The following is a 240,521-nucleotide window of genomic DNA, read 5'->3' on the forward strand; positions in this document are numbered from 1 at the left end:
GAGTGGCTATGCTTGCTGCAGACATGAATGTCCAGACCTTGATTACAAGTGTGGACCAGCTGGCTACTCGTGTGCAGGGCATACAAGACTATGTTATCAGTAATCCTAGGTCAGAACCTAAAATACCGATTCCTGAACTGTTTTCCGGAGACAGGTTTAAGTTTAGGAATTTTGTGAATAATTGTAAATTGTTTTTGTCCCTGAGACCCTGTTCATCTGGAGACTCTGCTCAGCAAGTAAAAATTGTTATTTCGTTCTTACGGGGCGACCCTCAGGATTGGGCTTTTTCGCTGGCGCCAGGAGATCCGGCATTGGCTGATATTAATGCGTTTTTTCTGGCGCTCGGTTTACTTTATGAGGAACCCAATCTTGAGATTCAGGCAGAAAAGGCCTTGCTGGCTATGTCTCAGGGGCAGGACGAGGCTGAAGTGTACTGCCAAAAATTTCGGAAATGGTCCGTGCTGACACATTGGAACGAGTGTGCACTGGCCGCTAATTTTAGAAATGGCCTTTCTGAAGCCATTAAGAATGTTATGGTGAGTTTTCCCATTCCCACAGGTCTGAATGATACTATGGCACTGGCTATTCAAATTGACCGGCGGTTGCGGGAGCGCAAAACCGCAAATTCCCTCATGGTGTTGTCTGAACAGACACCTAATTCGGTGCAATGTGATAGAAAAATCGCAAATTCCCTCATGGTGTTGTCTGAACAGACACCTGATTTAATGCAATGTGATAGAATCCTGACTAGAAATGAGCGGAAAATTCATAGACGCCGGAATGGCTTGTGCTACTACTGTGGTGATTCTACACATGTTATCTCAGCATGCTCTAAACGTATAGCTAAGGTTGTTAGTCCTGTCACCGTTGGTAATTTGCAACCTAAATTTATTCTGTCTGTAACTTTGATTTGCTCACTGTCATCTTATCCTGTCATGGCGTTTGTAGATTCAGGTGCTGCCCTGAGTCTTATGGATCTGTCATTTGCTAAGCGCTGTGGTTTTACTCTTGAACCATTAGAAAATCCTATTCCTCTTAGGGGTATTGATGCTACGCCATTGGCAGCAAATAAACCGCAGTATTGGACACAGGTTACCATGTGCATGACTCCTGAACACCGCGAGGTGATACGTTTCCTGGTTTTACATAAAATGCATGATTTGGTTGTTTTAGGGCTGCCATGGTTACAGACCCATAATCCAGTCCTGGACTGGAAGGCTATGTCAGTCTCAAGTTGGGGCTGTTGTGGTATTCATGGGGATTCCCTGCCTGTGTCTATTGCTTCTTCTACGCCTTCGGAAGTTCCGGAGTATTTGTCTGATTATCAGGATGTCTTCAGTGAGTCTGAGTCCAGTGCACTGCCTCCTCATAGGGACTGTGACTGTGCTATAGATTTGATCCCAGGCAGTAAATTTCCTAAGGGAAGACTGTTTAATCTGTCGGTACCTGAACATACCGCTATGCGTTCATATATCAAGGAGTCTCTAGAGAAAGGACATATTCGTCCGTCTTCTTCCCCTCTTGGTGCGGGATTCTTTTTTGTGGCAAAAAAGGACGGATCTTTGAGACCTTGTATTGATTATCGGCTTTTAAATAAGATCACTGTCAAATTTCAGTATCCTTTACCGCTGTTGTCTGACTTGTTTGCCCGGATTAAAGGTGCCAAGTGGTTCACCAAGATAGATCTTCGTGGTGCGTACAACCTTGTGCGCATTAAGCAAGGTGATGAATGGAAAACCGCATTCAATACGCCCGAAGGTCATTTTGAGTACTTGGTGATGCCTTTTGGGCTCTCCAATGCGCCTTCAGTTTTTCAGTCCTTTATGCATGACATTTTCCGGAAGTATCTGGATAAATTTTTGATTGTTTATCTGGATGATATTTTGGTTTTTTCTGATAATTGGGATTCGCATGTGGAGCAGGTCAGGTTGGTCTTTAAAATTTTGCGTGAAAATTCTTTGTTTGTCAAGGGCTCAAAGTGTCTCTTTGGTGTACAGAAGGTTCCCTTTTTGGGGTTCATTTTTTCCCCTTCTGCTGTGGAGATGGACCCAGTCAAGGTCCGAGCTATTCTTGATTGGACTCAGCCCTCGTCAGTTAAGAGTCTACAGAAGTTCTTGGGTTTCGCTAACTTCTACCGTCGTTTTATCGCTAATTTTTCTAGCATTGTGAAACCTTTGACGGATATGACCAAGAAGGGCTCCGATGTAGCTAACTGGGCTCCTGCTGCCGTGGAGGCTTTCCAGGAGTTGAAACGCCGGTTTACTTCGGCGCCTGTTTTGTGCCAGCCCGATGTCTCACTTCCCTTTCAGGTTGAGGTGGATGCTTCAGAGATTGGAGCAGGGGCCGTTTTGTCGCAGAGAGGCCCTGGTTGCTCTGTTTTGAAACCTTGTGCCTTTTTCTCTAGGAAGTTTTCGCCTGCCGAGCGAAATTATGATGTGGGCAATCGGGAGTTGTTGGCCATGAAATGGGCATTTGAGGAGTGGCGTCATTGGCTCGAGGGTGCTAAGCATCGTGTGGTGGTCTTGACTGATCACAAAAATCTGATGTATCTCGAGTCTGCTAAACGCCTTAATCCGAGACAGGCCCGCTGGTCATTGTTTTTCTCCCGCTTTGATTTTGTTGTCTCGTATTTACCAGGTTCAAAGAATGTGAAGGCCGATGCTCTTTCTAGGAGCTTTGTGCCTGATGCTCCTGGAGTCGCTGATCCTGTTGGTATTCTTAAAGATGGAGTTATCTTGTCAGCTATTTCTCCGGATCTGCGACGTGTGTTGCAGAGATTTCAGGCTGATAGGCCTGAGTCTTGTCCACCTGACAGACTGTTTGTCCCGGATAAGTGGACCAGCAGAGTCATTTCCGAGGTTCATTCCTCGGTGTTGGCAGGTCACCCGGGAATTTTTGGCACCAGAGATCTGGTGGCCAGGTCCTTTTGGTGGCCTTCCTTGTCAAGGGATGTGCGGTCATTTGTGCAGTCCTGTGGGACTTGTGCTCGAGCTAAGCCTTGCTGTTCTCGTGCCAGCGGTTTGCTCTTGCCCTTGCCTGTCCCGAAGAGACCTTGGACACATATCTCCATGGATTTCATTTCTGATCTTCCGCTATCCCAGGGCATGTCCGTTATCTGGGTGATATGTGATCGCTTCTCAAAGATGGTCCATTTGGTTCCTTTGCCTAAGCTGCCTTCCTCTTCCGATCTGGTTCCTGTGTTTTTCCAGAACGTGGTTAGTTTGCACGGCATCCCTGAGAATATTGTGTCAGACAGAGGATCCCAGTTCGTTTCCAGATTCTGGCGATCCTTTTGTAGTAGGATGGGCATTGATTTGTCGTTTTCGTCTGCTTTCCATCCTCAGACTAATGGACAGACGGAGCGAACCAATCAGACTTTGGAGGCTTATTTGAGGTGTTTTGTCTCTGCTGATCAGGACGATTGGGTGACATTCTTGCCGTTGGCTGAGTTTGCCCTTAATAATCGGGCTAGTTCCGCCACCTTGGTTTCGCCTTTTTTCTGCAACTCTGGTTTCCATCCTCGCTTTTCTTCGGGTCATGTGGAGCCTTCTGACTGTCCTGGGGTGGATTCTGTGGTGGATAGGTTGCAGCGGATCTGGAATCATGTGGTGGACAACTTGAAGTTGTCACAGGAGAGGGCTCAGCGCTTTGCCAACCGCCGCCGCGGTGTGGGTCCCCGACTACGCGTTGGGGATTCGGTATGGCTTTCTTCCCGCTTTGTTCCTATGAAGGTCTCCTCTCCCAAATTTAAACCTCGTTTTATTGGGCCTTACAAGATATTGGAAATCCTTAATCCTGTATCTTTTCGTCTGGATCTTCCTGTGTCGTTTGCTATTCACAATGTATTTCATAGGTCCTTGTTGCGGCGGTACATTGTGCCTATAGTTCCTTCTGCTGAGCCTCCTGCTCCGGTGTTGGTTGAGGGCGAGTTGGAGTACGTGGTGGAGAAGATCTTGGATTCTCGCCTCTCCAGGCGGAGGCTTCAGTACCTGGTCAAGTGGAAGGGCTATGGTCAGGAGGATAATTCCTGGGTGGTCGCCTCTGATGTTCATGCGGCCGATTTAGTTCGTGCCTTTCATGCCGCTCATCCTGATCGCCCTGGTGGTCATGGTGAGGGTTCGGTGACCCCTCACTAAGGGGGGGGGTACTGTTGTGAATTTACTTTTTGCTCCCTCTAGTGGTTACTAGTTTTTTTACTCTGGTTTTTCTGTCATTCCTTTTATCCGCACCTGGGTCGTTAGTTAAGGGTGTTGCTATTTAAGCTCCCTGGACCTTCAGTTCAATGCCTGGCAACGTAGTTATCAGAGCTAGTCTGCTGTGCTCTTGTCTACTGATCCTGGTTCCAGTTATATCAGCTAAGTCCGCTTTTTGCTTTTTGCTATTTTGTTTTGGTTTTGTATTTTTGTCCAGCTTGTTCCAAATATATATCCTGACCTTTGCTGGAAGCTCTAGGGGGCTGGTGTTCTCCCCCCGGACCGTTAGACGGTTCGGGGGTTCTTGAATTTCCAGTGTGGATTTTGATAGGGTTTTTGTTGACCATATAAGTTACCTTTCTTTATTCTGCTATCAGTTAGCGGGCCTCTCTGTGCTAAACCTGGTTCATTTCTGTGTTTGTCATTTCCTCTTACCTCACCGTTATTATTTGTGGGGGGCTTCTATCCAGCTTTGGGGTCCCCTTCTCTGGAGGCAAGAAAGGTCTTTTGTTTTCCTCTACTAGGGTGTTGTGAATTTGGATTCTGGGCTCCCCCGGTGGCTACTGGTGGAATTGATCTGGTGTTTTCATCTTCTCTGTTCACCTGTTCCCATCAAGATGTGGGAGTCGCTATATAACCTTGCTGCTCTGTTAGTTGCTTGCCGGTCAACAATGTTATCAGAAGCCTCTCTGTGCTTGTTCCTGCTCCTAGACAACTACTAGATAAGTTGGACTCTTGTCCATGTTTGTTTTTGCATTTTTGTTCCAGTTCACAGCTGTAGTTTCGTTACTGTGTCTGGAAAGCTCTTGTGAACAGGAATTGCCACTCTGGTGTTATGAGTTAATGCCAGAGTTTTAAAGTAATTCCTGGATGGTGTTTTGATAGGGTTTTCAGCTGACCATGAAAGTGTCCTTTCTGTCTTCTGCTATGTAGTAAGTGGACCTCAAATTTGCTAAACCTATTTTCATACTACGTTTGTTATTTCATCTTAATTCACCGCCAATACATGTGGGGGGCCTCTGTCTCCTTTCGGGGTATTTCTCTAGAGGTGAGCTAGGACTAATATTTTCCTCTGCTAGCATTATTTAGTCCTCCGGCTGGTGCTGGGCATCTAGAATCAACGTAGGCATGCTACCCGGCCACTGCTAGTTGTGCGTTAGGTTTAGTTCATGGTCAGCTCAGTTCCCATCTTCCAAGAGCTAGTTCCTATATATGCTGATGCTATGTTCTCTTGCCATTGAGAACATGACAGTTTGACCGGACGCCCACAAAGTGTTAATTGTTTGGGCTGAAGCAGGAGAAAAAGAAGTGTTTAAGGGAATTTTTTTTTTTTTTTTTTCCCCCTCAGAGTTTTGCTGCCTAGCCCTTAATTGCTGTCTAGCTGCTTCTTACCTCCTCTTAACCCTTGAATGGCTCTGTGTCCACCTGTTTGTAATGGATCTTCAGAGTGTAACTGCAGGTTTGAATAATCTCGCCACGAAGGTACAAAATTTGCAAGACTTTGTTTGTCATGCACCTGTATCTGAGCCGAGAATTCCTTGGCCGGAATTTTTCTCGGGGAATAGATCTGGGTTTCAGAATTTTCGAAATAATTGCAAATTATTTTTGTCCCTGAAATTTCGCTCTGCCGGAGACCCTGCACAGCAGGTCAGGATTGTGATTTCCTTGCTCCGGGGCGACCCTCAAGACTGGGCTTTTTCATTGACACCAGGGGATCCTGCGTTGCTCAATGTGGATGCGTTTTTTCTGGCCTTGGGGTTGCTTTATGACGAACCTCATTTGGAGCTTCAGGCAGAAAAAACTTTGATGTTCCTATCTCAGGGGCAAGATGAAGCGGAAATTTACTGTCAAAGATTCCGTAAATGGTCTGTGCTTACTCAGTGGAATGAGTGCGCCCTGGCGGCGACTTTCAGAGAGGGTCTCTCTGATGCCATTAAGGATGTTATGGTGGGGTTCCCTGTGCCTGCGGGTCTGAATGAGTCCATGACAATGGCTATTCAGATCGATAGGCGTTTGCGGGAGCGCAAACCAGTGCACCATCTGGCGGTGTCCACTGAGAAGTCGCCAGAGAGTATGCAGTGTGATAGAATTCTGTCCCGAAGCGAGCGGCAGAATTTTAGACGGAAAAATGGGTTGTGTTTCTATTGTGGTGATTCTACTCATGTTATATCAGCATGCTCTAAGCGCACTAAAAAGCCTGATAAATCTGTTTCCATTTGCACCTTACCGTCTAAGTTTATTCTATCTGTGACCCTGATTTGCTCTTTGTCATCTATTACCACGGACGCCTATGTCGACTCTGGCGCCGCTTTGAGTCTTATGGATTGGTCCTTTGCCAAACGCTGTGGGTATGATTTAGAGCCTTTGGAGACTCTTATTCCTCTGAAGGGGATTGACTCCACCCCATTGGCTAATAATAAACCACAATACTGGACACAAGTAACTATGCGTATTAATCCGGATCACCAGGAGATTATTCGCTTTCTGGTGCTGTATAATCTACATGATGATTTGGTGCTAGGATTGCCTTGGCTGCAATCTCACAACCCAGTCCTCGACTGGAGAGCTATGTCTGTGTTGAGCTGGGGATGTAAGGGGGCTCATGGGGATGTACCTGTGGTTTCCATTTCATCATCTATTCCCTCTGAAATTCCTGAGTTCCTGTCTGACTATCGTGACGTCTTTGAAGAATCCAAGCTTGGTTCATTACCTCCGCACCGAGAGTGCGATTGTGCCATAGATTTAATCCCGGGTAGTAAATACCCAAAGGGTCGTTTATTTAATCTGTCTGTGCCTGAACATGCTGCTATGCGAGAATATATAAAGGAGTCCTTGGAAAAGGGACATATTCGTCCATCGTCATCTCCCTTAGGAGCCGGTTTTTTCTTTGTGTCAAAAAAAGACGGCTCTTTGAGACCATGTATCGATTATCGGCTTTTGAATAAAATCACTGTAAAATATCAATACCCATTGCCGTTGCTGACTGATTTGTTTGCTCGCATAAAGGGGGCCAAGTGGTTCTCTAAGATTGACCTTCGTGGGGCGTATAATTTGGTGCGAATCAGGCAGGGGGATGAGTGGAAAACCGCATTTAATACGCCCGAGGGCCACTTTGAGTATTTAGTGATGCCTTTTGGTCTTTCTAATGCTCCGTCAGTTTTCCAGTCCTTTATGCATGATATTTTTCGCGATTATTTGGATAAATTTATGATTGTGTATCTGGATGATATTCTGATTTTTTCGGATGACTGGGACTCTCATGTCCAGCAAGTCAGGAGGGTTTTCCAGGTTTTGCGGTCTAATTCTTTGTGTGTGAAGGGTTCTAAGTGTGTTTTTGGGGTACAGAGGATTTCCTTTTTGGGATATATTTTTTCTCCCTCTTCCATTGAAATGGATCCTGTCAAGGTTCAAGCTATTTGTGATTGGACGCAGCCCTCTTCTCTTAAGAGTCTTCAGAAATTTTTGGGCTTTGCTAACTTTTATCGTCGATTTATTGCTGGTTTTTCGGATATTGCTAAGCCATTGACCGATTTGACTAAGAAGGGTGCTGATGTTGCTGATTGGTCCCCTGACGCTGTGGAGGCCTTTCGGGAGCTTAAGCGCCGTTTTTCCTCTGCCCCTGTGTTGCGTCAGCCTGATGTTGCTCTACCTTTTCAGGTTGAGGTCGACGCTTCTGAGATCGGAGCTGGGGCAGTGTTGTCGCAGAAAAGTTCTGACTGCTCCGTGATGAGGCCTTGTGCCTTCTTTTCCCGTAAATTTTCGCCCGCTGAGCGGAATTATGATGTTGGGAATCGGGAGCTTTTGGCCATGAAGTGGGCTTTTGAGGAGTGGCGCCATTGGCTTGAGGGGGCCAGACATCAGGTGGTGGTATTGACTGACCACAAAAACTTGATTTATCTTGAGACCGCCAGGCGCCTGAATCCTAGACAGGCGCGCTGGTCATTATTTTTCTCTCGGTTTAATTTTGTGGTGTCATACCTACCGGGTTCTAAGAATGTTAAGGCGGATGCCCTTTCTAGGAGTTTTGAGCCTGACTCGCCTGGTAACTCTGAGCCCACAGGTATCCTTAAGGATGGAGTGGTATTGTCAGCCGTTTCTCCAGACCTGCGGCGGGCCTTGCAGGAGTTTCAGGCGGATAGACCGGATCGTTGCCCACCTGATAAACTGTTTGTTCCTGATGATTGGACCAGTAGAGTCATCTCTGAGGTTCATTCTTCTGCGTTGGCAGGTCATCCTGGCATTTTTGGTACCAGGGATTTGGTGGCAAGGTCCTTCTGGTGGCCTTCCCTGTCACGAGATGTGCGAGGCTTTGTGCAGTCTTGTGACGTTTGTGCTCGGGCCAAGCCTTGTTGCTCTCGGGCTAGTGGATTATTATTGCCCTTGCCCATTCCTAAGAGGCCTTGGACGCACATCTCGATGGATTTTATTTCAGATCTGCCTGTTTCTCAGAAGATGTCTGTCATCTGGGTGGTGTGTGACCGTTTCTCTAAGATGGTCCATTTGGTTCCTCTGCCCAAGTTGCCTTCTTCTTCCGAGTTGGTTCCTCTGTTTTTTCAAAATGTTGTTCGTTTGCATGGTATTCCTGAGAATATCATTTCTGACAGAGGGACCCAATTCGTGTCTAGATTTTGGCGGGCATTCTGTGCTAGGATGGGCATAGATTTATCTTTTTCGTCCGCTTTCCATCCTCAGACGAATGGCCAGACCGAGCGGACTAATCAGACCCTGGAGACATATCTGAGGTGTTTTGTGTCTGCTGACCAGGATGATTGGGTTGCTTTTTTGCCATTGGCAGAGTTCGCTCTCAATAATCGGGCCAGCTCTGCCACTTTGGTGTCCCCGTTTTTCTGTAATTCGGGGTTTCATCCTCGATTTTCCTCTGGTCAGGTGGAATCTTCGGATTGTCCTGGAGTGGATGCTGTGGTGGAGAGATTGCATCAGATCTGGGGGCAGGTGGTGGACAATTTGAGGTTGTCCCAGGAGAAGACTCAGCTTTTTGCCAACCGCCACCGTCGTGTTGGTCCTCGGCTTTGTGTTGGGGATTTGGTGTGGTTGTCTTCTCGTTTTGTCCCTATGAGGGTCTCTTCTCCTAAGTTTAAGCCTCGGTTCATCGGCCCGTATAAGATATTGGAGATTCTTAACCCTGTTTCCTTCCGTTTGGACCTCCCTGCATCCTTCTCTATTCATAACGTTTTTCATCGGTCATTATTGCGCAGGTATGAGGTACCGGTTGTGCCTTCCGTTGAGCCTCCTGCTCCGGTGTTGGTTGAGGGTGAGTTGGAGTACGTTGTGGAGAAAATCTTAGACTCTCGTGTTTCCAGACGGAGACTCCAGTATCTGGTCAAGTGGAAGGGATACGGCCAGGAGGATAATTCTTGGGTGAATGCATCTGATGTTCATGCCTCTGATCTGGTTCGTGCCTTTCATAGGGCCCATCCTGATCGCCCTGGTGGTTCTGGTGAGGGTTCGGTGCCCCCTCCTTGAGGGGGGGGTACTGTTGTGAATTTGGATTCTGGGCTCCCCCGGTGGCTACTGGTGGAATTGATCTGGTGTTTTCATCTTCTCTGTTCACCTGTTCCCATCAAGATGTGGGAGTCGCTATATAACCTTGCTGCTCTGTTAGTTGCTTGCCGGTCAACAATGTTATCAGAAGCCTCTCTGTGCTTGTTCCTGCTCCTAGACAACTACTAGATAAGTTGGACTCTTGTCCATGTTTGTTTTTGCATTTTTGTTCCAGTTCACAGCTGTAGTTTCGTTACTGTGTCTGGAAAGCTCTTGTGAACAGGAATTGCCACTCTGGTGTTATGAGTTAATGCCAGAGTTTTAAAGTAATTCCTGGATGGTGTTTTGATAGGGTTTTCAGCTGACCATGAAAGTGTCCTTTCTGTCTTCTGCTATGTAGTAAGTGGACCTCAAATTTGCTAAACCTATTTTCATACTACGTTTGTTATTTCATCTTAATTCACCGCCAATACATGTGGGGGGCCTCTGTCTCCTTTCGGGGTATTTCTCTAGAGGTGAGCTAGGACTAATATTTTCCTCTGCTAGCATTATTTAGTCCTCCGGCTGGTGCTGGGCATCTAGAATCAACGTAGGCATGCTACCCGGCCACTGCTAGTTGTGTGTTAGGTTTAGTTCATGGTCAGCTCAGTTCCCATCTTCCAAGAGCTAGTTCCTATATATGCTGATGCTATGTTCTCTTGCCATTGAGAACATGACACTAGGGGTAGCTAGATTCTCCGGCTGGAGCGTGTCATCTAGAATCAACGTAGGAATGATCCCCGGCTACTTCTAGTGTTGGCGTTAGGAGTAGATATATGGTCAACCCAGCTACCACTGCCCTATGAGCTGGATTTTTATATTCTGCAGACTTCCACGTTCCTCTGAGACCCTCGCCATTGGGGTCATAACAGAGGTCCTCTCTCTTTTTTCTTGTAGAGTGTAAGCTCTTATGGTCAGTGGGGTCCTCTCTCTCCTGTAGAGTGTAAGCTCTTATGGTCAGTGGGGTCCTCTCTCTCCTGTAGAGTGTAAGCTCTTAAGGTCAGTGGGGTCCTCTCTCTCCTGTAGAGTGTAAGCTCTTATGGTCAGTGGGGTCCTCTCTCTCCTGTAGTGTAAGCTCTTATGGTCAGTGGGGTCCTCTCTCTCCTGTAGTGTAAGCTCTTATGGTCAGTGGGGTCCTCTCTCCTGTGGAGTATAAGCTCTTATGGTCAGTGGAGTCCTCTCTCTCCTGTAGAGTGTAAGCTCTTATGGTCAGTGAGGTCCTCTCTCTCCTGTAGAGTGTAAGCTCTTATGGTCAGTGGGGTCCTCTCTCTCCTGTAGAGTGTAAGCTCTTATGGTCAGTGGGGTCCTCTCTCCTGTAGAGTGTAAGCTCTTATGGTCAGCAGGATCCTCTCTTTCTCCTGTAGAGTGTAAGCTCTTATGGTCAGCAGGGTCCTCGCGCTCTCTCTCTCTCCTGTAGAGTGGTAGCTCTTATGGTCAGCAAGGTCCTCGCTCTTTCCTGTAGAGTGTAAGCTCTTATGGTCAGTGGGGTCCTCTCTCTCCTGTAGAGTGTAAGCTCTTATGGTCAGTGAGGTCCTCTCTCTCCTGTAGAGTGTAAGCTCTTATGATCAATGGGGTCCTCTCTCTCCTGTAGAGTGTAAGCTCTTATGGTCAGTAGGATCCTCTCTTTCTTCTGTAGAGTGTAAGCTCTTATGGTCAGTAGGATCCTCTCTTTCTTCTGTAGAGTGTAAGCTCTTATGGTCAGTAGGATCCTCTCTTTCTTCTGTAGAGTGTAAGCTCTTATGATCAGGGTGGTTCTCGTTCTCTCTCTCGCCTCTCTGACATGTGTATTTGTAAAGCAATTACAAGCTTTCCAGTACTGAGATTCACGCAAACTTATTCACTGCAAATCGAATTTTGGCAAAAATAATTGGCAAATTCGAATTTCAAAATATCCGCTCATCTCTAGTTGTGGAATCTAAAAAAGGGGCATGTACTGTGTATGGGTAAAAATGTGTGTTAGTGCACTTAGCAAGTATAATATTGAGCAACTAAAGCATGTAGGGGTATTTCAGCAGCATTGTGAATGCAGCTCTGGTGTGCAACTAATGATCATTACAAGATCAGAGTTGCCAATGTACTTAGAAAAACACACATCACTGGGGACTCTCTGTTCTCCACTACCAATGACATCCTTTGGTGCTCGCAATTAGAGCCACCCGAATGATTGCACCTAAGAGTGCTTTCACACTGCGCCTGTTGGTATACACCCAAATCCTATTTTGCAGGGGGGGTCCGGACGTAAGCCCCGACCAGGCCATCGAACGAGAGGTCTGTATTCGGAAATATGTGCCAATGGAGCCATAGAAAATAATGGTGCCGACAGAACAAACCTTTGCTTTGTTGTGCATCATTTTCGATAACATTTTAGGATAAGACCTCCTGATGAAGAGGGAGGGTCGTTTTTATCCTACCCGGACCTGGCTTGTCTCCTCCTTGCAACATCCAATAGATGCCACTTTCTTTTCTCTTCCTGCACTCATCCAGCTCCATGCTTTCAGTAGTTGGATCCTGCGGTTGGTGAAGCTGCACCCGGTGAAGCTCGCACGTTCATTCCAGTGTTGTGCATGGTGAGCACAACCTCTTTAGGAGAGCATCACTCACCTTGTTCTTATTCACTTGGTTGATCGGTACACACATGGAGCGCTTTTCTTGACTTTTCCTTCGTGCTTCATTTTCGGGCAGGTATGCTTACTGTAGTCGGACACTCAGACAGAGTAGACTACATTTCGATGTCCGTCTCCAGTAGGCATGCACGCCCAAAAATAATGGACGACAGAGTACACGTTCGATCTATCGGCACCATTATTGTAAATGGCCCCGTCGACAGATACACCTGAATCCCGTTTTGCAGGTGGTTCGGACATGAGCCCCGAGAGGACGAGCGAATAGGTGCCAGAACACAGTGTGATTGCCCCGTTAGGCTGCTTATTAAAGTTCTTCTTGCTATTCCGACCATGGATAAACATGTTTTATACCATTGAGCGGTTACCATCAGCAAGTACCAAGCAACTGCTCAGCTACCCAGTAACCAGCACTGTTTAATAAGAAGGTGAAGTGCTTCCAAACAGTGCAGGCATCGGAGAAATCAGATGCTGCAGTCATCTGGCTCCTCTCTGTTGTGGCAAACCCGTGACATCGAGCTTGTGCAAGCCTAGATAGGTCCACCAGGGTCTTCGCCGCCGTTATCTTGATAGCATCAAACCATCGGGCTGCTGGTCTTCTCTTTGCTGTGTTCCGGTAGTCCAATCACTTTCTGGTAAGTAGGGTTTGGCTAATCTTAGCACGGTGGGTGGTTGGGAGCTGGACTTGGACTGACCCATGGGTGCAACTGATAGATCACATAGTGGACCACTGAGCTCGCAGTGGGCTCCCAGCAGGAAAAACATACATCAAGTCTATGTATCCATATAGAAAATGACCCAGTTTACCATCACATATACGCATAGGCTGACTAGTTGCAGATGCAGTAGGAAATTCTGTCTTTTATGGCTGCGTCACCTTAAAGGGAGGCGGCGGCACTGGGTGGAGCATAGAGCTGGAGTGACAGAGGTTGCAGCATGTGATAAATGTGTGTCACATGTCCTGCATGTGCAGGGGTGTTTGAGGCTTGTACCCAGGGTGTGTATGGGTTGTGTGTTATTTCCCTTGTGTGAGCGATCCATATGTGTAATTTAGTAATGCACTATGTGTAAGTGGTAGGTATTTGGAGTTGTAATTTTCCAAAAGGTGAGTTTACATGCACAATATGGCAGAAAACTGCTCCGACATGCAGTCTGACCGCAGATTGGCATGGTGTATAATGTCAGTGCAACTGTGCAGATAAAAGCACGGTTTACTTGCAAAACAGGACAGCCATTGACAGTCAATCAAAAAACTGTGCTGGTTCACTCATGTGACTGTCATAAATATCAGCTGCTGTCCGACATATTATTCACATACTTCCGTGGAGATATGTCCGAAAGCAAATGAAGCCCACCTTCTATTGAAGTGCATGGAAAGTCCAGCGGAAGGGAATTGGCTAACAGGGTCAGGGTATATTTACATTCACTTCTAAGGTGGGCACCCAGAATTGGTGGGTTCTAGACACAGTAGTTGGACACTGCCGATAACGCTGACAGTGAGGGTGATCAATGAGTGGAACAGGTTGTTACGAGATCTGGTGAGTTCTCCTTCAATGTAAGTCTTTAAACAGAGGCTGGACAGACGTCTGTCTGAGATGGTTTAGTGAATCCTGCATTAAGCAGGATGTTGGACACGATGACCCTGGAGGTCCCTTCCAACTCTAACATTCTAGGATTCTATTTCCCATAGACAATGAGTGGAGCAGACGTTGAACATGTGAATCTCCCCTCCATTCAAAAAAGGGGCTCTGCAGATCCAAGTGTCCAGTTTTGGGGATTGCTAGGAACCTCAGCGGAAGACCCCAACCTGGCGATCAATAAATTATCCCCTATCCTATGGATAGAGCCACTGATCTCAAACAATACAATCAGGTCAGACATATCTGCTAGAAGACTAGTTCCTAATATGTTGGGGGTCCCACCAGTCTGGCCCGTACCAGTCAGGAATTATTTATCTTAGCGATATGCCAACACTATGATAGAAATATCGCGCTATCATGTTCAAAATCAGTTTTATAATAACCATTGACATGCTTGATGACCATTATCTCCCCATTTCTGTGGATATGGTTGGGAAAATGTCTACCAGACCCTTCTGGTGCCGCAGATGTCAGGTAGAAATAAAAGATCCAGACGCATACATTAGATGCTCAGTTTCTAAAGTTTCTCAAGAAGCAGAATGATCTGAAATGATAAAGCGGAGCAAGTTCACATTACAGCCCTCTCAGATGTACTAAGAGTTAATCCTCCCGGCACTGTAAATCCCTCCGTCCGTGGCATGTGTTTCTTATCCAGGGCTCATTTATTTTGTGCTTACAAATGGGCATAATGCATTTCTGTATTGCAGCACATTATATTATTTGGCTCATGAAAGTCTAAACCCTAATAAATCAGCTCACAATAGCTGGACGGGTTCCTGATGGAGACACAATCCCTCGCTGAGGTCATAAACAGCCTCCGGTCTCTGAATAAATATTTCATTTTTTTAACTCATAATCACAAACCGGAGGAGAAGTAATGGCCGTATAATGAACGGAAAGCAGGTCTGATGGCGCAGAGGTAACACCATGCCTCCCAGTTCTGAAAGACCTACGCTAATCACCACCACTAACCTCAACCAGTTTTTTTGTCCATTCATACAGAAATAGTGTCCCTATGAAAGCTCCTAATGTGTCCCTCCACCCCACTAATAACAGTGCACTGACTAATAAACAAAATCCTCGCTTAGCCCATTCCTACGATGAGCAGACCACAGTAAATCTAAAGGTCTGCTCCGTATGTGGCTCAGCACAGCAGGTGCGATTGTCAAGGTGTGGCGGACTTCGGTAAGGAAGTGAAGCCTCAAACTGTCCCTGGAACTGGGACCCTGACTATCCCTGTCCCAGGGGTACTCTTGAAGGTAGAGAGGATAGGAGAAGATAGGAATGTACCAACCAAATGGGAATAGGACAATGAGGAAGGCATACACCCAAAACAGCACGCAACAATCTCTAGTAGCAACTATGATCTCCAATTCTGCACAGCGTCTCCAAGGAGCTAGGAAGCAAAGCTTTCACTGGCAAGGAAGAGAAGGTCTGGCCAGGTTTTATAGGGAGAAGTAATGACCAGATCGGAAGCAGCTGAAAATAGAGCTGCAAGTTTCTTACCAGCATAGAAAGGGTCGTTAACCTCCTCAGCACCAAAGGAAACCAAATCCATTTAATATGGGACACATACACACATCTAAATGGAAGATCTGAGATTCCCAATACGTAGTGATCTTCTAACTTCAGGTCTCCCAGGAGGACGTGACACACTCGTGACAGCGATTTAGTGATATCATCGCACCTGCTGCTCTGCGTCTAAAAGAGTATAGGCTGAATGAAGGAGCATGGAGGTTATGGCTCCCTGCTCCACCACTGAATTCAACTGTAAAACGCAGAAACAGTTCTAGTCAGTCGGTGGGTATAAGTTACACTGAGCTGCTCATATATAGCAATGTAGTAATGATGTGTTTGTCGTTGTCATATTCCCGATAAGTTCCCAAAAAAACAAGGTATCCACTATCCAATAGATAACTCACTGTTTGATGAGGGTTCAATTACTCGAACTCCAAGTGATCCCGAAAACGGGGCACTGGGAATCCTAAGAACAAGGCTCTGCAGATGCTTCTGGATGCAGACGAGGTGCGCATGCTCAGCATCCTCTACATTCATTGTTAATGGTTCTGTACTTGCCTTTCTCTGACAGTCCCATAGACGATGAATGGACTGGAAGTCGAGCATGCGCACTTCATCTATATTCAGTAGGTGGCTGCTGAGCCTCGTTCTCAGGATTGCACAGCCCCTATTTTGGGACCATTGGGGGTCCTAGTAGTGATCAGCAAGTTATTCTCTATCACAATAATTACATTTTTGTGAAATTACCCTTCACCCTTTCATGACCTATGACATATTGTTATCTCATAGGTCACCTGCCCATCTTTGATGCAGGCTCTGGCACTGAGCCCGCATCTTTTCCAGTACATGACAGCTGATTTGATCAGCTGTCATATGATCCACCAGTGGCTGTTAACATGTTAAGTGCCGTTGTCAATCTCTGACAGTGGCATTTAACATGCATCTACCGGAAGCGCGTCACAAACATTGCATTTCGGCGCCCCTGTCACATGATCGCGGGGCGTCGGTGGGTTGGCATGTCAATCGGGGGTCTGCATTAGACCCCTGTGGTTGTCATTTGAGATCTGCTATGAGCGCCGCCCAGTGGCTGGCATTCATAGCACTGCTATGTGTAGCGCAAGTGATCAGACGATCGCAGCTTCAAGTCTTCTAAGGAGACTATTGAAGCAAGTAAAGAGTATTATTATTATTATTATTATTATTTATTGTTACAGCACCATTTATTCCATGGCGCTTTACATGTGAGGAGGGGTATACATAATAAAAACAAGTACAATAATCTTGAACAATACAAGTCACAACTGGTACAGGAGGAGAGAGGACCCTGCCCGCGAAGGCTCACAATCTACAAGGGATGGGTGAGAATACAGTAGGTGAGTAAAATAGTTTTACAATTAATTACAAAAATATAAGCGTTCAAATCACCCCCCTTTACCCCCATTCAAAATAAATCAATACAAAAAAATACACATATTGCTGTGCTCAGAAATGCCCGATCTATCAAAATCTAAAATAAATTAATCCCATCGGTAAACGGCGTAATGAGAAAAAAGAAATCAAAACAAAAAGGATTAGGTTTTTTTATTGCCCCAACATTGCAATAAAATGCCATACAACTAACCTAAACCAAACAAGGATCCCTAAAATATAACCTTTAATAGGGCACCACCTGTGGTGTATTGGGACATTTATCTTTTATCTTTCCTGAGTTCAGGGCGAGTAAGGGACCCTAGGGTCAGCCGCCGTTGAGTGGGGGCGCCTACCGTGACAACTTAGGGTGCCTACCTCCACTGCTAGGTAGGTGTCATTATAGTTATCTGCTGTAGTGCTCACTAGGTTTCCTGCATTGTAGGGAGTACTTAGGGCAACAACAGGGTGAGCCTTCGAGGAGTGGGGGCGCCTACCGCGGTAAAGTAGGGTGCCTACCTCCACTGTCAGGCAGGTGGTACTAGTATATGACACAGGGTGGTTTAGGTACATTTTATGCCTTCTTACCTTTTAATATTCATTGATTAATAAAGTCTACTTTTAATTGCCCTACTAAAGGTTATATTTTAGGGATCCTTGTTTGGTTTAGGTTAGTTGTTGGTTCTAGGATTCCGAATTATTGTAGTTTGGTTTTTGGTTAATAAAATGCCATAACAGGCAATCAAAACCTGGTGCCTTTTTTTCTACAAACTTTGGATTTTTTTTACCACATAAATAAAAAACAACCTATACATGTTTGTGTGGAGACGCGAGGGTCAGCGGGTGCTCTAGTCCGATAGCCGAAACCGCATGGGTCAGGGTTTATCTCACTGAACGCCTGCTCTCCTTTTACCGTGAGCATAGTACTACTCAGACAACACAGGGTGAGGGTAAAACAGTGTGGCAATACTTTATTGAACCATAAACAGACAAATAACATGTTGAACAGTCCCAGTAAAATACCGAAGATGGTGCAAAATTACAAAGTCTCACACTTCCGCTGACTCACCGGGATTAGAGCAACTGTGACTTCAGAGCTTCCAGGGTCTTCTACCCCATCTATGACCCACACAGAGAGTAGATAACGAGAAGTTTAGGACTCTGACAGTCTATTGGGGTATGAGGCCAGGTGGCCAGAGGGTCACATCCTGGTTTCTTCAAACATCTCCATGGAGCCAGGTTACCGGTGGATCCCATTCCTGGCTTTCCCAAATGTATCCATGGGGCTCAGGTTATCAGTGGGTCCAAATCCTAACTACCCCAAATGTATCCATGGTTCAGTGATGGTTAATGGTGCAGATCTGTATTCTTTCAGCTGGGGCCGTGGTCCCATAAGCTGGCATCCTGTAGAATGTCAAATCTGTGTCCCTCATGATGGAGCCATGATGTCTTGGCTGCTGTCTTGTAAATAGCTTCTGGTTCTTTGGATCTCTGGATCTCTTGGCTGTCTATGTTACAAAGGCGCATATCCTCATATTATAGTTAACTGTCCTTCAAGCCAGCATCCAGAGGTCAAGAGGAAGATATGATGAGTAGTGATGAACGAATATACTCGTTGCTCGGAGATTTAGTTTTCCTTGCCGCAGCTGGATGATTTGCGGCTACTAGACAGCTTGATTACATGTGGGGATTCCCTAGCAGCCAGGCAACCCCCACATATACTCAGGCTGGGTAGCAGCCGTAAATCATCCAGCTGCGGCAAGGAAAACTAAATCTCAGAGCAGTCATAAATACTAGGAGACCACCCGAGTGTGCTCAGGAAAACCCGAGCAACGAGAATATTCACTCATCACTAGTGATGAGGTTGACTTGCATTGTTTTTTTTTTTATTTATCAATTTGCATAGTTTTTACTCCTCTGTTTTGCAAGTCAACAAGTTAGCTGGCCTGGACAATGTATAATAAATATATCAGCAAACATTATTGTTCATTTGCCTTGCATTCCTGTCATCCAGGATAACAGCGCAATATATCACAATGAATGTCAACATAAAAGTCAATATTACAGGCTTATAAGAACAAAAGTCTGTGTTTTCTTAACCAACCAGAAAGAAACACATAAATTCAAATGTCAACATATAGATAACAGTCTATTCCACCTGGCTTACTAAAAATTGATGTCTGGTTTATTAAGATAAAATGCTGTGTTGGCACAGTTTGGTATCAACAAACTAGTAATGACCTGGAGAATCAAAATGACAGGTCAGTTTTAGCATTTAGTGAATGTGGTAAAAAAAAACCCCAACAATTGTGTAATTGCACTTTTTTGCAATTTCACCGCACTTGGATTTTTTTTTGCATTTTCCAGTAAGATATATGGGTAAACCAATGGTGCAATTTAAAAGTACAACCTGTCCTGCAAAAAAACAAGCCCTCACACGGCCATATTGACTGAAAAATAAAAAAGTTATGGCTCTGGGAAGCAAAAACCCAAAAATTAAAGAGCAATTAAGGAATTTGCTCCTCAGACCTTGTGGGGGCATCACAACACAGAACCTGACCTCAATCAGAGGACAATAAAACTTTCACACTCCTTATCTATGTTCCAATATTTACGACCACAACTGTTTATCACTTTCCCGTAATGATAGTTCTGCTTCACATCATTTGTCTTATCTATTGCATTATTTCTGTGCCCTGCTGTGTATAAATATGTCATTCTTCAGATTTTGCATTAATCTATGCCTGATGAAGAGACCTGAGTAGTCTGGAAAGTTTCCAATTTGTTACCATCTTTTCAATTAGCCATTAAAAGGATCAACCACTGAGGACTCTCAATTCTAAATATTTTTCCACCAACCACACAGTAACTAACAGTCTTCTTTGCATCACTGATTTGGAGTTGCAGAGCACATAGAAAATCTATGAATAAGGGTCAATATAACACAACCAAAAACCAAAAAACAACAAGGATCCCTAAAATATAACTTTTAATAATTATAAAAGCTAAAAACAGTTTGCTCCAATGTGAGAGACAATAATATTCAGAAAAATAACTCAAAGAATAAAATCTAATTTACCCTGTCAGGTATCCTATTACTGCTCCCTACCTGACAGCGGAGGTTGACACCCTAAGTTTCTGCGGTAGGCGCCCCCGCTCCTCGACGACTGGCCCTAATAGCCCTAATTGCACCCTATATTCCCTAAATGAGACCTACTCATTACCAGAAAAAATGAAACAAATATAAAAAAATCAAAAAAATACAAAAATTAGAATAGAAAAAAGCAAAAAAATGAACTCAGCAAAAAAACACAATTGTTATTTAGTACCAAACAAGAAGGTCCCTAATAGGGTGCAACTAATTACACCTATTGGGTGAAAATATCAGTGTCTCGTTTATCCAAAAAATATATCAGCGGGCCACTCCATCCCACATTCCTATATATAGTCATGTGCATCCAGAGTTTTCAAGTGGTCAAATGACACCCAAATATGTGGTGTCCTTAATAGGACTGCAGCCCACAAAAACAAAGACATCCCCACAAGGGACCACCAGAGCAGGTTAAACAACCAAAAAGACAACACCCCATAGTATAGTACTATGATATACGCTTCTACTCATCTGCATCCCAGAGGCGTTGTGGGTGATCATACAGTCATACCGCTCCGCTAGTCTCCTGCCGGGATATCCTCCCTATACTGCCCGACGCGTTTCCCCCCCGTGGGAATCCTGGGGGTTCATCAGGTGACATGGAGCAATGCCACAGAAAGATAAAGCTCTAGCGGAGCTGTATGACTGGCTATTAGGGCCAGTCGTTGAGGAGCGGGGGCGCCTACCGCAGAAACTTAGGGTGTCAACCTCCGCTGTCAGGTAGGGAGCAGTAATAGGATACAGTACCTGACAGGGTAAATTAGATTTTATTCTTTGAGTTATTTTTCTGAATATTATTGTCTCTCACATTGGAGCAAACTGTTTTTAGCTTTTATAATTATTAAAAGTTATATTTTAGGGATCCTTGTTGTTTTTTGGTTGTTTCTAGGATTCTACTAATATCTGTTTTGATTGGTCTTTTTTTTTCAATATAACACAACCCTATGCAATCGGTGTGCTGCCATATTCTCTCCCAACATTTCTAAAGCAAGACTATCTTCATGCACTTATAATTGTGTGCACTCATATATGGCATTGTATCATGGATCTGCACAACATGGATCTCTAAGGCTGGTTTCACACTTGCGTTTTGATCTGCAGCGTTTGTAAAAAAAACGCAGGTGGTGAAAAAACACATGTAAACGCGTGCAAACGCTGCGTTTTTTAGACGCATGCGTTTTTGCATGCAGTAAAAAAAAACGCGACGTTTTGACGCGTTTACATGCGTTTTTTCCTGCGTTTGCGTTTTTGAAACGCATGCTGAGAAGTGTGTGACAGCTGCCAATCATCAAAATCAACTAGAAAACCCACTATTAATAGAATTAGCTAGGGTTAGGGTTTGGATCCCTAGGGTTAGGGTTAGGGGTAGCTTTTTATTACAAGAATGTCCTGGTCACCAGGTCACTGATAAGCCACCCCCCACCATCAAGGTGATAAAGGGATTCAAACCCTAACCCTACCCCTAGGGATCCAAACCCTAACCCTAGGGATCCAAACCCTAACCCTAACCCTAGGGATCCAAACCCTAACCCTACCCCTAACCCTACCCCTAACCCTAGGGATCCAAACCCTACCCCTAACCCTAACCCTAGGGATCCATAGGGATTGGCTATTATGTTGACCAGGACATTCTTCTAATAAAAAGCTTTGTTCAATGTGGACACCCCAAGATATTCGGTATTGCTATAGAGTACTAAAAATATAATCTCGGAGAGTATTCACTGTCATATTGTTAGGGTTATGGGTAAGGTTAGGGGTAGGGTTAAGGTTAGGGTTTGGATCCCTAGGGTTAGGGTTAGGGTGAGGGTTAGGATCCCTTTATCACCCTGATGGTGGGGGGTGGCTTATCAGGGTGTATTCTTGTTTTTTTCTATAAAAACGCATGCATTTAAAACGCAAGCAAACACATGTACGCAAAAACGCATGCGTTTATATAGACATCAATGTATTTTTTGACGCAAATCAAACGCAAATGAACGCATGCGTTTTTTTGCGGCAAAAAAACACCTCTACAAATTACTACATGTTGCATTTCTGCGACTGAACGCATGCAGCAAAAAAACGTATGCGTTTTTAATGTTAAACATAGGGAAAAAAAACACATGCGTTTTTTTCGGTAAAAACTCTGCAGATCAAAACGCAAGTGTGAAACCAGCCTAACACAGAAATGTTCATGAAGACCTGGCCCTCTATCTAAATAGTTTAATTGACTCAGGTTACTTGATGGCCCTTACATACACTGACGTGGAGATTTCAGCAAAATTTGCAAAAATGTCAAACAAGTCAGGTGCAAGTAAATGTTTTGAAGGGATTCCTTTTTTTCCTTTGGTTACCCATTTTATCCGAGGACACCAACCCTAGTAGTATCCAGTGGTGTTAAGATATAAGACCTCTCACCATCCCTGTGATCTGCGTTATTTACGATATCAATGGCTCCCTCCACCACGGCAGTAGAGGAGGACCCTCACTATATCACAGGCACAATATTCCCATGTGCTTGTTAATAAATGACCCTGATTAACACTTCGCCAGCACAATCTCACACACATTCCTCCTCGCAGCCGGAGGGTCTCTCCACAACATGTGTTTATTGCAGAATGGCTTCATCTGTTTCTTCCCAGGCTCTCTTTCTCTGCCCTTCTCACCCACTTACTCATGCATTATGGATACAGAACTATAGGAAATTTCCATTCCAATTTTAGCTGTGCATTCCTATTCTTATACTATATCAGGGTCAGAAATATTCTCAGCCTCTCCTGGACGGTCAAGTTATTTCATAAAGACATCCTTCAAACTATTACACCACCACAGGTGATGCCGTACATCCCCCGTTTGTTAGCAGGCCCACCTTGCCGATTTCCTCGTTCTATACTGACATGGACACATGACCAACACTTCTAGGATTTAGGGGGCTGACTACAGGGTGTGTGACTTGACTTCCAATCTTTTAAAGGGCCTTTGGGCAATCGAGACCAATGCTAAGCTTGACCCAGGATTTTTTAAGGGGATCTCACTCATAACAATATGCCCGAGCAAGAAGTATTTTTGGGTCCTATTAGTGCAAAGACGGTGCTTCTGAGTTCCATTTTCATCATTCATCCCGCCCTTGATGCTTGTCTGCTTCCTACCCTGACATTCTGCTCTTCCACCATATTGAGCGAACTCTGCCTGTAATAACCTCCAGACCATGTTCCATAAGTCACATCTTGGTCCTACTCCGAGGTTGTGCCCAGGAGACATCCGGTACAGGGATTAAGTTAGTCTCTCTTTTGCAAATATATTGCAACCCAAGGAGTCCTTTACTTACAGGAAAGCCTTGTCCCAACATACACAAGCCCTAATCCAAATATATTGCAACGCAATGGGTCCGTTACTTACAGGAAAGCCTTGTCCCAACATAAACAGACTTTCCTATTGTAAGTACAATTTTTTTAAATGAGGTGCAGACACCATATTTTTAAGCCACCAGACAATAACCATGGGTTCAAAAATTTGAGCTTGGAGAGGAGCCATCCAGGTGCCCATAGCTTCCTCTTACACCTACCATACCTAGAACTTAAGCTCTTCAGATAGAAAGTCCTGGTCAGGAAATATGACGTAATTTCTTATTGTTCTAATCCCACCACTGCCACCAATATGTGACGAACTGGGGGCAACTACCCACCCCCAATTCATGACAGTCCTGAAGACACAAACTTGTATGACCAGTCAATCCCGAACTAGAATTGCTGTTAGGTCAGTAAATGAAAATTTCAATTGTCAAGTCAAGCGCAGACGGGAAGGTTTGACCCCATAACATTCATTATTTGGTGAACACAACAGGATGCATTAACAGCTGAAGGTTACACCAGAACAACACAAATAGGATATTCCCAATTCCAAACCCATATTGATTAGATGTATGGACATTTACTACGAGGGTAGTAGGTGGAGCGGTGGATATGGACCCAGTAGCCAAGGACTGAAGAGCATTTTATAATTGTAGATAGAAAGGAGAGGAAGGAAAGAAATTATAAGAAACCAAAGCCTAAATATTCATAAGCCTTCCATGTCTTGATGGAGTTGGAACCCATTCCACAATTTCCTATGGAGCTCTATGGCTATTTGTTACATCTGCTATAACTAAAACAAACAAAGCCTCCAGAACAGTACAATATGGAGAACAGCAGAGAAAGTATAGGAGGTGCCAAGATGTGTTCTACGATTGGCATTAATTGTATGGTGTGCTGAGCGCCAGTTGAGAAAATCACCTTCAGCAGAATTCATCCACTATAAGTTCATGCTCAAAACTTAGAACTCTGCTCTCCATCTGGCCAAACAAGTCTAATTCACCATCCTCATCGCATCTCTAGTAGACAATCCGAAATGTCTCTTTGAAACTTTCCACTCCTTCCTGAGCCCTACAGTACAGGTCCCGGTCATCAACCTCAGCACTGAGTATCTGGCCACTTATCAATCGTATCCGTCAGGACATTTTCACAGAATCCCTCAGGGCCTCGATCCCTTTCCCTCCCGCACCTCAAGCTCACTTTCCACCTTTGAACCTGTTACGGAAGAAGTTAGTCCTCGCTTCTCATCCTACAACCTGCACCAGTGACCCTATTTCCTCACATCACCTCCTTGAGTCTCTCTCCCCGGCTGTCACTGCCTACCTAACTAAAATATTTAATCTCTCTCTATTTTCCCTCATTCAAACATGCAGTCATAACATGCCGTGATCTTTACTAAAAAACAAACTACAGACCTGTCTCTAATTTTCCTTTAATCTCTAAACTCCTGGAACGCTTGGTCCATTATTGTCTCATCCGCAGTCTCAAAGATAACTCTTTTCTTGACCCTTTACAATCCGGTTTCTGCTCCTTATACTCTATTGAACCTGCCCTCACTAAAGTCCCTAACGATCAACTAACAACCAAATCTATTGTCACTACTCCCCGTTTATTCTCCTGGTTCTTTCTCCTGCATTCAACATCAGCTCCATCTTACTATGCTCCACTCTATCGGCCTCAGGCATACTGTTCTTTCTTGGTCCTCTTCCTAGCTCTCTGGCCGCTCCTTCACTGTATCTTTTGATGGCCCCTCTTCCCCTTACAATCGGGGTTCCTCAAGATTTAGTCCTAGATCCCCTCCTCTTCTCTCTTTTCACAGCCCCTATTGGATAAACCATCAGTAGACTCAGTATCCAGTGTCATCTCTAAGCTGATGACACCAATTATACACATTGTCTCCTTACATCACGCCCACCTTAATACAAAATATCAGTGATTGTTTTTCCATTGTCTCTGACATCATGTCTATCTAAAACTGAACTTCTCGTGTTTCTTCCCTCTACTAACTTACCTAAACCTGATATTGCCATTGCAATGGGTCATTCAACCATAACTCCCAAGCAACACGCCCGCTGTCTTGGGGTCATATTTGACACAGAACTTTCCTTTATTCCCTATATCCAATCGCTCACTCGTTCATGTTACCTGCATCTCCAGAATCTGACATTTAATCACCTTTGAAACTGCAAAAACTCTTACTGTTGCTCTTATTCATTCTCATCTGGACTACTGCAACTTTCTACTGAATAGTCCCCCTCTAACCAAACTTTCTCGTCTCCAATACATCTTGAATGCTACAGCCATGGTCGTATTTCTGTCCAGCCACTACACTAATGCTTCCACCTTGTGCCAGTCATTGCAGTGGTTTCCTATTCGCTATAGAATACAATATAAACTTATTTTTTTCCTCCCTCTTCCCTATCGCTCCATGCTCTCCGTTCTGCAACTGATCTAAGACTAACATCCTCCATCATTCGAATCTCCCAACCCGTCTCCAAGACTTCTCTCGTGCTGCCCTAGTTTTGTAGAATGCTCTACCAAGGGTAATCTGATTAATACTTAGCCCCTACATTTTTAAGCATGTCTTACAAACACTTCTCTTTACTAACTGATGGCGGCACATGCAGCTTTATATCATAACCTCTATTTATTATAATGATGGCGGACAGTACATGACAAGAACCTATTACTTATTGGGTCCTCCTTCTATATAGATTGAAACTTGTTATCATCAGGACCCTCACTCCTCCTGGAACTGGTGAACTATGGTTTACTTTGTGATGTCTTTATTGTCTGTACATCTCCCCACTTAATTGTAAAGCGCTGCATAATATGTTGGCGCCATATAAATACAATTATTATTAAATTATTATTATTAGAATGACTTCCACGGAGAACTCTTGGTCATTTACACCACAAGAAATGTCTGAATGGGGCCCTCACCTACAATCCGAGCATCATCAATATTACATTACGTTCACAGTGACCACTGACGTTCATCTTGGAAGTGATTGTAAATGTCAAGTCATTTTACCGTTATCACCAGTTTGTCCATATTTAGCTCACAAATGTACACAGCAAAGATGGACTATGAACCTCCACATGGCAAGAAAGAAAAATCAATTCATGGGATACAAGGTAATCTTTAACCTTCTGAGGTATGTGGAGAACAACAAACCCTGGTGCAATCCCATAAATCTGATATACAACCTGTATGGACAAACATTTGGAGACAACAACACAGTGAACCTACAGGACATCCCATTTATGATATCTTACTTTAAATCTATAGGCATTAATATGGAGTCGGTTCCCCTTCTTCGACTATAATAGTTTCCACTCTTCTGGGAAGAATTTCCTAAAGATTTTGGTGGTGTCTGTGGGAATTTTTTGACTAATCATCCAGAAGAGCATTTGTGAGGTCAGACACTGATGTTGGGTAGAGGACCAGGCTCACAATCTCTTGTCTAGTTCATCCCAAAGATGTTGGATGGAGCTGAGGTCCAGACTCTGTGCAGCAGGTCAAGTTCTTCTACACCAAACACCCCCAACCATGTCTTTATAGACCTTGCACTGGGCAGTCATGAACAACGGAAAAGGACCTTCCCCAAATTTCCCATAAAGTTTGAAGCTACAATTGTCCAAAATATCTTTTGCTGAAGTATTAAGATGTCCTGTCACCAGAATTAAAGGAGCCGAGGCCAATACCTAAAAATCAGGCCCATAGCAATATCCTCCTCCATCAAACTGTACAGCGGGCACAATGCAGCCAGGTGGTTACCATTCTCCTGGCATTCACCAAACCCAGAGTCATCCATCAGATGCCAGATAAAGAAGTGTGATCTGTCACTGTACAGAACACGTTTCCTCCAGAGTGCAGTGGTGGAGGCTTTACACCACTCCATCCGACGCTCAGCCTTGTGCTTGGTGATGTAAGGCTGCATGCAGCTGCCTGGCCATAAAGCTCCAGGCAAGGGCGCAGTGTTTTTGCTGATGTTAATACCAAACGAGGTCTGAATTCTGCAGTTATGAGGTCAGCAGAATCTTGATGACTTTTCTTCCCTCTGCTCCTCAGCACTCGGCCCCCCGCTTTGTAACGTCACGGAGTCTCCACTTTGGGCCTTAGTTGCAACAGTTCCTTCCCCTTGTCAAAAATATTACTCACAGATGATGAGGGATAGTGAACGAGCTTGTTACACTGATGGCTCCTATTACAGGACCGCGCTAGTATTAGTGAGCGCTGCACCACCGGCCATTTTGTCAAACATCGGTAAAGACAGACGGCATTACGGTGGACTGGGTTTTATACACCAGGGACAATGGAGCCGGATGTCATCTACCAGGGGTGAAGGGCCGGATGTTATGCACCGACGGCAATGGGACTGAATGAAAACCTGATTTCAATGATTAAGAGTTAATCTTAATACATTTCTCCATATACTGTGGTTAGACAATAAAAAAAAAGCCGGTACCTAATTAGCTATTTGTAAGACCATTAAGACTAAAGAGAAACTGTTCCTGTATTCCTCAGGGATAGGAAAAGTTTTCTTAAAACTCCACATTGCGCCCTTCCTCTGTTACTCCTCCTGGAAATATTTTTACAATAATGACACATGGGTTTTACCACTCACCTTGTCAAACGTCCGTGCTGCTATATCATACACAGTCTGCAAAAAATTCACCATCTGCCCTGGCCCATCCCTAATGATCATTCTGACATTTCCATTATTGCACAATGTTTATATTTACGTGTAGGGGTTAGAGTTAGGAATACAATTAATTGGTGCCAATTCAGAAGACTTTTTAGGCTTGGTCAAATAATTCACATGAGGTCTTCTGTCTTAGGTTCCAATTGAATTTCACAATTGACTAATAGTCCAAAAAAACCAACCATGTCATACCCAATTTTCAGCCTTGAATTACACATGAGTTGTTTGAAGTTCATCAATTGTAGAGTAACCTCAATTTTAGTCAATAAAGGACGGGGCTGTCCTGTGTGATGAGGTGACGGGATCATCACTGTGGAATGCTGGTTAATCATTAACCCGGGTCTCCACGTATTCTTATATCTCCATAAATCTATGATTTTTTCTTTTTTTGAATGTTGAGAAACTGTAATCAATCATCTACCAGCTCTAATCAGAATGGTCTATTTGTAAGCACTGATACCAATATGACTCATTATAATCTGGGATATTAGAGGAAACAAGAACAAAGCTGGATTAACCAAAGGGTCACAGTCCCAGATCTGATGAGGAAGTTACATAGACGACACGCTCCTCTTTAAAAGGGGTCATGTTACCATGTAGATCAGGCATGCACAACATTGTGATACTGAAAGGGATGCCAAAAAATTAAAGAGGTACTTATACATCGCCAGAACCACCGACAGTATATCAATACATCAATAGAACCACCATCAATACATGAATACATTACCAGAACCACTATCAGTACAGTAATACAGTACCAAAGCTTTCATCAATACATGAGTACAACACCAGAACCATCGTCAGTTCATGAATACATCACCAATCTTAGTACAGTGATCAATTGCAATGTCAAGTCAGTACCATATACACTTGTATTGCATGAATGTGCAACAGACAATATTTAATTAATAATGGTAAGGAGATACTGGGAGTTGTTGTTACCAGCCATCATTAGACTGCGGACCATACAGGAACCACAATACTGATTAGATATAGTATCACAAATAAACATTTACATCAGGTTCCTTACAGGTGTAGTCTTCTCTGACTGGAGTTGTTCTCATCCTTTTTAGTACAGATGCCATGATGCCTTTGGACATCCACAGCTTGTCTCTGCAGACTTTCGTCTTCTCAGGTCTTCTGCAGCACATCCCGATACAGTGCCCTTAAAAATACCAGTATCATTATAATGCCCCATGAATAAAAATATCTCCCATTCTGTGTCACTAAATAATTAATTGCCCCTCACTGTACTTCCTGACCCTCTTGCTGCCACTTTTCCATACTAATCCCCAACACTTCCACCTGTCCATATTGTCCCGCCACACTCTTCCGTCTATATACTGTCCCACCAAAACTGAACTTCTCCATATTGTCCCCTGACACTTCCACTCTTCATACTGCCCCCCCCCATGCTACCACCTCTCCAAATGCTCTCCATGCTGCTCCCCCTCCATACTGTGCCCCCTCTCACACATTTTCCCCATCTACACACTAACACACTCCCCATCTGCAACCAATGCCTGTATGTACAATCTTCGGGTCCAAAGAGCGCGTACCTTTCCCACCGTCCTTACCCTTTCCATCACAGCCTTAATGGCAACAAATTGATGAGATCAACAGAGTGATGACCACATCGCCCCACTGCATGTCAATGCAGACAGCTGATGAACGCTCCTTTGCCTGTCCCGGTTCTCATGTATTGATAATATATTTGCGTCTAAAATACACAAATTCAAAGAAATAGAGAGAGAAGGGAAACGGCTCCATGGGCCAACAAAAATCCATTGGTGGGCCGTACGTAACCTATGGACCATACGTTGCGAGGCCTGATGTAGATAGAAGTCTAATCAGAATGGAACCAAAAGTCAAACAAGACAATGTTATTGCAGATCAACCTGTCATTAATCCGCCTCGTTTGAAGGGGTTGTCCAGGCTTGTGGTCCAAGTCTGAAGTCTGTATGACTGCAGACTTGTGAATCTTCATACCGCGCAGAGTGTGTGCTGTCAGGATTCTCCGGTGCCACCGCAAGCAGCATGACCACAAGTATGCGACTTGCATACATTCGGTCACAATCAGTCTAGCTGTGCACATCCTCGCTCCCCACATCCGGTAGACTGTCAGCTGAAGCCACCGATATCAGCTGGTTCAGCCGATGTTAGTCTAATGTGTAAGTACACTGCCCTCATAAAAATGTATGCCATAATATGGCTAGCTTGACTATTGATGGCTAAAGGCATTTTTCAACAGTTTTGCTTTGAGAAGTCTACCCCTTTTGCGAGCTACACAATATTTTTCTCTTTCTCCTGTTTTCCTGAATACATTCAGTCAATCCCACTCAAAGGACATTTGGCTCAAGAGCAACGCCGCACACCCTCCAACAACAATGCTCGCGGTTGGAAGCCCGCCAGTATGTCTTCACATAAACATGTTAAATAGCCATAGCTATGTGAGTGGGAGAATCCGAACGTCCCCGTCTGACATAGGAGAAAAATTTGCATGGAAAACACAAGGGACCTAAACAGACTTAAGGGGTTGATTGCTCTGGTTAGAAGAAATAGCACAAAATATATACATTTGTTTAGGACGCCATGATGCAGCATTGTTAGAAATGGACTCACGTTGGGAGGTATATAGTTGTCACAGGGCAGCATTGGGCCATATTTATATTTAATTATTCTTGTAGAGAAGTAGTGCCCAACTAGTAGCACCGGACCGATACTTCCCCCAGCTTTGTGTCTTACAATAGACCTTAGTTATGGTGATAGTCGGTGGTAGAGTGGACCTCTGCTATGGAGCGTACTGACCAGCTCTCCTCGAATGTCTAAAATACTCTGGAGTGAAAAAGAAAAACTTTGCAAACCGACAAGAGCTATTCAGTCTCCTGGGTGCTGAGTTCAGACTAAATACTTTCCTCTTGTCATTACCACAGTCCTCGACACTCATATTTGGGTTTGAGGAAGGTGGGCTGTCAATGTATCACTACAGGTGACTTAGTTTCATGACGTTATCTTTGGTCACACCGCTTCTCCAAAGTCATACTGATTGCTGGTCCTGCCAGTCCATCAGTGACAGCAACACAGACACTTGATAGCTGTCGGCCGAATGATCCCCATGCACAGGACTGCTTGGATTGGATCCTTCCCTCACCCCAATATTATCTGTCAGGGGAAAGTTAGGAGGCCACCATACCTATTAGATGGTTGAACAATTCTTCCAATGTTTGTCTCTACATTGGCCTGACTTTAATCTATTGTATTTGAGGGCCTTGGGCAAAACTGAGGCAGAGTTTCTTGGTATGTCCTGCTGTTAGTTAAAAAAAAAAAACATGCTTGGATGAGTGAAATCCTCACCATCTTACAGATGATGGTACTGCTGGTGACTGTAGCATCCTCCATGATTAGCAAGCCTCCACCCTTCTTTACCTGTGCTTACTCGGCTGCCTCTTGCCCCCTGTGTTTTCTACTGTGCCGTCATCCTGTTTCATCGGTCTTTCTTTGCTGAATCTCTGGATCTTGTGTAGTCAACTGCTTAACTACACCAGTTGCTATCCAGCCATAACAGCCTCAGTTCCTCCATCCTGTCCACCTCAGGTCATCCATCCTTGCTGCACAACAAATGCTTAGTCGGACTTGTTATACTCCATGTGGCTGTTTACAAGTCTTTTTTGGACCGTTTACCCACCAAAAAAAAGGAGTGATGGATCAAAATAACCCATACAACTCAAACTGGTCTGGGAAAATCACGGACAACACACAGAAGTCATCCAAGTGCAATCTGTGTGCTGTTCATTAACATTGTAATGAGCAGTATTACACACTTGTCCCAGGTATCCCGATCTCCACAGCCTTCTCCTCGGTCCGCTGCCCGCTGTTGTGCTCCACGTCGGACTTTTCAGGTTGCCCAGTGTGGATCTATGACATCATCTCCATAGACCTATTTAAGGTCCATTGACGTACACACGTGTCTTGGGATTGAGACTCCTAGTCCTATGTTTGGTGGGCTCCACCTTCTGTGCTGTTTGTGCTTGCATCGATCCCTGCTGCTTTCCATATTTTTCGTCGTGCCCATCCTGAGATTCCTGGTGAGCCTTTACGGTTCTGGCTGCCCTCGTGCTTTCCCAACACCAGCGGTCTGTGTGCCCAACTGGACCTGAGGTTCAGATGATCCACCTCATTTGGTGAGTCTTAACAAGGAGAAGAAACTTTACAACCTTCTTTTTTAGCATAGAATTTTCATTTGTAGCATAGGAGAAAATCAGCCCTTTTTTTCAGGTAGGTGAGAAAAACCACGTACATCTGAATGAGGCCTAAGAGTTCTAACCCCTTTAAGAAGAAGATGGGAATTTTGGTTTTTAATTAGAAACCCCCCTGGATTAATTCCTCCACCATAGAGATCAGAGTTCCCCTTTAACTTCACTTCCAGGTGGCAGAACATAGTGACCAGGCCGGTTGTACCCTCCATAAGTACCACTTTGACAGTGCGCTATCTGCAATTGTTAAATGTCAAAAAAGCAATCCTGGGCGGAAACAATCTGCAATAAAACTGCTAATTTAGCTGCAAATCATCCACAATTGCCTCGGTTAAATGTCTAAGAAGTGAGAGTGAGAGGAGCCATTTAGGAAGTGACTGGAATGGCAATGCGGCTCGGTAGGAGTGAGTGTTCTATGACTGTTGCTAGGTAACACTAGAAGCCCCGCGTCATGTCGCTCAGGCCGATGTACCTGTAGAGCTCCATTACCTTATACCGAGCGGTATAAATGGCAGGCAGCAGCTTTCACCCCCATCCCCCCAACCTAAAATTAAGAACCAAAGTGAAGAGAAGGTTATTTTATATTTTTCTATTCCCTGACTCATTGGCAGCTTCTGAAGTCACACGGCCGACAGAACAGTGGAATTTTACAAAAAAGCTCAATGATTTAATCAACATCTAAAAATGTCTCACGCCCCATCATGTAAACAGATCCAGGGCAGCTGACTATTAGGACTTACCCCATCCTATACTGAAAAGAAAAGTCCCACGCACAACGGCGACATTCCGTGCCAACCATTAAGGAGGGGTAGGGCGTACGTGCCTGGCAACATCAAAGGGTTAATAGTTTGCGGAAGGTTTACTATTCACTAATCCAAATAGCTTCAGGGTCCCAATGCAAATCTTCCTATAAAGCAGTGAGGCCTTCAGGACTTTCCAGGTATTGGGGTCTGGGTGCGACTCCTACCTCTGTATGCCCAAAAGCTACACCACTGGATGCAATCATGGTAATTAACACCTTAGTGACCTCCAATACGTCTTTTTACTGACCTGAGAAATGAGAACAGCATCACCCGATGCCCTGCCATGGTCATCTAACCCCTTAGATTAGGGGTCTCAAACTCGGCTGGGTATATGGGCCGCAAATAGAAAAAATTTCAATTTGGGGGCTGCATTCTTTGAAAGACAAAGTGACATTTTTAGTGCTACCATTTTTTTTTCTATACAACTTTTGAACATTTTTGCAGTGCTTTTTTTTAGAGCTTGTGTCATTATGGATGTGCTAATAACAAATGTGTACTTATATTGTAGCTGTGTCCCCATATTGTAGATATATCCCCATCCAGGTTCTCAAATTGTAGTCATGTCCCCATATCCAGGTCCCCATATTGTAGTTATGTCCCCATCCAGGCTCTCATATTGTAGTCATGTCCCCATGTCCAGGTCCTCATATTGTAGTCATGTCCCCATGTCCAGGTCCTCATATTGTAGTCATGTCCCCATCCCCAGGTCCGCATATTAAGTCATTGTCCAGGTCTCCTCCATATTGTAGTCATGTCCCCATCCAAATCCTCATATTGTAGTTATGTCCCTAGGTTTTAGAGGAGGAAAATAGATATGTCCCCAATCCAGGTATACATGGCCCCCTCATCTCTATCCTGGTATGCATGGCACCCATCCACATCCCTTTTCTGCCATGCATGATGCCCATCCACCTCCACAGCAAGTACATCATTTAAATTGAACGTGCATCTAAGGACCCACATTCAGCTGAAATAAAACGCTGCTGTTGGCGGCTCTCCTGAACCGGGCAGTGTCTAAGGGCTGCATGAAGCATCCTCAGGCCGCATGCTGCTCGCGGGCTGCGTGTTTGAGACCCCTGCCTTAGATGCTGATGTAAACAGTAACTACAGCATCTAAATGGTTAACAGCGTGTGGGGGTTTCCCCTCTTTAACCCCCTTCAGCACCCTGAGATCATAACTGCGTGGTCCTGATGCATGGCCAAATAACGGCCTTACAGTCTGCCGGCTATAGCGGCCTGTTCAGAAGTTAGCGGCATTTTCTGTAGATGATAGAATTTTTTTAATTCCTGTCATGTCACTTTGCATTAATTCAGTTGCATTAATTGTTTATATGTGTACAACTATATTAAAGAAGTTGTCCAGGTTTAGGAATAAATGACACGACTCCGCCACTACTATGAACCATCCTAAAAAAAATACCAACAAAGCAAAAACAACAACATTTAGCTTGAAAAACAAAGATACCACAAATCACCGAGACATCAATATTGACCCTGGCCGAATCTTTCCTTCTCTGCACTCGTCTTTTATCAGACATATTAGTAACTAATTTCTTCTGGTTTCCCGAGCCAAGAATTCACGAGTAAGAACAAAAATCACACTAACCTTACACCCATCCTAGCAGGCCGACCTCCAGATACACAGCTAACGTCCTCCTAACGAGGCGAGAGTGATCATTCTCGTTTATACATTTACTTAGTTTTAAAAGCTCTTGGTTCACTATAAAAACATAACAGAACAAACTAATATATGAGATTTTGTCTAATTGGTAAAATATTGTATGGAAGACGGCACCAAAAATACAATCTGCCGCACTCTTGATGGCAAAGTTGGACTATCTCACCAAAGGTTGACCAGACTCAATAATGGTCCAGCAGACGACCACATTTGGTAACTTTGGAGCCATTTAAGTCTATTTTTTATGGGCTGAATTAAAATAATAGTCTTCGATCCTATGTATTACATGTTCTGTGTCTACATTGACAGCTAAATGTTCTGTGTAGATGTAATACGAGCTTCAGAACCATCTCCCTTGGTGGGCCAGGAGATAACCAGTCGATGAAAGACCTGGAGATAAACCTTCACAATGATGTGTCAGAGATTGCGATCAGTCTCTTATCGTATTTATATGTTATTTTTTTGCCTCTTTATGTGAGAGTTGTACAATAAAGAGGCAAACTAGAAAAAGTATTGAAGTTTGGAATTGGTGACGACTTTTAAGGACAACCGGGAAGCAAAAGAACGAAGTCAAAACGTTGACTTGAAGCACAAATGACCTAAATGAAGACTTTTTGTTCTGAACAAATTATGAGATAAAAAAATTCTGAAAAAACCCCTCCAATAATATCTGGAAATAAGCAAAATTATAGAATGAAGAGGATCAGCACCAGGATGGATTACTATAACTCACACAAACCTCGAAAGAGAAGACTTTAGTCACCTAGACGTCAGGAGTCCAAACCTGGGGTATAAGGCACATTAGCCAATATTAGCACTGGCACTCTCATATTGTTCTCCATCTTTCGTCTGAACCTACACATTCACATGACTATATAATAAACTGGTATCAGATTTATGGTGCCCGAACCACAGACAACATGAATCAGACAGTGGCGGCACGATTGTAGCCAGATACTGTATATTTTAATGTTTTGGCACAGACTTGGGAGAGTCGGCCGGTGATTATGTGGCAGATTCATCAAAGCTTTTACGGTAGAAAACTAGCGTAAAAGCTTTGAAAAGTCACTTTTTTTTTTTTTGCTTAATGAGGAGTTAAGCAAAAATGTTGTGAATTTTGGCGTTTTCACGCCAGTTTAATGGACAGAGCTGCCGAGGATCCGAGGAGGGATGGGGTGCGGCCACGACCGCCCATCAAATGTGCTGTATTTTTCTGAAAAAAAAAAAAAATCCAAGTGCATTAAAATTGGAAAAGTTCAATTCTGCAATTGATACTTCTTTTTTATGTACCATGTTCACTTTATGGTAAAAATAAGCTGGCAAAATGACTCTCCATGTTGGTACGAGTACACAGATACCAAACATTTATAGTTTTTGATTTTATATTTTAGTGCTGAAAATTTTTTCGGAATTTTTTTAAACAAAATCTCACTTTTGACGCCTTAACCCCCCCCCCCCGGAGACCCGTAACACTTTGAATTGCAGGATCTAAGGCAGGGTGACGGGCATATTTTTTCCGCCCTGAGCTGATGTTTTTAATGACACAATTTGGGGCTAGATATGATATTTTGATCGCCTCTCATTTAATTTTATTGCGAAGTTGCGTTGGCGAAAATAAAGTAATTTTGGCATTTTAATTTTCGATAGATCAGACTTTCACTAACACAGTGATACAAAATATGTGTATTTTTTATTTTCTTTTAATTGCTTTATTTTTAATGATGTAAAAGGGGGGGTGATTTGTTTGTATTTTTTTTTTTAAACATTTTTTTTCACTGTATTTAATAGTCCCCTTAGGGGGACTTGAACCTGCGATCATCTGATCGCCTGTGCTACACGTAGTAGGGCATCAGCACTGCATGCACAGTGAAAGTCACGATCTCCTATGGACGCCATCTGGGAATGGTCATAACAAGAAGAGGAGTCTTCAGCAGATTCCCTGCTGTCATGGGAATCCACTGTGACCCGCGATCGCGTCACGAGGCGCGACGATGGGTCGGTGGAATGACGCACCGCCCTGCTGGCACGTGTTAAACATCGCTGACATAGACTGACGGCGGTATTTAACAGGTTAACAGCTGCGGGCGGAGCTCTGATCCACCCATGATTGTTAGAGACAGATGATGGCTGCATAACACAGCCATCATCAGCCGGGAAAGATGTCGGAAAGGGGTTAATATAATATGTGGAACTGTACATGAGACACGTACGATTTTGCACGGAGTCTCGGATCAAATGCAAGTCTGTGGAAAAAAAATCGGACTGGACTCGGATGACTTTGTGTGATGTCCAATTTTCATGTTTGATCGGAGAAGGTACAGAAAACATCTAACACACACAAAAAAAACTCCTGAAGTTGAAAATCTGATCCAAAACACTTACAAAAGTCGTTTCGTTTTCTTGTTAGTATGAGAAAAATCACTGACGAGTCTTTCGGGCAATGCTCCATGGGAAAAAACTAAGCAAATAAGTTTTTTGCAGACTCTTTAGTGCCACCTATAGGACGGAGGCCTTGTGTACACCCATATTGTACCAGACCATTACCTATGAGACATGCAATTGTTTGGATTTTCTTCGCGTAGAGGGGGTTTCTGGATTTTTCGGCAGCCACAATAAATGCTTTGTGCCTGTGGTTTATATAATAATCCCATTGTCTCACTTGTAATAAATGCTGTAAAGTAATGATTTTTGCACAGCATTATGTGCTGGATAAGCGCAGTCTGTGGGAAACTTTACAGCTTATTCCCGCTGTCTGTGCGGTGGTCTTCAGAGCATCCAAAACCGTCATGGAAAATAATCTGGGGTTATTCAGCGATTGCAAAATGTCTGGAGGGATCCCATCACAAAAATCAGAACCTCCATCATGCTACCAGCCCTAGATTACTAGCACCACTATATAGGGCCGGATTATAAGGGGCAATAACCTTGCGGCCTCTACCAGTCACAGGGTGCCACCTGCACCGCGGATGACTAAATGGGCAGGATGGGCTGATAAAGCTGCGGTCATGCCAGCGGTTGTGGAAATTGATGACTTATTGTTAATGGTCGCGCTCTCTGTGGCCCCCGACCCTAATAGCAGGAATAAGCCTTGTGTGATGATTCCCAACATTGCATCACCTACGCACAGGATTGGGGGCCACAACCTACTCCTGGTGTTTCCCTTTAAAACGCACTTCATGTGTCTCTGCCACTAGGGGGAGCTCACTGAATACAGATTTCTGCCGTTCGGACATATGAATGACACAGAAGGCGACCCCTGACCAGTGAACCGCCACATAATACTATAATATAATGGTTGATTGTACACTTTAAAAAAAATTATCTTTAGATGTATTCATAGATTTTTACTTTTAATTTTACTACAATTTTTTGGGAAGTCAGAATTCCCTAATGAGTAGTTAAAGGGGTTGGTCCACTGTAACAGCTTATTAAGTATCTGTCACAATTCTGCTGTCAGAATACCCAGGCCAGGGGCTCCTTCCCTATCCCTAACGCTAGAGGCACCCTAGCCATTCCTTGCTCCCCAGATTACTTCTGATGGTGAAGACCCCGGGGCCACGTACCTTGCTGAACTCCTGAATCAGCCCTATATCTGACCCCCTACCCCACCCAGGAAAGTGGGGATTAATAGTGTATGTGTATGCACAAACTAGACTAACAAGGGAGGATGTACAGGGATAAATGAAAATGCCAGACATACAAATATGCACTCACAGACAACAGCGAGGTACAAAGGGGAGAAAAGGGAGTGTAAATGAAATAGGAGAGGATGGGGGGGTTGGGGGGGGGTTGCACACAGCTGAAAAACACCAAGCAACAGTCACAGATCAACAGACGCCTCAACCAACAGCCGACTCCTCCACTCCCCACCAGGTAGTGCAAGACTAACACTGGCAATCCAGATTTCCTGAGGCGAGTATATATAGGAGATAGGAGTGGCCAACACTGAACAGCTGAGATCATTCCAGCAGGTAAGCTTCAGAGACTCCCCTGCACTGCTAACAGACACCTGCACCGTTTAATATTAAGAGGTGCTTGCAGGAGTACATGAAATCAGACGCTACGGTCTTCTGGCTCCTCTGCGTTGCTGTAAATCCATGACAGTATCTCCTGGATCACTGGTTTCTTCAAAACTTTTCTGGGTTAAATTAAAGGCAAAAACTAAGTCAAGACCTAGTACAGGTCCAAAATATTATTTGTAACACAGCCCCCTCTAGGGGTAATAGGTGGTACAACATGTTATATTTTCACTGTTACTTGCATTACACGAATGTACCTCGCATCATCGTCCAACAGGAACATTAAAAAGCCCTTTAAAGGGATTTAAACACAGGTTGTTTTTTTAATCAAATAAGTCCTCCATTTTACAATTTTCCTAATTGGGGTTGGAGCTCAGGTTTTTTTCTGATGTAATATGCAAAAAAGGGGTTGTCCGCTACTTGGAGAAACCCTTCTTATATACTAAAGTAATCTTCCAGTACCTAGATATTGATGCCTGTCCTTAGGATGGGTCTTTAATACCTGATGGTGGGGGTCCGACACCCAGCACCCCCCACTGATCAGATGTTTGCAATGAATAAAGCTGGAAGACAGCGCCGTGTATGGTGTAGTGGCCGTTCTCAGGTACTGCAGCTAAAGTGAATGTGCTCTAAACTGCAGTACCTGAGAACGGCCACTGCACAGAGTATGGCGCTAATGCCTGATATTAATGACCTATCTTAAAGGGGACTATCCTATATTGATGGAATATGCTTAAAGGTTTTTCCACTAATTGGACAATCCCTTCTTATATACTTTATTCCCCAGTGTACAATAAAGTGAAAAAATTCTCCCCTCCCGAATTGGCGCCGTTCCTGCGACGTCAGTACTGGGTCTCCCGACATTAGTAGAGCCACATAGAGTCAATCAGTGGCCACTAATGGACAATAGTTCTCACACTTTCCTCAGAGCTCCAAAAGACCTGGCTTCAGTGCTCACATGGCCGTGAGTAGCGGACAACCCCTTTAAGGATATCCCATCAAAGTAGTGAACAACCCCTTTAAGATAGGTCACGAATATCAGGCACTAGCGCCGTACACTGTGTAGTGGCCGTTCTCAGGTGCTGCAGTTTACATTAAATTACGGTAATTTCAATAGGAGCTGAGCTGCAGTACCCGAGAGCGGCCACTACGCGGTGTATAGAGCTGACTTCCGACTCTTTACACTGCAGACAGCTGATTGGTGGGAGTAGCGGGCGTCGGACCTACCGTCTAGGAGCCATAATGGCAGGCCTTATTGCCACCGAGCCTGGTCTCTTCCCTCCGGTCAGGATAAGATGCTGAGGTGAAACAAACCTTTAAGTCCATACACCCTAAAGAGGTTCAACCACTAAATGGATTCTCAGTTAACTCATTCTGCAGCCAAACGGTGCCAAATTTTTTAGTACATTATTTAGCCCAAAGTACGTGTATATGTAACATAAAAAATAATAATGAAAAGTGCACATCTTTAGTGGGTTTATCTGCAGTCCCCGGTCAGGCAGGGTGGCTTGTTGGTGTCTCTCCGTCCATGCCCCGCCATCTCGCCCCCTACTATGCTCTTATGAACAGAAGTCCAACTTTTCGCTTCTTTGGCCTCAAATCTTTTCATTCTGAAAAGGGATTTCTCCTTGCGGCGACACAAAGTAGCTGGCGAAAGAGTTTCTGACCAACATGCCGCTCACGGGGCCCCGAACCGTGGTCCACGCCACGTCATGGAGAGGATTACTGAGGATGTCCTCAAAGACAAAGCCGTCCCTGAGGAGCACCAGGTTATGGAGGACGCAGGCGGCCTTGATAATGTCCTGAACGAAGTTCGCTTCCAGCTGAATGGGGGAGTAGAAGACGCGCCACTTGTTGGCCAAGATGCCGAAAGCGCTGTCTATTGTCCGCCGTGCCCGGATCAGCCGGTAATTAAACACCTTCCGGATGGGGGTTATGTTCCTGGTGGGGTAGGGTCTTAAGATATTCTCTGTGAGGCCAAATGCTTCATCAGCTACAAAAACGAAAGGCATGGGAGGGCGACTCGTGCCGGGCAAAGGCCGACATTCCGGCAAATCTAACTGGCCTTCTTTCATCTTGCGCCCCAGGTGAGACTTCTTAAAAATACTGCAGCTCCCCGTGGTGCCGTAAGCGCCAACATCTATGGCGATGAACCTGTAGCTGCTGTCCACCAGGGCCAAGAGGACGATGCAGTGTTTGTTCGCGTCCCACTGCTTGCCTCCGCTGTTGGGGGGCATCTTCATCCGAATGTCTTTGGCATCTAGGGCACCCACACAATTCGGGAAGCTGGTGTTGGTGTGGAAGTCCTCAGCTATCTTCTGCCAGGTTTCGCCGGTGGGCTCCGGCATGAGCACGTTTAGGAGGGTGCCGCAGATGGCTCTGCAGGTCTCCCGGACAATCAACCTGATGGTGGCTTTACCGATGAGGAACAGCAGGTGAAGAGAAGTGAAACTATTGCCCGTAGCCAGGTACCTAAAAAGCCAGGGAGACGAGAAGATGGTAAACAGGTTCCTAACCCTACGGCGCCGCATCCTAGGTTTCTTTTTTGCACTTTTGTTTTTTCTTCCCCTTCTTCCAAGAGTCATAACTTTTTATTTTTTATTTTTCCATCCCCATAGGCTTGTTTTGTGCGGGACAAGCTGTAGTTTTGATTGACATTATTCATTTTACCAAATAATGGATTTTTTCCCTTATTTTTCAGTACAAGTGCGGCAAAATAAAATGTACTTTGGGTTTCATTTTTGTTCATTGTGCGGCAAAAGATTACCTGAAAAATATGATTCTTCAGGTCAGAATGAAAAGATAAATAATTTGTGTAGTTTTTTCGTTTATATATTTAGTACCGTACTTAATAGTGCAATACTACTGGACTGTATATAGAGGAAATGACAAATATTGAAAAATGAAAAGTATATTGAGGTAGGTGCCGATCCCACCTATTGGCTTCCATGCCAAAAATATGCCATAAATTTCTGAGATGGGACTAACCCTTTAAAGATGTTTCCTGATTTTAAGAAAACCCCTGGCTAGAGTTCGTTATATATATAAAAAATAAAAAAGGGCTTTTTTCACCCTCCCATGGTCCAGCACTGAATCTCTGCCAATACACCTGGTGCCAGTTATTGTCTGCAGCCAGTCACTGATCTCAGCGGCTCTTAGCGGCTGCTGCTGGCAACTTGATGAGCTCAGTGATTGGCTGCAGAGCTGTTGATATGACGTCAGCGCTGCAGAAAATAACAGACAACGGAAACTCAGCGTTGGACCCGGGAGGGTGAGTAAGGTCTAGTTTATTTTTTTTATTTTTTGAAATGTTGCAGCCACAAGTACAGGGGTTTTGTGAAGCTGGAAAACCCCTTTAACTTATTATTTTCTGTTCCTATTTGAGATGGTCTTCCTAGATGAAAATCGGAATCGAGACAGAAGCGCCATATTCTGGGATATTTCTGAATTTGGGACTAATGGTAATCAACGACCTAAAGAACATGGTTGCTTTCTCCCAATAATAGTAGGAGCTGAGCTGCAATACCACACACAACCTGTAGGCAGGGGTGGCGCTGTTTCTGGAAGTAAGAGCAATGGTTTTAACACGCCGGAAGAAAATGTGTTAGGATAGAACATACTTAATAGTCACACAGAGCCGCTCCTCCGGGGATATCGCCAGCCGCATCTTCGTGTCGCTCCTGATGAGTGCGGGCCGCAGATGCTTCAGCAGTTCATCGAATGTTCCTATGGACATTTTAAAATAATCAAAAAACCTTTTGGGGGATTTTCGCAAATCTCCATACCGGAGGTGAAACTGTCCCTTGGAAAATCGCTGGCTGGTCAGCGGGTGCACCCAGTAGTTCCGCACCGTCTCTCTTTTCCGCTTCTTCCGTCTGGATACGACGTAGCCGAGCAACAGAAGCCAAAACTGGATCTCGTGCTCTGTGGTCATGGCTGTGCCAGGAGTAGGGGCTAAAAGGTAAAAAAAAATATTTATAATATAAAAATGAAAGTCTGAACTTCTAAATTGTTTAACTTTTCAATGAGTCGCCATTTTTAATATCTCTGCCGACTGTCAGTGAACAGCAACAATCATTTTTTTTTGTATATTTGGAACTTTTGCTCTTATTTCTGCACATTTTAAAAGTTGTTTAGTAGACTATATATATATATATATATATATATATATATATATATATATATATATATATATATATATATATATATATATATATTATCTTATTACTTGTGTACATCTATTTGTGGCTAAAAATAATTTTTACAATTGGGTTTGTATTGCTCCTCTATCACTGGCTACAGATTGAGTTTACTGAGAATCGGTCAGTGAGCTGTTTTGCTGTTTTGTTTTTTTTTGCCTGCAGAAATAAATGCGACGTGTGAACATAGCCTAAACGTCAAACGGTGCAATATTTTTAATGAAACCCAATTGCAAGAATGATTTTTAGCCCAAAATATATGTGCTCCTAAAAATTGCCCCTTTATGCAGATTTGCTTTTCTGGTGCGTGAACTGGGAAATATGTGACATATTAAATTTACATTAGAAATCTGACAATTTGAGTATCGATTTTGGGCACAATAAATTCAGGTGGGATTCACCTGACATCAGATCTGATCTTGTGTCATGTCCGCAGCCACCAGAGATTAGGGTCTTTATCATGATTTGTGCCATATATAGAGGGTAACCTAGGAATAATACTGCTATAAGTTGTGCTGTATCCATGGCGACGTGCAGCGATGCCCCCACACAAGCACACGGCAGGGTCATACTTTTCTGGGGTACACGATTGTACAAATATTTTCGCCCCTTTATTTTTATCCGTGGTTCCAGCTGTCGTGGAGTCCCTATAACCGTACGGCGGCCCCCCTATAGGGCGACTGCATCTGCTGTGCCTGTCAATCCACCGAATGGCCTGAAACTTCCAGAATGAAACCAGCTCCTCCCAGTAACCAGCACTGTCCCAGTATATACACAGCCGTCCTCCTGCCAGAAACCAGTACAGACACCGCTCTGATCCTGCACTGACGTAGCACCATGCCGGAGTTCAATTGGAAGGTAATTGATCAATCATTAATAATGCATACATATCTTATTTTTTGGCTATGGAGATGTAACGGAGCCGAGTTTGTCATTTGGCATGACTCCTTTTCTGCAGTCTTACATAGGACTGCTGGAAAAGCTCAGCTGCACTTATCACAATGTATAAACAGTGCATTCCCAAAGTGACAAACTCAGCTCTGCTACATCTGTACCTTGCATTATGCAGCACTACAGACGCAATTCAGCCCCTTACCTGCATGCAAGGCCTAGTCTTCTGCAGCAGCTTCTCTCTGTGTAAGACTAGCAGAAGACAATACAAGGAAGGTGTCTGCAGTGCACAATCCAGCCATATTCTACTATTCTGCTTCATGACCACCACAATCCTCACTCCGTGACTCTCCTGCAGTCATCCTCAGACATAAAAACTAAACCTGAATAGTAGAAACGATGGGAGAAATGTCTGTAGTAAGGAATGCTGTATGTCGGCCATTTTTCTGAAGACCCATTCCATTACGATAGACTCGGGAAAGTGACTCCAGAGCTGGAGACAAGTTGTCAGCCGGTACGGGCGACCTCTAGCGTTCAGAGTGAAAAAATGGTGGTATTATATGACATTTTGGGTAAAATCTGTCACTAGGAACCAGACAGGCTCTCACTGGAGTAAAGCAATTAACTGATGTCATGTTTTTGTCCCCTCAACACAAAAAAAGGAACATTAAAAGAGCAAAAAGGGACAGAGTGACAGTCATATATAATCCTGTCACGATCTGCGCCCCTCACTTGTCACCTTGCATAGTAAACAATGGCCACGATGTGTGACATGTTACAGTCGCCAACCATGTTGTCCCAAGCTCGTGCATCATCATCGGGACTGTCATATGGTTCTGTTGATGTGACCCCATATGGACGACGCATCACTCAGCTGCTGATACTTTGGTGTCGATTTGGATTTGTAAATTGCGCAAGCACAATTCCCATATTTATAAAGTTTCCAGACAGACATTTTACCTTTTTTTCAGAGCATGTCATATTTATTTAGTGCCATTGTTTATCAGTCGGCATATCTCCCTAAAAAATGCAATAAAAGCCCTCAAAATGTCACATGTACTAGAGATGAGTGGATCGATTTGTGGAACTCAGGTCCAGGGTCCAGGTCAGTGGTACCTTGCCGCTAGACAGGAGGTCCATGAATCTCTTTCCTTCCGGCGCAACTATTGATTAGCCGGGACTGGTGCGATGTTGTCAGTGCTTCGCGTTGCACAAATAACGTCACGCCATCTCCGACAAATCAAATTAACTTCCGGGGACACCGGAAGTTAAAAGATTTGCAGGCTTTCCATACAGCTACGAGGTACCAATGACCAGGACGCTGGACGAGAGTCCCACAAATTGATCCGTTCATGCCTAGTATATACCAAAAAAATGTGCTAAAAAAAAAAATTAAATAACTAACCGCCGGCTTCACATTTTTAACAGTCCAACTACGGACCGCAATGTCCTGACCAGCTGCAGGTTTCTTGACCCAGACTCGACATGTAGACATCGTGGTCCGTAATCTCAAAATAAATGTCAGGCGTAAGCTACAAAAAAAACTAAACCCCACAACCCCCTGAAAAATCTAATTTGACCAATTTATTTATTTTTGCCTGATTTCATCCACATGGACATGTGGGTTATGACAACCACTACAGGTGTTGAAGGTTTAACATCACAAGTGTGTCACATCCTCCTTGGAGATCTGGGGTTAGAAGATCATTACGTATTGTGAATCGCAGATCTTCCATTTAGCCTGTGTGTTTGTGTCCCATATTAAATGGATTTGGTTTCCTTTGGTGCTGAATCGGTTAACTACCCTTTCTATGCTGGTCAAAAACATGCAGCTGCATTTCAGCTGCTTCTGATCTGGTCATTACCTCTCCCTATAAAAGCTGGCCAGACCTTCTCTTGCTTGCCAGTGAAAGCTTTGCTTCCTAGCTCCTTGGAGACACTGCGGAATTGGTGTTCGTTGTTGCTACTGGACATTATTGTGTGCTGTTTTGGGCTGAATGCTTTCCTTATTGTCCTAGTCACATTTAGTTACTACAATGCTACTCTTCCCTATATACATCTTATACTTGAGTGTTTGTATGTTTGTTGCTTTTTGTTATCCCTGTTTGTCTTACGTGTTGATAAACTAGCATTTTTGTCCCAGGCCTCCTCCGGAGGTGGACAGCTTAGGAAATACCATGAAAACAGTAAGGCTAGTGGCCCAAACCTCCTCACCTTTAGAGGTACCTTTGGGAGCAGGGACAGTTCAGGACCCCTTTTCTTAATCATGAACAGTCACAGCGTGACATTTAATCTGCCAACCGTAGATCAACTATTCAGGACCCTCAATTAGCTGAACAAGGGGATGTAAGTGTAGGCTGTCACCAATTCTCAGTGTCTATCATTTTCTGGTTCCAGGCGCTGGACAACTTCCCGCTGCTCATGTACATTTTAGCAGCGAAGACTTTGCTGTTGTGTTTGGCTTTCGCTGGAGTGAAGATTTACCAAAGTAAAAAAATTGAAGCCAAACTAAAGCGTGAGCGAGAAGAGAAACTGAGGAAGGCAGCAGAGAAGGAAGAAACTGATAAGAAGGATGACTGATGAGGTAAGTGTTTACATAATGACCGGTTACGCATCTTCCGTGTCGTAATTGTCTTGGGTCCGTAAAGAACCCCTGACTTCCACATTGCAGTTTCATAAATTTGTGCCAACCGCCTACATTCACTCGAGACTCGTGGTTAGACCAATGCACTCAAAGTTCTGCCTCCCCTTATTTTAGTGACGGAGGAAGGACCTTCACCATTTATAGACATAAATGTATGTGATGAGAGAAGCCCTAATAAGTTGTCATAAGATTGATGCCACTTCTCCCACAGTGCACTACACATTTTGATGATATCACTACAATATCCACCGATCACCTATCGAACATTATGTAGTTTCCATTCACCCTGACAAAAACAGCCTGACCCACCCAGGTATGGACTTCACAGGATCTCCAAAGGTGTTCTGCAGGATCTGGCACCAAGACGGCAGCAGATCCAGTAATTCCTGTAAGGCTACTTTCACACTAGCGTCGGGCTCGGCCCGTCGCAGTGCGTCGGGCCGAGGTTACCGACGCTAGCGTTGTATACGCCGCACAACGGGGGCAGCGGATGCATTTTTCCAGCGCATCCGCTGCCCCATTGTGAGGTGCGGGGAAGTGCGGGGAGGTGGGGGCGGAGTTCCGGCCGCGCATGCGCGGTTGGAAAAAGCGGACCGTCGGCAGCAAAAAACGTTACATGTAACGTTTTTTGCAGCCGACGGTCCGCCACAACACGGCGCAACCGTCGCAGCGAGGTGTGTCAATTCGTCGCAATGCGTCGTTAATGTTAGTCTATGGACAAAAAACGCATCCTGCAAGCACTTTTGCAGGATGCGTTTTTTGACCAAAACGACGCATTGCGACGGAGGACAAAAAATGCCAGTGTAAAAGTAGCCTAAGGCTACTTTCACACTAGCGTTAACTGCATTCCGTCACAATGCGTCGTTTTGCCGAAAAAACGCATCCTGCAAAAGTGTTTGCAGGATGCATTTTTTCACCATTGATTAACATGAAGCGACGCATTGTGACGGATTGCCACACGTCGCACCCGTCGTGCGACGGATGCGTCGTGCAGTGGCGGACCGTCGGGAGCAAAAAACGCTACATGTAACGTTTTTTGCTCCCGACGGTCCGCTTTTTCCGACCACGCATGCGCGGCCGGAACTCCGCCCCCTCCTCCCCGCACTTCCCCGCACCTCACAATGGGGCAGCGGATGCGCTGGAAAAATGCATCCGCTGCCCCCGTTGTGCGGCGGAGACAGCGCTAGCGTCGGGGACCTCGACCCGACGCACTGCGACGGGCCGAGCCCGACGCTAGTGTGAAAGAAGCCTAAGTTGCTCGGTACGGCCTCCATTGATCAGACTTGTTTTTGCAGCACATCCGACAGATAATCTATCACACTGAGATCTGGGGAATTTGGAGGCCAAATCATCACCTGAACCACTTCATTGGCCTCAAGCCTTTTCCGCAGTGCGGCAGCAGCATTATCCTGCTGAAAGAAGGCACTGTTATTAGGGAATGACACTGCCATGAAGGTGTATACTTGGTCTATACAATTACTAGGTAGTTGATACATGTCACATCCACGTTATTCTAGGACCCACGATCTCCCATCAGAACATTGCCCAGATCATTACTCGGCCTCCTCTGGCTTGTCTTCTTCATTCTAGTGGATTGGTGGGGTCATCTCTTCCCCAAGTAATTTATGCACATGCACCCTGAAGTCCTTATGATGTACTAGAAAATGTGATATTCCAGACCAGGCCTCCTTCTTCCATTGCTTCATGGTCCATTTCTGAGGCTTATGTGCCCATTGTAGAACCTTTCAGAGCAGTCTTATTAGGCCTCTGACTGATCTGTGGCTACACAGCGCTTTAAACAGCAACCTGTGTCTGTTCACACTCCTTCCAACATAGCCAGCAACACCTTTTTTTAAATAGAAATATGTGTTACAGTAGATGTTTTATGTGACAGGACCAGACAGGATAACCTTGGCTTTCCATGTGCAGTAATGACCTTTGGGCACCCATGACTCTGTCGCTGGTTCTCCAGTTATTTTTCCTCTGTCCATTAGTAATAGGTACTAACCAATTCACCCTGGGGACACAAGGCCTAATGTTCTGGAGATGTTCTGATATAGATGCTCCATGTTTTAGTAGAAATGCTCTTTAATCTCTTCCTGACATATGGAGCAAGCTCAGGTGCTGGGCCCGCACCATATACCGCAGGTGTCAGCTGTGTTATATAGTCAGCACTTTCCACCCCTCTGACAACAAACGTTTGTATTCCCTCATTGAAAACAATTTTACACTGCTCTGCATGTCACGTATGCCCCGCTGTCTTCTCCTCTTCAGCAGGCCTGACTCTACACCCTCATAGGGATACCTTCATGGGACATAATCCACTGTCACTCACTTTCCAACAGGATCAGTTCAGGATCACGTGGCTCAATGTTGTCGTCAGTCGTGGACCGGCGTTGGACTCCTTCTTCATGGCTGCCACTTGTGCGACCTTCCTTGAACGTCTCCTTCCATTCCCACACACGTCTTCTCCACAAAACACTTTCTCCATACTGTACACAAAGTCTCCGATAAATATCGGGGCCTAATCAATCATTTCTTTCTTTTCCTTCGCAGGTTATGGGTCTGTAAAGGATGAAGCAAGTTCTTCTTTTTTCTCTCTCTGGACTAATAAAGAATTTGAGGACGCTTTATAAATTATTACTTAATATGTCAGATTTTTCAATGCCATTTTGTACATAATAATAGTAATAAATGTTTATAAAACTGTTTTTTAACCACTTGTCTGCCTGATATTTATGACTTGATGATGATTTTCTGTGGACAAGGATCCATCTGAATGGTGGAAATGAAACACTACTTAAAGGGAGGGACTGCCATAAAAGAGAGTATCCTGTTCGGCAGGAGGGGAAGAGGCATGTACAAATTCCCAATGGACAGAGCCCCTACTCTCCACACTACTCCCTATCTTATAAAGCCGGAAGCACATACTTAATGGGAATGTATACATAGAGGATGATATATAGATATATATTCCATGACCCTGAGTACACTTTCTGCCGTTCCAATTTTCTGCCATGCATTAGTTGACTTGGTATTTAGGTGGGCACGTTGTTTGAGTTCATAGATCACCAAGGAAACTGACCTCATTGGGGTTTTTGAAGTTATTAATGGGCCTTATATTTGGGATTTTAGCAATACAGTAGCATGTAAACGTTATGCACCCCTGGTCAAAATTCCTGTTATTGTGAACAGTTAAGCAAGATGAAGATGAAATGATTTCTAAAAGCCGTGAAGTTAAAGGTGACACACTTCCTTTGTATTTTAGGCAAGAAAATATATATAGTCAGGTTTTACTTTTTAAAATTTTCAAGAAAGAAAATAGCCAGATGCAAAAGTTTGGGCACCCTGTATGGTTAGTACATAGTAGCGCCCCCTTTTGAAAGTATCACAGCTTGTAAACGCTTTTTCTAGCCAGACAAGAGTCTTTGAACTCTTGTTTGAGGGATTTTCATCCATTCTTCCTTTTAAAATGGATGGTCTTATGTTTGAAATTTGTTGAAGTTTTATTGAATCCATTCTTCCCTCTACCGGTGTTCACTGTGCCATTGGCTGCAACACAACCCTAAAGAATGCTTGATCCACCCCATGCTTAAAATATGTGCCCTTTTTTCTCCACACCTTTGATCCTTGTGGCCAAAGAGTTAATTTTAACCTCATCTGTTCACAGGACTTGTTTCCAAAATGCATCAGGCTTGTTTAGATATTCTTTTGCATACTTTTGACGCTGAATTTTATGGTGAGGATGCAGGAGAGGTTTTCTTCTGATGACTTTTCCATGAAGGCCAAATTTGTGCAAGTATCACTGAAGAATAGAATAATGTACCACAACTCCAGAGTCTGCTAAATCTTTCTGAAGGTCTTTTGAATTCAAGCGGGATTTCTGATTTGCGTCGCTAGAAATCCTACGAGCAGCTCTTACTGAAATTTAATTTGGTCTTCCAGACCTTATCTTGACCTCCACTGTTCCTGGTAACTGCCATTTCTTAATTACTTTTCAAACTGAGGAAAGGGCAACTTGAAAACACTTTGCCATCTTCTCATAGCCTTCTGCTTTGTGGGCCTCCACCATTTTCAGGGTGCTAGGCAGCTGCTTAGAAGAACCCATGGCTGTTTTTTGGCACAAGGTTCGAGGAGGCTGAGTTTTTATAAAGCTGAGAAATTTGCATCACCTGGCCTTTCCTAACAATGATTGTGAACAATCCATAACCTTAAGAGACTAATTAAAGTCTGAAACCTTGGTCAAAGTTATCTGAGCAGACAAATCTCCAAGGTAAAATGTAAAAGATGAAAATATATATTTTTTTGCCTAAAATTCAAAGGAGATGTGTCATTTTTAACTTTAGGCTTTTCATAGATAATTCCATCTTCAACTTGCTTGACTGTTCACAATAACAGTAATTTTGACCAGGGGTGCCAAGACTTTTACATGCCACTGCATGTAGTGCCATTAATCTGGCATCTGATAATCCAGAAAGTCTCATAATCCAGAGTCTAGACTAAAAGCAGGTCAACTGACAATATAATAAGCCGATTGGCACTCATTTAAAGGGAACCTGTCAGCATGTTTTCACATGTGGCAATAGTGGCATGGTGGTATAGATTGTATTGTTCACTAGTTAAAGTGATGAGATTCTTGTAGAGATTTGATGTACAGTGAGAAATCTAGTGTAGAACTCATGTGAATGAGGATGGAAGTGCACTAGGGGTGTGTCAGTGCACTTAAGCTGCTTCCAAGTGACACGCCCCAGTGCACTTCCAGTCTAGAGGCTTCCACTGATTGTCAGGGTTTTCAATCATCGGGGCGACTACATCACATCAATGAGATTGTTGGGGCTTGTAGATGGGCTCTCATGGCAGATAGGGGACTATAGAAGACTGGTTACTGACATTATGGCCATAGGAGACCATAATATTGTCTGTAGACTGGAATAGTGAGAAATTGCAGTACACTGCACGAGAGATCAATCGCAGGACTAAAAACAAAGTGAAAATAAAATTAAAAAAACCCTTTGAGTCAGCCCTCGTTTGTCCATCCCAAAAAATTTAAAATATTAACACAATTTAAAAAATGAATGTTATTGACTTGTCTGTAAAATTTCAATATATAATAATATAGAATGATTTAAACCCTCATACAGTAAAAGCCATAAAAAAATCAAACTGCCAGAATTTGGGAAAGTTTAGCTTGCAAAAAAGAAGACTGAGAGGAGACTTCATAGCTGTCAACAAATATCTCAAGGGCTGTCACAGTGTAGAAGGATCATCATTATTCTCATTTGCACAAGGAAACACGAGAAGCAATGGGATGAAACTGAAAGGGAGAAAATACAGATTAGATATTAGAAAAACTTTCCGATAGTGAGTGTGATCAATGAGTGGAACAGGCTGTCACCAGAGGTGGTGAGTTCTCCTCCAATGGAAGTCTTCAGAGGCTGGACAGACATCTGTCTGAGATGGCTTAGTGAGTCCTGCATTGAGCAGGGGGTTGGACACGATGACCCTGGAGGTCCCTTCCAACTATGACATTCCATGATTCTCTGAATTGCGGTTTTTTGGTTGCTACACCTACAGATAAAAATGCCATAAAAATGCTGTGTCTCACCCAATACCAATAAAAGCTACAGCTCACCACAGAAAAAAAAAACCCCAAGCCCTCATACCGCTCGACTGAAAAATAGAGAGTTACGGATCTCAGAAAATGGAGAAACTATTTTTTTCCAAAGTTCCAGAATTTTTTAAATGTTTAAAATAATAAAAATAAACAATAAATGGCTAAAAAACAAAAACTAAACAATAACAAGATAATAAAAAAAATGAAAATGATTAAAATAAATAAATGATTAAAAACTCAAAGAGAAATAAACCAGTCTGACAGCGCTGTGACCGTACCGTTCTGCAGCACATTACAGGCTCATTTTTACCGCACAATAAACGCCATAAAAAAACGATGGTATTGCATTTTTTTTTTTCTTTTTCATTCATTTCAAAACCGCAGGATTTTTTTCCCCCTGTTTTTACTACATTATACGGTAAAATGAACGGCATCAGTCCAAAAACTACGACTGAACCCACAGAATAAACCCCTGTGGTAGGGATGTGTGGATGCAAAAGTTATGGCTCTGGGGAGGAAATATCAGCAAATGACCGGAGTCACGTGATTCCGGTGCACCCCGCATCTGCGCACATAATACTGTATACAGCGGAACAATAGAACGTAAATGGGTTTTGTTGTTGTTGTTTCCAGCTTTGTTCTACGCATGCGCGTCTCAGCCAGCCTTGTTAGCGTTGTACGCAATGACGCATGCGTTGTGACCTCTCCTCCCAGCACTACATTACCCGGAAGTCAATGCGCGCCTCTTTCATCACCATATTTTACGTCACCGCGCTTGACGTTCTCCGGCTCGTGGGAGGCGCCGGTTTGACCTAGACAGCGGCCGGAGGAGAAGATGGCAGCGGCGGGCAGGATCTCCTTGAAGGTAGAAGTGATGAGGGACGATGGCTGCTGTGTGTGTGTGGGCGACAGTGTCCCCGGAGGCCGCCATTACTGTCAGTGCTCAGCTTGTCTATGTGTGGTGTATATATGAGCCCCCTGCTGTCATCTGTGCTGTGTCACTGAGAAATGTTTCATGTTTCCATTTTTTGGGGGAAATTTAATTTTTTGATCATATTTTACCGATGTGGCCAAATCCAGCTGCCCAGGAGAACAAACATGGCGGCATTGGGGGTCTTCACATGCCCCTGCTGCCATGTTACCCTGTAGGCGCCATGTAATTACACCAAACCCCCGGCGATCACTGAGCGTAAAGGGATAAATGGCGGCCATGGGCTGTAGCACCAATCGCTGCTGTTAGAGGCAGATGCCGGCTGTGTGATACAGCCGACATCTGCCGTGTGCAGCGGGCTCGGCTGCTGAGCCCGCACCGTACACTGACCTGCGCCATGACCTATTATATCCCCTCATTATTGCTGTGAGACGTGATTATTACCTGGTAACTATATACTGATATATTGCCCTCCAGTCCCGGGGGATAAGTGGCTGTAATTACCATATTTGCCATTACAGGAGACTTTTGACCTGGATCCGCTGTAACTGAATGGTTTCTTTAGAGGAGCTAAACTTTATAAAAGTTTTAATTTTACCATCACCTGTTTACTAGTGCTGATCAATGGTGGTGGTAAGAGGGGTAGGGTCTTAAGACCCCTCTAGATTAGACCTCTATGGCAGGAGTAGAGCTGTGTACTGTCAGTCACGTGGCTTGTGCAACAATTGAGTGATCCCTGGGGGTCCTGGCTCTTGAGACACCCATCGATCACACACGCCTTTCTAATGATTGGGGTGAAATCTGAAACAGATTTGCTGACCATTTTTCATTTGTGAATGTTTTCTTAAAGGGATCCTGTCATTGCGTGTTCATTTTATAAACCGACGCGTCCCACGTTATTTGCACATCTTCGCAGCCGTCCTCGGTGCCTTTGCCAACGCCGTGACTTCTACTCCTCTGCACAGCTCTGAAATCTCCACAAGTTCCCTTTAAGATCTATTAGTTGTCGGTGTCTTACTACATGTCAATAAGGCGGCCATTGACGCACATTAAGGTCACTGAAGCGCTCGCTCACCTTGAAGTCCACAGCCTGGCGGAAAATACTGCTTTTCAGTATGACGATGCTCACATGCATCCGATACAGTACAGCGAGCGACAGGGGCGTTTTTTGTTACCACTTTTTTTATGTGGGAGAGATTCTCCGACAATGAGAGCTCTCCTTGTAATCTGTTGTTAAAGGGGTCACATTCAGCCTAAGTGGGTGAAGCCTGTGGCCGGGTAAGAGGAAGGTTTTACATTTATTACATTTCTACCTACTCAGACATGATCTTGTATTTAGATCTAAGGTGGAAAAACGCCATCTCACCTCTGCGTCTTCTATTCCAGGTGCGTTCCTTCAGCACAAGCATCTCCAGACCTGTCGCCAAGTTGGTGAGGGTAAGTCTACAGAGAGCCCGCCATTCTCTGCAATATGAAGGGGTTTTGTTAAAAGGTTTTAGTCCTTCTAATATGCTATCCCGCTAATTCTCAGTCTTCACTCCTGGGATCATGGTGGCCACTTGCTGCCCACCACAGTGAGATTTCATCACAGTGACCAAATTTGAGAAAAAAGATTTGCAGGACCCTGGTCCGGCAGCCACGTTGGTCACGCTGGACCAAAGCCCTGCAAACCTCCTCCTGTTTGTGGGCATCACCGGGGCCTCTTCTGATTTAGTAGTCTCGGTGTGAGATTTTCAGTGTGGTGCACACAAGACATCGTAACTAATCAGAAGAGGCGCCAGTGATACCGGCAGGTAGATGGAGACCCATAGGGCTCGGTGGTTGATGGACCAGGGTCCTGTGAATCTTTTTGCCCAGCTCTAATACTGGCAATACACAGGATAAATATTTTTTTTTTTCTTTGCTTCGTATACTGACTAAATCTGCAGTGTGTGACTAAGGCTGGTCACTTGTACTGTCCCTTAAGATCACTGGACACAACCTTCCCCTTTTAACATGAGACGCAAGAAATTAAAAAAAAGTAAAATAAAATTATATATAATATTGTATAATATAAGAAAGGAAAGAAAAATCACCCGGTCAGGAAGGGGATAAAGTAGACATCATCAATTTGGTGCCCTATTAGACAATCGTGACATTTCTTTTTTAAAGGAATGACTACTTCTGGCTCTTTTAAAAAGTTGCAAAATCCAAAAAAGTATAGAGCTTTTTTTAAAAAAAAAAAAAAAAAAAATTTGCACGAAGTTTATGAACAGCGTGTGCTATTTTGAAGAATTTGGCTTAAAAATGTGTGTAGGTACAACAAGACAATAAATAAGTGACTTCACCAGTGGTGATTTTGGACAGATAGATATATATATTGGCTTCAACTTTATTTCACGTTACATGTCAATAGATATTATTGGGAAGGAAGAGTTTATTTCCGGTTTATATTTTTCCTCCTGAACAAATCATTTTTTATTTTTTTTTTTTAATTTCTCCAGCCGCCCATCCAGGTGTTTGGTCTGGAAGGCCGCTATGCCACCGCTCTGTACTCTGCCGCCTCCAAGGAGAAGAAACTGGACCAGGTGGAGAAGGAGCTGAACAGAGTGTCTGTGAGTATCGCTGCTGGCGCTCGTCCCCAGGCCTGGTCTGCTGAAGGTGTAGACCTGACCTAGCGGATCCCTCCTTCCACTGGATGTGATTATATATAATGCTGATACTTTGTCTTCCAGACTCTTATTAAGGATCCGAAGTTATCAACCATCATCACCAACCCCCACATCAAGCGCAACCTGAAACAGAAGACGGTGGCTGATCTACTTACTAAAGAGAAGTTTTCTCCCATCACCTCCAACTTTGTCAGTGAGTATCCAACCTCCTGCACCGATTCATGTCTCCTAGCCCTTTATTTAATAGTCTGGAAGCAGTGAGGACGAGGCACTGCTTTCTGGAGGATGGGAACCAGCAGAATTGTATCAGTCTCTTTGTAAAGAATTGCTAAATTGAGAGATGAAGATCCGGGGTTATGGAGAGTGTTGTGGAACCCTAAATCCTTAGGCTGGGGTGTGGATAATCCTGCCTCGGCCATCAGCCATCCAGACGTCTTTATAATGTTGAGTATTGCCATCGTTAACCTACTGTTTTTCTTGACAGATCTGCTGGCCGAGAACGGTCGTCTGCGCTACACTCCCGAAGTGATCGGCGCATTCGTTAAAATCATGAGCGCTCACCGAGGAGAGGTGTTGTGTTCTGTCACCACAGCCTCCGTAAGTGTCCTGTCTGCAGCGGACCGCACGTGTTGTATAGAGCTCAGTCTTGAGGAGAGATGAAGTTTGGAAATGTTTTCTACCCCGGGGCTGGGATGTGTTCCTGGGGGGAAAATATATTATGTGAATGTCAGGTGGCCCAGACTTTTGTGTGAGATTGCAGGGCGTGAGTATTTAAAAGAATTGCTCATAGTAAGTACTCCAGATCTGTCACTTGTAAAGGCATTTTCCTCTTTCAGGAAAGTGGATCCTAAGCATTGGTTGTAAAATAACAGGCTGAGCTTGTACTCGCCCTCCATGGGTTCAGCTACTTTGGTGTCAGTGTTTTGGCTGCAGCAATGACGTCACATCAGCAGCGTGAATTTATACAATATGTGCTGCAAAATGTAGGAGCCTCTGTGAGCTCCGACCACTCCAGTCCAGTGCTATGACTTTTTTTTCCCTATAAACCATCAATCTGATTACGTAAACATCTGTTTTCAGCCTCTGGATGAAGCCAACTTGACTGAATTAAAGACTGCCCTCAATGGTTTCCTTGCAAAGGGAGAATCCTTGAAACTGGAGACCAAGGTAGGTGTTTAACCCCTTTCTGACCTCAGACGTACTATCCCGTCTAGGTTTCCTGGGCCCGTATGACCATCGACGGGATAGTATGTCATATGCGATCAGCCGCGCTCACGGTGGGAGCGCGGCCGGGTGTCAGCTGATTATCACAGCTGACATTAGGCACTATGTGCCAGGAGCGGTCACGGACCGCTCCTGGCACTTTAAGCCTCAGAACACTGCAATCAAACAAGATCGCAGCGTTCCGGTGGCATAGGGAAGCATCGCGCAGGGAAGGGGGCTCCCTGCGTGCTTCCCTGAGACCCTCAGAACAATGCAATGTGATCTGAAATTTTCAAAAATTTTGCCAAATTTCTGTTTCTGTTTTTTTCACAAATCAACGCAGGTAATATCAAAGAAATTTTACCACTATCATGAATTACAATATGTCACGAGAAAACAATGTCAGAATCACCGGGATCCATTGAAGCGTTCCAGAGTTATAACCTCATAAAGGGACAGTGGTCAGAATTGTAAAAATTGGCCTGGTCATTAACGTGCAAACCACCCTTGGGGGTAAAGGGGTTAATGATTGATTCTTCCCTTCATTAGACTCCATTATTGTCAGGAGATTATCAGACAAGGTAAAAGGTTTTGTATTTGCAGCTCGGCCTTCATTAAGGCTATGTGCACACTTTGCGGATTCCACTGCGGATTTTTCCGCAGCGGAATTCCAAAATCCGCAGTGAAAACCCGTCGCGGTTTTTACTGCGGATTTATCGCGGTTTTTACTGCGGATTCTTCTGCGGTTTTTCATCTGCATTTTCCTATTAAAGCAGGTGAAAATCTGCAGAAAAGAAGTGACATGCTGCGGAATGTAATCCGCTGCGTTTCTGCGCGTTTTTTTCCGCAGCATGTGCACAGCGTTTTTTGTTTCCCATAGGTTTACATTGTACTGTAAACTCATGGGAAACTGCTGACCGCAGCAAAATCCGCAAAGTGTGCACATAGCCTAAAAGGGTTGTCCAGTGAAAACACGTAATCAGTAGGCTGGGTGTAGACTGATGCGGGTCCGACCGCTGAACTCGGTGATGGGCAGCAAGGGGAACATAGCAGGTGTACTGCCGCTCCTTTCATTCCTAATTGGGCTGCTGAGCGCTGCACTCGGCTTTTTCTAGAAATCCCATATAGATTGAATGGAGCGTCAGTCAGATGTCTGACCTGCTGCACTTTTTTTTTTTTTGAGTATGAAAGTTCTGCTGATTGGTACAAGTCCCATCTGTCAGACACCCACCGATCAGCAAGTTATCACCTACCCTGTTGATTGGAGATAACTTTCCACTGAACAATCCCTTTAAACTGAATGCAATACCTGACACCGCCCTCAGAGGGATGATGTTTCTGAAACTTGCAATGTATTGGAAGTTTTGTTCCTCTAAATTCACAGTCTAAGATAAAGAACGCAAGAATCTTGCTTCTCATTTTCTCATCGGAGCTGTTCTTAGGTGTGTGAGTGTGCTAGTAACCATACTGTCCGCAGGAGGCAGGATAACACGTTCTCCTCTTATAAATGGTGTAGGCATAGCTCACGCTGCTTATGACTCTTCCCACTAAAGGGGTTATATCACGTCTATAATTTATCCCCATCCCATCAGTTAGGGGGCTAACGAACTTACTGATTGCTGGGGGTTCAGCTGATGGGACCCGCACCGATCCTGACAGTGGGGCGTTGCAGAGGTCAAACATGTGCACCTTCTCTTTTATTTTCTAAGGAAATGACCAGACCCTTTTAGCCAAGTTCAGTATTTGTCAGACAGAACCAGGAGTGGTTGATAATACAGAAGTGGTGACATGTTTCTATTTTTTTCCTCTGACTGTTCCACTCCTTGTTTTGGTTTACAAATACTGATGCATTATACTTAATGTGTGAACATGGCCTTCCTCTGGTCCGTCCAGAACTCCAGAAATCACTTCTCCTGTGGATAGATGAGAACACAAACTTTGAACCAAGCCTTTCATTACAGATGAGCTAATAAATAGCAGAGCCTGGTCCAGGTCAGTAATCCGTGGCTGCTGGACGGGAACCTGTGAACCACCTCTTCCCATGTCCCGCTCCTCTGATTTGTAGACCTAGACCAACTTGATCTGTGTGTCAAGCCAAACTGGCTAATCTAAAGAGCAACCATGGATTACTGACTTGGTTGCTGAACCAGGGTCCTGCCAATCGATAATATAGGCATCATTGACTTCTGGAAATGATGTTGCCTCATAAATGATGGAGCCATAACTATGAATGACTCTGTGTATGGGGTAAGATAGGGAATGACATCTGTACAAGATGTGGGGCAGATAACAACCCCAGTACATCTGCCATTAAACTTCTATGAACATGCACTGATAACTTGTCTTTTTCTAATCTTTTATTTATTTATTTATTTTTTTAGACTGACCCCTCAATCTTGGGAGGAATGGTTGTCAGCCTTGGGGACAAATATATTGACATGTCGACAAAAACCAAGATCCAGAAATTAACCAAGGTTATGAGGGATACCGTGTAAGAGCGTTGATGGTCCGTTTGATCACTAGTAACTGAATAAATCATTTTACGGAGTGTAACTTATCTCGTGTCCGAGTGGTTTCCTGAAGATGTTGGTCTCATTGACACACTGCAGTCTCCTCTCCATTATGTCTGCTGTTAGACAAGAGAAGATCCTACTGATTATACACTGCGCTTGTCTAAACTGTGTGATGGGGACAGGTCACATTTCTAGTAAAGACTGTTTCTACCCACCAGAAGGGGCTCATTGTAGAGGGACCTGAGCGTAAATGGCCTCTTGCTGCAAAATAAACTGAAGAAACTGCATCATTGTTCTGCTAAGTGGCAGAAGTACTGATATCTCTTCCTCTATTAGGCCGGTTTGAGCACAGACCGATAAGTCTGGATTAGACATGGGTCTCCAGACCAAAACACAGCTGCCTCATATGCCAATGAGACTGTTTAATTCAGTCCCAAGCAGGACTAAGGGTACTGTCACACAGTACCATTTTGATCGCTACGACGGTACGATTCGTGACGTTCTAGCGATATCGTTACGATATCGCAGTGTCTGACACGCAGCAGCGATCAGGGATCCTGCTGAGAATCGTACGTCGTAGCAGATCGTGTGGAACTTTCTTTCGTCGCTTGATCACCCGCTGACATCGCTGGATCGTTGTGTGTGACAGCGATCCAGCGATGTGTTCGCTTGTAACCAGGGTAAACATCGGGTAACTAAGCGCAGGGCCGCGCTTAGTAACCCGATGTTTACCGTGGTTACCAGCGTAAACGTAAAAAACCAAACAGTACATACTTACATTCCGGTGTCTGTCCCCGGCGTCTCAGCTTCTCTGCACTGTGTGAGCGCCTGCCGGCCGGAAAGCGAGCACAGCGGTGACGTCTGACGTCACCGCTGTGCTTGCCGGCTATGGCGCTTACACAGTGGAGAGAAGCAGAACGCCGGGGACAGACACCGGAATGTAAGTATGTACTGTTTGTTTTTTTTACGTTTACGCTGGTAACCACGGTAAACATCGGGTTACTAAGCGCGGCCCTGCGCTTAGTTACCCGATGTTTACCCTGGTTACCGGGGACTTCGGCATCGCTCCAGCGCCGTGATTGCAACGTGTGACCGCAGTCTACGACGCTGGAGCGATAATCATACGATCGCTGCGACGTCACGGATCGTGCCGTCGTAGCGATCAAAATGGTACTGTGTGACAGTACCCTAATGCAGAGTGTACACACATCAGCGAAAGGATTACCTGGTGAGCTCGGAGGGGATCCTTTCCCTTCCTCCTCTGAGAGGCTCATGGCTGATACCTCACTGGTTAGGGGGTCCCTGGTCCGCAGAGTGGGAAGTGGCTCATTTGCTTTCGCCGCTTCTCTCTGTGGAGGGCTCTCAGCCTCGTGCTTCAGCTTCCCCAGGGTGGAACGCACTGCCGGATTACAGGGGACGCAGGACGCTCCTACACGTGCAGAGACCCAAAACAATTCCTGGGCACTGTCTTTATAATGTTGGTCTGCCCGAAGATTTTCTTGAGTAAGCTCAGGAACTCTTAGCCTTAAATATCCTATTTTGTTTAAGTTTAGGACAGAGGAGCCCATATAGGGTCTGATTCTTCCTCCAGGAAGCAAACCAGAAGATGTGCGACATGCTAAACTACCAGAGGCACATAATCGGTTATATGCGGAGTGCATCATGAAAGTCTTAGGCTAGGTTCACATTGCGTTAGGGCAATCCGTTTAGCGCTAGCGGATTGCGCTAACGCAATGTTTATTTAGGGGCCGCGTTCAGGGGTCGCGTTAACGTCCCCGCTCTCGCAGATCCCCTGATCTGCGAGAGCGGGGAACGGACCTCGGGCGCGCCGCGGACGCTGCTTGCAGCGTCCGAGGCGCGTCACAGAAGAACGGCACATCACTAGCGCGAGCCGAAAAAGGCACGCGCTAGTGATGCGCTGCAGGCGAAATTTACATTGCTGTCAATGGGTGTGCTAACGGACCCGTTGCACGGCGTTAATTGCGACATTTTCGCCGTGCAACGCTGTCCGTTAGCGATCACCCACTAACGCAATGTGAACCTAGCCTTAAAGCAGGAACATGCCTTATTTATGGCCGACATGAGATCCATGGTTGGAGAAGGGATGCAAAGCCGTCTTCAGCCTAGTTCTCCCCTCAAGCGCTGCAGGGCATGTCCCACCATAAAAGAGCTAGATGGGAAATGGAGGAGTCATGAGAAGAGTGTTCCTATTACTCTGACCAGGATCTGGTGCGTGAGGAGGATGCACCCCAGATCATCTCAGAAGAAAGGAAGAAGTAGTATTTCATCTGAAGACACTGATGAGCTATTACATGCAGTACGGAGCACTATGAAAATCGAGGAGACACAGGTTACTCACTCGATACAAGATTAGATGTTTGCAGGACTGAGAACTCAAGAGAAACAAAGTTCCCAGTTAACAAACCCATCAAAGGCATGAGAATGGGAAGATGCAGAAAAAAGACTTCAATCCCCTTTGAAGAATCTTCCTGTTTCTGTGATGTGATTGATAAAAAGGCAGAGGGGTTACTAAGAAGGGTTTGGGAGGCTTCAGCTGCTATCATTAGGGCCAACATAGCCACCACCTCGGTACCTAGGATTATGAGCTTGTGGATTGACTTCCCATTGTTAAAAATGCCGACAGGGTATATGGCAGAATCAGTAAGATTTGCAGCTAGAAGAAATGTCCTTTCCATCTGGTTAGAAACTTGGTTTGGAGACAGCCATTATGTTCAATCCCATTTTCAGGGTTACAGGTGTTCGGTCCAATGTTATACGAGAACCTAGAGAGGGCTTCTGACAGCAAAAAAAAAAAAGGGTTCCCAGAAGAAACGCCTAGGCGATACCCTTCATTCCGTAGGTCCTGTACGTCTGAGAGAAGAATTTTAAAAGGGAGCTAAAAGTATAAATGCCCTGTTCAGTTCAGGTCCAAATGCAGGGAGACCTTGATGTTTTGAGGATTTAGTTCTTTCTGGAAGGATGTTGGATCATCCCACAAAACCAATAGATTCTGCAGGTTGTAGGGGAAGGCTACAAGATACAATTTCACTTAACCTTCCCAAAATCTCCAACCTCTCTACAAAGGCTCTCTGGGGAAGTCGGGGATCTGATATCCAGATCGGTTATGCTAGTACCTCAGTCGGAGGTTTAAGAAGCCCACTATTCCAGTCCTTTTTCTATAAAACAAAACCCAAAACACTCGATTTATAATGGTACCATACCAATCTAAAAACCCCTAAACCAGCGAGGCATGTACAGAAAGTTCAGAATGGTGACCATAAGATCAACGATCCCATAAGTAGGGAAAGATTCGGTAATGTGCAACCTAGATCTAAAAGATACATATTACCACGTGGCCGTCCATCCTGCTTGTCAGTGGTTCCTGAGGTTTGCACTAGAACATCAGGGGATAATCCAGCATTTCCAATTTCAGTGCCTTCTGATCCGCCTGTCCTTGGCACGTCGGATATTTACCAAATTAATGACAGAGGTTGTGGCTTTTTTAAGGAAGAAAGGACTAATCATCCCATACTAGGAAAATCTCCTTTCTCCTACGCCTAATTGGGGGACACAGACCGTGGGTGTATGCTGCTGCCACTAAGTGATACAAAGAAAGTTCTCTCCTCCCCTGCAGTATACACCCTCCTGCTGGCTCTCGGCTCCTCCCCTGCAGTATACGCCCTCCTGCTGGCTCTCAGCTCCTCCCCTACAGTGTACGCCCTCCTGCTGGCTCTCAGCTCCTCCTGCTGGCTCTCGGCTCCTCCCCTGCAGTGTACGCCCTGGCTCTCGGCTTCTCCCCTGCAGTGTACGCCCTCCTGCTGGCTCTCGGCTCTTCCCCTGCAGTGCACGCCCTCCTGCTGGCTCTCGGCTCCTCCCCTGCAGTGTATGCCCTCCTGCTGGCTCTCGGCTCCTCCCCTGCAGTGTACGCCCTCCTGCTGGCTCTCAGCTTTTCCTGCTGGCTCTCGGCTCCTCCCCTGCAGTGTACGCCCTCCTGCTGGCTCTCGGCTCCTCCTGCTGGCTCTCAGCTCCTCCCCTGCAGTGTACGCCCTCCTGCTGGCTCTCGGCTCCTCCCCTGCAGTGTACGCCCTCCTGCTGGCTCTCGGCTCTTCCCCTGCAGTGCACGCCCTCCTGCTGGCTCTCGGCTCCTCCCCTGCAGTGTACGCCCTCCTGCTGGCTCTCGGCTCTTCCCCTGCAGTGTACGCCCTCCTGCTGGCTCTCGGCTCTTCCCCTGCAGTGCACGCCCTCCTGCTGGCTCTCGGCTCCTCCCCTGCAGTATACGCCCTCCTGCTGGCTCCCGGCTCCTCCCCTGCAGTATACACCCTCCCACCGGCTTTCGGCTCCTCCCCTGCAGTATACACCCTCCCGCCGGCTCTCAGCTAACCAGTTCTTGCTTCGTGTCCGTAGGAGGCACACTGGGGTCTGTTATTCAGACCATACTTTTTTTTATTTTATTCTTATATTTAAACTTTTCTAAACCCTTTTGCGCAAGATCTCCCTCAAACATCAACAGGCGAGTGTCGCCTCCCCGTATCCTCTCCTGCGACGTGGGGTGCCAATCTTAGGGGCGACGGTTCCCTTCAGGGCACCGATCTCCTCGCACCAGCAACTGACGGAAACACGGAGTGTCGCCTCCATGTACCCCCTTCTGAGCCAGGCTACCCTCCAGGACTAGACATGAAGATGGTCATATCTACGAGGGTGAAGACAGCACTAACATGGTGGACGTCTCTAAGGAAGCTCAAAAGAGGGGCCCTCAATCCTTTCTCCATGCGTCAGAGTTACTACCAAAGCAAGTCAGCAAGGTTGGGGTGCTGAAGTGGAAGGTGAATACCTTAGGGAACATGGTCTCCAGAGGTCCATACAAGACCGTCCAAATACAGAGAACTATGAGCAGTATGGGAGACGCTTCAGAGGTGCCAGGATAATCTCAGAGGCCGACATCACAGTGGTCTCCTTTGTTTGTCATCAGGGGGCCCCGAAAGGTCATTTGCAGAATCTAGCTAGCCTTACAAATCTTTCAGTGGGCAGAGAAAGGCTGCTCTTTCTATATCAGTCTTCACCTGAAAGGCTGTCAAAACAAGGTGGCAGGCTTTCTCAGCAGGGCAACAGTATGGTCCTCAGAATGGGAATTAAAACGGACGTGTTTCAGCATCTAACTCACCATTTGGGTGTCTCTCCAGTAGACCTGTTTGCAACCTGGAAAAATGCAAAAGTGGCAAGCTGCTTCTCCCTGAATCTGAACCAACAAAACCGCAGCAACTAGGCGATAAAATACCCAAAGAATCAAATATTTCATGCAAGATTCACTTTATTAGAAAACAATTAATCAGGACAGGAGACATGAGGAAGCAAGGCTTACACCGTTTCACACATGTTTGGAAACGTAGGGGTGCACACTGTGGGGATGTTTTAAATGTATATAAATAGGTACAAATAATTACATGATTTAATATTACGCCGTCGTCACAGGTAAATGAACTGACATTTAGCCAAAGGATAATTAGTATAAAAATATCAAGCATATAGTTTACCTGGACCACACCAGTTCAATCCAACCACAGCGGGCACCCGCCCCAACGCACGTTTCGGCGGGATGGCCACCCCTTGAAAAAGGCCATCCCGCCGAAACGTGCGTTGGGGCGGGTGCCCGCTGTGGTTGGATTGAACTGGTGTGGTCCAGGTAAACTATATGCTTGATATTTTTATACTAATTATCCTTTGGCTAAATGTCAGTTCATTTACCTGTGACGACGGCGTAATATTAAATCATGTAATTATTTGTACCTATTTATATACATTTAAAACATCCCCACAGTGTGCACCCCTACGTTTCCAAACATGTGTGAAACGGTGTAAGCCTTGCTTCCTCATGTCTCCTGTCCTGATTAATTGTTTTCTAATAAAGTGAATCTTGCATGAAATATTTGATTCTTTGGGTATTTTATCGCCTAGTTGCTGCGGTTTTGTTGGTTCTTATCATATGCGATTACCCTACAAATATCCTAGTATGTTGCCCACTATATATGGTAATATATTATTTATGTATATTTTCTGAATAATACATATAATTGTGTGGGTATGAGTCCTGTGAAGGTATTTTGTTCTCCCTGAATCTGGAAGACACCGCAGATAGGGTGGACGAATTGTCCCAAAGATCAGTCAGAAATCTACTATATGCCTTCCTGACTTTTCCATTAATTCCGAGGGTTCTGAGGAAAATCCAGGAAGATCAGGCTATGGTAATACTAATCTTTTCCTTCTGGCTGAAAAGGGGCTGGTTTCCTCTACTAAATTACATGGCTCTAGAAGATCCACTTCCCTTTCCAGAGAGACGACCTTCTTTCTCAAGGTCCGCTCCTACATCACAATATACAACTATTGCACCTGATAGCTTGGCTCCTGAGAGGCAAATCTTAATGTCTGTGTCTTCAGATCAGGTAGTCACAACTATGCAGACAAGCAGGAAATGGGTGACACGGTCATTTATATAAAAATCAGGAAGAAGTTTTGCTCACATTACTGGGAAAGCATTATCAACTCCTCCGGCCCGGACATCCCTAAAATCCTTGCACGCCAAGACTCCAGATCTTAGCTCTAAGTGTCTTTTTTTGGCTGTCTGCTGGCAAACCATCCCTGTGTCGCTAGATTTTCTAAAGCAATCAGCAGATGAGTACCCACAGAGAGGAAATCAGTAGACCAAGGGCAAGAAGACCTCAAAAGCAACATTGGCCAGGTGGATCACATCCACCATTTCCCTGGCATACGAATCGGAAGGAACAGCACCAGCAGAGGGTGTCAGGGCGCATTCAACATGAGCGATCTCCGCTTCTTGGGCTGAAAGAGGAGCCTCAGTAGACCAGACTGTAGATCCGCAACCTGGTCTAGCCTAAATACCTTCAGTAAACACTACAAGCTGGACATATTATCTACCCAACAGATGGCCTATAGAAGGAAAGTCCTTCAGGCAGTGACCCAATCCTAAACCCCAATAATTTGGTATTTTTCCTGGTGTGCCGTCATGAGGGACGTCCTGGACAGTAGGAATTAGTCCTGTCGGTAATTGTATTTCCAGGAGTCCATCATGACAGCACCCTTACATTCCCTCCCCTGAATTCCTTGTACTTATGTGCAGGTAACAGTTGTGTGAGAGAACTCGATAAAATTTAAGTTGCATCCATCCTGGTGCGGTGGGCTTTTAACCTCTCGTGTTTCCTCTCCTTAGAGGATGAGAAGAACTGCCTCCTGGTGTGCTGTCATGATGGACTCCTGGAAATACAATTATCTACTAATTCCTACTTTTACAGTAACTGCAAAATGACTAAGTAGTCTAAAATCATTCACATAATGCATTTTTTTTTACCAGAAAGATTAAAAAAAATAAAGCTTAACATAAACGTGCCAAAAACACCGGATTACGTACCGGTAATGCTCTTTTATAGAGCCACGACAGCACCCACTGAGAGAGGGGATCCGCCCCTAGGAACAGGAAACCCTATGGAGAGATAAAAGGGGCGGTCCCCCTCGCTCCCACAGTTTGGGTTACAGAGATTGCGAGGAACCGCCCACCAGTATTAGTAGGCAATTTATTATCATTTTATCTTAAACTACTAATATTTACAAGAACCAATCACCCTTATCCGTGCTCATATGCAAACTAATATATAAGGGAGGGAAGTGAAGGGGTGCTGTCGTGGCTCTATAAAAGAGCATTACCGGTACGTAATCCGGTGTTTTCTCTTCGCCACGACAGCACCCACTGAGAGACTTTCAGAGACAGTTATTTGGGGGGGATTATCGTGTTAAGAACCGATCTACCGAAACACAGGTCAGTGGAGGCAGATAAATCTAGTCTATAGTGACTATAGAAAGTAGTAGGAGACGACCAGGTTGCGGCCTTACATATGAGTTCTATTGGAACTTCTGCCCGCTCTGCCCAGGATGATGCTATCGCCCGGGTGGAATGTGCCTTTACAGTCTCAGGTGGATCTACCCCTTTAGACGAATAGGCCAGGTATATCGCCTCCCGAATCCATCGGGATAATGTGCCTTTTGTAACACCAGCTCCTTTCCTCTGACCCTGGAAGGAAACAAAGAGAGCCCTGCTCTTCCTCCAGGCGCTAGTTCTGTCTAGATAGGTTATCACAGCCCTTCTCACATCTAAAGTATGGTACTTTTCTTCCTCCTGATTCGTAGGGTTATTATAGAAGGTAGGAAGAAGGATTTCTTGAGATCTATGGAATTTAGTACACATCTTAGGCAAGTAGGAAGGGTCTGTTTTTAGGACAATCCTATCTGGCAATATTGACATAAATGGAGGATCTACTGATAGCGCCTGTATGTCACTTACCCTTCTTGCCGATACTAAGGCGACAAGAAGAGCAGTCTTGAGGGAGACATATTTAATGTGAGCAGAATCTAGAGGCTCAAACGGATGGTTTGTCAAGGCTTCAAGGACCAGATTAACATCCCAAGGAGGTGAGTTGGGGATATGGACTGGTTCTGCTCTCTGGCAGGCTGAGATGAATCTGGATATCCATCTATCTCCTGCAACGTTGTGACTATATAAAGCCCCTAGCGCTGAAACATGCACTTTTAAGGTGTTAACTGAGAGGCCTAAATCACGTCCTCTTTGGAGAAATTCAAGAATAATAGGGACTGGAATTTCATTTGACAAGGCTGAGGGATAGAGGCTTAAAAATTTTTTCCATACTCTTACATAGATCGATGTAGTGGATCTTTTCCTACTCAGCAATAGGGTATCGATTAGTTTATCAGAGAAGCCCCTTAGTTTTAACAGCTGCCTCTCAAATCCCAGGCTGTCAACCGCAGACCCTTCACATGAGGGTGGTTGAAGGGCCCCTGGGAAAGCAGATCTTGATTCTCTGGGAGAATCCATGGATCCGAGATGGACATGGCTCTGAGCAGGGAAAACCATGGTCTCTTTGGCCAGAATGGAGCGATCAATATCACACTCGCTCTGTCCTCTCTTATCTTCCTGATGACTGTTGGAAGAAGAACCATCGGGGGAAAGGCATATGCCTTCTGAAATGTCCATGGAATCTGGAGGGCGTCGAGAACATCGGGGTTGTCTGTTCGAAACATTGAGGCGAATGTTTTTACTTGCCTGTTGTCTCTTGTGGCAAAGAGATCTATGTCGGGTATACCCCATTTTATAGTTATCATACTGAATATCCGACGATTTAACACCCACTCCCCCTGATGGAGGGTATGACGACTGAGAAAGTCTGCTTTCGCGTTGTCTATCCCTCGGACATGAAGTGCTGATAAGGACAGAAGATGATTTTCGGCTATAGTCAAGATGTTTTCGGCTATAGACATGAGAGTGCCTGATCTCGTTCCGCCTTGATGGTTGACGTAAGCCACTGATGTCATGTTGTCTGAGAGAACCCTGGTATGTGTTCCGTGCAACTGTGGGAGGAATTCACATAGGGCATGATAGATGGCTTTTAGTTCTTTTTTATTTGATGAGTCGTCTAATTCCGAAACCGACCACAGCCCCTGGACAACCTGGTTCCCCAAGTGTGCCCCCCAACCATGAGGGCTGGCATCCGTAAATATTATGTTTGAGGGTTTAACCTCCCAGGGAACCCCGATAATTAGATGATCTGGTTGTAACCACCAGGTTAGAGATTGGATTACGTCACTAGAAAGGGAAATTTTACCGTCTAATCGGCCATGTAATTTTATCTCCTCATTTAAAATTGCATACTGTAAGCACCTCGAGTGGAACTGGGCCCATGGAACCGCTGGTATACATGACGTGAAGGAGCCAAGTAAGGACATACCCTCCCGAAGGGAAATTATAGGTTTATCTAGTATAGACTGAACTTTATTCCTCACCGTCATCTGTTTAGATTCTGGGAGAAAACACCTTTGAGTTATAGAGTCTAATATGATCCCCAAAAATACCTGTCGAGTCGTTGGGATTAACCTAGATTTTTCCCAATTTATTATCCATCCTAAGTTCTGCAAGGATGAAATCATGTGACTTAATCTTTGTTGACATTGTGAGGGGGATTTTCCTACTACTAGAAGGTCGTCTAGGTATGGGATTATGAGGGTGTCTTTTAATCTTAGAAATGACATGACCTCTGACATTAGTTTAGTGAATACCCTTGGAGCAATTGACAGTCCAAAGGGCATTGCTGTGTACTGAAAGTGCCGTATATATCCTTTTATGACAACCGCCACGCGGAGATATTGTTGATGTTTTTTAAAGATTGGGAGATGGTAATACGCATCTTTCAAGTCCAGAACCGTCATGAAGCAATGGGGAAACAGGAGTTTTATGGTGGAACGGATAGACTCCATTTTAAAGGTTTGATTCTCTAAGAAGGTGTTTAATTTTTTAAGGTTTATAATGGTTCTAAATGATCCATCCGGTTTTGGTATTAGAAATAACGGGGAGTAAAACCCTTTGCCCTCCTGAAGAAGTGGAACTTCCACCAGTACCCCCTTGGACAGAAGACTCATTACTTCCTGTTCCAATGCCTCCTGTTGTGATTGAGATTTTAATGAAGTCAATAGAAATGAGTCCGGAGGGACTCGGGAAAATCTTAATTTTAAGCCGGAGGTGACAAGATCATTTGCCCAACTATTTGATGTTATCAGCCGCCATTTATCTGCGAAGGAGGATAATCTACCTCCCACAGGTAGATCCGCTCTAACGGGGTTTGTCCTCAGGTTTGAAAGGGCGCTTCCCGAAGAATGCACCCCTTTGTTTGGTGTCTCTAGTGGCCCAGCGGTCCTGGTTCTTAAAATCTTTCCTTCTATTAAACACTGGCTTCCGGAACGCTCTCCCTGACATGGGAGGCCGCACAATTTAGATTTTGTTTGGGGATCCCCCTTCCATCCCTTAAGCCACAGGGCTCTACGTGCTGCATTCGTGAGTCCCGCTGATTTGGCCGCCAAGCGTATGGAGTCAGCAGATGAGTCCGCCAGGAAGGCTGTAGCCCCTCTAATCAAAGGTATAGAGGATATTAATTTGTCTCTAGAGAGACCGCTTTTTAGTCCCTCTTCCAGGTCATTTAGCCAGACTAGCATGGACCTGGCGGTGCATGTAGCCGATATTGCCGGCCTAAAGGCTCCCGTACATGACTCCCAGGCTCTTTTTAAAAGAGTGTCGGTTTTACGGTCCAGTGGGTCTTGTAATGAGCCCGAATCCTCCACGGGCAGTGAGGATTTTTTGGATGTGGATGCCACTGCTGCATCCACCTTCGGGGCTTTTGACCATAATGAGAACTCATCATCATTAAATGGATAACGTCTTTTTGAGGTTGGAGGTAAACCCCTTTGCCCCTGGCTTTCCCACTCTTTCTTGATTAGATCTTTTACTGCCGCTATTACAGGAAAGGAGGGTCTTTTCTTTTCTGACAGACCAGCGAACATGATATCCTGCTGCGTTTTAGGGACCTTAGAATCTTCAATGCCCATGGTGTTGCAGACTGATTTTACCAGGTTATCAATGCTGTCGGTGGGAAAGCATGTATTTTGGTCCTCATCTGAGGAAACGTATTCACGGGAAATATCAGAGTCTGCATTTTCTCTATCAGACGACTGGTCAGATATAGGGGAAACGTACCCCTTTTTTCCTCTAGTACGCGGCTCTTTGACAGAACTATGTAGGGCTCGTAGTTCTTCTCTAATCATGACCCTAATGTCTTCCGATTTAACGGAGGCTTCTTCCCGTAGGGTAGAGTCAATACACGGTTTACAAAGCCTCTTTTTATGACTATCTGGAAGGGGCTGGAGACATAACGCACACTGTCTGTGTTTCGTTTTTTCCGTCCTTTTGGCCTAGGGTGTGAGGGAGAGGGAACAATAATCAGCCTAAATAGGGTAGATATACACTCACCCAGTGAAGCTGTGTGAAGGTACCGGCTGATGAGGAGGAGACTGAGGCACGGGTTGAGGAATGGCACGATCCGACTTGCTCTTCCTAGAAGATCCGCTCTGCTTAGAGCGGCTGGTGCTGGTATGGCTGCGTGGAGTGGATGCGGTGGCTTCTAACGAAGACATCACAGCGTCCGGCGCAGAATCCATAGTGGACGCCGGAGCGTTATCGCCGGCGTCCTTTCATATGGGGGCCGCCATCTTCTTCCGGTTGTACCCGGAAGCGCTAGTCACTTCCGGGTCGCGGCCATACTGTATGGGCCTGCGCTGCCGCCGGTGTCAGCGCAGGCGCTGTCCTCCTCCTCCATCACCCCGGAAGTTTACCTGTACTTCCGGGGGAATACACTGGGGCTCCATGCTGCATATGCGTCCGCCGAGGACGGCGCGACGCTAACCTCACCACAGCGTTGCTCCCGCAGACGAAAAACCGGCTGGAATCCCGTGAGCCAGCAACCACCGTCCTGGCCTCACGGCGTCTGCCAGCAGAGGGGGGAAACCGAAGCAGGACCCCCGACGCTGCTTCCAGCTCTGGAGCCCTTGCCGTCCCCTAAGGTAAACCGCGCAAGCGGCATCCAGGCTGGGCATCCTCTTCTCTCCATGGATTCCCGTAGGAACAGGAAACCAAACTGTGGGAGCGAGGGGGACCGCCCCTTTTATCTCTCCATAGGGTTTCCTGTTCCTAGGGGCGGATCCCCTCTCTCAGTGGGTGCTGTCGTGGCGAAGAGAAAACATGAAATTTCCGGTTTTGGCTTTTCATGCAAAAAAAAAAAAAAAAAATCATCATCACTATTTGTACCCATTTTTGAGGTCACTGCAGCTTTCAGGCCTTATTCCGGGCACACAGCTTCTGGGTATATTACAATATAACACCAGGGCCAGTTATTTTGCTCGCAATATAGACCCAAAAAAAAAAAAAAGATACATCCGGTACATTTAATGTAAAATCACAATTTTTATTTTTATTACAAATCCATTAAACGCATGGACAAAAGTGACATCATATGACAGCAATGCTCAACGTGTATCATGTGGAGCAACTTTTGTCCGTGTATTTTTAATGCATGTCTAATAAACTTAAGATTGTAGGCTTTTTTTTTTTTTTTTTTTTTAGACTAAATGGATTTTCTATTCTCCTTTTTGCCTATTGCAATGTATCAATGGTTATTTGTGCGGATGTGTTTAATTGCATAGACCCCTTTCGAGTGCTCAGCCATGGGTTTGGGTATCTACAATCTCTGATCTTTGTGTAAGTGTGGGGCATACGAGCGAGTGTCAACCCAAGAATGTAACAAAAAAAAAAAAAAGACAAAAACACACAACTCATAATTACTTCACTAATTGTTTTAATAAACTCTTATTTCCCCCTCCCTCCGCACCAAAACATGAAATTCATACATCACAGAAGAGGCGATAAAAAGGTCTGATATGTCTCGGCGTTGCAGTATGGCTGCCTTGGCCTTTTCCTGAAGATGCCCATGTGTCGTAGTGCGTGTGTCTTGGGAGCAGGTACCGATAAGTGACAGATGAATGGTTTATGAACCAACGAAAAAAAACAAAAAACTTATGGATCAATCAAAAAGTGCAAATACAGTATTACCCATAACCTGATCTTATTTGACCATCACAGGTAACCACTAGTTTCCTACCCCCAATTTAGAGAAAAATATATATATCTCTCCCTCCTTCCTAGAACATTTGGCTGCTGGGAACGCCTGGAAAATAGAGACCAAGACAGCAGAACTGTAACTTTTAACAGTGAAACGAAATACTTTTAAAAGGTAAAAGCCTGAAATTGGCAACAAACACATGCTCGATTTACTCGAAATAATTCCCTTAAACGTGTGACAGGAGGAGAAACAAAAAAATAAATCAACACTGTGTCTAATAAATAATCACTAAAATATTCATGTATGAAATGTAAACTCGGAAGTTTCGGAAACTTTTCCTACAATGTTTCAAAATACATTTATATTACAGTGGTCTGTAGGAATGCCCCCCGCAACCCATCTACTTAGGGTCACCCCTGGCTCTTACCTTGGGAGCCACGGGGGAACCAAAGTCCTGAATTTTTCATGTCGTACGATTTTTGTGCAGTAGTCTACGGCCCGTGGCCTTTTCAGATGTTGTGAAACTACAACTTCCAATATGGTTTCCGCAAGCGGCAGAACACGGTTGTAATTTAACGACGGGCCACGGGACGCAGAGCACCGGCCTCGTGCGATGGGCGGTGTCCGTTCTGGACACATGCGCCACACGACGATATTGGGGCTAATACACGGGCTTGTCATAGTGACATACGTACCATACTAAAACACACGTACCATAGTGATCGTCAATAAATTACAGACTTTACGGCAGTATTCAGTAGTCTCATCCGTAGGCACTGCCAGGATCAAGTAGTCACTGTGACTAAGAGTCCTCAACAATGGCACCACAACAGGGATAACAAAAAAAAATAATAAAATCTATTCCTTTTACATAAAGGAATGGCAGAAGATTAGAAGAACTGGGCTGCTTTTTTTTTTTTTTTTTAGAAACAGCGCCACTTTAATCTATGAGCTATGTCAGGTATTGCAGCTCGGCCGTAATGAAGCTGCAATATCAGATGTAGTCCATGGGCAAAGAGAAGCGCTGTTATTCCAAGACGGGTAAAAAAAAAAAAAAAAGGCCTTTTCTTTTAATTTCTTTATCCTTTTAACACATTCACAACTGGAAACCTTTCCTAATATTTGTTGCTGACAAGGAGTGCTGGCAGCCATCTTTGTGGACTATCAGAGTCCAAGGACCAGGTCTGCCACTTCATCCATGGCCGGCTGCAATTTTTGACATTTCTAATAGGCCATTTCATCATTTAAAAAGAGAAGAATACATCACAAAAGATATTGTTAAAATATCAATTGTCATTTTTCTGGAGTGCTCAAAACGGCCACCTCCTTAGTGCGAAGGAGGTCAGCTTCAAGAAAAATAGAGAATATCCATACAAAAAAAACAACGATCGATACAGGATATTCGGCAGTGGATAAAAGGTAGGGATGGGGCATAGTCAACACTATGAGGGCGAATATGGGAGCCGTGGATTAATAATTACATATATGGTCCATACTATTGTGTAACGCAAATGGTTTAAAGAACAACGCTACTTTAGCAGAGAAAAATATAAAATTCTAGGCAGGTAAAAAAGAGGATCTAAAGGGGAAGTTCAGGATTAGAAAAACATGGCTGCTTCCTTCCAAACGTTGTACCACATCTATGGATTGTGTGAAGTAGATTTACTTCTATACGTTGACTTTGGCCATTATCCGCTGCTACATCACAGCATAGAGCAAGTGAAGGGGGTCACTTTTGGGATCCACAAGGTCCCTCGACAAGCTACAAAAAGTCAGTCATTTGGATTTTTTCTGACTTATTTGTCGCAGTAAGTTGAGACTCCATTTTGCAGCAATCTTTGGCCTTAGGACCTGTGTCCCTGTCAAAGTTGCCATGTAGCTCCAGTCAGCCATATTTCACAGACCCTAATGCCCGGACCATCCGTGGGTCTCTCGACTCGAACCTCGCCTCATATAAGCCTATCAGGAGTCTGGAGAACCACGGACATTTCGAAGCGTCTAATACGCCAATCTGAACTCAACCTAAGGGGCAGACAGACGGCCGGATTTCTTGGGCGAGGGTCGTACCGCACTGCACGGACTGGCCCGGCCCCTCTCCTGATCTGAGCGTGACAGCGTGATATATTTATATGCAGCCGTGATGCTCAGGAGAGGGGCTGGTCAGTCCGAGGATTGCAATGTGACCCTCGCATGAGAAATATGGCCGTCTGTCTGCCCCATTAAGCTGAGCTACAATACCAGACACAACCATGACATGGTTAAAACAAAAAACAGCAGCCATGTTTTTATAACGAACCCTGGACAACCCCATGGCTGTAGTCGGAGCAATGAACTGCAATGTGTCATTTTCAGAATCGGTGGGGGTCCCAGACATTAGACCCCCAGGAAAGTCTCTTAAACTAAGGTGAATAAATAAAGCTACCACGTACAGGAGGAATAAAATGATCGTACCGTTTACACTGGTTTTTCACGATATTAGTACCAGAATACAAGAGGAAAAAAATATATACTGACTGTCCGTATAAATAAAAATTCCATTCACATGAAACACTGGCATTATCTGCTGTATACTTATGTCATGAGCGCCACCATACGTCTTAAAGGAGGCTGTAGATTGTGTCCAGCATCCAGCTGAAAAGGACTTCCGGGAAGAGCTTTGCAAACTGTCAGCCCAATCAGTAATACTAGGAGTGGTTTTCACAGTTCTGTGACTGACAGCAGCGCTTCTTCTCCCAAGTCCTTTTCAGCTGCATGACAGGCACAGTATACAATACACCTAGGAGATGTTGCGAAGCTGAAATGCCTCATCGTGCTCTAAAATCATAGACAAACAGTCAGCACCACAACTGGGATGCTAAAAGACCAATAGGACCAACGTTCTGTACCATAATCGCAACCAAATCAGACGCCGAGTGGAGTGCAAAACAAATTAAAGGTGACATCTGATTGGCTGCTTCTGAAAAAAGGACATTTTACCAATGCCACTCCCAGAGCTTGGACTGAAGTAAATGACATGTTCTCCCTACAATGCATCCTATGTAGTGATCTGTGCGCCTGGACAAAAAAAATAAGGTGAGGCTGCCCTGTGTCTGATAGGACGTATTTTAGGGTGCCCAACACCTGCATTAGTAGAGAACCCCTTTAAATCATGTGCTACACTGACCCAACAATAAGAGATACTAGCTGTGCCCCATCACTGGGTTATGTGTAATGAATGCAGTTATAAAATTAGTGATAGGTGGCGCTGTTACCCATGGAAGTGTAAGCAGTTAATTTCTTACATCCTGCCACCCCCTAAAAAATAAATAAAAAATTGGGAAAAACAGTATCTGAGCAGAAGTACTGCGGGTAATATTTGATGGGTCGGCTCCGGGCCTTGGTCTCTGGTGCAATTTGGTCAAATATCCTCTATTGAAAATGTCAAATTAGAGCTTTCTAGCTTTAGTAGAACTACTAATCCCAGCGTCACTCCGTAGCTGCTGGTAGGGACTTGCTGGAACTTGTAGTTCTGCATCTCTCGGAAAATAACCTTACTCCAGGGAATGTAACCGTTCCTTCTGAGCGAGCGATGCAGCGGAGTGTTCGTCACAGCACAGGTCGTCCTAAAATCTAAAAGTCGCACATATAAAACACAGACATTTTCTTAGAAAATGGTCGTTCCAATTAAAAATCTATCATGGTAAAACGGAGATGTTAGATCCGGGTTTGGCGACGAAGTAGCATCGAGAAAGGCTGGCGGGAGACGCCGAGGAGGAGGACGCAGGATGGGGCCGTCGCCTTAGGTTTCATCGAATAACTGTAGGTCCAGACGGACGACTATCTCCCCCGTGGGGACTTCGTGTAGCAGCAGACACTTGGTGACCGGCCCTTTGGAGCCTTGGTCTTTCTTTATGTCTGAAACTCGGATTTCTGTTCTACCCAGAAAATCTAAAAAACGGCAAAGAAACATTAAATGTTATTTACCATTCACAATAATTTCCGCTGATACTTTTATCATTTCAAAAAGTAAGGCTAAGTTCACACCGGGCATTTTTACTGCGCTTTTTTTCTGCAGCTTGGCAGGAAAGACGCTGCAGCAAAAACGCAGGTTTTGCTCCGTTTTTGGTGCTTTTTTCATGCGTTTTTTTCCATTCAATTCTATTTGTGTAAATGCTGAAAGAATGGACATGCTCTATGTCCAAAAAAACATGCAAAGCACAAAATACTGATGACAAAAAAAAATGTGTGCATGAGATTTCTGAAATATCGTAGGCTTTGCTGGTACTGTGAAAAGCAGATGAAAATTAGCATTAAAAACGCATAAAAAAACCGCAGCAAATATGCGGTTCCATAGCAGAGTACTGACCGTCTGGAGAAAACTGGTCTCTCTCAAACACGGTGATGCAGAGAACGTCCTGCTCCAGGTCCTTGATGAAGAACTGGCAGTTGGAGTTCCACTTGGGGTTCAGGGTGTCCTGTATGGTCTTGGTGATGTGACACTGGGAGCCCATGGTGATCTCACAGTACGGATTACTCTTTCCTGTGTAGGGTATGAAATATAAGGTTAGTCACGGTGAAGGTTTGCTGCCCCGGATTTTGCACCAAAGGGATATCGCTGCGGAGTTGGCACAGACTTTGCCCTTAGTGTTGCACAGTGCAGAAAGCCACAGTATAGAGTCCCCCAAATTCTGCAACAAAACGGGCAGGAAAGTCAGCAGCAGGTAATAAAAATCCATGCCGACTCTCTCTGTTTCATGTGGACGAGGTTTTGGAAATGCAATTCATATGTACTGTACTGTAAACCCATGGACAAAAGGGCCCTAGATAGATTGGCAAATATAGGTATATATAATTAGGAAATGATAATAATGAATGAACAGTATCAGATTGGGCACGTCACCAAGAAGGGAAATGGTAACACACAATTGTCAATGCATTCATACGTGTCTAGGTCTAATAAGAGAGAGCAATTGCAAAACACCAAAATGACAGGTAACACCTCTATATACAGTAGGCAACCCAGGATCCACCAATCACAATAGGTGACGTCACAGCTCACCTCCTCCTGTACAATGACTGATAACACCTCTATATACAGTAGATAACACAGGATCCATCATTCACAATAGGTGATGTCACAGCTCACCTCCTCCTCCTGTACAGTGACTGATAACACCTCTATATACAGTAGATAACACAGGATCCACCATCCACAATATGTGGGGTCACAGCTCTCCTCCTCCCCTTCTTTAAACAATCAGATTTATCCAAGTCAGAGCATGCTCATGTGAAGAACAGGAAGTAAGAGTCTAATGTCAGGCCTAGTGGCCAGTGTGAAAATTGCATGTTATTTATTTATTTTTTTTTAAGAGATATGTTAAATAAAAAAAAAATCTAAAAAACTACCAAAATAAATAAATTGAATATGAAAACCTCATTTAACTAATAGGTCATTTTCTGATGACACTCCCCCTTTAAAATATACATAATACAGTTTATACTGGACCTTTTCCCACAAAACTATATACCAATCTTCTCTATAACGCGGCGCCTGAGGACAGGACTGCGTAGACAAGCATCAGGTTATCTTCATGTGAGAAGGTGGCCCTGACAACTGTTCATTGGGTCTCGATAACCCGCTTAATATTTGTAGGCGATGATCAGAGTCTCAGGTAACGTATCATTTACCGTCCAGTGATGCCCACCCGACTCTGCTCCCCTTACCCTCTCGTAATCCCCTGCTCGACCGGAGAACGTTTCATACTCACCGTGTGATCGGCAGGGTTTCAGTTCGATGCCTTCCACAATATTCACCATCAGCCGGCCGATTCCTGTAGCTCTTTGAGAACGTACTGGAAATCAATAATAATAAGTATGTATGTATGTATGTATGTATGTATGTATGTGTGTGTGTGGCGCCATCTAGTGTTAAAATATTCTGAAAAAATCCTAGTGGAGGAAACGGGCAGTCGAAATTTACTGTGCTCAGATTCACAGACATAAGGAACCATCCAGATCACTTATGTCGCCGGCATCTGGCGTCCACTCACTGTCACAGTGTCAGATTTAAAGGGACCGTCTGTATTTAGTAATATCGGCATGGAGTACAATGTGGCAGTGTTACCTAGGTATGCCTTCTCTCTCTTCTTCTTCTCCGTCTCTATGTACAGCTCCGATGCAGCTTTGATTTTCTGCACCCACGCCGTCCTGGGAAAAAAAACAGGTGCGTCAGCCATATACAGTGCGATAAACTCTTACAGCAACCACACCGCAGCCCCTCCATGACTGTGGGGGAATTGGGTCTTGACTCTTGAGAGAACGTGATAAGGTGTTATCTGTGCATGCTCGAGTGCTAACCGAGTGTCTTCGGTGTGCTCGAAAAATATGTTTGAGTCCCCGTGGCCGCATGTCTCGTGGCTGTTAGGCAATCCTGCATGTGTTGTGGCTGTTGAACAGCCGCGGAGACTCGATCCACAAACAGATGAAAACAGGTCATAAACTAAGTTTAGCGGAACTGATGCAGACATACAACAAAAAAAAGTTGATCCATTAGAAATCAAGAGCATGATGAGAAGAACTGAAGGCAATGTGTTAAAGAGGCTGTATAGGACTGTATGTTAGCAGAGCTGCAGTACTAAGAACGGCCACTATGCGGTGTACGCAGCCAGGGTGTGCCAGCTCTGTACACGGTGCACACCGGCTGTTGTGGGAGCTGCAAACATGGAGGTGCAACATGCTGCATGGTGGGAATCGGGCCCAGAATTCTTACCTCTCGTTGATACTCTCAGCACGGAGCGTGTAAACGCGATCGATGTGAGAGATGTGGAAGATTGGCTCGTCCCCTGAGGGGTCTGTGGGCAACTTCACCAGAACTTCATTCAGAAATATCGGCTGCAGGAAGAAGATTTATATCAGAATCAACCAACAGGTTCAATATTTGGATAATTTCTCTGCATAAAAAATGTGATTAAAGTGAATTTGTCACAAAGCTTTTGCTATGGAATCTGAGAGCAGCATGATGTAGGGGCAGAGGCTTCACTTACTAGGTGCAGTTTTGATAAAATCAGTTTTCTCTGCTGTAAATGTAGCAGTGCTATGAATGCCGAGCCCTGTATAACCCCGCCTACACCACCGATTGGCAGCTTCCTGTGCATAAGCAGAAATCTGCCAATCCGTGGTGAGGGCGGGGTTACACAGATTAGCAGGACTACCTTGCATGTGACACCTAGTCCTGCGGTGATAATCTCCTGCTGATATAACAACTGATTGTATTCAAACCTCAGCAAGCTGCTGAGCAAGTGACACATCGCTGTAATCATGCTCCCTGCCCCTACATTATGCTGCAAAAACCTGCTGACAGATTCCCTTTAATAATACAGGCCGAGATGGGAAACAACAGGATATGTTGCTGCCACATGAATACAAACGCAAATGTATATCGGCTGCTCTGCTTAGAGCCAAATTCAGGGAGTCTCAGTCTCATCATTGCTTATTAAAATTTGCAGTCGTATTAACACTTTTCTTCTGTTTACAGCTCGTTGCCTCGGAAACCGACCACCGCTGCTGACTAGATTGTAAGCAGGGAACTGAACGGGATTAGGAGGTGACGGAGCGCTCCAGTCAGTGCAATCAGTGCTAACGAGCTCGATAGAAAGGAGATTGTAAGCGCAGTGCATGATCTGCGGTCTAGCAGCGGTGGTCGGTAGTCTTAAAAGGTCCATCCGGAGCGCGTAAAAGACGCCGTTCTGCTGGTTCTTATTCCTCACTCACCGTCTTGTACATCTTGTACTGGAGGTTGGACTTGGGGCTGAACACTTTGTCAGTCCCAGAGAAGCCGAGCGGTTTTATGACCTGGGTCAGCAGCAGGAAGTCATTGAACAGGAAACCGTATAACTCTTTGTTACTCTTCGCCTTGTACAGTTTGCCGCTGTGCAGGAACTTGCGCGGCCCCAAACAGTTGGTCACGGAATTGAACACTAGTTGCTGTAAGGGAAAGAAAAAGGAAAAGAGTCAATGGTGAAAAATAACCAATATAATTCACAACAGATCAACATGGGGGTCACAACTATTTAGGGAAGGAGATAGTGGGCTCCGGGAACCCCAGGGAAGGCGCCGGACTGGGGGCAACAGAAACCATCTCCCCAGTGGACATGTAGGCTTCTTTCACACTCGCGTTGGTATGGGTCCGTCGCCAAGCGTCGGCGCGACGCACGTTGTGAAAATTTGGCACGACGTGGGCAGTGGATGCAGTTTTTCAACGCATCCACTGCCCATTCTAAAGTCTGGGGAGGAGGGGGCAGAGTTCCAGCCGCGCATGCGCGGTAGGAAATGGCGGACGCGACGTGCGAAAAAACATTCCCTTGAACGTTTTTTCGTGCCGACGGTCCGCCAAAACACGACGCATCCAGTGCACGAATGACGCGACGTATGGCCATACATCGCGATCCGTCAACAATACAAGTCTATGGGCAAAAAACGCATCCTGCGGGCACATTTGCAGGATCCGTTTTTTTTCCCCAAAACGACGAATTGCGACGGATTCCAAATGACGCAAGTGTGAAAGAAGCCTAAGAATGCCAAATCTCCAGAGACCGGGGTGTACATGTGATAAAGCAGTAACACATCGGCCACCAACCTCGGACAGACCCTCGCACTGCACGTGCGCCTGGATCCACTCCAGACGGTCGGAGTTTTCCTTCTCTCGGACGCCCTCGTTGACCTGAGAGCACAGCTCCTCAGCCTTCTCCAGGGCGTGCTTTAAGTGACTGTTATCCGGGTGATTCTCAGGTGTATTTTCTATAATCTTAAGTATTAATGGTACAGAAGGAGTTAAGATATATAAAAAAACAAACAAACAAACAAAAAATGAAGTAAATGACATATTAATCAGTGAGTGGGGCAGCTATAGAGACCGTGATATCAGCCTCAAGCGCAGGAGCATGTGACTGTGCACAGAAAGCAGCGATATGGGAAGAAAACCCCCGTTACACGTGGTCTCAATGTCTGGGACCCCAAGAAATAAAGACAATAGGCTCCTTGGCCTTTTCTGTTCACCTGTAATTAGTCCTTAAAGTGTTTCTCCGCTGCTATTAACTACCACGCGGTATAATAATAATAAACCTATAATCACTAGATGGACAAGCCTCCTGGTGGAGGCGTCACATGGACACTGCAGACAGTGGTGGCAGCCTTCACGTTCCATCCAAACAGGAAGCGGCAGCCTTAACGTACCATCCAAACAGGAAGTGGCAGCCTTCACGTTCCATCCAAACAGGAAGCGGCAGCCTTAATGTACCATCCAAACAGGAAGTGGCAGCCTTCACGTACCATCCAAACAGGAAGCAGCAGCCTTCGCGTTCCATCCAAACAGGAAGCAGTAGCCTTCACGTACCATCCAAACAGGAAGTGGCAGCCTTCACGTACCATCCAAACAGGAAGCAGTAGCCTTCACGTACCATCCAAACAGGAAGCAGTAGCCTTCACAATCCGTCCAAACAGGAAGCTGCAGCCTTCGTGTTCCATCCAAACAGGAAGCTGCAGCCTTCGTGTTCCATCCAAACAGGAAGCTGTAGCCTTCACATTCCGTCCAAACATGAAGCGGCAGCCTTCACATTCTTTCCAAACAGGAAGCTTCAGCCTTCGCGTTCCATCCAAAACAGGAAGCGGCAGCCTTCACGTTCCGTCCAAACAGGAACCTGCAGCCTTTACTTTCGGTCTGAGCAGTTTCTTCCTGTTAGGATGTGACGGCTGCAGCCGATCAGTGTCCACTGGCTAGCAGTCACATGACACCAAACCCCACCAGATGTTGAGGAAAGAAACCGGTGAGAGCATAGTACTGAGTGCGGTGGAGTGGCACAGGTCAGGGAAGATAGTTTAGGCTTTTTTTTTTTTTTTCTTACACTGGCCTGGGCCCATTAACTTTACCTTTTATAGTAGTGGACAACCCCTTTAAGGAATGTGGTCTATAAACATTTCAATTGTATAACTGCAAACGATAATCTGCAATCATCCCATTCATCTGTAGCTTCAGTCGAGATTGTCTGAAACCTCGGCAGATCACATTTTGCCAGACGGTATTTATGGCTATTGGCCATCAGGAATGTATACGTCTACTAATGGACCACCAGCCCCATCACCTCAAAATACAAGCCTGAAGTGAATCAGGACGCCGTACTCCATATTACTTACATTCTTGATGATAAGAGGATATCTCGTCACTCTTTGCATAGGTTTGAGAATGAAGCTGGACAGCGGCATCCCTTTACATCGAGGGTCCATAGCTAATCTCTGAGGAGACAGCAGAATGTCCACTAAAGCTAAACATATAGGAGGCCCCCAGTACTGGACATGTGGGGTATACGGTAGTTATGGCAGGCAGGGATTGTTCTGGATTTCCCGTTAATTTATTCTCCTTCTCAGCCTGGAATGGCTGATAACAGAGAACAGAAGACTTTCCTAATGAAGGTGGGCATTGGGTTCGGAGAGCACTAAGAGGTGTAGCACTTACTTTGACAAACTCCTTGAACTCAGGCACTTCGTCGGTTTTCTGCTGGATGAGGGCAGCACCGTTAAGTTGGCAGCTACAGAAGCGGATGTAGGGCTGCATGTGCGGTAACTGGGCTGTCAGGATGTCGCCGATCATCTTGACCGGCATCTTCTCACCAGACATCTTTTTCCGAACACGTAATGCCCTAAAAACAGAAGAGGAAAGGTTAATTTTTAAAGAAGAGGTCATTTCCAAAAAGAAACAGGAAGTCCGGTAAGCCCAGAATTATTTGTGCAGACCTCAATGGAGCTGTCCCCAGCCTTAGTAATGTTTTATTGTTGGTGGTCTGAGCACTGGGACCTCCACCAATCAAGAGAACAGGGTATCCACAGTCTCAATGTGAATGGAGTTGAAGTGAGCATGTGCGACCACTGCACCAAGCGCTTTCTACAGAAGTGGTGGTCGCACATGCTCACTACTGCTCCATCCACACAGGAGACTTTGGGCTTAGGATCAGCGGTGGTCTTATCAGATCATGCAATTATCATCTAGAAAATCCAACATCACAGGAATAAGAGCATGTGTAGGGTAACGCTCGGACTATGCCACCTGTATAGTCTGCCCCCTAGTGGTCACACTTACATGTAAAATAAATGAAGTGCAACTAGCCTCTGAAAACATGCGATTTCCTTGTACTTTTAGTTCCCCTATCTACAACTTTTTTGATACAGAGAATTACGGTACTTAAAAAAAATGAAAACCTCTTACTTCAGTAGCTTAATATTGCACATGATTAACTCCTTCCAGTTGACAAATATCATTGCCACTTCCTTCTCTGTTAGAAGCTCGGACTCCAGTAACGGCTTCTGGAAGGTCTGAAAAGCATAAAATCCTATTAATATGATAGAAGGTAAGATGGGGGAATATGGGACATCCCTGGAATCAGAACAAATAGTTTTTGAAGCTCGTCAGATAAATACGCCTCTGCGAAACACCGTTTCCTAATGAACATGTGCTGGGATTGAGGGGAAAAAGCTGAAAAGGCAAAAGTGCAGCGGGAAGTGGGAAAGCAGCAACCTGGACCAGGGATGAGATAAGCAGAGAAATTTGGACTTCCTTATAGATACTACGTAAAGGTATATCTGCTGTGAAACCGCCTGAAAAAGCGCTGAGAAAACGCCTGAAAAAGCGATCAAAAGAATGAACATACTCATTTCTAAGGAAAAAAACACTTAATGTTCATATGTTCAATCTTTTAACAAAATATGAGAAGTGACCAGACCATTCTTCGGGCATTTTCAGCTTTGAAGAAGCTCCGTACTTCACAACACAAGTCAACGTGAAGGCTCCAAAGAAACCAGAAAACTTTTGGAATATTTTCGATTCAGAAACCGTCAACGGTTTTCTTATTTTTGTACCATTTACACAATAAAGAAAACACTAATAAAACCATGGAAAAATGGTAAAAAAAAAACCCCCGCTGCCAGTCAAAATGACTAACAAGCATTCAGGAAACGAGACCCCCAAAAATGCAAAAGGTGTTCCAGGGACGTAAAAAACAGCGACATGTTGGTGAATTAAGTAGGAAAGGCACGTAGCGGCTATATGCGCCTAGCCACAAATCTTACTCCAACTTTTCAAAGCTTTTTTTTTTAAAGAACTCTGGCGAAAAAGCCTTGAAGAATCACTCAAAACCTGAGTGGCTACTTTCACACATCAGGTTTTTGGTTTCAGGCTAAATCCGGCAAATATGCAAAAAAAAAAAAACGGATCCGGCGTAAATTGTGAAAAACTGATGCACCGGATCCATATTTTAGCTGGATCCGGCTCTCTTTACTGCGCATGGATTTTTGACTTCCTGATTCCGGGGAAAAGAGAGAAAAAGAGAGAAAAAGAGAAAGAGAGGGAGAGATTTTTCCCATGCCAGAATCAAAAGCAAAGCTTCTGGGCATGCTCAATGTGTGAAAAACGGATCGGAAACGTCCCTCCGGCACAAAACGGATGAAACGCATGTCCTTCAGGCACAATCCGGCGCTAATACAACTCTATGGAAAAAAAACAGATCCGGCGTAAAAAAAAAAAAAAACGGATCCGTTTTTTTCAAAAACTGCCGTATTGTGCCTGAAACAAAAAACCTGATGTGTGAAAGTAGCCTGGGTGCATTTAGACAACCCATTTAGGCTCCCTTTGACGACAAATCAATTGTTGGTAATGTGTCAATAGGAACAATTTTCCGAACAGACGATTGCAGCATCCGTCTTACAGTCCAGAATTATGAAGGCAAAAAAAAAATAAAAATGGCAGTACCCCACAGACAGACACATCCAAATTGCAAACACAACTGGCCGGATTGTTAAAAGCCATCTGGAACCGGAGTTCCTTTGGCCAAGCTTCGCCTCCTTTGAGACTGCCACCAAAATAATGGCCTTCCTTAGAGAAGCCCTTTTCATGAAAAGGGACAATATATGTCAAATAAATGGAAACAAACGCGATCACGGGGAAATCTGGCCCAGATCAGACAATCTTTAGCAGATGTCTCCTCAGATCAGAACATTGTCCCTCCAGATGAACCCACCTCTGTGACCAGCTGGAGATCATTCACGTAGTTCTCTTCGGTCACTATCAGCTCGTGGATGTAGCCTTGTCTCTTCCTCTCTACAGGACTCAGCATATCTAGAAGATGTAAATCTGCGCACCCTAAAAATGCAAGAGGGGAAAAGTGTGTGTGCACGCGTCCCTTATACCAGATGCCAATATAAATATCAAAAAACTGACCGTCACATCCAAACATGGACTAAATGTGAACAGATGCTAACCTAGAGTCACCAACTCATGTACAATAAATAAGGCAGCACTCTGTAGCGCAACAACTTACAAAGACGAAACATAAAAATTGAATTGCATTACTTCACTAGAAATATTGAGAAAGTTTTGTTTTTGTTTTGAGAAAAATTGAGAAAGTTTAGCGCATAAATTGACCAATTCATGTGTACCTGGTAGCCACGATAAGGCATTTCTCGTTTACCAGGACCTATCAATACCATCCTCCCTTAGAATAAAGTCTTCACCTGAACCTGTGAGTCCTCTCAGACTAAAAATCTACATCTCTGTGGAGGGATAGGGTCCTGTCTTGATTAAAAAAGCCTGAAGCTAAAAGGAGGAGTGCCCAGTCAGAAGGCTAATGAATACAAATATCAAAACACTGACCGTCACATCCAAACATGGACTAAATGTGAATTTTTCATATTTCTAGTGCAGTAATGCAATTCAATTTTCACGTTTCATGTTTGTAAGTTGTTGCGCTACAGAGTGCTGCCTTATTTATTTTATTATACCAGATGCCTTCACAATAATCCATGATCTGACTCCATGTAAGGTCAAGTGCTGGAATCACATCCTCAATCTTGATGACAATGATGATTTAAAGACCCCCCCCAAGAATAATCCAATTAGCCGACAAACAAGCGGTTTTCTCATCTGTAAGCTCATTCGCGGCATCCCATTATTGGTCTGTGCGGCTGGGCTTGAGGATACTGTGGTATTGTGATCTACAGCATAAGCAATCAGTCTCAGGTACAAGTACCCTAACGGGACTAAAAAAAATGTATAAAAAAAAAAAAAGTTTAATTACCCTCTTTTTCTCCCTTCAAAATGAAAGAAATTAAAAAATAGTATTTTGTATCATCTTGTCCAAAAAATATGAAATTATTTCAACTGTACTAAAAAAAAATTCTAAAAACAATTGTAATGGCAAAATTGCCATTTTTCAGTCACCACAAAATAAAATGCAATAAAAAGCAATCAAGATGTCATTTGTATCACCGTAGGTGTACTCACCTGGAGAATCATGTCGCCTGCAGGATGAACAACTTAAGAATGCAAAACCTTCCCCCCCTCCCCCCCCAAAAAAGGAAAACAAGACGACAGGATTGCTGATTTTTTTTTTTTTTTTTTTTTGGGGGGGGGGGGGGGTTTGTGTTGGGAATGGGATGCATTTTACCACACTTGGAATTTTTTATCAGTACATTGTATGGCAAAGTGATTGACGTCATTAAAAATCTAGAAATTTAACCTGCAAAAAAACAAAACAAAAAAACAAGCTTTCATATGGCTTTGAGAACGGAAAAAATAAAAAAAAGTTATGGCTCCTGGAACAATGGGAGAGGAAAGAATAAACTCCTGAAAAATAGGTGTGCTGATCAGTTAGTCCGCGTGTCACTATTCCCAATCTATTATCCGCATGGATTAAAGATGGAGACCAGATCATTCCCTACAGGGTATGTACACTTTTGCAACCATTTTTTTCTCCAAAACATGCAAGGCCAACTTCACAAAAAGTCTTGATTAAAAATAATACTAGTCTTGAGTGTATAGATCAGCGATGGCGAACCCTTTAGAGTCCGAGTGCCCAAACTGCAATCCAAAACCCACTTATTTATCGCAAAGTGCCAACACGGCAATTTAACCAGAAGGTTTTAGATAAGAAAAACAACTTGTGCTATAAAGTCTATAATAGCTAAGAGCTTGTAAGCGCTGCTCTCCGAGCCTAAGACACCAGCCTCCCATTGCAGTGAAGGTCCATTCTTGAGGATTTTTAAACAAAAGTAAAATCGCAAAGTTGTTTGTTTTTACAGCCTCTTTGCGATTGTAACCCTTTATCATGATGAGAACAAACCCTTTAAGCCAGAAATGTCAAACTAAACAGTAAAATCAAATGGCCTAATTTAAATATGTAATTAAGGATTAAACAAAACCTTGAATAAAACTAAAAGTATGTTGCAAACAAAAGTGCCCTCACACAGTATGATACCCGCACAGTAAATTCCTACCCTACTGTACCCCTCAATCCCCCAGAGAATGGTGACCCCATCACAGAGTATGATTCTCCACCTGTAATCTCCACACAACCCTCCATACAGTATGATGGGCACAAAAAGTCCTCCATACAGTATAGTGTCCCCACACAGCCCTCCGTACAGTATGTCCCCACATAGTGCTCCATACAGTATAATGTCCCCACATAGTCCTCCATACAGTATAATGTCCCCACAGTCTTACATACAGTGCAGTGGGACCCAAATAATCCTCCATACAGTGTAATGGGCCCCAAATAATTCTCCACACAGTGTAATGGGCACAAAATAATCCTCCATACAGTGTACTGGGCCCCAAATAATCCTCCATTCAGTGTAATGGGTCCCACATAGTGTTCCATTCACTGTAATGGGCCCCACATAGTGATCCATTCAGTGTAATTGGCCCCACATAGGGCTCCATACAGTGTAATGGGCACCACATAGTCCTCCGTACAGAGTAATGGGTCCCACATAGTCCTCTATACAGTGTTATGAGCCCAACACAGTGCTGTAAAGAGTATAACGGGGCCCTGCATTGCTCCATTCAGTGTAATTGGCCCCACATAGTGCTCCATACAGTGTACTGGGCACCACAGTCCTCCATACAGTATAACAGGCCCACAGAGTCCTCTATACAGGATAATGACCCCACAGTGCTCTATACAGTATGACCCCACATAGTGCTCCATACAGTATAATGACCCACATAGTGCTCAAAACAGTAAAATGGCCTCAGAAAGTGCTTCATACAATAGAATAGCCCCACATATTGATCCATACAGTATAATGACCCCACGTGATGCTCCATACAGTATAATGGCCCCACATGATGCTCCATACAGTATAATGGGCCCAACATGGTCCTCCATACAGTGTAATGGGTCACACATAGCCCTCCATACCGTGTAATGGGCTCAACATAAGCTCTATACAGTATAACAGGGCCCTGTATTGCCTCCCATACATTATAATGGGCACAGAGTCTTCCATACAGTATAATGGTGCCACATGATGCTCCATACAGTATAACGGCCCCACAGGGTGCTCCATACAGTGTAATGGCCTCACATAAAAAAAGTTAACTATTCACCTCAGCCTGTTACCCCTCTGCTCCTGACTTCATACATCGCAGTCATACCTGTGGGCATGCACGTCATCCCCACAGCACTAGCACCACCACCCTCACCCTCCTCAGAACGTGGGTGGCCTGATGGGACAGCGTTCGTGCGGAGGAGAGTGACGGCGGCACCAGTGATGAGGGGGATGGCTCGCAGGCGGAGAGTTGTGGTGGTGGTAGTGATGAGATGGCACGCGTGCCATAGGATCTATGCAAGTGGTGTTGAACCTAAGCAGGCCTATGTGAACTGGGTTGATGCAGCAGATTACGAACCCAGAGTGTATTCTGATCCTGGAGACATGTAGAGGGGTGTTCAATAATTTATCTGCCCAAATATGAAAACAACATTTTCTGAGAATATTGAATTTACTACTTTTCAATGTAATCCCACTTGTCTTCGGCACACATATTCCACTTCGCCTCCAGTGACCGAATGCCCTCAGAATAGAATATGTCTTCCTGCTGCAAGAACCCTGTCACTGCCTCTTTGAGTACATTAGCATCAAGAAACCGTTGTCCAAACAGATATTTCTTCTGGTTCTGAAATATAAAGTAATCAGTGGGAGCCATGTCTGGACTGTACGGTGGATGGTCAAGCTCCATGAAGTCACATGATAGCAGCTTGTGATTTGCGATACTTGTGAGCTGGCGCATTGTCGTGAAGCAACAACACACTTGCAGACAACTTTCCACAGCATTTCTCCCTTACGTAATTCCTTCATTGTTGAAGCATAGGAGTCTCCAGTAATTGTGGTCTTGTGTGGTATGAATTCTAGCAATAAAATGCCTTCTGTATCCTAAAAAATTATTGCCACGATCTTTCGAATTAGTGACCTCTTGGGCTTCCATTTCATGGGCTCGTTTGGTCTCAGGAACATGGTGGATGACCCAGGTTTCACCACCGGCAATAATTTGAGAATAGAAGTCTCCTGGATTTTCTCGAAGCATGTCTAAATTCACTTGGCGACATATTTTTTGCTCCGACATCAACATTCTTTGTAACCTACCAGGATCTGATCTTTGGCATCATCAAAACATCATGAATGATACTGGAAATGGAGTCAACTGAAATGCCTAATTCATGAGCTAGAACGCTATCTGACGATCTTCTAAAATCTTGGCCTCCACTCTACAACACATTTCCTCTGAACATGCTTCGACAGGGAGCCATAGTCAATTAATTTCCTACTCCATTTAAACTGCTTTGCCCATAACTTTAGTTGGTTGTAGCATTATCATTATGTACAACAATCATCCTTTCATGGATTTCTTTAGACTTTTTTTCTTTTGTAAGGAATTTAATCATGGGACGAAGCTCCGGAACAGTCACTTTCTTCGTAGAGCTGTACTGTACTTGCCATCCTATCCCTTCCAGTGCCTTCACGAGACAGAACTTCTACTGCGTCTGTTGCATGTTCAGACATGTCTCACCATGCACAAAAGAGGTCAGCTCTCCAACACGGACACTAAGGTTAGGGTATAGAACTTATTGAGTCCACAGGAGTCATTCACAAATGGTAGATTATATATCCTTCAGATTTCTGAACTGCATTTTGTCACAAAGATTTATTTCAGCATGTCCTCCCGTGCAGCTAAAGATGGGGGTTGAAGACTTATGAAACTGTCTAGAAGTAAAATCAAGCCAATAAGCATTAAATGGTTTCATCTACATTTCCATTTGTTTATACCGTTTTTTGATGGGCAAATTTTCTTTTTTTCACAAATTACCGAACTTGCTCTAACGGATCCTTAATGGTTCAACATTTTTCTCGTAAAATCTATTGGCAGTGTTTACTCTTTCACGTTTGTTTTTTGCATTGTTCTCATGTATGTATTCAATTTTGTTTAATTTAAAAAAAAAAAAAAAAAGTGATGAAGATTGGACAAACCAAAATGCAGGACAAACAGATAGAATGTGGTAACAAAACCAAACTGAAAAACCATTTGTAAAAATAAAAAAGTACCCGTAAATGCACAATCATTCACGCTGTGAGTCATATATTCATGGGAATCAGGAAATGTTCTGCTTAAATTTGTTCTTTAAAAATACATTCTGGAATAAAAACGAGTTTCCTATCCTTTTTTCTTTTTCTGATTCCACGTGTTTTATTTTATATTCTTTACTGCTCTGGGTCTGAGTTTTGAAAAACATCAGCAGCTTTCATAAGAGAAGGCAGGTGGACGTGAAAAAGTAACGAAATTACCATACTCCCGATTTCTACACGAGATTGTTTTAGGCATATACTCAGTATCTGTGCAGAGCTCATAGTACAAGAAAGGTAGGAGGTGAGCTGTGACATCATGTATTGTGAATGGTGGATCCTGTGTAATTTACTGTATATAGAGGAGTGAGGAGGAGGGGGTGAGCTCTGATATCACCTATTGTGAATGGTGGATCCTGTTATCTACCGTATATAGAGGTGTTATCAGTCATTGTACAGGAGGAGGTGAGCTGTGACATCACCTATTGTGAATGGTGGATCCTGTGTTATCTACTGTACATAGAGGTGTTATCAGTCATTGTACAGGAGGAGGAGGTGAGCTGTGACATCACCTATTGTGAATGGTGGATCCTGTGTTATCTACTGTATATAGAGGTGTTATCAGTCATTGTACAGGAGGAGGTGAGCTGTGACATCACCTATTGTGAATCCAGTGTTATCTACAGTTATCTGTCATTGACATTCGGTCTATGATAGATTACTTTTTATCACGACAGTAACTTTTCGTATGCAACAAGAAACAATCAAACAAGGACAACACAGACATGAGGGTTTTAGCTTCTATAAGAAGGATTTAATTCTCTATACATGTAGTAGATTGTAAAGGCTGTATTACAGTTGTTAAAGCTGTAGGTTTTTATATATTTATATATCTTACATTCATATCCATGACAATACTGAAGTGCGGGTGAACACGGAGCTCCAGTTGGCTCAAGCGATAAAAAAAATGTTTATTTTATTTTCTTTGGAGGGGCAATAGGGCGACAGTTCTAGAATGAGTATTATAGTTGCGGGGAGAAAGATGGAATACAGAAGATAAAAAATAAAACTACTACTACAGCCATGAGTAAAAACGTCCCATCGTGGCTAATTTTTTTAAAACTTTTCATTCCTTTTTTCTCTCTGCGCAAGGCAGGAAAAGTGGACGCTAGTGTTCCAAAAAGGTGACGGCACAATACGATATAAGTTTCTAAAAAAAAAAAAAAAAGGATAAAATATATGACAACAATTCCACAGTCTAGATAAAATAAGAAAATTTAAAAAAAAAAAAAAAAAGTATGTAAACATTGCCATTAATTCCAGGTTAAAATAGTGTACTGTATTACATTCTTCGTCCTGATCGGAAAAAGGAACAGCTAAGAAGCCCTGTGACCGGAGGGTGGAGGAGAGGCGGGACGCCCAAAAAAGTCGGATGAAGACTAAACACTGGCATGTATAATACAATGGATATAATACCCCCGACAAATGTATATATATATATATATATAAAATAATAATTATAATAATAACATACATAAAAACAGTACAAATCAGGGAGGTCCGCCATCAATGACATGTGCAAAATTGAAGAACGTGATTAACAAGCGCAGTGGGCCCGTTAACGCTGGAGAACCATTGCACCAGAAAAATACAATTAAAAAAAAATAATAATTGTTTTTTGCTTGTTTTATGACATAAAAAAAACCCCCTAACCCTCTACATCTTGTAGAATACAAATTATGTAGTATATACCTTTCTAAATATTTGAGAGTATTTCACTATTTTTTTTCTGCTTCTTTCTGTCAGTTAAAAGGTTAAAATAAAGGATTCTGAGACAGGACAAACACACACAAAAAATAATAATAATACAATAGGTAATAAAATAAAAGCCAAACATTTCATATTTATGGACACGATATAAAAACAGTACATGCAGCATTCCTTGATAGTGGGTCTTTTTGCAAATTAAAAGTAATATCGCAACCATTTGATGACAGACTTCCCTCGAAAAAGTGTCATGGATCAAACTAAAAAGGACGCTGTATGATTTTTATTATTTATTTTTTTATTAAGTGGTGAAAGCCGCAAAAGGACCCACTATCCTCCTTAATCCGAGTGTCAATTTTATTTATTTATTTATTATTATTATTTTTTTAGCTTCAGGATCTGCAGGTACAACGTAATGGTCAACATGCATCTAAATGGAAAAATGAGGTAAAAATTCTGTGCAGCGGTCGTCTAGTCAGAAGGCAGATGAATGATCATGCTGGAAGTCACATGATCAAGGCTGCATCTCCCATCATCCCTCTGGGCAGTGATATGGGGATAGTGGGTCCCTTTGAGGACTTTCAAGCCTGAGTAGGGGGATGGACAACATATGATTCCTAGAAAAAGGAGGAAAACAACACATAAGCAAACAAAAAAAAAAAATCTAAAAAAAAAATAAATAAAAATAAAATAAAAAAAACACTGTACACTACAACAATGACTGTGCAAGGTGCAAAATAAATGAAAATAAAAAAGGCAGCATGCCACACACACAGGGAATGATGTATGATAACAGGCCCAAGTACTCTTTTCAAGTTATTTAAAAAAAAAAGAAAAAAAAAAAAAAAAAAAAAAAACCTTAAAACACATTTTATGCAACCTAAAATGCTATGAAAATAAACGTCACAATATTTCTTCGCTTATTCGATCCCGCTGTTCGGCTTCACCTCCTCTGTGTACATGTGATGACCACTGTCCAATCACAGCCTGCTGCAGTGACATCATCATAGCGGGAGGTGAAAAGGCGGAGCCGCTCACATGCCCCGCCCCCGAGAATGACATCATCACAGAGATATGTAAACAAAGATGAGGCGGAGGATCCAAATGGTGCAGGAACGGGGAAGGGTTCAAAAAGATGTTGAATGTGATTACAAATTTTGGCCTTAATTAAAAGGGTTACTCAAGGTTTTAGCAAATAACTTATTCTTTAAGTTCTGAAATAGGGATTTTTGTGTACTCACCATAAAATCCTTTTCTCCGAGCCATTCATTGGGGGACACAGAACGGTCTGTGTCCCACAATGAGGCGAAGGAGAAAAGTTATACAAGTTTCCAATATATTTTCTGTATCAATTATTTCAAGATTTATAAATCTCTGGTTTCTGACAACATTCACTGGGTACCTACGTTCTATTTATTTTTCTAATTAGCATTTGTCATGCGATGGACGCACAGGAGATCGGATCTTTACAGCACAGTTATGGGACCTCCGTCTTGTAACGGACCACCCCCTGTGTGTCCATCACATGAGCAGAATGGATTTTCATCAATACATAAAATATGTTGGAGAAGTGTTCACTTTAGCAGCTTCTGGACCGTCCATAGACTTTAAAGGGAATCTGTCACTAGGCCTTTGCTACCCAATCTGATAGTAGCATGATGTAGGGGCAGAGACCCCGATTCCAGCGACATGTCACTTTACAGATTTCTGCAGTTTTGATTAAAAACAGTTTTCTCAGCTGCAGATCTAAGAATGCCGAGTTGTGTATAACCCCGCCCACACCACTGATTGGCAGGTTCCTGTATACACTGTGCATAGGCAGAAAGCTGCCAATCAGTTTGGGAGGTGAGGTTGGACTACATGGCAGCAGGTTTACTAGTCTTCTAGTCAATCTCCCACTGATAAGTGTACTTTTCATAATATCACTATTTTAGCAGCTCAGTAAGTGATACAGCACTGGAATTCGGGTCTCTGCCTATGAATAAAATCAGTAAAAAAAAAAAAAAGTCAGTTTAAATCGTTGTGACTAGCCCCGCCCCATCTGGAAGAAAAACATGTTGTATTGTATATATAAAAATATTTAAGAAAAGATTATAAAACTCCGAAATCTTAAAGCAGCATGTATGAAAACAAAAAAAAACAAAAAAAACTCTCCAAAAAAGTGTTTCTGGTCAGAAAACTTAAACATTTGTTTGCTGAAGCTGGTATATTTTTTTTTCTCTTTAATCTCTGTAGGGCCATGTTCACAGGTTGCACTTTTGATGCTTTTTTAAATGCAAATTTTAGCTGCGTTTTACGGTACCAGCCTCGTGTCCTCGGTATTCTGTGCACAACGCTGGGTTTTGCAGAATGCAGCATGTCACTTCTTTCAGAATTTTTCTCAGCGTTTTTCACCCATTGAAAGTAATGGGTGGAGCAAAAAGTGATGCAAAAACGCAGGTATCGGGGTTTGCTGTGTTTTTTTGTGCCAAAACCTGCTGAAATATAAATCAGATTTTTTTTGCAATAAAATTTATCAGCATGCACAAGAGACAAATGTACCATGGAAAAAAATGCAACAAAATCTAAGCAAAACTTTTTTTTTTTTTTAACGTGCATTTTGTTGCTGATTTTTCTCCACTCATTAGTATGTGTGAACTCTGGAGCAAAAACGCTGAAAGGATTGACATGCTGAAAATATAAGTCTCCAAGGAAAAAAAAAATAAGCATCTTCAGGAGACTCATTCACGTTGCTGGTAATGGGAAAACTTTAAAAAAAAAAAAAAAAAAAAAAAAAAATTGTGCAGAAAAAACGTGACTAAAACGCAATGTGTGCACATACCCAAAGGCAATATGGACATGGGACATCCGAGTGCGCCAAAATGGGAGCTTTATGCAATAGATCTTGTTGTGAAAATGCTGCACCGAAAACAAGTACTTTGCGCTAAAAATCATTTTTTAGTCCAAAATACATGCATTAATGTAAAAATTTAAAAAAAGCCCGCCCAAAGTGTCAGCATCCTTTTATTCTAAAAAAAAAAAAAAAAAGTGCAAAACTCAGCTTCAAAACATTGTATAGGTTAGGTACCTCAAAATCAGAACCATAAGATTTAAGACCCCCCCATTCTGTATCGGAGGGGCTTCACCCCAGCATGTAGTACATTACAGATCGGAGGCGTTGGGTTTCCGCCCCCACAATCGAGTACAAGCAGTGTTCTGGACTGGACTCCAAGGTCAGACTACACAAAGGGTGAGTTTGTAGTCTGTAATCATGGAGACACATTGGTCACAAAATACATTTTAAAATCAAGAGTATTCACAAAGTTACTTTTATTTTAGAAGCTTAGGGGTAATAAAAATGGTCGTAAAAGTATACACACCCTTTACCTATAGGTAAGCCAAACTATTTTTCTAACGAGGCAAGCATTCAGGGCAGGCATATTGTTGTCCAGGGGTTTGGGGGCTTTGATGGTGATGGTCTATGCTTTGAACTGGGAAAGTGTATTAGCTGAAAGAGGGAGCCGTGGGGATTCGGTACGACCCGCGCCGTATTAGCCAGGCAGTGCCGCACTTTGTGTCTACAGTGCTTGGCATTTCAACCCAGCACGTACGGTCAGAACGGGCATCAGGAAATGGATTCCCACAGATCATGTGCCAATTCCTAAAGGACAGGCCATCAAATATTACCGTATAGGTCACGAAAAAACTACTAACACCAAATCTATACCTGGCAACAGGATCGCAGGCATGAGGGCTCACTGCAAAATTCACGAGACTCTTCCTGGTACACGTCAGCATTTCATTTTCAGTTTGGATTTTGCCTTTTTCCTTCCTTAAGGGGGTTGTCCAGTCTTCTAAAGTCTGCAGACTTCTGAATCCTTACAGTGTGCATGCCGCTCGCTGTCAGGATTCTTTGGCATTGCTGGTGTTTTAACTACAAGTTTGCGACTTGTATACTTTTGGCCACATTCCGACTAGACATGCTTGACCTTGCTGTATTGAGTGAGGCAGAGCACGTCTAGTTGGCATGTGACCGCACGTATGCAATTTGCACATTTGCAGTCATGTGACGGCCAGGTCTCGCTGGCAATATTGAAGAATTCTGACAGCAAACGGTGCACACACTGTAAGGATTCAGAAGTCTGCACACTTAGCAGAAGACCGGACGACCCTTTTAATAAAAGCAACTATAATAAAAGTAGTGAAATGGGGGTGGAATGCAAATTTCCAACATTGACATTGCCTAGAACAGCTGTACCACATTTTCCCGTGATGTTCACATGATAAGTCACAAAATTAGGATCCAATTAGTAGATTATAAATTAGGAATTGTAGATAACCTTTTTTTCTCTTGCCGTAGTCCCAATTGCTAAAAGAACTACCACATGATGTAAGCTGGAAATCGGACAAGTGAATGCGGGGGAAGGGGTTGTGCCAAGGTTATAAACTCTAGTAAAGATCTTCAGAGGTGGGTGTAAGGGGGGGGGGGGGGGCTTTGAAGCCGCATGTCATTTACAAGGCCGGGTTCATGGTAGAGGCCGTTCTCTTACTTACATTGTTGGCTGGGGTCCATGTCTGTGGTCAGTTTGACGTAGTTGGATGGGAAGAGACCCACTTGGCCGTTCAGTTCCCCTTTCCACCAGTCGGGATCCTCTTTGTTCAGCACATTGATCACTTGACCTTTGGCGAAAGCCAGCTCGTCGTCGTTCTGCGCGATGTAGTCATACATCCCGATGACCTGGCATGCTGCAGGGCAACAATGTGAAATTAGTCGCACCATCCTGTAGAAAATAACTAAAAGGGGCATTCCTACCTCCAAGATCCGATCCCCATTTATAGTAGGTATAATAATAATAATAATAATAATAATAGCAAATATCTCCAATTATAAATGTAGTATAGCTCTGTTTTGCCATGTCACTTACCCCATGTGCAGGGAATTGCAGTAGCCTAAGTATCCACGGTTACGACCATGAACAGCTCTTACTATAGGAGTGGTCGTAACAGTGGATACCAAACCTACCGCAATGCCCTGCACATGAAGCAAGTGACAAAACCAAGCAGAAGAACTATACTACCTCTCTAATTGGCGGTACTGGCTAATATTATTATTACACCTACTACATATTGGGATAGGATCCTGGAGATAGAATACCCCTCTAAAAGGGTTTTCTCAAGATCAATCTATATGAGTGCACAACACCCTTGCCTGCTGGGCTTCTTACTGGCCAGGGGGCAGTGCACTTCTGAAGATTGACAGTTCAGGCCGGCGGCACTGTTGAATCGCTAGTCCGAATCGTGTGCTTTCAGATGATGCTTGCAAGCACTGTGCTCCAGGCCGAGGAGCCCGACCAACACAAACGCAGTAAATTATAGTATTAAAATTTCCTGATCTTAAGAAACGAGAGGATTTAAAATAAGAGGTATATTGTACAGCTGCTTGTTTTTTGCAAGCACTTTGCAAATTTAACAATTTGTCTTTAATAAATTTATTTAAAAAAAAAAATCACTGCCCTGATTGTCTGCACCAGCTTGTGACGCTAGTGAGAGGAAGTGTTTTCTGGACTGTGCAGCACAGACTATGGTAACAATATTGGAGTCAATAATGCAGTATAAAAACATTTTTAAAGGGGTGGTGGGAGAGAGAAAGATATTGAATGTGTCAAATTGGGGACAGACTACTAAAAGCCTTTTTAATTCCTTGGCGGACCCATCATTTCTCAATTTCAGTGGGTGCGGTGTAATACTTCACTCGTCCTGCGGCGGCACTGCAGGGGAACAGCACACTTTCTGCCAAGTTTCTTCACAGATTACAGATGGTTGATGGGATCCCACCAACAGGACAACCTGCTTTTCAAAGTGGAGAACCCTTTTAAAACGGTAGCTTAACCTCAAATACTTTGGGAGGGAAAACGCTTGTAATGGTCTAAAAGAGGAACTAACTCTCATATTACCACATGCCCTGCCGCCACTCCTGTGCGGACGCTTTCCTCGGCCTCCACCATCTATTAGACTCCAACAATAACGTGATATTTCAACTCAACTGGGGTCTCTCGCTGCTACCCATAAAAGCAGACAGGGGATTGGCAAGGTGGGCATTACTCGTTGGGTTATTTTAGATGGCTGTCCAGAGGTTGGCTAGCAAGTTTAACTGAGACATCTTTATTATCAAGGGGGGAAAAAAGGGGCAAAATTCTGAAGTATTATACTTACTAGGGGGTAACACTGCTGGTTTAGGCGGCTCGGTGGGTGTACTTTTATTTGTACCAGGGCTCAGGAGCTTGACGTAGTTAGCAGGGAACCATCCGATCTGCCTCTTCTTCCCACGGGCCTGTGGAGAGACAACATGGATCACCAAGAGTAAACTACATGTAGCAGTTTCCAACACCAGTCAACAAAAATTTGCAATAATGGGTACAAATGGCCACTTGTCAGCCTCCTTATATAAAATATTATACAATTTGACAAGGAAAATAAATTCACAATAAAAATTTAACTAATCCATCAGATATTTAGAGTGCTATATGGCCCTCATGGACTTGGGTAAGCGAGTGCTATATGGCCCTCATGGACTTGGGCGGGCGAGTGCTATATGGCCCTCATGGACTTGGGCAAGCGAGTGCTATATGGCCCTCATGGACTTGGGCAAGCGAGTGCTATATGGCCCTCATGGACTTGGGCAAGCGAGTGCTATATGGCCCTCATGGACTTGGGCAAGCGAGTGCTATATGGCCCTCATGGACTTGGGCAAGCGAGTGCTATATGGCCCTCATGGACTTGGGCAAGCGAGTGCTATATGGCCCTCATGGACTTGGGCAAGCGAGTGCTATATGGCCCTCATGGACTTGGGCAAGCGAGTGCTATATGGCCCTCATGGACTTGGGCAAGCGAGTGCTATATGGCCCTCATGGACTGGGGCGAGTGCTATATGGCCCTCATGGACTGGGGCGAGTCCTATATGGCCCTCATGGACTGGGGCGAGTCCTATATGGCCCTCATGGACTGGGGCGAGTCCTATATGGCCCTCATGGACTGGGGCGAGTCCTATATGGCCCTCATGGACTGGGGCGAGTCCTATATGGCCCTCATGGACTGGGGCGAGTCCTATATGGCCCTCATGGACTGGGGCGAGTCCTATATGGCCCTCATGGACTGGGGCGAGTCCTATATGGCCCTCATGGACTTGGGCGAGTCCTATATGGCCCTCATGGACTTGGGCGAGTCCTATATGGCCCTCATGGACTTGGGCGAGTCCTATATGGCCCTCATGGACTTGGGCGAGTCCTATATGGCCCTCATGGACTTGGGCGAGTCCTATATGGCCCTCATGGACTTGGGCGAGTCCTATATGGCCCTCATGGACTTGGGCGAGTCCTATATGGCCCTCATGGACTTGGGCGAGTCCTATATGGCCCTCATGGACTTGGGCGAGTCCTATATGGCCCTCATGGACTTGGGCGAGTCCTATATGGCCCTCATGGACTTGGGCGAGTCCTATATGGCCCTCATGGACTTGGGCGAGTCCTATATGGCCCTCATGGACTTGGGCGAGTCCTATATGGCCCTCATGGACTTGGGCGAGTCCTATATGGCCCTCATGGACTTGGGCGAGTCCTATATGGCCCTCATGGACTTGGGCGAGTCCTATATGGCCCTCATGGACTTGGGCGAGTCCTATATGGCCCTCATGGACTTGGGCGAGTCCTATATGGCCCTCATGGACTTGGGCGAGTCCTATATGGCCCTCATGGACTTGGGCGAGTCCTATATGGCCCTCATGGACTTGGGCGAGTCCTATATGGCCCTCATGGACTTGGGCGAGTCCTATATGGCCCTCATGGACTTGGGCGAGTCCTATATGGCCCTCATGGACTTGGGCGAGTCCTATATGGCCCTCATGGACTTGGGCGAGTCCTATATGGCCCTCATGGACTTGGGCGAGTCCTATATGGCCCTCATGGACTTGGGCGAGTCCTATATGGCCCTCATGGACTTGGGCGAGTCCTATATGGCCCTCATGGACTTGGGCGAGTCCTATATGGCCCTCATGGACTTGGGCGAGTCCTATATGGCCCTCATGGACTTGGGCGAGTCCTATATGGCCCTCATGGACTTGGGCGAGTCCTATATGGCCCTCATGGACTTGGGCGAGTCCTATATGGCCCTCATGGACTTGGGCGAGTCCTATATGGCCCTCATGGACTTGGGCGAGTCCTATATGGCCCTCATGGACTTGGGCGAGTCCTATATGGCCCTCATGGACTTGGGCGAGTCCTATATGGCCCTCATGGACTTGGGCGAGTCCTATATGGCCCTCATGGACTTGGGCGAGTCCTATATGGCCCTCATGGACTTGGGCGAGTCCTATATGGCCCTCATGGACTTGGGCGAGTCCTATATGGCCCTCATGGACTTGGGCGAGTCCTATATGGCCCTCATGGACTTGGGCGAGTCCTATATGGCCCTCATGGACTTGGGCGAGTCCTATATGGCCCTCATGGACTTGGGCGAGTCCTATATGGCCCTCATGGACTTGGGCGAGTCCTATATGGCCCTCATGGACTTGGGCGAGTCCTATATGGCCCTCATGGACTTGGGCGAGTCCTATATGGCCCTCATGGACTTGGGCGAGTCCTATATGGCCCTCATGGACTTGGGCGAGTCCTATATGGCCCTCATGGACTTGGGCGAGTCCTATATGGCCCTCATGGACTTGGGCGAGTCCTATATGGCCCTCATGGACTTGGGCGAGTCCTATATGGCCCTCATGGACTTGGGCGAGTCCTATATGGCCCTCATGGACTTGGGCGAGTCCTATATGGCCCTCATGGACTTGGGCGAGTCCTATATGGCCCTCATGGACTTGGGCGAGTCCTATATGGCCCTCATGGACTTGGGCGAGTCCTATATGGCCCTCATGGACTTGGGCGAGTCCTATATGGCCCTCATGGACTTGGGCGAGTCCTATATGGCCCTCATGGACTTGGGCGAGTCCTATATGGCCCTCATGGACTTGGGCGAGTCCTATATGGCCCTCATGGACTTGGGCGAGTCCTATATGGCCCTCATGGACTTGGGCGAGTCCTATATGGCCCTCATGGACTTGGGCGAGTCCTATATGGCCCTCATGGACTTGGGCGAGTCCTATATGGCCCTCATGGACTTGGGCGAGTCCTATATGGCCCTCATGGACTTGGGCGAGTCCTATATGGCCCTCATGGACTTGGGCGAGTCCTATATGGCCCTCATGGACTTGGGCGAGTCCTATATGGCCCTCATGGACTTGGGCGAGTCCTATATGGCCCTCATGGACTTGGGCGAGTCCTATATGGCCCTCATGGACTTGGGCGAGTCCTATATGGCCCTCATGGACTTGGGCGAGTCCTATATGGCCCTCATGGACTTGGGCGAGTCCTATATGGCCCTCATGGACTTGGGCGAGTCCTATATGGCCCTCATGGACTTGGGCGAGTCCTATATGGCCCTCATGGACTTGGGCGAGTCCTATATGGCCCTCATGGACTTGGGCGAGTCCTATATGGCCCTCATGGACTTGGGCGAGTCCTATATGGCCCTCATGGACTTGGGCGAGTCCTATATGGCCCTCATGGACTTGGGCGAGTCCTATATGGCCCTCATGGACTTGGGCGAGTCCTATATGGCCCTCATGGACTTGGGCGAGTCCTATATGGCCCTCATGGACTTGGGCGAGTCCTATATGGCCCTCATGGACTTGGGCGAGTCCTATATGGCCCTCATGGACTTGGGCGAGTCCTATATGGCCCTCATGGACTTGGGCGAGTCCTATATGGCCCTCATGGACTTGGGCGAGTCCTATATGGCCCTCATGGACTTGGGCGAGTCCTATATGGCCCTCATGGACTTGGGCGAGTCCTATATGGCCCTCATGGACTTGGGCGAGTCCTATATGGCCCTCATGGACTTGGGCGAGTCCTATATGGCCCTCATGGACTTGGGCGAGTCCTATATGGCCCTCATGGACTTGGGCGAGTCCTATATGGCCCTCATGGACTTGGGCGAGTCCTATATGGCCCTCATGGACTTGGGCGAGTCCTATATGGCCCTCATGGACTTGGGCGAGTCCTATATGGCCCTCATGGACTTGGGCGAGTCCTATATGGCCCTCATGGACTTGGGCGAGTCCTATATGGCCCTCATGGACTTGGGCGAGTCCTATATGGCCCTCATGGACTTGGGCGAGTCCTATATGGCCCTCATGGACTTGGGCGAGTCCTATATGGCCCTCATGGACTTGGGCGAGTCCTATATGGCCCTCATGGACTTGGGCGAGTCCTATATGGCCCTCATGGACTTGGGCGAGTCCTATATGGCCCTCATGGACTTGGGCGAGTCCTATATGGCCCTCATGGACTTGGGCGAGTCCTATATGGCCCTCATGGACTTGGGCGAGTCCTATATGGCCCTCATGGACTTGGGCGAGTCCTATATGGCCCTCATGGACTTGGGCGAGTCCTATATGGCCCTCATGGACTTGGGTGAGTCCTATATGGCCCTCATGGACTTGGGCGAGTCCTATATGGCCCTCATGGACTTGGGCGAGTCCTATATGGCCCTCATGGACTTGGGTGAGTCCTATATGGCCCTCATGGACTTGGGTGAGTCCTATATGGCCCTCATGGACTTGGGTGAGTCCTATATGGCCCTCATGGACTTGGGTGAGTCCTATATGGCCCTCATGGACTTGGGTAAGTGAGTCCTATATGGCCCTCATGGACTTGGGTAAGTGAGTCCTATATGGCCCTCATGGCCTTGGGCAAGTCCTTCCCTCAGGACGTTTGTTCATCTGTGATACCCACCTGCAGTTCTCCTTCCCACCAGCCTCCGGGGTTCTTCTTCCTGATGAGAATCAGCTGACCGGGCGCCAACGTCAGCTGCTCTGGGCCAGTAGCCGTATACGGGGCAATGACCTGGGCAATTTCTAAACAAGAAATACCACGTATATAATATAGTACTGACTTTAGCCTGGGCCATTATGTTCTCTAGATAAAGCACTAGATAAGCACCTGGTTTCTTCCCGAGGCTTCCTGTTTTTCCTGCAGTCACCATACCCTTCAGATAAAAGCAAATGCAGATTAAGATGAAAATTAAGGAGAATCTATAGGATCCCAAACATAAGCGTCGCAGACTGGGAACAATTAGGAAGAGACCAGGAGGTGCAGCCACTCACCGACACGAGGCCAGTGCTTCAGCTCACACTCCTGGTCTCCACTTTATATAGAAGTCCATCATTTCCAGGACCAACTTTTTTTTTTCTTAAGCACTGGGTTAAGATGACCATGTACAGATTTATAATAGTTTAACCCTTTGATGATTTTGATGTGTACGATGTTGGCATATGTCAGGGGAAAGGAAGATTGAGCAGCTGCATTTCAACATCAGAGGAGTCTAGCAGCGCTTAATCAACTCTTCTCCTTCCATACATATGTATGCCAAGCAAAGTGTGTATGTGTACGATGGTAGAAGATGGGGATGGCTAGTATTTTTCCAAACAAATGTAGAGATAGCAGCTTAACTTCACGGTACCTTTAAGATGTCTGGGATTTTTAATTGAAAGTAAAGATCACTATGGGCATTAACCCCAGAAATCATCACTGGACATCCAAAAGCATTGTTTATCCAGGTGCAAGGCCATAAAAATGAATGCGGGTGTGTCTAGGTAAAGAATACCCAAATTGTCTCTTCAGAGAAGAATAGGCCTAGAACTCTAGCGCCACCTGTTGGAAGTGGCAATCCTAAAAGTCAATATTGACCCTTTAACGATGGCGCTCATTGGAGGATTCCGCTCATCAGTGATGATTGGATCTAAGGAGACAACCCCTTGTTATCTACATTTCCTGAGCAGAGTACACAGGGTGTCACGCAGTGCAGGCTACACAGAGCGGTAAAAAGCATGTCTACCTCTGAATCTTTAAGTCTGACATAGTTGGAAGGAAAGACTCCGGTTTTGTCCCCTACGGTCCCCGTCCACCAGTCGCCATCTTTCTTTATGACTACAATCATGTCGCCTTGCTGGAAGGTCAGGTCTCCTTGTTCATTGCTCTCATACGTGTACATTGCTACGTATTCTGGAACAAAAAAGGGGACATGACGTTACATGTGAACGCTGACCGATGCTTCTGATACCACGGGCTGGATTAGGACCAGCGTGCACTTATTGGGCTCTTACCGTAAAACTCTGATGTTTACAGTCAGGTGGCAACAATAAATACTAAGGGGTCATAAGGCTGAATTTTATAACATGCCCCATCAATTTCCAACCATAAGACCCATGAGCAAGTGACATATTTCTCTCTACAAGGCGGTTACTTTTTCTCGTTAGCTTACATCTACGGAGCAACATGTCCATGACTTGAATAATGAACAAAAGCCACAGAATGTAAGCGGAGGATGCGGCCGGCCTCACCTTCTCCTTGGACGGCAGGCTTGAATGCTGGTGACGAGACTCTCTTTAGACTGGCAGGACTTTCTGAAGACGTCGAATCAATGCTGTGGTGCAAAAAAAATATAATTAAAATGCAAAAAAAACAATAGCTGGCCTTTGACAAAAGAAACCTTACGGCGGACACATGCTGCCTGACCCACGGACACTGGCTGCAGGATTTCAGCCAAGTTTGACTCAAACACTGACAGAGCCGCTCGGGAGTGTGTCCTTCTCTGAAATGTCGCAGCGTTTCAGGGTCAAACATACCCGGCTGAAATCATGCAGTCAGTGTCCGAGGATCGGGCAGCATGTATCGTCCATAAGGTTCCCTTTAAATCAACTTTCTCACCAATATTTGTGATACCAAGAGGATAAAGCTATCACTACCAGATCTGTGGGCACCTGGCTGTCACCCTTACAAAACATCGGAATAAATGAATTAAAAGCTGCCAAATAAATGTTGATGTCACAGCTTCTTCATTGTTGATTTGACCAGACTATGGCCCCAAAGGAGGCAAACACCCACAGAGAATAACACTATATGATAGTGTAGCATAGCAAGGAAGGACGAAGGTAAATTCCAGCTCTACACGACTTTATTAGATGCACCTGTAGGGTTTTGCCAAGAACGAAGAAGCAGATTTATGGAGTGTCAGTCTGCTGGATGATGAGCAGAGCGGAGTGTGCTACTGGTGAGTGACCAGTCAAAACGTGAGCTGTAGCTGAGACATATGCCGGGGTCTCTCTCTGAATGGAGACTGAGCTGAGCAGTCTGTTTGTTAGACCTGCAGAGAACTGTGTCGAAGCTGCAGCCTGTTCGGTGTGAACTGTGCCCGAAGTTAAACACTTCTGATTGGTGCTGAAGTTCGGGCTGAAAGGGATACCGAGACTGGTGGAATCATGCCTCTTCTGCTCTGGGAGAAAGGACTGTAATCTGTTCGGGTGAGCCCGCACTGACATCTGTGTTCATGATTAAATGTACAGGCTGTGTGCAGAGAACCGCAAGTATCGCTGGTTTGCTGCGGACAATAGTTTTGTTTGCCCGAGCTAGGACTAGAGCAGCTGTGTTTGAGTAGCCAAGGTCTGTTCGGTGTAGGCAGCGTCTGGATTAGGCTAGACATTTAGGAGTTTGTTTTGGTGCTGTGCAACCTGTGTTAAAGCAGTAAAAACTGCACGTGTTTGGACCAAAACTGCATTGCCTGTGTGAACGCTACCTAAGGCTTAATAGCTAATGCCAACACGTGAATCCCTACAATGGGAATACAGCAGTTAGATGGAGAGGTTTCCTTCTCATTTATTTCACATTCATTGAAAGTTCAAGCTTTTTCCCCATTTTACCCATTTTTAGATACTGAAACTTTGCTCTACATGGTTTGAAAGTTATAAAGTAAAAATAAAAAACCCTAGGTACAAACCTTGTAGACTTCCTGAGGGGCCCGGAGATGAGCTTCACATATGATTTGGGGAACCAGCCCTTATGTCCTTGAACTTCACCGAACCACCACATGTCCTGCTGCTCCAGAACAGTGATGGTGTCGTTCTTGTTGAAGTTTAGGTGGTTGTCCTTCTTGGCCCTCCAGGGATATAAAGCCTGTGCTTGAAGTCCTTCTACTTTTTCACCCTTTAAGAAAAATATAGCACAAAAAATGCCTGCATTAAAGGAATGGACAAATGGGAACGTAGCATCATGAGAGTCGTGTTATAGGCAGCAGTAATCCAACATCTGCTGGAAATCCTACAAGAGCCATAATCGGGCTGGTTGTCCTAGATTGCTTTTTTTTTTTTGCACTATTGTAAAGTTCAAATACAAGGACATAGGACATTATGGGGATGGGGGGCAGTTCTACTCATAAAAGGTTAATAAGTACTTACATGTATTACATAGCAGCATATAAGGCTAAATTACCCCTGTAATGGCTGCTGCAGGAGAAAACACCATCATGGGAAGATCAGATATTAGCTATGTGCTCTTTGCTATGCTATTCTGTACAGTGATATCTGGAGCCAACATGTGACCGGTGGAGGTCCCGGTGTATTACCCTATTAACAATCAGGATACCTATGGCCTCTACTAAGGATGGGTCACCAGTATAGAAGTCCTGGACAACTACTTTCCAGACAAAAGAGATTTAAAGGATGTTTAAATATGAGCTCCAACCTACCTGGCCTAGAACCGGGGACGGAGAAGAACCTGTGACTGTAGCAGGGGTAAAAGCTGAGCGTTGTCGGATCTGGCCAGCACTCGGTACTGTTAGCGAGGGTTGAGTTGCCCATGTGTCCCAGTTATCGGTCTCTGCCTTCTCATTATTATTAGTTGGCCACCTGATGAACACATGAAAATGATAATTACTGCAATCAGAGATCTGCATTTTTATTAATGCAATGACAGCACAATGAGAGGGTTGGCAATGATCGGCAGAACGGGGCCCTTCAGTCCCGCTGCTCCATTCAGTCACTATGAGGCTGTGAACGCTCGGCTCGTTCCCGACAGTATTCGGCAGCGGCCACTACACCGCTGAAGGAGCTGTGCTGTTCAGGTCCACAACTGTTACTATCCATCCTCTGCCGGCACGGAGAACAGCTGATCTGTAGCTGCCAACTTCGAGATCACGCTACTGGAACCATGGGCCCACTTTAGGCCGCATCCCGTGTATCTCATGGGCCGGCTCTCGGATCCCAGCAACAGATTACTAAGCACATCAGACTATTTATTTGATTGGAGCCTATCCCTGGAGTCGCACAGCATCATAATCCGAGAGGCACCGCAGGGAGCTCAGACGGAGAGCTTAGGAAAGGGGGCTGAGACCGAAGGAGCCCGGCATGGTAAGATCGGTGAAGGCCGAATGATGGTGGGCATCTGGAAACCCCAGTTAGTGGGGGGGGGGGGGGGGGGGGGCACCAGGGAATCCACAAGTTTGTGTCCCAGGACAGGAAACCACTGAGGACTGGTGAGAAGTCCCACCTTTTTGTATCTGCTAGCTTCCTGTCCTGGGAGTTGGACCTTCTCTCATGCTACTGTCATGTTTGATGGGAAAGGCAGTTGGACACAATCTACACTAACATGATGCAACACCACAAATCTCATATCATTACTTAAAAAAAAATGAACATATGAATATATATATATATATATATATATATATATATATATATATACACACACATATATATATATATACACACACACACACACACGCACACATACTGAGGCATGAAATAAAACGATCCGCCATTGGCACTCTTACGTGGAGCTGAAGTCTGCCCAGTTGTTGGCATTTGTAGACGAATCGGTGAAAGCTACCGACGTGACAGTGGAAGTTGTCAGGTGGACAGTGGTTTTGGCTGTAGTGTCTGTAACTTGTTTTGCTGTCCTTGGGAACTCGCTTTCAGGCAGTCTTTCAGCGTAGTTGGCAGGAAACCAGCCCGTTTTCCCTTTCAGCTCTCCCCCAAGCCATCCTGGTTCCCCAGTCTGGCTCTCATCAACCTGGAGGAACAGAAATGGACATTCACCTGGTTTTCAAACACAAAACAGTCCTCATGGAACAAGCTCACAGCCCTGTCCCCTCAAACTGGTTTTATTGTTCACACCACTGAAGGGGGTATAGCCACAGAATGGACTAAATTACTAATATTTAGGTGATATTTCATAGAGGTGAAAAGAACAGTGGAAACAACACTGGTGACTGTATCAGAGTTAAGCAGCGCAAGTCACTAGAGCCGGTGTGAAACGATTCGGAGGACTCCATCCATCAGCCAGTGATCTGAGGATCTGAAAATCGTCCTGACGGCATCTGTTTATCTTCTTTTGATTAGGTGAACCAGTACAACATCACATACTACACGCTGCGATGGCGTTGTCATGCCAGGCTGACTAATCGAAAAAAGGAGCAGGGGTTGACGTCAGGTAAGAGGCGTGCTCAGGGCCACAGATTACTCACGTTACCAAATGACAGGTGTCCTGAGAATAGTTAAGTCCCCCAACTACTTACCATGATAATATCCCCGGGATGGATGGCGATTTCATCATGACTTCTTGCATCAAAAGGATACAATGCTCGGTAATACACGACCTTCACATCGCCTTGGGAGATCGTTAGTGGCGCTTTCTCTAAAGAAAAAGATGGGTGGAAACAAAAAAAAAAAAATACCATGAATGCCACTTTTCCCGTTTTATGTAGAACGATCGCAGGATCAGACTACACAAATGGCTAGATTGTAGGCTGTAACCATGAAGACGTATATTTCTATAAGATGATGACCCTTCAACGCAGCTACACACGCCAAGCCCACCACACGCTCAGCCCACCACACGCTCAGCCCACCACACGCACGCCAAGCCCACCACACACACCTGTACCTGTCCAGGGGACTTGTCCTCCAGGCTTCATTGGTTCGGGCGGCTGCTGGAAAAGTTTGCTGGATTTTTCCTGAATTTCCAACCTTCTCGCCTCCTCCATCCTCTTTAATGATTCCTCTCTCTTCAGCTTCTCCTCGTCTTGCAGGGCTTTGTGTCGCGGGGGCTCCTCTTCTTGCTTCACACGGTCCTGCCATTGTTGCTCATGCTCTTGGGCCTTCCTGAAGAACGGAGAAAGAGCAGAAGCAACGGATACGCCAGTAAGAGTTAACAGTCACTGATCTAACCCATTAATTGCTAATAAGATTCCCATTTTTACACCCAATAGAAAAGAGGAAGATAAGTAGACACCCCTCCCCCCCCCCCCCCTTGGATTGCTTATAGAGACCCAACATGATAAAGGGAAGGTACACCTTTTTAGCCCTTTAAGAAAGAGGCAAAAGTGTCCAGCATATGTGTGTATAACCAATAGTGACCGACTTGGAAGAATCCTTTACAAGCAGCCATGTCCTCCTCTTACAGATTAACCCTTTAGAAACAGCAGTGTCCTCTTTTAGATGGGCTACCTAAAGCTCAGTCATCCTATTAAAAAGCAGATATATAACAATAGTCTGCATTTGCATTTTACCATTTGTCTATTGGAATTCATTAATGAATCAATTTTGTCATGTTCATGATTCTCTCTCACAAAATTTGAGAAAAATTGGGCGACTCAATACTCCCATTGCATTCTATGGACCACATCTGACTACAGAGCTTTACTAACCAATCGGATGCTGTGTAGAATTTCACCGTATTCCTATCTTGTAGGATACACATTTTTACTATGATAAAGCAGGGGTCCAAGCTTTGGGACTCCTTCCAACCCTGAAAATGAAAGGACTACAGAGCGGACAGTGGTCTCCTGGCATCCACTGTCAGAGCATGCTTCGAGTTGTAGTTTCACAACAGTGGGAGTGGTTAGCCTTCGATTTAGACAGACATATTAACGTAGCCTGGAGAAACCTCTGCACTTTCACTGACAACACATGTACCGCCAAAAACAGGAGAGCAAGCTTCTCAGGTAGGTTAAGCTAAAGCCTCTCTGTACACTTGTCTTGGATGCTTTACACGGCTGCTCTGGTTCGCTGTCTGGCATGACTTGCTCTGCACTGTCACTATTCCTTTCATTAATGACCCTGAGTAACAAATGCATAGGGGGTATAATAGAGGATGTAACTCAGGATCAGTAATGTATGTACACAGTGACTGTACCAGCAGAATAGGGAGTGCAGCTCTGGGGTATAATACAGGATGTAACTCAGGATCAGTAATGTAATGTCTGTACACAGTGACTGCACCAGCAGAATAGTGAGTACAGCTCTGGGGTATAATACAGGATGTAACTCAGGATCAGTAATGTATTTACACAGTGACTGCACCAGCAGAATAGTGAGTGCAGCTCTGGCGTATAATACAGGATGTAACTCAGGATCAGTAATGTAATGTATGTACACAGTGACTGCACCAGCAGAATAGTGAGTGCAGCTCTGGGGTATAACACAGGATGTAACTCAGGATTGGTACAGGATCAGTAATGTAATGTATGTATACAGTGACTGCACAAGCAGAATAGTGAGTGCAGCTCTGGAGTATAACACAGGATGTAACTCAGGATTGGTACAGGATCAGTAATGTAATGTATGTACACAGTGACTGCACAAGCAGAATAGTGAGTGCTGCTCTGGGGTATAATACAGCATGTAACTCAGGATCAGTAATGTAATTTTTGTACATAGTGACTGCCGTATCCAACTACAATGACATATCTCTCTCCAACAGAGACTTCTTACCTGAGAGCCTCCTCCTTTTGCTTCTCCAGCTCATACACCTTCCGCTCCTGCTCCTTCAGCCTCATCTTCTCAGCCTCAATATCCTTCTGCTTTTCCAGCTGCTGTTTGTTGTGCATCTCCCGCAGCTCCTGAAAGAGGCAGTGACTTTCTTTTACACAAACATTCAGTCTTGAGTAACAAAGTTACTGGTCACAAACTAACAGTCAGCGAGCGACTGACGAGAACAGATTCTAACAAAGGTAATATCTTAAAGCTGTGTAGTGCCGACGCTGATAAATCACACGACCAAGTTTATAGAGTTTAATTCAGGCGGTTTTGGGATGAGTCTGCTCCGAAAAGTTGTTAAAAAAAAAAGCTGTGTGAACAAAGTCTTATCGTCAAATCCCTAAACCCAAAAGACTAAATCTTTAACAACACAGGTCCTAAAAGAGACCACAAGTGAATAGAAGCCTGGTGAGATGTGGAACCTATAAAACAGTCAATAAATGATATATAAAGCAAACAGCCTAAACCACTACATGTTACCTTTTGCCTAAATATTTTCACCCTGACCTGCACATTGTGACATAAGAATTGGACATGTTGGATTTCAACATACCTAATCTTTTCTTCTCATAAGAGACAAGCCACCATATATCTGAATTCACGTGTATTGGTGTACCAGGAGAGGGGTGTATGGACACCTTAAAACACAGCGCTGAGAGATGACGACAGGCAACACCACAGCCATTACCTTGAGCTGGTTGTTGAAGACATCAATCTCTTGTAGTTTTGCCCGGGTTTCCGTTTCCACCTCATCCAGTTGTTCTCGGAGCTGCTGACGACCCATTTCCTTGGCTTCCAAAGCCCTTCTTAGTGTAAGGAGGGAGTCTCCTGGGGACAGGACACAAGACTTCTATTAAATACAAACATGTCAGCTGGAACTTGGTCTGGTAAGACTTGCACAGAGTGTACAACATCTCTAAGCATGGCCTAAATCTCTTAAGAGGCCGAAAACTGCCATGGTAAACCATAAGTATTCTTACAATATAAATGAGTTAAGATCTATGGGCCGGACATAGATCTCCGCAAGAATCAGCTTCCAGAGTTTACTGTAATTGCCAGGGGTCATTACCAATGTGAGACATGTAGATCATAAGAGCAGACTGTCAGTCATTACATGTCTCACACTAGGAACGCCACCTTCTATGTAATAATCTCTGGAGGCAGATTCTCAGAGATCTATGTCCGGCCCATAGATCTGAACAGCTCATTTACATATTAAGATATATGTGGATTTCTCTGGAATAAGAAATCGGATCACAGATACTAAGGTATCATTTTATTCAACTTCCTAAGACCTACATGCCCATATAGACGGCTTAGGAGGGGTGATCCTACTGACAGATTCCCTTTAAACATTGTGACAAATCGAAATTAATACTCACTGTGTAAACTGTTCTGCTGAACTTGCTTTAGTTGGTCATTGAGCAATTGCTTCTCAGGAATCAATTTTCCAAGCAGTTGCTGAGACTCCTGAAAGAAAGAAAAAAAAGAAAAGAAAAAAAAAACAAAAACCCAAATGAATTAAAGTATCCCCCACTGGAACGCAGATCAGGTCATGCGCATATTGGGACTATTTTGGGTCTTGTAAATGCAACTTTTTTTTTTTCTTTTGCCTTTTTGAAGCACGGTTTCCCCTCCTTTATTTGAGAACAAAAAGGAACCCACGTGAACAAAAGGGAATTTATAAACTTCAAGAAGGATAATTCGTTACCTGTAGTTGCTGCTGCAGATGTGTTATTTCGGCGATCCTCAGCTCACGGGACTTGTTGGTACTTTCTAGCTCTTGCCGCTGTGTAGTGAGTCGGTATCTGATGTCTTGAAGTTTGCCTTCTAGCTGATGCTTTTTATCATTCTTCAAGAAAATTATAAAAAGACATCTTACAAGTTTCGGATCGTTTGGTAAAAAACTAAATAATATCAGTATTATAGAACTTACCAAAGCTTCCAGCTCAAATTCCAGCGTCTTCTTCTTGGCCTTCAGGATCACGATATCCTCTTGTTCCTTATTTCTCTGATTTAGGAGCTCCTGGCGGCGATTACGTTCCCACTCGAGTTGTCGCTGACGTTCTAGTTCTCGCTTTGCAGCCTGATAATAATAATATATGCTATGAGAATAAAAGGGTTTGAGGCCTGTAAGTTTACCTTTAAGCTATGTGCACACGTTCAGGATTTTTCGCAGTTTTCCATGGAAAAAAACGCAAAAAAACACAAAAAAAAAACCCGCTTACATAAGCATCCCATCATTTTTAATGCATTCCGCAATTTTTGCGCACACGATGCGTTTTTTCTCCAGCAAAAAAACGCATCGTGGTAAAAAACGCAGCATGTTTATTAATTTTGCGGATTTTTCGCTTTTTTACAGCTATATTATTGCATTGGGGAAGCTCAGGAAAAGGAGATTTTTGTGTACTCACCGTAAAATATTTTTCTCCGAGCCAATCATTGGGGGACACAGCACCACCCTGTTAGCCTATTGGCTGGTGGTTGTTGGTTTTTTGTTCCTTAATTTTGGGCATAGTTTACTTGTCTTGGTTTTACTCCTACTGCTTTACTACCGAGTCGTTACTGGCCAGTCAAGGGGTGTATACTGCAGAGGAGGAGTTAACTCTTTGTGTTTACTTGGTGTCCTCCTAGTGGCAAGCAGCATAACACCCATGGTCCTGTGTCCCCCAATGAGGCGTAGGAGAAAAAGGAGATTTTTGTGTACTCACCGTAAAATCTTTTTCTCCGAGCCAATCATTGGGGGACACAGGACCATGGGTGTTATGCTGCTTGCCACTAGGAGGACACTAAGTAAACACAAAGAGTTAACTCCTCCTCTGCAGTATACACCCCTTGACTGGCCAGTAACGACTCGGTAGTAAAGCAGGAGGAGTAAAACCAAGACAAGTAAACTATGCCCAAAATTAAGGAACAAAAAAACAACAACCACCAGCCAATAGGCCAACAGGGTGGTGCTGTGTCCCCAATGATTGGCTCGGAGAAAAAGATTTTACGGTGGGTACACAAAAATCTCCTTTCCTCCTACGCCTCATTGGGGGACAAAGGACCATGGGACGTCCTAAAGCAGTCCCTGGGTGGGGAGCAATTGCACTGCTAAAACCCCATGTACCACTGGCTTACTGAGGTACCGCTGTCTGCAGAATGCGCCTGCCGAGGGCAGCGTCTGCCGAAGCCTGGGTATGGATATGATAGTGCTTCGTGAAGGTATGCAGACTAGACCAAGTCGCAGCTTTACAAAGCTGTTGTGCGGACGCCTGGTGCCGAATGGCCCAAGAAGCACCGACCGACCGAGTTGAATGCGCCTTAATCCCTGCTGCGACAGGGCTGTTCCTGACACGATAGGATTTCTGAATAGTGGAACGAATCCACTTGGCTAGAGTGGCCTTTGAGGCAGGTAGACCTTTCCTATGTCCCTCCGGAAGCACGAACAGGACATCCGACTTACGGAAGGGAGCCGTGTGAGATATGTACCGCCGAAGAGCTCTAACCACATCCAGAGTATGGAGCGCTTTCTCGATACGATGGGTTGGTGCCGGACAGAATGACGGCAAGACAATGTCCTCATTTAGATGAAAGGAGGAGGCGACTTTCAGTAGGAAAGAGGGAGAGGTTCTCAAAACTACCTTGTCTGGGTGAAAAATCAGGAATGGGGGGGGGGGTCGGCAAGAGAGCCGCCAACACCGAAACTCTCCTGATTGACGTAATCGCCACGAGAAAGACCACCTTCCATGAGAGGAGGGTGAGAGAGATGTCCTGCAATGGTTCGAAAGGGGCCTCCTGAAGAACTCCGAGAACCAAGTTAAGATCCCATGACGCCAAAGGCATTCTATAGGGATATAGGGAGGGACCACCCGGGAGACTCCTTGGATGAACGTCTTAACCGGCAGTCTGGAAGCGATCTTTCGTTGGAAAAGAACAGACATTGCGGACACTTGTCCCTTGAGCGAGCTTAGGGCAAGGCCTGACTCTAAACCTGATTGGAGAAACTCCAGAATGGATGGAATGGAAAAGACCAAAGGAGAACGTCCATGGGTATTGCACCATGAAAAGAAGATGCGCCAGGTGCGATGATAAATGCGCATGGATACGGGTTTCCTAGCGCGAATCATGGTAGAAGAAACCCCTGGAGAAAATCCGGCTTTGGCTAAAATCCAGGATTCAACAGCCACGCCATCGAAGACAGGGCCCCGGAGTTCTGGTGGCAAATCGGGCCCTGTGAGAGAAGATATGTGCGATCTGGAAGGAGCCAGGGGGTGTCGGTGACCATTTGGACGAGTTCCGCGTACCATGCTCAGAGCAGCCAGTCGGGCGCGACGAGAATCACCGGTCTCCCCTCTGCTCTGATCGTCTTGATGACTCTCGGGAGCAGAGGAAGAGGCGGAAATATGTATGGCAGCTGGAACTGATGCCACGACAGGACCAGAGCATCTGCCCCGATGGCGCGAGGATCGCTGGAGCGACAAATGAACTGGGGAACCTGGTTGTTGAACCTCGAGGCCATGAGATCCACATCCTGCATCCCCCAGCGAAGGCAAATCTGCTGGAAGACTTCCGGATGGAGGGACCACTCGCCCGAGGAAAGACCTTGGCGACTGAGGAAGTCCGCTTCCCAATTCTCCACGCCCGGAATGTGGATCGCCAAGATGAGCGAGTGATTGGTCTCGGCCCAGCGCAGAATGTGGGAGACTTCGAGCATGGCTGTCCTGCTGCGGGTTCCCCCTTGATGTGGTTGATGTACGCCATGGCTGTGGCGTTGTCGGATTGAATTCTGATGGGATGGCCTGCGAGAAGGTGGTGAAAGTTGCGCAAGGCAAGTGTGATCGCTCGAATTTTTAAGATATTGATTGGGAGACGCGACTCTTGTGGACCAATGATCCTGTGCCGTGTGGTGATTGAAAACTGCGCCCCAGCCCAAAAGGCTGGCATCGGTGGTCACCACTAACCAGCGCACCGGAAGAAAGGACTTCCCTTGGTTCAGGGAGGACTGTAGCGTCCACCACCTGAGGGTCTGCCTAACCTGTGGAGGCAGGCGAAAACGACGGTCGAGGGAAACCGGGCTCCTGTCCCAGGCTAACAGGAGCGCCTGTTGCAAGGGACGGAGATGGAACTGCGCAAACGAAACGGCTTCCATCGCCGCAACCATTTTCCCGAGGATGCGCATTGCGAAGCGAATGGAGTGAGGGACTGGGCGGGAGAGCTTGCGCGCTCCCTGTTGTAAGGATAAGATTTTCTCCGGAGGGAGAACGACTGACCCGCGGGAAGAGTCCAAAATCATGCCCAGGAAGCAGATTTGCTGAGCCGGCACTGGAGATGATTTCTCGAAGTTGATCTTCCAACCCAGGCGAGAAAGAGAATCTACGGTGATGCTTACAGACTCCTCGCAGGCAGACTGGGACGGACCTTTGATTAATAGGTCGTCCAGATAGAGCAGGACTACCACTCCCCGAGCATGAAGAATGGCCATGACAGCCACCATGACCTTTGTGAAGACTCTGGGGGCGGTGGCAAGTCCGAAAAGCAAGGCACACACTGGAAGTGTTCTTCTTGGACTGCAAAGCGCAGGAACTGCTGATGAGAGGGAAAAATTGGAATGTGTAGATAAGCATCCTTGATGTCTATGGATGCGAGGAACTCTCCTTTTTCCAGGGATGCGACAATGGAACGGAGCGAGTCCATCCTGAAGTGTCGGACCCGTACGAACTTGTTCAGCAGTTTGAGGTCCAGTATGGGCCGTAGAGTCCCGTCCTCCTTTGGGACCACGAAAAGGTTAAAGTAAAACTCCTTGAACCTTTGATCTTGAGGTACCGGAGCGATGACACCGTCCCTTTGAAGCGCCTGTGTGGCCTGAAGAAGATGTGATGCCCTTGATTTGGGAGGAGAAGACTGGAAGAAGCGCGGAGGGGGGATGGAAGAAAACTCGATTTTGTATCCGAAAGACACGAGCTCTCTGACCCACTCAACGTGAACGACAGAGAGCCAATTTTGACGGAACAAAAGAAGGTGTCCGCCTACTTTGTCGGTGTCCGCCGGACACGCCAACGAGTCATTGTGTAGAAGGTTTAAGGGATGCGGACAGCTTAGGGGCAGACGGTCTCGGTCTGGGTTTCCAGGAACGATTTGGTCTGAATGAAACCTGGGAAGTTCTGTTTTCCCGTCGTCCCGAACCAGGGGAAGAGGGGAACCAACTGGAGTTGTTACGAAAGGACCGGAATCGAAACTGCTGTTGATTCTGAAATTTACTCTTCCCTCCGGTAGCGTCAGAAATGATCTGGTCTAGTTTCTCCCCAAATAAACGGCCCGCTTGGTAAGGTAGAGAAGTCAGCGACTTTTTGGAAGCAGAATCTGCTCTCCAATCGCGCCCTCCTGATGGAAATTGCGTTTGCAGCCGCTTGCGCTGCGCAATTAGCCGCATCTATGGAAGAGTTATCAACGAAATCTCCGGCCTGAGCTAACTGGTTAGCTAGTCTGGCCGTCTCTGGGGGAAGATTACTGCCATGGACGGTAGAGGTTAACACTTCTGCCCAGGCGCACGCGTCAGGGCGCAGAGGACGCAGCAAGTTGCATTTTTTGTGCGTCCAAAATCAAGCAAAAAAAGGACGCATGCGTCACAAAACAATGTGTTTTGCATGCGTTGTGCGTTGTGTCGCCGATGCGTCACCGACGCAACACACAACGCAAATGTGAACGTAGCCTTATACTGCAGACCATCTGTGGGAACACCGTGCACCATGCTCAATGTCATGATCGCTATTCCACCATTTCATTCCAGATTCTCGACCTATAAACACTTAGCAGACATGGATTGCTAGTCGTGAATTATGAGAGTCTCATTCATCATTTAAACTATCTGTTCATGGAAATTCACAAAAATCCAATTATATATGAGCAAAGCTCAATCATTCCGCCAATATCTTTTGTCTACATGTAGTTCACAAGTGCAGCAGAATATTTCAGGTGCCTAGTGAGAATTAATTGGATAGCTATTGGTTGAACAATGCTTTGACAGATCGTTCGACTGACAGCCATCTTTCCCATGCACAATATCAGAGGGTTCGGTGGACATTAGTCTACTATGTATGAGGGTCTTTGGAGTCACAGACTTGAATGTTTGGATATATGCTACTGCTCCCTCCTTATCAGAGGAGGACAAATATTACTCCGTCATAAGAGGGGTGGTAACATGAAGAAAAGTTCCTGAATCTCACACCTGCGGTCACTATACAAGGGGAGAAATAACACCTAGAGGTGTGAGAAGGCAGATAACATGGAGAAAAGTTCCTGCATCCCAAGATCCCAACAGGTCCTCCATCAGGAGGAGACAACTAATTGATTGGGTTCAAGGGTGATAACATAATAACATAATAACAAGTTCCTTTATCACCAATCACTACAGCTTTCCAAATACACCAACAAAGCAGCGGCCCATTGATTTTATTGATCGCAATGTAATGATTTTCCAACTCTGATTATTACCTAGCTCATAAACTAGCTGAATGAAAAATTCACATTCCCTTTAGGATGAAAGTAAATTGAATTTCCAATGGAAACCATTAATAAATGTAAGTGTGGTGAAGAGCTCTACCCCTTCATTTCTGAGAGCATCATTTCCACTGCGGAGCTCCCACCAGTAACCGGCACCCAGTACTGCCCACTTCGCGGCATCTTCCATGTGGCTAGATATGGATGATACTTGGCGTATCCCAATGATGCAAAAAGGATCCAATAACAGCCTAAAAAGTGTTTCCCTTATGTCTGCCGGCGCAGTCAATGAACGCGATTTTCTACGCCAGCTCCAGATCTCTGCTCAATTACCTCTCTCCGCTCGATCTCTTTCCTCCGTTCCTCTTCTCGTTGTCTCTCTACCTCCCGCTGCTTTTCTAACTGCTTCTCCAGCTCCTGTAGGCGCTTTCTCTCCAGATCCTGACGCTCGCGTTCCTTCCTCTCCAGCTCGGCCCTTTCCAGCTGGGCCAGCCTCTCCTGCTCTTTACGCTGCTGCTCCAGCAGGGCCTGCCGCCTCTTCTCCAATTCCAGGTTCCCACGCTCAAAGTTCTCCCTCTTTTTATCTTCAAACGTCACTGGGAGAGAACACACAAGGGCGGTCATTGGTGCTAGAAGTGACATACTTTGCTAGTGACCAGGGCAGGAGCTTCATGCTGCCCCATAATCGCCCTTTATTTGTGCATCTCAAGGCGTCCATCTTGCTCTGCCTCCAAAAATTAAGACAGCTGGAAACAGAGACAGTTGTACAAACCAACAAACGGGATAGTCTGGTGCAAGAGTTTCCAAAAAGGGAAAGTGATTACAATACAACCGCCTCGATAAATCCCAATATCTTCATTTGTGCAGATATTTTGGGATCCTTCCGTGTGGCCTGTGAGGATAGGGCATTAGTATCTAGGACCTGGACAATTCCTTCCAGAAATAGGGCCAAGAACAGTCCTCGGAGTAATTCTCTAGATCTGTTATACAATGCAAAAATATATATAAAATCCTCACCTGGTAGTTTTTTGTCCACCGGCTGTGGTTCTTCCTCTGCTGGTTCTTCAGGTAAACGTTGATCTACAGACACTGAGCTCATTATGGATATGCCGCTGCCAGAACGAACTCTTCTATAAAATATCCCCCCACCAAAAAAAACAAAAAAAACAGAACACATCAAGTCAGTACAACTCCTGTTTATCAAAACACTGAATATTGTCTATGTCCCCTCATGTCACTAATACTGCTCTGACCCATGGATGGACCCAAGATCTCTGTAGACGTCCTGTGACATTGGCACCAGGAGGTCAGCAGCAGATCCTTCAGGTCATGTGCATTGCTCGGTGAGGCCTCCATGGATCCCACAAATGCTCCATGTGTCTGAGATCTGGGGAGTTTGGAGACCAAGCCATGATCCAAATATACACAAAGAAGGACAGCGCCACATCAGGATGTGAAGAAAGCAACTTACATTTTAATCTGCCTCCTGCGGCAACGTTTCGGTCCGAGGACCTTTATCAAGCACAGTGTGCTTGATAAAGGTCCTCGGACCGAAACGTTGCCGCAGGAGGCAGATTAAAATGTAAGTTGCTTTCTTCACATCCTGATGTGGCGCTGTCCTTCTTTGTGTATATTTGGAACTGTGGACTGGGTTGGACCCCCCGGTAAGGACCTGCGCCTTTGAGTCCAAAAAAGACTATATAATTCTAGGGTGCGGCCCTACCACTATTGGATATTGCAAGCCATGATCCAGACCTCAAATCATTCCTGAAGGCAGGAGCATCAAACTCCTGAAAAGTCACTGCCATTATGGATTACCACCGCGATCATGGTGGGTGAGATCATAATAGGGTGAACGTCCACATGATGCGGAGCTCAGACACAAAGCGGTGTAACATGTAATAAGGACAGTTGATGAGAGCAACAGGTCTCCCGATTTGTGTAAATGTGGTGGGGACATAAACAGTACGAGCATCCATCTGACAATACGAGCGTTCATCCTCTCTTTTTAATAAAGCGGTGTGTCTATAGGCGTCTGTGGCCTAAAATGTGTCAGCGCCAAGTACAATTATTATTTTTTTTTGTTATTATTTAATAAGGATTTATCGTACTTACTTTTAAATATTTACTAATTGTTTTAAGTTAACACGAAATATATTTTGGCTTTTATTTGTAGTAAAGGCTGTGGGTATAGTTTGAATGCACATCGCGCCCGGGAAGAAGGACATATTGGAGGTGAAACCCTAGGTGTGCATGTAAATTTATATTATACACACACGTTGAAAAAAGATCTAGGAGGTCCATCGAGTTAAACCTTATACATTTCATCACTAGATTATCTATAACCCGCAATGTTATGTGTACTGAGGAAATCATCCAGCCCTTGTATAAAAGCCTTTATAGTGTCGGCCATTACTACCTCTTGTGGTCGGCATTCCATATTCTGACTGCTCTAACTCTAAAGAACCCCTTCCTATTTAGCTGCCGGAATCACCTTTTTCCACCCGTAATGACTGCCCCCTGGTCCTTAGTATGGTCCCTGGAAGGAATAAGTCATGTCCCAGTCCCTTGTGGTGAGATATATATATATATATATATATTTTTTTTTCACCTCGCACAATCTTGAGAGTTGCCACACATTGGTGTAGGAGCACTACTTATTTTTAATTTTCTGATCCTTTTGACAATTTGGTTCCAGTAGTATTCCTGCCTGCGTGGCATTATCAGGAGCAGTATAACCTTTGCATTCCTTTCCTTAACACCTCTCTAGTTTGTCTATAGACCAAACAGTGCAAAAAAAAAAAAACAAAAACGCACAAAATACTTTTTTATATAAAAAACACATGGCAGAAATACTCCTGATAGTGTGGAAGCAGCCAGACCATAATGTCACATGTGCTCCTCACCTAAAAGATGGAGGGATGTAATCTGGAGGCAGAACAGGAGGCAGCGGCTGGCCGGACATTGCGAGGTCTATTAAGTGCATAGCCAAGATAAACTCTTCAGCTGTCAACTTCCCATCTTGATCGATATCAGACAGATTCCTTCAAAAGTAAATAATATTAATATATGAAATAATAGAATAAACTAGACCTGCGCACGAGGTTGGAAAAGGAGAGACACAGAACGGCCATGTTGCACAATCAGGGATGGGCAAAATAATACAGAAGATTGGATTTGCCATTATATGCACAGGGAGTTTTCTAAATGTGACCCTTGAAAATAAACGGTTCCTAAAATGTCCCCATGGATCAGTTGTCTATCATGGTGAATTCCTTCCTTACATCGCCTCTGCAGGTTATGTTAATCATTACATTACACAGTTGTCATTGAAACCAATAGGCTGGCTGGGCATTGCAGGACAAGGCAGGTCCTCGAGGGAGACCGATACATTTTGCTAAGGAGCATCACGTCGTGATCCAAATAAAGGGGTTGTCCCCTTTTAAAAACAGTTGCTTACATGGTCAATTACACGTATAACAAAAAACTAAAAAAACAAACAAACTGGGCTTTACTTGCCCTCCCCAGGTCCAGCACGTGTCCCTGACATTACACAGGTCTTCACTGTCATGGTCTGTGTAGTGGTGGCATTAAATCAACCGTGCTACAGTCAATCACAGAGCTCTGCCAACGCAGACAGCACGAGCTGCTGAGATAAGTGATTTCCTGCAGGACTGTCGACGCGCAGCCTAGACCGATGCAGTGAGGACAACATTCTCAGCTCAGAAATACTTGAGTATATATGAATATGGATTTCATAAACTGCATTACTTTACCAGGAACCTGCCGGCATGCTTCTACCAATGGAAACAAAAATGGTCCTTTTTTTTGGCTCATCTCTTTGCCCATCGCACAGTTCGGCAGAAGAAAGCAAAGCAGTACAACCACATATCACACCGGAGTCGAGTGATCACATTCTTACCATATTGTAGCTAGTTGGGCTTGCGGTAAACTAGATTGCATAAGTATAGTTCTTGCCTGAGGACCTGAAATTAAAGCATCATTAATATATATAATTAACTGTGTGCAGGCATTAATAATTAATAGAAAGTAATAAAGCACAAATGCAGCGTAGTTTACAAGATGAACGGACTTCACCTACTGCATCACCTAAAGGGAGAAGTTACAAGATCATGCGGTGAAGGCCATCGTACTGAACCAGGCATGCATGGTCATTCATGGGGGGATGCAATCATCGTAACGAGGTCCGGCGGTCCATTTCGTAATCAGTATATGAATGAAAACGGTTCTTAAAAGTCAAGAAAAATTCCGTAAAATCGTACCCGTTAAGTGGCCGCTCATCGTTTTATCATGGCTGTTGAACAACTGTCTGTACTTTAGCCTTGAAGACTGAGGTACGGCCCATTCCACCACTGGAGGAGCCCTGTAGAAGAGAAAAAATAATTAGGATTATAAAAAAGAAAAAAAAAGGTTCAAATACACCCCATTATAAATGACAGTGGATGCTGTTGCTTACTCACACGGCCACATCAAAAGACTGGGCTTTCTGCAGCGTCTTACTGTTCATTTGGGCTCCGGCACCTGAACGTCCGAATGATGAACTCTTTGGCAATGTGGCTGCAAGTACAAGCATAAAAAAAAAGTCTCGTTTTAATGTTCTTGATGGAACGCGTATTATTTCAAGTCATCATGATCATCGTAATGTGGTGGGTGGGCACCGAGCGGGGGGAGCAGCATGGCCATAATGGCTCTGTGATGCCGAGAGATTTGATCTGTGCTGATGAATACTCACCTTGTGAAGTTTTCATAATTTTCTGTTCTTTAGGGCAGGGTCTTCTGGTTCTTAGTCCCACATCAGCCTCCTGATTACTCAGCGACCTGTCTCCTTTTTAAAATTCTGTGCCGCTGCCACCATCATTGTGTGGGCGACATGTACGCGGTGGGAGCCGGTGTCCCATGTGCAGGGCTTTAATAATATGATGCTGAAGGCGTCGCATACACAGATCGAGATTTCAGCGCAGTACATTTTTCATACCCCGATCTGCGCATGCGCCAACTGTGGTGCCATTTTATTCAAGCCCTGCACACGTCACCCGCACAATGATGGCGGCGGCACAGAAAAAGGAGGCAGGTCACCGAATAATCAGTGACCTGTATAAGAAGCAAAGGAGGCAGGTAGGGGGGAACGGAGAACCAGAAGAAGACCCTGCCCCAACATTGTACACAGAAGACATAATTTTATGAAAACTTCACAAGGCGAGTATTAAATCAGTCACTGAGCGGCTCCCTTCACATAAGGAATCAGACTAATTAACATCACAGCCCCAATATAGCCATGCCTTCAGTTTATAAGTCTCAATCCGGATGAAAGCTTCTTTTTAATGCATATTTTTCTTTACATGTCATTTTTTTATTACACTAATCTGGGGAAATGTCATTATACAGGAGGAGGAGGTGAGCTGTGACATCACCAATTGTGAATGGTGGATCCTGTGTTATCGACTGTATATAGAGGTCTTATCAGTCATTGTACAGGAGGAGGAGGTGAGCTGTGACATCACCTATTGTGAATGGTGGATCCTGTGTTATCTACTGTATATACAGAGGTTATCAGTCATTGTACAGGAGGAGGAGGTGAGCTGTGACATCACCTATTGTGAATGGTGGATCCTGTGTTATCTACTGTATACACTATGTTCCAAATTATTATGCAAATGACATTTTTCTCGGATTTTCCTAAATGGTCGATGTACATGACAGTCAGTCTAAGAAAAGTCTTCACCCTTTAGAGTATACATCGAATTTTATTGAAGAAACCTCCCAATGATAACAGTATAATCTCCAAAATGAATAAAAACTCAAAATGCACTGTTCCAAATTATTAGGCACAGTAGTATTTCTAAACATTTGATATGTTTTAAAGAACTGAAAATGCTCATTTGTGGAATTTGCAGCCTTAGGAGGTCACATTCACTGAACAAAAAAGCTATTTAACTCCAAAACATCCTAACAGGCCAAGATACATGTTTACATAGGAACCCTTCTTTGATATCACCTCCACAATTCTTGCATCCATTGATCTTGTGAGTTTATGGAGAGTTTCTGCTTGTATTTCTTTGCATGAAGTCAGAAAAGCCTCCCAGAGCTGCTGTTTTGATGTGAACTGCCTCCCACCCTCATAGATCTTTTGCTTGATGATACTCCAAAGGTTCTCTATAGGGTTGAGTTCAGGGGAAGATGGTGGCCACACCAGGAGTTTATCTCCTTTTATGCCCATAGCAGCCAATGACTGAGAGGTATTCATTGTCATGCATGAAGATGATTTTGTTCCTGAAGACACATTTCTGCTTTTTAGACAATGGAAGAAAGTTGTCAGTCAGAAACTCTATTTACTTTGCTGAGGTCATTTTCACACCTTCAGGAACCTTAAAGGGCTCTACCAGCTGGTTCCCCATGATTCCAGCCCAAAACATGACTCCTCCACCCACTTGCTGACGTCGCAGCCTTGTTGGGACATGGTGGCCATCCACCAACCATCCTCTACTCCATCCATCTGGACCGTCCAGGGTTGCTTGACACTCATCAGTAAACAAGACTGTTTGACAATTAGTCTTCATGTATGTCTGTGCCCACTGCAACCGTTTCTGCTTCTGAGCACTGTTTAGGGGTGGCCGAATAGTAGGTTTATGCACCACAGCAAGCCTTTGAAGGATCCTACACCTTGAGGTTCGAGGGACTCCAGAGGCACCAGCAACTTCAAATAACTTTTTGCTGCTTTGTAATGGTATTTTAGCAGCTGCTCTCTTAATCCAATGAATTTGTTGGGCAGAAAACTTCCTCATTATGCCTTTATTTGCATGAACTCTGTCTGTGCTCTGTTTCAGTCACAAATCTCATCAGAGTATGATGATCACTCTTAAGTTTTCGTGAAATATCTAATTTTTTCATACGTTGTCCAAGGCATTGCACTATTTAACGGTTTTCAGCAGCAGAGAGATCCTTTTTATTTCCCATATTGCTTGAAACCTGTGACCTGCATAATAATGTGGAACATCATTTGAGTAGTTTTCCTTTAATTAGAATCACCTGGAAAACTAATTATCACATGTGTTTAAGATTGATTTCAGTGATTCATTGAGCCCTGAGACACAATACCATCCACAAGTTTATTTAAAAAAACAATTAAATCTTTATGACACTTAAATCCAATTTGCATAATAATTTGGAACACAGTGTATAGAGGTGTTATCAGTCATTTACAGGAGGAGGAGGTGAGCTGTGACATCACCTATTGTAAATGGTGGATCCTGTGTTATCTACTGTATATAGAGGTGTTATCAGTCATTGTACAGGAGGAGGAGGTGAGCTGTGACATCACCTATTGTGAATGGTGGATCCTGTGTTATCTACTGTATATAGAGGTGTTATCAGTCATTGTACAGGAGGAGGAGGTGAGCTGTGACCTCTCCTATTGTTAATGTTGGAGGATATGAGGAGCTGTTTGCTGGGGTACTCACCCTGTAACGCGGCTTCAGCCATCGCCACCTATGACCTGTGGTACAGGGCATACAGACACCACAGAGCCAGGACCCCTTTATTAGTAAGGGGGACTTTGTGCATGTCAGTTCTGCTGGATTTCTACAAGCCCCTTTTAGATAAATGATAGAGATGAGCAAATCGACTCAAGACCGTGGACCAGCGGACAGTAGCCTATGGCCGCCCTGCGAGCCGCCTCCTTCCTGTATCCCAGCTTCCCCTTTGATAAGTCGGCCTGATGAAACATTACCGCAACAATGACGTCACACCAGGCCGGCTAATCAAAAGAACAGCTGGAGATGCCGGCAGGTAGGAGGCAGCGTGCAATGCTCCCATCCGGAAGCCGTGGCAGACTGACTCGGTGGCTTCGCTCATCTCTAATGAACGGGACAGTTGCATAAACTCCAATGCCAAGCTTCAGAAACCACCTCGTTCCTCAGTGATTAGTGCAGAGATGGCCGTGGCACAAACTACATAAACCTCCTCATATCTCAGTTTTTCTGGTATTCCCTGAGATCAAAGCGATATTGTGGCTGATGTGCCACCAATAAAATAAATGACCCATCTACAGTACAGGTGACACATGTAGGATCGATGGCGGTCCAACCAGTGGAACCACTACTGGTGCTGAAACAATACTGTGTCGCTCCTGTGAAAGACATGACCACGGCTCCATTCACTTCAATGGAGGGAGGTAGTAGTGTGCAGGTAATGCTTCCATAAACAGTGAATGGGGGACACGAGAATTCAGTCATTACGGCCATTGGTCAGACTCCCACCGATCGTACGTTTATCGCCTTGTCCTGTGTCATAAGCGTTATTGGTGGGATAACGCTACAAACATGACGGGTGGCAGAGGATCAGTGACGAGCAGCGTACCCGAGTGAGCAAAAGCAGGAAGAGGCTGGATTACGGCGGGCGCTCCGTTGGCCAGAGGTGGCGCTGCTGCAGCAGGAACAGAGGACACTAGTGGAGGAGACATCCCTACTACTGGAATGGGAGGCATTGGCACAGGGGCCACAGCAGCCATGGGTGGCAAACCAGTAATTCCACTTATACCTAGAAAACACAAAAAAACAGTGCAGCTCGTACATATCTGTGTGATGGAGGACATGCCCAACTCCTACAGAATAAGGGAGAAGGGGCCATGCCAAGAAAAGTTTAGCTTCTGGGTTTATTAAGTTGATGAAGTTCACATTGCTTCATCGGTTCTAGGGCGAGATGGGCGACAATCGTGACGACCGGCAACATAGAAAGGGATTCACGCTTATAATAACAGTAAACGCACCAATCTGTAACATCATTAGTAAAACTGTAAATCACGATTCTACTGATTGTTTTTGGAAACAGTCATCAAGTTTGCTGACACACGCCTAGTAGGGTGGCGGAGTTGACATAACGTAGGTGGAACAGGTTTTCCCAAGTAGTTATTTTAGGTATTCAGAAGACACATAGCATCAAAAAGAAATGGAGTGAGCAAGAATTTCAGCTCTGAAGCCTGCGGCCCTAAAATGCAGCTCTGGAGTACAGTTCCTTGCAAAAGTATTCAGCTCCCTGGAACTTTTCAACCTTTCCCCACATATCATGCTTCAAACAAAAAGATACCAAATGTAAATTTTTGGTGAAGAATCAAAAACAAGTGAAACACAAATGTGAAGATGAGTTAAATTTATTGGTTATTTTACATTTTTGTGGAAAATCAAAAACTGAAAAGTGGGGCGTGCAATATTATTCGGCCCCTTTAACTTAATACTTTTTTGCGCCACCTTTTGCTGCGATTACAAGTCACTTGGAGTATGTCTCTATCAGTTTTGTTCATCGAGAGACTGAAATTCTTGCCCATTCTTCCTTGGCAAACAGCTCGAGCTCAGTGAGGTTTGATGGAGATCGTTTTGTGAACAGCAGTTTTCAGCTCTTTCCAGATTCTCGATTGGATTGAGGTCTGGACTGTGACTTGGCCATTCTAACACCTGGATACGTTTATTTGTGAACCATTCCATTGTAGATTTTGCTTTATGTTTGGGATCATTGTCTTGTTGGAAGACAAATCTCCGTCCCAGTCTCAGGTCTTTTGCAGAATCCAACAGGTTTTCATCAAGAATGGTCCTGTATTTGGCTTCATCCATTTTCCCATCAATTTTAACCATCTTCCCTGTCCCTGCTGAAGAAAAGCAGGCCCAAACCATGATGCTGCCACCACCATGTTTGACAGTGGGGATGGTGTGTTCAGGGTGATGAGCTGTGTTGCCTTTATGCCAAACATATCATTTGGCATTGTTGCCAAAAAGTTCGATTTTGGTTTCATCTGACCAGAGCACCTTCTTCCACATGTTTGGTGTGTCTCCCAGGTGACTTGTTGCAAACTTTAAACAGCACTTTTTATGGATATCTTTGAGAAATGGCTTTCTTCTTGCCACTCTTCCATAAAGGCCAGATTTGTGCAGTGTATGACTGATTGTTGTCCTATGGACAGACTGTCCCACCTCAGCTGTAGATCTCTGCAGTTCATCCAGAGTGATCATGGGCCTCTTGGCTGCATCTCTGATCAGTCTTCTCCTTGTTTGAGATGAAGGTTTAGAGGGACGGCCGGGTCTTGGTAGATTTGCAGTGGTATGATACTCCTTTCATTTCAATATGATCACTTGCACAGTGCTACTTGGGATGTTTAAAGTTTTGGAAATCATTTTGTATCCAAATCCGGCTTTAACCTTCTCCACAACAGTATCACGGACCTGCCTGTTGTGTTCCTTGGTCTTCATGATGCTCTCTGTGCTTCAAACAGAACCCTGAGACTATCACAGAGCAGGTGCATTTATACGGAGACTTGATTACACACAGGTGGATTATATTTATCATCATTAGGCATTTAGGACAACATTGGATCATTCAGAGCTCCACAATGAACTTCTGGAGTGAGTTTGCTGCACTGAAAGTAAAGGAGCCGAATAATATTGCACGCCCCACTTTTCAGTTTTTGAATTTCCACAAAAATTTAAAATAACCAATAAATTTCGTTCAACTTCACAACTGTGTTCCACTTGTTGCTGATTCTTCACCAAAAATTTACATTTGGTATCTTTATGTTTGAAGCATAATATGTGGGAAAAGGTTGAAAAGTTCCAGGGGGCCGAATACTTTCGCAAGGCACTGTATAATTTTGTTCCCCAAGACTGTGCCCAGTGCAGAAGATCCATACAGACTTGACGGGGAGTTTGGTGGAAGAACATGATGGAGCCCGGATCTCAGCCCCATCCAGCAACTAGACTGGAGATTGTGAGCCCGGCCTCCTCAACATCAGTATCTGAACTCACAAATATTCTTCTGGGTGAAGGAGGAAAAATTCCCATAGACATCTCCAAAATCTTGTAGACACCCTTCCCAGAAGAACTGAAAATGCAGCACCCGGGAGAAAATTACCATGACTCCTCTCGGGAGCAGCCAGCTTTCAGTTATGAAGACGGGCTAATGCGGCTACAGTCACTGCTTACAGCACAGACGCACTGCAAAGCTGGCTGTCAGTCAGTGCCGGGGCATGCTTACAGGCTCCACTCTGTGACTAACTGCTGCGGACGAACCTGCACGACTGAAAGCCGGCGGCTGCCAGGAAGATTGAAGTTATTGTTCTCCCAAATGTAACACTTTCAGTACAGGGCACCTTCATAACGTTATTATCATATAGATTCACATTAATGATGACATTCGTATTGACTGGTTTCCTTTAATATGGCTATTATGCAAATTAAATATGCAAATTTTATTCCGTAGTAAATTGCAGAAGTGTTTGTTTTTACAAGAACTAGCCAACATTGTCCATCTATGAAGATGGGAATAACCCTTAAAAAAAAAAAAAAAAACAGGATCGGTTGCAATTTCTGTGATCATACATTTATCATCTATCTTATGGATGGGAAAAGTAATTTGTTTGAAGATTTTTTCCTACCTAACGTATTTATATATTTATCAATCAGAATAAAAGAAACATTTGTTTGCAGGCATTCACTTCAAGGTAAGAAGTTAAATGTCTCAATGTGGATACGAACCAAATCCCGCAGAAGCTGGCATGGCGACTGGTTGCTTCAACATGGCGGCGGGGAGAGCAGATGGCAGGGGGTAGCCTTGCAGCTTCAGTTTGATCAGTTTCATAGCTATGGAGAACTCCAGCTGGTCCATTCTACCGTCATTGTTCATGTCAGCCAGTGCCCTGGAGAGAAATGAACGTTCACTGATCACCACTGGCAATAACACGAAGGATCAGAGCAGCGCTGACTGCAGCTGGAGCACCGCCACGCGTCAGCCGCGGCACCGCCGGGGCACACCGCTGGCATCAGGTGCAACCGGCACACCTGTACCTAAACTCCACTCGTAAAATGTATCCCCGGGACAGAAGAAATAACCATAATACACTCGCTCAGGGACTGCCCACATAATATGCCACCATCTTGCTGCCTTCTCGGCACTCTAATCTAGCTGCCCGCCTCTGAACACTTGTGAAGCCCTAAACCTATATTCAACAGAGTGTTTACAAGGATATATAATATTACACTGGGATCTTAGCACCTATTTTATACAATGCCTTGGCAGCTGCAGCCTGACATTGAGTATTACATGTCCTGTTCTGCGATCTCCATTTAAAAGATTATTCCCAACATTAAAAGTCATCATTTACCCGCAATATTGGTAATAACTTGTGGACTGGTTAAGGTCTGTCTACAAAGACACCCACCGATCCTGAGAAGAGGGTGCCACCTCTCCTATGGGACTGAGAGGGACATAGCGGCTTGCTATCATTGACAGTTCCGTAGCCAATAGGCCACTCCAGCAGGGTGTTTCAGAGTCCCATTCTCAGGGTCAGTAGTAGTCCCGATGGACAGACCTCCAACGAACTAGCGAGGTATAACACTTAACGCTTGGAATATTCCACCAATTTTTCTGCCCAATGTGATTACTGAGACCTTAGAAATTATCATCGATTCAATGGATAAAGAAATGCACGATCAGTGGGGGTCTAGGCGCTAGGACCCTCACCGATCACTAGTAGGTCTGTTTTATGAATGATGGAGATGGCGGTGAGACCCGCTGATCTTGCTTTTAATCACCTATCCCGTATCTGCCAAGTTCCTGCCCATGCTGCCAGCTAATTCAGGTCTCGTGTATTATTATTATACGACCATAATGCAAAGTTTTGTATCATCAGCAAAAACGGATACTTTAATCCATTTATTCCTGACCTTGTGGACGGGAATGAAAACTAAAGTAACACAGATCTCGCCACTAGGATATCAGAAGCCGAAGACTATACCGGTCTATTATCCAACTTAGGTACCACTACATCTTATCTGTTTAAAAACACCTAAAAAAAATCACTCAAAAAACAAAAAAAAGGGGTATACCTATCTTGAGGCATCATCAATTATTCATAGGATAGGCTGATCGGTAGGGGTCCGACCATTGAGTGTCTTGCACAGGGTGGTGGACGGACATGCGTACCACCACTCCATTTATTTTCTATGGGACTGGCGGAGATAGAGTTCGGTGCTCGACTTTTTCCAACAGCCCCATAGACAATGAATGGAGCCAATGGTGCAGATGTCCGTTCATGACTCTATTCAGAAAGGGCTCTGCAGTGCCCCTATCTCAAGATCAGAATGGGCAGAGACCAAATTCTAAGACCAATAAGTTATACGTTTTTATATGAATAAGATGGGAATACCCCTATAACTGCAGTGAAACAGAGGAGGGAAAACATGTGTCCATGATCTGCTCCAGATTATGGCATAAAAATAAAAAAAATGCCATGAGGCTATAGAAGGCAACCGGTGCAAGGTTTTTTATGAAACCCAAATTGCAAAAAGGATTTTTAGCCCCAACAATATCCGGCCAGTATGTAGGATCCATGTTTCAGAAGCACAAATTCGGCAGAATATTAGGGGGAAAGTGATAACCTGGCTTATTCAGTGCGATCAAAATGTCTGCGGTCTTATTACAAACTCTTATTTTAGCAGCAAAAGACAACGGTGGATAAGAGCTCAGTGTCCTCCTCTAATTCTGAATTATTTGCATCCATATCCCCCATCAGAGCTGTCTGCCATTACAGTGTGCCGGCACAATTCATCTCATGTACGGCCGTCGTTCAGGCAGATTTCAGCAGATCCTTGGCCCGGCTCCCAGTAAAGGGCTAAACCACTATTTTAATGAGAGCAGAAAGGCATTCATGAGCAAATGTGTTTCCCCACACAAGACTGGAGACGTAATGTCTTGTAAGTGGAAGAGACAGAACCTTGCTTATCTCTGGGGGAGAATAAGCACATTGGGCCGGTCAGGAGCAGTAACAGGCGGAGAGGGGGAAATCCTGCACAATGTAGTGATCAGACAGAGCAGCCTCAGGGAAGCCCTACAAGAGCCCCAGCTGTGCCAGGGGGCGACACTGTACCAGTCACCGGATCACTGAGCGCCAGGGACAATACCAGGACTCGGCGGACACATCCTTTTCTGTACTCGGCGGTATTAAGTCTGGAGGCCCTGGGCCTTTCACACGGACTGATAATAGGCAATAAAAGTTGTGCAAACATGGCGGCAGTCAGCTGATAACCGGCAAAACGCTGGATGATTCTCGATCCTGTAAATGATCCAGAGTCGGCAGCACACCGTCACGGGTAAACAGGGAAAGTGCTGCAGACTACATGACTGCTGTTTGGGAACAGTGCAAACTTGCGATCATTTTATCCACTCTTTAAAATGAGCGCAGATATACTCAAGAGCAGAAAACTGCCCAATGTAAACGCGTCTTACACATCAGAAGTGGGGCCGCCAAAGTCCTTCCAACTTTACCCCTAATGCCAAGGAAAATGCACAATACATTTGCTCTGCATGAAGATAAATGGCAACCATATGCATCTTCCTATTGTGACTATTGAACGGAGGCGGAACATGCAGCCGCAGGGACTCGGACATGGTATTAGAGCACGTGGAAAGCACCATTAGCACATGAGCATGCTCACATAACACCTGATCCCAGCACACTCGCTTATCACTACTAGCCATGTCGCCTATCAGTGAATGTAAACATTGTATGGAGCTAGAAAACCACGGCTCTGCAATATCAGGGAATGAGCACCACATAGTGTTCTGCACCATGGCATCCTGACTCCAGGCAATAGTTTTAGGGTATGTGCACACGTTGCGGATTTCTTGCAGAAATTTCCTGAAGAAAACCGGAAATTTTCTGCAAGAAATCCGCATTTTTTTTTTTGCGTTTTTTTTGCGTTTTTTTCGCGTTTTTTTAGCATTCTGCAAGCGTAATTAGCTTGCAGAATGCTAAAGTTTTCCAAGCGATCTGTAGCATCGCTTGGAAAACTGACTGACAGGTTGGTCACACTTGTCAAACATACTGTTTGACAAGTGTGACCAACTTTTTACTATAGATGCAGCTTATGCAGCATCTATAGTAAAAGATCGAATGTTTAAAAATAATTAAAAAAATAAAAAAAAAAAGGTTATACTCACCCAGACATCTCCTCAGCGGCGTCCGTTCCTCTTCCTATAGCTGGTCTGTGCGCGCAGGACCTTCCGTGACGTCACGGTCACGTGAGCGGTCACATGACCGCTCACGACCAATCACAGGACAGTGACGTCATCGGCAAGGTCCTTCACCGCACATCAGCTACAGGAACCGAAGCGACAGCATGCAGTGGAGGCGGGAAGACATCGAGGGTGAGTATAGGACTATTTTTTATTTTAATTCTTATTTTTTGACCACTTATATGGTGCCCAGTGCGTGGAGGAGAGTCTCCTCTCCTCCACCCTGGGTACCAACCGCACATAATCTGCTTACTTCCCGCATCGTGGGCACAGCCCCGTGCGGGAAGTAAGCAGATCAATGGACCCCTAGGTGTGCGGAATCCCCTGCAATTCCGCATTTTAATGAACATGTTGCTTTTTTTTCCGCGATGCGATTTTTTCGCGGAAAAAAAGGCTACATTTGCACAAAAAATGCGGAATACACTGAAAATAATGGGAGGCATATGTAAGCGTTTTTTTCGCGTTTTTATCACGTTTTTATAGCGAAAAAACGCGAAAAAAAACGCGAAAAATACTTAACGTGTGCACATGGCCTTATACGTCCGCCTCTGCAAGCAGCAGACTGGGGAGGGAGCCCTATTGTCGGTCTTCCCCCAAGGATAGGCCATCAATACCTAAGTAGTGGATAACTCCTTTCATAACTCCGGCCACAGACTGCATCTTCAGGCATTGCCCAGAGGGCCATAGGTAACAGCCTTGATGGACATATTACGCTTGTGTTCATGAGCAGGAGCCCCCTGCCGAGGATACTCACCAGATCTGTGCAAGTACAGGCGGGTGCAGGCCAGACTGCAGGAAGAAGTTTCTGGCCTGGTCTCCTACAGGAAAATGAAAGAAGGCAAGAGAGTAAGTAAGGGAAAAAAAAAACAAACAAAAAAATTGCCGTCATCCACCCGGGCCTTGGCCTTTTTAAAGGCGTTGTATATGTCTGTGGTCACTATGACTGCAGTCTTAAACATCCTCACAGCCCACACTGTCAGGAGTAGGTGACCATCTGACCTTGAGTATCTGATTTATATACTTCCGGCCACATTACGACTAGAGTTGTCCATCCTTGCTCAATACACTTGCACTGAGTGATGCCACGTACGTCTAGTCGGCATGTGACCGCATGTATGAAAATTGAAAACTTGAGGTCACACGCTCCCACACTGGCACATTTACGTTGTGAGGATTAACAAGACTGCAGGTACATAGAATGACTGCAAACTTGTACTCCATGGACAATCCCTTTAAGATAAAGTTCTTTGTACTCCTTATATAAAAGACCACTAGTCCCCAGCTGCTGCTTACTCCCCTACTGAAACAAAACATACAACAATCGACCAATACAAGTGTCTGTGAATGAATCATTAAAGGGATTTTCAGAATATCCATAATCAGAACGGACTCCAGTGGAAAGTATATAATTAGGCAGGAGGTGAAGAGGCAGTCCGCATTAATTTGTGTAATGATAGTATATTTGTGGATGCTGCAAAAATGGAATTATTAGCCAGCAGGATATTAAGGGGCAGGCGGAGAGGGAAGAAGCCTGGAAGCCATAGGGCTGTAATTGTCGTGTTAATGGAATTAGAGCCCCTGAGATCAACATCGACTTGCTAAAATTAATTACTGGACGTAGGTGGAACGAGCAGATTTCGGAACAGAGCATCTATTCCTCCAAATTAATCGAATTTGTACGTGAGATTAGCAGCAGGAAATCCCATTACTAGGAGGATGTAAAGGACAGGAGTCTCCACACCAACAATGCTTCATGTCTGCAATATTTACAGTGTCCACATCTTATACATTGTGCAAGGAAAGAGGTGTTGTGCCAGCATTACCAGGGAATCTGTCAGTAGAATCCCCCCACCCCCAGAAAAAAAAAAAAAAGAAATATTTACCTTTTTCAAAAACTAACCCAGAAATACCTTTACATAGCCAGTCCATTTCTCCGTTACAGAGAAATCAGCGTTTGAATTGATATGCAAATGAGGCTGAAGAGCTATGGTAGATCCGAAGCCTTTGTCACTCCAGCTCTATTCCCTGCCCAGCACCGCCCTTCTGCTTGACTGACTGCCTTCAGGTAAAGGATCAGTCAGTCAAAAAGGAGGTTGCGGCGCTAGGACTGGAATGGAGCAACAGAAGCTTCAGATCTACCATAGCTCTTCAGCCTCATTTGCATATCAACTCAGAGGCAGATTTTTCAGTAACGGGGGGGACGGACTGGTCATGTAAAGGTATTTCTGGACTGGTCTTTGAAAAAGCTACATGAACATATAAATAGTTTAAGGTGTGAAATACTATTGACAGACGCCGGTGGGACGTCGTGCACGCACGGTTACGGATACTTACCGGTAATATACCCCGCCGTTGGCTGGAGTCCATGGAACTGTTGGTCATGTTTCGCCCTCTCCTCCACCGTTATTGCCCAGATATCCAAATTCCCTATTAAAAAAAAAAAAAAGATTTAAGTAAATTACATCATTACCTATGTATGAGAGATGAAAAAAAACTAACCGCTGCAGTCTATCAGCGGCGCCCGAATATGCAAAGCACTTCAAACCATGAGACAAAAAAGTGCCGTGCTGATTCTTCAGGGGGCTTCCTACACTTACCTCCATTTCTGAAAGACGCTGCAAGGAAGACAGCAAAAATCACCATGGAGGCTACTTCTTCTGTAGAAGAACTTGTGGCATCATGTAAAAAATGCTTCACATTACCCCTATTAAAGTCACAACCCTACCTCTCCCCCCTGGACAGGACAAAAAGGTACCAACAACTAATGTCAACATCCTAGATAAGGTCCGCTTACCCCCAAATGGCGTGGCTGCAAATTGAGCCATGGCTGTGCTCCGTTCAGCTTGCTAGATGGTACCTATAAAAGAAAAAAAATAAATAATTTGTTTGATATCATGATCCCAGGTCAACAAATGTTAAACGCAATGTTTGATTTTCTTCCAGAAACAGCGCCACCCCTGCCCATGGGCCGTGTGTGGTATTGCAGCCCAATAAAAATTTCATTTCAATGACTGAATCGAGTTGCACTGCTTTCTTTTTTTTTTTTCCTCAAGTATCTTTTCTTTTTTTTTTTAGTCCTGGTCGAATTCTTCAAAATGGTACATTTCGGTCGAATAATTTTGGGGCAAAATGAAAGCTGCTGTTTAACTCTTGTCTTACTTTTCTTTTGCCTTTTTGGCGCAAAATGTCACATTAATTTTAATATGTTGTAAGTTAGTGTACAACTTTAGGAGAGTACTGGATTACAATTGCGCAAAAACTGCAAATGATAGATTAGGCCACAACGTCTGAATAATGAAAACAAACAAAAAAAAAAACAAAAACAAAAACATAAAAAATAAAATAAACCAAGTAAAACTGGTGGGAATTAATGAGCACTACATCAGTTTACCGCTTAAATACTCTAGAGCCGATGAGCAACACTAACATTTTCGGTTAGAAAAAAAAAAATGGAGGCCTCAATTATCAAAACTATAAAATGGTGGTTGCAGTCCATAGCAACCAATCAGAACTCCGCTTTCATCTCTGCAGATCAGAAAAAGAAATTAAAGCTGGGCTCTGATTGGTTGCTATGTGCTACCACGTCAGTTTGTCTGTTGTTAAGGAGAGGGGTTTAGAAGGAAACACAGGCCCCGTACCAATAGAAACACACTGGGTGCAGAGTGTGTAGACAGATTACATAATGTGACCTAACAGACTGAGACGCTGCAGTCCTGAGGTAAAATTAACATGGCTGCCATCACAACACTGACAGGATAACCCAGCTTTCGCAGGCCTCCGAATACCAAATGTGCCCATGTATGCAACAGCGCTTCCATAACGATAACTTACGGATCGGCGGGGATCCGACCGATCACACACATGCCCAAACACTACTCCATTCATTCCCTGTGGAGCTGACGGGAGCCGGGGGTCGAATATTCTCACTGCCGCTCCCAGATAGCGAGGATAAAAGCTCCCTGTTCTCCTGATTAGCGCAGGTCTAAGCAGCCGGACCCCCTAATCACCAAGTTATTACCTATCCTGTAGATAGTTAATAAGGGGTTGTCCCATGAAAACAAGTTATCAGGGGCGGACACATCATTGGTGCGACCTGTGCCGCCACACAGGGGCCCCAGGAGGTAAAGGGGCCCACTTCTAACTCCAATGCAGGTGGAATTTTGCATTTTTAGGAGCTCTTGGGCTGCAGAGGGCCCATATATTGATCTTGCACAGGGGCCCCTTTCTATATGTACGCTAGTGCCCCTTATAGCAACTTCCTAAACCAGTGATGGGCAACCTTTTGAGCTCGGTGTGTCAAAATTCGCCAAAAAACCGAGCATAACTTGGGTGGTGTGTCACCTTGATAAAAAAACAATTTTGCGACATGTATAGTTTAAATAACAAATATGTATAATTAGAATTAACTTACCTGCTTAGTGACTTCTTTGTTCATCTGTCAGTTGGTTTCTTTTGTTGGTCTTGCTATTATTTAACTTGTGTGGGGTGCCGTGAACTAAGATAAGTGAGGGGGAGGGGGAATTCTTCCAGTGATGGCGAACCTGTGGCACTCCAGCTGTTGCAAAACTACAATTCCCATCATGTCTTTACAGCCAAAGCCTTTGCTTTGAATGGCCAGCCATGATGGGAATTGTAGTTTTGCAACAGCTGGACTGCCACAGGTTCGCCATCACTGATGCCTCCCTCTCACTTATCTCAGTAATGGCCAATGACACCCCACAGTTCACTGGATGATGGTTGCTGTAGTAGTCACAGGGCCTGAGTCCAGACAGCTATCACAGGGCCTGAGTCCAGACAGCAATCACAGGGCCTGAGTCCAGACAGCAATCACAGGGCCTGAGTCCAGACAGCAATCACAGGGCCTGAGTCCAGACAGCAATCACAGGGCCTGAGTCCAGACAGCAATCACAGGGCCTCCAGACAGCTATCACAGGGCCTGAGTCCAGACAGCTATCACAGGGCCTGAGTCCAGACAGCAATCACAGGGCCTGAGTCCAGACAGCTATCACAGGGCCTGAGTCCAGACAGCAATCACAGGGCCTCCAGACAGCTATCACAGGGCCTGAGTCCAGACAGCTATCACAGGGCCTGAGTCCAGACAGCAATCACAGGGCCTCCAGACAGCTATCACAGGGCCTGAGTCCAGACAGCTATCACAGGGCCTGAGTCCAGACAGCAATCACAGGGCCTGAGTCCAGACAGCAATCACAGGGCCTGAGTCCAGACAGCAATCACAGGGCCTCCAGACAGCTATCACAGGGCCTGAGTCCAGACAGCTATCACAGGGCCTGAGTCCAGACAGCAATCACAGGGCCTGAGACCAGACAGCAATCACAGGGCCTGAGTCCAGACAGCTATCACAGGGCCTGAGTCCAGACAGCTATCACAGGGCCTGAGTCCAGACAGCTATCACAGGGCCTGAGTCCAGACAGCTATCACAGGGCCTGAGTCCAGACAGCTATCACAGGGCCTGAGTCCAGACAGCAATCACAGGGCCTGAGTCCAGACAGCAATCACAGGGCCTGAGTCCAGACAGCAATCACAGGGCCTGAGTCCAGACAGCTATCACAGGGCCTGAGTCCAGACAGCTATCACAGGGCCTGAGTCCAGACAGCTATCACAGGGCCTGAGTCCAGACAGCTATCACAGGGCCTGAGTCCAGACAGCTATCACAGGGCCTGAGTCCAGACAGCTATCACAGGGCCTGAGTCCAGACAGCTATCACAGGGCCTGAGTCCAGACAGCTATCACAGGGCCTGAGTCCAGACAGCAATCACAGGGCCTGAGTCCAGACAGCTATCACAGGGCCTGAGTCCAGACAGCTATCACAGGGCCTGAGTCCAGACAGCAATCACAGGGCCTGAGTCCAGACAGCTATCACAGGGCCTGAGTCCAGACAGCTATCACAGGGCCTGAGTCCAGACAGCTATCACAGGGCCTGAGTCCAGACAGCAATCACAGGGCCTGAGTCCAGACAGCAATCACAGGGCCTGAGTCCAGACAGCAATCACAGGGCCTGAGTCCAGACAGCAATCACAGGGCCTGAGTCCAGACAGCAATCACAGGGCCTGAGTCCAGACAGCAATCACAGGGCCTGAGTCCAGACAGCTATCACAGGGCCTGAGTCCAGACAGCTATCACAGGGCCTGAGTCCAGACAGCTATCACAGGGCCTGAGTCCAGACAGCAATCACAGGGCCTGAGTCCAGACAGCAATCTCCTCAGGCCTCAGAAGTGCAGCCTGGGACTTCTGGTCGGCGCAGCAGGGAGCAGCGCAATGTCGCCCAAACAACACAGATCCGACGCAGAGGCCTGGGACTTCCGGGAGCTGCGCCTAGCCTACCGGAAGTCCCAGGCCTAGACGCTCTGCACCGGAGCTCTGTTGTTTGGACCCACAGACCTCCTGCATGGCATCCGATCCGATAAAAAATCGGATCGGATGCCATTGTTTAGTATTCCGATACCGCAAGTATCGGGTATCGGCCGATATTTGCTGTATCGGAATTCCGATACCGAGATCCGATACGTTTGTGGTATCGGGTATCGGTATCGAAACAACATTAATGTGTGTAAAATAAAGAATTAAAATAAAAAATATTGCTATACTCACCTGTCCGACGCAGCCTGGACGTCCGCGAGGGAACCGGCAGCGTTGTTTGCTTAAAAATCGCGGTTTTCCTTCCTTACTTGAAGTCCCGGCTTGTGATTGGTTGCGTGCCGCCCATGTGACCGAGACGCGACCAATCACAGCAAGCCGTGACGTAATTTTAGGTCCTTCAGGATTTTAAAATTACGTTCCGGCGTTGTGATTGGTTGTGTGCGGTCACATGGGCGACGCAACCAATCACAACGCCGGAACGTAATTTTAAAATCCTGAAGGACCTAAAATTACGTCACGGCTTGCTGTGATTGGTCGCGTCTCGGTCACATGGGCGGCACGCAACCAATCACAAGCCGGGACTTCAAGTAAGGAAGGAAAACCGCGATTTTTAAGCAAACAACGCTGCCGGTTCCCTCGCGGACGTCCAGGCTGCGTCGGACAGGTGAGTATAGCAATATTTTTTATTTTAATTCTTTATTTTACATATTAATATGGTTCCCAGGGCCTGAAGGAGAGTTTCCTCTCCTTCAGACCCTGGGAAAGAAGCAATTTCTATGGGGCCGCGGCCGGCGTGTCACTGAAAATGACTACGCGTGTCAGCACTGACACGCGTGTCATAGGTTCGCCATCACTGTCCTAAACAGTCTTCATCAAAAATTTCTGTGAAGTGTCCAAGTCCTTCGTGATCTGCAAAAATGTTAACAAATCTGTCAGAAGTCCTACTGGTTCCATCTGATGTCCCCTTCCATAAATCAAGATTACAGATAATAACAGGGAGGGCATTATACACAGGTCTCTACAGGATGGAAAAGTGAGAAAGCATACAGAGTCTCCGGGAGGGCAGAGAAAAGGAAGGAAGCCCATGAAAGGGAAGTAAGGTCAGAATACAAGTCGTGCTAATGAAGACTGCTGCTCCAATCAGCTTATATTATTGGGAGAGACAGACAGAGATCACATCAGGCTATATAGCTGCAGAGATACAGAGATCTGACTCATATCCAGCCTATATTACTGGAGAGATACAGAGACCTCACTCATATCCAGCCTATATTACTGGAGAGATACAGAGATCTCACTCATATCCAGCCTATATTACTGGATACAGAGATCTCACTCATATCCGGCCTATATTACTGGAGAGATACAGAGATCTGACTCATATCCAGCCTATATTACTGGAGAGATACAGAGATCTGACTCATATCCAGCCTATATTACTGGAGAGATACAGAGATCTCACTCATATCCAGCCTATATTACTGGAGAGATACAGAGATCTCGCTCATATCCAGCCTATATTACTGGCAGAAAAACTCCCACAAGAGAAAAATCTCAAACTTGGAAAAGGAAGCCAAATGTATGTCTGGGGGTCTGAAAATGAATGAAAAAAGAATTTCAGTCTTCAGTTTTCATTCTAAGGAAAGGGAACCACACTTGTAAAAATATTTTTCGTCCACGCAATAGGCGTCCATAGACTTAAAAGGCAAACGCTGTTTAATTCAGATCCATAATTTTACAGATAAATTATTAATGCCCGAGTGTGCCGGGATGATACATATAATAATGTAGCCAAAAAAAAACAAAAAATCAGGCGGCACTGTCCTATTGTATTCTGGCTCCTCAGTGGAGATCAAGAACATATGTCCTACTATGCCGTACTTTAGAAGACTTCAGGTGCTCCTTCAAGGAAAACAGTCACTTAATCCAAAATATCTTGTAAGAACGAATAATGAGGGCACTTACCCGTCTTCATTAAAATTATTCCTTTATTTGCAAAAATACATCCAGAGCACCGATATGGCCGGGGGAGAGAGAGGGGGCCTCAGCCCGTGTGAGCAGAGGAGAACGACGACGGCCGTTTCGCGCGGTCCTGCGCTTCTACGGGTCCGACCCGTAGAAGCGCAGGACCGCGCGAAACGGCCGTCGTCGTTCTCCTCTGCTCACACGGGCTGAGGCCCCCTCTCTCTCCCCCGGCCATATCGGTGCTCTGGATGTATTTTTGCAAATAAAGGAATAATTTTAATGAAGACGGGTGAGTGCCCTCATTATTCGTTCTTACAAGATATTTTGATACATATAATAGATTTCCTTCTTCTGATAAGTTCTCCGTCTGCTAATGTACTTATGGAATCAATGAGACTGACGCGTGGGCCAATTATAGCGGGTCCTAGGGGCCCGCGCAGCTAATCCTACGCTACCAAAGCACAAGGGATGTGGAGTCGGATTAAGGAGGATCAGTGTGATCTCTGCGCATTTCAATACATAAGAATTCTGGAACATCTTTGCATTGCGCTATATTTTAACCATTCCTTCTGGAATTACTGCCCTCCATAACAACGTGAAGATAAGAACATCACATCTAATGATGGTCAATGGGGTTGGACCAGTGAATAAATGCTACGAGGATTGCAAAAAATCCAAACCAGTTTGATATTTTGGACCATGATGCAAATCAGACAAGTCTGCAATTTAGCAGCTTTCTAATAGTCTCTCTATAACAAGCTGCCCAAGTGTTTTGGAGGCACGGGGACTTAAGTTGTTCTGTGGCCCGAGCAAAAAGGACTTGTCCAGGAATTAAACTGGACATTTATCGATACATTTTTATTTATTTTTTTAATTAAAGAGACTTCTTGACCTGAGTCTACACTTCTTTTTAGAATCGCAGACAACCCCTGTGAGACTTTTGCTCAAAAGGTTTCTTTATATTAAGTCCAACCCAGTGACAGCTCTCAATAGAGAATTGTCCCGAGAGCCGCCATGGTCCAGTGACTGACCGCTCCGGACTTTCCAGTGTCTCTATGGAGGCAGCAGCTTTTTCTCCCAGTCCAGGAGCACACACCACCTCATTTGCCATTATGTGGGAAGATAATAAAAGAGAAAGTTTACTTAAAAAAAAGGACTGAACGTGAAAAGGCCCAAACAAAGGACCCGCCGTGACAAAAGGATTCTCTGGGAAGATGCCAGGACACCATGTGCGAGATGTGTCTACAAGACACCAGGCAGAATTTCTACATAAAGGCTCAAGTCCAGACAATCAGCAAGAAAGGACTACATCATTAGAAACAGTAAAGAGAGAGGACGACAAAGCCAAAAATAAGGGTATGTTTCCACGTTCAGTTTTGCTTCAGGCTTTGGTCAGGATTTTATGCAGGTAAAATCCTGACCAAAACTGCACCTGAGGTCACTGGCAGGTCACCTGCGGTGTACCTGCGTGTTTTGCTCATAGTAGCAACATGCTGCGTTTCAAAAAAACGCACCACGCATGCGTTTTCGCGGCAAAAACGCATGCGTTTAACGCATAGTGGAGTCTGGATTTCATGAAATCCCATCCACTATGCTGTAACATCTGAACGCTGCGTTTTTGACGCTGCGGAAAAACGCAGCGTCAAAAACGCAGCGTTTCCTGAACGTGGAAACATACCCTAAAAGTCAGCTGTATCCAGGCTAAATCCTCGGCAGAGTAGGTGGCAATTTACAGATAGGTGGGGGTCGGATTGTTGGGACCCACAATCATCAGCTTTTGTCCCAGTGATAAATTGGAGCGCCAGGTCGGACACCTCATCACCAATCTATTGATTTTCTATGAAGCTGCCAGAAAAGCGGCAGTCAACCATGTGCATTGCTGCTCCATTGTAAAGGAGGGGTAGAAGTGCTGCCGATCGGTGCGATCATCAACAATCAGTAAGTTATCTCCACTCCAAATCACACGACACGTGCACGAAACCTGCAGATCTCAGCAGGCGTGTGTGTGAGGTTGGAAGCTCATCGGTACCGATCATCAATGCCTTTAAACCATTCATTTTAGCTCGATCTGGCAACTGAAGCGGTCAGCTGTTAGCAGTAGTTGGAAGCGGATTGTGGGGGTGCCGGGAGTAAGACCCTCACTGAACGGATATTGATCACCAAAGTTTTGGACAACCACTTTGGTACAGCAGCAACTCGTTGAGGGTTTCTTACTCTGTATAAAAAGAGCCCTTGTGGCCCGGGCTGTGTAATGCCAGTGCTTTTGCGGTATAGCCACTTTGCTGGTCTATAATTTGGGACACTTCCTTCTAGCCTAGGTAATAGAATTGTTGTTCTGTATCAGTCTGGATGCCGCCATCGCCCAGACTGGTTACAGCAGCAGCTAAAAGTCAACTGGGAGAAGTAAAAGTTTTCAGTTCTTCGAGGAACATGAGTTTCACATTCACTGATAAGCAGAGATCTTTTACATGGTGATGAGTGAGCGTGTCCGGCACTGCTACATACTCCTTCATGCATCGGGATACTCAAGTCAGCGACCCGCATGTTTCGCAGGTGTTAGCCAATAAAAATGCTTGGATTGCCCACCATATACAGTAATACCGTAGCAATGTTGGCGATTGCCCACCATATTCAGTAATACCGTAGCAACGTTGGCTACTACCATTACTGGGATTGGCTGGCCGCATCACGTCGTGGGGTTTTCTATAGGACCTGGTGATGCGATGCTTCGCACACTGGCCCCTGGAAGCAGTTCAGGGAGAATTTATGTTTAACCCCCCCCCCCCCCCCCCCAAAAAAAAAAAAAAAAAAAGGATGTGGGGTCCCCCCTATTTTTGATGAACAGCCAAGGTAAAGCAGACAGGTGTGAGCTGATATTATCAGGCTGGGAAGGTCCATGGTTATTGGCCCCTTCTCAGCCTATTAATACCAGCCCACAGCCGCCCCAGAATAATCATGGACTTTCCCAGCCTGATAATATCAGCCCCCCCAGCTTTCTGCTTTACCTTGGCTGGTTATCAACAAAGGGGGACCCCACGTTATTTTATAAAACTATTTATTGTGCTCTCAGCAGCGACTTGGGAGTCAGAGATACATCCAGGAGTCTTACCCATGCTGTTCCCATTACATTTGAGTGTTTCCATCCATTTCATTGATTTTCCTGCCCCCCAGCCATCCTGTTAGGGTCTGCCAGAAACATGCTCAAGTTTCTCATTGACTTCCAATATACTCGAATTACTCGAGTCGAGCCCATCTGAGCGTCCGACCCGCTCGATTCGAGTACTCGAGAATTTTAGTGCTCGATCATCACTAATGGCGCTGAACTGCAATACAAAGTATATCGGAAAGTTGCAGATGGATGTAGTTTCTCTCATCACTACTTGGGGAGTTCCCTGGTGGTCTACATGTTGTATTGTGCGTAACCTCAACTTCTCTGTTCTGGTGTCACCAACGTATCGCCCATGTATGCTGCGCCAATTCTGGCATAAGCACCCCATACGCTCTGCTGGGATCAGGGGTCATAAGTTCCTCAGGTAGGACCTCAAACATGCACATCTTTATATTAAAAAAAACAAACATTCTGGGCCAATCAAAGGAAAACCGGTCTTTACTTACCGGTAATAGGATTTTACAGAGTCCACGACAGCACCCTTACGAGAGAGGGGATCCACCCACCATCTGGACAGGAACCTACAGGATTTAAAGGGGCGGTCCCCCTCACCACTCCAGTTTGTGTTTCAGAGTATAAGGGACACCACCCATTGAGTTAGTACATAATCATATATACTTAAACATTACTAAATACCATCACCTCTAAAAGAGTGATAACTAATGGCACACTTCCCAGAGTGCAGAAACCAGTGATTTAACTACGGGGAGGGAATGTGCGGGTGCTGTCGTGGACTCTGTAAAATCCTATTACCGGTAAGTAAAGACCGGTTTTCCTATCGCCACGACAGCACCCTTACGAGAGACTTTCAAAGACTAATCACCTGGGAGGGACTACAGCACTAAGTACTGAACGGCCAAAGTCTAAATTGGCCTTACATGATAGATCAAGACGGTAATGATTATAAAAGGTGGAAGGAGATGACCACGTTGCCGCCTTACATATCACGTCTATGGAGACGTCCGTTTTCTCCGCCCAGGATGAGGCCATGGCTCGAGTGGAGTGGGCCTTGATGCCTTCTGGCGGAGACTGGCCTTTGGCAGTATAGGCAAGATATATTGCATCTCTGATCCATCTGGCAATAGAACCTTTAGTAACACTCGTCCCCTTCCTTGGATTCTGAAAGGAGACAAACAGAGCCCTACTCTGCCTCCAGGGTTCTGTTTTGTGTAGGTACTCTAATACTGTTCTTCTAACGTCTAGCATATGACATTTTTGTTCTTCTGCTGAAACTGGGTTATCACAAAATGAAGGTAAATATATTTCCTGACTCCTATGGAATTTAGAGGCTACCTTCGGTAGGTATGCTGGGTCAGGCTTCAAGACTAGCCTATCCTGAAAGATCATTAGATAAGGAGGGTCTACTGACAACGCTTGCATATCACTCACTCTTCTAGCAGAAGTCAAGGCTACTAGCAGGGCCGTCTTTAAAGTTAAATTTTTAATGGAGACAGAATCTAACGGCTCAAAGGGGGGTTCTGTTAAAGCGTCTAAAACCAAATTTAGATCCCATGGCGGTAATCTAACAGTATGAACGGGGTTACTCCGATCCATAGCTTTCATAAATCTAGATACCCATCTATTTCCTGCTACATTGCTGTTATACAATGCCCCCAGAGCAGATACCTGGACCCTAAGGCCATGTGCACACGTTCAGGATTTTTAGCGTTTTTTTCGCGTTTTTTCGCTATAAAAACGTGATAAAAACGCGAAAAAAACGCTAACATATGCCTCCTATTATTTACAAGGTATTCCGCATTTTTTGTGCAAATGTTGCGATTTTTTCCGCGAAAAAATCGCATAGCGGAAAAAAAAGCAACATGTTCATTAAAAATGCGGAATTGCGGGGATTCCGCACACCTAGGGGTCCATTGATCTGCTTACTTCCCGCACGGGGCTGTGCACACCATGCGGGAAGTAAGCAGATTATGTGCGGTTGGTACCCAGGGTGGAGGAGAGGAAACTCTCCTCCACGCACTGGGCACCATATAAGTGGTCAAAAAATAAGAAATAAAATAAAAAACAGTCCTATACTCACCCTCGATGTCCAGCGCAGTGTTCCCGCCTCTGTGCTGCACGCTGGCTGGTTCCTGTAGCTGGTGTGCGGAGAAGGACCTTGCCGAATGACGTCACTGTCCTGTGATTGGTCGAGACCGCTCACGTGACCGTGACGTCATGGAAGGCCCTGCGCGCACACATCAGCTATAGGAATGGACGCCGGTGAGGAGATCTGATGTCTGCGGGTGAGTATAAGCATTTTTTTTATTTTTTTTATTATTTTTAAACGTTCTATCTTTTACTATAGATGCTGCAAAAGCAGCATCTATAGTAACAAGTTGGTCACACTTGTCAAACGCTATGTTTGACAAGTGTGACCAACTTGTCAGTCAGTTTTCCAAGCGATGCTACAGATCGCTTGGAAAACTTTAGCATTCTGCAAGCTAATTACGCTTGCAGAATGTTAAAAAAACGCAAAAAAAACGGAAAAAAAACGCAAAAAAAAAAATGCGGATTTCTTGCAGAAAATTTCCGGTTTTCTTCAGGAAATTTCTGCAAGAAATCCTGAACGTGTGCACATACCCTAAGGGTATTTACCGCCAAACCCAATTCACGGCCTTTCTGTAAAAACTCCAGAATAGCCGGAATTGGAATTTTATCCGTAAAGGGCTGTTGGTGAAAGGCAAGAAATTTTTTCCAGACCTTACAGTAAATTTTAGTAGTAATTTCCTTTCGGCTACTTAAAAGGGTAGATATTAAAAGCATCAGAAAATCCCCTCCTTTTCAATAATTCCCTCTCAAATTCCACGCCGTGAGATGCAGAGATTCCACCTTGGGATAACGGAATGGACCCTGAGAAAGAAGATCTGGAATTACGGGCAACACCCAGGGGTCGGTCACTGACATTGCCCTGAGTAAGGAGAACCATGCCCTCCTGGGCCAGAAGGGGGCAATCAGGATTACCCTCGCCCCCTCCTTCCTGATCTTCCTGAGAACTAGCGGAATCAGACATAGTGGGGGAAATGCATAGGCTAGAGGGAACCCTCAATGAATCTGAAGGGAGTCCACTACGGAAGGGTTGTCCGCTACCCGAAGGGATGCAAACTTCCTGGTCTGTCTGTTTTCCCTCGTAGCAAACAGATCTATGACTGGTGATCCCCACAGACCCACTATCTGTTTGAAAACTAGCCGATTTAGAACCCACTCTCCCTGACGTAGAGAATGACGGCTGAGGTAGTCTGCCTGTATGTTGTGTTCTCCTCGTACGTGAACCGTTGAAAGAGAGCGAAAATGAGTCTCGGCCATATTGAATATGTCTGTGGTGGTGATCATCAGAGACTTCGACCTCGTCCCTCCCTGATGGTTGAGGTATGCTACTACTGTCGTGTTGTCCGACTGGACTCTTACATGCGAGTCCTGAAGCAACGGTAGCCATCTGAGCAGGGTATTTCTTACTGCCGTGAGCTCCTTCCAATTGGAGGACTCTTGGGCTTCTAAGGGAGACCATTGCCCTTGAGTCCAAACATCTCCTATGTGAGCTCCCCATCCTATTGGACTGGCATCGGTCGTGATCGTGTTGTCTGGTACTATTTCCCAACAAACTCCGTTTGACAAATGTTCTATACTTAGCCACCATTTTAGACTGTTTAGAGTGGTGGTAGATAGCCTGAGATTTCCGCTTAACCGACCTTGAAGGCTCTTCTCTGTATCCAGGACCTGGGCTTGTAGTACCCGAGTGTGGAATTGAGCCCACAGAACAGCCGGTATACACGCTGTTAACGATCCCAACAGGGACATTGCATCTCTCAAGGTCAGATTTGGTCTTTTTATCACCATGCTGATATAACCTTCTGCTTCTTTTCTTCTGGAAGAAAACACAGCTGATTCTCTGAATTTAGCAGAATACCCAAGAAGGTCTGAATAGTCGATGGCCTTAGTTTTGACTTCTCTAGGTTGACCAACCAACCTAGGTCCTGTAGAGAAGATATTATACAGTTTAGGCGATCTTTACACTGGACAAATGAATTACCCACTACCAGGAAGTCATCCAAGTAGGGTATAACTAAAGTATCTTGCTCTCTGACATAGGCCATTACTTCCGCAATGATCTTAGTAAACACCCTTGGTGCCATAGATAATCCAAATGGCATTGCCGTAAACTGAAAGTGCCTGACCTGATCGTTTAGGCGCACTGCCATTCTGAGGAACCGTTGGTGATCTTTGTGAATGGGCAGATGGTAGTATGCATCTTTTAAATCCAGGACTGTCATATAACACCTGGGAAAAAGAAGTTTAGTTGCCGATTTAATTGATTCCATTTTAAAGGCATGGTATTGTAAAAATTTGTTCAGTTTTCGTAAATTTATGATGGTTCGAAAGGAACCATCAGGTTTGGGGATTAAGAATAAGGGGGAATAGAACCCCTCTCCCTCCTGATCTTTTGGAACCTCTACAATAACTTCCTTTTGTCTCAACATTTGAATCTCTTTTTCCAGGGCCTTCTGTTGGTTTAAGGAACCAGGGGCAGTCAATATAAAATAATCTGCCGGTCTTTCCCGGAACTCTAGCTTTAATCCGGACCTAACTATACCCAGGATCCAATTTCTGGAAGTTACTTTGACCCATTGAGTATAAAAATGCCTTAATCTGCCCCCTACTGGAAGGTCCGATTTATCGGTAATTTCGCCTACGTCTTGAAGAAGATGATGAGGTGTTGAAGTCTGAACTTCTCTTCTTCGGCTCCGCCGGCTCCCAATTCCGGGCTAAGGTCTCCGGTATGGGAAACGTCTCTTGAAGGTATTCCTAAAGGTAGGATTGAACACTTTAGGAAAACCTTTCTTCCTATCATCAGCCTTAGCTAGGATGTCATCCAGCACTGGCCCAAACAAGTACTCACCCCTACACGGAATAGTACATAGTTTTTAGCTGCTCCTCCAGCTGGGCTACCCAGACCATAACTGATCTGGCCGTGCAAGTGCCGGCAATTGCCGGTTTGAAAGCCCCCGACGATGCTTCCCAAACCTTTTTAAGGAACATGTCTGCTTTTCTGTCCGCAGGGTCTTTTAGAAGGCCTACATCCTCTAGCGGTAAGGTGGTTGATTTAGACGTGGAAGCCACAGCCGCATCCACTTTAGGAATTTTATCCCATTCTGCCAGGATTTTATCATCAAAAGGGTACCTTCTCTTCGCTGATGATGGCAGGAAACCCTTATCCTGCTTATCCCATTCTCGCTTAACAAGTTCTTTCACCGTGTCCACTACCGGAAACGATTTACGGCTCCTTTGGCACAACCCTGCAAACATTAGATCTTGGGTTGACCTTGGCTCCTTGTTCTCTACAACCCCCATGGTGGTACGAACCGCTTTAACTAGTGCGTCCATTCCATCCACTGAAAAACAAGGTCTCCCCTCTTCATCTGAAGAGGATGGTGATGAGGAACGTGAACATTCACCCTCTTGCATAGACGGGCTCGATCCTGGTGATATTTCCCTGGATCTTTCATGCCGACTGCTTTTAAGGGAACTACTAATTTCCTCCCTTATAACTGCCCTGAGGTCTGATGCACGAAGGGGAGCCTCCTCTTCCAAGGTCTGACAAATACAAGTTTGGCAGAGCCTTTTCTGATAACTATCAGGCAGGGGAACCGCACATAAAGCACATTGCTTGTGCTTGGATTTAGCCGATTTCTTGGCCTAAAACAAAGCACAAGGACAGACAGGCTATATCAGCTACTTGTTTTTTTTGTAAACACTCACCAAGGCTGAACTGCATAGTACCGGTCTCTGAGGAGGGGAATCCATACGTGACGTTGAGGCACCTGCCTGCTCTTGCCCCCGTACCACGCTGCTGCTGCTCCTGCAGCGGCTGCTGTCCTTCTTACGCTGGTCAGGCACCTCCACCTGAAGGTGCTCTGTATCCGCAACCGAAGTCATACTGCCGCACATTCTCCTGCATTCACCACTGTTTAATGCAGGCAGCCGCGCCTCCTCTCCCAGCATACCCCGGAAGTCCTACCTTCCACTTCCGGGTCCTCTGTATGAAGGACGCTGAGCCAGCGCCGCGCGCTTACAGACAGCGCTGCGGCGTTCACGCTGCGGCGTTCACGCGACCCAGGGCGCCTGCCCAACCCCTGGGAACGCGTACCACACGACCAGACGAGGAGGGGTCTGAAAAAGAACACCCCCGACGCTGCTTCCAGAGTCCCCGATTCTGCCGTTCTCAAGGAAACCGCGCAGAGGCATGGTGGACCCAGGTAAGAGAATCCTGCAGGCTCCCGCCATCCGGACAGGAACCCAAACTGGAGTGGTGAGGGGGACCGCCCCTTTAAATCCTGTAGGTTCCTGTCCAGATGGTGGGCGGATCCCCTCTCTCGTAAGGGTGCTGTCGTGGCGATAGGAAAAAGGTAGCCCCCATATTTCAGCCATGAAAATATAGTCATCATCGCACATACGTCCTTGGTAGTGAATGTGTTAAAGAAGCCGTGTCTGAAATTCCCCATAACAATTGATGAGCATCTTTTTTCTTTCAAGAAGTTATCAATGTATATTGCTACATTACTCCTCCTGGAAATAGCAACCGGTTCTCACCGTTCTACAGGTTTCATCAGCTCCAACAGTGAAGATGTAGGGACACAATCTGTTAATTTAAAAAGTGGCACAGAGTGGTCAATTTATCATAGCATTTCCAGGGGGAATAACAGAGGAAAAAGGACACAAAATAAATAAATTAAAAAAAAAAAAATTTATCAAGAATTGTTAGTTCATGGGGAACACAGATAGTTACTACCCTACACATGTCAGAAAAGCTAACTCATCTTTATTAGAAGTTACGGTCACCTTTCACATGAAAAAATGATTTTCACATATTGGGTCATTCCATATCAAGTGATCCAAATATGAATTTTTTTTTACCTTACGTCTTTAGATTTTTTTTATTTTTTGTTTTTATGAAGTACAACTTTAGTTAATTACAAATTAAAAGTTTAGAATTTTTTTCTTCATCAGTTAATTTTTTACAGATTTTTAAAGTTTTGAAAAAGCATGGATTTTGGCCTGGTATGGCTTTACATTTTGTATCATATCTCGGGCTAGAATTAAGATATAGAGGTGGGAGAGGCATCATTTTTCTCAGAACGGTACCAGCTTTCATTTGATATGTCACAAGACTATGTTTCTTTATATTTTGTTTTGGAGAAATCAAATTAAAAATTTTGATGCGCAATTCTGAAAAAAACGTATGTTTTAAAATTGTGAAAACATGCATGTGTGTTACTTGTGTCCTTGTTTACATTTGTACAGGGATTCAACTTGGGATCTATCACATTTGTATTTTTTTTTTAAGCCTTGAATCATCTGATTTTATGTTTGTGTGAGTTTCTTCCTTTTTTCTTTTCAAATTACAACTTACTGCATTCAACATTTATATGTAACAATAAAGAAACACAAAAAACAAAGTGCCAGAATAAATGCATCTTAGGCTACTTTAACACTAGCATCGTACTCGGCCCGTCGCAGTGCGTCGGGCCGACGTACCGACGCTAGCGTTGTTTGCGCTGCACAACGGGTGCAGCGGATGCAGATTTTCAGCGCATCCGCTGCCCCATTGTGAGGTGCGGGGAGGAGGGGGCGGAGTTCCAGCCGCGCATGCGCGGTCGGAAAAGACGTTCCCGACGTACCAAAAAACGTTGCAAGCAAGTTTTTTGCTGCCGACGGTCCGCCACAACACGACGCAACCGTCGCACGACGGTTGCGACGTGTCAATGCGTCGCCAATGTTAGTCTATGGAGAAAAAACGCATCCTGCAAGCACTTTTGCAGGATGCGTTTTTTGACCAAAACGACGCATTGCGACGGAGGACAAAAAACGCCAGTGTGAAAGTACCCTTAATCATCATAACTACTTGCTCAGCATTTTCAACCTGAATTCATTGAACAAGCCAAAAGATAAAACGTGATCATATCCTCAAGTGTGGTTTTCTAAATACAGTCTGATCCTAATTATATGTTAAAAACAAGATTAAAAGGGCCGATATTTCTACCACCTATTTATACATGGAACAATTTTTTTTCTACTACATCACTAAACATGTCATTTCTGAAGTGTTTAAGAAGAATAGTACGGTAGTTAAATCCTCGTTCTATAAAATATGAACTAATCAAACAATTAATAGTAGGTTTTTACACTGGCCTTCTATCAATGTGTCCCTTCTGGAGGATGAAATGTCATCTTGCCCATAAGCGCTCACTAGCAATGGCCGTTTCCTTCTGTGTCAGAGTATGTGCGGCTGTCATGGTGCTCGGCTCCACCTGACTTATATCTGATTTTTGTTCACTTTTACAATGTCTGATTTTCTTGGATACACAAACGACGGCGCTGGACCAGACGGTGCAGAAAAGTCACTTCTACGTCTTCATTTTCACAATCTTTGGAGAGTCCAGTAGCCGTCAGCGCCGATCATATTCACAGGTCACATAGCCAGTTGTGTCATCCATGGCCGATCTTGTGCCGCCTTCTACCACGTCATGGACGTCACTGTCTTTATTTCCACTACATGGGATGACAGTCCGGTATTGCCGAGTCCCTGTGATGGGTTCTGCTTCCTGTAACCGATATAACAAACTCTCCTCCTCCTCTTCGTAGTCCTGGTTTGTACAACACATGAACTGGATGTTAAGAATATTTTTCTCCCTCCATTTGAGGAGTTGCCTGGGTGTTCAGATTTGGTGTGAATACGGTCTGTGGAGGCCCGAGCTGCCGGCCTGTCATCTGCTCTGTAGTCACCGTCTACCCCTGGTCATTCTCAGCCCTAACAAAGCTTCTCCTCTGTCCTCTCCTGCTTCTAATACTCTGTAACATAATAAATAATACCGTAATATCTAGCAATCATGGATTATTTGGTAAATGTAGACCTCACACTGTTAGACCACAAGCTGAGCAGATCTGAAATCAAGATTTTTGAACTGACTCTGTAATAATTTTATTTTTTAAAATATGATCCCATCACGATCCCAGCTTGTATTTTGGTACAGATGTGAATAGGAGCATAGCAGGCACATGTGCAGTTTTTGAAATTTTTAAATTAAACGTTTTTTTCGGAAATGCGTTTTCAAGTTTTGCACTTGCGTTCGCATAGGTAAAATATTATCAAAGATACTCTTGTGACATATCTGGTGAAAGCCTGTACAGTTCTGAGTAGAATGGTGTTTATTTTGTTTCTCTATCTCTTTTCTAGCCTGAGTTATGGGGAGAAATGTAAAGGCAGGCAACACCGAAATTCGCACTTTTTCCGAACTTTGAAAATCAATAAAAAAAAAAAAAAATCTAGAATTTTTTTCTTCTTCACATTTTGCATTCTCTGACACACTATTACCAAATAACAAAATCTCAAAAGAATTAAAAATATAGTGGTAAAAATCATTGGTTCACTTGACATGGAATGATTGGTTTAACTTTATTTAATTTAAATGCACTAAGTTTCAATCTGTAATCTTCATTTTCAGACGATTTGATTTATGGTAGTTTGTGGCCTGGTTAAAGCTTCATACCTTTCTCTTGTGGGAATGTCTCTCCGTGTTTTATAGGCTTGATGTAATATGCTATATCCAGGGAATTGTCGTCTTCACTAACCCTGTGGACTTGTGTCTACCTTTAACCTTAAATTATGAAACCCATATCGGCACAGTTTCTATCCTGCACTTATTTTATCCTTATGTGCTCTTTTACAGACTTTTCTCTGTGCCCTCCCTGAACCTGTACATGCTTTCTCCCCTGTACACACTGTGGAGATCTTGTTTCCAATCCTCTCCAAAACTATCTCTAAAGAGAATGGAGGAGGGACAGGGATAGTAGTAAGAACATAAGCTGGATGGATTTGTAGTATTTTTTTGCAAAAACGCTTAAGCTAGATAAAGACAATCTATGCAGCAAAATCTATCCAAACCAGCCTTTAAGTCTGGATGTGGCACAAGTGTATGAACGTGGTGTTTTTTAGCCCTGAATCTGGTAAAATAGCAGTTAGTGGGAAGGAAGATTACGTGTAACATTTACTGCCAAATTCTTCCTACCTCTTCACGATAACCTGACTTCATGTCTCCAGAAGAGTTCCCAGTGGCAACGGAGAAATCCATTTGCCAGGGCCAAAGCATCCAGAGTAAACACAGCTGCTGCCGCTCCCATGGATCCGCACAGAGCGCAAGCAAACAGCTCCCATGTGGGCGGCCATAGCGAGCAGAGAGGGGCAGCAATTCACATTTCGGATATTAGACGCTGCATGGAGGGTCAAACCACAGGAGCGAGAGGAGGATGTGAAGATCGCTGTACAATTGCAGTCCTCTCCATACGCGCCGTCCTTCGTATTGCTGCTCCGCTTCATTGAAGTGAATGGTACCGAGCTGCATACACCGTGGCACATACCAGAAGAAAGCAGCAATGCTTTTCTAATCACAGCCAAACCAATGTCTAATTACAAACTCCCAAAATGGAGAAGCTCCTGTGGTGGCGCTGCAGGGAACACGTCGGCTATGGTCACGCGTTGCGTTTTATGCAGGGTTTTTTAATATAAGTTTTACCTGCGTTTCACAACACCAGCAAACGATGAGATTTCAGAAATCTCAGGCACACAGCTTGGTTTTTTTGTCTTCAGTAATTAGTTCAGCCCCTTGGTTTTTGCCAAATGCAGAATGTCACTTCACCCATTGAAAGCAATGCGTGGTGCAAAATCGCTGCAAATACGCCGGTATCAGGTTTTACTGCGTTTTTGGTGCAAAAACCTGATCAAGTTGAATGAGATTATTTTTTTAAGTACTAAACTTTATCGGCATGCACAGGAAATAAACGTACCCTGACAAAACCACAGTTAAAGAAAAAATTAAAAAATAAACAAAGGGGACCCAAGCGCCATCCAAAAGTGTCCCCAGCCTATAGCTGGGGGGACACAAACTGTTTAGAGCACCTCCTCCAGCATGGAGGTGCCTGAACAACATGGATAGTTGACCCTCAGAATGCTTGCTAGTTGTATGAACCTTGGAACCCGCCAGTCCATCTACATGTCCTCTACTAGTCTGCCCTTACTTGCTAGTCTTCAGTTTCAGCAGGTACAGCCCACATCTGCCAGTGCTCATATGTATACCAGCCGATCCAGCCTGCACCTGCCAGTGCTAATCTGACTACCAGCCGGTCCAGCCTGCACCTGCCAGTGCTCATCTGACTACCAGCCGGTCCAGCCTGCACCTGCCAGTGCTCATCTATACACCAGCCGGTCCAGCCTGCACCTGCCAGTGCTCATCTATACACCAGCCAGTCCAGCCTGCACCTGCCAGTGCTTATCTATACACCAGCCGGTCCAGCCTGCACCTGCCAGCGCTCATCTGTATACCAGCCGGTCCAGCCTGCACCTGCCAGTGTTCATCTGACTACCAGCCTGCACCTGCCAGTGCTCATCTATACACCAGCCGGTCCAGCCTGCACCTGCCAGTGCTCATCTATACACCAGCCGGTCCAGCCTGCACCTGCCAGTGCTCATCTGACTACCAGCCGGTCCAGCCTGCACCTGCCAGTGCTCATCTATACACCAGCCAGACCAGCCTGCACCTGCCAGTGTTCATATGACTACCAGCCAGGCAAGCCTGCACCTGCCAGTGTATCTGTCTACCAGCCAGGCCACTCCACACCTGCCAATGCTCATCTGCCTACCAGTCAAGCCAGCCCCCACCTGCCAGTGTATCTGTATACCTGCTGGACCTGTCTGTAACCGTGGCCTTGTGTTCCTTCAACACCTGCCCACATCAGCTGGCCCTCCCTCCAGTCTGTTTCTGCTACCAGTCCCTTGGGGGGAGGGTCAGCTGCTGTGCGTCCGTGGTGGGTCATGGAGTAGCACCTGGTGTTCATTGGGAGTGAAGCCTAACCCCACCATCAGGGGCTCTAGTGAAGTGTCCGATACTCACCTAGTTACGCCCCTCTGAGCTCCCTCGAACTACAGCACAGTGGTTCCACCATTACACTTATTTACTGCCAAGAGAGCAGGTTTTGCCTGTGGAAAAAAATGCATAAAAACGCAACGCTTGAACACAGGCTTTAGGCCATGTTCACATGTTGCATTTTTTTCTGCAGGCAAAACCTCCTCTCTTGGCAGTAAAGAAGCAGCTTACAAAAAGGAGATATCACTGCGCATTTGCTGCGTGTTTTTTTGTCTATTGTGCCTGCTTATTAAGTTTAGTTCCCCCCCTCCACCTCAAAAAAACATGATGCAACTTCCTTAAAGTTTTTGCACCGAAAACACAGAAAACCTGATACCTGCACTTTTGTACTTATTGCTTTCCATGGTGAAAAACAAAAAAAAAAGACGATGCAAAAATGCTGAAAGAAGCGACACACTGCAGTTATCCAATTAAGTCAGGAAAAAAAGTGTGTGCATGAGATTTCTGAAATCTCCGCTTTTGCTGGTACTGTAAAACGCAACTTAACATTTGCATAAAAAAAAACAGCAGCAAAAATCCAATGTGTGAACATAGCCTTAGGGCTTACTCACTCACTTTTTGCTGTGATTTTTTTTTCCAGGAGTAAAAACGCAGCATCTTACACCACCAGCAGAGTGAATGAGATTTCTGAACTCATGCACACGCTGCTTAATTTTCTTTGTGGATTTGAACGATCGATGTGGTTTTTTTTGCACAATTATTTCAGCTTTTTGAACAATTCAAATAAATAGGAAAAATACGAGTCAGGAATGTGGGTATTTTAGGCAGCGGTTTTCCTGCCAAAAAAAACTTTGGCGAACCAAAATCTGCTGCAAGAAAATGCAACATGTGAACATACTCAGTTTTAGCTGTAGTTTTACGCCATTCGATAAACAATGCAAAATAATGCAGAACGGATTGTCATGATGCAGAGTGGACAATGCATGGATAGTTCAGATCTACAAGGAAAAAATAAGCAGCGTGTGTATGGAATTTCAGAAATCCACATTTATTTTGCTGGAACTGTAAAGTGCAGCATTTTTTTTTTACCCTTGAAGAACAGCAGGCAAAACACAATGTGTGAGCCAGCCCGTGATGCCAGTTTAAAGGGGTGTTTGCCAGGAGTGATCCAGGGCAACCCGGGCAGAAGTTTGGGGAATGTGTACTGCCCCGCATCTCCGATGCTAGTGACACCGCTGCCATTTGTTGTTTCCTCACCCCAACTTGAAATTTTGTGCCTTTTGAGATCCCTGTGCCACCCCTCAACCGAGACCCCCACCCCACTAAACCATTTCTTTACGGGTTCTTACTGCACAACCGCATTCCCACTGGGGAAAAAAAAATAAAAAGTTGGTGGCCCCGTCATTCTCAGGATCAGGGAGGGTCCTAGAGGTTGAACCTTCAAAGCTAGGACAAGCCCTTTAAAAAGTAAACACATCTTAGAATGTGACAATGCAGCCTCTCTCTGGACACCTTTTTTTTTTCTTAGGAATTGCTTGGACCCCCAGTGATGAGCTACAATCTTTAGTGAGACCTGCTCAATTTTCCTGCAGCACTCCCACAGGAGAAAAGAGGCATTACACAATTTCTATTAAAATGAAATGTTCATGCAGAAATGCATACCATATAAAAAGTGGCTGCACCTTTGTAGCTGTGCCCTCCCCGTGCATTGTCTAAGCATGGCACCTGCTGTTGTAAAGGTGTGAGTAATAATGTAGCATACAATCCTAAAAATTGTACAAGAAATGACAATACATAAGATTTAATCACTAACCACAAAGATGTCAAACTCCCCTGTCATCACATAGGAATGTCCGAACCCAAGGTGCAGATTACAATGGTCGCCCTCCATCCTGCCGCTCCTTGCCAGCTGCACCCATATTAAGCACCAGCAATTCACTTGTAGGATGCAGACTGATGGGGGATAAGACTCCACAGATTTAGACAAGAGGGAATCTAGCGGGTCCCAACTAATGAACGGCACAAGGGGGACTGGGACGTTTCCTCCTGGATGGTTACTACACCTTGGCGTCCAATATAGACAGCGCTGCACCAGGGCACAGTAACAGAGGCCAGACGTACCTCTATAGAGAGGGATGAGTGGAGCAGTACTGCAGGATGGGGCTGTATATAGAGGGTCTGAAAAGAGTGATGTACTGCACGATGGATCTGTATATAGAGGGGCTGAAAAGAGTGATGTACTGCCAGATGGGGCTGTATATAGAGGGGCTGAAAAGAGTGATGTACTGCCAGATGGGGCTGTATATAGAGGAGCTGAAAAGAGCGATGTACTGCAGGATGGGGCTGTATATAGAGGGGCTGAAAAGAGTGATGTACTGCAGGATGGCGCTGTATATAGAGGGGCTGAAAAGAGTGATGTACTGCAGGATGGCGCTGTATATAGAGGGGCTGAAAAGAGTGATGTACTGCAGGATGGCGCTGTATATAGAGGGGCTGAAAAGAGTGATATACTGCAAGATGGGGCAGTAGATACAGCGGATGAGTTGGGCAACGCACTGCCAAGATGGGTCTTGCTTCCAAAAAGTGGATTAAAGTGGCAGGCAACTTAGCCACCATCTAATATAGCAGCAGAAGGTTGTGACAACGTGCACAGGTAAGGAGAAGCCAACAATACAGAGGAGGAGCCCAGGTGGAGAGGAGGGCTAATAGGAAGACCAGAATGTAAACTAACAAAGGTGACAACTGCGTTTATCTGCATCAGCTAACTCTCTCACTGGCTGAAACTGCTGATGGATATTAAAGGTGTTTTGGAAGTTTATAGATTTTGACGAGAGTGTCAGACACCCCCTTATGATATTGTCTTCACCTATGGGTTTTCATAAACTCCCGAACCTTTCGTAATAAAGCAGAGACACTGTCAGCAGCTTCATCGTCCGAGTAGATGAAATTAGAAGGTGTCCCCCATTGTGTGCGCAGAGCCTGACGCAGCCGCGAGGCCTCCAGACAGACCGCAGTAAGGAGGCCGCCGCCGAGTGTGCCAACACCCGCAGTACTCAGGGCTTTCTCTGGTAAAGAGTTATGCAAGAAGGAGCTCATTCACAGGAAAAAGGACGGACGTTTCCAGAACAGCACATTCAGCAGTTGTGAGGGGCGAGAGCAGCCGCCTGCAGGTCCCGGAGGAGCGCCGGCAGCGAGAGTCACTCTACTACAGTCCTGGTAGAGCCAAGAGAAGATTATTATGTAGGCGTCAGTGTCAGCACGTCACATACTTGTCTCTACTGGATGAAACGGGGTCTCCTAGAAAGAAAAATTCTGCTTTGTGAAAAGAACGTAAAGCCGTAAGATTTACATCCCATAGTCCTGGAAGTTCACAGCGCCAGACACCGTGTAGTGGCCGCTCTCAGGTACTGCAGCTTACTCCTATTGAAGTGAACGGGATCTAAGCTGCTGTACCAGGGAACGGCCACTACACAGAGGTGTGCAAGCTTCATATACGTGCACACTTCAAACTAACCAAACCAACCCCTTGTGCATTATAGGTGTGAGCGTTGTTCATCAGGATTTTGCACCCGTGTTGCCCTTATCTTTTATCATGGTGTCGTGACCAGGTTATGGTAAGAGCACAAGTGTCGTGACCAGGTTATGGTAAGAGCACAAGTGTCGTGACCAGGTTATGGTAAGAGCACAAGTGTCGTGACCAGGTTATGGTAAACACGCAAGCATCGTGACCAGGATGGAGATGGAGCTGTATGACGCCTTGTTATCTGCGGGTCGAGCTGTAGTTTTCAATGGTAAATGTAAAGTTTTGATTACTTTGTGTTTTATTGAAGTAGCTTTAGGTATGTAATTTAGACAGTGTGAGTTAAAATCTTGACAAAAAAGGGAATCCGTGCCGAAAATATAAACCCCATCCAGATTCAGAGGAGATAGGAATGGCGGGAAACATATACAACAACCACAATGGGGGATATCCGCAATAATCAGGTCCAGTCTAATTCAGAAAGAAGATGGTGGGAACTGCAGCGCTCGGCAGCGACCACTACACACGGTACGAAGCGGGGCTGTTCTGCTCGCTACATCCGGCCACCATTGGAGCAGATAACAGCTCATCAGTAGGGCTATCCATGTATTAAACTAATAGCACAGACAACCCCTTTAAGAATTTTTTTTTTTTCTTTAATTCCTTCTCCTTTTTGGCTACAAAAGCGAAGGAAAAGCTTGCAGGAACCTTCCCGACCACTACACAAATGTATGGAGCCTTGCCTCGACCTCTTCAGAATCAACTGATCATTGGAGGAGTCTACAGCCAGACCCATGCCCATCGCCAGGTCATGAATATTACACAGTTCTGAAAAACCCCTTTAAGAGTATTTTCACGGCAGACGTTTTTGCAGTGTTTTTTTAAAGCAGCGTATTCGGAGCAGAAAATATGCATTATCCATTCATATGAAGGGTGAAAACAAGTGAAAATGCTGCAAAAGCATAACAAAAGTGAGTGTATTGTGGGTCTCTTTCCCCTGACAACTAATTTTTCATGCAAAAAAAAAAAAAAAGCAATATGTGAACATACACCAACTATTAACAAATGCCGTTCTGGAGTCTGGTAAAGCTGGATACAGCCTATTGAGTGTTACTCAGATTTCCCAATAAGAAATCAGGCAAACAGAAAACAGGAAACATGGCCAGGACTATATACTCCGACAGAACAGCTTATCTATATCCATCACTTCCTAATATAAGATATTCCACATTGTCCAGAAAACAAACTGTTAAATCTGACATCTGGGCGGTGATCGTCCTGATATTACTGGCGAGATGAGAACGGCTCAGAATCCATCACTGCTCCACGCTGGGCCAATTAAGGAACTTTTTAGTATTTTTAGTAGTCATGAGTAGCCCCCCCGTGAAACTGAACCAGGGGCCGTGTGACCGACTCGATCATCAGACCAGTGGCCGCTGCATCAAACCAGAGGAAAAAAGCAGCAATCAGACTTGGGGGCTGAAGGTAAAGCGATCAGCTCAGCACCATTGTTCCTCCATGCACAAAGCATCACGGGGACTCATCATGGAGGGATTGGTCTTGGTGGAGTTACTGCTCCCTGAAAATATTTTTTGGGGTTACGCACCGACATGGTCTAGACCTGCACCCCGCTCTGTGATGGAGGAAACGATGGTGACGAGTTACAACAGCCGTGGGGAATAGCAATCACCATACAGATGCACATTCCCAAATCCCAGAGCTCACGTCTAACCCGCTGGTGCGTTCCTTCACCCCTGGATCTTGGCTCTCCGCTGCCCACTTCCATTAGCATTCTCTCCGGAGCGCCCACCATGGGACATCTCTGCATTCACTCCCTGCCAACTTCCCGCTGCCCCTTATTTAATCATCAATGGAGGAACGTTTCTTCCAGGCAGCATTAACTAATGATTACACAACACTCCACATAGTGTTCCCTACCCACCAATATGGGGACACCACCAGCTCTCCTCACCTCCCATCATAGTGTTCCCTACCCACCAGTATGGGGACACCACCAGCTCTCCTCACCTCCCATCATAGTGTTCCCTACCCACCAGTATGGGGACACCACCAGCTCTCCTCACCTCCCAGCGTAGTGTTACCTACACACCAGTATGGGGACACCACCAGCTCTCCTCACCTCCCAGCGTAGTGTTCCCTACCCACCAGTATGGGGACACCACCAGCTCTCCTCACCTCCCATCATAGTGTTCCCTACCCACCAGTATGGGGACACCACCAGCTCTACTCACCTCCCATCATAGTGTTCCCTACCCACCAGTATGGGGACACCACCAGCTCTACTCACCTCCCATCATAGTGTTCCCTACACACCAGTATGGGGACACCACCAGCTCTCCTCACCTCCCAGCGTAGTGTTCCCTACCCACCAGTATGGGGACACCACCAGCTCTCCTCACCTCCCATCATAGTGTTCCCTACCCACCAGTATGGGGACACCACCAGCTCTACTCACCTCCCATCATAGTGTTCCCTACACACCAGTATGGGGACACCACCAGCTCTCCTCACCTCCCAGCGTAGTGTTCCCTACCCACCAGTATGGGGACACCACCAGCTCTCCTCACCTCCCATCATAGTGTTCCCTACCCACCAGTATGGGGACACCACCAGCTCTACTCACCTCCCATCATAGTGTTCCCTACACACCAGTATGGGGACACCACCAGCTCTACTCACCTCCCATCATAGTGTTCCCTACACACCAGTATGGGGACACCACCAGCTCTACTCACCTCCCAGCGTAGTGTTACCTACACACCAGTATGGGGACACCACCAGCTATCCTCACCTCCCATCGTAGTGTTCCCTACACACCAGTATGGAGACACCACCAGCTCTCCTCTCCTCCCATCATAGTGTTCTCTACACACCAGTATGGGGACACCACCAGCTCTCCTCACCTCCCATCAGTGTTCCCTACACACCAGTATGGGGACACCACCAGCTCTCCTCACTTCCCAGCGTACATCCATACGGCTCCCGCTCTTCTGGGAAGGATTTCTACAAGAATTTGGAGGCATATGTGGGAATTTTTCCCCATCACCCAGAAGAGCAGTTTTTTTTGGTCAGACCCTGATATTGGGGGGGGGGGGGGGAGGCCGGACTCAAATCTCTGGTCTAGTTGGATGAGGTCCGGGCTCTGTCAGGTTCTTCCACACCAAAACCATGTCTGTATGGAGCTTGTGCACATTCATGGAGAACAGAAGGGTCTTCCCCAAACTGTTTCTACAAAGCTGGGAGCTACAATTGTCTTGTGACAAAGTATTAAGATTTCCTGTCTCTACAACTAAGGAGCCGAGGCCGCCCCTGATATCAGCCCATAGTATTATCCCTCCTCCGCCATCTGTGGAGCGGGCACAGTACAGTCAGGGGGTAACGTCCTCCTGGAATCACCAAACCCAGACACCAGATAGTTAAGTGGGATCTATCACTGCACAGAACACGTCTCCTTCAGAGTCCAGTGGTGGCAGCTTTACACCACTCCATCCGACGCTCGGCATTGTGCTTGGTGATGTAAGGCTGAATGCAGCTACTCGGCCATGAAGCTCCTGGCAAGGACGCAGTGTTTGTGCTGATACCAATGGAGGTCCGGACTCTGCAGTTATGGAGTCAGCAGCAGTGGCGACTTTTCTGCCCTCTGCTCCTCAGCACTCGGCCCCCCGCTCTATAACGTTACGTGGTCTCCTCTTCGTTCCTGAGTTGCTGCGGTTCCTTCCACTTCCCAATAATATCACTCACAGGTGATGGGGGAAGATTCAGGAGGAAGAAAGGTCATGGACGGACTGGTTACCCCGGTGGCCCCTATTACAGGACCGCGCTGGTATCAGGAAGCTCTGCACCATCGGTCCTGTCAGTGACAACACTGCCAGTCTTCTGTACTAGTAATCTGAGGGGGGACACTGAGCTGGGCCCCTTCACTAAAAACATGCATGTTAGATAGTGGAGTCGGGGTGTGATCACTTCTGCTCCCTCCACTTTAGATTAGCGCTTCTTCAGGAGCTGAGATTTAGCCCCTCCCATCGAGCACACTAAGCCCCGCCTCTAGACTGGATTCACAGGCTTCAGCACTGGATGGGGGTAAAGACGTGCGCATATGTCCAGACTTCATAACCAATACCTATATAGGATCCCGCCAAATATACAGTAAGGTGGGATCCTCAAAATGCAGGAGACCGTTCACTGGTTTAAAAAAAGTGTCCAAACCCACAGAAATTGATTGTCCCCACAAATCCCACTGACCTAAACACGTGGGACCACCTCCTCTCCATGGATATTATAGGAAAGGGCCAACTAAGTGCTGCTGTGAATGTCCAACAGGGGTCACGGGACGCAAATCCTTCTGCAGACATCGCAGACAAACCCTGATAAAGTCACTAAATACAAGGTTGGGTCTATGTAAAGACAATTTATGGGCACCATAAAATAATTAGCTGTCACTGTGTCTGCAGCCTTTATAGCCAGTGCAGCCGCGAGCCACGGGTCTGACATCAGTGATAAGATAGAGCCTCAGCTTCACTACCCGCCACATCACACTCATATCTGGGGCTCTATTTACCCAATATTTCACAAGTCATCAGAAACGATTAGTGTGATTCATGTATTGCAGCCGATAACACAGGAATCATCCACATGTGACACCGTGAGTAATCATCATGTGTGAGCGCAACTCCCCATCCTGTACAATCACTGATAACACAGGATCCACCCTTCACAATAGATGTCACAGCTCACCTCCTCCTCCTGTACAATGACTGATAACACCTCTATATACAGGAGATAACACAGGATCCACCATTCACAATAGGTGATGTCACAGCTCACCTCCTGTACAATGACGGATAACACCTATATATACACATTAGATAACGCAGGATCCACCATTCACAATAGGTGATGTCACAGCTCACCTCCTCCTCCTGTACAATGACTGATAACACCTCTATATACAGTAGATAACACAGGATCCACCATTCACAATAGGTGATGTCACAGCTCACCTCCTCCTCCTGTACAATGACTGATAACACCTCTATATACAGTAGATAACACAGGATCCACCATTCACAATAGGTGATGTCACAGCTCACCTCCTCCTCCTCCACTTGGCCCAGGCAGAGTGTAAACTCCAGCCTATAGCAAGGCGATGGATGTGTGACCATACAGCAACATCCTTACATAGTCTACATAATGCAGCTGGACAAGACATGTGTACTGTTACCATTCTCCAGACTTTATGATATTTAGGATCTATCCTTTACACAGGTCATCAGTATCAGAAAGATGGGGGTCCAACATCTGGCACCCCCGCATATCAGCCAGATGGACCAGCACCTCAGTACGCTGTGTAGAGGTTGGTCCTGGGTACAGCAGCTCAGTACTTCTCTAGGCTTTGTGGTGCTGTACCCAGGAGAGAGAGGAGGACGGCAAAGAAACAAAGTTTTAGCACACACTACTTTCCATGCACTATTCTGGGCCACAAAACGGATCAATGTAAAGGCAGTTCCGGCACATGTCCGCATGTTGGCAATTTGTAGCGGCAACCGGCCCGATTTCCAACACGGCCATCTGAACCCAGCTCGCTTATTTCTTCCATGTGTCTCCTCTGGTGCTGCTAATCTGTGCTATTTGGGTAGGCTCCAGTCAGTCTCCTTCCCCCTCTGGCAGCCAACAAAATAGTTCCTTCCCAACTCTGCAGGAGTCTTTTTGGCTCTACTTCTGTGAAGGTTCTGCTCCTACGCTGACAAGCAGGACAGAGATCTATGGCGGAGAGGAGAGTAACGAGCGGCCACCAGCTCCCCGCTCACATTGCTGTACTCTGAGCACCATGAAATGTGAGGACTCTTCCATGAATACATTTGTAGTTCTATAACACGGGGGATATAATGGTGGGCAGCCCCTTCACCAGACATGGTGTGCAGTGCAGCAAGTCTTTCCGATTATTCTCACTTCATGCCAACACTACGTATTAATAGAGCAGCTGAGCCGCGGCCGATGTCTGCTGATAACAGCGAGTAACCGGCAGCGTTCTACATACAAAGGAAGGTCATTATATGATAGGATAACCCGATTATAAACCATGGAGCCTGTAATCAACCTCGAAGAAGAGCGCACGCACTCCGCTAAGAGCAGCGCTGTCTGTGTGACCGTGTGTAACCTGCGGCCATTAGCGGCTTCAGTCATACACTGCACACGCAGGTCCTGATGATGACCCTCCATCAGCACACGCTTATGACAGATCGGACAGAAATATCAGGAAACTATGGCGCCAAAACAACAAGATGATTGACAAGTGTCATCTCCGTTAAGCACGTCCTCTGGTCAGACCTAAAAATTTACATTTATTTGCGGCGATCAGCAAAACCCTCCCGGATTTTTTTGGGAGACTTGTATGTAACTTGCCCTAGCAGTGGTAACACAGCGGGGGAGAACAAGCAGGGAGTGGAGTCAATGACCCAAACCTCCGAGTCCAAAATGTCCCTGACTCCAGAGTCACTACTGAGCATGTGCAGAATTTATCTCCCCTAAAAGCCGAGATCCTCAGCTCAGGGACAGACCAGACACATCATAACTTTCCCAAATTCTTATGAGAAAGTTTACAGCACAAACTGCATTGTACTACTGAACCAATTACAGTATATATTTTCAGAGTAGATCCATTTTATAGTGACTCCACAGCCCTGGACATAAGGAGAGGTAGTTTATGTTGGCAAGGTGGTGGGAATGCTGGAAAAGGGAAAAACTTAAAAAGACTAAGCAGAAAACTGTACAGATATGAGCAATGGCTGGGAGAAGTGTTCATGGAGGTCTGGGCCAAAGAGAAGATGAAGGAAGGGTCTTCTACAATCACTGCGCATAGTTAGTGACGAGTCTTCTGAATGCTTTATGCCACACTATTTTATTTAAAAACCAAAATCCATCCAAGGACAATTTCCAAAGATCACAGCGACACCTCTCATGCCTTAAACCACCGTCCATGGACCCATTAAGCCTACACCTCTCCTGCCTTACACCACCGTCCATGGTCCCAATACACCTCTCCTGCCTTACACCACCGTCCATGGTCGCATTACGCCTACACCTCTCGTGCCTTCCACCACCGTCCATGGTCCCATTACACCTACACCTCTCGTGCCTTCCACCACCGTCCATGGTCCCATTACACCTACACCTCTCGTGCCTTCCACCACCGTCCATGGTCCCATTACACCTACACCTCTCGTGCCTACCACCACCGTCCATAGTCCCATTACGCCTACACCTCTCGTGCCTTCCACCACCGTCCATGGTCCCATTACGCCTACACCTCTCGTGCCTTCCACCACCGTCCATGGTCCCATTACGCCTACACCTCTCGTGCCTTCCACCACCGTCCATGGTCCCATTACGCCTACACCTCTCGTGCCTTCCACCACCGTCCATGGTCCCATTACGCCTACAGCTCTCGTGCCTTACACCACCGTCCATAGACCCATTACACCTACACCTCTCGTGCCTTCCACCACCGTCCATGGTCCCATTACACCTACACCTCTCGTGCCTTCCACCACCGTCCATGGTCCCATTACACCTACACCTCTCGTGCCTTCCACCACAGTCCATGGTCCCATTACACCTACACCTCTCCTGCCTTCCACCACCGTCCATGGTCCCAATACACCTACACCTCTCCTGCCTTCCACCACCGTCCATGGTCCCATTAAGCCTACACCTCTCCTGCTTTACACCACCGTCCATGGTCCTATTACGCCTACACCTCTCGTGCCTTCCACCACTGTCCATGGACCCATTACGCCTACACCTCTCGTGCCTTCCACCGTCCATGGTCCCATTACGCCTACACCTCTCGTGCCTTCCACTGTCCATGGTCCCATTACGCCTACACCTCTCGTGCCTTCCACCGTCCATGGTCCCATTACGCCTACACCTCTCGTGCCTTCCACCACTGTCCATGGACCCATTACGCCTACACCTCTCGTGCCTTCCACCACTGTCCATGGACCCATTACGCTTACACCTCTCGTGCCTTCCACCGTCCATGGTCCCATTACGCCTACACCTCTCGTGCCTTCCACCGTCCATGGTCCCATTACACCTACACCTCTCGTGCCTTCCACCGTCCATGGACCCTTCACAACTAGGGAAGCCATCAGCTCTCCTGACATGTCTTTCAGCAAATACTTGTATCCCCTAAGAAATAATTATGAACCATATATTCTTAGAACATCGATCTCAATTTAACAAAGCTTTTACGCCAAAATTAAAAGGTTACACAAAAATTGCGCAAAAATTGTGACTATTGGCGGTCTCTCGGAAAAAGTGTGTGGCGCAGGGGCGGGACATAACATCCCCTACTCAGCCAATATATGATAAGCGGCAGCGCTCCTTACACCACAATTATTACTCCATTCCATGACTAGAGTAAGATTTGTGGTGAGGTGCGAGTCATATCACGCCTCGCCTGATTCATAAAGAGACGTGCGCTTCTTTAATGACTCAGATGCCTTGCTTTCTACCCCCTGTCCAGTTCATTATTGCATTTGTACCTTTTTTTGCCTCTTTTGGTGTTTTTTGTCCATTTTTTTCATATTCACTATTGTGGGCGAGGTTTACGGATGATTCATCAATTATATATTTTAGCAGAATCTTTTTTGAACCAAATGTTCTTCAGCCCCCCTGGGGTGAACTTTTGTAAGTCTGACTTATTTTACCCCCACAAAAAGAAAGAAGGGTTAAAGACCAGTATAAAGAGCATTTTTTTTTATTTTGTGTGCAATTTATGAACCAAGCAAGTTATTTTGTGCAATTTGGCACAAAAAAAAAAAAAAAACAACAAATACCACAAAAAAATTAAAGGGAGTTTAAGAAAAATGATGAAAAGTAGTTGCAGACCCCCAAGGCAAGACGTGCTCAAAAGTAAGAAATCCCTGAGCTCCCTCAGTTGTCCTCTTCCTTTAAGAATTTGCAAAACTTATTCTGATTTCCTAGTTTGATCTGTTGACCTGGGAAAGATGGGTCATAAAAATAAAAAAAAGTACAAAAGCAGCAGTTTATCAGATCCTAGAACAAGGGAGCAGGATGAAGACTGGGGCTGTCAGGACTGAGAAAGCTGGGTGACTATCATTCTTCTGACAGGGCACAGTTATCCTGCTCTAGAAAATCCCCCTCAACAACTATTTACGCCCATTTGCCAACTTATTCTTACACTTCCAGAAGGTCCAATAGGGAAATATCCGTAATAAATCACATGAAAAATGGTGACCTTGTCCAGCACACAATCTCCAACTTTCAAAGAAAAAAAATAATAATTAAAAAGATGCAAAAAAAAAAAAAAAGAAGTTTAAAAACATGACATCCTGAGAAAATAAACCTACGGTACACGTTTGGAACCCAGAGATATGTATGGTTCGCAACAAGCAGGATTTCTTTCCGGACATCCAGTGTTTTTAAAGGGGAGTTTTTAGCATTCCTAATGGATCAATAAAAAGTTTACTTAGAAATTTGGAAATTGAGTACAGGACAGGATTCCAATTGGGACTCAGCCCTCCTTGCACATCTTCAGACATCAAAGCCCCCCTCCCCGAACCCCCCGATCAGGTGAGCTGCACATTTATGAAGAATAAAACACAACATAATATTCAGAATAGGATGGAAAAATATCAATTACCCCAACACTGAGGAACACAAAGATATGAAACGCTATGATACAAATATTGTACGGTAGATACAACAGGAAAATATATCAACATACAACCCTATAATACTGTATAATAACATAGTATATATAGCACAATATTGTATATATGCGGTATATAACAAGGTATAAAATATAAATACGGCATGTAATACAACATGCCATATAATGACACTAATAACAGCAATATAATACAACACTAATGTAACTCTGCAATACAACGTTATAACACTAAAATAATATCGCTGTAATGCCGCTATAACGTAAAACTAAACTATAATACCGCTACAATGTAACACTATACTATAACACTATAATACCGCTACAATGTAACACTATACTATAACACTATAATACCGCTACAATGTAACACTATACTATAACACTATAATACCGCTACAATTTAGAACTATACCACTATAATATAATACTATTGCTATAACACTAATACCGCTATAATGCATGCTATAATATAATATTGCTAGAATGTAACAGTAAGCTATAATAATCGCTATAATATAACACTACAATATCGCTATAATGTTACTATTATACTAGCACTATAATATAATACCGCAATATTGTAACGCTATACTATATTGCCATAATATCACTATAAAGTAATATAATATCACTAATACCACTATAATGTAATACTATAATACATAATTATAATGTAGCACTATAACGAAGCGCCATACTTTAATTCTGCTATAATGTAACGCTATACTATAATTACGCTATAATGTAACGCTATAATAACGCCATACTATAATACCGATATAATGTAACGCCCTATTATAATACCACTATGTAACGCTATTCTGTAATACCACTATAACGTAACGTCATACTATGATACCGCTATAATGTAACTGTATACTATTAATACCGCTGTAATGTAAAGCTATTCTATAATACCGCTATAATGTAACTCCATGCTATAATACCGCTATAATGTAACGCCATACTATAATACCGCTATAGTGTAACACCATAGTATAACACTGCTATAATGTGACGCCATACTATAATACCGCTATAATGTAACTCCATACTATAATACCGCTATAATGTAACACCATAGTATAACACTGCTATAATGTGACGCCATACTGTAATACCGCTATAATGTAACGCCATACTATAATACCGCTATAATGTAACTCCATACTATAATACCGCTATAATGTAACACCATACTATAATACCGCTATAATGTAACACCATAGTATAACACTGCTATAATGTAACACCATAGTATAACACTGCTATAATGTGACGCCATACTGTAATACCGCTATAATGTAACGCCATACTATAATACCGCTATAATGTAACTCCATACTATAATACCGCTATAATGTAACACCATACTATAATACCGCTATAATGTAACACCATAGTATAACACTGCTATAATGTAACACCATAGTATAACACCGCTATAATGTGACGCCATACTGTAATACCGCTATAATGTAACGCCATACTATAATACCGCTATAATGTAACACCATACTGTAATACCGCTACGCTGCAATCCCAAGAGATCACATCCCGCCACCGAGGACCCTGTAGACCCCCTGGGCCATTTTCGGGTGTAACTGTTACCATTCCCGATGACCCTGTAGACCCCTCCGGGCCACTTTTCGGGTGTCAGCGTTAGTTTGGCCGTTAACCCTTCCCTCCCCTCTACACATTCTATAAAGCAGGCAGCAGCCGGCGCTCACCGCCTCCTCCTCCCCGTGTGATGAATGAGCGCACACCCGTTTGGGGTCACCCCGCTGGCCTCTCACCTCATAGCGCTCGGCGCACTCAGTGTGGCTCCCGGGCCGGGCTCCTCAGGCGGAGCAGTGGCGGCTCCGGTGAGACATGAGCTCCGCTCTCGGCCCCTCACCCGCGGCTCCTCCCAGCTCCTACCTACTACGACGACGGCACACCATAACCCGCTCGCTCTGACGCCCTGACGTCAAGCAACCAATCAGCTTCTGTCTAAGCCACGCCCCCTTCCTGCTCACGCCTATCAGAAGCTTCGTTCTATTCAGCGCGTCGTTGCGGCAACTGGCAAGCCACTGACGTCATCAGCGGGGAGCCCGAAGCACGTGATTGCGACAGCGGGTGTAGAGCGGCCATTTGTAATCCGGGCATAAAATCTTTCTTCCCGTCCTGACCCTTCACACGACACGGAGGAAGCAGTGGGAGGCTCCGGAGTGATTTCTTACAATACATGGTTGGCATCACCGCTTTTGTTGTTTTATATCAGTGCCGGGGAACGGACTGTGACGGCTACTTTTTATCTGAGTGTTAAAAATACGTTTTCACCTGCTCTTTATTCCCGGATATTGCAGAAAGCGAAGGAAATCCTATCGCGATTGGAAGATTTTTACCACGAGAACGGACTGGTGGAACAGACATAAGGTAGTTGACCCTTGCCAGAATGTAAAATGGCCGCTGGAGGGGCGGGTCACGTGATGTGTGACGTAGCAGCTGAAGCTGCTGTGTGTGCCGATGTTGCCCCGCCCCCTCTCGTCCCGTTACCCCTGACTACCCCGCCTTATCCACTACCAAGCTAAAAAATAAATGGTTGCTATGGGTGACGAAACCCCCAAAAATGATTTTGACACAGTTTTTTTGCCTTTTTGGTATTCATTGTAAGACATAAATATTTTAATATTTCATTAGTTTGGACAAATATGTGAATTTTTTAGACTTCCACATTTGTGGTCTCACATTTGGAAGTTATTGCCCTATTCATAGGAGATAACTTCCCGATCGCTTGGGGTCTGACCCCTGGGACTCCCACGATCCCAAGGTCTAAATATCCCCGTGTGAATAGAGCGGTGGTCGATCTGCAGCTCCATTCACTGTTACGGGACCGCCGGAGATAGTCGAGCAGAGGTGGGGGTCCCACGGCTTGGACTTGGTCATATAATTACGTGATTGCCTACAGAATACGCTGCAATACTGTAATAATGCAGTCTTAAAGGGGTTGTCCAGGCGGGGTTCAGGTCTGCAGGCAATCTAAGTGACTGCAGACTTGGAAATCCTCACTTCGCCCACAGTGCACACTGTAAGGATTCTCCGCTGCACATTGAATACATGCAGTCACGTGCCGACTAGACGGGCGCTCCCTCGCTCAATACAAGTTACTGAGCTAGGCCAGACACGTCTAGTCGGAATGTGGCCGAACGTACGCACATCTCATACCTGCTGTCAGATGACCGCCCGATCCCAGAGAATCCTGATAGTGCGCACACTGTGAAGATTCACAAGTCTGCAGTCACATAGAGTGACCTGAGACCTGATCCCCAAGCCTGGACAACACCTTTAAGGGTCCCCGAAGTGGCCCACAAGCAGGACTCCATTGGAGTAGTAACATGGGAGACACAGGGACTCCCATAACAAGCTATCATCACCCTGCGAATCCACCGGGGAGAAGGGGGAAAACAATGGGAGTTGAAAGTGCCACACCAATACTTTCTAGATGTAGCTTTCAGGGTTGACAGTGGCATCTAAATGGTTATATCATGGTGATCAGAGCCAATCACATATGTCGCCTGTACAGCACAACTGACACCTGCGCTCCATGGATTGAGTCCAGTCCGTATAGTGATGAACGAGCATGCTCTGGGGCTAATGATGAATCTTGGGCGCGCTCGAAAAATATGATTGAGCCCCGCAGCTGCATGTCTTGCCACTGTTCGGCAGCCACAACACGCAGGGTTTGTCTGTTAGGCAATCCCTGTATGTGGCTACTCGGACATAGTATTTGAGTATGCCGAATGCACTCGGTCAGTACCTGAGCATGCTCAGATAACACCTTATCCCAGCACGCTCGCTCATCACTAATGCGGATGTATCCTTGGGCATGAATGAGTCTCATGATCCAATATATGCAAAAAAGTTGTGCATTCTCATAGACAGAGAGAAAAATCCTTCATCTGAAGAAGACTATTGAATAACATGGATCAGTGTCCTGTATGACGAAAAATCAGAGGGCAGCGGTCCGATGTACGCGCTCATCTGCAGGAGCCTTCACCTTCATATTGGGGCTCATGCAGACGAGGGTGTGAATCGGACCGGTGCTGTCTGATTTCTCACCGGATAGCACACAGACAGCGCCCAATAGTTTTTTTCATTGAGCAAAAAATTACCTTTTTGCATATATATCTGATGGGGATTTTATTTTTTGCATACAGGAAAAACAAAAAACTCTTGATACACAGAAGGCAATTGTGTGAACAATGGTCCATCACATTGTGCATATGTCTCCCCTGCGCCCATAAAGCGAACACGCGCCCTTACAATACTGTAGCCACCATCCTGTCTATTTCTGCCCAAATTTCTTCTGAAAAAACTTTTTTGTAAATTTATAACTTAAAAAAAAAAAAATGCCTACCAGGGTACGTCATATAAAGAACGCCCGCTTGGTGATCATTTTTTTTTTTATTACCAATGCGATAAAGGAAAAATTTGCTACAAATACACCAATAAAGCGAAGAAATAAAAAAGTAAAAAAATAAAAAAAGCTCAGTTTCTATTGGCTGCTGCGATATTTGATGCCTGCAGTGTCCATGGAGGGTTAATGGCTGCTCTCCACCCTGGCTGCTCGCCGCTCCTCCTCTTCCACTTTCTTCCAAACCCATTCCCCCAGCTGAGAGGCGGCAGGGTGCGGAGAGGCCGCAGCGGCTGACGAGGGTTCCTGTCCTCTGCGCCTTGTCCTGCTGACACAGCAGCTTTGGTTTCCGCATTCTAGATCTGTGTCGTTTTCTGTGGCCCTGGAATCCTGAGATCTGATCCAGACGGGTATTTACACCGCGCTCCGTGCATTTCCTGAGTCTTATTACAGTCGCTCGCTTCTAAAAAAATAAAAATGTTAAAAAAATTCCCATATTTTTTTTTTTTTTTTACCGTGGTGGCTCAATCTATGAAGAATGGCGCCAAGATGGATTTTGTCACCATGTAAAAAAAAAATAATGGAATATTTCACAGTTTTCTCCAAGCTGCTAAAGATTGCGTCTGGCATTTTTCAGTTTTGTCCTTTTATTCACAGGGCTTGTCCAGTTTTTGGTTGCATTTTTTTTCTTACCTAAATGCATGTATTTTTGGCAAAAAAAAAAAAAAGATGTATGTGTTTAGGTTTTCATTAAAAATGTTGCACTGTTTGCCTTTCACAGCCTGTTTGTTGCATTGTTTATTGCTGAATGAGTTAACGGAGAATCAGTCAGTGAGCTCAGTCTGGCGGGAGAGTTTGCACATTTTTTTTTTTTTTAAACCTTGATTTATGACCACATATAAGATGGATGAGCAGGAAAACGGCCTGTAAAAATGGTGCAGAATTTTAAAGGGAATCTGTCACGTCAGAATAAACCTATTAACCTGCAGATCTAGGGTTTAAAGGTGAAAGTGTTTGGCCGGCAGCCACCACTTAGCACATAGTGAGTGGCAGCAGTGTGACTGACTGATGCACTGCAGAGCTGGCTGTCAGTCAAGTGGTCTTGGGGGTCCTGTGATTTTCCTATGACAATGCGGCAGGGACCCCCACGTCTGTGTTGCAGTTTTCTCCTATCTGGCTCACCCCTAATCCTCTCCTTGCTCCAGGTCGGCATGAAAGGGCTGTACTACAGAATTACCACCTCCCGGGATGAGGAGACATTTGTGTTTCAGGAAAGCGTAAGGATTCTCTCATTTCTGGAATATACATATTTTAAGTGCATTATTTCTTTCATTTTTTTACCTATTCAGTTCTATAACTTCACTATGGCTTTATGTTCCTCAGGATCCTGCGTCTTCACCCAGTGACTATCATGTGAAGCTACAAGTGAAAGCCTGCGCCCTGACCCCCATCAATACTAAGGTATCTGTCCAGTCAGCGTCGGACTGGAGCACCTTGGGCCCACCAGATAAAATCATTCTTGAGGCCCACTATGTAGCTACATAGAAATAAATACAAGACCACCTGTTGTGCGGTAAAACACGTTAATATCAGGGTTTATATAAGGTAGTACATGTCTTAATTATGTATCAGGGGTTGGGGTAGCCCCCTCATAGGGTATAATGCAGCACCTCACAGAATATAATGTAACCCTCTCATAGGGTATAATGCAGCCCTCCCCCCCCCAGAATAATACATTCACCCCATATAGTATAATTTAGCCCCCTCATAGGGTATAATACAGCACCCCACAGAATATAAGGTAACCCTCTCATAGAGTATAATGCAGTCCCCCCCCCCACAGAATATAATGTGGCCCTCTCAGAATATTTTTGCAATCCCCTCATAAGGTATAATCCAGCCCCCCTCATAGGGTATAATGCAGCCCCCTAATAGGGTATAAGGTAACCCCCCCACAGGATATAATGCAGTCCTACATGGAATATAATGTAGCCCCCGCCATGGAATATAATCTAGCCCCGCAGTCCTACAGTCTTATGGCCACCAGGGGATTTATATATATATATATATATATATATATATATATGTATGTATGTATGTATATATCCTCACCTCTCCTCCTCGTTCTCCGCTGCTTCTGGCTCTGCTCTGGTGTCAGCAACTGCACTACAGTCTGCCTGACACACAGCGTGTACGCGATGAAGTGTGTCAGGCAAGTGTGATGTCACAGCTCACCTCCTCCTGTACAATGACTGATAACACCTCTATATACAGTAGATAACACAGGATCCACCATTCACAATAGGTGATATCACAGCTCACCTCCTCCTCCTCCTCCTGTACAATAACTGATAACACCTCCGTATACAGTACATAACACAGGATCTACCATTTACAATAGGTGATATCACAGCTCACCTCCTCCTCCTGTACAATAACTGATAACACCTCTATATACAGTAGATAACACAGGATCCACCATTCACAATAGGTGATGTCACAGCTCCCCTCCTCCTGTACAATGACTGATAACACCTCTATATACAGTAGATAACACAGGATCCACCAATAACAATAGGTGATGTCACAGCTCACCTCCTCCTCCTGTACAATGACTGATAGACTGATAACACCTCTATATACAGTAGATAACACAGGATCCACCATTCACAATAGGTGATGTCACAGCTCACCTCCTCCTCCTGTACAATGACTGATAGACTGATAACACCTCTATATACAGTAGATAACACAGGATCCACCATTCACAATAGCTGATGTCACAGCTCACCTCCTCCTCCTCTTGTAGAATAACCTTTTCCCAGACTACAGCATGTTCGGATACTGCAACATAATACAACAAATTGAGTCTAGTTCAGTCTATTGCTGCTAATATCCATGTGAAGATCATGAAGTCGGAGTGTAATATTCGGCCTAGCGACTAGTGTGACATTTATTTTTCCTTTAGAAATAGTGATATGTAAAAAAAAAAAGAGTAAAAACTGTAAAAATAAATCCCAATGACATATAAACCTGATGTAAAGCCTAGGCCATTTTTTGACCATTTACCCCCTAAGTTTCCCCAGGTGACATGTGCAGATTTGCTTTGTGTTGCTCTGTGTAGTGTGAATGTTCCTGTATAGTGAAGTCATCGGATGTTTCCCCCATATTCAGCTCCTTTCAGCATTACATCAGAGCGCAGACTATGTGCCAGTGGGGAGAGATGTGGCCGGACTGATCCTGGAAGGTGAGTGCGGGTGATTGGTGCATTGGGTAAAATGGGTTTCTTTGTTTTGTACATTAAAGCAGTGCGTTTTACCTGCGGATTTTTCAAAAACTGTGCGGAAAAATCCGCACAGAAATCCGCACCGTGTGCGCATAGCCTCAATGTTTCAGTCTTGGGTTATTTGAGAATACTATTAGAATAAGGAAGTCTCGCTAGCATTATATGTGTGTCCTTCCTACAAGGGTGGTGCACCCGTTCCTGTGAGTTACTACTTTAGCTCTTCCTGCAATAATGGCCGTAGCGGGGGTCACCGGGTTTTCCCTCTAGGCCGCAAGTCCTTCTGACAAAGTCTATCAAGGAACGTTGAGCTTCCTGTTTATCAACCGGCCCCCCACCCAACCTGTTGCCCTAACCCAGGCCAACCCCTGTACCGTACCGTACCGTTATGGTTGGAAGTGACGGCCCGGCTCACTCGTGTCGTCCTTCTGTAGCCTTAGGCGGACTTCTCTGGTCAATGTCCCTTGTGGATCTTCAGTGCTTGACTGACGGCGGGTGTCTCCTCGGCCTGAGGAAGAGAGGGCTGGGTCCCAGCTCTTGACAGCCGTCGGCTGGGTTCTGGAACTTCACCGGTTTAGGGCAAAGATTCTGATCTTGACCGGCACAGTCTGGGCCCACAGTCTTGACCGGCACAGGTCGGGTCTTCAGGTCTTGACCGGCGTAGTCACGTCTTTGGATTTTGTCCAGGCCTTGACTGACGGCGGCCAGCACTCTGCTGTCACACACTCTCTGCTGAGGCCTGTCACACTGGCTTCAGTGTCGTCCCTGGTCCACGTCCGCACTGCTCCTCTCCTTGGCGCCAAATCCCTCCACGGTTTGGCGCGCAGGGCTTTTATATCCAGGAATGCCTTCACCCAATGCACCTCACTAGATCTCGCAAATTAACTTGTTCCCTCTGCCGGTTGGTTTCGTCCAGCCAGCAAACGCCAGTCTTTTCCCACTAATGCCACATCATGCAGGAGCTCTACAGTATTATTGCTTCCTCTTACTTGTATGTATGGCCTCCGCTCCATTCATTGTCTATGGGACTGCCAAGAATGGCGCTTGACTATTTCCACCTGTCCAATAGACAATGATCAGAGCATGTGAACCTCTGTTCATTCTTGGCATTGCAGAGCCCTGTTCTTCTGATTTTTGGGGGGGAATAATGAGCTGACTCTTTAGGGGAAAGAGCCATAAAGTAGATGTGAGTGGTAATCTCCCTTTTAGTCTATGAGAAGTTTCAGAAACAGCTGAACCATTTGTCCATCCGATTTAGAAACCTCAATACCCTATTGCAGAATTCTAAGTTTAAGGGAGGATTCAGCACCCCAAACTATTTTACTACAGTGGACACAGCTACAAAGCCTGTATTTTATGTTATAAGACCCTGCACATCGGTGCATTAAATGATTTTAGTTGAAACTGTGTAATGCTTCTTTTCTCCTGCAGGGGAGCTGTGGGGAATTCAGAAAGTAATTTCAGATAACTGCTCAGGGGCCAAATAGAGGGGCACTCTATCCTCCGCATATTAGGAAGCCATCTACCGTAATAAAATTGTGTTGTCTGAAATCGATGATCCCTGTACCTGACATTAAAGGCAAATCTTTTTTTTTTTTTTTTCTTACTCTAGTGGGACCTAAAGTATCCTTCTTTAAGGCAGACGATGAAGTTGTTGGTGAGTGTCCGAATTTTGCCAAAAAGCAACCTAATGAGCGTTGTGTGAATTTGTTTGCATCGCTGGTCTGAAGTCAATTCATTTTTATAAAAAAAATCTGTTACCGTTTTCTGTATGCAGCTCCTGTGCCAAACTATGTGTCTCCGTGGTTATTAACTTCAAACACATTCTGTGCGGCCTGATCCTGGAGTCATGTGTTACTGCACTCACTTGGCTTCAGAGTTGTCCAGCCGCAGCAAAAGCTGTCTCAGATGGAAATTAAATAAGCTAATATTCTTTATTATGAAAGTCCCACTGATGGCCGCATTTCTGTTGGAGTATACAACTGCTGCAGGCTTATGCTGAGAAACTATCTTGAGTGGTCAGCAGATGGCGCTAAAAGTTGTCAAAGATAGCCAGGACTGGAGTCAAAATGCCCCCAAAAATTATTTATTTTTTTAATTTTTTTTTCCCAGATTCACGTTGTGCAAAAAATTTTTTTGGCCAGAAAACTGCTTGATAAATCGGGGTAAAATTGTTTTCATCAGAAACTAATGACCGTTTTTTGGCGTTGTTGCGAGTTCCGTTTTATGGGTTCGGGCTCATTTTCTGACCTCTCCATACAAGCCCTTTTTTAATGTATTTTTGTCTTCATTCTTGGCCGATGCCGGCGTTATGGTAGATCCTTCAGGGGGATTGATCAGATGTGGGTTGGTTATGGCCCAACTCAGATGTGACTATAGAAACGCATGGACATGTCATTACTATTTTATCTTACAGGGATTTTGCCTCTTGATTTTGAAGAGTCCGGCCTTTGTGACGTCATCTGGGTGCATGAGCATCATTTAGGTAAAGTAAAAGATTCTAATTTTCTTAAATGGAACCAGTCATCAAAAAAACAACAGTATTAAACTGCAACCATAGTGGTGTAATCTGCAGGAAAATACAATTAGACACCAGATATATATATTTAAAAATGCAGGTGCAGGGAGAAAATGTTATATTCTCCCTGCAGCCGCCCTCCTACAGTCATGGGGGCGGTGCCTGGGCTGCGAACAGTCACGGCTCAGTGCAGTCGCTGTAATGATTCCCTTGATTCTTGCCTGACATCCTGCTCCGCATTCTCGTCTTTTTAGCCAAGTAGTCCTGGTCCACAAGGAGACTCCCATAGAGAAGATTTGAGAACCACTCCCACTTGGCTAAAAACACTACATTTTTTTTACATGGAAGAAGAGGCCATATCTCAAGAACGGAGAGGCTGAGGAATAAATGAAAAATAATGTCGGATTCAGGAGAACAGTGACATTTTACACATTAAAAAAAAAAAAAAAAAGAAAAAAAAAGTATGTATGATAAGTAACTGACCACCCATGTGTGTGTGTGTGTATATATATATATATATATATATATATATATATATATATATATATATATATATATATATATATATATATATATATATATATATATATATATATAGTCTCATGGACCTGGATCACCTAGAAAGCAAATCTATGGAGGCGATCCCACTGATCACAAGCGCTGGTTTTTATCACTTTTTTTTGTTGTTTTTGCTCATCCTTCCTGTGTCAGCATTGTCTGTTCTCCCTCATCTGCTGCTGTATCCTGTGCTTCCTGTTCCAGGACCCCCGTCCTTCTCCGTTTTTCCTGTCCAGGGTCATCTCCGTCGTTCCCTGACATTAATTCCTTCATCTGCATTGTATTAAAAGTTGTGGATGGCATCATGTCCTCTGCGGTCACCCTTATGAGCCAAAATGCTGTACTTTAAAGAGGTTTCCAGAACTAGAAAAACGTAGCTACTTTCTTCCAAAACAAACAGCGCCACGCCTGTCTATAGGTCACGCGTGGTATTGCAGCTTGCACTTAACTACTTTGATGGAGCTTAAATGCAATACCGACTCAACCTGTAGACAGGTGTGGCACTGTTTTTGGAAAGCCGATATGTTTGTATTTTTTTTTTTCATTCCTGGATAACCCCTCTAACTTTTTTTTTGTTTTCAGCATGCAATCTACAATGTGAGTTAGTGTGAGGATAATTATTTCGTATACGGCACTCCTGCCGGTCGGGTAGTTCTCTGTGCAGGGCAGTAGTGTTGTGTGTGAGTGTACAACTTGTGATAATGGAGGCCGATGTACACACCGGATCATGTACGTATCCCAGGATTTATGGCCAATGCCAAAAAAAAAAAATCAAAACATTTGCAGACGCCCAAGAGAGGATTTTGAGACACTCGAGGAAATTGACCCAAATTGTGATCCCAGTCAGTGCACGTCAGCAGAACACGGTGTACTGAAATCTCTTCACCTGAGTGTCAGCAGTGAACAAGTTAAAGGCGGGTGAACAGAGGTGTATGACAATGGACTACTGGATATGATGGTTGACCGCCATGTTAGCCCAATAGTATACATCATGCCCAATGAACCCCTCTAATCAAGTGTGTGAATATATCACCCGTTTTCCGCTCTGCTATCTCTATCACTTGTCTCGGGGCTGCTGGGTGGAGACTAACTGCGGTGATGTCTCCCATACACGGCACACAGACATGACACTGCTGCTCTCATGTCTCTACATAGGACATGTTCAGAAGCAGCAGCGGCATGGAAGGCAATAATAGGTATTCAGCAGTGTAGCTGTGAATCCAGGATGAAATAAAACACTAGAAAATGGCAGTGTGATCTATCTGCCTCTTGTTCTCCTCCCACTTCCCCACTTCATAGACTTCAATAGGCAGCTGTAATCTGATCCCTCAGTGAGCTGGTAGTCTGTCAGACAGATTTTAGTAGTTTTTCCGGTGGATGATAAGTTTAGGAGTGAAGAAACCGGCATATTTCTCTAATAATATATCAGAGTAAGTTTCTTACATTTGCTTACACTATTATGTAAGCGACCATTTAGCTAATTCCTGTGTCATATTCTCTTTACCAGTTCATAAGCCGGATAAGGTGAGCTGGGTGGAGGCGGCAGGAACCGTACGGGATGGATTATGTGTCTATACTGCCCTGCATAGTCTGGCGCACCTGGCACCAGGAAAGTTTGTGCTGATACCCGATGGAGCAAGTGTACGTATCACTCTGCTTTTATCCTCTATTATTACTACATTTATGGCAAAGGGGAAACGTGACTACAGAGAATAAGAGCAGAGGAATCTACCCCACCTAGTGGTAATGGATTGTGTTTTGTTTCAAATCTACCATGTGGGCCTTTTTATTTAGTGCTAGTGTTTATGGTTCTTACCAAAGGGACATGGCTTGCTGAGTAGCCTAAAGACATTCCAGACATCGTGGCATCCTGTGAACTATGCTCCCCTTGGCATCCTGTAAACCATGCCCCCTTCGCGTTCTGTGAGCCACGCCCCCCTTGGCATCCTGTGAACCATGCCCCCTTCGCGTTCTGTGTCACGCCCCCAGGCGCCCTGTGAACCACATCCCAGGTGTCCTGGGTCACGCCCCCTCCGAGTCCTGTGAACCACCCCCCTCTTGGCATCCTGTGAACCACACCCCTAAACTATGCCCCCCAGCGTCCTGTGCACCACCCCCCCAGCGTCCTGTAAACCACGCCTCCAGTGTCATGTGAACCACGCCCCCAGCATCCTGTGAACCACGCCCCCAATACCCCCACGACCGACGTCCTGAGAACCATGCCCCTCTTGGCATCCTGTGAACCACGCCCCTCATGGCGTCGTGTGAACCACGCTCCCCTTGGCATCATGTGAACCACGCTCTCCCCCTGACATTCTGTGAACCACGCTCCCCCCTTGGCGTCCTGTTAACCACGTCCCTGGCGTCCTGTGAACCACGCCCCTCTTGGTATCCTGTGAACCACGCCCCTCTTGGTATCCTGTGAACCACGCCCCTCTTGGTATCCTGTGAACCACGCCCCTCTTGGCGTCCTGTGAACCATGCTCCCCCCCTGACAATCCTTTGAACCACACTCCCCCTTGGCATCCTGTGAACCATGCCCCCCTTGGCGTCCTGTGAACCATGCTCCCCCCCCTGACAATCCTTTGAACCACACTCCCCCTTGGCATCCTGTGAACCACGCCCCCCTTGGCATCCTGTGAACCACGCCCCCCTTGGCATCCTGTGAACCACGCCCCCCTTGGCATCCTGTGAACCACGCCCCCCTTGGCATCCTGTGAACCACGCCCCCCTTGGCATCCTGTGAACCACGCCCCCCTTGGCATCCTATGAACCACGCCACCCTTGGCATCCTATGAACCACGCCCCCCTTGGCGTCCTGTGAACCATGCTCCCCCCCCCCTTGGCATCCTGTGAACCACGCCCCCCTGACATCCTGTGAACCACGCCCCCCTGACATCCTGTGAACCACGCCCCCCTGACATCCTGTGAACCACGCCCCTCTTGGCATCCTGTGAACCACGCTCCCCCCCCCCGACATCCTGTGAACCACGCCCCTATAATAGTGTTGTTGTTGTTAATTTATTTTATTGCTATATTTAATTTTGATTACAAATTTCCTAATATTCCATTTTATTTTACTTTGACATTTTTATTATGCTATATTATAATTAATCAAAATTATATAGTAATAGTATAATATAAATATGGAAAAGAATCAAATAACCAAATAGTGAAGAGCAATAGGATAAATTAATAACATTATTATTGTAATATTACTGATTAATATAGTGCAACATTAAAATAGCAAAAATATAATAAGACAAACAACATTAACTGGTAAGAGAAAAAAAAACTAAAGAGATGAACGGGAATATAAGTTGGTGTGCATGTAGCGTGTGCGTGCGGGTTTACAGTGGCCACTAAACAGTCAAAACCTAAGATAAAAACACACTAAGCAAATGGTCACCGTGATGTGGTGGGACGGCTTTTATGGCTTTTACGTCTTTTTTTTTTTTTAAGCAGAATTATATTCTTTTCATGGACTATCGCTGTTTTTTTACTGCGGTGTATTTTACTTATTTTGTTTTTCTTAGGTTTTATTAAATTGTAATAGTAGAAATGTAAAAATATCAATTATTTAATATCTTGGTGTGCCATTTTATTATTTTGCATTACTTTCATATACTATTACATTTTTAATATAAATTGCAATAATCTGATGTAATAAAATATTGGGAATAAATGAACAATAATTTGGTGCATTATTATTTCATATTTTGATATCTTCTTTTTATTGGACTTTTTTTATTTCGCATTTATTTTTATGTTATACTATAAACTTTTAACATTTAAATATTACTGATATTATAATATATATTATAATTTTTTTAATTTTTTTTTTCCCAGCCGTTTGGTGCACTGGCTATTCAGCTGTCCCATCATAGAGGAGCCAGTGTGGTCACAACCGCACACAGCGAGAAGGACAAGCAGTATCTGGATAAAATAAGACCCCCTGTAGGTGAGATCTGCCCGTGTGTTCCTAGGTCTTGCTTTAGAAATATATTTTGGGGTAATATGGAGACCCGTTCAGCAATGTTTATTTTGAGGACCTTCCTACCGATGAGCCTGACAGCAGACATTATGGTTTTCAGACTTCTATATAAATCTGCATCAATCGAAAATGGCAGTCGCAGATAGAAATGTTTGGCTTCTTGTTTGGGCATTAATTAAGCTTAGGGCGAAATTAGGATCAATTATATTTTAGCTTTTCTGCATCATCTATTGGTTTTCTGAAATCCACCTCCTCCATAAGATGCGATCACTGTGTCCCCTATACTTTACACTGCAGCTCTGCTTTTTCAAACTGGCTGCTTTGTAAAAGACGACTTTCTATCCATGAGACCCAAGAACTCGAGTGACGAGAACCATCCAAAGTAAGCAAATGTGTCATCTTGTTTCCAGCCCGTGTTATAGACGTGTCTAAAGGCAACGTAAATCTGACCGAGAAAGGCATCGAGGAGACCGGAGGACTGGGGTTTGACATAATCGTCGACGCTGGAGGTCAGTGATACCAGTTATCCCTTCCAGATCCTGATAAGTTTCCCGCAGCCGCTCTGATCAGCTCTAAAATTGATGTTTTTTTTATTTATGATGTTTGTTGTTTTATTTTAAAGGGTTATTTTCAGTCTTAGTAAATTATTGTTATTCCTGGCATGATATATATATTTTTTTCATGTTTCCCATATTCTTTCGGCACCATAGTTTTTAGTATCTCTGTTTGCTGTCATTGAATAGGATCTTTTTAATCATATATTCTCCCAGTGAATTAAAAAAAAACTCATCAAAATATCTCCGTGTGCGGAACTGTCCGAACAAATTAAATATTTATCCCGTTCAGTCAACGCCAAAAGAAAACAAATCAAAACGTCAGAATTGCTGTGGTTTAGTCCTCTAGCCTCCCCCAAAAAAATTGGAATAAAAAGAGATCAGAAAGTCACATGGACTCAAAAATTGTGATGATGAAAAAAAAAAATTTGATAGAACTCTATTAACAGAAAAATATAAATAAAAAATATAAATAAAAAATAAAGATTGGCGCACTGGGACTCGAAGGCCCACATCATCCTGTAGCCGGCTCTGGCCACAGCATCTGTGAAGATTGGCCACTGTTGGACATGTCAGCCATGACTGTGTACTGCCGACAGGAGGTGCAGATACTGTGTGCATGTATAAGGAAAATGACTGTGTACTGCCGACAGGAGGTGCAGATACAGTGTGCATGTATAAGGCAAATGACTGTGTACTGCCGACAGGAGGTGCAGATACTGTGTGCATGTATAAGGCAAATGACTGTGTACTGCCGACGGGAGGTGCAGATACTGTGTGCCTGTATAAGGCAATGGAGCTCATGCACATGATGTACATGAGGGAGAGAGCAGCCGCTACCCTGGACGAATCTGGAAGAAAATGTTCATGCGAGTGCAGATATTACCTCTGTATCAGCAATTTGTGATTGGAGGCAATTCTCTTTTTCCCAGTGATGATGTACAACACCGGAGACTCCATTAATAAACAATCGCTTCTGCCGCACAAACATGAAATCATCTCTCTTCTCGCTGTCGGAAGCCACTGGGTAACGAGAGAGCAATATCTTCAGGTACAAATTATCACAAGAAATTCTCAGTGCAAATTTATTTTTATTTTTTTGCATAGTTTTAGGATTTTTCTGTAGTTGCACAGACAAGTGAAGTTTACATTATGGAAAATATTAGCAATATATTGAGTATAGACGTAAGTGATAGATGAATAAAAATATATTATATAGAGGCATAGCTAGAAGCTCCCGGAGCCAATGCAAAATTCACATTATATTGGTGATTCATGGGAATTTTCAATGCATGATCATGATGTCCGTGGCATGTAGAGCAAAGCATAGTTGAGTTGTGCTACATCTCAAATGTCAGAGCCATGAGGATGCCATTAAGTGTCTGAGGGATGTTTTATTAGGTTCATATTTTTTCATGAATTAGACAGGGTCATTAGGTGCAAATGTTAGCTGGTATCAGTGGGATCTTCAGCCTAGCATAGCTGAGCTGTGCTGCAACATGGCTGTCAGGATCATGAGGATGCCGTGAGAGTGTCTCGGGGATGTTTTATTAGACAGGGCCATTAGGTACATCTTTTTTATGAATTGGGCAGGGTCATTAGGTGCAAACGTTAGTTGATATTGGCCAGTTCTTCAGCATAGCGTAGCTGAGCTGTGCTACAACCTGGCTGTAAGGACTATGAGGCTGCCGTGAGAGTGTCTCGGGGATGTTTTATTTGATAGGGTCATTAGGTACATCTTTTTTCATGAATTAGATAGTGTCATTAGGTGCAAAAGTTAGCTGGTATCAGTGGGATCTTCAACCTAGCATAGCTGTGCTACAACCTGCTTATCAGGACTATGAGGTTGCCGTGAGAGTGTCTCAGGGATGTTTTATTAGATGGGGTCAATAGCTGCAAATGCAGCAGATATCAGTTGGATCTTCAGCGTAGCTGAGCTGTGCTGCAATCCAGCTGTCGGATGTTTCATTACACAGAATCATTGGGAGCATCTGATCATATACAACAGACAGCATTAAAACTGCTGGAGGATAGATCCAACAGTAATGGAAGGTAAAGAGAGCCCTGAGATGGGCTCATCACTGGGTGGGGGGATGGTGATAACTGAAGATCAGTGCAGATGTAATAGTAGATTGGTACACATAATTCACCATCTTCGGAAAACCAAAACCACATTGTGATTTTAGGAATAATCCTTTAATATAGAAACAGATAGATGGAAAATTCCAGGTTTTGTTTTTCAAAATCTCATCAGTGAAACGCAGCCATTCGTAATGTGAAGATGATCCAATCTGTGACCCCTGCATCACAATGGCCACCCAGCCACATGAGACAAAAAAACAAAACAGTATTATATTAGGGGTCTGACTCGGTACATTTTACAATAAAGGTCCTGGAACTACAAGCTTCATCAGACCTGTCATTAATGTTTTGGTTCCTCTTTTCCATTTGATTGCAGCTTGATCCACCGGACAGCAATATTCTCTTCCTTAAAGGTGCGTCACTCTCATACCTCAATGAGGAAACCTGGAATCTGTCAAGTTCTCAGCAAGGAAAATATCTTCATATCCTTTGATGTACAATGATCACTGCTTTCGTGATAGATTTTTTTTTTATTCATAAACAGGTATGATAAACCTGAGAGTAAAGGGGAGAGGATCCTGCTGCAGAGAGTTTAGAACATTTCCTTGTAGTTGAAGGTGGAAGCTGCTCATACAGTCTTGTAGTGGTGTGAGCGGTAGCGCAGGGTGGAAGCTTTTCTTGTAAGGTTGTCTTAGAAGGTCTGAATGCTGGGAGATAATCAAATTAATTGGGGAAGTGAGTTCCAGAATATGTGGGAAGCACATGTACTTTTTTTTGCATTGTGTAAATGCCTTTGTTCTCCTGAATCCGGCGATATTTTTCTTTTGTTCTTGCGCCTCTCCATTCCTGAGATATGGTCTTCCCTTTCATATAAATCTAATCTTGTAAACCAACTAGGTGTGGTCCTTAAGAACACGCCTACTTGGCAAGCAAGACTAGATTTATATACAGGGAAGAGGAATGGAAAGGAGCAGGAGCAAAAGAAAAATACTGGATTCGGGAGAATAACCGCATTCACACCAGGAAAAAAAATAAAATGCATATTTTTGGCAAGTGGCACGTCTTCTTTAAGGCCTCCACCACTTTATGTTAATTCTGTACAAAATCAAGCGCATCCTTAACTGTATCCTCACATATCCTAAAAGATGTTATGGACAAATTGGGGGGTGGAATATTCAGGTAAGTAAATTTGGTATACAGTCCATTTTTGGTAAATTTCTAATGACTTCTATAGAAGAGTTGGGCTTGGTATAAATGGTGATATTTGCGATTAGTAGCCCTGCTGGAATTGTGTGGTCTAGCTAAAAGCTCATCAGGGTGTGACAACCAAAAAAACTTCAGAGTAGCACACCATAACTATAGTGGGCACCTCGGCAGATGGCAACGCTGTTACTGAATAAAAACCATTGTATAAAAACGCCAACCGCCTGTGCTAGCAGATTTAAAGTGACATATAAGGTCAACGTATTAGGGCAGGGACTTCATGGGTGCGTGCCGTCGGATCTAGGTGTTTGGGCGTGGAGCCGTTAGCTATATTACTATATAGGGCTCTTGGTTTTGGAATTGGGGGCCCAGCACAAAAGTGCTTCACACATTGGTAAAGCTCCTCTTAGTGGCATTCACTGCATATAGATTTATCCTCTTAAGAATTCAACACCATGTGCAGGTAGCATCCCAAAGTTCTGGAATTTATCAAGCCAGGAAAACGGCACTGAATAAGTAAAGCAAATTCTTAAACAGCAGTTAACATAGCAAACTGCATTTTGAAAATTAATTTTATTTGCAGTCCTTGAGAACCGCAATGGGTTCCAGTTTGACCCCAGATTATGAGAACGTCTTCATGTCCAATTAGACGTTTATAATGATCATTACCTACACTTCACCTCCACCACAAAAGATATAGCCAGATATATTATGAAATCATTTCATACTGAATTTTGGGAATTTTGAGCGCATGGTAGATATTAACATAAAAACATATTGATATTGATTTTTATATTAATGAAGATGTAGTGGTAGGGGAGTGAAAAAAGATTATTTTACTATGGAGCCCTATGATTTGCATATATGTACACATATTGCTCCACTCTTATTTAACTTAAATGTTAAGGGTGTTTTGTTTTTTTTGTTTTTTTGTTTTTTTTTTCAGGCCATATCTGGATGAACCTGTACCAATGTATGAAGCTAAAGTGTTCATGGAAATGGTCCAAAGAAAAGAAGTAAAGAAACGACTGGTTGTTCAATTATGAGAAAGCTGAATTGGCCATAGAAAGGTTCAAGGGCACATAACATATGCTAATAGTATTTTGTAAATTGGTGATATATTTGTTCATTTAATAAAATAACAGATGGTTTAAACAAATTGTGTAGCTCTTTACTGGTAAAATTAAGTTTTGTAGCTCATATACAGCTAAGAAATGTGGCTTAAAGGGGATTTTCCATCAGGCTAGGATTTGCCTTCTCTATGATCATTAGAATTCCAACCTTTACACTCCCACTAATCCTGAAAATGAAGGGCACAAAGCTCTAGTGTAGCTGTGTAACCTCATTTTTTTCTCTGCTCTTGAGCTTCTGGCCACCCTGCCGTACATGGAACTGCAGAAGAGCCCGTTCAAGAAGAAATGGTCAGCTGCAGCTCCCGGCACAGCTGGATGTCCGGAGCTCATGTATAGGTAAAAACTGTAAAAGTTTGCAGCACTGAGTCAATTCTGCAGACCCTGAATTCTCAAAATCCGTGCAGACTCTATATGCCAGACACACACAGATCACTACATGGTGGCATATGCTAACGATTGACCATTACTTTATAAGATGGAATTGCCCCTTTTAAAAGAAATCTTTTAAAATAGCTCTTTATTTTCAATCACCCTTTTATGGTAAATATGTCTATGAAATCATTTTTTTCTACTATCCTTGGCATTATCTAATGATAAAATTCTGAAATTTTGCAATTTTTACTCACAATAGGCTCATACTGTAGAGATTCACTGCTCCACAATCCTGAAAAAAAAGGATTTTCAATTCAAAGTGAATTAAAAGCAAAAAATTATTTGCCGCGTCATTAAAATTATAGCATGGGCAAAATATCTGACACGTTTCGAGTCTGGCTGACTCTTAATCGTAGACTTAAAAGGCGTCATTTTTATGTCCATGTGTGACAAGACGGAGTTTACTCTTAATTATTCCAGATATATTGTTCATTAGGTCAATGGACTTGAGCCATTGTTAATATGAGCCTGTGCGTTGGCTCATGTTGTATGTTAATCTGTGGAATGCCTGCTGATTATCACCCCCTGTGGTTTACTAGTGTACAGACCTTGGAGGACAAGTAGGCAGGTTAATTGTACAATCGATGTTTGTTAATTTGTTGAATGTCTGCTGATTACATATTTAATCAGTCTCTGCAATTTACTAGAGGGCAAATATGCAGGTAATAGAACAAAGAGGTATTTCCTCCCCCCTACCTTTACCCAGTTCTGTGGGATAATGTCTTCAATGACAGCTGTGGGTATAAAAGGGACCAGTGAGACTCTGCAGGATAGTAACCATGGCACCAACTGGTGGATTACAGATCTGCTCCACTGCCCATCAGTGAACCCAGAAAGATGTTTGGAGAACCCAGACTGGAACACTCAGGTCACCTGGCCACATACCTCACTGAACTCGGTCAACTTCCTAAGCTTGTCGCTGCCTCCTCTCTCTGGGTGTCGATAAAAGCGGGGTGCTACTGGTTGGGGTAGTTGTCCCTGGATGCCCCAAAGTCGTACAGGTTCTAATTCCTGGTGAGCCAGTGGAAGGGTGCGACTGTCGTTTGCACCATCTTATGTACTTGCACCATCTTATGTACTTGCTGGGACTGTAATATATGTTGTTGACTGTTAGTGATCCAATAAAGTATTACCGCAGTGTATCACCCTCACCCTGTGTTGTCTGACTAGTATTCTGCTCAAGGGGAAGGAGTACGGGCTGTGACAAGTCACTGGCAATGTGACCCAAAATCGAAGGTGAGCTAAGCCCACCGGCATCAGGGGCTTACCTACAGCATTCTGTAATGCAGCCTGAAAGATGAGAAAAACAGGTTATATTATACTCACCCAGGGGCGGTCCCGCTGCGGTCTGGTCGGATAGGCGTCGCGGTCAGGGGCCTCCCATCTTCTTACGATGATGTCCTCTTCTTGTCTTCACGCTGCGGCTCCGGCGCAGGCGTACTTTATCTGTCCTGTTGAGGGCAGAGTAAAGTACTGCAGTGCGCAGGCGCTGGGCCTCTCTGACCTTTCCCGGCGCCTGCGCACTGCAGTACTTTGCTCTGCCCTCAACAGGACAGATAAAGTACGCCTGCGCCGGAGCCGCAGCGTGAAGACAAGAAGAGGACATCATCGTAAGAAGATGGGAGGCCCCGGACCGCGACGCCCATTAGATCGGACCGCCCCTGGGTGAGTATAATCTTACGTCTTTTTCTCATCTTTCAGGATACATCGGGGGCTTATCTACAGCATTACAGAATGCTGTAGATAAGCTTCTGATGCCGGTGGGCTTAGCTCATCTTCCATTTTGGGGGTGACAGGTTCCCTTTAAATGTCCTGCCACAGAGTTTTTCCACTGCTTGTGGGTTGGAGGCAAAAGAGCTCCAGAGAAGGGTTTATGCCGTGATTTAAATAAACCAGAAGAAGAAATGTTCCTGTGTGTACATCCTGTGTGTACCTCCTGTGTGTACCTCCTGTGTGTACCTCCTGTGTGTACGTCCTGTGTGTACCTCCTGTGTGTACCTCCTGTGAACAGCTGAGTGAGGACCTACCACAGTTGGTGTTTGGAATGGGGGCAACATTGTAGGAACACGTGTAGCTGCATCGGATAACCTGCATATCTTGGCTGAAGTTGGCAGTGAGCCAGGAAGCAAAGTCAGTATGGAGTACCTGATTAAGCAGCTTGTGAAAGCCCAGCAGGAGACAAGTCAGATGCTTATGCAACAGATTCGGCAGCACCAGCATCAGCTCCAACACTGGCAGCAGCAACAGGACCAGCATTGACAACAGTAGCAGCAAACGGAGTTTCTCACAGAGGCGGTTCATGGGAAGCCGGCAACTCCTTCCCCAAGTGCAGGTGAAGACTCAGTAAAACAGGCCATGCAGAAGATGACCCCGGGGATGAAGTGGAAGCCTTTTTCACGGTTTTCGAGAGAGTGGCTGATAGGGGGAGACTTCCGCCAGAGCAGTGAGCGGAGGTGCTGGCGCCATATTTGACAGGTGAACCCCAAAAGGCAGGATGCCAAAGAATATGCCAAGTTAAAAACTGAAATCTTGGCAAGCCTTGGAGTATCTATATTGGAGTCCAATGAACTTTGGGACTGCTCAAATTAGGGACCTAACCTTAAAGGGGGTATTTGATAATGTTACCATCTGTAACGGGGTTGCTCAAGAGTCGGGATCAGATGCCAGGTTCCCACACTCTGCACTCAATGAGGAGTTGTTGTATCGGGTGAATAAATTGAGGGGAGGGGTAATCATGGAGCAGATGTTGGTTCTAGGTCCCAGTAGGCAAAGAGCTATAGACATGGCCCATTCGCATGTTTTGGGGGGACATCTGGGTGTAGAAAAAACTCGGTAGAGGATAATGCAGAGGTTCTATTGGCCCGGATGCTGCAGGGAGATCCTAAATTACTGTAGGTCCTGCCCCACCTGCCAAGTAATCTCTCCCTCTTCCAACCTGAAGTCCACTAGTCCTGTTACCTGTTATATCAGTCCCATTTGAATGAATTGCAATGGACTTAGTAGGTCCCCTAATTAAGTCTGCATGGGAACATCAATACATCCTGGTGTCTGGTCATGGACTATGCGACCCGTTACCCAGAGGCGGTACCACTGAGGAACTCATCCGCCAAGTGTATAGCCCGAGAGCTTGTCCATATTTTTTCTAGGACTGGCCTGCCAAAGGAGATCTTGACGGACCAAGGGACTCCCTTGATGAGCAAGGTGATGGAAGAGCTGGGTAGAGTCCTCCAGAATGCCCAGCTGAGAACCTCCGTCTACCATCTGTAGATGGACGGCCTAGTGAAGCGCTTCAATAAGACCTTAAAGGCTGTGCTTAAGAAGGTCATTGAGAAGGATGGTTGAGACTGGGACTATCTGCGAGTTAGAGGAGTCCAAAAGCGGGTAGTCGAGTCCCATCGTCCTCTTTCCAAAGCCTGATGGTGAGTGGCGGTCTTGTAATGACTGTCGCAGGCTGTCATGTCGGACGCTGTTCAGACCAGGTCGTTCGACAGACAGCGGTAGTTCCGCTTTTGACCACTATTTGCTCATTGGCGTCAGCTAGGTTTTGTCCAGCTGTTCCAGGGCTAATTTACCTGATCCTCGGATTGGAAGCTGGGCCATGCCCATGGCCTTTAAATAGTTCTCCGGATCATTGGGCGTCGCCGATTATAGCTTCTGTCTTGTGCGTTGTTATCTCGGTCTGGAGTGGAGAGCTGGTTGTTGGAGAATCGTTGCTGGTGGTGTATTTTCCTTTGTCTTATTTACTCCTTCCTATATTTGTGTTTATTTTTCCCTGCACATTTATAGTGTATTCCTAAGTGACTTTGTCTGTGCTTACTGTGGGTATTGGTGTGTTACATTCACTGGGTGGAGGGCGGAGGTTTTCAGCTTAGGGTTGTAACAGGAGGCAGGGTGAGGTTCGAGGCCTGGACATGCACACCATCAGTGTAAACTTCAGGTAGAGGGTCAGTCAGCATTTCCCTAGTCTGAGGGAAATTGCAGGGGCCCGGGTTATTAGCTCTCACCCACCTAGTCTCCCCGTGACACAGGCTGAATGAAGTGTCCAAATTTGATGTGTACCCGATTCCTTGTTTCAATTAACTCATTGACAGGCTTGGACCTGCAAGATACATTGCCACCCTCGACCTGAAGAAGGGCTACTGGCAAATCCCCGTGTCCCAGAGTGTCAAGGAGAAAACGGCCTTCTAGACACCCGATGAGTGCTTTCAAGAGACCAGAATGCCTTTCGGAATACAGGGTGCCCCAGCCACCTTCCAGAGGGCCATGGATCAGATTTTAACCTCCCATAAGAAGTATTCCACAGCCTACCTCGATGACATAGTGATCTTCAGCCCAGACTGGGGTAGTCATCTAGCAAAAGTACAGGCAATTCTGGAGGCTCTGAGGAAGGCGCAGTTTATCATAAATCCAAAAACATGTGCCATGGGGAAGGAAGAGGCCGAGTACTTAGTCTACATTGTCTGGAAAGGCGAAATCAAGCCATAAGTAAACAAGTTTGAGGAAATCCAGAAGTGGCCGCATCGGCTTTCCAAGAAACAGGTGAGAGCGTTTATTGGTATTGTGGGATATTAACGACGATTTATCCCAAATTTTGCTATAATTTCCTCCCCACTGACAGATCTCCTTAAAGGCACCAACTTGACTATGGCCAAATGGACTGTTGAAAAAGAGATGGCATTTCAAGGGCTGAAGCTGGCCCTGTGTAAACAGCTGGTCCTGCTCAACGGGACTTCAGTAGAAAATTTGTAGTCCAGACGGACGCTTCAGAAGTCGGGTTGGAAGCCTTGCTGTCTCAAGAGATAAATGGTGAAGAACATCCCACCCTGCATCTGAGTCGGAAGCTCTGTTCCTGTAGAACAATTATGCCATTGTCGAGAAAGAGTGCTAAGTCATCAAATGGGCCGTTGATATGCTGAAGTATTACCTACTAGGCTGTAGGTTTAAGCTAGTGATGGACCATGCACCTCTGAGGTGGTTAAGAGAAAAGAAGGGTCAGAATGCCCGGTGACTAGGTGGCTTATGCATCCAGGACATTAGCTTCCATGTAGAACATAAACATGGGAAGTTGCACGGTAACGCCGATGCCCTCTCCAGAATTCCCTGTCTGGTGTTTGAAGTTTCCAAAACCCCCGACTTTGGGCAGAGGGGGGAGGATATGTGACAGGGTCACTGGCAATGTATGTGAGGAGAGGTATGTTTCTCGAAGATTGCCATCTTCTGTGATGTGAAAACCCAGAAGTTTCTCTCCAGCAAGTTATGTGCCCAGAGGGGTTAATCGGCCATGAAAGGGTTGGGGGTTTTTTTGTGAGCAGTTATAGGAGATGGGTGTGACAGCTACTTACCATATCTCCACCCCAAGGGTGTGATTCGGCAAGTTAAATGTCCAGCCACTGAGTTTTTTTCACTGTCTGTGGGCTGGAGGCAAGAGAGCTCCAAAGAAGTGTTTATGTGCAACTATGCTGGACTCTGTTGATTGTACCCTGTTTGGGCAGATTCTCGCAGGCCTAAGGATTGTGCTATATGTTATCTTTTCATCTCCTGGTTTTGCTAGAAAGGTCAAGTTTACTTTGTTGAACCTTGCACTGGTTTATGCCATGATCTAAATAAACCAGCAGACGAAACATCCGTGTCTACCTCTGTGAGTAGCTGAGTGAGTCGACCTACCACAGGTCGTTCAGTGGGATGAGCCCTGGCACATGTAGGTTTTCAAAGACAGCCAGGCCAGCAGACCAGATCACTAAACAAATGTAAATATTAGACAATGATGACACAAGTAATCACAAAATGCAGTTTATTATTAAGGGAAAAAGAAATGCAAACCTACAGAGTCCTGTGCGAGAAAGTGATTATCCCCTAAACCTAATAGCTGGTTTAGCCACACTTGGCGACAACAACTGCAATCAAGCATTTACAAAACTGACCATGAGTCTGACTCTTTTACAACGCTCTGGAGGAATTTTGGCCTACACATCTTTGCAGAATTGTTATAATTCAGCCGCATTTGAGGGTTTCCAAGCATGAACTGCCTTTTTAAGGTCATTAGGCTAGGTTCACATTGCGTTAGTGGGTGATCGCTAACGGACAGCGTTGCACGGCGAAAATGTCGCAATTAACACCGTGCAACAGGTCCGTTAGCGCACCCATTGACAGCAATGTTGTTTCAGCCTGAAGCGCATCGCTAGCGCGTGCCTTTTTCGGCTCGCACTAGCGATGTGCCGTTCTTTTGTGGTGCGCCTCGGACGCTGCTTGCAGCGTCCGCGGCGCGCCCGAGGTCCGTTCCCCGCTCTCGCAGATTGGGGATCTGCGAGAGCGGGGACGTTAGCGCGACCCCTAAACGCGGCCCCTACAAATACATTGCGTTAGTGCAATCCGCTAGCACTAGCGCTAAACGGATTGCCCTAACGCAATGTGAACCTAGCCTTACAGCATCTCAACTGGATTAAGGTCAGGACTTGACTAGGCCACTCCAAAGTCTTAATTTTACTTTTCTTAAGCTAGAGGTGGACTTGCTGGTGTGTTTTGGATGATTGTCCTACTGCATAACCCAAACGCACTTCAACTTGAGCTCATGAACAGATGGCCAGACATTCTCCTTCGGAATTTTTTGGTAGACCGCAGAATTCATGGTTCCATTTACCACATCAAGTTTTCCAGGTCCTGAAGCAGCAAAACAGCCCCAGACTATTACACTATCACCACCATATTTTACTGTTGGTATGATGTTCTTTTCTGAAATGCTGCGTTACTTCTACACCAGATGTAATGGGACATACACCTTCCAAAAAGTTCAACTTTTGTCCTGTCAGTCCACAGAGTATTCTCCCAAAAGTCTTGGGGATCGTCAAGATGTTTTCTGTCAAAACTGAGACGAGCCTTTATGTTCTTATTGGTCAGCAGTGGTTTTCATCTTGGAACTCTGTCATGCAGACCATTTTTGCCCAGTCTCTTCCTTATGATGGAGTCATGAACACTGACCTTAGCTTAGGCAAGTGAGGCCATATACAAAACTGTATACATATATGAATGCAGCATCTAGGGTCTAAACTGCCGGGCAGCTAGAGCCGGGTGCGGCTATGATGTATGCTGACACCTGGCGGCGATACAGCGAGCGCGCAAAATCGCCATGACGTACCCAGTACGTCCAAGTACATGCTTTTAACCCCGGGCCATTTTCAGTTTTCATTTTTTGATCCCCTTTTCCATCTATATGGCCGTATGAGGGCTTGTTATTTGTGGGACGAGTTGTACTTTTGAATGACACCTTTCAGTTTATCATGTGATGCACTAGAAAATGGCTACAAAAAATCCAAGTGAGGTGAAAGTGAAAAAAAAGTGCAATTCCACAATTGTTTCCGGGTTTTTTATTCATCATGTTCATTATATGGTAAACCTGACCTGACAATGTGATTCTCCAGGTCAGTACGAGTTTGCAGATACCAGACATGTAGAGTTTTTTTCTTTTGCTTTATATTTTGATAGATCGGACATTTACGAATGCAGCGATACCAAATAGGTCTATTTTTTTTTTTAATTCGTTTATTCTCAGTTGCGCAAACGTGGGGTGATTGGATCGTGGGTTTTTTATTGATATTTAAAAAAAAAATCACTTTTTTTATATTTATTAGTTCCCTTCTGAGACTGTAAGCTGTGATAATCCGATCACTTGTGCTACACATAGCACTGCCTTATAGCACATGTATAGCCGAAGGTACGATCTCCTATGAATACTGTATACTGTACATGTAAGGCTACTTTCACACTAGCGTTAACTGCAATACGTCGCAAATGCGTCGTTTTGCCGAAACTACGCATCCAGCAAAAGTTCTTGCTGGATACGTTTTTTCGTCATAGACTAACATTAGCGACGCATTTGCGACGCATTGCCAAACGGTGCGTCCGTTTTGCGACGCTTGGGCGTGTGGTAGCGGACCGTCGGGAGAAAAAAACCTTACATGTAACGTTTTTTGCTCCCGACGGTCCGCTTTTTCTGACCGTGCATGCGCGGCCGGAACTCCGCCCCCACCTCCCCGCACTTCCCCGCACCTCACAATGGGGCAGCGGATGCGTGGGAAAAATGCATCCGCTGCCCCCGTTGTGCGGCGGAGACCACGCTAGCGTCGGGAACGTCGGCCCGACGCACGGCGACGGGTTGTTCCCGACGCTAGTGTGAAAGTAGCCTAAGGTGTATATTGTATGCGGTGGTATTTGTATGTACAGTATATGGGGGTATTTGTGTATACTGTATATGGTGGTATTATTTGTATGTACAGTATATGGTTGTATTATATGTGTACAGTATACGGTGGTATTTGTATGTACAGTATATGGTGGTATTTATGTGTACAGTATACGGTGGTATTTGTATGTACAGTATATGGTGGTATTATTTATGTGTACAGTATACGGTGGTATTTGTATAGAGGATTATGGGTCACAAGGACCCAGAAAAACGACCAACATGTCCAAATAACGATGTATAAAAACGTTTAAATTTTATTATTTCACAACAATTGTAGAAAAAATACAAATATACATCACATTTATAAGAAACAGGTGAAGTACAGTACTGCAGGGTGTGCATAGACACCACAAAAGAGCATACTAAGGGCGCACGGAGCCGGGAACCGAAACCCACCCGTATAGAGAATAGTCAGCAAGGGTTTAGAATACCTCCGATATCATAGGGGTCAGGGGAAAGAGAGAAAAAAAAACACTGTCTTTCATGATTAAATACATAAAACCACCCTGCTATAGCTAATAAAGTACTTCCATCATACATCTACATGAAGAGACCATAGGTCCAAGTATCAAATGTGATCGACAAGTGTCCATTACCTTTTAGTAGAGAAAGCGGGTGAGATGTACCCAGGGTCCGTGCGCCCTCCCCGACGCACGTTTCAGTAGTCACACCTTCCTCAGGGGGTACGATCTCCTATGAATACTGTATACTGTACATCTAAGGTGTATATTGTATACGGTGGTATTTGTATGTACAGTATATGGGGGTATTTGTGTATACTGTATATGGTGTTATTATATAGGTACAGTATATTGGGGTATTTGCGTATACTGTATATGGTGGTATTATTTGTATGTACAGTATATGGTTGTATTATATGTGTACAGTATATGGTGGTATTTGTATGTACAGTATATGGTGGTATTATTTGTGTACAGTATACGGTGGTATTTGTATGTACAGTATATAGTGGTATTATTTGTATGTACAGTATATGGTTGTATTATTTATGTGTACAGCATACGGTGGTATTTATGTGTACGTTATATTGGGGTATTTGTGTATACTGTATATGGTGGTATTATTTGTATGTACAGTATATGGTTGTATTATTTATGTGTACAGTATACGGTGGTATTTGTATGTACAGTATATAGTGGTATTATTTGTATGTACAGTATATGGTTGTATTATTTATGTGTACAGTATATGGTTGTATTATTTATGTGTACAGCATACGGTGGTATTTGTATGTACAGTATACGGTGGTATTTGTATGTACAGTATATAGTGGTATTATTTGTATGTACAGTATATGGTTGTATTATTTATGTGTACAGCATACGGTGGTATTTATGTGTACGTTATATTGGGGTATTTGTGCAACAAAACAGGAAAAATCCAGCAAACTTTCAACAAATATGTTTCCATAATTGAAATCATGTAGCGACATCTGCTGGTGGTTATATGTAATGCACCATTAATTATCGAGTAGCAGCAGTGACCTCTGGTGGTGACTAGCAGTATCGGCAGGAGGCGGTAACCTAAGGTTTGTATGGGCGGGGCGTTGTTGTCTGACGTCACCGGGGAAAGCGCGCCAGATTCGGAATGAGCAGCTGCCGGCCGGTGCGCAGATCCTGAGCGGCCGCCATGTCCTCCGAGAAGTTACCCGGCTACTCCCCCAGCTTCAAGAAGCCCTCGGAGATCCTGCGGCTGAGCCGGCGCAGGAGCCGCAGTGAGGCTGGAGTCCGGACAGGGCTGTTCTCTCCCGGGGAGTTGACCAAGCGGGTTCTAGGAGTCCGGCCGTTCTCTCCGGGGCCACAAAGAAGCGGGAGCGGGACACTGAAGCGCAGGAACCCGTTCGCCAGTTTGGAGAACACGGTAGCAGCAAAGAAGAGAGCGGAGAGTGTGGCGGAGTGCTGCCCGCAGGAGAGCTGGGCGCTGCCGGCCAAGGAGCAGGAGAACCTGCAGGTGAGCGCGGAGCAGGAGCGCCCTCTAGCGGCGGCGCACTTACACTCACTGCGTAGTGCGGATCCCTTACAAAAGCAGGGTTAGAACGGAGCCAATCAGAAACCGCCACGTCACGGTCCTTCACTGCTATTGGCTTATAGGTGGTCATGTGGCTGCACTGCTCAGTCCTCTCTCAGGTCCGCCTTGTTTTGAAATTGATATTTTTTTGCCCCCAGAACAATCTCTTGCCACATTTCAAATGTAACGTAGTATTTGTATGAAAGGCTTATTCCCACCTGTGCGGATGGATATTGTCAGATATTAGGTTTTGCAATCTACTGTTTGTTAAAATTTGCTGCCTTTTTTTGAGATTCACTTATCTTTTGTGTGCGTTTCCTAGGAGACCGACCACTGTTGCTATCTAGTGTGTTAGCACTGCGCTGGTGGAGATAAGGAGGTAACAGATCCTGCTCAGCTTCAAAACCTCAATAGGAAAAAAAAATATTGTAAGCACTGATCGTGTTTTCTTGTCTAGCAGTGGTGGTCGGTCTCCAAGGCAACGAGCTGTAAACAAGTGTTAATATCGCAAGAACGGCTGACACTTATAGTTTATTGGAAAATTGTTTGTATTTCTGAACAGTTGTCAGTCAGTAGCCATTTATGAAGATGGGAATAACCCTTTAAGTACGTCTCCCCTCTGCTGGGGACACTTGCTGTGAGCGGTGATTACTAGTTCCTGTTATCGGCTGTTACCTGTCAATGTAATCCTGCCTCTGACGATAATGAAACTGCTGAAAACGCTTCAAAAAATATTGTCTCAAAAGGCCTCAGTGGCCAGTGTAAAAATAGCAAGATTACTTTCCTTTTTAATAAAGATTGTGAGGTGAAAGCACTGCCATTTTTTTTAATACATGTAACACAAAAATCTAATTTTAAAGTTTTTTTTTTTTTTTTTTTTTTAATGACGGCTTCCAGTAAGTATTGTTCTCTGCCCAATATATTTCCTCTATCCACAGGATACGTGATAAATGCTGGATTATTGGACGTTCGGCTGCCACTAATCCTGACAGTAGAGCCGTAGTGAGCACGTGCGACCACCACCTCTATGGCGCAGCGGTCGCACATGCTCAGTAGTGCTCCAGTCATACTGGCCAGTTTAGGACCCCTCCAGTTTCCGCGTGTTCTGGGCAGGACGGGGGACGCTTCTATGGAGATCTCTGTGTTATAATCTGACTTCTGTCTTGCAGCATCATTCAGTTGATGATGTGATTTGGGAGGAAAGTCTTCACTCTGACCCTGCGGCAACTACGAAACCTCAGGTAACTGCGGACCGAGATGTCGTTATTTCCTGTGCGGCTTATGGGGGTCTTCTTGTATCTAATACCGAGGTGTCTCCTTGTTCCCGTAGACTCCGGAGAAACCTATTCCGACACCCGAGCCATGTGAAGCGTCGGTCACGTACCCCGCGGACTGGAGTCTGAAGACGCGCCTGCTGTTCACCTCTTCTCACCCGTTCACCTGGACTGACCACTTAAAAGCCCAAGAAGAAGCTCAGGGCCTCGTCCTCCACTGCCGGGCGTCTCCAGTCAGCCTGCCACACAGCATAGCGGTAATGGAGGACTCCACTGCACCCAGTTTGATATCCGACACATGTCGGATGCTGTGCGCTCATGCGTCTCCTACACTTGTCTCAAAGCCGACACTTTATTTTTTTTAAGTCCCTCAGGGAACCTGAACTTGCTATCATTTGATCACTATATATTTCCATACTGCAGTATTGGCGTATATAGTGATGCCGCAGGCTGGGATCATAGACCTAAGATAACAGCCGTGTTCACCCATCAGCTTCCATCGATCGCGATTGACAATTGCCTTTAAAAGGTTAAACAGCAGCGATCGGAGTCGGCTCCAGGCGCTGCTGTTGCAGGCAGATGCCGGCTGTGTTATCTCAGCCGGCATCTGCCACGTATTGTGCAGGCTCAGCTCTTAAAGGCCTGTGATGAAAATTTGCATCACATATTGATAAGGGGTTAATTAATTTTGGTGTAATAAGGCAAATTTTAATTTCTTTCCTTTTTTTCATATTTTTAACTTTACAGGAGCCAAAGTTGTCCACCGATCTCCGCTGCGCTTTCCAGCAAGCGCTCGTCTACTGGCTTCACCCCACCTTTCCATGGCTGCAGCTCTTCCCCAGGATTGGCGCCGACCGCAAGATGACGGGGAAAAATAGTCCCTGGGCTCAGGACGAAGCTCTGCAGCAAGTGCTAATGAGCGAGTGGTAAGTGGTCGTGTGGTCGGTCCTGTATACATCTGCAGGGCGCTCACACAGCCGCCGTCCCCGACCGATCCATGTGTGTCCGGTCCCACCGAGCTCTGTGGCCTCAGCTGCTGGGCCCTGCGCTGACTTTCCTTCCACGCTACGTGGGTGAATCCAGACCAACTCTGATCCTTCTTTCCGTGCAGGGCTCTTAGTTTCACGTCGTTGTATAACTTGCTGAAGGCCAAGCTGTGTCCATACTTCTACGTCTGCACGTATCAGTTCACTGTGCTCTTCCGGGCAGCCGGGATCGCGGGGAGTGATGTCATCACGGCCGTCATGTCTCCAACCACACGAGGCATAAGGGAAGCCATGAAAAATGAAGGTAAATCACCAAACCTCATTACACTGACTGGGTACGAGCTCATTACCAAATCCCAGAAGCCATCACATGGCGCCATCATATTCTGCAGCGCTGTACTGCTCCTCATCACACACACGGACTCCCATCACTGCAGTCTCATTTCCTCATCACGGTTTTCAGCCCCATTATACTTCCATTAAAATAAACAACCGTTTTACTTCTTGGTTCAGTGATTTGTATAAAGAAAAAACTTTTTTTTGTTATTTTTGTTTTTTCCCTTTCTCAAGGAATTGATTTTTCTCTCCCACTCGTGACCAATGACCCGAATAATAAAAAGACTAAAGCCTCAGAATCAACGGGTGAATCTGACGACAAGGCTCAGGAAACCGGGTGTGAAGGCGAGGATTATTCACAAGTGGACAGTGATGAAGACGAAAGCTTCTCTTGGTTAGAAGAGATGGGAGTCGAGGACAAAATTAAAAAGCCGGATGCAATCTCCATCAAACTGTATCCTTCCTTGGTAACGCCGAGCTCACCGTCCACCCTGATCTGTGATATTGGGGGGGGGGGGTGTATTGACTATTTTCCAGGCTTAATTATTTTCCTTTTTCTGCTAAAATCCGAGTTTTCCTATCGCCACGACAGCACCCTACGAGAGAGGGGATCCGCCCACCATCAGGACAGGAACCTACAGGTTAAAAAGGGGCGGTCCCCCTCGCCTCCTCAGTTTGGGTTCCTGTCCTAGATGGGAACAGACAGGTTAAAGTCTTACCCAGGTCCATCAGCCTCTGCGCAGGAACTGCAGAGACGGGGGGCACTGGAAGCGGCGTCGGGGGTGTCCTACTCACAGACCCCTCCTCGTCTGGGCATATGTATGTCGCGATCCCAGGGGCCGGGGAATGCCGCCCTGGGTCGCGTGATCCCGGCGTCTCATCCAGGAGAGGAAGGCAAAGCGCTCGTGACCCGAAGTGGTCAGGCTTGTATTAAGCCGAACTTTAGAGGAAGAAGCTCCCCTCCGTACATCAGACCTAAGAGCTGTTATCAGCGAAGAAATTAAATACTCCCTTAAAGGCAGACGGCATGGAAAACCTAGTGTTGGCTTAATGTCAGATTCTAGCCCATCTTTACCAGAGCAGGGTGAATCTTCAGGCTCCTCATCGTCATCCTCTTCAGATGAAGAGGGTAGACCATGCTTTTCTGTAGAGAATATGGACATATTGGTTAAAGCGGTTCACACGACCATGGGGGTCGCAGATAATAAGGAACCCAGATCAACCCAAGACATCATGTTTGCGGGTCTGTGTCAGAAAAATCGTAGATCATTCCCAGTGGTGGACACAGTTAAAGATCTTATTTAACGTGAATGGGATAAACAGGATAAGGGGTTCTTGCCATCATCAGCAAAAAGGAGATACCCCTTTGATGACGAAGTATTAGCTGAATGGGTGAAGGTCCCTAAGATGGACGCAGCTGAGGCTTCCACATCAAAGTCAGCTACTCTACCCCTGGAAGATGTAGGCCTTCTTAAAGATCCATCCGACAGGACGGCGGACATGTTTTTGAAGAAGGTTTGGGAGTCGTCGTCGTCTGGAGCGTTTAAACCTGTAATTGCTAGCACTTGCACTGCCAGATCTGTTATGGTCTGGGTGGGTCAGCTGGAGGAACAGCTAAAAGCTAAGATCCCTAGAGATAAACTACTTGATTCTCTATCTCAGATCCGTGAAGGTGTAACGTATTTGGCGGATGCATCTGTAGACTCTTTAAAGCTAGCAGCCAGATCGGCAGGCCTCTCGAATGCTGCCCGGCGGGCATTCTGGCTTGAGACCTGGAAGGGTGATGCTCAAGCTAGGGCAAAAGTGTACAATTCCATGCAGGGGTGAGTACTTATTTGGCCCCGTGCTGGATGATATCCTTGCGAAGGCAGAGGATAGAAAGAAGGGATTTCCTAAAGTGTTTAAGCCTACTTTCAGAAATGCCTTCAGGAGACGTATGCCCTTCCGGAAAACCTATTCAGACCGGGATTGGGAACCGGCAGAGCCAAAGAAGAAAGGTGCATACTTCAGTGGCTCTTCATCATCGAGACGTAGACGCAACTACCGATAAAACAGTCCTTCCAGTGGGGGGTAGATCAAAATATTTTTTTAACCAATGGGCCAAGATAACATCCAATAGTTGGATCTTGGGTATAGTTGCATCAGGGTTAAAATTGGAGTTTCGGAATGTACCTCCGAGCTACTATGTATTGACAACTCTTAATTCTCAGGATCAACAGCAGGCCCTAGAAAAGGAAATTCAGCAGCTGAGAGAAAAGGAAGTTATTGTAGAAGTACCAAAGGATCAAGAAAGGGAGGGGTTTTATTCTCCTTTATTTTTAATTTCTAAGCCTGATGGATACTTTAGGACCATCATAAACTTGAGGAAATTAAATACATTTCTACAATAACATGCCTTTAAGATGGAGTCCATTAGGTCGGCAACTAAACTTCTATTTCCCAGGTGTTACATGACAGTGCTGGATCTAAAAGATGCGTACTACCATCTACCCATTTACAAGGATCACCAGCAGTTCCTCAGAGTGGCGGTGTGGCTAGACGATCAGGTCAGACACTTTCAGTTTACGGCAATGCCATTTGGGCTGTCTATGGCCCCAAGAGTATTTACTAAAATAATTGCAGAGGTAATGGCCTATATCAGGGAACGGGATACCCTGGTTATACCCTACTTGGACGATTTCCTGATAGTAGGAAATTCGGTTATCCAATGTAAAGCCCGCCTAAACTGTGTAAGATCTTCCCTGCAGGACCTTGGTTGGTTGATCAATCTAAAGAAATCAAAGCTAGAACCCTCAACGCATCAGATTTTCCTTGGCATTCTTCTAAACACAGAACATCAATCATGTTTTCTACCAGAAGACAAAAAACTAAAGATTATTCACAAGATCTTGGCAGTAAGAAGAAATCCAGATCTAACTTTGAGAGCGGCAATGTCCTTGCTGGGGTCATTGACATCATGCATACCATACCGGCTGTTCGGTGGGCTCAATCCCACACTCGTGTGTTACAATCCGAGATCCTCGAGGCAGACGGGAATCTTCAAAGTCACCTAAGTGGAAGACTCAGATTATCAACCGCCACTCTCTGCGACCTAAAGTGGTGGCTGGACATTTGCCATTTGTCAAAAGGGGTGCAGTGGGGAATAGAACCGGACAACAGTCACGACCGATGTCAGCCCAGTAGGATGGGGAGCTCACATGGGGGACTTCTGGCCCAAGGGCGGTGGTCAGTCCTAGAAACCCAAGGTTCTTCAAATTTGAAGGAACTCACAGCAGTCAAATATGCTCTCCTTCAGATTCTACCGGCCCTGCGGGGTTCACATGTACGGGTACTGACTGACAACATGACAGTGGTAGCCTACCTCAACCATCAGGGGGGGGGGGACAAGATCACAATCTCTGATGTCCACCACTGCAGACATACTCACCTTAGCCGAGACTCACTTCCTTTCTCTATCAGCACTCCACATAAGAGGGGAACACAATGTGGAAGCAGATTCTCAGCCGTCATTACCTACGCCAGGGGGAATGGTCTCTGGACCGGCAAATATTCAAACAGTCAGTTTGTGGGGTTTGCCGGTTATAGATCTGTTTGCTGCAAGGAGAAATAGGCAGGTCAGAAAGTTTGCATCACTTCAGGTAGCGGACAGACCATGCATAGTAGACTCCCTTCAAGTTCGTTGGGATTTTCCCCTAGCATATGCGTTTCCCCCAATGTGCCTAATTCCTCTAGTTCTCAGGAAGATCAGGGAGGAGAAGGCGAGGGTAGTTCTAATCGCCCCCTTCTGGCCCAAGAGACCATGGTTTTCTCTACTCAGCCCTCGAGTCCGGAGCTCCTTTCTCAAGGTCCATTTCGTCATCTCAATGTGGAGGGCCTTCATTTGACGGCGTAGAATTTGAGAGGGAGTTGCTAAGGTTGAGAGGATTTTCAGAGGCCTTGATATCTACCTTGTTAGGTAGCCGGAAGGAGGTCACTACCAAAATTTATTCTAAGGTCTGGAAGAAATTTCTAGCGTTCAATCAGCATCCCCTAACAGATCATGTTCCAATTCTGGAATTCTTGCAGAAAAGCTGAGAATTGGGGTTGGCAGTTAATACCTTTTAGAGTTCAAGTGTCAGCTTTAGGAGCCCTATATAACAGCAACGTGGTGGGAAATAGATGGATTTCTAGGTTTATTAAGGCTACTGAGCGTAGTAACCCAGTTCATATTGCTAGTGGAGCGCCCCCAGACGCAGGGCCGCGGGGTACTCGGTACCGGGCCTCTGTCTCAGTTCTGTGGTTGTCACGGTGGCTAGACCCGGTCCGTGACCCTGCTAAGGGGCGTCCAATGAAAGGTGTAGGTAGTGGTGCGTGGTGCAGTTCGCGGTGAATAACGAGGACACAGGGTTGCAATCTCTTTACCTCTTTACTGAAGGCTTCAGGATCCTCAATCCAGAGTACGGTCAACAGGGCTGTCTGAGACCGGCCGGTCCGATGGCACCTCCAGAGTTCCCTTTGCAGGTGGAAATCAGTGCCTTCCTTCTAGCGCTTGTGTGTTGTAGTACTTACCTGCTGAGCACCACGGGATAGTCCTCACAACTGTTGTGTCTGTTTCTGATGTTCTTTCCCACAACTTATGTCTGTTCTGATGTTCTCCGTCCCCCAGATGATATGGCTAGGACGCACCCGTATGACGGGTAGGCCTGGAGTTCTTCCGGGACCCTAGCGTCGCCCCTCTCCCACAGTAGCCCCCTATGTCTGCTTAGGTGAGACAGCCAACCTATAATTAACTGTCCTGCCGTTGGTTTGAAGTAATGCTTGGAGCCCAATGCTTCCTCGGCGTTCCGGCTACGCTCCTCAGTAGGATGTTGCCTCCTCTTACAGCACGACTCCTACTGGTATTATCTCCTTTTTGCTTTGATCTCGTTTCTCACTCAGCACAATAAACCTTGCTTCTTGTCCTTTCTTGGGGTACCGCCGCGATGTAGTGCAGGCGCGGTTCCTTAACGCTCTGTCTTGTTCGCTAGGCCTCTGTCAGGATCCCACCCCTGACAGGGACCCCCCTGAATCTTCCCCTGCAACACCCTCTGCCACAGGATGTTGCCCGGTTCCAACCCAGTCAGCTTTCTTTCTAACTTTCTATCCAACCCCCAGTTTTACCAGTATGTGAGGAGTGGCCTAATACATAGCACCCTTAGCTCCCCCTGGAGGCCAGACTGTGAAGTGTATTGGTGTCTGTGATACCTGGTCAGGTGAACTCCTTTAGTGCCATCAGACGTACCATCACTCCCCTTAGTGGCAGAGCATCAGTACTGCAACGACCAGGACTCTGGGGCGCTGCACTAGATTGCCGCCATGGGATTTGAACTTGGTGCTAGATGCTTTAACACAGTCCCCCTTTGAGCCGTTAAGTTCTGCCTCAATTAAGATTCTGACCCTAAAGACAGTTCTTTTGTTAGCCTTAACTTCTGCTAGGCGGGTCAGTGATATTCAGGCGTTATCAGTGGACCCTCCCTATCTAATGGTCTTTCAAGATAAAATTGTTTTGAAGCCTGACCCAGCATATTTACCAAAGGTAGCTTCTAGGTTCCATAGAAGCCAGGAAATATATTTGCCATCCTTTTTCGATAATCCAGTTACAGCAGAAGAGCAGAAGTGTCATACTCTAGATGTCAGAAGAGCAGTATTAGAGTATCTAGACAAGACGCAAAGCTGGAGGCAGAGTAGGGCTTTGTTTGTTTCTTTCCAGAATCAAAGGAAAGGTTCGAGTGTTACAAAAAGTTCTATCGCCAGATGGATCAGAGATGCGATATGTCTTGCCTATTCCGCCAAGAGGGAAACGCCACCAGGAGGAATCAAGGCCCACTCCACTCGAGCTATGGCTTCATCCTGGGCGGAGAGAGCGGAAGTCTCCATTGACATAATTTGTAAGGCGGCAACGTGGTCATCCCCTTCCACCTTTTATAAGCACTACCATCTTGATCTATCATCCAATTCCAGCCTAGACTTTGGGCGATCAGTACTTAGTGCTGTGGTCCCTCCCAGGTGAATAGTCTCTGAAAGTCTCTCGTAGGGTGCTGTCGTGGCAATAGGAAAACCGGTTGTTACTTACCGGTAATAGGATTTTACAGAGTCCACGACAGCACCCGCACATTCCCCCCGTAATTAATCACTGGATTCTTGCACTCTATTGGAAGGTGTGTTTTTTATATTTCACTCTGTAGGGGTGATGGTACTTAGTATTATTTAAATGGAAATTGTCATGTACTAATCTGACGGCGGTATCCCTTGTACTCTGAAACACAAACTGAGGAGGCGAGGGGGACCGCCCCTTCTTAACCTGTAGGTTCCTGTCCTTATGGTGGGCGGATCCCCTCTCTCGTAGGGTGCTGTCGTGGACTCTGTAAAATCCTATTACCGGTAAGTAACAACCGGTTTCTTGCACAAGAATACATGATAATTTTTGAGTATTCCTACATTAAGCATTTATTATTGCAGACCCCAGACCTGAACACTTTCTCTAGTTTCTTGACCCTGTGATATGATTGCTGCAGTTTCTGGCCCAGGGATGATGTTTCTACCTTGACTATTACTGTAACAGCCGTAAGGAAAAGAATGAAGTGAAGTTGGATCACCGACCGGAATCTGTCGTATTGGTCAAAGGGGCAAATACGTTCACGTTACTCAACTTCTTGATCAACTGTAAGAGCATTGTGGCCGCCGCAGGTCCGCAGGCAGGACTGCCCCCGACGCTGCTATCACCAGTGGCTTTCAGGGGAGCTACGATGCACACCATGAAGGTACCGGTGCATAATGTTTTGTCATAAGACTTTTTAATGTATATCTGCCGTGATGGGGTGTGGAGTCGGTGTCTTTGGAAATTGAGGAGTCTGAGTCAGAGGTTTGACTTACTGACTCCACAGCCCTTCTAGGTAACAGGGGAATCCAAAATGTGGTATCACGGCTATTATGTCCAGCATGGGGAATATGGAAAATAAGTTTGTTTTTCTTCTTAAGTTTGAGAATTTAATGTCTAATGCTGTAGGTCACATCCTCTCTCTCCGCAGGCGAGGACAGTCAACGTGAAAACTCAGATGCAGTCTGGATATAAAGATCAGTTCAGCTTGGAGATTACCGGCCCAGTGATGCCACATACGGTGCATTCTCTGACGCTGCTGGTTAAGGCCGCACAGAAGGGAAGTTTTTCAGCATCTCTTTACACGCACGAACCAACGACCGTCTTCAACACGGCCATCCATCCCCAAAACTGCAAGGTGAGTCGTCTGTAGCAAACCGATCCTTGGGTTTAGTAGGGCAGCGTTTCCTATGTCAGCACATCCAAACCTACATTTACTGCCGGTGGCCACTCGATAAAGATCTCTACTGAGAGATCGAAGGGATAAAGGTCCATATAGCGATTTTCCTGGTAACTACTGCTGACCAGATCCATTCAGAACCCCTGCATGGTGGTGGCCATAAGCGTTCCTGCACAGAGTAGATCGCCAGCTGACTCTTCACTTTATTTTGGTGGAAAACTCAACTGACTGATCAATGATCCTACGATCTTTCCTTGTTTTCTAGGAGAGTAACGGTGCAGAACTCGCACACTGTGGTCTTCATCCGCTCACGCTAGAACAAGTCACCCAGTTATCCACACTGGGAAAGTCGTCACTGCGTCATTTAGAGCTTAATGACTACAAATATACCTGGAAATGTTGATCGCTTCCTGAGCTGGAGCATGGACAGATTCACGGTGTGTCGCCTGCGCTCGCTGCCGGAAAGTGCTCCGTCTTTATCAGAAGAACGTGCGTATGTGATAACCTGGTCCTGCCCAAAGTTTTCTTAGACAAAGCGATGATCTGTGGAGGACAAGAGCTGCTGAAGGTGACGTGTGTCCCGCGCCTGCGCTGGAAGTGGGTGCGGAACATCGGTTTTTAGCTTTTTAAGTATGATCTTATCCAAACGTTTTGTTCCGGGCTGCACGGCGCCCTGGTCGGAGGCTGAAGGCCCATAGAGGTTGTGAGTTACTTACCACTGGGATTACTGCAAGATTCAGGGTCTCCCGTAGGGCTGCCTAGTTTCGGCACAGCTTTACGGCGCTCACGATTGTTACTGTGGATTTTTAAAATTATGGGAAAAAAAGAAAATGCTCATGTGATCGCGAAATCATATTTTTAAGTGTTTTTTATGTGATGTCACTGCCAGACTGATTTTTAATTATTTTATATATGATTGACCATGGATATGATATATCTATTAAACTCGTAAAAAACATTTCTACTTTTGTTATACTGGTTCATAGTGTTTGTCTTTACATTAATAAGGAGTTCCCACACTGATTTTCTACAAGATTTTGGAAATTCTGGGTCAGACATCGAAAAAGTGAGTCCGGGCTCACAATTTCTGGTCCAGTTCTTTGTGCGTCCAATCGCCTGGGAAAAAAAAAAAGTTAACCCTACTTCTTCACCAAACTGTACAGGGGACACAATGCAGTCCAGCGGGTTACGGTTTCCTGGAATTCACCAAACCCAGACTCCTTCGGAGAGAGAAGTGTCATCATCCGTCACTGCACAGAACACGTCTCCTCCAGAGTCGAGGGGTGGTGGCTTTACACCACTCCATCTGATACTCGGCATTGTGCTTGGTGATGTAAGGCTGCATAAAGCTATTCAACCATAAAAACCGAGGTCATGAAGTGGGTGCAGAAATTGTGCTTAGGTTAATACCAATAGAGATTTGGATTTCGTAAGCACATAAAGTCGCAAAAATTGCATAGAAATTGCTGGTATACATAGAATCTCTGGAGTACATTTTATGACAAATTTTTTGACTATTTGAAAAGTAACAAATGATTGGGTGAAAATCACGCTCACAGAGGTAAACAAGAAATGGGCTTGTATAGCGCCGTAGACTCGCCTTACAGAAATCGCTGTCTCCATAGGGGCTCACAACTTATATTCCTTATTTCTTTGGGGGTATGGGAGGAACAATGGAGGAAACCCATGCCAACATGAGGAGAACATACAAACTCCTTGCAGACCTAGGTCCCCAGAGCTGCAAAGCTACAGTGCTAATAGTCCATGAGCCGGGCCAGATATCGGTACCACCCGGAGTGACTAATTTTCTTTGGTATTTTTAGGTAGATGCATGTCTGTAGTTTATTTTTTGATATGATAGCCCTTACATATACGTAGCTTATTAACCCCTTCAGCCCTAGGCCTATTTGTACCCAAGTGCCTAAGCCAATCTGACCTGTGCCACTTCATGGGCTAATAACTTTGGAACGCTTTCACCTATCCAAGCCATTCTGAGATTGTTTTCTCGTGACATATTGTACTTCACGTCAGTGCTAAATGGGAGTCAATATATTTTACCTTTCTATATAAAAAAATGCTAAATATTCGGAAATTTTGGAAAAATCGGCAATTTTTTAACTTTGAAATTCTCTGCTTTTTACAAAAATACTGATACCCCCCATAATAGTTATTAATTTACACTCCCCACATGTTTACTTCATATTGGCATCATTTTGAAAATGAAACCTTATTGTTTTACGACGTAATAGGGCTTATAGTTTTATGCGCAATTTTTCACATTTACAGCAAAACCCACTTTTCAAAGGACCAAGTCACTTCTGAAGTCACTTTAAGGGGCTTACATAACAGAAACCACCCATAAATTACCCCATTTTGCAAACTACACCCCTCAAGCTGTTCAAAACTCATTTTTAAAAACTGTTAACCCTTTAGGTGTTCCACAGGAATTTTAGCAGAATGAAGGCGAAATTTCAAAATTTCATTTTTTTTCCAGATATTACATTGTAATCCAATTTTACCTGCAACCTAGCAAGGGTTAACGGCAAACCCAAACTTGGTTACCCTAATTCTGCAGTTTATAGAAACACCCCACATGTACTCGTAAACTAAAGTATGGGCACACAGCACAGCTCAACACGGAAGGAGCGCTATGTGGTTTTTGGGTGGCGGATTCACTGGAAGAAATCTAGGGGGCCATGTCACATTTGAAGGCTGCCTGAGGTACACCCACAGTGGAAACCCCAAAAAGTGACCCTATTTTGGAAACTACACCCCCAAGGAATCTTTTAGGGGGTATAGTGACCACTTTGACCCAACCAGTGTTTCACAGTAGTTGGAAACACTTGGTTGAGAAAATGGAAAAAGTGCATTTTTTACATGAAGGTGTCATTTTAGGCTCATTTTTTTATTTTTAAGAGGTGTACCAGCAAAAAATGCACCCCACTATTTGTTCACCAATCTCTCCCGAACACAACAACACCCGATATGTTGTCGTACACTGCAGTATTGGGGAACGGCAGGCCTCGGAAGGGAAGGAGCGCCAAATGACTTTTGGAGTGCAAATTTTACTGGAAGAAATCTAGGGGGCTATGTCACATTTGAAGACACCCTGAGGTGCCCCAACACATGCACACACACTGACACATACACGTTCTGTGCTGAACAGGACTCTCCGGTCTTCTCTGCAGAGCTCCTATCTCCCTCTGCTTGCATGGAAAAACTTCCTTCCATGGCTAGAAGAAAACCATGCAAGGGACCTTCACCATCTGGATGAAACACTGAAGAACATCACAAACTTTCGCATCAGTGTGTCGCAGGGATCCTTCGAAAAGCTCTTGGATAATGAATCTTGCACACTTACCCTGAAGCTCTTTCAAGTTTATCTTGAGACCCTCAGAAATGAACAACTCTCAGCATTCTGGATGTCATACTTGGACATGGTCGAGACCATGCTGGCCCTGGTTCGAGCTTCAAGAGAAGGCAACTGGATGCTTCACCTAGGAGCAATCCGACAGATGATACCATGGTGTTTTGCCTATGACAAGGTCAACTATGCCCGATACCTAACCTATTACTATGCCACAATGTCTCGGCTGCCCATAGAACACCCAGAGGTCCATGAATACTTCATGCAAGGTGGCTTTTCGGTCCAGATCGGTAGCAAGAATCCTTTTGGACGAATTCCTGTGGACCAGACCATTGAAGAGACAATCAACAAAGACACCCAGACACCAGGGGGCACAAAAGGCTTCAGCCTCAAAGTTGGAGCTGTTTCCAGGTTCTACCTGACATCAGAGTACCGCAGTATGTACTTGAGGCAGCTGAGGGCCCTGGTAGGCCAACAATATACTGACTTCAGCCATTCAGACCTACAGGTGTCTAGGATTAGAAGAGATGAAGCCGATGTCCAATCTTTCGTTCAACTGCTGGAGACAGGTTGGGTGAACCCCTTCAACAAAGAGCATAATGGTGAACTTATCAGTTTGTCAACAGCGACTGTAGCACCACCAGATGTAGCCAAAGACCTTCAAGGGGCATACAGTATAGGAGAGGATGCATATCAAACATTCAAGGATGAGCGTTTGGGTACCGATAAGCCAACTACATTGTTTCATGACAAGATGACGAAGAACAAACTTAAAACGTTCTCTAACATCCAAATGAAGACACGCAGACAAGGTCTTGGCAAGGAGGTAATTTTGAAGGCTGACAGAAACCTATTTGGCCAGATGATACTTGTAGCTGAGAACAGAAAGCTACAAATGAGTGATGTCTTGACTCATCCCCTGGGTCCATTGCCATGGGCACTTGCCAATGGTGATGGGTCTATCCGCAAGACCAACAAGGCTGCCCTCGCAAGGGAGTTGGAGAGGAATGCTCGTCCTGCAGAAGTGATCCCCGAGCCCTCTGCAACCATCATTGATGGGATGAGCCTGGTTCAGAAACTGAAGGGAAACAATGCAACATTTGGCCAGCTAGCAGGCACAGCAATGAGTCGCGCTATCCATGAGGGTGCTAAGAGCAAGCGCATTGATATTGTCTTTGACGTCTACAAGGAGACATCCATCAAAGATACAGAAAGAGTCAACAGATATGAAGGCACAGGGATCCATTTCAAGAACATTCAACATGGGCACAACATCCAGCAGTGGAAAAAGCTTCTAAGTAGTTCCTCCAACAAGGCAAGTCTCATAAAGTTTCTGGTAGAAGAATGGAAGGCGAAACACCACAGGGAGAAGCTTGAGGAGAAGGAGCTGTATGTCACATGTGAGCAGCTCTGCTTTAAGATCACCAAAGAACAGTGGGAAGAGGCTGCTGACCTTAAGTCAAATCAAGAAGAAGCAGACACACGCCTCCTTCTCCATGCTCTTCATGCAGCAGAATCTGGTTACAAGTCGGTCATCATCACTTCGGAGGATACTGATGTCATGGTCCTGTGTCTGGGCATGTGCCACAAAATCCCATCCCACCTGTTCCAGAAATGCGGTACACAGAACCGGACAAGATTCCTGGATATCACCACTCTGAGCCGAACATTGGGAGGCAGCGTATGTGATTCATTGATTGGTATGCATGCATTTACAGGCTGTGACACCGTCAGTGCATTCGCTGGCCGTGGGAAGATGACGACACTCAAGCAGTTGAAGATGAACAAGACATACCAGGATGCCTTTCAGGAAGTTGGTCGTTCATGGGAAGTGTCTACCGAACTTTTTGAGAAGTTACAGGAAATCATCTGCCACATGTACCTGCCAACTACCCAAACAACTGAGGTAAACAGGCTCCGTTATCAGCTGTTCTGTGCCAGACGTGGAGTGGTAGAGTCAAGTCAACTCCCTCCTTGCCAGGACTGCCTTTTCATGCATGCACTGCGTGCAAACTACCAGGCTGCGATCTGGAGGAGAAGTCTGCAGAGCCAGCCATGGGTTGCAAACCCAACAGACTGCGGTTGGATGATAGATAACGACGGAAAGCTTGTTGTCAAGTGGATGCAAGGGGCACCAGCACCAGAAGCTATTATACAGCTACTGTCCTGCAAGTGTGTGCGGTCATGTGAACTTCCTCAGTGTACTTGCCTCAGCAATGGCCTGAAGTGCACAGACATGTGCAGATTACAGACATGCCAGAACAAGGGTACTGAAGACGAGCCAGTAGAACAACAGTCAGATTCAGAGTCCGATGTTGAAGATATTATGGAGTAACATATATATATATATATATATATATATATATATATATATATATATATATATATATATATATATATATATATATATATATATATATATATATATATATATATATATATGCACATGACATGTTCAGTGTGTATTTACATAACTTGGATTAAATTTTGTTACAAATACTACATCTAGTCACTCCGGGTGGTACCGATATCGTCATATTTGGTTCTTGGCTCATGCTAAAATTCCTGTGGAACACCTAAAGGGTTAACAGTTTTTAAAAATGAGTTTTGAACAGCTTGAGGGGTGTAGTTTGCAAAATGGGGTAATTTATGGGTGGTTTCTGTTATGTAAGCCCCTTAAAGTGACTTCAGAAGTGACTTGGTCCTTTGAAAAGTGGGTTTTGCTGTAAATGTGAAAAATTGCGCATAAAACTATAAGCCCTATTACGTCGTAAAACAATAAGGTTTCATTTTCAAAATGATGCCAATATGAAGTAAACATGTGGGGAGTGTAAATTAATAACTATTATGGGGGGTATCAGTATTTTTGTAAAAAGCAGAGAATTTCAAAGTTAAAAAATTGCCGATTTTTCCAAAATTTCCGAATATTTAGCATTTTTTTATATAGAAAGGTAAAATATATTGACTCCCATTTAGCACTGACGTGAAGTACAATATGTCACGAGAAAACAATCTCAGAATGGCTTGGATAGGTGAAAGCGTTCCAAAGTTATTAGCCCATGAAGTGGCACAGGTCAGATTGGCTTAGGCACTTGGGTACAAATAGGCCTAGGGCTGAAGGGGTTAATAAGCTACGTATATGTAAGGGCTATCATATCAAAAAATAAACTACAGACATGCATCTACCTAAAAATACCAAAGAGAATTAGTCACTCCGCTTGGTACCGATATCGTCAAATTTGGTTCTTGGCTCATGGACTATAACTCCTGAGTCACCATGCTGCCCTGTAGACTTCAGAAAATGGAAAGGTGAAATTACTGCAAAAAACAAACAAAAACGCAAAACCACCAAACAGTTTGACAATAAATGGCTTCAATCAACCACTAACCATGAGTGGAGAAAAAGTTTTTTGGTGTCATCATTCATATTCTCTGAAAAAAAGGCAAAGAAAGCAAAAATTTTGCCGGGGTATGTAAACTTTTGAGCACAACTGTGTGTGTACATACATACATACATACATACATACATACATACATACATACATACATACATACATACATACATACATACATACATACATACATACATACATACATACATACATACATACATACATACATACATACATATCTCCAATCAGAAATGGAAACAAGAACCAAGAGGGAGACAGACTGAAAAAAAAAAAGGCCGAATGGTATCAAAATGACAGATCAATCTTTTATTAGACCAAGATAGATTAAAATTACATGTGGGGGGGGGGGGGGACAACCAGAAAGAGGGCACTAATCAAAGAGGTGTACCTATATGTGAATATATGCCACAAATGTATATCAGATAAAAGAATCAATCCAAGGTATCACAAAGTATGCTCATATAAAATAGAGAATAAAACAATGTAAAGTATATTTATCACCTGAAACATATCAGAAATAAAGTGCTATAGTGCATAAATACCTCAAGACATCAAAAAGGAAAGAGGATCTCCTGGCATGTGTATTCGAACTGAATAAATCCAGTAAAGAAAAGTGGTGTAACTATTTATATAAATGGGGGTAGCAGTCAGGAACGAGGGGACACATGATGAAGCGACCACCCCGACGCGCGTTTCGGTCCAACACCTGCAACTAACACAGATTATATTAAGTAAAATTCAGTATATTGTTAGTGTCCCTAATTTAGTTCTATCAACTGATCTAAAAAAGCAAAAATTTCACACCAAATGTACCATCACCAACCAGCGCTCAATGGCTGTAGCATGTACAACTGTGGTGCAAAAAAGGATAAAGTCCTAGCCAATAGCAAGCACGGATGCTGATCAGTGGTTTGCGTTACTGATCAGTGGTTCGGCGGCTGCAGAATGCACGCGTTGAGGTAGTGCAAAGAGGGGGGTGGGGGAATGAATTGGAACACAAAGAAAAAGTCCTGGAAAACAACGAGCACGGGTGCCGATCAGTGATTGCGTCACAGATTAGTGCTCAGTCGTTGCAGGACACAAAAAAAAAAGTTCCAAAAATCGAGAGATCAAGTACTGATCAGCGCTCGGCGGCAGAAGGGGGGATGGGGAGAGGAGGAAAAGGTGGATTGGATTAGGAAAAATTGGGGATCAGGTTAGTAGTCTTTCCTGAATCGCAGCAGCCACACCGGCAGTGATAAGCACAGGCTTCAAAAAGTGTGAGGCACCACAATGATGATGGTCATTGTGGGGTCAGCCACGTCTTGGCACTCTGGTGCGATCAGCGCCATCGATCAATCAGTTCGGGGCCTGGTGTTGCTAGGCTCCAGTCTAGGATCTGAGCTGTTCTATTGTTACAATGGGTCACTGAAGATCTTTGATCTTCCTGGAGTTGATCATTGGATTCTTTTTTGCCATTCTTGTGATTCTATGATCTATGCGGATGGTGGCATTTATTTTCCTACCACGTGTTTCGGAATTTGCCTGTTACTTTAAAGCATTGGAAATCTCTTTAGCTGAGCAGCCAATTATTTTCTGCACTTTTTTATGTTTTCCCCTCTCTAATCAACTTCTTGATCAAAGTTCTTTCTCCTTCGGTACAATGTCTGGAACAACCCATTTTACTCAATGACCGAGGGCAAAAAAAGAAGCGGGTACAAGTTTTGCTGTCCTCCTTCTTTAAATAAGGGCCATAATTGACAGCTGTTTTCACAATAAATGACCTCACTAATTGAAGTCCGCACTGCTATTAATTAGAACACCCCCTTTCATTAAATGAGTTAATTACACCCAATTAACAGTGTACATGTCATGACTAGTGATGAGCGAGTGTTCTCGTTGCTCAGGTTTTCTAGAGAACGCTCAGGTGGTCTCCTAGTTTTTTACTGCTCGGAGATTGTTTTCCTTGCCGCAGCTGAATGATTTACAGCTACTAGGCAGCCCGAGTACATGTGGGGGTTGCCTGGTTGCTAGGAAATTCCCACATGTAATCAAGCTGTCTAGTAGCCGCAAATCATCCAGCTGCCACGATGAAAACCAAATCTCCGAACAGTCATAAATACTCGGAGGTCACCCGAGCAACAAGTATACTTGCTCATCACTACTAGTCATGACTATTGCTTGCCCATTACTCGTCTACACCTAGTCATGGTTTTTTTTCCCATGTTGTATGATCTTTTGTGCCAAAAACAGTAACTAAACACAGTGATGTTAGACTGCTAATATTTTTGCACGACATGTAAATCTGAAGCACCTTCTACAGTGTGTATATGTGTGTGTGTGTATATATGTGTGTATGTATGTGTGTATATGTGTGTATATGTGTGTATGTGTGTGTATGTATATATATATATATATATATATATATATATATATACACATACATACATACTAGATGGTGGCCCGATTCTAACATATTGGGTATTCTAGAATATGTAGGTAGTATACAGCACAGGCTACGTACTATATTGCATAGTGACTGAGTATATAACACAACCGACAGTCTATAACAGAGCTACATAGTATATAACACAGCCACGTAGTGTATTGCACAGCTATGTAGTATATAGCAGAGCCACGTAGTATATAACATAGCCAGGTAGTATATTGTAGAGGCACGTAGTACCGTATATTGCACAGTCACGTTGTATATTGCCCAGCTACATAGTATATAGCACAGAGATGTAGTATATAACAGCCCACGCAGTATGTAACACAGACAACGTAGTATATAGCAATGTGGGCACTATATGCGTGGTTAAAAAAGACTTAAAATACAAAATAAACATATACTCACCTTCCGAAGGCCCCTTGAAGTCCTGGCGCCTGTGTGCGGTGCACGCAGCAGCTTCCGGTCCCAGGGTTGGTATGAGTGCAGGACCTGGATGACGTCCTTCTCGCATAGCATCCTTGGCACCGGAACCTGCCGCTTACACTGCCGAGGACAGCACGCGACATCGGAAGGTGAGAATAACCTTTTTTTTATTATTATTTGTAACATTAGATCTTTTTACTATTGATGCTGCATACGCAGCATCAATAGTAAAAAGTTGCTCACTCAGGGTTAATAGCTGCGTTAACGGTGTGCGTTACTCCGCGGTCCGTTAATGCTGGCATTAACCCTGTGTGAACGCTCAGCGCTGACTGCAGGGCAGTAAAGCAGTGGCCATTTCGCTGCCAGACTATGGCCGTCGCTGATTGGTCGTGGCAATGGTCGTGGGCGTTTTGCCACGACCAATCAGCGACTTGGATTTCCATGACAGAGGCCGAGACCAATGAATATCCGTGACAGACGGAAGTGACCCTTAGACAATTATATAGTGTGTGTATGTATGTGTGTGTGTGTGTGTGTGTGTGTATATATATATATATATATATATATATATATATATATATATATATATATATATATATATATATATATAAATTAGCTGAAGCGTTGTCCGGGCAAAATAACTGTTAACAAATTATAATGATTATGTTGCACATAAAAACATTTCACTTCATATATTCAACACTACAGATTGGCAACACAAATTAACTAAATGATTTCCCAAGTATTGATGTCATTTTATTTGGTGCCGTTACTCCGTTCCCCGCCTGTGGTGACCCCTCCAACCCTGGTCCCACCATTGGTGACACCTCCAACCCTGGACCCTGCCTGTAGTGACCCCTCCAACCCTGGCTTCTGCTTGTTGTCCTGTAGTGACCCCTCCAACCCTGGCCCCTGCCTGTAGTGACCCCTCCAACTCTAGCCCCCACCTGTTGTGCCCCTCCAACCCCTGCCTTTGGTGACCCTTCTAACCTCGACCTGTGGTGACCCCTCAAACCCCAGCCCCCACCAGTGGTGACCCCTCCCATCCCTGGCCCCGCTTGTGGTGACCCCTCTAACCCTGGTCCCTACTTGTGGCTGCTGTGATCCTCTATATGTCTCATTATTAAGTATTCATATACATTTCTGTAGTAAATGAGGCTGCTGTATGTCCCATTTCCCATGTTTCCATTTCCTGAGCTGCACTCCATCTCTTAGGTGCGCAGTTCCCAAAGACGCCGCTAGAGGGCGCTGTGGGGTAGGACTGAGCAGCCGGCGGGGGCGCGCACTGAGGAGATGCGCGCACTGAGGAGATGCGCGTCCTCGCCGCCTTAGCTCATCCCGATCCCTCTTTGTCCAGCCGGCAGGACCTGGGCAGTGTTTTGTGTCCAGCAGAGCGGAGACCCCTAGAGCGGCACTCATCGGCGGAGCCCCCCGTGGTCACACAGCCGGGCACCTGTCACAACTTCACTGCATTAGCGCATATCTCGGCGCCTGTGAGGGGAGGATGCCACAGCACAGGAGCGGCAGCACAGACACAGCTGGATGTGACTGGCATCTAGAGCCAGGCTGACTGGCCCATAGGGTAGCAGGGGAATCCCCCGGTGGGCCCCTGTGTAGATCTGGCCCCCCAACCCCACTGTATGGGGAGTACTTGGCATAATTCACTTCATTCACTCGGTACAGAAAAAAAGCAGCGTCTCATCATTCATTAGCCACGCTACCCAGTTTATTATTATATAGAGATATAGGGGTCATTCCATGTCAAGTGGACCAGTTTTAAAAATCGTCCCCACTCGACCTCCGATTTTGCTGAAATTTATAAGGATGTACATGTATGTTTGAAAAGAGGTTCTGTAAATTTTTACAAACATTTCCCTCATATTGCTCAGTAATAGTTGCTTTTAATAGTAGCGACTAATAGTCGCTAAGGCTATATCAGACGAATTTCAGTGTCTCTGAACGAATGGTCAAACAAGCTCGAAAGCTTAAATGTGAACATGGGATCTGAGCCTTACCTAGAATCAAGTGTGGCAAGAAACTTTCTGAGGAAGTGAAGAAAAAGGTGCAGGCATTTTTTGAGGATGAATTCAGTCGAATGTGCCCTGGTAAAAAAGACTATGTATCAGTGCGTATAGCAGGGGAAAAAAAGCAGATGCAAAAGCGACTATTACTGAGCAATATGAGGGAAATGTTTGTTGCGTATTAATAAATAACACCATGTTCAGTGGCATTTTTCATTTCTTAAACGGAGAGACTCCAAAAAAAACCCCAATGATCCTTGTAGAGAATAATGTGCTCTTTCTAATGATATCAGAATTAATATATTTTAGGGGTACCCTTTTTGAGAAATTTGACCTAAAAATAGGCAAAATTCGTTTTTTTTAAGTTTTTCATCATATGTGGGTGTGAATATTTCCACAAATACATATGCTTTGACCATGATATTGCAGCAATGCAAAGTCATGTAGATGTTTGGTGTACAGGGCAAAGCACCAGTTACTATTGGTTTTTGGTCTTGAGTTATATATGGGCAAAGTTTGGCATAAATTTTATGCGACGCGTTTTTCAAGCTACTTTGACACAAAATTGCGGCCGAAATATTGTTTTGTCATAGCCGGTAATAATTTTATCGTGTTTAGCAGCAAAAGTTGAGCTAGTATGCCAAATTTCAGCATCATAGCCAGTATAGAACTCTAATGGCTATGTGCCAAAGTTTGCAAAATCCTCTTAGCTGAAGCCGCAGGCTTGGTGGAACCTCCAGTGAAAGGTCAACAGTGCCCAATGTATTTGAGATCTGGCCCTAAAAATTTACAGAACCTCTTTTCAAACATACATGTACATCCTTATAAATTTTCAGCAAAATCGGAGACGGTCGAGTGGGGACCACTGGTCCACTTGACATGGAATGACCCATAGGTAAATTTGTGAATGAGGGTAGTGTAATATTTGTATGCAGGTGAAAAGTGGCCCCCTCCAAAGTCAATGTTACTGGTGGGCCCTTGTCACCCCAGTCCAACTGTTACAGCACTGCCTCGCCTGACAACCCTGCACCTGGTGGGTCCATACATGGAACTCTTGTCACTTTTCTAGTCTGTGTTGTACGCAGGGTGGTCGGCAGCGCCCCCCTGTCTGTCACCCAGAAACTTTGTAGTGGGCAGCGGGTCAGTCAGTGCCGGGGTCAGCAGCACCGACATCACCGGACAAAGGATGTCCTTCTGAGAAAAGTTCCAGAGAAGCAGCTGATTCCGGAGGTTGTGTGTGTGCAGGACCCGGGGAGAGAGGGCAGAACTTCCAGGGCAGCGACTGGCACAGGTATCACGGACAGGACCGGAGGGAAAAAGCGCAGAACATCCAGGGCAGGAGCTGGCACAGGTGCCACTGACAGGACCGGGGGAGAAGGCGCAGAGCCATCCAGGGCAGGAGCTGGCACAGGTGTCACTGACAGGACCGGGGAGAAGGCGCTGAACTTCCAGGGCCGGAGCTGGCACAGATGTCACTGACAGGACTGGGGGAGAACATCCAGGGCAGGAGCTGACACAGATGTCACTGACAGGGCTGGGGAGAAGGCGCAAAACATCCAGGGCAGGAGCTGACACAGGTGTCACAGGACCGGGGGAGAAGGTGTAGGAGGGCAACAACCCAGCTGCAGGACCGCAACCTCAACCTTTGTGCAAGAAGGAACAGGAGGAGCACTGCCAGAGCCCTGCAAAATAACCTCCAGCAGGCCACAAATGTGCATGTGGAGAGGCCCCCAAACGCAGGGCAGCGGGGTACTCGGTACTGGGTCTCTCGGTTCTGGGGATGTCACGGTGGCCTGACCCGGTCCATGGCCCTGCTAAAGGGGTGCCCAATTAAAGATGTAGGTGACGGTGTAGGTCGCAGTAAATAACAAGGACACAGGGTTGCAGTCTCTTTACCTTTTTACTGAAGGCTTCGGCATCCGCAATCCAGAGCACTGCTAACAGGGCTGGCTGAGACCGGCCGGTCCGAGAGCACATCCAGAGTTCCCCTTGCAGGTGGAAATCAGTAGCCTTCCTACCAGCGCCTGTGTGTTGTAGTACCTTCCTGCTGAGCACCACGGGATAGTCCTCACAACTGTCGTGTTTGTTTCTGTTCTTTCTCTCCGTCCCCCAGATGATATGGATAGGACGCACCCGTATGACAGGGTAGGCCTGGAGCTATTTTATAGGGACCCTAGAGACACCCCTCTCCCACAATTGCCTTCATTGTCTTCATTAGGTGTAAAAGGTGAGACAGCCAACCTAAAGTTAACTGTCCTGCCGTAGTTCAAAGTAATGCGTAGAGCCTATTACTTCCTCGGTGCTCCAGCCACCGGCTACGCGCCTCAGAAGGATGTTGCCGATCTTGGGGCACGACTCCTTCTGGTTCTATTGCCTTTGTGCTGTGATCTCGTTTCTCACTTCTCCACAATATACTTCGCTTCGTGTCCTTTCTTAGGAGACTGCCGCTATAAGGTACAGGCACGGCTCCGTAACGATCTGTCTGTGCTAGGCCGCTGTCAGGATCCCACCCCTGACAGGTCCTCTCCCGAACTCTCCCGGGCTGCTTTCTCCTAGTGAGGAGTGTCCTAGTAAATAGGACCTTTTGCTCCCCCTGGCAGCCGGAGTGTGAAGTGTAATGTGTGACTGTGATACCTGGCAAGGTGAACTCTTTTAGTGCAATCAGACGTACCATCACTCCCCCTGGTGGAAGAGCGACGCCACTGCAACGACCAGACTCTGGGGCGCTGCACTCCCCCCCCCCCCCCCCTGCTAAATCCAGTACTCCCGGACTGGGAAAAGTAGAACAACAATACATGTTAGCAAAAGACAAACAAAATTTTGAAATGCTATGAACAAGTAAATAAAACAGTGCTTCAGTTTATGGGAGGTGAGGACACTTGAACGTTGCGAAAGTCTTGGTCATGCACAGTTCATGACTCCCAGTTCAGTGGGTGCAACTTTGAAACAGCAGGGATCCCGGGTAAACAAAGGGATCCCTTTTAAAAGCTTTGGAGCAATTCACTGTCCATTACCCCGTTGTCCATTTTTAAACCTGTAACAAAGATATTTACAACAATATTTTCAACCAAATAGCAACTATCGTTAATATTTCCAAGTTTTGTAGCGGAGTGGAGTTTGACTCTTGGTGCTACGTGTAGACCTCCGCAGTGCAGGGGTTGCTATTGGCCTAACAGGGCCCGCTGCGCTTGTTATCGCTGGTGTAGTGCACTGTCTTCTAGCTACACTTCTAGTGAGTCTGGGTAGCACTGGCACGCTGGAGCTCTCAGGGCTGCTGCTACTATTGGTTGGTATGGCAGATTCACCGATAGCAGAGGGAGGACTTGCCGGTTCAACGGTTGGCATGGCATCCTCTGGTGGGGTCTGCTGCGATTGCGGGTCCGGATGATCTGGCACCACATTTAGATCTGGCGGTTTCAGTTGACGAAACGTTAAGACAGGTACCACGATGGCCTGATTTATTTGAGTCCAGGACTGGGGAAAATCGCCAAGAACAGTGTGTATCATCTTCTCCTCTTCTACAGGTGGGGAGGTTCTTGGATCTGTTTCCCTCTCTCTCAACTTATCAGGGCATATTTTAAGGTGGTCTCTGGATATTGCCGTTGAGGTTTCCCCTCCACCTTTGCTGATGAGACAGACCTTCGTATTGTCAAAATCGGATGGCAGGATGGTATACGGTTCCGCTTCCCATTGGTCGTCAAGCTTGTGTAATCTCCTCTTCCGTTTGAGTACTTGCTCACCGGGTGACAAGGGAATCGCAGGAGCATGCTGGTTTTAGTCCCTTTCTTGTTTTTGTCTGGCTTGGGCTAGACTTCTTTCCTCGCATTCCTGTATTTTGCGGTACCTTTGCTGCCTTTCTGTATCCCAATCGGCATCTGGCGAGGTATCTTCGGGGGTTAGGACCCCCATGTCTAGATCAACAGGTAACTTGCTAGATCTTCCTTGCATCAGGTACGCTGGAGTGCAGTTGGTGGAATTCACTGGGATGTGGTTGTACATGTCTACCAAGTCAGGCAACTTTGTTGGCCACAAGTTCCATTCCTCCACAGGCAAGGTCTTCAGTAAGTCGATTACCACTTGGTTCATCTTCTCACACATCCCGTTGGTTTGTGGATGGTACGGTGTGGTTCTGATCTTTTTACACCCGTACAGATTGCAGAACTCCTGGAACACCTCCGCTTCAAATGCTGGCCCCTGATCAGTCAGTACCTTCTCCGGGTACCCATGTGGTCTACAGAAGTACTGCTGGAAGGTTTTGGCGGCCGTCCTGGCCGTTAGATCTTTGACAGGCACAACTACCAGAAATCTAGAGTAGTGATCCACGATGGTAAGAGCGTAGACATAGCCTGACCGGCTAGGTGTTAGCTTCACATGATCTAGCGTGACCAGTACGAGTGGCCGTTTGGTGATTATAGGCTGCAAGGGAGCCCGTTGGCTGTCACGGTCCTTCCTGGGTAGGCTACATGGGCCACACTCTCGACACCACTTCTCGATGGCTTTTTTCATGCCAATCCAGTAGAACCTCCCACGGAGTAGCCTCTCCAACTTCCTCCATCCGAAGTGTCCTGCCCCATCGTGGTATGCTCCCAGAACCATTGGCGCATCTTGCCTTGGGACCACTATCTGCCATACCAATTCATGGGTGCGTGGGTCGATGCTTCTCCGGCACAGCTTACCATTGTGAATAAACAGTTTGCTTCTCCCCTTCCACAGCTGTTGTGTCTCTTGAAGATCATCCGGGCCGGGATGCAAACCTGCCTGCGTCAGGAGCTCTTTCACCCGACGGACCGCGGGGTCACCATCCTGGGTCTCTGCCCATCCGTGGTGGGGCAGGGGATTCAGCATGGCGTCCTGCTTGTTCTTGCGCCTGTTCTCCACATGATGGGAACACTGGGTGGCCTTGGGGCGATGGAAAGCAGGCAGCTCTACTTCTTCAAGTGCCTCCGGGTCTTCCCCCGTTTCTGGTAAGTTGGGCATCCGGGACAATGCATCGGCATTCGCATTCTTGTGCCCTGCCCGGTATTTGATGGTGAAATCGTAATTGGACAGCCAGGCCATCCACTGCTGTTCCAAGGCACCGAGTTTTGCTGTGTCCAAATGCGTTAGTGGATTATTATCCGTGAAGACGGTGAATTCCGCTGAGGCCAGGTAGTGCTTGAACCTCTCCGTCACTGCCCAAACGATGGCGAGGAACTCCAGCTTAAAGGAACTATAGTTGTCAGGGTTCCTTTCAGTGGGACGAAGCTTCCTGCCGGCGTAAGCAATTACCCTCTCCTTGCCTTTCTGGACCTGGGACAACACGGCTCCCAACCCCACGTGGCTGGCGTCTGTGTACAGCACAAATGGTTGGTCATATTCAGGGTAGGCCAGTACCTCTTCTCCCGTTAGCGCCGACATTAAACAATTGAAGGATCCCTCCAGTCCATCGTTCCAGTCAAATGGGGTATTCCTACACTTCGTCATCTTGGACTGGCCCACCAACAGGTCTTGCAATGGCGCGGCTTTCTTGGTGAAGTCCTTGATAAATCTCCTGTAGTAGCCTACCAACCCGAGGAACTGTCGGACCTCATGGAGGTTGCTGGGCTTCGGCCAGTCCTTGATCACAGTAACCTTGTCGGGGTCTGGGGCTACTCCTTCAGCACTCACCACATGGCCCAGGTACTGCACTTTGGGTTATAGCAGATGGCATTTGGACGGTTTCACCTTTAAGCCAAAGTTGGACAGGGCTTCAAACACCTCGGCCAGGTGCTTCAGATGGTCTTCATAGGTCTTGGAGAAGACAATGACATTGTCCAGATATAGCAGCACGGTTTCAAAGTTCTTGTGTCCCAGACAGCACTCTATCATCCTCTGGAACGTTCCCGGGGCGTTGCACAGCCCGAAGGGCGTTGCACAGCCCGAAGGGCATGTAGTTGAACTCGCAGAGACCCATCGGCGTCGTGAAGGCCGTCTTTTCCTTGTCCGCCTCTGCCACGGGAACCTGCCAGTACCCACTGGTGAGATCCAAGGTAGAGAAGTAGTTAGCAGATTTTAAAGCAGCCAATGACTCCTCTATCCTGGGCAGGGGGTATGCATCCTTATGTGTAATGCGATTTAGCTGCCCATAATCAACACACATCCTCATTGTGCCATCTTTCTTCCTAAGGAGGACTAATGGAGCTGCCCAGGGGCTACAACTGTCTCTCATTACCCCAGCCTCCTTCATCTCTCGCAACATGTCTTTGGCACACCGATAATGAGCTGGGGGTACAGGACGGTATCTCTCTTTTATGGGTGGATGATCTCCTGTGGGGATATGATGTTGAATCCCTTTTACCTGCCCGAAATCTAGGGGGTGCTTGCTGAATACCCGCTCATACTCATGAACCACCCTGTAGGCCCCCTGTTTCTGGTGAGGTGGGGTAGAGTCAGTGCCCACGTGCAATTCCCGACACCAATCTTTCAGTTGCCCTGCAGAATCGTTGTTCTCCGCCGGATTGGACGGGACCAAGGGTCCGGGTGCCTGTATCACACTATTATTAACAGTAAACAGTTTGGCAAGTGTGGCATATTTGGTTAGGTGGTCTTCTTCCTCCCCACAGTTAAGGAAACGTATTGGCACCCTCCCCTTGCGGACGTCAACCACCCCTCTGGCTGTCAGGAGGGTAGGCCTATTATCTGAATATACAGGAGAGCCTGGTAGTCTTTACCCCTGAGGCCTATAGCTGCCCGACACCATATTAACATTTAACTCCTGGGGGGTATCACAATGGGGTTTGAATCACTCACTTTGACACGGCCAATTTCACCACCAGTCAGCTCCACCTGCTGTCTCTGCATCAGAGCTCTGATTCCTTTCTGCAGGGCACGTTGTTCACTGTAACCAGCTGTTTCTGCTACCTGCTGTAACAAGACAATAACCTCTGCAAGACAATTTTCTATGACATTAGTACCAATGGTCATCATGGGACTACATTCACGTCGGTCAATATCAACAATTACAATCCCTTGGGCCTCCAATTCCACCCGCCCCACTTTAATGGTGACCTCTTTATACCCCACTTGTGGCAATGGCTGACCATTACTGGCTATTATGGTGAAATCATCATTGGGGCCACGAGTAATGTCGGTGTCCTCCCACTAACGTTTATAAAGGATGTAAGGCATAGTTGTCACCTGAGAACCGGTGTCCAGCAAAGCGTTCATGGTGATACCGTCGATCACGATTGGAAGAACTGGTCGCCCTCCAATGTATTTGGTTCTCCAATTTTGCGGGCCTGATCGTCCTACTCCTGGGGGTTGGCCCTCTGCCCCAGGGGTTGCTCGTTTAAATGACAGTACCTTGCAAGGTGGCTCACCTGGTGGCAGCGGCGGCAGATAGGTCGTCCGTCCCGATGGAAGCGATCGTCGTCCCTGCCTCTGGTCGGCGGAATCCTCCTCTGTTGCTGCCAGGGGACATCCTCCGGTTTGGAAGCCAGCTGGATCTTCTCCTTGGGGGCCTCCTGTAGGGACTGTACGGTCCGGGCTAGGGCAGCAACGCTCTTGGTCAGCTCCTGCATCTGGAGGCGTAGTCCTGCAGGGGAATCGTCTTCTAGGATCTGGGCATCGGCCTCAGCGGAAACTGGAGCATCTGGCGCCACCTCCTGGTGGTACGTGAGAGCTTGATGCCTGGGAAGTACTGCACGGCTGGGCTGTCGCTCCTGTAGCGCCTGGATGGCTTTATCTTTGAATTGCGCGAAAGGCAGGTCTGGATTCTGCATGGCCAGGAAGTGCAGTTGGGCCCTTTGGTGACTGCACAGGAGCCCCTCGATGAACCGCTCCTTCAGGAGTTTATCCTCATCTTGCATGCTGTTTGGGTCATTCTGCTTGATGGCCCGCAGTGCCTCCTGGAGATTAAGGGCATAGTCCCGTAAGCTATCCTGTGGCCTCTGCTTGCACCCATAAAACGTCAATTTAATTTCTGTAGCGGTGCGGGTGTCAAAGGTGGTCTTAAGCTTTGCAAAGACCTACTGTGCAGTCCTCTTATCCGCGGCGGGCCAGGACTTCACTTCTCTCAGAGCCGCTCCAAAGAGTTGGCCTGTTATCATATGAACTTTCTGAGGCTCTGTCAGGGGATAAAACTCAAGCAGGCTGCAGATCCCCTCTTTAAAGTCAGTTAATGTATGTGATTCTCCAGAATATCGCGGGAGCCAGGCTGCTCCAGGTAGGTACGGCATGGAGAAGGGCATTATGGCTGCTGTAGCTGCGGCAGTATCCGGCTGGCTGCTGGGGGCGGCAAGCTCTGCAGAACCCGGCGGTGGTACAAGGCCTGCGGCTGCGCCTACTGCGGGGCTCGGAGGTGCCTACTGCGAGGCTCGGAGGTGCCTCTGAGTCTGCGGCTGCGACCGCCGCCTCCGCTCCTCCGGGATCAGACATGGCCGCTCCTCCCCTCTGCTAACTTGGTGGAAGTCGGGGTTCCTCTTCCAGAATCGGCACCTCACCGCATCTTCTTGCTCCGCGCTCTTTTCGGCCGGCTCCGCCCACAAAGCTATGGCTCCTCCCCTCGTGCCCCACACGGCGCGGCGATTGCGGATTTTGGCGGCAAACAGCAATACACAGTCTTTGCAATAAATCACGATTCAGCACAATTCAGTCACAGTTCCAAGGCACACATGACCTGGTTTTCAGGCTTAAGTAGATCCTGTTCATGACGCCAAGTTTGGAGCGGCCCCCAAACACAGGGCAGCGGGGTACTCGGTACCGGGTCTCTCGGTTCTGGGGATGTCACGGTGAACTGACCCGGTCCGTGGCTCTGCTAAAGGGCCGCCCAATTAAAGATGTAGGTGACGGTGTAGGTCGCAGTAAATAACGAGGACACAGGGTTGCAGTCTCTTTACCTTTTTACTGAAGGCTTCGGCATCCGCAATCCAGAGCACTGCTAACAGGGCTGGCTGAGACCGGCCGCTCTGAGGGCACATCCAGAGTTCCCCTTGCAGGTGGAAATCAGTAGCCTTCCTACCAGCGCCTGTGTGTTGTAGTACCTCCCTGCTGAGCACCACGGGATAGTCCTCACAACTGTCGTGTTTGTTTCTGTTCTTTCTCTCCGTCCCCCAGATGATATGGATAGGACGCACCCGTATGACGGGGTAGGCCTGGAGTTATTTTATAGGGACCCTAGAGACGCCCCTCTCCCACAATTGCCTCCGTTGTCTTCATTAGGTGTAAAAGGTGAGACAGCCAACCTAAAGTTAACTGCCCTGCCGTAGTTCAAAGTAATGCGTAGAGTCTATTACTTCCTCGGTGCTCCAGCCACCGGCTACGCGCCTCAGAAGGATGTTGCCGATCTTGGGGCACGACTCCTTCTGGTTCTATCGTCTTTGTGCTGTGATCTCGTTTCTCACTTCTCCACAATATACTTCGCTTCGTGTCCTTTCGTAGGAGACTGCCGCTATAAGGTACAGGCACGGCTCCGTAACGATCTGTCTGTGCTAGGCCGCTGTCAGGATCCCACCCCTGACAGGTTCTCTCCCGAACTCTCCCGGGCTGCTTTCTCCTAACTTCCTATCCAACCCCCAGTTTTACCCATGTGAGGAGTGGCCTAGTAAATAGGACCTTTTGCTCCCCCTGGCGGCCGGAGTGTGAAGTATAATGTGTGACTGTGATACCTGGCAAGGTGAACTCTTTTAGTGCAATCAGACGTACCATCACTCCCCCTGGTGGAAGAGCGACGCCACTGCAACGACCAGATTCTGGGGCGCTGCACGTGTCTGCACAAATGGTTAGAAACCGACTCCATGAGGATGTCCGAGTGCCCAACGTCCACAGATGGGGGTTGTGTTCACAGCCCAACATCGTGCAGGACGCTTGGCATTTGCCACAGAACACCAGGATTGTCAAATTCGCCACTGGCGCCCTGTGCTCTTCACAGATGAAAGCAGGTTCACACTGAGCATATGTGACAGACTCTGGAGATGCCGTGGAGAGCAATCTGCCTGCCACATCCTTCAGCATGATCAGTTTGGCAGTGGTCAGTAATGGTGTGGGGTGGCATTTCTTGGGAGGGCCACACAGCCCTCCATGTGCTCGCCAGAGGTAGCCTGACTGCCATGGACTGGTCCACCCGTTCCCCAGACCTGAATCAGATTGAACACATCTGGGACATCATGTCTCGCACCATCCACCAATGTCACGTTGCACCACAGACTGTCCAGGAGTTGGTGGATGCTTTAGTCAAGGGTCTGGGAGGAGAGCCCTCAGGAGACCATCCACCGCCTCATCAGGAGCATACCGAGGCTTTGTAGGGAGATCATACAGGCACGTGGAGGCCACACACACTACTGAGCATTATTTCCTTTTCTTGAGTCATTTCCACTGAAGTTGGATCAGCCTGTAACTTCAGTTTTGAGCATCATCCCAACTCCAGACCTCCGTGGGATTTTAGTTGTGATTTACGTTGATCATTTTTAGTTTTTATTGTGCTTAACACATTCCACTATGTAATGAATAAAGATTTACAACTAGAATATTTCATTCAGTGATATCTAGGATGCGGGATTTTAGTGTTCCGTTTATTTTTTTGAGTAGTGTACATTTTTGTCAACCCTAAAAATGATTTTTGAGTTCATTACATTTTGAACATAGGCTGCACAAGCGAGTCCGACTTTGCAGATTCAGGATGGAGTCTCTTCGCTCGGTTGTTGCTTCCAACAACATTCTTCTCTGTAGTGAACATTCAGGATGTCTATGATCTTAGTCCCATCTGATCAGAAGCTTCTCTTTTTTGCCATCAGTCCTACTTTCAGGCTGGTGGCCCTCCCCATTGGACTGGCCACGGCTTCCGGAGCATTCTGCAATCATGGCTCTTGTGTCTTAGAGGGATAGTTGTCATTCCCTACCTGGATGACATCCTTGTCAAGGCTTCCTCTTAATCCTAGAACATTCAGAGTCTGCTGATCGCGATGGACACGTCTCACTTCGGATTGATAGTCATTCAATCGGTCATCTCAGCACATCATCTTCCTGGGAATGCTGTTCAGCAAAGTCCAAGCGAAAGTTTTCTTTCCAGAAAACAGATGTTGGCCCAACAAACCAGCATCTAATTTTGGAGACGCCTTTCTCCTCTCCCTCTCCACTTCTGCGTGAGTGTCCTAGGCAAGATGGTGGAGGCCATAAAGGCAATCCCATTTTCTCAAGATCACAATCACACCAGGGCTTGGCTTTCATATTTGGACAAATCTGTGCTGTGTCTGGACCACTCCATCCTCACACAGACAACCTCACATATGGTGGAGGGACTCTCCACTCATTCTTCAAAGTTGTTACTTCCTTCCTTTCTACTAGCAGTTGGTGTTGACAGGTGCCAGCCTTGTCTGTTAGGGAGCAGTTGTCCGGAAGTTAACATTTCAAGGTTCATGAAGGAGTCATGAAGTCCTTCTCATTAACATCTTAGAACTTAGAGCAAATTGTCTTGCACTCGCAAGATCAACTAGCGGGTCTCACAATCTAGCCGCTGTGGCTTACAGCAACCGTCAAGGAGGGACTTCAGTCTTCAAGCAATGACAGAGGTCTCAATAATCTCGACTGACTTGGAAGAAGAATCCCAGCAATCTCTGCGATCAACATAGACATCGAGGCTGCATACTGACATAAGTCGTGATGGATTAACCACTGGAGATTGGTCTCTGCATGAGGAAGTATTTGATGAAATCTGCCTGCAGTAGTGTGTAGTGAAATACGTACGCTACTTACCTGGTAGCAGTGTTTTTTGAAGAGCCCATGACAGCACAACGAGAGAGGGGATCCGCCCTTCAGGGACAGGAAACCTACAGACATAAAAGGGCGGTACCTCTCTCCCGCATCAGTTGATTCCAGAGCATGACAGGACCACCTTGGTTAGTAACACAGATGCATCATAAAACTATGTACAATCTAATACGTAAGTGAACGTGGAAATTTAAAGGAAAAAACGAAACAAGTGACGAACGATCCGAGAAAAGAATAGGGTAGGGAATATAAGGGTGCTGTCATGGGCTCCTGAAAAAACACTGCTACCAGGTAAGTAGCGTACGTATTTATTCAGTCGCCATGACAGCACGAGAGACTTTCAGAGAAGTAAGGAAGATTAGGGGGGATAACAGCCTCAAGTATCCTTCTCCCAAACGTGAGGTCCGAGGAACTACCCAGATCTAATCTGTAGTGTCTAAGGGTACCGTCACACAGTGCCATTTTCATCGCTACGACGGCACGATTCGTGACGTTGCAGCGTCGTATGATTATCGCTCCAGCGTCGTAGACGGCGGTCACACGTTGCAATACACGGCGCTGGAGCGATAATTTCATGACGTATTTGCGATGTAGAAGCCATTGGTTACTTTGCGCACATCGTATACAACCTGTGTCACACGATGCAATCATGCCGCCACAGCGGGACACTAGACGACGAAAGAAAGTTTTAAACGATCTGCTACGACGTACGATTCTCAGCGGGGTTCCGGATCGCAGTAGCGTGTCAGACACTACGATATCGTAACGATATCGCTAGAACGTCACGAATCGTGCCGTCGTAGCGATGAAAATGGCACTGTGTGACGGTACCCTAAGGAAAGTAGATGGAGAAAACCATGTGGCCGCCTTACATGTCTTCAATCGACACTTCTGACCTCTCCGCCCAAGAAGACGCTACAGCCCGCATGGAGTGTGCCTTTATACCTTCTGGAACCTCCATGCCACCTGCTGTATAAGCGAGAGAGATCGCCTCCCTGATACACCTGGCTAGTGTTTTTAGATACTCTAAGGCCCTTCCTCACTCCTTGATAAGCTAAAAACAGAGTTATCTTTTTTCCAAGCATCTGAAACTGAAATATATTTAAGGAGGCATCTTACATCTAAGGAATGAAACTTATGTTCCATATTATTAGTGGGATTAGAACAAAATGAAGGTAGGACAACCTCTTGTAACCTGTGAAACTTTGAAGCAACCTTAGGAAGGTAAAGGGGATCGGGTTTCATGATTACTCTATCCTCCCTAATTTGCATGTATGGAGGTTGTCTAGATAGTGCTTGTAGATCACTAAAGGTACCTTCACACGAAACGACTTTGTAACGATATCGCTAGCGATCCGTGACGTTGCAGCGTCCTGGCTAGCGATATCGTTTCGTTTGACACGCAGCAGCGATCAGGATCCTGCTGTGATGTCGCTGGTCGCTGAATAAAGTCCAGAACTTTATTTGGTCGTCCGATCGCCGTGTATCGTTGTGTTTGACAGCAAAAGCAACGATACCAGCGATGTTTTACACTGGTAACCAGGGTAAACATCGGGTTACCAAGCGCAGGGCCGCGCTTAGTAACCCGATGTTTACCATGGTTACCAGCGTAAAAGTAAAAAAAACAAACAGTACATACTCACCTGCGCGTCCCCTGCCGTCTGCTTCCTGACACTTACTGAGCGCCGGCCCTAAAGTGAAAGTGAAAGCACAGCGGTGACGTCACCGCTGTGCTGTTAGGGCCGGAGCTCAGTCAGTGTCAGGAAGCAGACGCTGGGGGACGCGCAGGTGAGTATGTACTGTTTGTTTTTTTTACTTTTACGCTGGTAACCAGGGTAAACATCGGGTTACTAAGCGCGGCCCTGCGCTTAGTAACCCGATGTTTACCCTGGTTACCCGGGGACCTCGGCATCGTTGGTCGCTGGAGAGCGGTCTGTGTGACAGCTCTCCAGCAACCAAACAGTGACGCTGCAGCGATCGGCATCGTTGTCGCTATCGCTGCAGCGTCGCTTCGTGTGAAGGTACCTTAACCCTTCTTGCGGACGTGAGTGCAACTAAGAGGGCTGTTTTAATTGAAAGGATTTTTACTGGGATAGTATCAATAGGCTTAAACGGGGCTTGCGTTAAGGCTGAGAGTACAAGATTTAGATCCCATGGAACTAACCTTTGTTTAATGATTGGTCTGGATCTAGTGACTGCCTTAAAGAACCTGGATATCCAGTGATTGCTGGCTAGGTTAGAATTGTATAGTGCCCCCAGAGGTGACACTTGAACTCTGAGAGTACTTGTGGCCAAGCCCATCTCTAAACCCTTTTGTAAAAATTCTAGAATCTGATTTATACATGGTCTCTGGTCAATTTGAGCCCCTGAACTTGATAGAAATTTTCTCCAAACCCTAACATAGATGTTTGATGTAGAGGGTTTTCTACTTTTTAGGAGTGTATTTGTCAGATCCCGAGAGAACCCCTTCCCCCTTAGTAAAGACCTCTCAAATTCCACGCCGCTAGGTGTAAATTGGCTACCTGTGGAGGATTGGGCCCTGGGAGAGGAGATCTGGTAATTCTGGGAGAATCCATGGTTGGCTGATAGACATTTTTCTCAGCCAAGGAAACCACAATCTTTTGGGCCAGAATGGGGCTATCAAGATTACCCGGGCCCCATCCTCCCAAATCTTCCTCAGAACTATTGGAATTAGGTTTAGAGGGGGAAAGGCATATGTGAGACTGAAGTGCCATGAAATTAGAAGAGCGTCCACAGCGTATGGGTTGTCTCTTGGATCCAAGGAACAGAACTGGTGTAATTTTCTGTTCCCTCGGCTGGCAAAAAGGTCTATTACTGGACAACCCCATATTTGTATGATCTGATTGAAGATGGCTGGATTCAGTGACCACTTCTCCCTGTTTGAGCTTGTTGCGGCTTAGATAGTCGGCCTTGGTATTGAGATTTCCTTTTATATGAAGAGCCGTTAGAGAGAGATGATTTTCGGCCACCTGAAAAATACGATTTGCGACCTCCATTAATGAACTGGACCGTGTACCTCCTTGACGATTAATGTAGGCCACGGTTACCCGGTTGTCCAATAACAGCCTGATGTGTCGACCCTGTAGGGGTATAAGAAAACTATTCAAGGCGCGTTCCACGGCCATTAGTTCTTTTAGATTGGAGGATGAGTCCTGCTCAGTCTGAGACCATAGTCCCTGGACCCAATCATCCCCTAGGGCTAGCATCCGTAATTATTACTCTCACCGCTTAAATACATCCCCCTGGGTACCACCCCCGGATGGGGGTCAGCAGGGAAAAAACTCCAGGTGCCGTTGATCGGTAATGTGCACCGATAGGGTCCGGTCCACCGCACGAGCCGCGACCCCACTGATGACCAGTGAGAGTTCTGGACACTCCGAGGCCAAAATCCCACCCCAGACGCTGGGTGCCGCCGTCAGCCGGAAAAAAGCGCTACCGTGCATGCCCGGCCGCGTCATCAACCCGCGCCGTGTCATCCGGACACACCCCTTCCAGTCGCAGCTGCGGCGCTGTAGCAGACGCGCCGAACAAGGACAGCAGCACTCCCCAGCTGACGCAGACACCAGCGCAAGCGGTGGACAGACCCGAGGCTCCAGCAGACGCGGCACCATGGGGAACACGCTACTTACCAGGTATAATGCGGGCACCATAGAAGCCAGCCCATCCACCTAAGGCTGCTTCCTCCTGCTGCCACCTACACAAACAGTCCCCCTGCCGTGTGGTGCTTCCATCATCCTGACCAGGCCGAGGTAGGGGACCCCCGCTACCTGCACCGGCCTGTCAGGAGTGGGATAACTTCTTTTCTTCGACCTTCTTCTCAAGGCCTGCCTGAAGAGGTTCCACTGTCAGGGACAGGAAACCAACTGATGTGGGAGAGAGGTACCGCCCTTTTATGTCTGTAGGTTTCCTGTCCCTGAAGGGCGGATCCCCTCTCTCGTTGTGCTGTCATGGCGACTGAATAAATATGTATAGGTATATATGTGTGACCAGCAGTAATTTAACATCTGTCCTGAGACTGATACAGGGTGTCACAGTATATATTATCCTGAGAAAGCAGTCTCCTGTCTCCAATCTCGCCAGGTGGTCTGGATAAGAACCAGGAAGAAGAGGGAGCGTTTCACACCTTCAGCTCTTTTGAAGAGAGATGTCAATTACAGCCTGACACTATCTGTGGGAAACTTTTACACAGGGAATCTCAGAGAAAATAATATATTCATTGGGGGAGTGGCCGTGGTCCAATGAAAAACAAATAATTATAATATCAACCTGAGAGCCTGGCCTAGAAATTTGACCTCCAAGTTAACTCTATAAATTAGGCTTGTACGCACACAAAGTTGTTCACAGATTGAGGGCAGCCAAGCTGATGTGTTCCATTCCATATTCATCCCCCCTTCAGGGAGCAGAAAGCGGACTACAAAGTTAGGTATTTCTGTAAGTTTTCTCCTGTTTATTTTTATAACTGTTTTGCATATTTTTATGTATCTTTATTACCATATTTTTATAACCCTTTTATTGTAAGCACTGTACCCTTTCTATTAAAGCATAAAACTTTAATAAGTTGAACCTCGTATGTTCTAAAGAATCCATAGCCTTAACGTGTGTGAGCCTTATGATTGGCAGACAGTAGTAGTAATATTTCCAGGACTCATCGCTCGTGTCTTCGGTGAGTGGTGGCAACATGTATGAGCGGGTGTGTAGCCTGGGTCGGTGTGTGATTTATGCTCCCATTACAGCATTGAACAGAGGTTGAATGCTGGACTGAGAAAGGGGAGATCGATTAACCTTTGCAGGCGCAACCCCAAGTAGCGTGCTGAGAAGTGGGTACGTGACAAAGTGCATTCCCAATATCGACCTGATAGCATCCAGACACAATGACAAACTTCCCTGGTTCGTGTCCAGAGCCACCAACCATCAAGTGGTTGCATTAGACGCGCTGGCGACTCCTTGGTCTCAGGTTTCCCCTACCTCATATTCCCACCTCTACTTCTGCCACACACATTCGGCTCAAAAAGAATAAGCCAGAAGAAATCCTTGAAGCCCCGAACTAACCCAGATGATCATGGTACATGGAATCAGTCAACCTTCTCACAGACAATCCATAGAGACTTCCAGATCAACCAGACCTACTTTTCCCAGGTCGTCTTTTCCACCCAACTTTTCGGTTGCTCAATTTAAAGGCATAGCTATTGAAGCTGCAGTTCTAAAATTTTAATTTTATCAGTGTGTACAGACTATGATCAAGGCACGGAAGCCATTTTGTCTCATATCTACCAATGTACCTGGAGGGCTTTGTTCCACTGGTGCGAATCTCACAAGGTCTTATCTATATTTTTCTCTGCCTTTCCTTCTTGCAGTCAGGCCTTTTCAGACAGGCTTTAAGTCCAGCTTATCCCCAAGTTCTCTCAAGGATTAGGGCTGGACCCTGTCCATTTTTTTCCAGAAAGACCTGGCTTGAAAACCTAAACTTATGACTTCTCTACAGGGTGTGGCCCACTTTGTCCCTCTTTACCAGCCACACTTTGATCCTTGGGCTTTTATCTAGGTGTATGGCGCTTTTCAGTGCCCTCATTTTTAACCATTCCACAGCATTTTTTCCTCTGGCTTTCTATAAGCGAGTCTTTCACATTCTTTTCTGGCCCAGGAAAGTGATCATAATGTGGAAGTTGACAGATATTCCTCCTCGTATCATTGGCTTAATCAGTT

The 240,521-nt window shown here is 45.4% G+C and overlaps 5 protein-coding genes across 12 annotated transcripts; 4 read left to right on the forward strand and 1 right to left on the reverse strand.

Moving 5' to 3' along the window:
- The first annotated feature begins 43,697 nt into the window (after window positions 1–43,697).
- SMIM11 (small integral membrane protein 11) lies at window positions 43,698–49,316 on the forward strand. Its single transcript, XM_077293910.1, has 3 exons — window positions 43,698–43,922; window positions 46,353–46,539; window positions 49,156–49,316. Exons 1-2 carry the CDS (start codon window positions 43,902–43,904, stop codon window positions 46,533–46,535), a joined length of 204 nt encoding a protein of 67 aa, XP_077150025.1. The 5' UTR covers window positions 43,698–43,901; the 3' UTR covers window positions 46,536–46,539; window positions 49,156–49,316.
- A 3,528-nt stretch (window positions 49,317–52,844) lies between these two features.
- ATP5PO (ATP synthase peripheral stalk subunit OSCP) lies at window positions 52,845–59,555 on the forward strand. Of its 2 annotated transcripts, none has more exons than XM_077293911.1 (7): window positions 52,845–53,078; window positions 54,531–54,581; window positions 55,628–55,738; window positions 55,859–55,988; window positions 56,280–56,392; window positions 56,876–56,962; window positions 59,380–59,555. In XM_077293911.1, the coding sequence occupies exons 1-7, from the start codon at window positions 53,049–53,051 to the stop codon at window positions 59,491–59,493; spliced, it is 636 nt and encodes a 211-aa protein (XP_077150026.1). In that variant the 5' UTR covers window positions 52,845–53,048; the 3' UTR covers window positions 59,494–59,555. The 2 variants fall into 2 exon arrangements, 1 of the variants encoding a protein (XP_077150026.1); XR_013223673.1 differs by having other exon boundaries at window positions 52,940–53,078; window positions 56,876–57,910; window positions 58,190–59,555.
- Window positions 59,556–72,744: 13,189 nt separating this feature from the next.
- On the reverse strand, window positions 72,745–173,044 carry ITSN1 (intersectin 1). Of its 4 annotated transcripts, none has more exons than XM_077293913.1 (39): window positions 172,907–173,044; window positions 137,243–137,305; window positions 136,783–136,875; window positions 135,203–135,266; window positions 130,911–131,071; window positions 127,750–127,929; window positions 123,855–123,951; window positions 123,657–123,757; window positions 123,296–123,359; window positions 122,280–122,417; window positions 120,391–120,503; window positions 119,707–119,969; window positions 113,828–113,977; window positions 113,603–113,743; window positions 113,274–113,361; window positions 112,580–112,719; window positions 111,847–111,974; window positions 110,018–110,235; window positions 109,650–109,768; window positions 108,906–109,144; window positions 107,823–107,982; window positions 107,076–107,281; window positions 105,643–105,725; window positions 105,138–105,304; window positions 104,243–104,288; window positions 104,036–104,157; window positions 99,411–99,528; window positions 97,752–97,943; window positions 86,072–86,193; window positions 84,265–84,371; window positions 83,518–83,701; window positions 83,199–83,297; window positions 81,646–81,813; window positions 80,781–80,993; window positions 79,780–79,901; window positions 79,135–79,217; window positions 78,779–78,862; window positions 77,377–77,550; window positions 72,745–76,958 (listed from the first exon to the last, which is right to left on the reverse strand). In XM_077293913.1, the coding sequence occupies exons 2-39, from the start codon at window positions 137,271–137,273 to the stop codon at window positions 76,810–76,812; spliced, it is 5,127 nt and encodes a 1,708-aa protein (XP_077150028.1). In that variant the 5' UTR covers window positions 137,274–137,305; window positions 172,907–173,044; the 3' UTR covers window positions 72,745–76,809. The 4 variants fall into 4 exon arrangements, with proteins under 4 accessions (XP_077150028.1, XP_077150027.1, XP_077150031.1 ...); XM_077293912.1 differs by having other exon boundaries at window positions 110,012–110,235; XM_077293916.1 differs by lacking the exons at window positions 72,745–76,958; window positions 77,377–77,550; window positions 78,779–78,862; ... (6 more) ...; window positions 84,265–84,371; window positions 86,072–86,193 and adding an exon at window positions 92,524–92,661 and having other exon boundaries at window positions 110,012–110,235.
- Window positions 173,045–173,053: 9 nt separating this feature from the next.
- Window positions 173,054–190,867, forward strand: CRYZL1 (crystallin zeta like 1). 4 transcript variants are annotated; one of them, XM_077293919.1, is made up of 14 exons: window positions 173,054–173,340; window positions 173,459–173,528; window positions 176,712–176,783; window positions 176,890–176,967; window positions 178,681–178,753; window positions 180,402–180,446; window positions 181,206–181,274; window positions 183,373–183,506; window positions 185,715–185,826; window positions 186,270–186,368; window positions 187,346–187,464; window positions 188,872–188,977; window positions 189,629–189,674; window positions 190,645–190,867. In XM_077293919.1, the coding sequence occupies exons 3-14, from the start codon at window positions 176,718–176,720 to the stop codon at window positions 190,742–190,744; spliced, it is 1,047 nt and encodes a 348-aa protein (XP_077150034.1). In that variant the 5' UTR covers window positions 173,054–173,340; window positions 173,459–173,528; window positions 176,712–176,717; the 3' UTR covers window positions 190,745–190,867. The 4 variants fall into 4 exon arrangements, with proteins under 4 accessions (XP_077150034.1, XP_077150033.1, XP_077150032.1 ...); XM_077293918.1 differs by having other exon boundaries at window positions 173,233–173,528; XM_077293917.1 differs by lacking the exons at window positions 173,054–173,340; window positions 173,459–173,528 and adding an exon at window positions 175,678–175,916.
- Window positions 190,868–201,011: 10,144 nt separating this feature from the next.
- DONSON (DNA replication fork stabilization factor DONSON) lies at window positions 201,012–212,379 on the forward strand. The gene is made up of 9 exons (XM_077293921.1): window positions 201,012–201,473; window positions 202,700–202,771; window positions 202,861–203,061; window positions 203,552–203,730; window positions 203,916–204,094; window positions 204,361–204,580; window positions 210,707–210,905; window positions 211,173–211,379; window positions 211,687–212,379. Exons 1-9 carry the CDS (start codon window positions 201,153–201,155, stop codon window positions 211,822–211,824), a joined length of 1,716 nt encoding a protein of 571 aa, XP_077150036.1. The 5' UTR covers window positions 201,012–201,152; the 3' UTR covers window positions 211,825–212,379.
- The last annotated feature ends 28,142 nt before the right edge of the window (window positions 212,380–240,521 follow it).

This window comes from Ranitomeya variabilis, chromosome 3, assembly GCF_051348905.1.
Source record: "Ranitomeya variabilis isolate aRanVar5 chromosome 3, aRanVar5.hap1, whole genome shotgun sequence".
NCBI classification, from domain to species: Eukaryota; Metazoa; Chordata; class Amphibia; order Anura; family Dendrobatidae; genus Ranitomeya; species Ranitomeya variabilis.

What these genes read in the sequence shown, in the direction of transcription:
- CRYZL1 (XM_077293919.1), top strand. Translation starts at nt 176,718, where the DNA reads ATGAAAGGGCTGTACTACAGAATTACCACCTCCCGGGATGAGGAGACA. An exon ending in GGTGCATGAGCATCATTTAG is followed by an intron (nt 181,275 to 183,372) that starts GTAAAGTAAAAG and finishes TCTCTTTACCAG; the next exon opens with TTCATAAGCCGGATAAGGTG. An exon ending in TAAAATAAGACCCCCTGTAG is followed by an intron (nt 185,827 to 186,269) that starts GTGAGATCTGCC and finishes TCTTGTTTCCAG; the next exon opens with CCCGTGTTATAGACGTGTCT.
- DONSON (XM_077293921.1), top strand. Translation starts at nt 201,153, where the DNA reads ATGTCCTCCGAGAAGTTACCCGGCTACTCCCCCAGCTTCAAGAAGCCC. An exon ending in GCCTGCCACACAGCATAGCG is followed by an intron (nt 203,062 to 203,551) that starts GTAATGGAGGAC and finishes TTAACTTTACAG; the next exon opens with GAGCCAAAGTTGTCCACCGA. An exon ending in GGAAGCCATGAAAAATGAAG is followed by an intron (nt 204,095 to 204,360) that starts GTAAATCACCAA and finishes CCCTTTCTCAAG; the next exon opens with GAATTGATTTTTCTCTCCCA.
- SMIM11 (XM_077293910.1), top strand. Translation starts at nt 43,902, where the DNA reads ATGCCGGAGTTCAATTGGAAG. An exon ending in TGCCGGAGTTCAATTGGAAG is followed by an intron (nt 43,923 to 46,352) that starts GTAATTGATCAA and finishes TTCTGGTTCCAG; the next exon opens with GCGCTGGACAACTTCCCGCT.
- ITSN1 (XM_077293912.1), bottom strand. Translation starts at nt 137,273, where the DNA reads ATGGCTCAATTTGCAGCCACGCCATTTGGGG. An exon ending in TGGGCAGACTTCAGCTCCAC is followed by an intron (nt 107,983 to 108,905) that starts GTAAGAGTGCCA and finishes TGTGTTCATCAG; the next exon opens with GTGGCCAACTAATAATAATG. An exon ending in CATGGACCCCAGCCAACAAT is followed by an intron (nt 86,194 to 97,751) that starts GTAAGTAAGAGA and finishes TTGCATTTTTAG; the next exon opens with GGTGCGCAGATTTACATCTT.
- ATP5PO (XM_077293911.1), top strand. Translation starts at nt 53,049, where the DNA reads ATGGCAGCGGCGGGCAGGATCTCCTTGAAG. An exon ending in CATCACCTCCAACTTTGTCA is followed by an intron (nt 55,989 to 56,279) that starts GTGAGTATCCAA and finishes TTTTCTTGACAG; the next exon opens with ATCTGCTGGCCGAGAACGGT. An exon ending in CCTTGAAACTGGAGACCAAG is followed by an intron (nt 56,963 to 59,379) that starts GTAGGTGTTTAA and finishes TTATTTTTTTAG; the next exon opens with ACTGACCCCTCAATCTTGGG.